A 254361-nucleotide genomic window follows, 5' to 3' on the forward strand; every position below is an offset into this window, starting at 1 on the left:
CAATCAAGTCTCTGACAGAGTATCTTACTCAGGCCCTCTCCCCCATCTATACCTGCAACCCTACACATTCCATCTAACCTTTTCATCTTCGGACAGTAAGGGGCAATTTAGCATGGCCAATCCGCCTAACCTGCACATCTTCAGACAGTGGGAGAAAATCAGAACAGCCAGTAGAACTCACACAGACATGGGGAGAACATGCAAACTCCACACAGACAGTCGCCCAAGGCCAGAAATTGAATCCAAGTTCTTGGAGCTGTGAGGCAGCAGTGCTAACCACTGTGCCGCCCTTAAAGAAATTAAAATTGCCCAAGACGTCTGCAAACCTTGCATTGCAATTGTGCTATGAGACTGACAGAACCCTCCAGAGAAACAATTACATGTGTTGGGCATTTAGTTTTGCCTTGAGCAAACAATTAAGAACTTCTGTCTGTTACTCACAGGGAAAAGGCTGGCAAAGGAACAGAGCCAGAACTGAAGATTCCCTAGGCTGGAACTCACATTTTCATAGCACAGCAGAGACCTGGAGGGAATCATTTTAACCCTCCAAGAATGGGTGGGTTAGATGTGGGTAAGAAGTCATATTTTTTTAAAATCCAACCACAACCAACCCATTCCAAGGGTAGGTGTAGTTGGATGATCTGTTGTCAAGGGCAGACGGTTGATAGAAACTTTTAAGGAGGTTCATGCCTATTTTTACAGGCATTTTCTGAAGCTGCTTCTGCAGGGTTTCCCAGTGCTCAGGTAACTCAGCAGGTGAAAGAAGGTGAAGGACCAAATCCATAAGTTCAGTATATTTATAGCACTACTTGTTGGCCAGGAAGAACTTGAGCGTTCTCTCCTAATCAACAAGCTTACCAGTTTTCATTTCTGCGATTTGCCAACTACCCACCTCTGTAACATCTATACCCACTCCCCTTTTGATCATTCCTTCTAGCCCCTCCAGATCTATCTCCACCTCAATACTCTCCCACACCCGCTCATAATCTTTCTCCTCTTCCTGATCTCTCTTCCTCCCTCTCTGCAGCCTTGTGCCACAGACATTCTCATTAACAGGTGGGCAATCAAGCTGTCTGAGAAAACTGGTGGAAATATTCAAAGCAAATCTAGCTGTTACTTCTGGTAGAACCACAGAATAGAATTCCTACAGTGCAGAAGAGGCCATTCAGCCCATCAAGTCTGCACCAACTCGCTGATAGAGCATTTTACCCAGGCCCTCTCCTCTGCCTTATCCCATAATCCCACACATTTCGCATGACTATTCCATCAAACTAACACATTTTGTGGCACTAAGGGGAAATTTAGTACGACCAACACCTAACCAGCACATCTTTGAATATTTAGAACATTCTGGAAACCCATACTTCCCCTACGAATATCAGGAACTGGGTATCTGTAGAGGACAATGAACTCAGTGTAGTGAGATGTGTAGCTTCTAAATTGATATGTATTGTTCCACTGATGGTATCAGGGAAACTAAACGGCCTCAACACCTCAAGGAACTTACAAATACTCATGTAAAAATGTCAAGGTTAGTAGAAATATTCAGGGGACTGAGGAAAACATGGTTGATGATATATGACCCCCCCCCACCCCACTTCACCCCACCCCACCCCACTTTCTCAGCTCTCATAAAATGAAAGGCAAGTTTCAGAATTCCTCATTGCCTAGTGCAAAAAGGAAAAGCCACTACATCAAACAGAGACATAAAAATAAATATATTTTTTGTCACAAGTGCTGTGGCATTTATAATGTCCAGCTAATCGACATGATCTCAGGTTTTTTTTCTTGTTAATGTTTATTCACCAAATGAAGGCTTTGTGGCAAGACCAGAATTTATTGGCCAGCTGTAAATGCCCTGCATGAGCAGCACCTGAATACTACAATGCAGTGTTAGCCTAAACAGCATGCTAACACAAAGCAAATTACACCATCTGGAGCCTATTAAATCCATCTGATGAAAGTCACATAGCGAAGTCATGCAACATATTTTCCAATCATCAGGTTTGAGTAGAATCAGAGCATTCAGCCATCACTTGTTCTGTACTTGAACATACTGGAATGAAGGAACAGAGTAAGGCAGGGTAAAGAAGATCTTGCTTTAAATAGGTGACAGCTTCATTAAAACAATAAAATGAGGCAAGAAATTTCTTCACCCGAGGGTGGCGAATCTGTGGGACTCACTGCAACAGAATGTAGTTGAAGCCAAATGGAGGGAAGCTGGAGGGGAGGGGAGAGGAGGGGAGGAAGGAAGGAAGAGAGGGAGGGGGGGAGATCAGGATGTTGATTTTGATGATCAGCTTATGATCATAATGAATGGTGGAGCAAACTCAAAGGATCAAATGGCCTCCTCCTGCTTCTATTTTCTGTGTTTCTATAAAATCCTACCTGAATCAGCACAATTGCAATTTCTCACCATTTTTGCAAGAAATTAATTTTGTTGTACCCTTGGTCATGAAAGCTATTCTTTGTAGATTTTACAGTTGTATCGAAATCAGTATCTGAAGGGAGACTAGTGATTGCCATCATAAATTAAAGCTGCAATTTAAAGAAGATTTCTACTGTTTATACATTGCTTTCTTTGCCAGGTTATTACTCAGTGAGAATGTCATTATTTTTGTGTTAATTTAGAAGAAGATAGGTGAAATGATATCTGATGTGGATTTTCTGAGTGCAGTACATTGTTAGTCAGGGATTCATACTTACAGGTGGGGACACCTATTCTGGCATGCCTGAGCAACAAAGTAATAGCGCCATCTCGAAGAAACCAACCATCAGACAAACTTTACTGCAGGGACAAATTTACTGCAGTCCTAGCTTTTCTGTTCGGTCTCATTCTAAACAGCCACAGGCCACATCAACAAAATACTCTCTTCCACCTTCTTCCATTGGGAAAAAGATACAAAAATCTGAGGACATATACCAACTGACTCAAGAACAGTTTCTTCCCTGCTGCCATCAGACTTTTGAATGGACCAATTTCAGATTAAGTTGATCTTTCTCTACAGTCTGGCTATGATTGTAACACTACATCTGCACTCCCTCCTTTCCTTCTGTACGAACGGTATGCTTTGTCTGTATAGCGCATAAGAAACAATACTTTTCACTGCGACACGTGACAATACATGCGACAATAAAACAAATTAAAATCATCCGTTCAAAGATATAACAAGATGGTGATAAATACATTTTTCTTTAGATAAAAAAGTTTCACCTCTTTCGCCATGGACAGTCACGAGCAGAACTCGAATTACTCAACATCCACAGAACCATTTGTTATAGCCATGAGGCCCGCTGGATTCCTGGACACAATTCCTTTGTCTGGATGATCTTCAAGTAATTTATGCAATCAATATTAGCTCATTGATAAACATCAAAATTAGATCATGACAGATTTACTGTCAACTTCACAGCGACAGTGTTGGATTATTCGAGTCATAAAAAAGAGCGCAAGATTGACTTTTAGTAGTTGCAGTCAATATACTGGAATCCTGGATCACATTATCTCTGAGATAACCACAAAGAGTCCAGAGCAAAAATTTAACAATGCACTTGCTACAATGGTCAATGAATATACCCTAAACATCCTGAACAGTCTTGCAGATGCCTGGATAAAACTACAGGGTATTCTACAAAGCCATACAAAATCTCCAAAATCATACTTCTTTCCTGCATGTTGCATAAGTTTGCCAAAGAGGCATAGTGATGGAGTGGATAGAGAAGGAAGCAAGCTACCTTGAGATAAGAGTCAAACAAGGTGGAAGTGCATAGCCAGAATCAAAGTCCATTAAACTATTGCAGCAAATTCTGGTAGACATTTAGACCTGAATATTAACAAGGGTGAGTTACAAAGGCAGAAGAACCTGAATTTCAGATGAGAATCTCAGAAGTCTGGATTTGCCCACATGCATCTTTTGGCCATGATAGATTCCCCAACTAATTAACAGGGTTGGTTTCCACTAGTCTGGGTGATTCTGAAACAGGCTGGTGGGTATCCAGATTGGTCTGATCCCTGAACTCAAGGGTGAGGGGTCCACTCACCAACTTTGAGGACATTTGTAAGGGGGGGAGGGGTGCGGAGGGGGAGATCTGATGGCAGGAGCTTTGTGGCTGGAGAGCAGGGGGAAAGAATTGCTGTAAAGACACCTTCTCCCCAAAACTATTCTTACCATATTTTAGCTTCTGGGTTTCCTAAACTTGATTTACTTTAAACTTTATGGTTCATAAAGGAGGTTGAATGTTTTGTTAAGAGGAAAAAGGAAGCGTATGTAAGGATGAAAAAACAAGGTTCAGTTGGGTTGCTTGAGGGTTACAAGGTAGCTAGGAATGAGTTAAAGAAAGGGCTTAGGAGAGCTAGGAGGGGGCATGAGAAGTCCTTGGCAGATTGGATAAAAGAAAACTCCAAGGCTTTTTACTCTAATGTGAGAAGTAAAAGAATGACCAGGGTGAGGTTAGGGCCAGTCAAGGATAGTAGTGAGAACTTGTGCATGGAGTCAGAAGAGAGAGGTGAGGTGTTGAATGAATACTTTTCTTCAGTGTTCGCTAAGGAGAGGGGCCATGTTTTTGAGGATGAGTGTGTGATACAGGCTGATAGGATGGAGGAGGTAGATGTTCTGAGGGAAGGTGTATTAGCAACTTTGAAAAACCTGAGGGTCAATAAATCCCCTGGGCCAGATGGGATACATCCTAGGATACTTTGGGAGGCAAGGAGTGAGATTATGGAGCTTTGATCTTTGGGCCCTCACTGTCCACAAGGATTGTGCCAGAGGACTGGAGAGTGGTGAATGTTGTTCCTGTCTTCAAGAAAGGAAATAGGAATGACCCTGGTAATTATAGGCCAGTTAGTCTTACTTCAGTGGTCGGTAAGTTAATGGAAAGGGTCCTGAGGGATAGGATTTATGACCATTTGGAAAGATACAGTTTAATCCGGGATAGTCAGCATGGTTTCGTGAGGGGTTAGTCCTGCCTCACAAATTTGATTGAATTCTTTGAGGAGGTAACTAAGTGTGTAGACGAAGGTACAGCAGTTGATGTCGTATACATGGATTTTAGTAAGATGTTTGATAAGGTTCCCCATGGTAGGCTCACAAAGAAGATAAGGAGGTGTGGGATAGGAGGAAATTTGGCCGATTGGATAAGTAACTGGCTGTCTCATAGAAGACAGAGGGTGGTGGTGAAAGGAAAATTTTCAGACTAGAGGCCAGTTACCAGCGGTGTACCACAGGGGTCAGTGCTGGGTCCTCTGCTATTTGTGATTTTTATCAATGACTTGGAAGAAGGGACTGAAGGGTGGGTTAGTAAATTTGCTGATGACACCAAGATTGGTGGAGTAGTGGATGAGATGGAGGGCTCTTGCAGGCTGCAAAGAGACATTGATAGGATGCAGAGCTGGACTGAAAGTGGCAAGTGGAGTTTACCCTGATAAGTGCAAGGTGATTCATTTTGGTAGGACAAACTTGAATGTGGATTACAGGGTCAATAGCAGGGTTCTGAGGAATGTGGAGGAACAGAGAGATCTTGGGGTTCACAGATCTCTGAAGGTTGCCACTCAAGTGGATAGAGCCATGAAGAAGCTTATAGTGTGTTCACATTTATTAACAGGGGGTTTGAGATTCAGAGCTGTGGGGTTATGTTGCAATTATACCGGGCATTGGTGAGACCACACTTGGAATATAGTGTTCAGTTCTGGTCACCTCACTATAAAAAGGATTTGGAAGCATTGGAGAGAATGCAGAGGAGATTTACCAGGATGTTGCCTGGTTTTGAGGGTAGGTCTTATGAGGAAAGGTTGAGGGAGCTGGGGCTTTTCTCTTTAGAGTGGAGGAGGATGAGAGGCGACTTAATAGAGGTTTATAAGATGATGAGGGGGATAGATCGAGTGGACATGCAGAGACTATTTCCTCGGGTGGATATAGCTGTTACTAGGGGGCATAACTATAAGGTTCATGGTGGGATATAGGAGGGATGTCCGAGGTAGATTCTTCACTCAAGAGTGGTTGTGGTGTGGAATATACTGCCTGCTGTGATAATGGAGTCGGACACTTTAGGAGCTTTCAAGCGGTTATTGGATAGGCACACGGAGCACACCAGAATGATAGGGAGTGGGATAGCTTGACCTTAGGTTTGGACATAGCTCAGCACAACATTGGGGGCTGAAGGGCCCGTACTGTGCTGTACTGTTCTATGTTCTATGCTCTATGATAAATCTGATCACCATTGTAAAAATTCAAGGCAAGTTGAAAGGCTGCCAGCCTTTGTTTAAGTGTTTAAATTAAAACCCCTGTCCCAACTCCATAAACCTGAAATGTGTGGACTCGAGCGAGATTGGGATTGGAGTTCAGGTTCTTAAAATGATAAGATCTGACCTGAATCCAACCCATTGATTTTGTGTGCAGAAAATTCGGTCCATTCAGACCCTCCACTAGTGTTTCATCTTGGTACAAAAGTCTGAGGTCACGTACCAACTGTCTCAGGAACAACTTCTTCCCTGCTGCTATCAGATTTTTGAATGGACCTACCTTGCATTAAGTTGATCTTTTTCTACACCCTAGCTACAACCATAACATTACATTCTGCACTCTCTCATTTCCTTCTCTATGAACAGTATATTTTGTCTGCATAACACGCAAGAAACAATACTTTTCACTGTAAACTAATACATGTAATAATATTAAATCAAATGGTATTCAGCATTTTGGCAACAGTTTGTTAGCGTCTGCTGACAAAAATCAGCACAGTCCTCAATCATGTATCTCTCTGACTCCCGCCCCAAATGAACCAGATTCTTCTGCTTCTGATGCAAGAAATCAGACATTGTCTAGATATAAGCCTTGTAAAAAGTTGTCAGCTGCATTATGCAACATCCAGGATACCTTGCATTAGGAGCTGGAGCATAATTGAATGAAAAAGGGGTGAGAGTTGGCCAGTAATAGTTGCACTCAGGTTGGAACAAGACTGAGAGGAAAAGGGAATGGATAACTGGCAATGGAAGAGAGATAGGGGAAATGATGGCAGTAGAGATAAAGAGGAGTAGGGCTAAGTGGATGGTAATGAAGAGTGGAGGGAAGGAAGGAAATCAGTGACAACAAAGGTATAAAAGTTTAGTGTGGTGAGTGAGCTGAAATTAATATTGAAGAAACTCTCTGATTAGTCTGTCCCAAGGCCTGCTCAGTTCCAAAACTAATTCCAGCACTGACATTTTGCCATTGTATGTTTGCCAAAATTAAGTCAATGAAATGATGAAAAGAAGCTGTGCACAGATGTATGCTGTGATTGCTGAAACACATCTGCTCTGTTTTTGTGAGATTAGTTGAATGTATAAAGGATAATTTCTGCGGCTTTGGACCACATTAACCCATATTGGTCTGTCAAGTAGCAAGTCTACAGCAACCTTAAAAGAAACTGTATTAACCAAATCATACAGTCTCCAGTAGATAAATACATTATCTGGAGTGATCTGGTAATTATTAACTTTAAAGCTGGTTCTCATAACTTACCAGAAAAGTAAAAGGGCATAGTAGTTTTTTTTGATTTCAGTCCTTCTGCATAATCCCCATTTTCAATATGTTCCAGCATTATCCTAAAGACTGCCAGAAGAGTCCATGTTAGTAATCAAACAATGTTATGCTAATAAACTAAACAGTGCTAGCTCGTCTTTAGTGACATAAAACTGACTCAAACAATCCAGAAGTTTCAAGGTTCATAGAATTGTAAAATGTTCAGCATTACTGTAAAATGTAATGACGCCAATACTACTTAGTAGAGGCGTTTCGAGCAAGGAAAGAGGGTTTAGAATTGTGTACACAAAGTCCAGAAATTAAGGTGAGTTGGGACTGTGAATGCAATTAGATTGAGGCAACATATTTTGATTTATTTGCCCTATGTCTCCAAGCTGTACAGATGGTGTAATGCACCCTATGCACATCATAAACATACAGATTAGGAGCAGGAAGAGGCCATTTGACTTCAAGAACATGTTCTACCATTTAATAAGATCATGGCTGATTTGACTATGATCTCAACTCTGTATTCTGCTTACCACAGATAATCTTTAGTTCACCAAGAATCTATCTATCCGTGGTTAAAAAGATTCAATGAACATGCCTCCATCGTCCTATGGGGAAAAGAGTTACAAAGGTTATTGACCTTCTGAGAAAATAATGGGCTCGATTTTACCATCAAATTGCGCCTGTTTTCGGGCATGAAAACTTGGTAAAATCAGGCGTGAGGCGAGTAGTGCGATCTGCATCCGTCTCCGTGCCAGTTCCCCCTTTACCAAGGCCCGAAGATGGCCGTGATTGGGACCACACCCATTACGGGTGCAACAGCCATTTAATCACACTTGAATGCATTTAAATTGAATTAATGAGCTGCACACCCAACCTTACCGCTTCCCCCTTTACCACCGCATTCACCCATCCAGAAGGGTGCTCCAGTTAGTGAGGAGGTAAGTGCGAGCATTTGACGGCTCTCTGCTTGAGATTGGTGGGGCGGGGAAGGGGGGTCTGCTGCCAATCTGTCTGAGATCAGTGAGGGGAAAGGGGGGGTCCAGTGCCACTCTGCGTGAGATCAGTTGGGGGGGAAAAGGGTGGGAGGGACCCACAATCAGTCTGGGAGGCAGAGGGGGTGGGGGATAAGGGAGTAAGTAATGTTATGGGGGTAGGGCAATGTCTGTGGGGGCCAAGGGAAGACATTATCCGGTCTGGGAGCAATGTGGCAGGGGAGCTGCATGCTACCATTTTTCTCTGTGCATGTGCATTTGGAGGTGCTGATTGGAACTGCTGGGTGTTGGGTGCATTAAACCCTGCCCACAGGCTTCTGCAGTGTCTATTTTTGCAGGCAGAGTACGTATGGGGGTGACTGAGAACAGGTCTAAAAGTCGATCTGAAACAATCTCAGTTTTAAGTCTGCCTAGTACTTAGAATCAAAATAGTAAAATAGTTTCTCCTCATCACAGTATTACATGGGTGACCCTTTTTGTTTAAACTGTGTTCCAAGTTCAATTCTTCCCCATAAGGGGAAACTTTCTTTCAGAGTGCATCCTGTCACTCTTCTTAGGATCTTATGGGTGGGTTGAACTGTGGTTGGAAGGGCAATAAATGATACCCACATCGCATGAATGAATATAAAAAAAAGGCAGGAATGTGACAGAATAAATCCAGTTGCCTGGATGTGTGCAGCTGAAATAACACTCAAGAAGCTCAGTATCATCTGATATAAAGCAGCCCACTTTACCAGCACACTATCCACCACCATCAACATTAATACACTCCACTACCAGTGCACAGTGGCAGCAGTAAACACCATTTACAAAATGCATGGCAGCAAATCACCAAGTCTTCTTCAACAGCACTTTACAAACCTACAACCTCAACCACCTAGAATAACAAGCACAGAGACACATGGGAACACCACCAGCTGCAAGTTCCCTTCCAAGCCACACACCATCCTAGCTGTGAACTAAATCACCTCTCTCCCTAACAGCACTGTAGGTGTAGCTACACCAGAGGCACTGGAGCAGTTCAAGAATGTAGCTCACTAATACCTTCTCAAGGACAATGAGGGATAAGCAATAATGCTGCTAGCAATGTTCATATACCTGAACAAATAAAAATACCCTGCTTGTGTACAGGGTCAATGGCAGGGTTCTAAGGAATGTGGAGGAACAGAGAGATCTTGGGGTTCATAACCACAGATCTCTGAAGGTTGCCACTCAAGTGGATAGAGTCGTGAAGAAGGCTTATAGTGTGTTAGCTTTTATTAACAGGGGGTTTGAGTTTAAGAGCCGTGGGGTTATGCTGCAACTATACCGACGTTGATGAAACCACATTTGGAATATTGTGTTCAGTTCTGGTCACCTCACTATAAGAAGGATGTGGAAGCATTGGAGACACTGCAGAGAAGATTTACCAGGATGCTGCCTGGTTTGGAGGGTAGGTCTTATGAGGAAAGGTTGAAGGAGCAGGAGCTTTTGTCTTTGGAGCGGAGGAGGATGAGAGGCATAAGAACATAAGAACGTAAGAAATAGGAGCAGGAGTAGGCCATCTAGCCCTTCGAGCCTGCCCCGCCATTCAATAAGATCATGGCTGATCTGAAGTGGCTCAGTTCCACTTTCCCGCTTTCTCCCCATAACCCTTAATCCCCTTGCCTACCAAAAACCTATCTACCCGTGTCGTAAATATATTTAGCGAGGTAGCCTCCACCACTTCAACGGGCAGAGAATTCCAGAGATTCACCACTCTTTGAGTGAAGAAGTTCCTCCTCAACTCCGTTCTAAACTGCTCCCCCCTTATCTTGAGGCTGTGCCCTCTTGTCCTGCTGTCCTTTCTGAGCGGGAAGAATCTCTCTACCTCTACCCTATCCATCCCCTTCATTATCTTATACGTCTCTATAAGATCCCCCCTCATCCTTCTAAACTCCAATGAGTACAGACCCAGTCTCTTCAGCCTCTCTTCATAGTCCAACCCGCTCATCAGCTGCAGCCTCACCAGTGCCCTGTACAGTCGCAGCAAGACCTCCCTGCTTTTATATTCTATCCCCCTCGCTATAAAGGCCAGCATCCCATTCGCCTTCTTGATCACCTGCTGCACCTGCAGACTGGGTTTTTGCGACTCATGCACAAGGACCCCCAGGTCCCTCTGCACCGTAGCATGCTGCAGCTTTTCGCCCTTTAAATAGTAATCCCTCCTACTATTATTCCTGCCAAAGTGGATAACCTCACACTTGCTAACATTGTACTCCATCTGCCAGGTCCTCGCCCACTCACTCAGCCTATCTAGATCCCTCTGCAGACTTTCAACACCCTCCGCTCAATTTGCTTTTCCGCTCATCTTCGTGTCATCAGCAAATTTCGTCACCCTACACTCAGCCCCCTCCTCCAGATCATCAATATAAATGGTAAATAGTTGAGGCCCCAGCACCGATCCCTGTGGCACTCCACTAGTCACAACCGCCAATCAGAATAGCACCCATTGATACCAACTCTCTGCCTCCTATTAGGCAACCAATCCTCTATCCACGCTAACACCTTACCCCCAACTCCATGCCCCCTAACCTTCTGAAGAAACCTTTTGTGCGGCACCTTATCAAACGCCTTCTGAAAATCGAGAAACACTACATCCACTGGTTCCCTTCTGTCTACCGCACTAGTCACATCCTCATAGAATTCCAATAAATTTGTCAGACACGACTTCCCCTTAACAAATCCATGCTGCGTCTGCTCTATCAAACAATTCTTCTCAAGTTGCCTCACTATTTCTTCTTTGATGACAGATTCAAGCATTTTTCCACAACAGATTAAACTAACCGGCCTATAATTACCTGCCTTTTGCCTGCTACCTTTTTTAAACAGCAGCGTAACATTAGCCGTTTTCCAATCTTCCGGCACTTCCCCGGAATCCAGCGAAGTTTGGTAAATAATCACTAAGGCATCTACTATCACCTCTGCCAGTTCCTTCAAAACCCTAGGATGCATTCCATCCGGTCCTGGGGACTTGTCCGCCATCAGTCCCGCTGGTCAATCGAGCGCTACCTCTCTAGTGACAGTAATCGCATTCAGAGGCGACTTAATAGAGGTTTATAAGATGATGAGAGGGATTAATAAAGTGGACGTGCAGAGACTATTTCCTCGGCTGGATGTAGCTGTTATTAGAGGACATAACTATAAGGTTCATGGTGGGAGATATAGGAGGGATGTCCAAAGAACAAAGAACAAAAACAGCCTGGGAAACAGGCCCTTCGGCACAATAAGCCCGCACAGCCATTTTAATATTACCAGTCCCCCCCTCCACCCATGACCCTTATCTATTGTTTTTATGGCAATCCACATTGAGGGAAACTAATTTAGGGACAATTTATTACTTTCAATCAGCCTAATAGCACATCTTTGGGTGTGGGAGGAAACCGGAGCACCCGGAGAAAACCCACGCAAGCACGGGGAGAATGTGCAAACTCTCCAAAGTAGATTCTTCACTCAGAGAGTGGTTGTGGTGTGGAATACACTGCCTGCTGTGATAGTGGAGTCGGACACTTTAGGAACTTTCAAGTGGTTATTGGATAGGCACATGGAGCACTCCAGAATTATAAGGAGTGGGATAGCTTGACCTTGGGATTAGACATAGCTCGGCACAACATTGAGGGCCGAAGAGCCTGTACTGTGTTGTAATGTTCTATGGTCTATGTTTTATGTAAAAACTGAACCTGCAAATGCACTGTTTGCTGAACCAAAGAAAACTGTGACACCAACTGTAATAAGTCAGCTTTTATTCAGTCAAGGTATCATAACTGCTGCTCAATCTTACCTTGCTTTCCCCGACCAGGATCCCAGAAAACTTATACTGAAGATGTTACATTTAAGGATAAGTGATATTCAATTTGTAAAGATTTCTTATATTTCCTAACAAGGCTAACCTCTCAGTCATGTACCCACCGCGCTGCATTTCTTATGTGCTGAATTTGATGAATAGGTTACTCTCAGGCATTCCTCTGTTATATCCAGAAGTTGGAGCCAGGTTGTAGTTATGATCTAAAATTAACTTATTTTAACTAACCACCAGCCCCAATTCCACACATACTTAGAGGTTAAATTCTCCCATTGTGCCTGCTCAGGCTCTCAGAAGTAACGAGCCATAGGCCCATTGTTGGAATGTGCATTGTTAGCTGATGTCAGTTGGGGTAGTGTAATAGCATTGAAATTTATTTAAAGGCCACTAGGTTAGTGATGGGGTTGGTGGGTGAGGGGGGTAGTTGGTTTGGCAGGGTGCGGGGTGGGGTGGTATGGGGAAGAGGTGGACAGAGGTGGGGGGGAAATCTTTTCACTTCTCTATCAATATGTGAGGACTGTGGAGTCTGGCTACTCAATAAATTAATTTGTTTCTTCATCAAATGCTTTGAATGATATCATCTGGTATCACATTGTGACATTCCTAGCATTCTGAGAATTCAATAAAAGCCTTGCTGAATTATTTTTGGCTTTAAAGCTTCCCCGCCAGTACTATGACTAAGTGCACCCTGTGATGCGGATCTCACTCTGTTAACCAGAAATGCTTCATTCATTATCTATACTGAATAAGCTGGAAGTTGCTGAGGAACGGTAGCAGTGCTGCAGTGGGGCAGTCCTTGGGAGACAGGGTTCTCATTCCTGATTGCCATGCAAGTGTCCCCTATTGAAAAATGGGAATGTGGGAATGAGGACTGGATAGCTTGGACTTCCTGTTTGGCAAAAATCTGATTGAAATAATAATAGCATGTTGATCTGGCATCCTAGAGGTTTAGTGCCTTCATATTTTCTATGATCAGGCTAATCTTCATGTTGGAGATGATTTTACAATGATAGTACCTCCTCTGAATGGGATATCATCATCTGGAAAGCAGAAAAATATATACTGGGAAAAGGCCTGTAGCAACCAGGTGGGACAGTGGCACAGTGATTAGCACTGCTGCCTCACAGCGCCAGGAACCAGGGTTCAATTCCAGCTTTGGGGAACTGTCTGGGCCTGATTTTACCTTTTTGATTCTAAGTGCTGGATGGACTTGAACCTGGGAGTGTTTCATTTCCGACTTTTAGACCCATTCTTATGTGCCTCCATATGCATTCTGCCTGAAAAAATATCAGCGATTCTGAATCGCACTGTAGAAGCTGATGGGTGGGGCTTATCGCGCCCGAAACCCCTCAGCTCCAATTGGCGCCTCAAACTGTGCATGTGCAGAACAAGATGATAGAATGCTGCTCCCCTGTCACATTGCACCCGGGCCGGATAATGCCTCCCCTTGGCCCCCACATTGCTCCACCCCCACAACATTACTGACCCTTATCCCCCACCCTCCCTGCAGCATGAGTGGGTGCTGAACCCCATCTTGCATCTTCCCCCAAATCTCTCCAGATTCTCCCATCCCCAGCACACTGTATGTTTCCAGCTGTTGACCCCTAAGCACCTTTTGAGGTGTGGGGCTGGAGCTGTCAAGGGAAGGGGAGATGCAGGCTGTCAGCAACAGTATGTCGGGCTGCTGTCAAGATATGAGCACCTGTCATTCCTTCAATCACTTTGAAGCAACTTCTCGGGAGCGCAAGTTTGGGGTGTGAGAGGCAAGATTTAAAGGAGATGTATGAGGCATGTTTATTTGCACAGAGTGGGTTGGAGGTGCCTGGAACTTGCTGTCAGGGGAGGTTGTGGATGCAGATACGATAGTGATTTTAAGGGGCATCTCTACAGCTATGTGAATAGGCTGGGAATAGAGGCATATGGTCCCTGAAAGGGTTGGGGGTTACAAATCAGATGGGCAGTCTTGTCACTACAGGCTTGGAGGGCTGAAGGGCCTGTTCCTGTGAAGTAATTTTTTTTGGTGCTTTGTTCTATGTTCAATGGAAAAATGTGAATCATATGTTTGGCATCCCAGATTCCTCTCCCTCCCTTGCACTTAACCTTGTCGCCACTTCTCTGTCAGGGCACTATTCCTTTAATTTTCCAAAGGATGTGAAATCCCCAGCTCTACTTCTATGACAGACTCCAATGAAGGATGATTCCGATTTGGAGTGAGTTGGTGGGTAGCATATATCACATAGGGCCCTTTTTGTTGTAGATGAGTCTGTAACCACCTACACCACTAAATCCTGGTTCATCATTGCCTGACTAATTCATTAGCCAACTATGGCACTGCTGACTTAGTATAAAATGGCTAAAATGTAATTAAATTTGTAAGAAAATTTTTCTACGTGGTCCAGGTCATTGTCTGCTGAGGTGAAATGAACTTAATTTGTTGGGCAAGACGACAGCTCAGTGACTATCACTGTTTGCTGTGCAGACACATGGATCTGGGCCAGTGTCTGTGGGAGTTTGCGCATTCTCCCCGTGCTTGCGTGGGTTTTCTGTGGGTGCTCCAGTTTCCTCCCACACCCTAAAGATGTACTATTAGGCTGATTGGCAGTAATAAATTGTCCCTAAATTAGTTTCCCTCAATGTGGATGGCCATAAAACAATAGATAAGGGTCATGGGTGGAGGGGGGGGGACTGGTGGTGTTAAAATGGCGGCGCGGGCTCATTGGGCCGAAGGTCCTGTTTCCCGGGCTGTTTTGTTCTTTGTTCTTTGTTCTATAAATAGGCTACATTTGCTGTTGGTTTAGCTGTTGGAATGAGCTCATTGTGTAACCCACATTTTAGTTGATGAAAGCCACTCACAAAACTATCCAATTCACATTCTATATTTCCATCGATACAGAAATCTCAACTATGGAATATACAGGAGAACGTATTTTGTCTTCATTTCTGTTGGATTATGGTACAAGTCACATGCTCATTTTCAAATCTTTCCATATTTTTACCGTCTCTAGTTCTGTAATCTGTTCCAGCCTCACAACCCTCCGAGATATCTACGTCTCACTAACTCTAGCCTTTTGAAGGATCTTTATTTTAATCGCTACACTGTGAAGGGCCATGGTTTCAGTTACCTGGTGCCTAACCTCTAGAGTTTCCTCTCTAAACCTCTCTGGTATGCAGGCAGGAAAGTGAAGTAAAGGCCACAATCAGATTAGCCATGGTCTTATCGAATGGCAGGACAGGTTCAATGGCCTACTGCTGCTTATTTCTGAAAATAAGTTCCTTTTACCAAGTTTTTGGCAATCTACCCTAACATTTCTTGATATAACTTGGTGTCACATTTTGTTTAATAACATCCCCTTGAAGTGCCTTGGAATTTTTTTTATGATGATCGAGACTCTGTGTAAATAGAACATGCTGTTTTCCTCCAAGTTTTGACCATAAAAAGTTGAACTTAATGATTCTTGCCTCATGTAGCAATGCCCAATCAAATGGCTAATTAGGTAAATGAACTGAAGAACGTTTCTATGCTTTTGCTTCATCAAGCTGCTTGGAAAGATTCAAGAGTATCATAATTCAAATTGCCTAATTTTCTAATGCCAACTCACCCCACCTTTGATCAGCACCTTCCCCCTTTGTGCTCTTAATTGTTTGTTGAGATCACAGTGTGAGATCACACACACTCTTCCCAACTCAACTAGCATGTTATTTTCAAACTTTGGCAAGAAAAATAAAGCAACTCAATAGTTTCCAAATAACATTCTTGCTTTCCTGTCACCGATGTTTCATTGTCTATTCTTACGAATGTGGTAGTTTACAAGATGGTTATGTTTTTAAATGTCTCTTTTAAGATTAAATGAAATGTTCTGGATAGGGAAGTGTCCCTTTGTAATTTCCATTAGTCACTGGGAAGTGCATCTGTTCTTTTACAATGTTAAAGGTCTCTATGAGGAGACTAACCTTCCACTTCCACACTACCCTTCCACCTCCTGTCATTCAGTGTCCTTTCTGCTTTATTTGACATGATGAAGCTGTTGGAATGAGCTCATTGTGTAATACACATTTTAGTTGATAAAACCCACTCACCAAACTATCCAAATCACATTCTGTATTTCCATCGATACAGGGACCTCAACTATGGAACATACAGGAGAATGTATTTCGTCTTCATCTCTGTTGCATTATGGTACAATTTCTTTGTCTTCTCTGATTCCTCACATCTCAATATGATCTATTTTTCTCCCTGACTCCAATCTATCAGCAACTATGACTCCCAGCAATACTTAGCATTGCATGCAGTTAGACTTGGCATTCTTTAAAAGAAATGGCTTAATGGATCATTATTTTTTAACACATTTTCAAAAGGATTTCTCTAGTTCTACATGAGAAACATTTTCATTATGTAAAGAGGAAAAGATTGACAAGATTGAATTTAGGTTTGTTTATAATCGGGAATGGGGGAATTTGTAACGGGGAACAAAGAAATGACTGAGAAACTACACTTGTACTTTGCTTCTATCTTCACAAATGAAGACATGAATAATATACCGGAAGTTTTGAGAAACACAAATTTTAGTGAGGACCTGAAGGACATCAGCATTAGTAAAGAAATGGTTTTAGGGAAATTATTGGGATTGAAGGCAGATAAATCTCCAGGGCCTGATAATCATTATCCCAGAGTACTTAAGGAAGTGGCCCTAGAAATAATAGATCCACTTGTGGTTATTTTTGAAAATTCTTTGGACTCTGAACTGGTTCCTACATATTGGTGGTTAGCTAATGTAAGCTCATGATTCAAAAAGGGAGGTAGAGAAAAAACAGGTAACTATAGACCAGTGAACCTAACTTCAATACTTGACAAGTTGCTAGAGTCCATTATCAAGGATTTCATAACACAGTTGGGTTTTTGAAGATTGCTACTGTAAGGGAATTAATTTACTGTGAACCATGGTTTCTCATAGGAAATAACGTTAAAGCTGGAGTTAGGTTCCATTGGACAGTCCTCGCCCAGAAAAAAAACAAAGTACAGATTGAAATATTGTACCAACCATGTGCAGCATTGTGCATTCCTAGCTGAAATAACTGGTAAAATAAAATAAATTATTAAATATTAAAGAAACCCTGTAAAAATTCAAATTAGATGGCGTTCAGTGTTCGCTGTCTCTTCTTAGGCAGCACCTTGGGTTCAAGAATGACTTGCTTCCAGTTTGGGGTTGGGGATTTCTTACCTCTTCAGGGATGCTTTGAGGATCTCCCTGAAGCATTTCAGTAGAGATATCTTTCAGTGCTTTAAAGCCTTGAGACTGGGCATGTTGACTTGGGGAAAGTCCTGGCTGTTGCAGTGTAGTGAGTAGCCCAAGCATGTTAGCAATATTGAATGGTCATTCCCTAGGCTCAAGATGTTTTAAAACATCCAAATACATTGCTAGACTGATGGCTTTCCTTGATTGCTTTGAAGCAGCAGGCACACTACAACCACTTAAGTTTATTTATACGTATCTCAAGTAAGCTGATGTTAACACTGAAATAAAGTTACTGTGAAAATCCCCTAGTTGCCACACTCTGGTGCCTGTTCAGGTACATTGAGGGAGAATTTAGCATGGCCAATGCACCTAACCAGCGTGTCTTTGGACTATGGGAGGAAACCGCACCACCTGGAGGAAACCCACACCGTCACGGGGAGAATGTGCAGACTCAGACTGTGATCCAAGCCGGGAATTGAACCCAGGTTCCTGGTGCTGTGAAGTAACAGTGTTAACTACTCTGCCACCGAGTGACCATACCCTTCAGACGAGAAAAACAGAGCAGCACAACAATCACATTCCGATAAGATCACTTGTGACTTTCACACATTTGAAAACTGTCCCAACATAATACCATAAATAGCCACTTAGAAATATACTGGTTGGTCACCGCAGCCTTCAGGTTATAAGAATTTAAATTACTTTTTGTTCACCTATCAAAAATGCGAACCTCCTTAATAACATTTCCCAAGTTGATGTAAGCATCCAGGAAATTGGGATCCATTCCTCACTTACGGTAATAAAAGTGATTTAAAAGTCTCACCCACAGCAAAACTCCAAAATTTAAATCAATTTCAACTTTTATTTTGAAAAAACACAACTTTAAAAGTGATTTAACTCTCACCCACAACAAAATTGCAAAATTCAAAAAACTCTGGTCTTTGGATTCCTCTGTTTTTTAAAAAATAAATGTTGCCTGGAAATCCACACTAAAATCATAAAATCCCTACAGTGCAGAAGGAGGCCACTTGGCCCACTGAGTCTGCACCGACAACAATCCCATCCAGGCCGTATCCTTGTAACCCCATTTATTTACCTTGGTAGTCATTCTGACAGTAAGGGGCAATTTTGCATGTCCAATCAACCGAACCCACACATCTTTGGACTGTGGGAGGAAACTGGAGCACCTGAAGAAAATCCATGCAGACTTGGGGAGTCGTGTAAACTCCAAACAGACACTGATCCGAGAATTGAACCCAGGTTCCTGATGCTGTGAGGCAGCAGTGCTAAACACTGTGTCACCGTGCCATCCCACTACTAAAAATGATGCTGACCCAACAGGCCTGATATTGCATGAAGGGAGCCAACACGTTGTGCGATGATGCAACAAGTGTGATTACACCACAGGTGTAATTACGCATAAAACCTGATGACATAAAGAAACACTCTAGACCAGATATGCAGATTTGTAATGGAGAAATGGGATCTATAGCAGACACCACTTTATGGTGCAACAACTCAGAAGCTCTTGTGGCACAGCCATTATGCCCCTGCCTCTGGACGAGAAGCGTTGGGAATCGGGTCCAACCCCAGAGCTTGTTGGCTATGGACAGAGTGTTCAGAAATGTGGTCCAATTGGCTGATGATCAGCTTGAGAATTCTTCCATTACTCCCCTCACTGTTCCTCAAAAGAAAGACAAGTATGTGAAAAAGATAAGTGAATCAACATAAATCAACACAACTTACTGTATGTACTTCGGTGATGTCAGGTAAAGACAGTGGGAACCAGCTCTTAACTCACAGTGAATAATTTTGGATTGATATGGCTGTTATGGAAGCAAATGCAGCACACATTCTGTACACTGCCAAGATCCTACAAATGGTTGAGCTATGGGTGTTGTTCAGGACACTAAAGTTTCTATTCTTGGAAAGGTACTATCATTGCAGCCATGAAGAACACAGGGTAATAGATCTCCCAGTGGGCTTGGTGGACTATGCGTTTCTCTACTGAACGAATGGGAGCTCGCCCAGTGAGAGATAAGCGAATGAAGTTTAAAACCCACCCTCACAGCCTGGACCACGGGTTACGTAGATCCACCGCACAAGTCATGACTAGTTGTAAGCTGTGGACACTGCTTCTCCTCTGTCTTAATAAGGCAGTATTGTACCAGAGGCGTGGTCTTGGTGAAGTTATTACAGATACCATAGACTCTTTAGCATTCACCTGACGTGGCAGATAAGACCGAGGTTTACCCTGAGTGGAAGCTGGCACGAATAATAATGCAATATTATCTCGGTGGAATATCTTCCTACATTATGAGTTCAAGTGTTGAAATTGTACTTGAACTCACAATCTTCTGATTTAAAGAAAATGTGCTCCCAGCTGAGTCAAGCTGCAATTGTGAAAATGTATGTTTCAGTCCCAACCTCGAAAGAACTTTCTCTCTACCCTATGACTGTCCATGTCCGCTGGTTCCATTTCTTGCATCCATTATCTTTCTGGTCTCATTTGTGACAAATTATAATCCCATATAAAGGAATTAGAGCAAAGAATTTTAAATGAATCAGTCTCAGACCTCCTTACAAGCTGGTGTCTGAAGTGAAAAGATAAAAATAAGTTCCTGGAAGTGAAAAGGCTACGTCAATTAATCAATTTGACAATGCTTATGCTGAGTCTCAGAAATAATACTTAGTGAAGTCTATTTCATGAATTGCCATTTCCAACTACGATTAGCTCCTCTTCTTAAATGCAGACAAAAATACGTCTGAAATGAATACCACACAAAAGATCCTCTGAAATTAATAGTCCAGTCAGAGGCTGAGATTTTTATGCCTGTATATCCAAATTCATCTATTATAAAACATAATGACAATGAAACAAAACTGTAGCACTTTAATACATAGCATTTTCCATTAATCTGCCTGGCTTTATAGACTGATACAACTGCTATCCACTGCCATCCCCCATCCTCTCCCAACACACACAAAAACGCTATAGAATCCAAACCTCAAACCACTAGAATTTCAAAATCCTGTTGTTAATTAAGCTTTTAGGAATGCTTTGCAACTAACAGTCAATGTTACTGCTTTGTTTCCATAAATGTGCTCAGTTGTTCTGTACCTAAATTTTTCTCTCACTTAGAGTTACCAATCATCTTGGATTTCTTTAGAATCTCCAGGAATTAACGATTGATTCTCAAGATTACTGCAAACAATTCAGGTGAAAAATTGGAGGGATATTATTACATAAGAACCTAAGAAATAAGAATGGGAGTAGACTATATGATTATTTGATTCTTCAATTTAATAGCATAATGGCTAATCCATACCATCAGCCTTAAATTCACTTTCCCATCTGCTCTCGCAGCCCTTGATTTCTTGAGAGAACAAAAACCTGTCTAAATCCACCTTAAAATTTTCAACAATGCAGTTCTGTTGTGGTAAAGAACTCCAAAGATTTGCAATCTTTTGAGTGAAGAAATTTCTCCTCACCTCAATCCTAAGTTATCCTCAGATCCTGTGTTGTAGATACCCCAGCCAGGGAAGGCAACCTCTCAGTAACTAACTTGTCAAATTCCTTCAGAGTCTTGTAGGTTTCAATTACATCACCACGCATTTTTCTAAACTCCAGAGGGTATCGGCCCAATTTGTTCAAACTCTTATCATAGGACTGTTGTTTCACACTATGGACTAACCTAGTGAAGATTCATTGTACTGCCTCCATTATACGTAACTCTCTCTTTCTTCATGTTCCATGCCCGAAGACAATAGTAATGACTGTGGATCTCTGGGTTAATCATGCTCTAGATGTGTTGATCATCTTTGTTGGTGGTGCATTCAATCAGTTTGCAAGGCTATTTAAAAAGATTGTTCTTTATTTACCTTGATCTCTTTTAACATCAATCCTTCCCATCAACATAAGACTTTCTAAATAATGATTTTTTTTATTACATGCTTAAGAAATTCCTGATCTTGATCAGCAAAGTTCTTTCGGTCTCAGATTTTAGTAGCAGCTCTTTATTGGTAGTGTGATTGTCCAATTTATAGTCACTGTTTGCCTGAAAAACCATAGCTCTGCAGCCTCGACTCTTTCTGCATTGTTTCACTAATCATCTAACATTTGCTTTCAGATGTCAAAATTAGGGCAATGTTGCATTCCAAGATTCTCAGTTTTGTTTTCATGGCTAAGTTTGAGTTGATCATGATCATTTTCATTTTTGAAATGCACCTTTGTCCTTTCCAATCCTTCATCTTATCTTTTGATTGCACTTTCTATCCAATGTTAATATATTTCTAGCTAACAAAATTTGCCTCCCTATTTGATCTTTTGATTGCGCGTTCTGGTATGTATTCTTTATGGACATCATGAGGCTTGTTGTTTTCTTCTAATCAATGCTCATCCCTTTCCTCTCATTTTGTCTCACTACTCTACCCAAAATCTTTTGCAGTTCCTCTTCAGAGCCGACAATAAGAATGATGTCATCAGTGCATCTTATATTATTAAGTTGCAACTTCTAACTAAGAATTGAGAAAAGCTTTCAGTCACTTGAAAATATTTTCACTATGTGATCTGAATAAATCTTGGGAGAAAAACACCCCTGCCTAATCCTTCTTTTAATCTGAAGTAACCTGTGCCCATATGCAGCAAGACCTGGATAATATTCAGGCTGGGACTGATGAATGGCAAGTAACATTCATGCCATACGAGTGCCGGGCAATGGTCATCTCCAACAACAGAGATTCTAATCATCTCCCATTGACATTCAATAGCATTATCATCACTGAATTACTATCAATATTCTGGTGTTACAATTGACCAGAAACCGAACTGGACAAGCCATATAAATGCTGTGGCCACAAGAGCAGGTCAAAGGCTGGGATTTCTGCAGGGAATAAGTCACCTCTCAATGCCCCTCCCCAACCAAAGAAAAACCTCTCCACCATCTACAAGACACAGGTCAATAGTTTGATGGAATATTTTGCACTTGCCTGTATTAGTGCCACTCCAACAACACTCAAGAAGGTCAACAACATCCAGGACAAAGCAGTCCGCTTGATTGACAATTACATCCGCCACCTCTAACATCAACTCTCTCCACCACTGATATATTGTAGTAGTTGTATGTACCATATACAGGACACACTGCTCCAGATCACTAAGGCTCCTTTGATATCACCATTCAAGCCACAACCTCTACCATATAAAAGGACAAGGGCAGCTGACACATGAAACACCACCACTTGAAATTCCCCTCCAGCCACACACCATCCTGACACAGAAATATATCATTGTTCCTTCACTGTCACTGGATGAAAATCCTTGAAGTCACTTCACAACAGCACTGTGGATGTACCTACGCTGTATGGACTACAGTAGTTTGAGAAGATGCCTCACCACCATCTTCTCAAGAGCAATTAGGGATAGGCAATAAAAACAAGTACTGGCTTAGGCAGTGATGCCCATATGCCATGAAAGAATTTTTTTAAATCCTCAAAACATTGTTTAGATCATTCCTAACTTTTACAGCTGCAGTTTGTTCCCACTAAAGATTTCTTTATCACACTAAGATCTTTACCATGAAGTTCAAGAGACTCTAACTCGCTCATCGGTTCTTCATATTTCATTTTATCAAATGCCTTACCATAATCAATGAAAACTAATGAATATAGGGGGTGATTCTCCCAGCCCATTGCACTGCTTTAGCATTATCTGTATTTCTGTGTGTCAATTTATTGCTGAATGTGTTAAGAAGTGTCATAAATAGTGGTGTACCACCCAAGTTCATTCATTTCTCGGAAACTGAAATGATAGTGTTGCAATGCTCAAAGAAACCAAAAGATTTTCCCCCTGATTAAGAAATCACAGAAAAAATTATGGTGCAGAAAGAGACAATAAGTCCATCGTGTCTGCATTGGCCAAGAAAGAGAAAAAGGTAGCTGGCCTTTCCAGCACCTGGTCTATAGCCTTGCAGATTACAGCACTTCAGCTGTAGATCCAGGTACCCGTTAAATGAGTCGAGCATTCAATCTCAACCACCAATTCAGCTAGTGAATTCCAGATGTCGATCACTCTCTGGGTGCAAAAGATTTTCCTCATGTCTTCTCTGATCCTTCTAGCAATCACCTTAAATCTATGCACCCTGCTAATTAAACACTCAGCTAAGGGAAACATGTCTTTCATGTCCACCCTATCTAAGACCCTCATAATTTTGTATGTCTCAATTAGGTCATCCTTCTATTCTAAGGAAAACCACCCTAGTCTATATCTTCTCATAACTGCAATTTTCAAGCTCTGGCATAATTCTTGTAACATCTCCTCTGCACTCTCTCCAGGGCAATTATGTCCTTCATATAATGTGGCAACCAGAACTGTACACAGAACTCCAGCTGTGGCATAACGAGCATTTTATACAGTTCTATCATTACATCCCTGCTTTTGTATTCAACACCTCAATCTATCATGGTCAATTTTTGACTCATCTGCACATTTTCCAATCATACCTCTCACATTTAAGTCTAAATCAGTAGACTATACAACAAACAACCAGGACCCTAATATTAAGCTCCACAGAACATCATTGGAAACTGTTTTCCATTTGTAAAAACATCCATCAACCAATACCATTTATTTCCTGGAACTGAGTCAATTCTGGGTCCAACGTGCCACCTTCCCCTGTATCCCATGAGATCTCACTTTCCTGACCTGTTTGCCATATGGTACCTTGTCAATTGTCTTACTGAAATCCATGTAGAAAACATCCACTGCATTGCCCACGTCAACCTTCCTTGTTAATTCCTCAAAAAGTTCTATTAAGTTTGTAAGATACAATCTTCCCCTAATAAAACCATGCTGACCTTCCCTGATCAATCCAGTTTACCCTGCCTCTCAGCATTTTTTCCAATATTTTGCCCATCAACAAATTCAGACTGACTAGCCTATAGTTTTTTTGTCCTATTCTTCATACCCTTGTTAAATAATGGTATAATATTCACAGATCTCCCAAAAACACTAAGGAATCAAGAACCTAATGAGAAGAAGGAATCAAAGGAAATTAGTATTACAAGAAAAATAGTGTTGGAGATATTAGTGGGACTGAAAGCTGATTAGTCCCCAGTCTTGTTTTAATCTACATCTCAAGGTACTAAAAGAGGTGACCATGGAAATAGTGGATATGTTTGTTGTCATCATCTTTTGCAACAGAGGCAATGCATTGGAAGGTGACAAATGTAACCCAGTTTTTTTAAAAAAAGCGGGGGAGGGAGTAAACAGGGGATTATAGATTAGTTAGCTGAATATCAATAATAGAGAAAATGCTACAGTCTATTATAAAGGATGTGAAAACTGGACACTTAAAAAATATCAATAGGGTTTGACAAAGTCAACATGGTTTTATGAAAGGGAAATCATATTTGACAAACCAACTGGAGTTCTTTGAGGACGTAACTAGTAGATAAGGGTGAACCAGTAGATGTGGTGTACTTGGATTTTCAGAAAGCTTTTGATGAATCCCACAAAAGAGGTTAGTGTGCAGAATTAAAGAGCATGGATTTGAGGGTAATGTATTGGCATGGATTGAGAACCGGTTAGCAGACAGGAAACAGAGTGTAGGAATAAGTTAGTCTTTTTTGAAGCAGTAGGCAGTGACTAATGGAATCCCACAGGGATCATTGCTTAGGCCCCAACTATTCACAATATACATCACTGATTTGAATGAGGGAACTAAATATTTCCAAGTTTGCTGATGACACAAAACTTGGTAGGAAGATGAGTAGTGAGGAGGATGTTAAGAGACTTCAAGGTGATTTAGACACTTTGAGTAAGTAGGAAAATACATGTAGCAGAAATCACAAGGCCCAATGTGTGTCAGTGAGGTCTATAGCTCTGAAGCATGGAGATGGGAATTAAAATTCGGGTGATATTTAAATGTACTCTCAGGCAAGAGATAATGCTGCAGGTCACCATGAATGCATAAGAGTCCGTATTGGTGCATCTATTAAGAACACTCAAGGCTGATGGACAATACAAGGCAGCCAATGAAAGATGCACCAATTGAGGTAGACAACAATGTGTGTCGATGTTCTATGGGAAGGTGATGGCTTAGTGGTATTATTGCTAGATTATTAATCCAGAAACTCATCTAATGTTCTGGAGACCCAGATTTGAATCCCACCAAGGCAGATGGTGAAATTTAAATTCAATAAAATTTATTTGGAATTAAGAACCTATTGACTACTGTCAATTATCAGAAAAATCCATCTGATTCACTAATGTCCTTTAAGAAAGGAAGTCTGCCATCTTTACCTGATCGGGCCTACATGTGACTCCAGAGCCACAGCAATGTGGTTGACTCTCAGTTGCCCTTGGGCAGCTAGGGATGGGCAATATTACTGGCCAGCCAGCGACACACATATCCCATGAATGAATAAAAATCCTCTTAGTTCCACATTGAACATTCTTCAATGCATAGGCACCAGAAGACTAGAGACTTGCAAATGGAAAGTTGTTTTAAGTGATGTTCCACAGGGTTTAGTGTTGGGACCCTTGCTGTTTGTGTTATATATTAACGATCTGGATGTGAGCACAGGGTACATAAGAACATAAGAAATAGGAGTAGGCGTAGGCCATCTAGCCCTTCAAGCCTGCCCCGCCATCCAATAAGATCATGGCTGATCTGAAGTGGATCAGTTCCACTTCCCGCTTTCTCCCCATAACCCTTAATTCCCTTGTCTGTCAAAAACCTATCTACCCGTGACTTAAATATATTTAGCGAGGTAGCCTCCACCACTTCAACAGGCAGAGAATTCCAGAGACTCACCACCCTTTGAGTGAAGAAGTTCCTCCTCAACTCCGTTCTAAACTGCCCCCCACTTACCTTGAGGCTGTGCCCTCTAGACCTGCTGTCCTTTCTGAGTGGGAAGAATCTCTCTACCTCTACCCTATCCATGCCTTTCATTATCTTATATGTCTCTATAAGATCCCCCCTCATCCTTCTAAACTCCAACGAGTACAGACCCAGTCTATTCAGTCTCTCTTCATAGTCCAACCCCCTCATCTCCGGTATCAGCCTAGTGAACCTCCTCTGCACTCCCTCCAAGGCCAAAATATCCTTGCGCAAGTGCGACGACCAAAACTGCACACAGTACTCCAGCTGTGGCCTCACCAGTGCCCTGTACAGTTGCAGCAAGACCTCCCTGCTTTTATATTCTATCCCCCTCGCTATAAAGGCCAGCATCCCATTCGCCTTCTTGATCACCTGCTGCACCTGCAGACTGGGTTTTTGTGACTCATGCACAAGGACCCCCAGGTCCCTCTGCACTGTAGCATGCTGCAGCTTTTCGCCCTTTAAATAGTAATCCCTCCTACTATTATTCCTGCCAAAGTGGATAACCTCACGCTTGCTAACATTGTACTCCATCTGCCAGGTCCTCGCCCACTCACTCAGCCTATCCAGATCCCTCTGCAGACTTTTCACATCCTCCGCACAATTTGCTTTTCCACTCATCTTTGTGTCATCAGCAAATTTCGTCACCCTACACTCAGCCCCCTCCTCCAGATCATCTATATAAATGGTAAATAGCTGAGGCCCCAGCACCGATCCCTGCGGCACTCCACTAGTCACCAACCACCAATCAGAATAGCAGCCATTGATACCAATGATAGATTAGATAGGGTAACGATAGAGAATTTTACAAATGACACAAAGATTGGCCGCGTAGTGAATAGTGTTGAGGATAGCTATAATCTGCAAAGCATTATCAATGGTTGGTGGAGAGAAGTGTGAGCTAATGCATTTAAGGAGATCAAATAGTTATAGGGAGTATACAATAAATGGGAATATACTAAGAAGGGTAGATGAAGTGAGAGATCTTGCTGCACCAGCACACAGGTCCCTACAGGCAGCAGTTCAAGTAGACAAGGTTGTTGAAAAAAGGCATATGAAATGCCCTCCTTCAATGGCAGGGGCATATAATATGAAAATAGGGATGTAGTTTTGGAATTGTATAAAACATTGGTGAGGCCACAACCAGAGTACCATATGCAATTCTGGTTACCATATTACTAGAAGGATGTAACTGTTCTGAAGAGCATGCAGAGGGGATTTACAAGAGTGTTGCCAGGGCACCCTCCTCCTCTACCTAACAACTCCTCTACAATCATTCTTAACACCGGTGCCGCACAAGGATGTGTCCTTAGCCCTTTACTATACTCCTTATACACCTATGACTGTGTGGCCAAATTCCCCATCAACTCAATTTTCTAATTTGCTGGCAACACCATTGTAATGGTTTGGATCTCAAACAATAATGAGACAGAGTACAGGAATGGGATAGAGAATCTGATGAACTGGCGTAGTGACAATAATCTCTCCCTCGACGTCAAGAAAATGAAGGAGATTGCCATCGCCTTCAGGAAATGTAGAGGAGAAAATGCACCTGTCTACATCAAAGGGGACGACGTGGAAAAGGTCGAGAACTTCAAGTTTTTAGGTGTCCGGATCGCCAACAACCTATCCGGGTCTCTCTATGCCAACACTCTAGTTAAGAAAGCTCACCAATGCCTCCACTTTCTCAGAAGACTAAGGAAATTTGGCAGGTCAGCTACGAATCTCACCAACTTTTACAGATGCACCATAGAAAGCATTCTTTCTGGTTGTACCACAGCTTGGTATGGCTCCTGCTCTGCCCAAGACCGCAAGAAGCCGTCATGCAAACCAGCCTTCCGTCCATTGACTCTGTCCACATTTCCCACTGCCTCGGCAATGCAACCAGCATGATTGAAGACCCCACACACCCTGGACATTCTCTCTTCCATCTTCTTTCATTGGAAAAAAGATAAAGGTCTGAGGTCACGTACCAACCGACTCAAGAACGGCTTCTTCCCTGCTGCCATCAGTCTTTTAAGAACATAAGAACATAAGAAATAGGAGCAGGAGTAGGCCATCTAGCCCTTCGAGCCTGCCCCGCCATTCAATAAGATCATGGCTGATCTGTCGTGGCTCAGTTCCACATTCCCGCCCTCTCCCCATAACCCTTAATCCCCTCACTTATCAAAAACCCATCAACCCGCGTCTTAAAAATATTTAGCGAGGCAGCCTCCACCACTTCAACGGGCAGAGAATTCCAGAGATTCACCACCCTTTGAGTGAAGAAGTTCCTCCTCAACTCCGACCTAAACCGCCCCCCCCTTTATCTTGAGGCTGTGCCCCCTAGTCCTACTGTCCTTTCTGAGCAGGAAGAGTCTCTCCACCTCTATCCTATCCATCCCATTCATCATCTTATACGTCTCAATGAGATCTCCCCTCATTCTTCTAAACTCTAACGAGTACAAGCCTAGTTTATTCAGCCTCTCCTCATAGCTCAACCCCCTCAACTCCGGAATCAGCCTAGTAAACCTCCTCTGCACTCCCTCCAAGGCCAAAATATCCTTGTGTAAGTGTGGCGACCAAAACTGCACACAGTACTCCAGCTGTGGCCTCACCAATGCCGTATACAGCTGCAGCAAGACCTCCCTACTTTTATATTCAATCCCCCTCGCTATGAAGGCCAGCATCCCATTCGCCTTCCTGACCACCTGCTGCACCTGCAGGCTGGGTTTTTTTTTGAATGGATCTACTTTGTATTAAGTTGATCTTTCTCTACACCTCAGTTATGACTGAAATGCTACATTCTACACTCGTTTTCTTCTCAATGGATGGTATGCTCTGTCTGTATAATGTACAAGAAACAATACTTTTCAGTAATACATGTGACAATAATAAATCAAATCAAAACCAGCTAGAAAAGTGTAGCTATAAGGAGAGATTGAATAGGTTGGAATTACTTTTCTTGGAAGAAAGAAGGCTGAGAGGTGACTTGATAGAGGCGCACAAAATTATGAGGGGAAGAGATAGGACACTCAGGATAAAATTCTTTATCCTGGGGGAGAGTTTTAGAATCAGTGGACATAGATTCAAGATAAATGGCAGAAGGTGCAGAAGGAACATGAGGAGGAACTTTTTAACACAAGGGATAGTGGCTGTCTGGAATTCACTGCCTGAGTTGATGGTGGAGGCAGAGACCCTAAAATTATCTGGGTCTGCATCTTAAGTACTATTAAGCTATAGAGATATGGTCCGTGTATAGTAAGGTGGAATTAGAAAGAGCACCTTGTGCCCTTGGGCTAGTTGGCCTCCTTCTGTGCTGAAACTTTTCCATAGTTCTATGGAAGGCAGGCTCCAATGGCCCTGTGGGACTGACTGGCAGGTACATCAAATAAAGCAGCTGAATAACCCAGATTTACCCCCTATGTCCAAATGGTTAACTGATTGATCCAAGTGCGTGGAAGCAACACAAATCAAAGAGTCAGATACAGATAAAAGTTTGTCTTCATTGGTGACTGCTGGCCGGCATCTCCCAAATGATACTGCCAAAAGGTCCACATGTGACTCCAAAGAAAAAGTGTAAAACAAGTAATTATTCAAGTATTCCACAACCAGAGAAACTTCAGCTTTCCTGTGTGTGGGATCTGAGGCTCAGCTCTCAGGCTAGGCATGGTGGCTGCTCTCCCAGCCAGTTCTGCGGGGTACCTGAGGCAGGATTCCCAGGCTGGTAGCTGCTCTCCCAGCCTGTTCCACACAGTATCCGAGGCTGGATTCCCAAGTTGGTAGCTGCTCTCCCAGCCAGTCCTGCAGGGTAATCGAGGCTGGACTCCCAGGGTTGGTGGCTGCCCTCCCAGCCAGTTCCACAGAGTATCCGAGGCTGGACTCTGAGGCCATGCCTGAAGGCTGTTCTCCTTCCAGTCCCTGCTTGCCTGCTCTCCGTCTCCCTTAAAAGAGTTGAAAGGAAGAAAGAAACAGCTCGGAACACTCCGTCCCTGCATTGATATATCTTGTGCAAAAGGAAGCCAAAGAAATCAGAGCAACTCAAGACAGGATTTATTCCCACTTGGAAATGAGTGGATGTATTAGTGAGCGGCAACATGGTTTCGTGAAGGTGAGGTCGTGTCTCACTAACTTGATTGAGTTTTTCGAGAAAGTGACGAAGATGACTGAAGAGGGTAGGGCAGTGGATACTGTCTACATAGACTTCAGTAAGGCCTTTGACAAGGTCCCTCATGGCAGACTAGTGCAGAAGGTGAATTCGCATGGGATCAGAGGTGAGCTGGCAAGGTGAATACAAAACTGGCTTGGTCAAAGAAGACAGAGGGTAGCAGTGGAAAGGTGTGTTTCTGAATGGAGGGCTGTGACAAGTGGCATTCCTCAGGGATCAGTGCTGAGACCTTTGCGGTTTGTACTATATATAAATGATTTGGAGGAAAATGTAACTGGATTGATTAGTAAGTTTGCAGACGACACAAAGGTTGGTGGATTTGCAGCTAGCGATGGGGCCCATCAGAGGATACAGAAGGATACAGATCAGTTGGAGACTTGGGTGGAGAGGTGGCAGATGGAGTTTAATCCAGGCAGATGTGAGGTATGCATTTTGGAAGGTCTAATACAAATAGGAAATATACAGTAAATGGCAAAACCCTTAAGAATATTGATAGGCTGAGGGATCTGGGTGTATAGGTACACAGAAAGTGGCAATGCAGGGGGAGAAGGTACTCAAAAAGGCATACAGCATGCTTGCCTTCATTGGCCAAGGCATTGAGTTTAAAAATTGGCATGTTGCAGCTTTATAGAACCTTTGTTAGGCCACACTTGAAATATAGTGTTCAATTCTGGTTGCCACACCACCAGAAGGATGTGGAGGCTTTGGAGAGAGAACAGAAAAGATTTACCAGGATGTTGCCCGCATGGAGGGTATTAACTATGAGGAAAGGTCGGAGAAACTTGGTTTGTTCTCACTGAAACGATGGAGGTTGAGGGGAGACCTGATAGAAGTCTACAAGATTATGAGAGGCAGAATGGATAGTCAGAAGCTTTTTCCCAGGGTGGAAGAGTCAATTACTAGGGGCACAGGTTTAAGGTGTGAGGGGCAAGGTTTAAAGGAGATATACGAGGCAGATTTTTTACACAGAGGATGGTGGGTGCCTGGAATTTGTTGCCGGGGGAGATGGTGGCAGAAAATACAATAGTGAGTTTTAAGGGACGTCTTGACAAATACAAGAATAAGATGGGAATGGAGGGATATGGTCCCTGGAGGGTAGGGGGTTTTAGTTAAGTCGGGTAGCATGGTCAGTGAAGGGCTGAAGAGCTTGTTCCTGTGCTGTAATTTTCTTTGATCTTTGTACAACCTGTGTAGGGAAAATAGATTACAGTTTCAAAGCTGCAATACCCTTAAAAAGATAATACATTTAAAGTGGCATTGAAATGGAAGATCATATTGAATGGCAGAGTAGGCTCAATATCTTCCTGCTCAATGTTTTCTCTATCATGTGATCTCGTCTTAGCTTCTCTCCTGTTATTCAGCAGAATGCTTTGTAGCTGATGTCCTCAAGCTTTCTATGTATAAGTGTTCCCATGTGCCCAGTCAAAATAAATATACTTGCAATGTGTTTACACAATTCCTTCTGAGCGATCGATGATCATAGCATACAACAACAAGACCGTGGTGAGTCTCAAGGACAAAATAAGCTTGGAGAGGCAGGAGAGGAGATAGGATAGAAACTGGAGAAAGATGCAGAGTCAGGGTTAAATCCAGGGGAATCTCGGAAAAAACTTGATGGGAAAGAGGGATGAGAGTCTTGGGGAGTTGGTGGGGGGTGGGGGGTGGTGAATGGAAGTGCAGTATCCAGTGAACCTTGGCAGAGACTGTGGAGAAATTTTATGGAAGGCATGGCCCAGGGCCCAAACTAAATATCAGTCTATTCTTCAACTGTTTCAAACAGAAGACTATCAACTTTTTCCAGTTCATTTCCATAATTCACATAGACCTGACAGCTTTATGTGATTTAATATAATGTGAAACTCCACAATGGTTCCAAATTCTCTGAAAGCTTATCTGAAAGACTGAACAGAATCAGTGTGTGATGAACTCTGGAACATTTAGTGAAAACTACGCAGCTGTAGAAAACTAGTTTTTCTGGTTTCAAATTCTTTTACCCCCTTGTGAACCTCTTTTAAGGCACTCTGGTAGATTCATATGTATTATTTTCAGTTTTGACACGATGTACAGTTTGTAAGTTCAGCTGATCATCAGCAAGGAAAGATGTTCAAATATGTATTCCTTACTGCTCAATTATCTTAGCTGATTACATCAGCTGTCCATCATGCAACATTTGAAAAAGTGAACCCATTTAATGTAGATTAGTTTGATGAGTTAGAAATTATCAAGGGATTTTTAAACAATTAACTATGGGATGTGGATAAAGGTAAATTCGTGAAGGAGCAGTGCTCCAAAAGCTAGTGGCTTTTCCTGCCAAATAAACCTGTTGGACTTTAACCTGGTGTTGTGAGACTTCTTACCAAATGTAAGGTTGCTATAATCCCAGCTGATCAAAGGCTGCTCACTTCTCTGAGTGGGAGAGAACTGACTGGTGGTGATTTAACCTGATTCACACACCTCTAGCAAGAGACAAGGTTGAGAAGGTGGGGCCTTCATGAATAACTTCAGCTGGTAAAGGAATTGAACCCATGCTGTTGGTGACATTCAGGCGTGAACTAGCTTTCCAGCCAACTGAGTTATCCCGCAAAAAGTATGCAGCTGTTTGTTGGATTTGAAGTAATCATGACAACAAAAATGGCCAATTTTAAACCACTCCACTCCACCCATCACCCCTGCCACCTGGCAGAGTATTTTGCCCCTCCCCCACCTCCCATCTTTCAAATTAAACACTAAACCAAGACTCCGCCTGATGTCTCGGGTAGACTATAAAGATCCCACGGGGGTACTTTGAAAAAGAGAAGAGGAATTATCCCATTTGTCCTGGCTAATATTTGTTCCCCCAATCCACATCAGTAAAGCGATCATGTGGCTGTCATCACATCACATTGCTCTGTCAGTGGGATCTTACTGTGTGTATGTTAGCTGCCACATGTCCGACAGTTACATCATAAGCTCTTCAGTGGCTTTAAAGCGCATTGGAATGCCTTTAGATCCTGCAAGACATTGGGCGGGATTTTCCAGCCTCATTTGCCCCAAAACTGGAAAATCCCACCCAAGGTTAACAGACCTTTACGTGGTTCACCCGTGCCCCCCCCTCCCCCCACCACCCCAATGACTCCCATGGTGGGCGGGATGGGTAAATTCTGTTCATTGTTTCTTTACCTCTTTTCCCACCCCAATTGATCTTCTCCAGTCAATTGCTAGCCATTGTCCTAACAATAAAACAATTAATCTAAACTCTTTAAAAAATGTTATTGATAAATTGCTATAATGTGGAAATGTTGGCGTTGGTTTGGGCACAGTAAGAAATCTCACAACACCAGGTTAAAGTCCAACAGGTTTATTTGAAATCATGAGCTTTCGGAATGCTGCTCCTTCATCAGATGAGTGGACAATTCACCTGACGAAGGAGCAGCACTCCGAAAGCTTCTGATTCCAAATAAACCTGTTGGACTTTAGCCTGGTGTTGTGAGACTTTTTACTGTGACAAATTGCGAGGACAATTAGGACAATACATAGATCCACAATCAATTAGCAAACAGGAAAGAATGTTCCTCAAAATTAAATGTTTGTTTTGGGTGCTGAAGTTATATTTCAATTCTCTTAAAAATACAATTTTATAACGCATCCAATAGCTTGCAAAAGAAAATGGTCTGAATTCTAGCAAGAGTGATGTCCTGCCGCCAGAGAGCAGGTACCAATCCTACATGGGAGGAAGGTGGGACAAAGAGGACAGTTTTACCAGATATGGCAAATTAAGAGGCTACTGCCTGGACTGCCATTCAATTAAGAACTGCAGCCTGCTTCCCGGGGCTTCCGACCCAGTCAGAATCCCAATTCAGTCAGATCAGTGGGGTTAGCCCATTAGCATCACAGGGCTCCTCTGAGGACCATGAAACACTCAGAGAAGAAGTCCTTCAGGGAGACTGCAAGAAGGCCACAAAGATTTGCGTGAGGGTCTTTCCGCATGGCAGACTGCCACTTAATTGAATCAATTAGCTGCCCCACCTCTAATCTGCAGTTAGCTGTGCGAAAGCCATTTTCAGAACATTTGAGAACATCCCTTGGCCACAGGAAGAGGTCAGACTTCCCTCATAGAATCACAGAATCCTTACAGTACAGAAGAAGGCCATTTACCCCATTGAGTCTGCACCGACTACCTGATAGAACACCTTACCCAGATCCTATCCGTGTAACCCATTTAGTCCACAAATTCCCCCTAACTTACACATCTTTAGACACTAAGGGGCAATTTAGCATGGCCAATCCACCTAACCTACTCATCTTTGGAGTGTAGGAGGAAACCAGAGCACCTGGAGGAAACGCACACAGAAACTGGGAGGACGTGCAGACTCCACACAATCACCAAGGACAGAATTAAACTCAGGTCACTGGTGCTGTGAGGCAACAGTGCCACTACTGTGCCACCATGCTACCTGATGCCTTCTGCCACCAGCTACCCAGGCTTTCTTTGCAACCTTTAGCTCAAAATCATTCTACCCTGTAAGTTGCTGAAAGCGTGAGCTGATAACGGTGAGGTCAACGAGATATCCAGAACCTGTGAACAATAGGACCGATATTCTATTTCTTTAATCAATGAAATTAAAACATTTAGAAATAAGTAGAGGAAGGATTAAGAAAGATGGTGAATTCTAGTGGTCAAATTCAAGAATGGACTGAGAGACAGAAAGTAAACACAAGAAACAACAGCGAAGAATCTCTGAAAAATTCATTTTTTTACACTGGCAATAAATCTCTGCCTGAAAGAATGAGATTTTATAGTTTGATTGTTCACTTTCTGGTCCAGTGAGGTTGATCAAGTGTCATTTGCAATTATCATGTTGTTAAAAGGGTATTTATATTATTCACTTTGTACAAGTTTAATGTACAGTTCATGCGCAAATTCAGCAATGCTAATTGGTGTAATTCATTCAGAAACTTGTGGAAATTTGCTGTTTACTGGATACCTCTTCCTCCCTCAACTTGCACATTAATAATGGAGAGCATCATTTACATACCCTTATTTCCTTATTTTTCACAAAATTCTGGCCCATTAATAACTGGTCTGGCAAGTTGAGGCGTCTGAGTCAGTATTACTCTGGAAGGGAGCAAAGTTTGCTAGAAAATATCCATCTGGCTATTCCTCTGTTGGGGTTAATAATGCTGATTGTTGCAGCAGCCAGCCTCCCTGCCAAGGCTACACCCAGATTAAAACAACTGAAACTTTAAACCTCCTTGAATGCAGAGAAATGAGGAAGGGAATAATCAAGCAATAAAGCGTCTTCATTGTTGTGGTGAACATTGATATCACCTTCCAATTCAACAACTGTTTCACATCATCCCTTGTGTGCTATTGACTATAAGACAAATTATGTTGGACTTTGCTAAATAGAGTCTCATTTCTCCTCCAACCATATGCTTTTCACATAAAAATTCTGAAATTAATCAGCTAAAAGCAAGTGACTTCCTGACTGTGCAGAGAAATATCAATACGACAAAGGCAGAAGTAAAAACATTTGATGAAAGGAAGGAACAACTGAGACAAATAATTGAGGTGTTGGGGGACGGGGAGTGAGTGGAGGGAGGGGGTGTGATTGAACAACACTTCAACATAAGGGAGAGAATGAGGGACTCTACCGGTAGGCCACAAGCCCCAAACGGTACGTTAACTTTTGTTTCAGGAGGTGTCAGACTCCAGGCCTCAGTAACATGCATTACTGCTTATTTGATAACATCAGTCAGACCCTGATGCCATTTTAACTTTGTGTCACAAGGCTGTGCTTGGTATTAGCCTTGGTGGAGAAAGCAGAACCAGAATTGAACTGAGCTAAGTTAGCAAATGTTACTGTTGGTGAGGTGTTAAGGCTGAAGTTAACTCTTAATGGTGCAAATCAATATCTACAGGTGAAGCCTTAAGTGTGTGTTTAGAATTAGGTTTGGGCAGAAATCTGGGATTTTGCTTTGTCTAGTTCAAGGGGTGACTTTATTATATTGAAGTTAAGTGTTTATTTGGGATGTAGGGAGTTTATTTAACTGTATCGATTCATTAGGGCGAAAGAAAATATTTTGCAGAGCCAAAATGTTTCATGATACCAACTTTGCTGCTTCTTCCGCCAGTTTTTCTGTTTCTGCTGCTGTTAATATTTCCTCATTCCCTCTATCCTTGGGAAAATTAACTGGTAGATTGGTGAGTGAAATATACAAAAATATTGTTGCTGGTTCTCCTTAATTGAAATAAATGGTCATTTGCTAAGGATGTTGAGAATGACTCAATGGAAATAATTTTGTGAGGCTTCACTCCTAAGACTGCATATAACACCTTCCCCGAGGTAGGTTTGGAGGTGGCTGGGGGCTGTTTGGGGGGTGCGGATTTGATGCACTTAAGTGGGTGCGGGATTGTTGGCTGGGAACCTTTACCTTCTGCCTCTGTTTAAAGCTGGGGTGAAGACAATTAATGCCCATCTAAAACCTCATCCCACCAACATGCTTGTATTCATCCAGCAGTGGGCAAGGCTTTAACACCCCTACATATCCTTTTCTTGTTAGTGTGATGAAAAAAAAGCCATTTTATTTTACAAGGGTAAATTTTGTGTTTCCCCATCAGTGTATTTGAAGTGGCGGGGGGGATGTAAAATAAAATGGGTGGACTGCCCGCTGCCGTCTCACCCACCTTCCTGTCTCCCATGTTATGGTGGGTGGGCAAAACCTCGGGCCATCCATCTGCCCATAGTTTAATTGAAGCCCTTAAGTGGTCGATTAATGGCCACGTCTGGGCCTCAATCCCACCTCCGCCCTATAATACATGCAGCAGGAGAAAGCAGATGCAAGACAGCCAGCGTGACATGGGTTACCATCAGGAGAAAAGGAAGGTACATCCTCTGGGCCTTCTAGGGGCAGTCCCCACAAGGCCATATAACCTCATTGTTCCTCCCCGAAGCCACAAAAAGCCTACCCCATTCCCTTCACTTGTTGGGGTCTTATAGACAGGCCAGAGCAAAATCCACAACTTACCCAAAGTTATCTTAGTGGTTTGTCTGTAGTCCCAGCAGTTGACACTGCTCAATTCTGGTTCAGCTGGGATATCAGAATTGCTGGCTAGCAGTGCTCAAGATGGAGTGGAAGTCCCACTCTGATCCAATAAATGTTGCCCCCAGCATACCATCACTATAGGGCAGGTGGGTTTCTGGTCAGTATGGTGTCAACACGTTTTTCGGTAGGTGAGGTGGGTCATTCCATTTCCCGTAAAATCCACATCATAAATATATTAATTTCACTATCACTGTGTCCCACTCTGGTATCAAACATCTGATGACATACACTGAACCAATCTTTAAAGCTGGAGGCAGTAGAGGTGAAGTCCCTCTTTGGCATTGTCCCTGTTTCTTTCAGACAGGCGCAAAACACATACTGTACAACATGCTCCGGTATAATTTGGGCCTATTGAAGAGTATTATAACCATTGAGATTTACCAATTAACTTGTATTTACTTGTGTTTCTTTTAATAATGCAAGTTATTAAACATCTAAGTGACTACATCTACAAACTAATCAGAAACATTGAATAAAAGATAGCCAAATACATCTCAAGAAACAACAAAGGATCTTCCAAATAAACAGAGTAAGCAAAATTGAAAGGAATATTGCTCCCATGAAAAGTGATCATGGAAATCTGGAATCCCAGAACAAACGAACAGTGAAGTTATTAAATAGTTACTTAATTTACATCTGTATTTATTCGGGAAGAGAGGGGAAAGCTGAAATTCAAGGGTTTTTTTCCCTGCTAAAATGGAGGAGAGACTCTTGGAAAACTCCTACATGGCTGTGTAGGAGGGACAGCCATTGCATTATGTGAAGTGTATGCTTCATCATGTTTAGATGAAATTAGTTTGCCCAATATCTTAATGGCTTAAATGAAACTTTTGTTAGCTAATTGAGGTCTTTAACTTCTTTTTCATCGGTCTTCATTTGGTTGGTATGTACAGTGAGTCATTTTTCCCCAGATTTCCCAACTTAAATCAATAAGGATATAATACTATTTTAATCAGGTTATTACACATCTAATGCACCCATGCATTCCACAATTCCACCCTCTCACTCCAAAATGCCCTGAACAAACTTTTTAAATAGCTTAATTGACCTGAATGGGGAGCAGAATGGGTTCAATGTTCTGCCCTAGTTAGTGTCAGGACTGACATTCTAAAACTACCACATGGGAGTATTTTTGCCCTTCCCCATACCCCCACCCCCTCCCCTTCTCCATTTCCAACTTCAGGGGCCCGAAGATTCAGCTAGCAATGTGGCTATCGCTGGCAGGCCAGCATTTATGTCTCTTCACATTTTTTTCTATTCTTCTATTCATTTTAAAGTTTATGTCCTCCTTATTCTTCTTCCTTCGAAAATGTATTTCGACACAGATCTCAGGATTAAATATCATCTAACATCTATCTTCTCAGTCTAGTTACCTGTCTGTGGCCTCGTGACATCGCTTATAGTTCTTCCCATGATTAATCATGCTCCTATTTATATTTAACTGGATCAGTCACCAAAATCAGTAATAACATTTTGTTATTTATACTGAATTCACAGTGGGAATAGTTGACAGTGCTGACAAATAAATCTTTTTTTTGCTTTTAACACCCGGGATCAGTTTTTGAGGCAGCAATGGGGAAGTAGGAGCTCATACCCAGCAATTCCACTGTTGCTGAGTTATTAAAATCATATCCTGGAAGTACCATTGGATAACTGGAGCATCTGTCTAATTCAAGTTATAATAAAATATAAATCTGAGTCTTATAATGCCTACAAGACTCCATTCCTCATTTCAGCATGGTACTGAATGAAGTGTGTATTGCACATACTTGTCCTGTTAGCTGTTCAGTGATAAAGAGGTGTCAGGTAATGTTGTTATTTTGGTTGGACTGGGAGAAGCAGGTTGCTGCTCTGGGGGGGCTGCAAACGTATCCTGGGCCATCGTGGATCTTTCCCACAGTGATTGGATCTTGTAACTCAAACTGCCTGATAATGGGACGACCCAGTTATCACAGCACTCTCATTTCAGATAACCAATACTGGTTGACCATCCTGGAGGTTTTATCACATGCTCTTCTGCATCCAATCACCTCAGCCTTGTTGAATGTCAGCACATCCTTTCTCCAATGGTTCAGTCTTCTTACAATAATTTTTAAAAATTTATTCATGGGATATTGATGTCACTGATGAAGCTAGCATTTCCTGTCCATCCCTAATTGCCCTTGAGAAGATGATGGTGGGCTGCTTTCTTGTACCGCTGCACTTCATGTGGTGTAGGTACACCCACAGTGCTGTTAGGCTCATTGTTAGCCATGGAAAATTAATGAATATTTCATTACTCGACTGATGGTTAAAAATCACCCAAACAGCATACTTTCCCCAAGATGTCCAAATACATTTATTACTAGTTAAAAAAAAGTATCCAAATAAAACATTTTAAGAACTTTTTTTGTTGCGCTGTAATTTTTCTCCTGGATTGTTTGTCTTGGAGATTAGTCTTTAATCCTCGGAGCATTAGAACCCTCGACTAGTTTTCTGCTTGCAGAACATGACTGAATATAAATGTACTCTGTCCTGAATTTGGATCTGGCCCCCCACAGGAAAGGACCAAACATCATGCTGGCTCAGAATCCACTCAGGGCTAAATCTACTCCCTGGTGTCAACAACAAACATGCCAAAGTCAGCAATAGCAAACGTTCTCACACTGGCAATCAATGGACTGAATTTTGGATAGGTTTTGTGTGAACAGACTTGGTTATACAATAATTCTGGCTGGAAGAGATAGTGACAAGAAACAACAATTTTTAGAAACAGGTGTTTAAACGTTCCTCTAAATGCTAACATTTTTGTACTGGAATGTCAGATGTATGTGCAGAGCTCTACTACAAATCTTTCATTTGTCTTCAAGAGATACTTGCGTAGACTGCCCGTATTTTGCTAAACATCTGTTAAAGCTTGCTGAGATTTGGAGCATGACCTTCATTTGTCACAGTGACAATGTAGCACTGATGAATCTCCGCTGCTACTAAAATGGGAGTATGTATATTACCATCTGCTGCAAGATGATTTAGTACAGCCTGCTGATCTGACAGGTTTCACCTGGTTTCAGTAATCCTATCCATGGTCCCCACCTGCAGCATTGTTACTCCAAAAGTACTGAGGGAGAAAAGGTACTTTTTGGATTTGAAAGAAACAAAGAAACAATGCCTCAATAAGTGTTATTGTATGCAGTGACTGTTCTACATATCTATCTAATAACCATTAATATGCATAACTAAAATTTTTTATTAGTGTCATAAGTAGGCTTACAATAATATAGCAATGAAGTTACTGTGAAAATCTCCCAGTCACCACACTCTGGCACCTGTTTGGGTGCACTGAGAGAGAATTTAGCACAGCCAATGCACCTAACCAGCATGTCTTTCAGACTGTGGAGGAAACCAGAGCACCCAGAGGAAACCCGTGCAGACAACATGCAAACTCAACACAGACAGTAACTGGAGCCAGGAATCGAACCCAGGTACCTGGTGTTGTAAGGAAGCAATGCGAAGCACTGTGCCACCATGCCACCCATGAGATGAGCAATCAGTTCATCTATTTTGGAGTAGCACTATTTGAAGAGGGAAATTGAGGACAATAGTAGAATTCCCTACAGTTTTCCATTTAAGAATTAGTACTGCAAATCTATGCCCTCACTCAGAAGAAAGGTAGATTGAGTCAGGATTACAGTAGTGCACTTCCAATTCTGTTCCTTTACAAAATACAGGAGAGAGATAGGCAAACTGCATTGAGTTCCTCTCACCACCTTTCTGTAAGCAGAAAGCATTTTGACTTATTAACATGTGCAGTGGTGTGTTTTCCCAAACCCTCAGTTTGTGCAGTCCAATTTACTAATAATCTGAAGCAAACTTATGTTATGATTGACTCAGATTTCTTATTCCAGTACACACACACACACACACACAAGGTGGGGGTGAATAAAAAAAGGAGTTTTACAACTGTAGACATTACAGTGCAAAAACCACAGAAATTAATTTTACTTCATGCCTTCCAGAGTCAAAGTTGAATGAAGAATTATTTCACTTAGGACGTTGAGTTCAGCTGGCTGAAGATAAGAGTCGTAGAGTTCACTTAATGGTTAGTATGGATTCCACAAATGAATTAGGTATACAGAAACTGGGTCGATTTTACAAGTAATGGTACAAAATCTACCAGCAGAAGCAGACTTCCCTTGCGGTCAGTGTTGGGACCCTTGCTCTTCCTGATATATTACTCACCTAGACTGTAATGTTCAGGACATGATTTCAAAATTTGCAGATGATGTGAAGATTGGAAAGTTTGTCAACTATGATAGGGATAGTCTTAAACTTCAAAGGCATATTAGTGGATTGGAACACAAATGGCAGATGAATGAAGTTCAATACAGAGAGTGTAAGGTGATTCATTTTGGTTGGAAGATTACAGAGGGACAACATAAAGTAAAGAGAGAAACTTTAAAGGAGGTATAGAAACTGAGGGACCTCGGTGTATATGTATAGAACTAATTGAAAATGACAGCGCATGTTAAGAGAGCGATAATAAAGTATATAGTATCTTTAGTCTGTCTTAATAGAGCATTAAATGTAACAGAACTTGTATAAGATATTAGTTAGGCTTCAGCCGGATTACTGCAACCAGCCTGGGTACCATACTTGAGGAAGGATGTTGAAGGTAATGGAGAGAGTACAGAACAGGTTCAGAAGAATGATTCCCAGGATAAAGAATTGTAACTATGAGGATAGATTGGAGAGGTTGGGACTGTTTTCCTTGGAGAATAGAAGGCTGACAGGAGATTTGAGAGAAGAATTGAAGATTCTGGGGGTATGGGTGGGCAGGGTAAATAGTAAAAACTGTTCTGACTCAAGAGAGCATCAAAGCAAGAGGGCACAGTTTCAAAATTATTGGCAAAAGGAGTAAAAGTGCTGTGAGGAAAGATGTTTTTCCCAGGGAGTGATTGGAGTCTGGAATGAACAAGCTGAGATGGTGCCTGAGGTAGGTTCGATCAAGGTATTTGAAAGAGAAATGGATTGCTATCTGAAAAGAAAAAATATGTAAGGTTGTAGGATAAGACAGGGGAGCGGGACAGGATAGAATGCTCTTTTAGAGAGCTAGTGCAGACTTGATGGGCGGAATGGCCTCCAGCTACACTGTAATGATTCTGTGATTTTGGGAATCTGTGGAGGATCTGAGAGGTGGTGACCAACTGCTTATTCAGCATGGCAGTTAAGCTCTTTTCCAGCTGATGCTAAAACAGCAAACAGAGGATTTCATATTTCTCAAAGTTATATGGTGACTTCCACAAGGGATATTCATCCAACGTCTGGAGTTCAATTTGATTTCAAGACTGATAATACACCAGTGATTAGTTGTTGAAAAAGTAACCATCCATATTGAGTGTTTGGTGTTGGAAAGCCATTGTCTAGGCAGAGCCACTGACTAGTAAGATGAGCTTATCAGACACAAATGATGTTCCTTTTTGAAATGGGCCTGGACAGTCCTATGTATTAAATGAGTCTCTGAGCAGCTTTGCTAGCATAACAAGTTTTGATGTGCAAGTCTCCTGGTTTTTGTGATTACAAGGAGTCTGTACAATGAGGTGTAAGGTATCACAGACTGAAAAAAGAAAAACTTTTTTTTTAACTCCTGAGGTAGGCAAAGAATCAACCTTGTAGTCATGTGACTTATAGCAGCCAGCATTTTTGGTTCAGTAGAAAGTCAATTTTTAAAAATGGAAAAGGAATAATTTCTGGATTTCTTTTCACATCATATGGAACCCAACGTTTTACATGCAGTACCCTTCTAGAAGCATGGAATCAAGGGACTGAAGTTTTGTTCCAGAGTTGGGACATTGATATTGCCTATATTTTCAGGTCCTGTCCCTACATCAAATTGCTACCTGGTGTTTGATGCAATTTTGATGAGCTGGCCAATCAGTAGCCAGGATGCACACCCAGCATCAAAGAAATGATAGCTGACGTGTTTCAAGGCTGGATGGACAATAGGACACCCTTTAATAATGGCACATTTGCAGCCCCATGATAAGTAGTGGGAGCTGCTGATTCAGCTTAGAAGAGACAGGGTACTTCAAGCTATGGGCAGCTTCTAAAGGTTTTTTAAAAATTAAACAATAAAAGAGGCCACAACTGCTAGGCCATCATCATGGAAGGAGTGCCCCTCCACAGAACAGGCTGTGACCATCTTGCAAGTGCAGCACTAGTTTGGGGGAGAGGAGGGTTTAAATGCATGAGATGGAATGCTGCCCCCAGTCAGTCAGCAGGGGGCCATCTCCATTCATCAGTCAAAATTTGAAAGACTGTAAGGCCATAAGACATTAGACATAGGAGCAGAATTAGGCTACTTGGCCCATTGAGTCTGCTCTGCTATTCAATCATGGCTGATATTTTTTCATCCTCATTCTCCTTTTCCCCACAACCCCTGATCCCCTTATTAATCAAGAACCTATATATGTTTGTCTTAAAAACACTCAATGAATTGGCCTCCACAGCCTTCTGCAGCAAAGAGTTTCACAGATACACCACTCTCCGGTTGAAGAAATTCCTCCTCATCTCTGTTTTAAAGGATCGTTCTTTTAGCCTGAGGTTGTGCCGTCTGGGTCCAGTTTTTCCTCCTAATAGAAACATCCTCTCCACATCCACTGTATCCAGGTAACGCAGTATCCTGTAAGTTTCAATAAAATTCCCCCTCATCCTTCCAAACTCTAACAAGTATAGACCCAAAGTCCTCAACCGTTCCTCGTACGACAAGCTCCTCATTCCAGGGATCATTCTTGTGAACCTCCTCTGGACCTTTTCCAAGATCAGCGCATCCTTCCTTAGAGACGGGGCTCAAAACTGCTCACAATACTCCAGATGGGGTCTGACCAGAGCCATACACAGTCTCAGAAGTACATCCCTGCTCTTGTATTCTAAGGTTCCAGTTTGTATCTGTACAGTGGCCTTAATAAGATCCACTATAGGGATATATTTGGCTACCTACTCCTTAATGGTGGGTCTCCGCTATCCTTCGCCACCCTTCAATCCTAAACCAACATTACATAAAAATGGGTCAGAGGCAGGAAATTGTGGTCCTGTCCACCTCCATGGCCTTTTGAAAATTCAGACAGGGAATTTATTTTATAATGCAATGGTGTCTTTTATATCTAACTCAACCACCAGATCAGGCAGTTGGGCTTGGGTTTAATTACTTATTTGAAGGACAATATTGCAACTTTCCAGTGTCAGCTGGGGTTATTGGGCGTATTATTCACCGCTTAAAGAAGTGGCATTGCATCCACAAGCACATCCAGTGCTGGATTTGATGCAGTCAATCACAGGGTGTGCCAGAACCCACCACAGTCAGAAGTTTAGAAATATACAGAAAAAATGAAGAGAAAATATCCCTCAGAAAGAAGAGCTGTGAGTTTGCTTTTAAAAAAATGGAACTTAAGTAAAAAAAGACAGAAGTTGCTGCAGAGGTTTTTTTTGAAGAAAAAGAGAGGAAAGCATACAGAAGAAGGTCTTTAAAGTAAAAAGGAAAAAAAATGCCCAGGGAACTGCAGGACCTGTCCTGGAAATATAGGAAAAAGAAGAGGCTGGAACAGGCAGGCTTTTGCGATGCCAATTGATCTTGCTGTTCTTTTGGTTACTGCTGGAGCTGAGGAGGAGGAGCTGGAGGAAGAATTGCCGGCAAAGGATGCCCAGGCCTTTCTACTTGCAGGAGTAGAGGGAGATGACCACCAGAGGCAGGAGGTGGCCGCCATTCACCCAGAGGGTGTGGTGCAGGAGGAGAGAGCGGAGATCCCAACAGTTCCATGCACGAGTGTCATTTGAATAGATGTCAAACATTGTGTGCTGCTGATGGCTCCGCCTCCGAAAGGAGACAGAGTAACACCTGTGCAACCAGTTTATAGAACCTGACACCTCAATGGGGGAGGGGGGGTGGCACTCATTCTCAGTGTCTGTCAAATTGACGGCCGCTCTGAACTTTTATGTTTCTGGCTCCTTCCAGACCCCTAGTGAAGATGTCTGTGGCATTCCCCAGTCAGCTGTGCACATTTGTGTCAGGCAGGTCACAGAAACCCTGTATGACCAGGCTGGGCAGGACCTCACATTTAATCTGAACCAGGCCCATCAGGAAGCCCAGGCTGCAGGGTTCACAGGCATTGCAGGGTGCCTAACGAACAGAGAGCCATCGACTGCACACATGTCGCCCTCAAGGCCCCCCGACAGAATCTGCGGAGATTCATCAACGGAAAGGGGTTCCACTCCCTGAGTGTTTGACTTGTGTGCAACCATAATATGAACATTATGCATGTCTGCGCAAGACACCCATGCAGCGTGTATGACAGCTTCACTGTCAGAAGCTCGGACATCCCAGAGGTATTTGAGGAGGAGCCCAGACTGCGAGGGTGGCTCATGGGTAATATGGGTTACCCGCTTTGGACATGCCTGTACTGAGGCCTGTGACTGAGGCAGAGAGCCGATATAATGAGGCCAACGTAGCCATCCGTACAATAACGGAGAGGGGCATTGGGCTCCTCAAAATGCGATTCCGATGCCTGAACCAATCTGGCAAAGCCCTCCAATACAACCCAGTGATCTCTTCCTGTGTAGTGGTCATGTGCTATGCCTTGCACAATGTGGCTCTATAGAGAGGTGATCTATTGGAGGAGGAGGAGGAAGACGTGGAGGCTGACCAGTCAGCCATCACTGGGGAGGATGACCAGCTGGAGGAGGAGGAAGAGGAGGAGGAAGAAGAGGAAGAGCATGCCGAGGAACACCAACCGGATGCTGGGGGACTGGCAGCTCGAATGAGGCATGCGGGGGTGGCAAGGGAGGCCCTGATCAGCAGGCAGTTCAGTGGCTAGGGGTTTGTGTCTGCGGGTTCCATCCTCCCCTCCTCGCCCCCCAAAATTCCTTCCTTCCAATATTCTACAACTTTGTAACACGAGAGTGGTGGGTCTGGGTACTCTGTGTTAGCGAGTTCTTTGGCAGGTAGGAGAGTGGTGACGACTCACTAAGCACCATTATGATGATGATGCCCTGGTGCAAACTAGTCTGACTCCTACCTGAGCTCCTCATGTACACTGGCACCTGGGCTCACGTCTGTGTAGTGGGTAGGGGATCTGAAACCGCCATATAGGGCCCTGGAGTGGGTGGGGTGAGGATGGGAGGGAATTGCTTATGGGGCCTGGGGAACCAATAGCTTCCTTTTCTCAGTGACACAGCATTGAGGGGCCTCCCAATTGACATCAACATGAAGCATCCCTCCGACGATCATCAATGGAAGAGGATTCCTATTTGACTTAAATCTGAGACAAATTAGTCACAGGTGGGTGGTGAAAAACATCTAATTATAATTAAAGTGTTTAAATAATACATTCTAACATAAAAACTTGTGAATGGAAAATGTTAAGATGCTTAAATATCTTTCTAACCAGTGCAGCCCTTCACCCACGCCATCTCCGTGCAACGACAACTTCCTAACCTTACATGGCCTTCATTATGCCTCAGTGACTCCTCAGAATGTACATCAGAGGTGAAGGAGGCCAGCTGCCTACCATACTGCTTGGTCTGTGATGCATAGGGTGGCCCTTGGCCATGAAGGCCATGACCTTCTTCCAAGCATCTGGGATGTTTCCATGATACCTTCTTTATCCCGCTTCCCCTGAGAAGCTCAGGAAGTGCGGGCGGTGGGGTGGCGGGGGGGGGGCTGTTGTCAGTCAGAAGATGAAGTACAGCCACAGTCTTCTAGTTGGAAGGCCCTAGCATGGGCTCGAGACCTTTCTCCTCCTTTGAAGTTCCTGTGGGCCCCTGGAACACTCCATGGGATGGCAGTGCTTCTGCAATGAGCTCCAGAAGTTCCAGCGTCACCTGACACTGCCAGTCCTGGAGACCAACTGCATTCTACCCATGGCAGTCGAGCCCTCTGTGATGGCCTCTTGAGTCAGGGCCACCTATCAATGGCCGCAGCGTGCCCTCTAAGACTGGGCCATGCTCTGCAACCCCTCTACCATGATCCTCTGAGATGGGCCACGGTCTCAAGGGCTGTTCCGTAGCCCACTGTGTCTCAGCACTATCTCCTGGATCTCCTGCCAGCTCTTGAGCCTCTCAGCCATGGGGCACAGAACTTCAAGAATCCTGTTCAGTCCCTCAGCTGTGGCCCACTGTGACTCGGCCATCGCTTGGAGCCTGCCACGGTGAAGATCCTCTGCCTCAGGTTTTCCACTGCACATACCACCCTGCAGTGTTGGCCTGCGAAGCATGCAAGACAAGCAATAGCTGGTCCGCCTGAAAGCTTTTGGACTCCTCCCAACAGCCTGGCAGTTGGCCCAGTGTGGCCATCAGCCCCTCCTGCATTCCCTGGCTCTGTTGCTGCAGCTCCAGCAGCTGAGGGAGAAGTGATCTCAGAGGCCCAGCATACAGCCTGAGTCACAAGCATGCCAGAGGCCTCGGACGTTCCCTCCTCCACCCTATGTACATTCTCTGGTGTGCACAAAACATCTAATAACACCTGTGAGTGGAGGAATGACAGGTGCTCACACCTTGACGGCAGCCCGACCATGCTGTCATTGACAGCCTGCATCTCCCCTTCTCTGGAGAGCTCCAACGCCCGCTCCTCAAAAGGGTGAGGACCTGGAGGTTTGGCTCACCACCCCCTGTCTTGTGTTATATGGGTCTTATCCTATGGAGACAGAAGGAGCCATGAAAGAAATGATGCCATGACTCCTGCAAAGTATCAGGTGGTGGCCCTTTGGGTGCAAGTGCAGTGGGCCTCTTGGGGGGGGAAATAGGAAGGAGGTGCTTGGGGGTCAGGAGCTGGAAGCATGCAGGATGCTGGCGATGGGAGGACCTGGGAGAGATTTGGGGTAAGATGCAAGATGGAGTTCAGCATTCACCCTTGCTGCATGGATGAGGTCATTGACTTTTTTCCGGCACTGCTTCGCGGTTCAAGGGGGCCACTGCCCTGGCACTGACTGAGGCGGTGACTTCCTCCAGATCGCATTTCCATCAGCCCCTTGGGTCTACGTCCTCCTGGAGAGAAGAGGTGTCCTACTTCACCTCTGTTGCATCCAGCAGCCTGCCCAGGTCACCTCAGAAAATCGGGAGGCCGGTCGCATGCACATTTTGTGCAGGAATGCCTGCCTGCCTGTCCATTTTTGAGTTTCAAATGGAGCTGCCCCTCGTTAGGGCAGATCAGCTGCAGGCAGTTTGGCAGAACATTCTAGCAAGTTCCATACAGTTTGCTTGTTAGCATTGAGGGGAAGGCAAGTGAGCACTTGCAGTTGTGCTGGGGGGGAACGGGTGGTGGATCAGTGCCTCAATGATTGGGGACAGGGGAGAGAGAGGGAGGTGTCACACAGTCATCAGAGTTCAGAGGAGATGGGAGCCTTGTGTGGGAGAGACCGGGGTGGGGTGAGGGGGTATCACCCTGCCTGAGATCAATGAGGGGAATGGGAAGGGGGAGGGGCTCATGATTGGTATGGGTGGGGGGGGGGGGGGAGGTGGGGTGGGGAGACAAGGTGGTCACTAATGTTGTGGGGGGGTGGGGCAATGTCTGTGGGGCCGGGGAGGCATTATCCGGCCTGGGGGGGGGAGGTGTGGGACGATGTGGCAGGGGTGCGTTATTCTATCTTATTTTTCCTGTGCATGTGCAGTTGGTGGCACCGATCAGAACTGCAGGAGTTTGGCGCATTAAGGTCTGCCCACAGGCTTGTGCAGCATGATTCGGAATCACTGATATTTTTTCAGGCAGAGTGCATACGGGAGCGCCGGAGAACAGGTCTAAAAGTCGGATTTGAAACACTTCCAGTTTAAAGTCCGCCCAGCACTTAGAATCAAAATGGTAAAATAGGGCCTTCAGTGAGGTGTGTCCCTCATGGGTCCGGTGCTCTCCATTGCCTGAAAATAAGTGTCAACCTTAAACCCTATGCTCTCTTATATCACTGTCCCAGTGAAGCATGTCCCTCACAGGGCCGCTCCTTTCTGCTGCCTGAAAGTGGACACCTAATGGAACACGTAATAAATATATCCCTTTGTGATCTGAACTGGAAACTCATGTCTTTCATATATTTATTTCTTCACCCACACCAAAGATGGACTGAGTGAACGCATGCTTATCACAGAGCACTAAGCAGTTTGTTTTGCATCAGGTGAAAAAATAGAACAGTTTTAATTAGTATCATTGATTCTTATCAATAATTTGTGCATAATATAAAAGTAATGAACTTGCTAATGCTAGCTAAATTTAGTGGATCGCCTTACTTGATTTATAACTATTTTTCAAACTAATTTGTTCTATATTCCATCCTTCTTCATTTTTTATAATTTGACAGTATTTTCCACTCTCATTTAAAAGAAACTGGTTTCAGTGTCAGCTTTTAGTCAAATATCTTCCCTTAAAAATATAATTCCCAGGCTAACTTGGCAAATGCCACAATTGCACTCAAATGAATAGAGTTGATGAAGCAACAGTGACTGTGACTAATCACAGGACTGCTGAATTATCCTTCGTCATCTCCAGCACACTCGTTCAAAGGCCCTGACTGAAATTTAATTTATATCTGCAAGTCATGCCACTCTGCATTTCACTTCTGAGCTAAATTTAGCCCAGTGGTCGCTTTTGAACAATAACCATTCAAATATAGTCCAAGATGCTGAAGTATCCCACACACACATAGACACGCGCACACACAAATGCTCACACACACACACACACACACACACACACAATAACACTTGGACTGAATTTGGTTTATTCTTTCTTATTCAGTGGAAGATGCATAAACACAGTTGGCACACATGCCAGACAATTCTCTCCTTTCTGGCTCATGCTCACTCAGGCTGTACATGTAAATAAATCTCATTTAGGTTGAGAACTTTGTCAGCAATTCCAGAGTTCATCCACCATAGTTGCATTATAACTTGATTGGAAAAGCACTGAACACCATGGGCGACTTTTGAATGGACCGACCTTACATTAAATTGATTCTTCTCTACACCCTAGCAATAACTGTAACACTACATTCTGCACTCTCATTTCCTTCTCTATGAATGGTATGCTTTGTATAGCGCGCAAGAAACAATACTTTTCACTGTATGCTAATACATGTGGCAAATAAATCAAATCAAACAAATCAAGTCAAATCAAATTCTCTCAAAAAGTTTCTAAGTGTCGTAATGACAAGTAAACATAGAGCAATTCGTGCCAGTCTCTCAGGCGCGCTTTGCTCTGCAATCCTACCACACTCAATCACTTTTTTGGAGAGTTGGGAGGAATACTTCATGATGAAGACAGAGGTCTGAAGGACTTTGTGACTGTGAGTGATGACCTATAAGCTGAGTGGACTACCAAACCAATTTGTAATTTCTGTGTTAGTTGTACCTGGCATTTGATGTGTAATTTATAGTTTATAAACAACTGCAATTTGCCTGTTAATTCAGGTTAAATGTATGCTGATTCTGGGTTTAGGGTATAGGCGACTACCCAAGATAACATTTAGTATATGCTTTGTTTGACTCTTGTGTAGTAAAAAATTATTATTTTTTAAATCATGGAATCTTGTGGCTTCATTCTTTCAGTAAATAACTGCGATTTTGGATTTCTTCGATTTTAAAATAAAAGTTATTGATCTTGACCAAGATCGTAAAAGGACCTGTGACAGAAACTTGCGACCTTGAGAACAGACGTCATCGTAGAATCAAAGGACAGCCGACTAAGTGGCAATGGTGATTTTGCATGTAAAGGAAATGAGATGCAGTAAAGTTGCACAGTAACAATATAGGGGCTGATAGTTGAATAATACCAGATTGGAGTGAATTGACTGCTTATGCCCTTTAACACAGGAGGGGACTGACTTGAGCCTAGGTGTGTTAGCTAATAACAAAACCATTTCTAATATTTCAGTTTGCTCCTGGCAGCAAATCCGATCAAACAAAAAGGTGCACAGACGGGGTGTGGCACAGTCTCACTGAACTAATAAATCATTCTCTACAACTGGAAGATGTTTTAGAGAAAACCTTATCATGCTGAACTACAGGTGATAAAATCACTGCCAATCTAAAGTTAAAACATTGTTCAACATCTAGTCTTAGTTGCTTAGCTGCACCTGAAGGTAACCAGATCTGCATACATAGAAATAGAGAACACATCAGAAAATGGTTTTATCCAAAGGATAAAAAACTTTAATCCTCAGACTAAGAGTGAAGGATGGGGTTTTGTAAAGCCTCACAATAGCATCAGAAGGGCTGGTTCTTAAGATACAATAAGAACAATAAGACAAGGGAAATGAAGAAAGACCAGCCAGCCTTTCTAGACCATTCTCTCCATTGAGCCCTGTGACATAATGTTCCAAACATTTTCATTCCTGCTTTACTGAAAGATTTCTCTCTAATCCTCGGTGAATTAGGTAATTTTAAGCTGAAATGCTGCTTTATTCTGTCAGACCTCAACGCACAAACACATTTTTTAGACTGCAAAATGGAGTCAATACTTGTATCCAAGTGCTATCCTAAGAAAGAAATCGGCTGCACCACCCCCTCACTCATTGCTGCCATCCACATCCTTCTGATTAAAGGGTTAAGTGGGACAGACATTAGAATTGGTTCAGTATCCTCAAGGGGCTTGATCTTTTTATATCAATCCTCCCTCTGGAGGCTGCACATCGCGGTTGAAAAACTAAACTCTTCAAAGAGAATGAACAATTTGCCCTCACCCCAGTTCAGTGCCTAAGTTTAGACAGTGATATTTGTGCTTACATTATGGATGAGTCCATTGCCAAACCAGGACATTATATGACAGATGCATCAGCAGTGCTTGTTTTAAAATCTCTTAATCTGAAAGTTATTCAGGCATTTCCAAGTTACAAGGCAATTTGCCAGAATTGAGATGTCCACCTTTGCAAAAGCTCTGCAAAAAATCTCTCTGCCTTATTATCTTGCTTCCTGTTTTCAAAATCAACTGTGTTGCCTCCCCTCATGCTTTGAAAATTATCCTAAAATCTGTCTTCCCCAACCTATTTGGTCTTCCTCCTTCTATATCCTTTTCACAGTCAGATTATACCTCTCCCCGGTCGTGTGCTGTTTTACTTCAGGACCACCATATAAATATATGTTGTCACTGTTGTGCTTTTAATAATATCTTTATGTTCAAGATGTATATATATTTGTAGGAATGTCTCCATTTATTTTACTTCAGGACCACCATATAAATATCCGTTGTCACTGTTGTGCTTTTAATAATATGTTTGTGTACAAGATGTATATATATTTGTAGGAATGTCTCCATTTATTTTCCTGCAACAATGAGTGACAATATTTCAACTGCCAATAGTAGCTTTCAAATTAACCAGTGTCTGTGTCATGCTTGTATCAGTTTATATAGACACTGTTCAGTTGAAATGGTTATACTGATATTAGAAATCCATGGCCTGCAAGTCAAGAAATCATATATCTGTATTGTAACAGGGCCAAAAGTGGACAGACTGTGGCAGAAATAGAAATCTATTGAAAAGCTAGGAAATTTCTCTCAACAACTGCCCTGGCTTAAGTTACTGTCCTATTCTAGCTGAACCAAAAAATAGAACTGCTCTTCAGCTTCTCAGTGCCATCTCCAATGAGTGTGCCTTAAAGTTTCATTCACCAATTTCTCAGCATTTCCATCTCTCTACCACTTCATTTAGACACCAGAGCCGGAGTTTTACCAGCAGGCGGGCCAGGCTCGCAGAACAGAATTCTCCATTGGCCTCGGACAGGATTTTATGAGCCTCGCCTGAGTGAGATCGTAAAATATCGGTCCGGAAAGTATTTTGCAATTCTCCCAAAGCACTAAGGTGACTCCAGAATAGAAAGAGCGTGGCAGAACTTTTAGGATGGCACAGTTGGCACTGCTGTCTCACAGCGCCAGGTTTAATTCCAGCCATGGGTCACTGTCTGTGTGGAGTTTGCACGTTCTCCTCATGCCTGTGTGGTTTCCACCGAGTGATATGGTCTTCCCCCACAGTCTGAAAGGTGTGCAGGTTAGATGAAACAGCCATGCTAAATTGCCCCTTCGTGTCAGCGAGATTCGCAGGCTAAACACATGGGGTTATGGGGATAGGGATTGGATAGGATTGTTGTTGGTGTAGCCTTCTTCTACACAATTGGGATTCTATGATCCTGTGAACTTCAGATAACTCTCAGGACTGACAGAGTACTTGTAACAGGGGAATAGGCCAGTACGTAGAATACAGAAGCAATGAAGAGTCATTTTTAAAGTGTTCTTTGAAACTTGCTTTGACTAACAGAAGTGTATTTATTAATGTCACAAGTAGACTTACATTAACACTACAATAAAGTTAATGTGAAAATCCCCTAGTCACCAAGTCTTAAAGGTGCAGACATTGTGAGTGGAGATAGCATTAAGCATAGGTTAAAGAGATGTGTATTGTCTCCAGATGGGACAGTAAGTGAGATGTTGCAAGTTCAGGCAAGTCATGGGGTTACAGATAGTGCGACATGAACCCAAGAGCCCCTATGAGGCCATTCTCATGTGTGCAGAACTTGGCTATCAATCTCTGCTCAGCGACTCTGCACTGTCGTGTGTCATGAAGGCCACCTTGGAGAACACTTACCCGAAGATCAGAGGCCAAATGCCTGTGATCGCTGAAGCGTTCACCAACAGGAAGGGAACAATCTTGCCTGGTGATTGTCGAGCGGTGTTCACTCATCCGTTGTTGTAGTGTCTGTGTGGTTTCCCCAGTGTACTATGCTTTGGGACATCCTTTCCTGCAGCGTATTGGGTAGACAATGTCAGCCGAGTTGTAAGAGTATGTGCCGTGTACCTAGTGGATGGTGTTCTCGTGTGAGATGATGTCATCCATGTCGTTGATCTGGCATGTCTTGCAGAGCTTGCTGTGGCAGGGTTGTGTGGTGTTGTGGTCACTGTTTTCCTTAAGGCTGGGTAGTTTGCTGCAAACAATGATCTGTTTGAGGTTGTGTGGTTGTTTGAAGGCAAGAAGTGGAGGTGTGGGGATGGCCCTGGTGAGATGTTCATCTTCATCAATGACATGTTGAAGACTTTGGAGAAGATGTTGTAGCTTCTCTGGTCCAGGGAAGTACTGGATGATGAAGGGTACTCTGTCCACCGTGTCCTGTGTTTGTCTTCTGAGGAGGACAATACGGTTTTTTGCTGTGGCACGTCAGAACTGTTGTTCGATGAGTCGAGCGCCATATCCTGTTCTTATGAGAGCATCTTTCAGCGTCTGGAGGTGTCTGTTGCAACCTCCACGACAATGGCATTGCTGCAACTGCCTCAGTAGTCAATGCCGACAACTGCCAATTTCCAGATGCAATTTTACAACTCATCCGCTTCATCTTGGACCACAATGTCTTCACCTTCAACAACCAGTTCTTCATCCAGACACACGGAACAGCCATGGGGACCAAATTCGCACCTCAATATGCCAACATCTTCATGCACAGGCTCGAACAAGACTTCTTCACTGCACAGAATCTTCAACCGATGCTATACACTAGATACATCAATGACATTTTCTTCTTTTGGATTCATGGTGAACAATCACTGAACCAACTATATGATGACATCAACAAGTTCCATCCCACCATCAGACTCACCATGGAATATTCTCCAGAATCAGTTGCATTCTTGGACACATGCATCTCCATCAAGGACGGTCACCTCAGCACCTCACTGTACTGCAAGCCCACAGATAACCTCACGGTGCTCCACTTCTCCAGTTTCCATCCTAAACACATTAAAGAAGCCATCCCCTACGGACAAGCCCTCCGTATACACAGGATCTGCTCAGATGAGGAGAATTGCAATAGACACCTCCAAACGCTGAAAGATGCCCTCATAGGAACAGAATATGACGCTCAACTTATCGATCGACAGTTCCAACGCGCCACAACGAAAAACTGCACTGACCTCCTCAGAAGACAAACACGGGACATGGTGGACAAAGTACCCTTTGTCGTCCAGTACTTCCCCGGAGTGGAGAAGCTACAACATCTTCTTCAGAGTCTTCAACATGTCCTTGATGAAGACGAACATCTCGCCAGGGCCATCCCCACACCTTCACTTCTTGCCTTCAAACAACCACACAACCTCAAACAGACCATTGTTTGCAGCAAACTACCCAGACTTCAGGAGAACAGTGACCACAACACCACACAACCCTGCCACATCAACCTCTGCAAGATGTGCCAGATCATCGACATGGATGACATCATCTCACGTGAGAATACCATCCACCAGGTACACGGTACATACTCTTGCAACTCGGCCGGCATTGTCTACCTAATAGGCTGCAAGAAAGGATGTCCTGAAGCATAGTACATTGGGGAGACCATGCAGACACTACGACAATGGATGAATGACCACCGTTCGACAATCACCAGGCAAGACTGTTCCCTTCCTGTTGGCGAACACTTCAGTGGTCACGGGCATTCGGCCTCCGATCTTCAGGTAAGCGTTCTCCATGGCAGCCTTAACAACACACGACAGCGCAGAGTCGCTGAGCAGAGACTGATAGCCAAGTTCCGCACACATGAAGACGGCCTCAAACGGGATCTTTGGTTCATGTCACACTGTTTGTAACCCCCATGACTTGTCTGGGCTTGCAACATCTCACTTACTGACCTGTCTGGAGACAATACACAACTCTTTAACCTATGCTTACTGCTATCTCCACTCACATTTTCTGCACCTTTAAGACTTGAATAGCAGGTTAGCTGAAAAGACTCGCATTCTAATCAGTATTTTGTAAACTGTGTGTGCCTTTATATACCCTGTTTGTGAACAGAACTCTCCACTCACCTCATGAAGGAACAGCATTCCGAAAGCTTGTGGGTTTACTATCAAATAAACTTGTTGGACTTTAACCTGGTGTCGTGAGGCTTCTTACTGCGTTTACCCCAGTCCAACGCCAGCATGTCCACATCATGACCTGTTCGGGTACACAGAGGGAGAATTTAGCATGGCCAATGGACCTAACCAGCACATCTTTCAGACTGTGGGAGGAAACCGGAGCACCTAAGGGAAACCCACACAGACAAGGGGAGAACAGGCAAACTCCACACGGCTAGTGACCCAAGCCAGGACTTGAACCTAGGTCCCTGGCACTGTGAGTCAGCAGTGCTAACCACTGTGCCACCAAACAAAAAAAAACAACAAAAATAGACATCAATATATGTACCAAAATAAAATGCTACATATCACGCAACTTGCATTCATGTGGTGCCTTTAATGAAATAGAATGTCCTAAAGGTACCTATTCAAACAGCGCACATCAAAACATGTCACATGAAACATCATGAAGTAACATGTCTAATAGTCTTGAAGTTGTACTGCATGATCAATCAAACTAGTGCTCTCTGGCACTAGGACCGCAGGGAAAACTTTTCAAGGCCATGCTAGGAAACAGTGATTTAAAATGCAAGCTCTCACAGCCAGTAAGGAAGAAATATTCAAACACAACTAGTGTCTGTGAGCAGCAGAAAGGGAGATTTCAGCAGTCTGGATCTGGCACCGTACGCCAGATGTAACCCCAGAGGCAGAGTTCTGAGCTGGACGCCTGCATTAAAACGGTATTAGCTTAAAGCAGCAGAGACTGAGAGGAGACAACCGATTTGTGAAATGGAAATTGATTTGAATGTGCACTGTTTCACACGCAGGCTGGAGTTAAACAAAGGACTGTGATTCTGTTTCCTTAAAGATACAGGTAAGGATTTTCAATCCGATGCACTGTTGAATTCAGTGCATTCATATTCTTTAAACAAAATATTGAAAATCAAATTGTGGAACTCAGTCACTTGATTACAAATTGCTGCTAACTGAGTTTTGAATGATTATTTTACGAAGAATATTTTAATTCAGATTAATATAAACTGTGTTACAATGAAACTCAATTGTTTGTTTTCAGCCCATGTTAATCATTCTTAGAGACTCGTGTTTAAAAAAAACACAATGAGGGAAAAGAAATGGTTTTAATATCTCAAAGTTCAGGTGAATGATCAAGGCCCTTAATGCAGGACAATGCTAAAAAAGTACAAGATTAGATCAATTGAGAAGTAGAGCTTTCATGATGGCAAGTTTGGATTTTAAAAGTTTCTACAATGTAAATGGAAGGCAAAATTTAAAGATAGTAAGGATTCCGAAAAAATAGTTGCAAAAATTCTACTGCCCTGCTCGCCATGGAATCGGAGTGGGTGTTGGATAGGCAACGGGAATGTCTGTTTATCTCGGGTGGGAATTTCTGGTGTCATCAATTGTGACTTCACATCTGAATAATTAAGTGATAGTTGTGTGTCAGGATAATATTTGTGGAAAACATTTGATTAGCATTTCCACAGCGTCAGTGAGCAGTGAAAGAATTTGGTCTATTTGAATTCAGAACAATATGAATGACTGGGAAGAGGTTTAAATCGCTAAAATTTCACAGAATGGAAGTGAATGGCTCCTTTGGATGTCAATGACTGGGTCAGAGCTTGAATCAGATGCATCTCTATGTGCAATTCAAAATAAACGTCACTTTTCACTAGGAGTACCTGTTTTTCAATCCTTATCCCCTTCCCCCACCTGTCGTTTGCACCTTATGAATTGTTCCCCTGTATACACAGAGTCTTATCAGAGCTCAGGAATAGGTGCTTGAGTTAACATGTAAAAGATATGCACTAAAAACTCTGCAAAGAAAAAATATAGGATCAAAAGAAACTCTGAAAAAAGCGCAGGGTAATTCAGGAATGAAGGAGAAGCACCCAGGAAAACTAACTTGTTTCAGCATGAAAATCTGAAGTCACAAATAGCCCCATCCCTGCAAATAATACAAGCAGCTTTCTTCAGCTATTATTCTGCAGTATGTGGTTACTCTTCCGTTAGTGAAAATTAGACAGAAAAATCTGAAATGCAGGTCTGCCAGCACCTGAAAGGGCAGAAAGATAAATGTTTTTGCTCAAGTCTTTTTGTCAAAATTTCACTGCAAATCCGGAGGGAGTCCCAGCCAACTTCAGATACTGATCCAGTCTGATTTATAGTTTTCTCTTTTGATTTAAAATATCTGTTTGATTAAAACCAAGAGAACTGATTCATATATTTTGTTCACAAGGCATTGTGGTCTGAATAGTTGCCATGCAATAGTGCTTCTAATATTTCTTTATGGATGTTTGGAAGAAATATTGATATTTTCATTAAAATACTGCATTTGGCATGTATCTTTATTGTTGGTTATTTGGAAACTATGCGCTGGATTTTTGATCTAGACTTGGAATCATTTCTGGATGCTGAGCCCACGCCACATCAAATGTAGATCCTGCGCCCCCCGCCCTGCGGCATGTGATTTTTCATACAAAAGGCCAATTAGTGGCCAGATCTTGGGCACATTATCCAATTAAGGCCAATGGGGAAAATTCCAAAACTGGAGAGCCAACAGGAGGTCCTCAGCAGCAAGAGCAGGTGCCTTTGAAGGTAAGGGAGAGAGAGGGAAAGGGCACCTCACATTGTAAAAAATGTTGTCCACAGCAACCAGACAGAACCCCTCCACAGGACAGATCTGGGCTACAGCTGTAGCCATTTAAAACTCATGTCTGTAGAGGTGGGTGTAGTTAAAAAGCCCACTGGAGTACTGTCATCTACTGCAAGGAGCCCACCTCCTCTCACTGGCTGAGTTTTGCACCAAAATTCTACTGCCCTGCTCGCCATGGAATCAGAGCGAGTGATGGGGCGGGCAAAGGGAACATCTGTTCATCTCGGGCGGGAATTTCTGGTTTTGCACAAGCAAGGCCATAAAATCCCAGCTTTGGTCACTGCCAGTAGCCCACTTGCAGACTAAAAAATTCCAGTCAGCGGGGACGATCATACCAAAAGAGAATTCGAACTGATGAACGAGCATGAAAATAGGAGAGAATTACACCTATTTTTTCAGTGAGCCTCCAGACACGATCTTGTGACATTTAATAAAAAAAACAGTGTGATTCACGCTAGTAGAGTGAGTGGACAGAGTCTATCCTCGCCAGCTCACACTAGAGGGCGCGGTTGCAGGTGTGTACATGTTTTCGCTCTGTGCAACAAATAGAGATATACCAGCCCCCCCCCCTCACCTCCCTGGATATTGTCCCACCCTCCCCAGTTACTGGCCTCCCTGGCGGATTGTTGTATCCCATTTCCCCCTCAGATATCATCCCGATATCTGCCCCAGTCTATCGGGCACCCAAACACCCTCACTCCCCTGACCCGTTCGCGAGGCTGATCACGCCAGGAATCTGGGGTCAGTAAAATCACGAGAGGCAAGAAACCGGGCATGAACCCAGTTTTTCGCCCCTCTTGCAATCTTACCGGCCGATCGACCAGCGTGACGAGCTGGTAAGATTGCTCCCAGCATGTGTGTGGAGCCTTAATCGGTTGCTTAATTACTACTTTTGGCAATACCAACCACTTGTTGAATATAATTTGTTGCTTCGCCCTCAACATAGTGTTTTGGAAAATTGCTCAGGTGCATCCATGCTGGAAAATGGGCACGCCAGCCAGTGGCAGAATATTTTTGCATCCCACTTTCCCCATTCCTGTCCGGAATCAGACTTCGAGTTTCCAATCCTATGTCTTTCCTGATTGATATTGTGCCAAAGATGACTCTGGTCACTCTGTTCACCTTTCCAAAAAGAAAGTTTGCCATATTCTTTTGTTCAAACAATACCTCTTTAAGTTAAAGGAGTGTTGTCACTTCATTGTGCAGTTTAACAAAAAAGAATTGCTGTATTGGGATTTTGCCCATTTCTGGAACAGTTAATAACGGAATGTTCTCAAAAATTCAGGTTTGAGTGCATCCAGGTTGGCAACAGTTTGCAAGCTCACACCACATGTGTGTGTGTTGCAATTGCATGATCAAGTTTTCATTTCCTGCCTATTTTTTTGAAAGGGGTAAGATTCCCAGTGTTATCCCCTTTTCCTTAGCCTCCTCCTTGCAGGAAATTAAAACTTCTCTTAGTATGATTGCACAAGTGCAGTAGTTATTTGTTACTCTGTCCAAATTTCCATTCTTCTTGATAGTAAATGGCAGGTTATTTGGCCATTAAAGACAGCATAGTCAAACCTCATCCAATGTCCACACAAGCACACTTTTCAGCAGGAATCACTGGATAGTGATTTGGAATGATTACACATGCTGGCCATCTTTTCCCTAATGCAGGATATTGAACTCAGCTTGGAGCTTCCCATTCTCAAGATTATTCATCACAGACCTATTGTCTGCTCAGCAGGTCTGACAGCATCTTCAAAATGATTGTGGTTTTCAGAAGAAGAAATGAAACCATAAGCTGTCAGTCATTGTTGTTATAGTCAATGGGGTGCTTGAGGTGCATTCAACCATGAAGAGAAATCAACATAAACACAGCTGGCTGGAGGATGAGATAAATCCATTGAGCTGTTAGTTGAATCCTTTAGGAGGCACTGCATATTGAATTTGTTACAGATCAAAGGTTTCCATTGGAATGGAGATGGATTCAAAGATTTCAGCTTGCCAGAAAGGCTCAGCAACTTCACATCAAAGTTGTGTGCATATATTGGGGCTAAGTGCACAGCTGTGCAGAAAGGAAATCCTTCTCCCATAAAATTGACATGTCAGAAAGGATTTTCCAGCTGCTGTTCATCCCAAAGCCAGAAAATCCCGCACAAGGCCAAATGACCTTTGCATGGTCTGTGTCCTGCTACAACTCCTATGGAGGGGTGGATAGTAAAATTCTGGCCCTTGTTTCTGTCAGAGGACTTCAAAGAGGTCTACCCACACCTGCAGCTTCTGACAGGGAGAAAAGAAAATCTTTGCTGCAATGATTTAAAATCCTGCTAGATAACCAGGAGCATGGAGATTAAAGTGACCTGGTTACTTCCGAATTTTCACAGCTGACAGGCAGGAATGCAGATATTGATCCCAGACCTGCCTGAAATCATCATGCCTGTGGTGATCTACGGGTCTGTCAGGGCTGGGAGGCTCAGTCCAACCATGACACCCACATACCAGCTAGTAATGGAGAGGTCAACTGCTTGCCACAGCCCAAGTCCACCCAACACCCAGGATCCATGAGGGACCCTTCCTCTGCAGCCTGGCATCAGCGGAGGGATGAAACGACCATTGGACCTATCTCCTTGAGCGCTCTCGGGGCCCAAGGTGACAGGCAAGGATGTCAGCACCAGGGTGCTAGGAGTCAATGCACTGTTGGCACTGCTAAAGCTTGTGGCCTGAAAGGAGGTGTGCAAGTACCTGTAAGGGGAAGGGGTGAGTGAGGGGTCTGAGGGGGAAGGGTGGGCTGTGCAGGGGGTTTGAGGGGGAAGGGGCTGAGGGTGAGGTCAGGTCAGGTCACCCTACCCTCATGCCTGCAAGGTTAGGAGGGGAGAGGTAGCTTAAGGTTTAACTGGTGGGGGGGGGAGGATGTCCCTCTTTGGAGGGGCTGGTTGTGCAGACCCTCAGTATCCAGCATACCATGTCCCTGCTTGTAGTAACACATACAAAACTTGCCCAGAGCCATTCCTGCTGGCAGGCCGGGTGAATGGCAGGAGGCTGGTGAATAGCCTGTCAAATCCACTAATGATGTGCAAGTTAGCGGGTTTGCATAAGCGGGTGGGACCAGTAGGGTGAGTTGGGTGAATCTTGATAGCCGTCATGCCCATCAGGAATCCAACTGAGGAGCTCGGAGAATGGCCCCCGTACAGTCCAGCCCAATGCTTCAAATCATGATGGCCCTTCATCAGAATGCATCCTAACAGGGCAACTCATTCCTGTTAAAATTCACAAAAGGAGTGATAATATCAGATGATGAGTTCTGATGAAGGGTCATTGTGATCTGAAAGGTTAACTCTGCTTCTATCCACAGATGCTGTCTGAGCTGCCGAGAATTTCCAGCATTTTCTACTTTCATTTCAGCATTCCAAGTGCAATGCATTTGCCGCATTTTGCTTTTCAGCTGGGATAAGACATTCTTGTTCAGTATGACTCAGTATCATGCCAGGTGGTGCATTGACCCAACCAGACATTAGCTGCTAATTTTGAATGTATGGCTTTCTCAGGAAGTAGCATTTCCTTTGTTTTATGCCTAGTCCCCGATCTCCTCACACCACATGTGAACTACAGCTGAGAATACAGGTGAATGACCAGTTCCCGGGCTCTTGCTGGTGTACTGATCAGCTGCTTAGAGATGAACAACTTTAGCCAAGACAACTGTCTTTCCAAATTTTTCCATGTGAAATTGGGAACCAAACCTGTATTCCTCTTCTTGGCATCACACTGATCTGATCATTTCATTTGATACAAATATGAACTCGTTAAAACATGAAAAATATGAATACTGATACAATGATATCATTAAATGTGGGAAACCAACCTGGGAATTCAGACTAAGAGCTGCACCAGATGCACCATCACTGTTACTTAAACGGAGAAATACCAAGGAACTTATAAGAATCTCAATACCAAAGTAAACCCATGTATTTATTTTATTTCAGTCAAAAGGAGATTTTATTTTCAGAAGCATCTTTGAAAACTCTGCTAGCTGTAGATCCTTCACAGTGCAGGCTGCTGGGCTAACCTGAAAATTTGCCCCAATGTAACAATGCTTGTCGCCTTATTTACATCAGCATTCCAGTCACTGCTGTCTTCAACAAGAGACCACAGGACAGTCATAGAATCCTACAGTGCAGAAGGAGGCCATTCGGCCCATCATGTCTGCACTGACCACAATGCCACCCAGGCTCTATCCTGATAACTCCTTGCATTTACCTAGCTATTCCCCTGACACTGGGGGGCAATTTAGCATGGACAATCAACCTAACCTGCGCATCTTTGGAGTGTGGGAAGAAACCGGTGCACCCAAAGAAAGACCACGTGGACACAGGGAGATTGCACAAACCCCACACAGACAGTGGCCCAAGCTGGAAATCAAATCGGGGTCCCTGGCATTGTGAGGCAGCAGTACTAACCACTGTGCCGCCCAACATACATTGCATATTTCAGGACACAATGAGCATTAGTAGGTACAATACAGACTAGTTATTTAACTGCATTAATCATTTACAATATTGCACTAACACCTCGTCACCTTTATGAAGACTGAAGCAATTGCCACTAAGCTAATAACATTTCAACATCAGAATGTAGAGGACTGGAAAACAGGTTCTTTTAGTTCCACTGGACAAATAGTTCAAATATAGAACAGATCATGCACTGTCCATGTCCCTTGATTGGTCTTTTCATCAAATATCTGTCCAAATCTTAAAATTCATAATCTGTTTGAAATAGTCAGCACCTCTATGTGATGGACAGTGTAGCTTTCACTGCTCTACTTAATATATTCAGCTGTTTCGGGATTTTATTCTGTTTATGGGAGTTCAACCAGAACTTTAAAGTCAGAGAACAAACAAGATAATTCAAAACATTTGTCAGTTGAACATACGGGTAAATTCTGGTTTGCATTAGTGCTTCACTTAGATGGAAATGGAAAAAAAAATTGACGTTGCGGGATAGTCTGAAGTTTGATTCCTGAATAATGATTTGGTTAATCTCAACCAGAATAATAGTGAAAAAATTGTGATTGGCCTCAATGCCACTGAAATATGAAGGGGAGGGGCAAAGTAATCAGATATACCACTCTCTCGTAATCTTAGCTGCAAAGTGTGCAATTGTGTGCTATTAAGCTGAAGAACTAATCACGCATGATTTTGATGCCTCTCACGGCTAAATAGAGGAGGTCTTGTGATGCAGCGAATAGTGCCCCTGCCTCTGAGCCAGATGTTCCAGGTTTGGGTCCCGCCCCAGGACTTGATGGCCAAGGAAGGTGCATTCATAACCCCCGGAACAAACAATTGAGTGTCAACCTGTAAATCCTTCCAAACACAAATGGAAGGTGGTAAGAGCAGAGGGGGGACTCCTGGTCAGACGTATTTGATGTGGAGTGGAGACCCTCAAGCTATAAACCCTTGGCAACAGATTAGCAACCTGTTTGGAAATTATTAGCAGTGGGAACAAACAAAAGTCTGCCTTCGTGCACTGCTAGGTGCGGGAAGAGAACCGGAATTGGACAGCTAAATAGTCAGTCTAGGTTTGTGCATGAGCAATGATCATATGGCAAGGTGCCTCTGGAACTCTACCCCAGTGTTAACTGAAGAATAGCGGGAGAGAGGGAAAAAATAGGCTGTTCTATTCTGAGAAAGGGAGGAGTGAAAATGACACTGATTTAAGACCAGTGTATCTGTTAACTAGACAGTGGTTCGATAAGATTGTAAGCATGAGGACAAGTAATTCAGATATGTTACACATACGCTCACACACTACCCCACCCACACCACATCCATGTGTGCGCATAAATGTCCATTAGTCACTAAGTCCAATGCAAATGGAATTTTCTCTGGAAAATACTAATCATTTTGGAAACTTGTGACCTTCAAACCTTTTCATCATTCAGACCACAGATATGCCACAGAATGTGCCAACGTGTTAATGAACTCCAGGCAGGTCAGAATAGGAGGAGAGTGCTATTTTGGAGGATTTCTAATGTACAAAGTATACATCAACATAAACATCTGTGGATCAGAAATCATAATTATATTATGCTAAATGCACAAAATGTAAGTTGCATGCTGTTACAGCAGTACATTAAAAAGGGTTAAAGGGATTGAATGCAAATACTCAAAATCTTTGACAGCATTTGTGGGATTAAATAGTAAAAAGCTATTTCCACTAATTAGTAAATTGATAATGAGGCACTACAAACAGAGGTTTCATTTGGAAATGTAATGTGGAGATTGGAAGGAATTTTTCACACAAATGGTTGTTAGTGAATCAGATGCAGTACTACAATTAATTCACATCAATTTGGAAGGAGTTAAGGAGTTATATCTAAAGTTATGGGATAAGAATGTGAATTTAGAATTAGAGTAGAAATCACTGGAGGAGGAGGTCACACTGATACATCAACAATGGATCAAATGGCTTCACTTATTAAAAGCTGGCCGTTAAGATTAGTCCCAGTAGTTACCAGTAGAGTATCACAGCAGAATAGACAGTTCCCTGATGGTGATAGAATCAATATATTTGTGTTACACATCTTAGGGAAACTACAGCTTGTGTTTGTCTCTCCAGCCTTGAAATGAGGTGGGAAACGTTTATTAGATCAGTGATAAGAGTCCTGTTGGAGAAAGTTAACTATGTTACCATTGAACCACAGGTAGATTTAAGACATAGAGAGGAATTGAGGAATCCAAAGCTAATCAACAGTGAGTGGACTTTTGGCTGGGCCACTGAATTTCTGGCAGCCGGTCACACCACAGGGCCAGAAAATCCCAGCCAATGTTTCCAGCTGACTGAAATGGTCATTTTAGGACCACTTAATTGATGGCATGGTGGCACAGTGGTTAGCACCAGGGACCCGGGTTCAATTCCCACTTGGGTCACTGCGGAATCTGCTCATTCTCCCTGTGTCTGCGTGGGTTTCTTCCCAGTGCTCCAGTTTCTTCCCACAGTCTGAAAGACATGCTGGTTAGGTGGATTGGCCATGCTAAATTCTCCCTCAGTGTACTCAAACAGGTGCCAGAGTCTGGCAACGAGAGGATTTTCACAGCAGCTTCATTGCAATGTTAATGCAAGCCTAAATTATCATTATTCGGTGGAATTTTTCTAGATCATAAAGGTTCACGAAAAGAAGGAAAGTTAATTGCATTTGTACAATGTAATTATCACAATGTGACAAGTCAGCAATTAATGTCACCTGCCCAGCAGGACAACCATTGAGCAGGCCACCAAGCTTCTGGGTTTGCACTTCCAGAGCCTCTGATTACCTCTTGTCAGGGTCTTCCTCATTATGATGACTGGTTGTGCTCTGCATAACATGGCCCACCGGAGGGGAGTGGACTTTGCGATTGCTGGAGCCCTGAGAAAGAGTCAGCTCATCAGGGGGAAGAAAGGGCAGAAGATGAGAGAGGAGGATAAAGAGGTGGAAGGAGATGATGCTTTACAGTGAAGTGGGCCTGCTGCATGGCAAGGCAGCCAGGCTTGGCTTGGGGCATTAAGATCTGGTGAGAAAGTCCTGATTCAGGAACATTATAACTGAGTCCTTTTGACCCAGATTGAAGATTATGGTGTGGAAGGGGGTCTTAGTAACATATGCACAGAAGACACAGCCTAGCTAGCTCATACTTCCTTTAGTGTCACAACAGCAATGAAAGGAGTCCCAGATATGTGCTTTAAAGTATCATTTATACAGTGCAAAGAGAGGAAAGCAGTAGACAGAAATGGGAAGAAGACATTCCAATGAACTATTTGATACTCAGAGTGACAAAGTGGACTCTGCATTCAGCCACTCTACAAAGTTCTCGTTGTGGCCTCAAAAGAGCTGGAGGCAGCTTACTCCCTCATCTTGGATGTATCTGAGGTATGTGTGGCAGTTATCTTCATTGTGGAGAACCTGTGGGACTATCCCTAGAGGCTGTTACACATGCACCATGGCTGGGTTAGGCTCCATCACTTGGCCCTGCTGCACATGTGGTTCTTCAGCCAGAGGGGCCAAGACGACATCCCATAAAGAGTGGCATCCCCGGCATCCCCATCATCCCCTGGGACATGCTCAGCCCTCACCAACTGCTCTGGACCCCTAGAAGGGGACTCCAGCTGGATACAAAGATCTCCACCACCAATGCCACTAACCATTCCAGACTCCCTAAAAATTTCACATATCCTGTGGTCGTCAGTTCCTGCGTGCACTCCACCAGTATTTTGGTGTCACCTCCACACCAAAAATTCAGCCCCAAATACCTTACCTGAACAGAATCCCAGTGTCAAATTTTCTTGCCACGCCGCTTCTATGGTGATGCCCCAGAGCTTGCAGTGGCTGTGGATGCAATATCAAAGCGAACCACTTCACCAACCCATTCAGAACATTTCAACTTCAGTAAGATTGTTATCCTCAAGTTTTACAGCATATGACCCGTCAAGCCTCCCTGCTAGACAATAAGATCATGATAAATCCATTTTACTGCTCTATCTCCATATACCTCATTTCCATTAGTATCCACTTTTGAATATACTCAAAACAGTATACATGACACTCTGTGGTAGCAAATTCAAAGACACTGCTAAGTCAAGTACAGCATGAATTACATGATGATTTAATGCAGAGGTTTAGTCTGCATTATTTTATGCCAGACTCTACCTGGACTCGCTTGACGTATTGTGTACAAAGCTCCTGCTACATAACCACATCAAGCAAGTTCAGGTTATAAATAAAATGATGCAGAATAAACCTCCCTCCAATACTGCTTCCATTGATGCAGATCAATGCCACCTTTATAAGTTCAGTATGACTTTTTACATTTCCTACACCAATCATCTTAGTTTCAAATGATGCATTTATTGTTTAATTGTGTTCAGTTTTATTTGGAAAGCCTCTGAATTAAGACTGACCAACATTATTTCATTTAGGAGCTGTTTCGATATCATAAAGAATTGATGTGCTTCCCAGTAATCGGGGATTATTTCAAACTTAAATTCCAAGAGTGGGGACAGTAAGTGTGGTAGCAAAGTTGATAGCTCATTAACTTATAGGCAAAACTAAATAACTTTGCCACAGCCATATATTAGTATTATTCTGAGAACAATCCACAATCTTAAAGGATTATGGAAAGAAATTTGGGGCAGCAGTGGCACAATGGTTAGCACTGCTGCCTCTCAGTGCCAGGGACCCAGGTTCAATTCCCAACTTGGGTTACTATCTGTGTAGAGGTTGCACATTCTCCCCATGTGTGTATGGGTTTCCTCTGGGTACTCTGGTTTCCTCCCACTGTCCAAAGATGTGTGGATTAGGTGGATTGGCTATGCTAAATTGACCCTTAGTATCAGGGGGACCAGCTAGGATAAATGCATTGGGTTGTGGGGATAGGGCCTGGTTGGGATAGTGGTTGGTGCAGACTTGATGGGTCGAATGGCCTCCTCCTGTACTGTAGGATTCTATGCTTCTATGAAATCACACTTAAACTTTGTCCGCTCTCATGAATATAATCACAATGAAAAATTTTAGAGTTTCTATCAAGGGCTACCATATTTTTGAAATCTTTAGAAGAAGAAAATATAATCAGCTCTGTTTGAACTAAAACACAGTTGTATAATAATTTGCCCAAGGTTTCAGTCCTTTGGTCATTCACAAAATTTAGGATTCAAACCCCTTTATATGAAATTGCTTTTAATCATTTATGTGTTTAATTGAAAGATACGCAATGGCTCGTATGTTGGCATTTATTCCAGAAGATACACAATAAAACACTGAGATCAGTGAATCTCCCACCACCAGTGTTTGTAGATAGGTAGGTATATCCTACACAATACCCTATCCTATATCCTATATTTCAGTGGAGTTGGTAGGATATAATTGGTGGTTAATGTGGCAGTGATTTGGATACCAAGGGTACTATTCACTCTCAGGGTGATGAAGGGGCAGTGCTCTGAAAGCCAGTGGCTTGTGCTACCAAATAAACCTGTTGGACTTTAACCTGGTGTTGAGAGACTTCTTATTGCACTTATCCCAGTCCAACCGTGGCATCTCCACATCATGACTATTCAAAGATTCAGATAGCTGGAGGAAGATAGAAAGAAAAACGATGGGAGGATGGACAAAGAACAGAGAAAATAAACGCGGAATATTGAATTGCAAAAACAAGGGGGGAAGAATATGGAGGGAAAGGGGAAAACAAACGAAGAAGGAAAAGTACATGGAGAAAATGATGGATAAGTGGATGGGTGAAGAGAAATTATATTCAAAGGGTCATAACATGATAAGCAGAGAAGATCATGAAGGCAAATGAAAATTGTCTAGACTGGGAATGATGGTCCTGAGATTCAAAGTAGTTAAAATGATCCAATACCAAGGTTAAATAAATTCAGAAATTATATTTACCTTGTCCAATGTAAATCAACAAAATATTTCTCGATGGAAGATTTATCCATAAATTTTTAAAAAGGTGGAATTTTAACCTTGTGTTAACGATCAGTGACAAAAGTGATGTGGGTACAAAATACTTCAAGGAAACACAATTCTCGCTGGCAAGACCATATTTCCTGATTTTTCCACATCCCTCGCCAGTGATGTAATGAGGCTCCCACTCAGGAAGATTAGCAACTTAATTTAAATACATGATCTCATTCGTGAACCCTCCAATTGGGACTCCTCCCTTACTAAATATTCAATGCAACAGCTGTATAAAACTGAGAATCTGGTGACCTGGGGTCATTTTTTCCCCACTGAGACTGTCCTTCTAGAGTGGCAGCTGGAAGATGATTGGAAGTGGGTGCAATCACTAGGTCATTATAGGAGGAGAGGTGACTGTGAGGTTCCCTGGTTGGGTCCTGTGAAATGCCAGGCTGCATGGGCAGGGTGGGGACTCTGACAAGGGATGTTTGGTAACCATACGAAGGCAGAACATCCTCACACAGGGAGGAGGACAAGTTCAATCAGAATGAATGCCTGACCCTTAAGCTATAAAATGTATCCTCTGTGTTGTCTAGAGGGGAAAAGCCACTGGTTATGGAGGCCAGGCCAGCAGGGAATAAATTCAGGGTGACCGGATGTTCAAGGTGGGTGGTTCATTATTGCACAGTACATGAGAGCTGGGGGAATGAAAGTGTCACCTAAGGATGAAGGTGACTGCAAATTGCTGTCTGAACATGAATCAGGTATGCCTTGCCTACCATATGGGGAAGCCAGTTGCCTAATCAGCTTCTTGACAATTCCTTGATGATTCAATTGTGCCAATTTAGTCAGCATTGCAATGCATGAGTGTGTTGCTGATTGGCTGCCAATGGTTAAACCTTTTGGACATCAAAGATTATACCCACCTCTCCATGACAGAGAGGGTCACACATGATGGCCCCAATGTAAGGCAGGAGGGTAGACATGCCCATTCATTACCCCACTCAGGACATGATGGGTGGTAGCATCTCATTCACCTGTAAGGTTAGAAGGCAGGTTGATTGAATGCAGTTAACTGCCCTTAATCCTCACCTTTGGGGTGGTGGGAGTACATGTGGCCCGCTGGGGCTCTGAAGCGCTAGGCATTTCTGTAGAGGCAGAATTGATGGGCCACTGTGTGATGGGGGAGAGAAAGGCACTGGCAAAGAGAGATGTGCATGATTGGATGTTCAAGATCCTGAGAGGGCTGTGCACCTGGGAATAGAACATAGAACATTACAGCGCAGAACAGGCCCTTCGGCCCACAATGTTGCGCCGACCAGTTAAAAAACAATGACCCACTAACCTAAACCAATCCCTTTTCGTCCATAAACCTATCCACGGATCTCTTAAACGCCCCCAAACTAGGCGCATTTACAACCGCAGCAGGCAGGGCATTCCAATCCCTCACCACCCTCTGGGTAAAGAACCTACCCCTGACATCCGTCCTATTATCTTCAGAACTCCTTCTTACGCACTTTTATGTTCTCTTCCTTTCAGTTTTTGATTTGAGAGATTCATGGAGCTAGTCGAACTGACAGTTCCATTGATGGTTGTGCAGCAGCAGTAGTTATATTGACATAGGCAAGACCAGTGCCCTGTAGAGAAGGGGGATATGGGCCCATTGATCTTATGGGAGCAGGACTAAAAATGGAGGAGTCTCAAAGGAGGCACTCCTGACCATGGGTCTACTTCTGGAGAACATCCTCCAGTTATCAGAGGTCCAGAACTGGACAAGTCAGTATCTGTCCCGGGGGAAGGTAGACCACTTGTGCCAGGTGATGCAAGAGCTGGTACTACATGGACTGGGAGATCACTTATTCATTGCCTGTGGCCCTAAAAGTTACTGCTGCTCTGAATGTTTGCCAGTAACTCATTTCAGGACTGCATAGGTAACCTGTGTGGCACTTCCCCAGTCTGCCACACATATGCATAAGACAGGTCACAGATGTGCTATTTACGAGGGTTCACAATTATATCAATTTTGACAGGGACGAGGCAAACCAGGATGCCAGGGCCATGGGCTTTACACATATAGCTGGTCTGGCCCAGGTTCAGGGCATCATTAACTACTTGATGGGGCGGGGGGGTTGTGGTTTGCCATGGCAGCATGGGATACTGTTTGTGAACTGCAAGGGTTTGAGGAGATGAGGAGGAGGAGGTCAAGGAGAGCAGCGAGGGGCAATCCATGGAGCTGGCAGAGGAAGGACCTTGGGTGATGGTCAGAGCCCATATGGGGCGCAGGGCTAAGGATGCCCTCCTTGCCTCTCAGTTTGGGGATGACCAGGACTAGGACATCAAGACCTCTCCCTCCATGGGGTCTTGCATCATGTGGGACCTGTGGGATGTCATCAGGATGGTGGCAACATTCATGGGCAGGGCACTGAAGTGATCGGACACCACTGCAGGAAAATGCCGATGGCTTGCATATGGTCTTCTAAACCTCCACAAAATACCTGACTCCTGCCTGAAAGAGAGCTGAACATGATCTTTCCCAGAACGGGGTGATCTAAGGGCCCAGACTGGCTGAATATCACATCTCAGCTGTGACTGCCTCCACCAAGGTCAGGGGTCTCGATGTGTTTCTCCATCTTCTGCCAGGGTGGACAGGCCACATTTTCAGCCCTTGGCATCCTCATAAACAGAGGATTCTGGCAGATATGAGATGCCTGGGCATTAATGTGGGGGATGGAACATTCCATGGATGGAATTGAGGGGGATGGGGCTGGGGTGCCGGTGGCAGGAGCTCGTTAAAATCCCCCCCAAGGCCAGTGGAGAATTCCGTTCTACAAACTGCGCCGATTTCATGGCAGATGTGGCAGCAAAATTCCAGCCAATGTTTCAAATAAAAGACTTTTTAGCAGAATCCCTGTTCAGTGTGAGAAGACCTAGGGTGCATGTCCTAATGTTATTTCAGTCAAGGAGTGCACGCAAATTGTTAGTGCATCCACCGACAATCAAGAAGCCAATTTAAATTAATTAAACAGCAGTTGGCTGGGGTTGTTGCCTGTCTGCCTTTATATTTAAAGCAGCAATCCTAATCCAGAAGATCATAAAACGTAGGAGCAGAAGCAGGCCATTTGGCCCTTTGAGTCTGCCCTGCCATTCAATGAGATCATGACTAATTTGATGTGATAATCCTTAACTCCACTGTCCCATTTTATCCCCATAACCCTTCATTCACTTACTGATTAACAATCTGTCTCTCTCTCAGCCTTGTACATTCTTAATGACCCAGCCTTTACAGCACTTTGTGGTAAAGCATTCCACAGATCCACCACCCTCTGAGAGAAGAAATTCCTCCTCATCTCCGTCTTAAATTCCATTCCAATTTTCTTCCCACTCCTGGTGTTTCACTAAGGCAGACTTTCATCTGTTTCCATAGCTAGTGATTCCCTGTACAGGTTGCTAGGCTGTTGCCAGGTTCTTATAGTTTGAAGGGGACTATTCCACCCAAGCATGCTGACCGGTAGTCTCTGGACGAATCATGGACGAACTTATATCTTGACGCATTCAACCTGTTTGACTGTATTTGAAAGCACCTTCCTTGGCCATTGATCCCTGGATTCAAACCTAGAGCTTCTGGCTCAGAAGCAGAGACACTCCCCACTGTGCCACATTACCTCATTTGACTTAACAGGGTAACCACTTACTGAGATTGATGTTGGATCTCCTGGAGCACTGAGGCTGGGAGATCAATCTCCTGAAAAAAAAGATGGATCACCAGGAACATTCTGAGGCTGGAAGATGGATCTCCTTCAGAACACTGAATCTGGAAGATCTCCCTGTAGATGCTTCCTCCACACACTGCTGTTGTGTCTCAGGGCCCAGGATTGCCAGTGGCCTCCATTCTCAACTCTGGAGGCAGCCTCGGGCATTGTTCAGGTACATCCTGGCATCTGCACCCCATATTGTTCCAGATGTATTTTCCCATTGGGGTGGCAGAAGTTCGGGCATGTTTGTTCTCACAACGCAAGGGCATAATGTCATGTAATCTATTTTTTTGTGATGTTGATTGAGAGATAAATATTGACCAGGGTAACTGCACTGCTGTTCCCCGAAATAATGCCATGACCTCAGTTTAACTCCTCATCCAAAAGATTTCACCTCTAGCAATGTTTCCTCAGTAGATCATTGGAGCATCAGCCTTGGCTTTAGTACTATAAAGGGAAAACACATTTCATAAATCCAGTGTTATTTTATCAAGGCGGAAGATTAGGCTCCAGAATTTGGCCAATCTTCATAAATGTAAACTTAATTCCAAATATTTCTCCTATACAGCATTTGGGGGCCAGTAAGAAACATATGGTTCTTACTAAAGTACCACCCTTGAACATTTATTTGCGTGCTGCTTTGCTTATTGGAACCAATACTGGGCTTCAGTCCATCTGTATAAATTAGATTTTTCTTTAACAGATCTTTGTAAGGTGAGAGAGAGAAAAACTTAACCACAATAACCCTCTACCTTGCATAGCTGCACTCATGATTTGTCAGGTTTCTTCATTTGGCAGCAGCAATGCCAGCCATGGAGGATAGATGAATTACTTCCAATCCATTCTTGACATCAAAAGGAACAGCATCCTTTCACCACAATAAATGGCATAACTTGTGCAGACAGTTAGTCCATTGAAAAAATTAAAGAATGGAAACTAAAAGGAGAATGCTTCTCATATGTTTACTGACTGGATGTCACAATAAATGTCATCTTTCTCCCTGGGACAAGGGTCCAATTTCAGCCCAGATTGATAAAATGAAAGCTTTCCCTTTACTTGTTTCCAGTGACTCAGTTTCCCAGTGAGTCAAAATGAGTGTAAATAATGTGAACCCAATTCCTCGTGAGCAGAGACCCAAAGTGGTTATAATTTGGATCCAACTGGCATTATTTTGTCTGTTTCACTCCAAGAAGTTACACAAGATCATGCAAGTGGGAAACAGATACGGCACCCTAATGAAGTGTGGGTAACAATTCTAAAGTCAGGATTAAAATGTATCTGATATTTTCCATCGGTTATGAGACGGTAACTAATTAGAAAATAGAAGGGGATTAACCCCACCAAATTTCCATCCAATTTCCTAATGCTTTGTGACGCCACTAGAAACATTTGCTGACTTTTGGTTATTTATAATGAAATGACATTATACAATGGTTATGCAGTTTTCCTGGTGTTAAACGATCTCATCTGCCCTCCTTGGGAAACAGCTGTCCAGGGTTGCTAGGGTGTGCATTTGTAGAAATGCATTTAAACAGCTCTGGAGTAGGATTGATCATCCTACTGAAACCATCCCCAAACTTCTTGTTCTTATGGAAAAGCAGAATAAAATGGATGCTGAAAATCTGAAATAAAAATAGAAAACTCTGGAAATGTTTAGCAGCTTCTTTGGCGAGTGAAACGGAATTAATATTTCACATCTGTGAATTAATATTTCACATCTGAAACTGGGAAGTTAGAAATGTTTTTGAGTAAGGGATGGGTGGGGCTCGGGCAAAAGTCTGTAACAGGGTGAAAGAGATTGAGAGACAGAAGAAAGGAATTGTGATCAGGCACTGGGTGGCACAGCAGCACAGTGGTTAGCTGCCTCAGTGCCAGGGGCCCAAGTTCAATTCCCAGCTTGGGTGACTGGAGTCTGCACGTTTTCCCCATGTCTAAGTGGGTTTCCTCATATGTTCCAGTCTCCTCCCACAGTCCAAAGATGTGTGGGTTAGGTTGATTAGTCATCCTAAATTTCCCCTTAGTGTCAGGGGATTAGCAGAGTAAATAAGTGGGGTTATGGGGATAGGCCTGGATGGGATTGAGATCAGTGCAGACCCGATAGGCCAAATGGACTCTTTTTGCACTGTAGGATTCTATGAAGAATTAAAAAAGAAACAACAGGTGTGCTGCTGACACTGATTACATCCAGCTTCAGAACAAAAATGCTAATACTGCAGCACCTGACTTGTGCCAGATCGGAGGTCCAAATGGAAAGTCCATCTCTCTTGGGAAAAATCCATGCCAAGTTTGGAAGAATTTTCCATTGAGGACAAACATCCCTCCTTCCAAATACAGACAGCCCCCGGGCTGGAAATTTGGTTAGGTTTGGGAGATATCTGTGTAATGTGGATCCGAGGCATCTGGAGATGTTTCCAAGTCAAGGGATATAGCAAGGTTTGCCTCATCAGTGGTTTTTTTTGATGAGGAGTTGAAATTATTCGATTGCAATGTTTTTAAAAAATGGACACGTAATCCATACTTTTAAGCAGCAAAAATGATGAGTCGCACTAACCACAGCAAAATACTTCAACAGAAAGGCAAGCATAACCGAAATGGTAGTATTTTGACATATGAAATATTACAGCTGTCAGAGTTGGCAAGGATCTCACTGTCCTGTCATAAATTACTTTTAAAAAAAACTATTCAGTAAAATCTTGTCCCCATTATAGACTTTGCATTTACTATTATATTCAATAAGAGTTTTCACTTAAAACATTTATTTATTATTACTTGTCACAAGTAGCGTTATGTTAAACTGCAATGAAGTTAGTTACCATGAAAATCCCCTAGGCGCCACACTCTGGTGCCTGTTCAGTTACACTGAGGGAGAATTTAGCATGGCCAATGCACCTAACCAGCATGTCTTTTGGACTGTGGAAGGAAACCGGAGCACTTGGAGGAAGCCCACACAGACACGGGGAGGACATGCAAACTCCACACAGACACTGACCCAAGCTGGGAATCAAACCCGGGCCCCTAGTGTTATAAGCCAGCAGTGCTAACCACTGTGCTACCATCACTAGGGGCAAAATAAATTTATGCATATCCACCATAGTATCCCATCACAATATCCACTTGAGATAACTATCAAAAAAAAGTTTAACTTGGCACTTAAGCAGCCGGTAAGTGCCTGGAAGCAAAGAGGATCAGTCTGAGTGACCAAGGAATGTTCCATTATTACTTCATGGGAAAGGGTTGCATTTGTTCTGTACAGCGTTAGGACCTCTCCCAGAGCTTTACTTCCATCTACAGGAAAACAAACATATTACAGCAACAGGATATTAGCGACAAGTATGAATATTCTTTTCAGATTGCAGGAATAACATTGAAGGTTGACAGTATTCCTGTGTTTGTTTTTTAAGGGCAGAGTAGAAGAGTTTGTAGAATAAACTAAAAATATAATGGAGACAAGATTTTACTGAAGTTTTTTTTAAAGTAATTTATGAAGGGCAGTGAGATTCTTGCCAACACTGACAGCTGTAATATTTCATCTATCAAAATACTAACATTTTGGTTATGACAACATTAAATGCCCAGGATTAAATGAATACATTGTTGCTAATATGACATTCAATAATTTCAAACCTTATGACAAATAAATCTGTTTCTCACTTTTCCCTGTAAGTCAGTTTTCTCAGTTTACCTGCTTGCATCACTGTTATATTGCAACAGTCATTGCTAACAAAATTGAAAACCTCAACCTAATTTTTAAAATTGACAATGAAAGAAAATTAGTGAAAACATTAAAGTTTAAAGGTAACCCGTGAGAAATCAGTTACAATTTTTTTTACTTTCAACATCACTCAACCTAAATAAAAACAGTATCACGTAGTTAAATTCAATGCCATCAATAATTTATATAGTTCACCCACTATGTGCATTGATCATCATGCAGTTTCTAATGTAATACAGGTTCCAGAGATCATAAAACAGAGTCAAACTATTTTAGCAGTAAAATAAATTTATAGTTTTAATTTATAATTTAAACTTTAGCTATAGATTTATGAAGTTATTTAACAGTGTGGTATGTGCTATAGATTGTTATGGCTAATGGAATACTCACTGTTTTACATAAAGGAATAGAATACGAAGGAGTAGGAGTCATGCTTCAACTTTGTAAAGAACTGGTGAGACCATACTTGGAGTACTGTGACCAGTTCTGGTCGCCAACTTTAGGAAGAATATATTTGCCTTGGAGGGAGTGCAGTGTAGATTACCAGAATGAAACCTGGATTCCAAGAGTCAAGTTACAAGGAGAGTTAAACAAACTGAGTTTTATTCCCTGGACTTCAGAAGGTTAAAGAGTGATTTGATCAAAGTTTTTAGGAGATTCAGGGGACTAGATAGGGGAGATTGGGAGAAACAATTTGTTAATGAGTCGCAAAAACCCAGCTTGCAGGTGCAGCAGGTGGTCAGGAAGGCGAATGGGATGCTGGCCTTCATCGCGAGGGGGATTGAATATAAAAGTAGGGAGGTCTTGCCGCAGCTGGAGTACTGTGTGCAGTTTTGGGCGCCGTACTTACGCAGGGATGTTTTGGCCTTGGAGGGAGTGCAGAGGAGGTTTACTAGGCTGATGCCGGAGTTGAGGGGGTTGAGCTATGAGGAGAGGCTGAATAAATTAGACTTGTACTCGTTAGAGTTTAGAAGAATGAGGGGAGATCTCATTGAGACATATAAGATGACGAATGGGATGGATAGGATAGAGGTGGAGAGACTCTTCCCGCTCAGAAAAGATAGCAGGACTAGGGGGCACAGCTTCAAGATAAAGGGGGGGCGGTTTAGAACAGAGTTGAGGAGGAACTTCTTCACTCAAAGGGTGGTGAATCTCTGGAATTCTCTGCCCGTTGAAGTGGTGGAGGCTGCCTCGCTAAATATTTTTAAGACGCGGGTTGATGGGTTCTTGATAAGAGAGGGGATTAAGGGTTATGGGGAGAGGGCGGGAAAGTGGAACTGAGCCACGACAGATCAGCCATGATCTTATTGAATGGCGGGGCAGGCTCGAAGGGCTAATTGGCCTACTCCTGCTCCTATTTCTTATGTTCTTATGTTCTTATTAAAGCACAAGGTTCCTTTGGAAGGGACCTCCAACATGGTCTTTGTTGCCAGATAAATCTGAGATAATGTTGAGAACAACGACCTCTTCATTAATTTCATCAACCTGACCAAACCATCATGAGTAAATCACAAAGTTCTGTGGATTATGTTCCAAATGTTTGGATCCTCAAGAAATGTTATAACAATGCTGCAGTTACTTCATGATGACATGACTGCAGCTGTGTCACATGGGAGATCTGAAGCAGATGCCTGCAAAATCCATGCCAGGGTCAATGTGTGACTGTCCCGACATTATTTGCAAATTGAGGTCGGTTTAGCTCAGCTGGCTGGTTAGTGATGCAGACAACATCAACAGTGCAGGTTTAATTCCTGTACTAGCTAAGGATATTCATGGAGGCCTATTATCTCACCTTGCCTCTTCCCTGAGGTATGGTGATCCTCAGGTTAAATCACCATCAGTCAGTTCTCCCCTTAAAGGGGAAAGAAGTCAATGGTCATCCAGTACTCTGGTTTATGTTGAGCACTTCAAATACCTTAGCAGATATTTCTCTCTAAAGGCCACTATTTATGAGAAGATCCAACACCATATTAGCCTTCTACAAACTAAGGCAGTAGATGACAACAAAAACATCCACGAGTCAATAAATATCCTAATGTATGGAGCAATTGTGGTCGCCACACTCTTGCACTGCAGTGAGACTTGTAGGGAAATTCCATCAGCAATGAAAGCTGAATCCTCCGGATACAATAGGAGGACTGTCAAACAAACCTCACTGTCCTTCTTGAGGCCAGCTCCACAAGTATCAGGCAAAATCATCTATAGTGGACTGGGTGCTGTGTCTGGACGGCTGAAAAGCATTTTGCCATCAGGTCCTGGTTTCTCAACTTCCAAATGGCTAATATTCTGAGACAGGACAAAGAAAATGCTTCAAAGACACTCTGATGCCCTCCATTAGGGTGGTAGCATTGACATTAATGATTCGTAGCAAGATCCTCCCAATCATTCAAAAAGGTAACAACTAGTCCATCAAGCTGCAACATATTTGAGTCATAATGTCTTAATGCTGAGGCAGAGTATCATCAGAAAAAGAGGCAAATCCTGTATTCTGGATCTCACTATCTCAGAGTATTCCCAACTCCTAGTCCCCCCACCCCCCCCATGCCCAAAGAGCTGAGGGTTGAGAATTGGTCAGCTCAGTCACATGGAGACGTGACCCTGAGTAGATGGCACCCTCAAATTGAGGGAGAACCAATTGAGTTACAGCAGCCTTTTCCCAAATCCCTTAGTATCTTTGGATAACAAAAACCTATCAATTTTAGTTCTACATTAACAACTGTTATGGGAGCATAGTTTAAAAAAATCAGATCCACTCTGATTCTTTTTCATTTCCGAGACCTCGCTGAAATGAAATTAGGAAACACTTCATGTAAAGGTTGATAGAAGTTTGGAACTGCCTTCTGTGATATGGCAGTTGATCAGTTGTTAACGTAGAACTAAAATTGATAGATTTTTTGTTATCCAAAGATACTAAGGGATTTGGGAAAAGGCAGCTTAAGGTGTTGGGTTAGAGATTAGCCATGATCTCAATGAATGGTGAAACAGCAGCTAAATGGTTTGTTCCTATGTAGCTGTATTGTTAACATAACTGTAGTCATTAAACCTCTCACATCTGCATGCAACTTTCATCATATGTGCAATCTTTGAACCGATTTCTGAAGATCATTTTTTCTGATTCAATCAAACAAGAAAACCAGTAGAATCTCATTTTAAATGTTACTTTTTATAATGGTGGTATTTTATTTCTTCTCAAATGTAGGAATTCAATGCTTTAAGACTCTTAAAGCCAATTTTTATGTTCAGTATCAACAAGAAATCACTGACTATTTTTCTTATGTAATTTCAGCTGGTCTTCATCTTCACAATGAACCAATTACAGATCCTGGCCATTATTCTGTGTTTTGCCAATTTATCTGCGACAGACCCCAACACAACCTGGCACAGACACAAGATCCCAGCTTTCCTTCCCCAAGAAACAGTGAAGTTGGACAAACCCCGTTTCTCTGCAAAAGCCACACTAGAACTGACAACACATTGCAATGCAGAGTGCCTGTGGAGAGAAACTCACCCCACCTTAGAAGACTTGAGGGAAAATCTCTCCTATGAAACAGTTTATAATAATGGCACTCGAACCCTCACTATGGTAGACATCCCTGACTTTGACCCAAGTACCCATACCTTGAAACAGTACATTCCGGGAAGGTCACGGCGTAAGCGGCAGATTTTTGGTGTGGATGGCAGATTTGATATTCGTGGAAAAAAATTCTTGCTCAACTTCCCTTTCTCAACAACAGTGAAAATCTCCACAGGTTGCACAGGCGTTCTGGTGTCAGACAGGCATGTATTAACCGCAGCTCATTGCATTCATGATGGGAAAGACTATGTCAAGGGGGCAAAAAAGTTAAAGGTTGGGTTTTTGAAGGAGAATCCCAAAGCCCAGTTGACAAAAAGTTCCAAAATTCCACCGAAATTATTGACTAGGTGGTCACGTGTCAAACGCACGCAAGTACCAAAAGGTTGGATACGATCTCAGAATGACCTTAGTATGGACTATGATTATGCCCTGCTGGAATTGAAAAGGCCTCATGACAGACCACACATGGAGATCACAATAATGCCAACTACAGATCAAGTAGTTGGCAACAGAATCCATTTTTCAGGATTTGACAGTGACAGGCCCGGACAGCTGGTATATCGATTTTGCCCAATAATCAATGAGACACCTCATCTCATCTATCAGCACTGTGATGCCCAGCCAGGCTCCAGTGGTTCTGGCGTGTATGCCAAATTGTGGTTGCCAGAGAAACAGGATTGGGAAAGGAAGATTGTTGGTATATTTTCAGGACATCAGTGGGTGGATCTCAGCGGGATGCAGCGAGATTACAATGTGGCTGTTCGCATTACACCACTGAAATATGCACAGATCTGTTACTGGATCAAAGGCACTTACAGCGATTGTTGTTCTGATTAAAGCAATCAGACTGCATTACAAAGGAGACCAGAATAGTCCTGTCTGTTTTAAACACTGAACACCAAATATTTTAATTCCCTGCACGTTGGTTCAAAACCATTGAGGCGTTGCACACTAGTACAGATAATTGGAGTCTTTCTAAAACACCATTCTTCACAATAGTCGAAGTTACAGATGAGAAGTTGGGGAACTTTAATATATCGAGACTTGGTATGTCAGGGTGCCACCTTTGTTGAGTTTAAAATTGAACCAGGTACAGGAACAGAGCAGGGGAGAAGTTCATGACTGAACAACTTTCACACTTTCCTAGCTGTTGCTGAAAATCCATTAAAAATTGATATTAGAAATGAGTGTGAATTAAATGAATTTCATTTTTTAAAAATTGGACATTTGTTATTGTTCAATTTTTATTTAAAAATGATGATTCTGGAGTCATTAACCCACCCAGGATTGTCTGGTCAAAAAATCAGATTGGTGGCAGGCCTGCTCTTGAAAAACCTTCATGAAGTTGCCATTTCTTGCACCTGAGTGAGTCTGAAGCAGAGGGAGCCTGGTGTCCTCTCTCTCACACTCTCTAATTTGCACAGATTTTATAAAGTGAGTGTCAATAAGGCAGGAAAAGAACATTGGAAAAATGTAGAGAAATACATTTTAAACACCTAAATGGTCACAGTTCATTACGTGATAATGTCACCAAGTCCTTTTCAAGACCACTTGCTGACCTTGTTATTAAGCCAGGCTTTTTCTACCCCCTCCATTCTGTTTGTCACCCAGCTACTGCCTTCTGAATGTAACTAAAACCCACCTATGTGAAGGCAAATTAATTTTACTGCCTTTCACAGTAGAAACTGCACTAGTTTGGATAGTGCCACCACTCAACAATCATGTAAGTTTCTGGAATTTTCACAATCATTTTAAAGATGGATTTTTTGATACAGTAAAATCTTTTTATTCGGCTAGCACAGGGAATGGATGGTGCTAGTTAACAGAGAGTTCCATTTACCACTAAAATTCAGGGTAATACTTGTAGCATGGCATAATATGCAAGTACTTAGGAAGTAAAGAACAATATTATTTTTTACTTCTGTGTTTTAATGTACTGTTGCACATTTAAAGTATAAAATACAGTATACAGGTATGTGGATTCTAGATAACTTCATAATTGCTTCAGGTTGACAATTTGTATTCGGGAAGCATCAAGCTCCAGTTAGTGGCGAATTCTAGATGGTTGAGTGCCAGATAACACAAGGTTTACTGTAGTGTCGAAAGGTTAGAGACCTCCAAGAGCCACAATATTTTTGGAATGAATTGTCAGAACTTTGGCTCATCCATCATTCTGTGCCACAGCATAATTAATGCTGTATTACCAGTTGTTTTTTTTTGGGCAGCCTCAAATAACAGAAAAATGGCTGAAAAAGGGGGAAGGGTTCATTTCTTGGTTGCTATGATGAAAAGAAAATCTAGAGTTTAAAAATACAAGTTAGTGCCAACCAATGCTCCATTTTTGATTAGTCAATCCACCACTCATTCATACTTGTTCTACTTCATTTCACATTTCCATGACAGAATGTTTATCGTTGTTAACTTGCTTTCAGTAGAGGAGGATAGGAGTGGCTCACAATGTCCACATGCAGTTTGCAGTGCAACCTAACACACCAACACTGGCAAAGGGTATTTTAATGGTCATTTAAGACCTGGCATTCATAAGGTAAGTATATATTTTCTAAAGCAAGTCATCTTTTCTTAAGAAAAGTTGTCAACAAATTATTGTTTTTGGTGTGGTACAGAAGAATTTTGAACAAACTTCTGTAGATAGGACACTGCCCATGGTGATTCTAATAAACGGGGAGAGATTATATCCCAAATGTCAGGGAAGATCACCTCCATCAACATTCCCACTCAATTTCCCAACTGCCAAAAAAACCTGGGCTTTCCATCACTTCGACTAGGCCAACCACAATTCCACTTTTGATCCTCCACAACACATACAAACACACCCCTAAAGGAAGGCATTTTTCTAATAATTTTACCTGTCCTGTTACTTGATTTTCCTTGAACGTGTAAAATGATTTTGGTTTTGAGGAGGAATGAAGCAGTTTCTGCATCAAATAACAACCAAGCAAAAAAAATTGCAAGATTTCTTTCAAGTAAAGAGGGGCCCAAAATTGTGCTCAAAATGTACTGTGGTGCAAAGCAATGCCCACTGAGCTAACTTGGTGTTTTTATGAAAAAATTGTTTGTATGGCTCCAGATTTGTGACTAAGTGTCTCCTAGTTCGTTACTGCTATCTTGAAACTAAAAGACAAAGACAATAATGCCTCAAAAGTATTGCAAGTTGCATGGTAAAAGTTGTTAAAATGAGACCGGCTCGATCCATAACTTGGCTTTTCTTCAACTTCTTGCTGTAAATGTTATTTTATTAAAATGATATGAAAATTATTTTCTGAAGCCTACTTTCAACGTTCCTTTGCTAAAGAAAAATGTGATATTGGAGTGCAAATATAGTAAATTTGCCACTTACACTAAAAATGTGCATTTCAAAAAAAAAAGTAAATGATAGCAGATTCAGCCAGTAAGAGAGAACAAAGAATCATACCTACATGCCTAAAATGTAACACAACAAAAGACTCAACAAGAAATTCTAGTGATGATTATACTCCTTTACCCCAAATCATTCATCTCATAGTACTTCCAATGCATTTTCACTCTTAAATAACCTGCCAAAAAGAATTGTTCGTTGAGTAAAGAAACTCTTTCTACTATTTGTTTGCTCTGATTTTCCTTGTTCTTCAAACGTCTGCATCCCTTTGCACTAAATTCATTCCAAGAAAATATTTTCTTGGTATGAAATTGCAAAATAATGTACATTATCACATTAGAGTCTCTGAATAAACAGCTTTGTAAATTGCAATACATTGCTAAATGAAAAGTGTTGATTTAATGTGACACATTTCAAAGCCAAGGGATATTACATGCTTCTGTAGTTAATGGAGGCTGGTTAAGTGCAACTGCTTTCAAGCAAAAGCAATTTTGGTCACCTGAGTTTCTAAAACACCTGTAGGCTTTAGACATTTGAGGGAAACGTCTAAACCTGCCGAAGATATTTGGAGAAGCAATAATAAACATGAATGCGCGGAAAACATGGTCATATCCTTTGGAACTGTCAAGCCATACAAATATGCTGTCCTTTAAATTTTCAAACAAAAAAAAAATCAGCCAATCTGCAGTTGCAATTTTAATAGATGTTTGTCAACATAAGCCTGGGTGCTATTATTGGATTAGTGCTACTTGACTGCTTCCACAACCTATCAGTGAAGAGGGGCTATATATTCAGAGTTATGATTACAACCTCTGAGCTGTCAAAGAGATTAGCTGTCTTTGATGTGGGGCTACAGAAACAATTTTTTTTTTAAAAAGAGGATTAATTACTTATAGGGATTTAAAGTTATTGAATGGTTTATCAAAAAGATGCTTTTAAAAAAATTACAATTAGATACTGATAGTTTAAGTCAGCATGTTGCTTGTCTTCTACCCACGATGGACACTGGATGAGTTGGCACAGGGGTTACAATGGGTTATGGGGATAAGGGTGATCATGGGTTGGCATGAATTGGAACAAAGTCAACATGGACTGTATGACATGCATAGTTTGGCATGGAGAATATGAGGGCCCAAGGATGGGTGGCTGCATGAAGTGGTATGAGTTTGCATGAATGGGGTAGGGAGTGCATTGCTGGAAGGGAGAAGCGGGCTGGCATTTATTGGGATGAAATCCCATAGCATCAAGATGTGCCTTTTAAATAACATGGCTTTGCACCACCTCTGTATTCTTTCCTGGGGGATGGTCAGCAAGCCCAACTCCAATCATTTCCCTCCTCCACAATGAAATTCTAACCATTTGGGATGCTTTCTCCAGAGTTGGGTGTTGTGGAGCTGGTATTTTCCCAACATTATGTTCCTGACTCGGGAGCAAAAATCCCGTCACCACTGATATAATTTGGCCAGAGTCACTGGGCATTTCTGCTGGTATTAACATATTTAACATTGTCTGACATCCCAAGGCACTTCACAATTCGATAAAAGAAACTCAAATCCCCATCTTGTCTCATGCAATACACCACATTAAATAAATCAGCTCTTCAACTTTTTATACTTTATTGAAAATTTTCTTATTTTCTAAAGTAAACAAACACAGATACACATCCACATAGTGCCTGGGTGTACATTCCAATGCGACTGGGCACAGGGCTCCCCATTGCCAGGGGATAAGCCCTGGCACTGCCAGCACCCACCCCACCCAGGTCCCATCTAATTGCACTGGTAATGACAATGATAATACAACAAAAAGGCATAGGAATGCCACTGGAGAACCAAGTGAGCATCCAAATAGCCCAGCTATAAACTAAACAAGAGAGCAAAGAGAGACAGCAAAGAGGAGAGAGGAAAAGAGTGCGAGGGAAAAGAGAAAAGTTCTCGTGTTGGTCCCCACTTCGACAGGGTGGGCAGGTGTACTCAGGGAAAGGGCCAGGGCACATCCACCAATCAGGGCTGGGTGGGTGTGGGGGGGGGGCCCTATCAGAGCACCCAGGGTCCTGGGGCCATCAGACATCTACTCACCCGGTTCCAACAGCAGTGTCCCAACATACGCTATAAACGGTTGCCAGGTGTTATAGAACCTAGCAGTGGAACCATGTAGCATGCATCTCCAGCTGAATGGTATCTACCACCTCCTTTCACCCTGTGTGTGTCAGAGTGCACCTGATTGCCACCTAAAACAGGATTAGTCGTCTTGCCAGAAGTGTAGCGAAAGCTACAAAATCCATTTTGGAATTTCGGCAGCAGCGGATTTAAAAGGCACAACCCCAAACAGGGCAGCCTGGGGGGATGCACTTGTGTCCCGCTCTAGCATTGTCACAATCAATCATCGCAAATATCGATGTCCCGTAGTTTTACAATGATGGACAAGCCCAGAACATATGTAAGATGGTGGCAGGAGCTTGCTGACACTGTTCACAAATGGGGCTTGTGCTTGGGTTCATACTAGAGTCTAATCCTCATTAGGTACGTACTGTGAAGGAGTTCATATTGTATCACACCCAGCACCATGTTCTATTCGTTCTCCGAGAACTCTTCCCCAAGATCTTGTTTCCACAAAGATCCAACTACTGATGGAGAGTTTTTTTGGGACAGAATTTGAGAATGAGGAACAGAAATGATACCGCGCATAGTAATAGAAGGCACTAAGGAAATGTCAGAGGCAGGAGGTGGGACCCCAGAAATTGAGGATCAGCCCTATACACAAAGTCTTGAATTTACAAATATCTGAAAAATTCCACCATCTGCTGGAATGATGCAAACACACCATCTACATACAAGTCCCAGAATGTTCTGCTCTAATCCCATGCCTGACCATATGTTGAAGGCACTATTCAAAACAGACGGAGGAAAAAAATGGTTAGCCAATAACAGCGAGGCCAGCTTTAGCTTTTAAAGTCACTCCTGAAGCTGACTGCAGCCAGAGACACATCATACTCCTCACACCCAGCATGAGAGTCAATAGATGCATTCCCATTACTTGTGCCCAATTACAATACACTTGCCTGCATTTGAGCACGTACGTTAGACATGCAATGTAATTGCCAGCAGAAAATTCTGGAAATGGTGCCAAAGAACAGGGAGTGGCAATAATAAGTGACCATATTATGACTGCTCCATCCTGATCATCTCGCCAAAAAGAGAAATTTGGCAGCAGGGTCATGCAAGACATTGTAACTTCTTTTGAATCAAAATCTGATTAATAGGAGATTGGATTTTCAGGAAATGTACAATAATTCATCATACTTTCCAAGATCATTTTAAATATAAATTGTGTACATTAACACTGATATGAGGAGCTATTTGGCAGGTAGCCACCAGTTTAAGCCACCATAATGTTGCATGTTTGATTAAATGATACTGATGCTCTCTTTCTAACTAATTCAATTTTTGTTTTGTTCAATTTTACAAAAATTTAGTCTAAAATTTTATGCTGACAAATCTGATTTTCATTGGCAAAAGATACCATTTGCCCTGCAGAGAAAATCTGATTTTTCCCTTCAGGATTCTGTGAATGGAAGGTTTCACCAGTATCTGACGACTTTTAAACAGACATTGTTCCACTTAATCAAGTTCAGCCAAAGAATACATTTACTCCCATCGACAGGGGGAGTTACAACACCATACTGAAAACCAACCAGCTGAGATGAGGCTTAGGTTGATTTCTTCATTACACAGTAACAATTTTGTTTTAAACATGGAGGTCCAGGGAGTTTGATGTGTTGTTGGCCAGACCATCCAAAAATCCCCCTTGAAGATTGGTGCATTTAAAAAAAAAATCAGCATTAGCATCACAGCATGCTAGCTGGTTCACCTACGGTAAGTAGGCCAATGCTGGACTTTCCAGTAACAGTGCTGCAGATCCACAAGTGGCAGTGTGTGCATCTGCTGACCCTGTTCAGATAAAATGTACTCATGCTAACCCTACAAAACTACACCATTGAAGACACTGACTGAAGAGAGTTGCTGGCATCATGGCTCTGATATTCATGATCAAAAAAACTTTTGGATAAAAAGTAAAGTTTATTTATTAGTTACAAGTAAGGCTGACATTAAGTGCAATGAAGTTACTGTGAAATTCCCCTAAGTCACCACACTCTGGCACTTGTTCAGGTCAACGCACCTAATCAGAACATCTTTCAGACTGCAGAAGGAAATTGGAACACTCAGAAAACCCACACAGACATGGACATGGGCAGAAAGTGCAAACTCCGTACAGACAGTGACCCAAGCTGGGAATTGAACCCAGATCCCTGGTGCTGTGCCATCCACATAGTTTGATAGCCCTGATAGTATAGATGCAACTGAGATTTGCTGTATGCACAGCCATGCAGTGACACATATCCTTTTGTTGTGCCACCAAATAATGGAATACCATTGTGCCACAATGAAAGTAGCATCTTAAATTCAATACCAGAATCTTTAAATATTTTGCAAGAATGTTAACAGATTAAACAACACTGGAGCAATGAATCTGCCACACTTTAAGCACTCACACTGAATCCAAAGTGCTACATCATTCTTCAAAAAAAAACCAAACTGTAGCCTTTGGATCAACACCACAGACTGATATTGAAGAAATTCCTGTTCTATCTTTATCAAGCCAGCTCATTTTTGTCTCCTGGATACTACTATGCCCTTTCTGTGCCTGCTTATTTTGGGAAGGGGTGATCTTTGACTGATCTCATGCATAACCATCTGCACAATATTAAGTATGCATTGCAACATAGCTCCAATTTCTGATATACTCTATGCTTACCTTCTATGTTTTACACAATTTGAAAGCCTTTTGCCTAAAAGATCTTCTGTTCATCTTGGTTAATGAGAAAGCCACAATTAAAATACATCAGCAATTTGATATTCATATCTTTGCCAATCCCTGTAATGCTTGTTAAGCCAACTTCTGAGCAAGCTGAGGTGATGCCTTTAAACGACCTCTGATTAGGCTGCTCCATATTGGTTACCAATGAGCAGAATGGACTATCCATCATAATCTAAAATTGCATAAGAACATAAATAGGAGCAGGAGTAGGCCATCTAGCCCTTCAAGCCTGCCCCACCATTCAATAAGATCATGGCTGATCTGTCGTGGCTCAGTTCCACTTTCCCGCCCTCTCCCCATAACCCTTAATCCCCTCTCTTATCAAAAACCCATCAACCCGCGTCTTAAAAATATTTAGCGAGGCAGCCTCCACCACTTCAACAGGCCTGTGTCATTGGATCATAATTAATATAAGGGAATGAGATATTACTTAAGTTGTCAATCCAAAGATCCACAGGAAAATAGCTGCAGGAGGGAATAGGCAGCAAGTGCAGTGCTACAATTTTACAGTGCTACCATTGTAAGGAGCAGCAACTTGGTTCCCAATCCCTTTCACATAAGTGGTCTATAAATCTTGTTACAATGCCACAAATGACTGCTGTAATTTCCTACTACTAGCTTGTAAAAGGAATGATTTTATTCAAATGTCATTTTTAAAAATATGGTCATGGATTATAAATGTATAGGTACAATGCATTTTTTGCATTGTTGTTTCCTATCCACATGCAAAAACTGATGTCTGTAAATTGAGCTTAGCACTGCTGCCTCAGTGCCAGGGACCTGGGTTCAATTCCAGCCTCAGGTCACTGGCTGTGCAGAGTTTGCATGTTTGCCCCTTGTCTGTGTGGGTTTCCTCCCACATTCTGGAAGACATTTTGGTTAGGTGTGGCACCATACTAAATTCTCCCTCAGTGTATCCAAACAGGCACATGATGTAACCAGCTGTTCCAGTTTCCTTCCACAGTCCAAAGATTGAGTTAGGCTGATTTCAATTTAGCATAGCCACTTAGTGTCAGTGGGATTAGCAGGGTTGTAAGAATAGGGCCTGGGTAGGATTGTGGTCAGTAAAGACTCAGTGGGTCAGATGGCCTCTTCTATATTGTGGGATTCTATGATTCATGGGAACTCAGCACAAGACATTTCAGAGACAGATTATGTTACAACATTTGTTCCAAGTCAGTTGGTGCATTTCTACCACATTTTCAAATCACATTTTTGTACAATGTACAGTACAACCATGATCTGCAGTCACAATGAGGACAGTTTAAAACTGAGTAATTGTTAAGACTTCATCTCAAGCATCTGTTTGATTTGTCTTTAGATTGTGAGCATCAGGAGCAAGGCCAACATTTATTGTCCATCCCAAATGGCCCTTAAGGTAGTGATACATCTACATTCTAGTAGGGAAGTCATCCTGGGATTTTGTATTAGGAATGCTGAAGGAACATTATAATTCCATATCAGGACAGTGTAGTTATTGCATTTGCATGAATCTGCTACCATCGTTTTTTCTAGATGGTAGTGATCATGGGTTTGGAAGGTATATTTGATGTAATCTTGGTTGTTTGAGCTACAGACCCAATGAAACACCAAAGAGTGAGGGACTACCCTTTAAATGTTGAAAATTAACTACTTAATTGTTTCAACAGAAGGGAGCCAAGATCTAATGGAACAGTCAACCACATTTGACAAAATTCTGCCCAGAATGTTTGCACATGTGGAAGCCCTGCTGCTAAGGGATCCACGTGGGTGGTTGGTAGGATTCTGGGAGAACATTTTGCTATTGACACTGCCCTTCTCAAAGAAGTGCATCTCAATGGCATCTCCAATCACATGCTCCTTGAATCCAAATAGAGATGATAATCAGCTATCCTTTAGAACCTCAACTCTAAAAGTATCAGATTAAAATAGATGGTTTAAAATATCATTTGCAAAACATCTCCCTGTGGGACAAAATCTACCCAGGGAGTCACCACAGACACTCATCATTGTCCATAGATACAATCATTTGGCCTTTATTCCAGTAAAATCAATCTGCACGTCACTCCCCATAGCAACCAAGCCATTCAGGCCTGTTGTCAAGAACTCAAGTCACATGAGCTTCCTCAACTCCATTCAACCTTAAACAAACATTCAGCCCCAAAACACAAACTCAATGTTTTTAAAAAGGCTGCAGAATGCAAAAACTGTTTCAATGCCAAAGGCACCTTTGCAGACAGGTTGCTATGTTTTTAAAGAGCCTGGATATTTGACCAGAGTTTGCAAATATCATTCCATTTACAGGAATAATCCAGCTTCCAAGAGCAGCACAGTGGTTAGCATTGCTGCTTCACAGCTCCAGGGACCTGGGTTTGATTCCAGCACTAGGTGTATGGAGTTTGCCTATTCTCCATGTTTTGTCCAGGTACTCCCATAGTTCAAAGATATGCAGATTAGGAGGATTCACCATGATAAATTGCTCCTCTATGTTCCAAGATGTGCAGGCAAGGGAGATCAGCCATTAGAAATGTGTAGGATTAGGCAGGGGCCTGGGTAACCATTGGAGTTGGTGCAGACTTGAATCTCCTGTCCCTCATGATTGAGCCCTGAACCAAGGGAACAGCTGCTTCCCATTCACCTTGTCCAGAATCCTCAATCACACCTCCCCCCTGCCTTCACTGTTCAAATAACCCAAGCCTATTCAGTCACTCCTCAGCTCAAATGCTCCATCCCAGCCAAGATTGCTCTTAGTGCAGTGAACAGAACTGCATGCAGTACTTCAGGTGTGGCCAAAGTGTTCTGTACAGCTCCAACATCTCCTTGCTCTTGTACTCTATGCCCCTGACAAAAGCAAGTATCCCATATGCCTTAGCTACCCTATTCACCTGCTCTATCACCTTCAGATATTGGCAGGACACTAGGAAGCTCAGGAGCTGATAAATCTTGAGGTACTTTTCATTCATTAAATACTCCCTCAACCACGAGTCATCTGCAAAGCATTGATTTGTTAGTTGTAGGATCATTTATCTTTGCAAGTAGGCCTTTCAGTTAACACTCAAGGTATTGGTCTGCGTGTGCTTTACTAAGTTTTTCCATTTACTAGTTCCCTGGTTTGACATAACCAAACCTCAAAGTTAAGAATACTTTTATTTATAGTTAGTCAAAATATCTTGTGGGTTCTTTAGAAGAGGAGTGAAGCATGGCCAAGGGAAAGCAGGAAGGGAAGGCAAAGGAGAAAGTGAGCAGGGGCAACAAGTTATGCTACTTTCCTTTTCAAAAGGAAGAATGTTCAGGTGAGTCTGGGAAAGATGAAAGCAAACCAAATAAAAAAGTCAGATGCACTGGGCAGTCTTGTGTTTAATAAATAAATAGCAACAGTACAGTTCAACTTCCAGGACTACCATAGAATTTGTACATTTCAGCATCTTCACCACTGGGAAACATTTTCTTGGTTATGTCACCTTAAAAGGCATTCCTGACCAGATGTTAAGGAAGGTCAGTCATTTTAACATGTGTACCATCACTTGACTATTGCAAGTTTGTCATCTACCTTGGAGAAAAACAAACATTTGTTTCTGTTCAACCATCCATATTAACTCCAATGGAAAGGAATATTCAATACAAGTATTAAAAGGAAATTACAACCAAAACATTACAGATTTAAGTTCAAATGCGGTAAAGATTAATAAGTCAGAAAAATTATAGAATAAATTTAGATCTTAGACTGGTTTACTCTACAACCACTCTCCAATTGCCCATTCCACTAATTTTTTTGGCATCTTCAGCACTTCACTAATTCAAAAAGGCACAAATTTTAACTGCAATGCCAGTGGTGCACAAAAATTGGAAGGGGAGCAAACAAGCAAGAACAGCCAAATGGAAGGATTTCAACAGGCAATGAAACTATATCATAGTGCACCTATTAAATCACAAGCAAGCAAAACAATGTAAAAACTGCCATGTCAGCTCTAAAGCTGTGCAGTTGGAACTGAATAGCAACCCAGAATCATTTCTCCATTGGAGTTAAACCAGGCTGCTTATTTTCCCTTCCAAAAAACCATGACTGAATATTTTTAACTTCAGCATGCACAACAGTTATATATAAATCCTTGTTTATGCACAGGACGATCAACAGTTTTAGATACTAAATAGTGCTCAAGAATGTAATTGCAATAGGACTATAATTACTCCTAATTGTAGGGAAAATGGATCAAGTATTGGAGAAGCTTCCACTAATAGTAGCTCCTAAATGTGACTTCATGGTGAACCATGTGGTACACACTTCTGCAATCTACCTATTATCACTAGAAAAGTGGGTGGCCATCTAAAGATTGATCACTAGGTACAGCACAGAGAACAAGAGATGTCCTGAGTAGGGGAGTGGGTCATTGGGTCCAACAGTACACTGGACATTCACTTGTCTTTTCCTAGATTTCTCCCTTCACCACATGAGTCAAACCTGAAGCTCTGTTCAAACAGACAACTGCACTGGACTTAATCAGAAAAATCTAAACTGGTCCATTGATAAAACCATTGCTGACTCATCACCTGAAATACCAAGGCCCTACTGCACATGTTTAATTAAACAGATCCCTGGAAATGGATGTCAATTTTTTTTTTTTAAAATAGACAAATAGGAAGACTCAGTACTCCAAGGGAGTGAAGACAATAATTGAACAAGAACAAAGTGGTTCATATCAGATGTCTGAGGAGGCAGAATGGCAATCACTATTGCAGCATTTCTCACACTAGGTATAGCCCATTGAGCAGTGGTCATCCCTGAAGTTCCTTGAAATTTCCAGCCACTGCACCCACCCCCTCCTCCAAAAAGGGGTCAATGATCCAATTACTGTCTTTTACTTTGCACAAGCAGAACAGCTGGTGTTATTAATTTGTTGAGAGAGCTGTTGGGATGAGATAATGTCAGGGTCTGGAGGAGCAATGTCACCATCTTCAGCATTGATGATATTTTCCACCAGGAGACGAGCTGATTCTTCAATATGGATATTGTCCTAAGGAGACAAGAAATATTTTGTCAAGGAAGCTTAAAATGGCACAAATACAAATCACAATTTCAACAGGAACATTCATCTTGGATTCTGTTGTCAAACTCAATCTCTAACTCAAAAGCACAAAGCAGCCAGAGACTAGAAGGTGCATAGCATTGTTGAAAGATAAATGGGCAGATGATCAGAAGAGATACTGATCATGTTTAATTCCAAGGATAAAATGATAGCTTTGAAGTGATGGTGGCAGATCTGAATTTAATAATAATTTGGATGGCAGAGTGTATTATAGCCAAAAGATAGGAAAACAAGCCAGTTTGAAGAGGGAACCAAGTCTGCAAAAGGATTAAAAAGATCATGTGGGGAATAAAAGCTGGCAGATGGCAGTATGAGAAAATGCAAGGTTGACTCTGGCAGGAAAAATAGAAAAGCGGAATACAATGCTGTGGTATGGAGCAATCTGAGTGTAATCAAACAAAGTCAGATCTAAAATAATTAGGGAGATAAGTAGAATGCAAGGGGAAATGGAGAACAGAAAAATTGCTACAAAATGTACAGAGCTTTGTTAAGACATAGAATGAGAAGAAGATGAGTTTGAGCAGATTAGGGCTATACCCAGAGGAGGCAGGCCATGATTTGATTGCACAGTAGAGCAAGCTTGAGTTGCTGAACAACCAAGTCCTGCTCACATTTGTCCTGGTTTGCAACAGCTGTTTCTATTCACTACTCCAAATGATTGCTGCAAATGCAGATTGAGCCCAGTCATATTGGGTTTGAGAGTCAGTTGGTCAGTGTATTTGACTATGACATTAGAGAACTTTGGACACTAGAGTCATGATCCAAGTTAAGTAATCAACATCATACAGGTCAAGGAAATTCTTGGAATACAAAACTCAAGCACTTGGAAAAGGAGCAGAGAAATAATGCACATGATTTAAAATGTGAAATGAGTAACAGAATCCTTAGGTTCTAAGTAGAGGCATGGGAATGCTGTTCAATTTAGAAATGCTTTAGTCAGTCATGGGAAAACAATGGAATAAATGCACAGTTAGGAATTAGAATAGAGATGGTTGCTTTGCTGCCTCCTCAAAAAATAGAAAATGACAGTGTCAATTTGTGCATAGGTTGCAAGTCTGTCTGCTATCACAGTGTCACAAGATGGTGCTGCACAATAGCAAGTGATGTTGCTGTGTGGGTCTGACCACTGATTATTAGAATGCAGCACTTCACAGCTGCATTAAAAACTGGATATCAAAATATCAAAGCATCTCCAGGATCACAATTTCTCAATTTGATTAAAGAGGAATGTCAGAATCGAATTAAATATTCAAGTTACAAGCAGGGGCATCATAATTGTTCTTTGGCTTGCCACGTCCATTTTTTAGTCAGTTTCAGGTGAGATCCATGGGGAGATGGAAACAGGAAGAAAGAAAGTTTAAGCTGCAAGACAGAATCCATGATGGATCAACAGAACAGGAAAGCAAGTGTCAAAGACTCTGGTGATGGTGTTTGCTGCCCTTTGTAATTCTAGATGGTACTGGTCATGGGTTTGGAAGGTTTTGCCCGAGGAGCCTTGCTGCATTTCTGCAGTGTATCTCAGTCTGTGGGAACATCTGGATTTGAGTTGCTTTGCACAAATGCAAGTTTCCAAACCAAAGGTTTAATCTTTACAAGAGAAAATCCTATTTTGAGGCTTCAAAATTTTATAGTAGAATTTACACTTCTTGCCCATTCAATTGACTGAAACCACCACCTTCATGATCACTGCAGTGTGGTATGGAGAGAGTCCCAAAGTTTTGACTCAGCTGTGGATTTCCAAGTTAGGAAGAACACATTTGCACAGGAACAGGCTGTTCAACTCAACTAGGCCACACTGGCCTTGTGGTGCAGCTTTTGGCAATTGGTGCCTTTGTACCAGAGATCCTCTTGTTCATTTATCCCAACCAAAATGACACCATGTGACTCCCCACACTTTCTATGTGCCATACACATTTACAATGCTGTCAATTACTTGCCCATATCTATAATTAATTTTTGCAGTTGTCCTCAATATCAAACAAACATTCTCATCTTCCCTCAATTTGGGAATTTTCTGGAAATTCAGAATTTACTCAGCACCTCTCCTATTGTGAATTCAGCTAGCAAACTAACAGCACTGGGGTTAATATCCTTACTCATCTGGCTGGGGGAGGAGGGGGGTGCGCAGTGTGCAAGTGAATCACAACCCAAGGGAAAGCTCAGATTGGAGGGAAGCCAAATTAGCTTAAGTAGGAAAGTGAAATTGGTATGTCGACAAAAATGAAAAACAAGTGTCAAATAGGATCAGGATGCAGAATACAAGGACATCACACTGGGTCACATAGTATTCATTTAGAAACCTACCTATGTTAGTGTTCACTAGCGAGATGGATGACATGTGTACAGAAGTTAGGGCAAAGGACTGTGATACTATTAAATAAATTGACAGAGACAGAGGAGGTTCTGAGTGGTCAGGCAGACTTAGATAAATCCCCAGGCCTGGATGAAAAGCATCCCAGATGGTTGAATGAGGCAAGTGAGGAAGTAGTAATTGAAAATTATTGCAATGCCCCTGCCATTAGGCCACAGGAGGTGTCAAACGACTGGAGAACATCCAATGTAATACTATTATTCAAATTCCACAAGGATATAGATGGGCTGATCAGTGACAAATGGAATTGAATCTGGATAAGTAATGCATTTGCAGGACAAACAAAGCAGTGGAATACATGAATGGCAGCACCCTGGGAAAGGCAGAGGGATTTTAATGTGCATGTACACTACTTCCTCCAGGTTGCAGGACAGTTGGATAAAGTGGTTAAGGCAGCATTTGATATACTTGCCTTTATTAACAGATAGTTTGAGGACCAGCAGGTTATGCTGGAATTATACCAAATTATACAAAATGTTAAGGTGACACAGTATTATGTACAGTTCTGGAATCCACATTAGAGGGACATGATAGCACTTGAAAAAGATGCAAAGGAGATTCACCCAGGAAGTCACCTGGTCTGGGGAGAGTTTGTAGTTGCCTTTCTTGGAACAGAGGATTCAGATGTATAAAATTGAAGGGCAGAGACAGGAAGAAACTTTTCCCCTTGGAGGGATCATGGGGCATGGTTTCAGGCAAGGGACAGAAGGTTTAGAGCGAGGAAAAAAAACTTTCCACCCAGAAGGTGGCAGTCAGGAACTCATTGCCTGAAAGGGGGATGCAGTCACCCTCAACAGTATGTGTGCACCTGCAACACCAAGACAAATGTTATGGGCTAAAATGTAGAAAATGGGATTAAAAATAGTTGGGTTATTTGTTTTTTTAAAATCAGTGCTGATATGATGGGCTGAAGGGCCTGTGTTGTAGACCTCTATGTCAAAGGCTGCTATTCTTACCTCATACTAAGAGGGATGGTCAAGCTCAATGAAACAAACTAATTGAGAAATGCTCAAGCTTTGATTTACAGGATGTGGGTATCATTGTCTAGGCCAGGATTTATTGCCCATCCCAAACTGCTGTAGCCCATGTGGTATACAGGTACATAGTGCTGTAAGGAAAATTTAGTATTTCAAACCAGTGAAGAAACAGCAGTACATTTCCAAGTCAGGATGGTGAGTGATGAGGAACCTCCAGGTGATGGTGTTCCCAAGTATTTGCTGCCTTTTGTAATTCTAGATGGTATTGGTCATGGGTTTAGAAGGTTCTGCCCAAGGAGCTTTCATATATTTCTGCAGTGCACCTCAGTCTGAGAACATTGATCAAAGAGCAAAATACAGCAACATCTGGATTTCAGAGTTGCTATGCATGTATGCAAGTTTCTAAACTGAAGGCATATTAGGCACAACATTTCCACAGCAAATTCCATTCAAACATTTAGGAATAGGGCATTGCCATTCTAATTTAAGACCATAACTCAATTTTTACTGAATTCATATCAAAATGTAGACAGTAGGAAGTCTCAACACCAGGTTTATTTGCTATCACAAGCTTTTGGCGTGGTGCTCTGAAAGCTTGTGATACCAAATAAACCTGTTCGACTTTAACCTGGTGAAACTTCTTACTGTGTCCACCCCATTCCAACATCAGTGTTGCCACATATCAGATGTGGAATATCTCCTCTATGGAGGGGAAAAGTGGCGTTTTGTTTGAGAGCTTCTGACCACAGTTCACAGACAGATTAATTTCTGCCTCCATAACATCTCCTGCCCCAGCTCAATTGCAGCTGAAATCCACACCCATGCCACTAAGAAAGGACATTATTAAACTAGAAAAAAAAGTGCAGAAAAGATTTACTAGGATGCTACCCTAACTTGATGGGTTGCATTAAAGGAGAGGCTGGATAGACTGGGACTTTTCCCCCATCTGGAGTGTAGAAGGCTGAGGGGTGATCTTATAGATGTTTATAAAATTTGATCAGCTAGATAGTCAATATCTTTTCCCAAAAAGGTAGGGGAGTCTAAAACTAAAATAGGTTTAAAAAGGTGAGAGACGAGAGATACAGAAGTGTCCAGAAGGGCAATTTTTTTCCAGAGGGAGGTGAGTGATAGGAAGAAGCTGCCAGAGATGACAGTAGAGGTGGGTACAATTGTCTTTTAAAAAGTATCTAGACAGTTACATGGGTAATTGGGATTAGCTTAGGGGTTTAAGAGAGGCAGCATGAACAAGTTGGGCCAAAAGGGCCTGTTTACATGCTGTAAATTTGACTTTAAGAGCTCAGAGTACTGGAATTGACTATGAAAAATGGAGAACAAAAAGCAACAGAAGTCGACAGACAAGATAGATGATTTTAAAAGGCCCTAGAGTATATGGGGCTTAGAGAGCCAACTGCAAGTTACTTTTCAATACTTGCCATGAAAGTAACTAGTTACAGTAGATGGGTTAATATAATACCCACCATGCCACCTCCCAAAAACAGTAATCCCAGATAATGTCATATTACACTTCAATTTCTTCAGCCACATAGTACCCAAATAAAATACAAAACTAGGCAATGCCATCAATGCTATCATATTTGGTACATAACTGAAGAGTTTGCTGGGAATTTAGAATAATTTAAAAACTAGACTCAAGCAAATCTAGTAAAGCCTGATCCTCAGAATTAAGGACTAAATTTTAAACTGGTCTTCCCCAAAAGGAAAAAAATCCTTCTTACCTTTGCTGATGTCTCAAACCAGGCAATAAATCCATTCTCTTTGCAATATTGATCTAGTTTAGGCAAAGTATTACCAAGTCCCTCCTTTGTCTGGTCACATTTATTTGCCAATAAGATAGCAGGCACTGGGTTGCCATTCTGCAGCCTCACTTTACTGTCGAGATCATTCTTCCATTTTGAAACTGCTTCAAATGTTGACGCCCTGGATACATCAAAGACTATAAATGCTCCCACAGCCTCACGGTAGTACACTCTAGTCATGTTCCCAAACCGTTCCTGCCCTGGAAATAGAGTTAAGTTTTAAAGGAATTGTATTTTGTTCCTGAACAGCCACACCCCTATCCCATAAAAAAAACCATACACTAGACTGCGTGGGATAGAAAATTTATCTTTTAGCCTTACTGGATTTGAATTAACTTCCATTTGGGGTGGATTCAAAACAAAAGAGAAAGTCATGCATGCATGGGGCAAACTAGGAAGTTAACACATGGATATTTGATCAGGAACATACCCAAGGATCCACTACAGTTCACCTTTTGCCACAACAGACACCATCTCCCTAACCCTACACTCAACCCTAGAACATCTAGGTCCAAGTTCTATTTAGAGGCTACACTCAGGCTTTAACACCATTATTTTTATGAGACATGTCCAAACTTTGTAGCCTGGGGCTCAGCTCCTCCCTCTGCAACTGGAGAGCCTTGTCTTCCTAATCCACAGACTACAATTAGTAAAGATAGGCAACACCTCCACAGTTATCCCCAAAAGGTGCTCCACAAAGCCTGACCTCAGCTCCTTACTATACTCCTTATTCACCTTTGACCGTATGGCCAAATTCCCATCTAACTCAAATTTTCAATTTTGCCAATGACACCACCATAGTGGGTCAGACCTCAAACAATGGAGGAGACAGTATAGGAAAGAGATGGGGAATCTGGTGAACTGATGCAATGAAAATAATAACTCCCTTAATGTCAACAAAATGAAGACAGTCACTGATTTCAGCACGTGTAGTGCAGGGCATGCCTGCCTACATCAATGGGCACAAAGTAGAAATGATTGTGAGCTTCAAGTTTAGGTAGTCAAATCACCAACCTGTCCTGCTCTGTCCATGCATAAGCTATGGTTTAGAAAGCCAACCACTATCTCTACCTTCTCAGGAGAGCAAGGAAATTCAGCATGACCACTGATTCTCACCAACTTTTACAGATACACCATAGAAAGCACTTTTTCTGGTTGTATTACAGCTCCCTATGGCTCCTGCTCAGTCCAAGACCACAAGAAACTACAAAGGGTCATGAATGAAATCCAGTTCAGTCAAACCAGCCTCTTGTTTATTGACTCTTTACACTTCCTACTGCCTCAAAAGTAACCAACATAATTAAGGATCCCACGCACCCCAGATATACCCTCTTCAGTCAAAAACAATGTACAAAAGCCTGATATCATGTACCAACTGTCAAAATGTCTTCCCTGCTGCCAGACTTTTGAAATGGACCAACCTCAAACTAAAGTTGATCCTTCTCTACACCCTAGCTATGACTACCATTCTGCACTCTCTCCATGTACAGTATGCTTTGTCTGTAGTGCACAAGAAAATACTTTTCACTGTATACTAATACATGTGACAATATGCTGATGAGAAATGCAGTTATTTGACAGCCAAGCAAAAGATGGTACTTACTAGGCAAAGCATGTACAAAGACTGGTATTACACCAGCTGCTGGAGAAGTTTGTATGCATGCAGTATATTATAGCAATCACCATTATTTGGACATTGGGGTAGGCAGGGCAGAAATAGTAGCATGAGAGAAAATAGAGATCCTGAAATTCAAACTTAAACCCCAATAAAAGGGACAAACAAGATACAGTTTATAACATCCCAAAAAAAAATGAACTGAGAGACCTTCAGAATGGCAGGCTAGATACAGCTCCATTTATTGCAAGCTGTTTGCTGCCCTTTAATTCACTAATCTGACATGACCCAGTTGTCCCCCAGTGACCACTGGTCAGCAGCATTCACATAGGATCTCAGGTCATGGGACAGATCTAAACATGATTAACCAAATTCTACTTGATAGAGCACAAGGCATGCTGTGGAAGGCAATATAAAATACTGCAGTTAGAGTCAAATGGCTCATGTAGACAAGCCAAGAAAAAAACCATCCCCCAGATTAACAGTGCAAGTTGCTCTCTTCCAGAGCAAGCCACATGCACATAGTCTAGACAGACCAGCCTATAAAATCCAGTAGTACTGCCAACCCCAACACTAACAACTTAAGTTGTCTGACAACAACTTAAACTCAAATGTATCAAACATTCATGAAGTATAGCATTTAAAATTTGAGTTTGAACACAAACCCAAGGGGCTTTTTTCCTATTGTGGCATAAATTTCTCTTCCTAAAGAATTACACTAGATATATTCAAAACTCTTGCATTTTAAGCATGTCAATAAAGCAAATAAAATTGGGAATGTCCTGAAATATGGATGGAAACAAAATCATCCTTTCCTAGGGAATCAACTTTTTTCAGCATGGTGGCTAGCACTACTGCCTCAGCACCAAGAATCCGAGTTTGATTCTGGCTAAATTTGCCTATTCTCCCCACGTTTGTGTGGGTTTTCTCCAGGTGCTCTGGTTTGCTCCCAAAGATGTGGTTAGGTGGATTGGCCACAAAGGGGTTAGAGGTATGGCATGGGGGTGGCCCTGGTGAGATGCTACTTCAGAGTCAGTGCAGACTATAGGTTGAATTGCCTGCTTCTGCAGTGTACGGATTGTATGAGTTAGTTAATTTTCAATTTATGCTGGAATTTAAATCTATAATTTAAGTACAGCAGATATACTTGTACAAGTATAGCACAACTGGCTGATGCACTAAACAATTGGCCCTGGATCTCAACCTGAAATCCTGATCATTGATTTGGAATACACTTAAAGACAACATTCACCCACCATCACTTATTTCCCACCTTTGGCAATAAAACAGCCTTCATTCCAGTTGTAGCATTGAATTAACTGGGACGAAATGACTAAAAATATATCTTCCCTTCAAAGCAGTGCAAACCCTACATCCCAGAGATACAGCAGTTTTTGTGCCTGGATGTTGAGCTAACTCATCCTGGAGAAAATTCAGGCTTTTTATTGCCAGTTACATTAAAAACTTAAGTGAACTCATGCATGATTTTAACAGCTCCCTTATCCAGGCAAAAAAACTCTCATCTGTATTGCCAGCTAAATTATAGGATTGAACTATCTTCAATTTAAAAAGTGAATCACCCTATTGCCTGATGCATCTAGATTGCACCTTAAAACAGCTTCAACACCTCATTGCCACATTGTCATTATTCTTCTACAAGAACTAGTCTGGGTCAATACTCACAAGCTTCCATAGATTGTTTTACCAGCACCAAGCAATGCTTTAAGTCACCGCAGATTTAGCAGGGAACTAGCGTTAGTCAAAGACTAGTTTCATATTTTAAAATCATGCAATACATTTTCAGGGGGAGATTTTTCCATAGTCTTTGCCAAGGTTTTCATACTCCTGTTTATTCAGCAGCTTCTAGCTGAAGCAATGACCTAGTGGAGTATTAAAGTTTGATCACAACTTAGAGGCAACACATCAGGCACAAGAATGCAACAAAACATTGCTGTTGACCTGAGCTAGTGTGCAAAAACACAGCCTGGTACATAGGGTGCTAAACTGTTGCTGAACACCAGTGAGGCCTTTGATCAGATCAATTTCCAAAGAAAAACAGAACATAGACTGCCAGAGTACTTAAGTTGGAGTTTGGCAAAGGCAGGCTTTTTCTAGCCTTCTTCAGCTTCCACTGGCTGACACTACCTTTGCTACAGGGGAAGCCAATAAAGCCAGAGTTGAGAGAGCCAAGAATTTACAGATGCTTGAAGTCTGACATTAGGACTGGAAGTTCCAGTGAGTAAAGAGGGAAGCAGGCCTGAGACCAGAGTAGAATGAATTCAACATGAGTGGTAGCCTTGGAGAGTATTTCTACTGGTCTGGATATTCTCTAAACCAAAAGATGAAAGGGAAATCATTTGACAAACTCACTCAAGTTTTATTTAAGGACACAACTATCAATGATAAAAGAACCAATTAATATGGCATATTTGGATTTTGATAAAAGTCCCACAATAGGAGGTTAAGTGTGCAAAACTAAAACATAGGATTAGAGGCAAGATACTGGCATGGATTGAGAACTGGTTTCCAGACAGGAGAGTGAGTGAATAAGTAGATAGAGTGACAGATAATGACTGAGGTACCACAGTGATCACCTTGGTCCCAGCTATTCACAATATCTATTTTAATGCGTTAATAATACTTTCAAGTCAATTATATAAAACTAGGAGAGAATGAGTGTTGGGATGTGCAGTTCTTTGCTACTGCTCAACCTCTGGATAACATGACCATTTGTTATTTCTGTATCTTTTGGATTGTTTTAATTGTCAAATCTGCTTTTCCCCCCACCATTGCTTGGTTTTGAGCACTTTAGCTATTTTCTTTCAAATTTCCAGGAAAGTTCATCTGTTTTATGTTCCTCATTCTTGGTATCAAGTTTGATTTCTGGCTGTGGGTCTGATCTGAGTAGTTGAGAAATCTGTTAACTAATGTTAACAGATGAGTGGACTTAGCCAGGCTAACTGTGGCACAGTAGCTGGCACTGCTGCTTCATAGCACCAGTGACCTGGGTTCAATTCTAAGCTTGGTAACTTGTGTTGAGTCTGCACTGGTTTCCTCCAGGTCCTTTCAACACTCCAAAGACAGACAGGTTTGGTGTATTGGCCATGCTAAATTCTCCCTCAGTGTACCCAAATTAGGTGCTGGAGTGTATGGTGATTAGGGGATTTTTTTATACAGCAAATCCCTTGCAGTGTTAGTGTAAGCCTACTTGTGACTAACAAACAAAAACTTTAATTTTAAAACAGTGATAAGATTGTGGAGTTACAACATGCAGTTAGGAAGGCGATTAGTATGTTGGCCTTTGTTGCCTACAGAAGGCAAGATAACTGGTTCACTAGACCAACTCCTGAAAATGGCAAGATGTCACAGGACAAGACTGATTGCATCAAATGCAGGCCCAGCTGACCCAATTAGAAGAATGAGAGCAGATCTCACTAATGTTTAAGATTATGAAAAGGGCTGGACAGACTGGATGCAGGGTTGGGGTTTAGAACAAGAGGCCATAGTCTCCAAGATAGGGACTAGGCCATTTAGGACAGATGAGGAACAGGTAGGCCACGAGGATAATCATTGAAGGAGGTGAACCTGTGGAATTCTCCACCACAGAAGGTGATAGAGGGCAAGTCACTGAAAATATTCAGGAAACAGGATGATTAAAGACCAAGACCACTTATCTTGGAAGAGGACAATGAGTAGAAAGCACAAAGAGACCACATAGTTGCATGAAGAGAGTGTGACAGTTCCCAGACAAACAGATTTCTCAACTATTCAGATCAGACCCACAACCATAAATCTGAAACTTGATACCAGTGAGGAACATATTTCCAGGAAAGTTCATCTGGTTTTTGAAAATGGCTAAGGTGCTCAAAAACCAAGCAAAGTAGATTTGACAACTAAAACAATCCAAAAGGAGAACACAGGAATAACAAATGGCCATGCTATCAGCAGTTGAGCAAAGAACTGCAGCTTATTTCAGTGGATCAAAAGATGAAAGCAATCCTGTCAAGGGTTGAGGGTTGGTACACCTATTGAAAAACTGTTCAGATGTTCCTGTGTTTTTCAAATCATTGGATTTTTTTTTAAGATCAGTACTTACCCAGTGACAAAACCAGTGATTTATTCCCCCATATAAAAGCAACTAGAAAAAGGTGATCCTCAGAATTAGAGACACAGTTTGGGAAGTTCCATTGTGAAGAGATGTCTCCAAGTTATCCCCAATTGCAATGGAATCTTGATCAATTGGGCCAGTGGGCTGACAAATGGCAGATGGAGTTTAATTTAGACAAATGTGAGGTGATGTATTTTGGTAGATTGAATCAGGGCAAGACTTAATTAATGGGAGGGCATTAGGAAGAGTTACAGAACAAAGATCTGGGGACAATGTTCATAGCTCCTTGAAAGTGAAGTCACAGGTGGACAGTGTGGTGAAAAAGACATTTGGCATGCTTGGTTTTGTTGGTCAGAACACTGAATACAGGAGTTGGAATGTCTTAAAATTGTGTAAGACATTGTTACAGCCATATTATTTGGAATATGGTGTGCAATCCTGGTTACCATTATATAGAAAGGATATTTTTAAACTACAAAAGAGTGCAGAAAAGATTTACAAGGATGCTGCCCAGACTTGATGGTTTGAGTTATGAGGAGAGGCTGGATAGACTGGGACTTTTTTCTCTGCAGCACAGAAGACAGAGGTGATCTTAGAGGTCTGTAAGATAATGAGGGACACAGATCAGCTAGATAGTCAATATCTTTTCCCAAGGTAGGGGAGTCTAAAACTAGAGGGCATAGGTTTAAGGAGAGGGAGATACAAAAGTATCCAGAGGGGCAATTTGTACAGAGGGCAGTGAGTGTCTGGAACAAGCTGCCAGAGGTGGTAGTAGAGGCAGGTATAATTTCATCTTTTAAAAAGCATTTAGATAGTTACATGGATACAACGTGTATAGAGGGATATGGGCCAATTGGATTTTTTTTAAAAAGGATGGCATGGACAAGTTGGGCCAAAGGGCCTGTTTCCATGTTGTAAATCTCTACAACTTAAAACAGAAGCTCAGAATTTGCCTAAATTCTAAAAGATCTTTACATACTCAATTCCAACAATGCAAGATATCACACCACCAGGTTTTTAATTTCAGGCATCAAGCTCTCTGTAGGAACATGGAAACTTGAGAAATCTTTGCTGATGACAACCTGTGTCTAGGTTAAATAAGGGTGCTGTCCCTGTTTTGGGAATAAAGTAATGTATGACCATGGGTCATTTCAACTGCTGGGTTCCAGGTTTCCATGATTTGGACCCTGTGCACGGTTTGCCTTTTCAAATGGTGTGGATAGGGATTTGGCATTCTTATTCAAGTGTTGCCTTCCTATCTGTGCAGTGAGTTGCCTTACTTGGGAGAAAGTACATTGCCAGAGTTACCTTATTTTTGTGTTCTGCAGTGAAGCCAATTTGAGATGGAGACATAACATCCTACATCCAAGCGAGTGAATATTTAGAAAATCATCCAAATGAAAGTTGACTGGACCAATTATTTGGCAGAACATTTTACTGGGAAAGAAACTGAATTCACCATTTGCAAATGCACATTTGGGGTACCACATTATACTGATGCACTGGCGTCAAAGATGTCTGTTGTTCAGCCTACTAACCACACAGTGAGCAGTGAGAAAGTGCCATGAACTCCCAACATGTTGAATCTCATGCTCAGGTTTGGCAGCAACATTTCTATGAACTTGTTTCAATGCTGCCAAACATGCTCAATATTTTAATTTACATTATATTGTCTGAAAAGTTACTTTATGCACTATACATTATGCCCAAGTCAAAATCTCTGTAGCAACTTAATGTGGCTAGTAACAAACTAAGGGTTCATTGACAGAGATGTACAACCAATAGTAAACAGGTCTACTCCTGAATGCCTGAACTCCAGCTAAAGCTTTCTAGCCATGTACAGCCTTGCTCCAGATTAGACATGTCTATCAATCATTTTCTCTCCATTGGTTCTGCCCAGTCACATGACTTGCAGGATCACCCATTAAAGGGGTTGTGCTTTGTTTAATCCTCACTTTTCTCAAAAACAATTTCACTAATATTGTATTGTGTATAATTTAAGAATGTTTGCATTAAACAGGTAAGAGAGCTTCAATTTCATTTAGGTAGTTGTGACCTTTGAATAAAAGTCTTTTTTTGGTGTTCTTGTTTATATAGGTTTTACAACCCTTGTAGTTAAAAGTTGTGATTTTGTGCAGAGAGAAAAAGGAGACAGAATGTGTTACCTAGAATCTGTCATCTATGAGGATTGTGGATGTTCTATTCAAGGTGGAAGTGCATTTGAAATTTATGGAGAGCAGGTTTAAAAAATGTTCTAAGGTAGATTAGCCATGATTGAATGGATTAGTGAAGTAGACCCAAGGTTCACCCCTACTCCATTTCTTACATTCTTAATTCACATTAAAAACAGACAGGAAGGCAAAGTCCAGCTAAATGAGCAATGCTGATTGACCAATATTAAAAAGTGTTTAGCTAATACAAGAACCAACGTTGCAAGGACATAATACATTAGCTTGAAAATGCAATCATGTGTTAAACAAAAATCATTGACCAAGATCCTCTTCCTTGACTAAAGGAACTGGTCAGTCAGATTAGTGCAACAGTTGGACCACAAGTCTGTACATCTGTTAAACAGGTTCACAGGGCTTCTCAATAATTACTCTGCACTGTGGAGAAATCAAGCAGGAAATGGATGTTCAGAAAATGTTGGTTACGACTTGCCATCCCAGAGTGTCATACAAATTCTAATAGTTGACACCCATGTTAACGAAAGCAAAAAGTAGAATTCAAGCACAGAACACCAGGCCTAGCAATAAATGCAGTGCCAAGAATTGACAATTTACACAAGGTTGGCTCATTCATTCACCCAAACTTCCAGCAGCAATGTTAGAGTTATTTGGAGAAATTACCAAGTTTCAGACCTTGACCACCACCCACAAATATTGTTCAGGGAGATGACGATAGATCTTGGCTACACTGCTCAATTTCAATAATATTATCCAGGCTTGCACTTGAACAATGGTCATTAGACCTTTTGAATGGGGGTTGTGCTGGCATCCAGAGGGACTACTGCACTGTTTGACATATCTTTTGGATGGGACAGTAAAGCAAAGGCCACATCCAGAACATAAGAAATCCCATGACCCCATTTAAAAAAAATGCTGGCAATAGTCAAACATGGGTAAATAGTGGAATGACGGGTTGGTCACATTTCAATCTTTTGACCTACAAGAGCATTTCCTTTCCTCAACTTTGCATTGAAGTGATAAATATGCCATGTTTTCTTTCCTCCTACCACCTAAAATCAAATGGGTTGTTAGCTTGTCTGGATAATCTAAGGTTCTCAAGAGTGCTCAACCCATGGAGTTGGATTGAGTGCAGCCTGTCACAGCAAGGAACATATGTTAGAGGACTGAAGGGTCTGGGGCTTCTGGGTGTGGGATGTCAGTTAAGCTCATTCATGAGCCAGACACCATTATCTGAGAGTTCACTGCAATTTAAACATTAGCTCAGGGATCAAACAGTGGCCACATAGGAGGGCAGCTGAGGCTAAATGCTCTAAACTTGTCACATTTGCCAGTGATCTCGCTAGACACTGCCAGAATGCAGAGGTTCCACCCTTGCCTCTGGTTTCACTGCTACCTGTTACAAGCTACACTGATGTTATCTGCATTGGTGTCCCAATTTAACATTTGTGGTGTTGAAAGGAGACATGTGAGGAACCAGTCCAGTCTTCATATTAAAGATTAACCAAGGACTACCACACTAAGATGCTTTTATTAATGTTGAACTTACCATTTTGTTCCAAAATATATGCATGATCCCTGAACTCACCAAGATTTCCTTTTCCTAAAGGACATCCAAATTCAGCTTATAGCTACAATGTGATACAGGGTGTAGTCTGGGAAACTTTTTCTGGTCCAGCAAAAATTTAAACTGCCTTTATGAAGGTTTCCCACAATGTCTTGGCTCAGGACTCACCATAGCATCTGAATATTACAAGACCCTTTTTGGCTGTGGAATGGGTCTTAGTCCCTCAGCTGAGAATGCCAGAATGGCTTCTGGCTGAGGTGTGGACTGGCCTCAGCTTCTGAAGGGAGCAGGTGAGGGACAGGAGCAAGTTAGTTTTCCAGTTTCTTATTTCCAACTTGAAAGTCGCTGTCTACATAGCTTAAATTCTTTCCTTTTATGGACCTTAGCATTCCTATAGCCCTGAGTCAACCTGATTCTGCTTGGGAACTTAGCAGACATCCAGGTGTTATGTTTCTACACTTCGAGCACTTCACACCTGATCTTAGATGTTCTCATTTGTTAGGAAGGTCCTGATCACTGATGTTTGCTGTTGCTGGGAAAACTTTCACCCTTCAAATTCTTATTACTGTTGTGGTTAGGCAAATCCTTGACAAACCCCTCCTCTCCAAAGACCTCCACATTCACTCATTTTTGATGTGGGGGTCCCATAATTCTGGACATTAGTGGGTGCTTTGATAGCAGCTACCACTGCTTCTGTTCTGCTGTTTGGAACTGCTGGCCTTAACCACTCGCATCAACAGGCAGGACCTCTACTGCCATTCGAACACCCAATACAGTGGGGGAAGCCCACTAGAACTGGTGACCATCAATTGGTGAAAACCTCAGGACTCATCAGGTGATAGAATCACAGCCACTGAGATGGGACACAGGCTCAAAGTTAGAATGAAGTTTACCAGTTAAGACATGTACAAGTCACTTAGGTGCAGTAATATGGAACATTCTAGATTTATTATGCAAAAGGATGTCCCACTGATTTACAACTACTGCTGTTAATTACTTAGTCTCAAGTAGGCTACATTCACACTGCAGTGAAGTTACTGTGAAAATCTGAGGTGCCACACTCTGGCAGCTCTTCAAATAAGTGAGGGAGAATTTAGCATGGCCAATCCACACAACCAGCATGTCTTTTGACCTGTGAGAAGAAACCAGAGCACCCACTGGAAACCAGACATGGAGAACCTGCAGACTCAGCACAGACAGTGACCCAAGACAGGAATCAAACCCTGGTCCCTGGAATAGGGAGACAGCAGTGCTAATCACTTTGCTATCCCTAGAGCACTTTACGTTATGTCACAGATTAACATTTAATTCCAGAAAATAGTAAAACTGATGGAGTTGATACCAAAGATCAAGGGACTCTCCAGTCCTGAAGACATTTTCTTCAATCAAAGTGGGAAGTAGTAATCATGTTTCCCCAAGATATACACTGGCCTGGTATTGGCTGAGGAGATTGCATATTTCCCTAGTTTAGTGCTTAAGATTTCTCATTGTTTACCATAGTCACCTAGCTCTCACATGGGGACAATAGAAAAAGCAATAACCAATAATGGCTGCATTTACAGCATCATCTATTAGGATTAATTTATCAAATATGGAGATGATAGCACCAGACTTTTCTAAACATCCAGACCTACAAAAAAAATGCAAACCAGCCACAAGGACTACAAGTGCAGTGAGACAAGATTGGAGTGTGACAGCTGCACATGGTCCACAATGTAAATATCTCTAGTACATCTCAACTGCAAGCTTCATGGGATCTCATTGATCTGGATAGGTAACAGGAAAAGTGCATTTCAAATCTTAGGAATTACAAGGTATATTACAGAAACAGGTGGTGATGCAACCACAGGGACATCTGAAATAATGGGAAACTAGAGTCAAGAACAAAAAAATTATGAAGCATAACCAGAACAGGAGTTTTAAAACATGTTCTATTCTTTCATAGGATGTGAAAGTCACTGCCCTTTGCTCTAGCAAAGATCACAAATGGTGGGGTGGGAGCTTATATAGGGCAGGCTGCTTGTTTTAAAACAACTTGGAATTGTGGAAGATGAGAAGCATTAGAGTAGGGGAGTCTGAGCAATGAGACATGATAACCAGATCAAAACAATTAGATCCAAGGGGTTAGCGAGCAACAGTTATTAGAATCCTATGGCACAAATTACAAAACAACATCCTTGGAATTCTTTAGTTTAACACGAGGTCACTACTGCAGCAGTGTGGAATTTGCAAGCACTGCTGTGCACAAATGACAGTAACTTTTCCTATTTAGGAAGTTAACCAAAACATTAGCCTTCATATGGAAACAACTAGCTCAAAACAGAATTGACTAAGGATAGTTAAAAACCATAAAGCATCTTGATTTTAGGGGTATTGTGCAGTGATGAAGTGGGGTAAATTTGGAGTCAGGATGAGACAAGACCTTTAAAAATGGTGGACAGGACCCAGATGGGGAATTCCCCCATTTTCAGCAGTCTCCTTTTTAGGGGAAGGGCATGGGGTGAGAATTACAGGCAGGAAACCAGAACTCAGTAAGACCATTTGAAAGCAGACTCCATTTTCACTATGGGAAAAGGCCCCTGGAACAGAGAGTCACAGACTGATGGAGGCTATGCACACACTCAGTGGGGATGAGGACATTGCTGAAGTGTCATGATCTGAAAACAGGTTGTAGCTATTTGATAAAAATACATTTAGCTTAGAAAAAAACTACATTCTTGCTGTTTTGATAAACTTACTGCTATTTCCTCAAGGACTACTATTACAACCTATTAGCTTGAGCATCAGAAGTTCAATACACTCATCTCAGGAATGGCTAAGTTTTTTTTAAAACCAATGTTAACAGGTTATTATTGGTCAACCATCTTTGGCACAGTTACTAAAAAGTTTGCATGTGTTTTTTATTATCGATTATACACTTGACTACTGGAGCTTTAAAATCTTTTAATGGGTTGAATCAGAATTTTTTTTAAAACAGCATCAAATGGAATGAGACCTGTAGTAGATCAGCCCCAAATCCACACAGCTCTCAAGGTCTGTTCAATGGCATAAGTCATGATAGCCTCAACCAGGATCTTGAGTTCATGTCACACTATCTGCAACCCCAACAACTTGCCTGGGCTTGCATAATCTCTAACTGTGCTGGCTGGAGACAATACTCATCTCTAACTTGTGCTTAACGCTCTCTCCACTCACATTAGCTGTAAAGACAATCAAGTCTTAAAAAGGTACTGAGACACTCCAATTATTGTTTTGTAAATTGAACGTGTGTCTTCATATGTCCCATTTGTGAACAGACCTCCCACTTAATTGATGAAGGAGCAATGTTCCAAAAGCTAGTAGCTTTTGCTACCAAACAAAAACGTTGGACTTTAACCTGGTGGTGCAAGACCTCTTAGTGGGGTAAGTAGCAAAGGAGGCTGTATGGGCCAGAGAACCCAGCAGCCTTTATAAAACTGGGCTGAAGATGGAGAACTGAGGCAGATCTAAGAAGCCCACCACTGTAGGTAGTAGGCCCATTTGTTCAGGCCCATTTCCTTCCCACCTGAAAGGAAATGCATGGGAACCAGAGACAAGTTTGCCAAGTCAGAAATCCCTGGACTCAAACCGATGGTGAAAATCCAGCCCTCTGTTGAATACTGCAAAGCTGGAGGTGAAAACATTCACGACTAAGTGTACAAGGTAAATTTCCAGTCATTCCTGGATTTAAAAGTTTATTTACTAGTGTTACAAGTAGGCTTACATTAACACTGCAATGAAGTTAGTGAAAAATCCTCTCGTTGCCACATTCTGGTGCCTCTGTGGGGTACACAGAGGGAGAATTTAGCATGGCCAATGCACCCAAACAGCACATCTTTCAAACTGTGGGAAGAAACCCACACGAACACGGAGAATATGCAGACTCTGGACAGTGACCCAAGCCAGAAATCGAACCTGGGTCCCTGGAGCTGTGAGGCAGCAGTGCAAACCATTGCCACAGTGCTGCCCTGATTTCCCCACTAACTACAGAACCCCCTAGAACAAAGCCCTCACTGGTCACTGAGGAATTGATACAATTTATACACGTGCCAACTAAATCTTTAGAATTGACTATTAGCATTTTTACAAGAGGGCTTTAAAAATCACTTCCTCACTCACCCTGCAGAATTCACAGTAGTTCCACCATCCAATAAACTGTTAGCACTATCATATTACTTTCACATTGGCACTCATTATAGCTTGGCTCATCTGAAATCTTACCTCCTGAAGATATTTACATATTTCACAAGTTCTAAACAAAAATAAAATGTCCAAGATTCAGGACAGTGGTTCCAGCTTCTCTGCCTACAAATCTGAAGAAAAGTTGCAGGGAGAACAGCAGAACAGGAATTAAAGAACTGGCACAGATGTAATGGATTGTACAGCTTCCAAAGTTGTGCTGGTTAGGTGGATTGGTCTTGCTAAATTGCCCCTTAGCATCAGGGGAACAAGCTAATGTAAATGCACAGGGTTTGGGGATAGAGCCAGGGTGGGATTGTGGTCAGTGTAGACACTGGGAGCTGAATAGCCTCCTTCTGCTCTGTAGGATTATATTATTCCTTCTCTGTTGGTTTATTCAGTGGTTCATTCACTACAAGGATAGTCATTTAAGTGCATTTATGACAAACAGCAGTGCTACTTGACTAAATATAACTTAATGGTTAAAAGGGAAGGCATTTACCATGGAATTAGTGTCATACTTCAGGAGGAAACTATTAGATATTTTAAAACATGCCAAGTGATACTTAAGTATACATAGTTCCAAATCTCAAACCAAAAATCATCATTGTTCTAAAGGGGGCATCTTGCCTTTTTACCAAGTGTTATCTTGTGCATTATAATACTTATACTCTAGCTTTCCCCAGTTACATGTAAAACAAGCTGAACAGACAGGCCAATTTGAGTTGTAAAATGTGATATTCCATCAAGTAATTTTGCAAGCCATTTTAAACCAGCTGTGGTTGCACAGCCCTGTCTCCTCCTGTACAGTTTACAGTTTAGCTCAATGTCTTGGAGCAGACAGTCAATCATTTGATGGAGGGGATGTTTCCAGCATGGTTTTGAAACCTGGATACCACTGACTTACTTGAGCCAATAATTTTAAATAACTTCTACATTTTTCTAAAAAAACACCAGTAGAACACAGGCAGTGACGGGAGGAGATTGCTTCTTGTGACTGGCTGCAACGTCAAATTGACGTTATATCTGAACTTCAATTCTATTCTGGTAAAATACACAATCCTTTGGGCTATTGAAAGGAAGAGCCAGACTAATTTGAGAATTAAGAATTAAGCATTGCTTCTGACCGCTATTCATTGAAGAGCGGGGATGGTTGCCATCATAGAATCCCTACAGTGCAGGAGGCCATTCAGTACATCAAATCTGCACCAATTGCCAACACAGCATCTTACCCAGGCCCACTCCATCCATAACCCCACACATTTAATCCCCCTAACCTACACTATTCGTTTGTGGGCCACAGGTGTTGCTGGCTGGGCAGCATTTACTCCCCATACCAAGTTGCCCTTGAGACAATGAGCTGCTTCTTGGATTATGCAGTTCACGTGCTGTGGGTTGGCCCACAATGCCGTTAAAAGGAAATTCCAGCATTTTGACCCACCCACTGAAGAAACATTTTATTTCAGGATGGTGAGTGGTTAGCAGGGGAATGGGCAGGTGGTATTCTTATGTATCTGTTGCTCTTGTTATTCTGGATGGAGGTGGTGGGTTTGGAAGGTGCTATTTAAGCATCTTTGGGGAATTTCTGCAAGTTGTGGATAGTACACACTGCTGCTACTGAGCATCAGTGGAGGAGGGAAATGGATGAAGTGCCAATCAAGTATGATACTCCTGGATGGAGTCAAGCTTGGACTGTTGCACAAGGTGGGGAGCACTCCATCACACTTCTGACTTTTCCCTTGTAGGAAGATAGTGGATAGGCTTTGGGGAGTCAGGCAAGTTATTGGCAGCAGTACACCTCCTGGGAAGAGATTTAGCATGGCCAATCCACTAACTTGCACATCTTCTGTCAAAGATCCTCAACCATTCTGGTCATGAATCTCACTTGCCGTATCCCATCTCTAAGGGCAAGGTCCCGAAATTCTCAGGAATCTCATCTTCCTGCATCAGTCTGACGTATCAAGAGTTCAAACACGAGGACAGCACAAGTCAAACTGAATAGATTTCCTTGTTAGAGGAGGAATGCTCCGAACTCACGAGTTTCATTAGCCACATTTGAGTCTAATCACGGGTCCTCTGTTCAAACAGCCTCAGAACGATACAAGTGCCCTATCCTCGGGGCAAGTTACCATTCAAAGACCTCAGGCAGGTCAATTCGTCTCACCTTGATTTACCCACTCGGATTTGTGCCTCATATACAGAATAAAAACAAGCTACTGGATAAACTCAGCAGGTCTGAAACTTGCTTCCATATTGCATCTCTGATAAGAGCAGCAACGTCCGACATCAATATAGTCTAGTCTAGTCTGCCCACCAGAAAACAGAGTCCACAAGACAGCCCAGTCCAGTCTTGCTTATTCTAATAGAATTCCAATTAATGCCACTGAATTACACGCCTCAAATAAAACAGGCAGATATCCGAAGAGTTAGAGACTTGTGAAATGTTGCTGGTAGTTGTAAGTTGCAGTAATTACTTACTCAGGGGATTACAATAAATATTTGAGAAATCTCAACCTCCCCCTTCAGAAAGGGGAGAGGAGAGGCGTTGGTTCCAGTCTGAGAGCGGAATGGGGATGATTCACTCACCACTAGCTTTCTAAGCGTGTTTAAACCAGCGTTCACAAATTGACACGATTATATTATGGATTAGCCTGCAGTAACACTGAAGGAAAACAGATACACCACCTTGTTTTACCACACAAAAAAAAACTTTAGAATATGTATTAAATTGGATAACATTTAAGAAAGCAATTGCATGTATTAGATCATATGAATACCCATTACCTGCTATGTCCCAGAGTTGTAGCCGAACGATAGTATCATCTTCCCAATGTAACACTTTGAGGGCGAAATCCACCCCGATGGTGGCTCTATAATGTTGGGAGAAAATCTGGTGAACGTATCGCTTAATGATGCTGGTTTTGCCAACGCCCAGGTCTCCAATCACCAAGACCTTAAACAGATATTCTTTCTGTGTTTTCTCCATTGATTCAGCAGTCTGTATCCGCCAGCTCTTCCTCCCACTCACTACTCACTCTCTTTTCAAATACTCTGCGCTTGAATTAACGCCAAAAAACTTTACTCGCTGTTAGTTTCCACGCATGCTCTCTATTGAGTAGCTGCTGTTTAAGCCCCCCAACCCCTGTCAGGGACATTTAAAAGGGCAATGCTTTCGGCCAGATCTCACCAGACTATACAACTCACCCACTGTGGGCAAATCTCTCACAGCTTTAATCGTTTGCACCGGTTACACGTGTGGTTGCGTATTAGCTTGTAAAGTCTTTTTTGGCTCGGTTGTTGTTAAATAAGCATTTATATAGCGTATACAGGGTGCCTGTTGTTGAAAATGTCGTAATACCTGACGAAGGGGGTAACCTCGAAAGCTAGTGAGTTTACTATCAAGTAAATCGGTTGGACTTAAACTTGGTGTTGTCAGACTTTTTACTGTGTTTACCCCAGTCCAACGCCGGCATATCCACATCGTTGAAAATATCTTCAGATTTATCATGATGTTGCATAGGCGCGGGGTAGTTCGGAAGCTGTTATGTCTAACGTCCTGTTGCAGCATCAATGCAGTTGAGATCAATAGCAGAGAAAGGGTCGTTAGTTAAATACATGAGCATTAACAGAATAGAAGGTTAGAGACTTAGAAGTGGGGAAGCCTCCAGTGGACTATGGTGCAGGGACTATGGTGGCCCAATGTGTAGGGGGCAAGGGTGGCTTGTCCTGGGCGCAGGGGACTGGGGTGAGTTGGGTGCAGGGGAATGGAGTGACTCCTCAGGGTGTAGAAGACTGGAGTGATGCTCTCAGGATACAAGTCACTGCTGGACTAAATTCTCTGCAATTTGTTTGTTTACATTTCCCCATCTCTCCACTTAAATATTTTCTCTAAATTATTATAAAAACGTTTCTCCATTGATTGAACCCTTCTGTTCATTCTAACTCTTTTAATGTCCAGCATCTTATCAGATTCAAATTGTCACTCCAGCCTTAAGGCAACCATTAAATCAGTTGACAAAGGTGATGTTTTTTGTAGCTGAGGCTGAATGTAAACAATCTGGTGACCGCCATCTCGCTCAGATTACAGCCCCGCTCCTGAAGAACAAAAGCAGAATTTCTGCCCCATTTGGGGTGAGAACTCAGGCTGGTGGCTGTGTAGTGGTACAGTGGTTAGCACTGCTGTTTCACAGTGCTAGGATCTGGGTTCAATTCCTGGCTTGGGTCATAGTCTCTGTATTCTCCCTGTGTCTGTGTGTGTTTCCTCTGGGTGCTCTGGTTTCCTCCCACAATCCAAAGTTCTTTTCAACTTTCTCTTAACGGTACTTGTTGACTATCGGTCTCGTGCCAGTATTTAGTCTTACATGGAATTTACCACCCACTTTGGGCTGCATGCACAAGCAACCTGACTCTAAGAGCCAATCAAACGAGCCAGGGGCCGCAACCAGCCTCACACCTTCCTCAGGCACCACTTAATGGTTTCACGTCCTTCCCACGATCCAAAAGACACGTTAAGTACATTGACCATGTTAAATTCTCCCTCAATGTACCTCAACAGGAGACTAGGGAATTTTCACAATAACCTCATTGAAGTGTTAATGTCTGCCGACTTGTGACTAATAAATAAACTTTAACTTTAAACCTGTGTCCCTAGTTGATATGCCAGGTTTTCAGCACCGTCCCACTCCCAGGCCTTATCATTTGACCACAAGGTAATTCACAAAAGCACCAAAGGCAACATGAACAAAAACTATTTTACACAGTAAGTTGTATTTTGGAATGCACCGACTCAAATGGCGGTAGAAGCAGATTCAGTAGCAACCTTCAAAAGAAAATTGGAGAAATACTTGAAGGAAAACATTTACAGGGCCATGACAGAAAAACAGGGTTGTGAGATTAATTCTACGAGCTGACATAGGCATGGTGGGTCTGTCACCATTATCTGACTTGTGCATGAGTGGTATTAATCTTTAATTTCATCAGCTGATCAAACATATTGAACTGCTTAAAAAGGATTTTTTAAAAGATAAATCACTCAGAAGTTAATGGCTAGGACATTATAGGAAGAAGTCTCACAACACCAGGTTAAAGTCCAACAGGTTTATTTGGAAATGATCTATTATCTCATCTTGATAAGATAGAAATAATACATTTCCATATAGCTAGTGTCCTGGTAGACTTGCAATCTCTGCACCCATCTTATGCAATTTCAGTAAATCTTTTGAAGTCATTCTCGACATCAGCAGGTGTGAAATTCCATGAGGATGCCTAGGAATTTCTTAAACCTATTTTGCATTGGAACTTTAGAAAACTGGACGGCTGGTAATACTGATCATCAGGTGACTTGAGGCAGCCATCTTAAGCCATTATCTTTGCTTTCTTTTTAAAAGTCCTTTTTAAGCATTTCAATATATGTTTGATCAGCTGATGAAATTAAAAATTAATACCACTCATGCACAAGTCACATCATGATGACAGACCCATCATGCCTATATCAGCTTGTAGAATTATTTGATTAATCTCACAACCCTATTTTTCAGTCACAACCCTGTAAATGTTTTCCTGCAAATAGTTCTCCAATTTCCTTTTGAAGGTTGCTATTGAATCTGTTTCTACCACCATTTGAGTCATTTTGCATTCCAAAACACAACTTATTGTGCAAAATATTTTTCCTGTTGGACTTTAACCTGGTGTTGTGAGACTTCTTACTGTATTTACCCCAGTCCAACGCTGGCATCTCCACATTAGGAGATTATAGGCCATGGGTCAATAGCAATAGTTGGTTTAGACATCAACTAAGCAATACTTTCTGATATCATTATGGACAGCAAGGTCATGTGATTAGAGTAACATTTTTGAAATCTCTTTTAAGACAGCTGCAAGCTGCTAAAGCAGCAGTCAAGATGAATCTGCCTTTTGCCTTCAAGGATATATCTTTATTTCAGTTTAAATCCCAGCAGAGTGATGGAGAAATCTCATCAAAAGGAACCTCGGGTGAAAAATGATTAACATTTTGGGAAAGGCAGATTACATTTTAAAAACATGTAGACTCCTGAAATTGTAGTCTACATAGGCTTCATGACCACTGGGAAAAATTCTGCTCAGCGTGAGATACCAGCAAAGGACTCATAAACTGAAGTCCAGTTTTTTAAAAATCTTTTTGCATGGAAATTTAATTTAGCTAAGGAAGTATTTTCTTATTGTATACCTTGTGATTCTGTATGTGTGTGTGAATGGGTTATGGAGATTGGACATGGGGTTACCTTTATAAATATTGTTTGTAGGGTAGGTTTTTGACTCAATAAAAACTAGCCCCTTTTTGTCTTAAAACTCAAGAAAGCCTGTAGAATTTGTAATCAGCACATGAATGGTTAAACATAGACACAAATCCACAATTCCACTTTCCTACATAACCCTGATTCTCTGATTGATTAAAAATCCACCTGTCTCAACTTTGAATATAGTTATTGATACAGCCTCTAAAACCTTTGTGGTAAAGAATTCCACAGGTTCGTTAGCCTTTGAGAGAAGAAATTCCTCCTCATCTCTGTCTTAAATGAATGATCTCCTAAACTGAGATTATGCCCTGTGGTCCTAAATTCTCCCACAAGAGAAGACAACCTCTCAGCATCTGCCCTGTCAAGCCCCCTCAGAATCCTATGTATCAAAAGGTCATCACTCATTTTTCTAAACTCCAATGAGAAAATCCTGCCATTCCTTACATCTACTGGTTCCCCTTTATCTTTCCTGCTCTTTACTACCTTAAAGAATTCTTATCAATTTGTCAGACATGATTTCCCCTTCATGAAGCCATGCTGACTCTGTTTGATTATATTATGTACTAATAAATGCTCTGCTATTACATCCATTAAAATGGCGTTTAACATTTTCCCGATGACAGAAGTTAAACTAAATGGCTGTCTTTTTGTCTCCTTTCCTTTTTGAATAAGGTTGTTACATTGGTAGTTTTCCAATCCTCTGGGACTTTTCCATAATTTAAGGATTTTTGGAAGATTGCTACAAGTGCATTCATCTCTGTTGTTGCTTTCTTTAAAGAAGCTCTGACTATTCATTTTATATTACTTGCTGGCTTACCCTTATGGTTTTATCTTCTCCCTCTTTATAATTTTTGATCATCTTTAATTGGTTTTTAAAACTTTTCCAAATCCTCTGTCCTACCACTAATCTTTGCCACATTATGTTTTTTTCTTTCAGTTTAATACTATCCTTAACTTCCTTGGTTAACTATGGTTGATTTACCCCTTTCCTAGAATCCTTCCTCCTCACTGGGCTATATCTTTGTTGTGAGTCATGAACTATTTCCATAAACATTTGTTATTGCTGATGAACCATCTTTTCAGCTAAACCCCTTTCCCAGTCCACTCTAGCCAACTCATTTCTTTGTAATTACCCTTATTTAAGTTTAGCACAGTTGTTTCTGATGCAAGTTTCTCACTCTCAATGTGAATGCTAAATTCTACCATGTTATTTTCACTGTTTCCTAGGGGATATTTTACTCTGTCATTGTTTACTAAAACTGGCCCATTACGCATGACCAGATTCAAAATAGCCTGGTCCCTGGTTGGAGCCACAACATATTGTTCTAAAAAAACTGTCCTAAATCCATGCTATGAATTCTTCCCTGTGGCTACCTCTGCTAATTTGATGTTCTCAATCCACATGAAGATTAAAGTCACCTATGATTAATGTAATGTCTTTTTCACGTGCTCTTGTTATATCCTGATTTATTCTCTGTCCTACAGTATAGTTACTGCCAGGGGGCCTATAGAATGCTCCCACCACTGTCTTTTTCCCCTAGTTATTTCTTATCTCCACTCATGAAGATTGTACACCTTTTGATCAAAGATAGTTTCTTGCTATGGCACTCATACTAACAAAAGATCCCACTACCCCTTCCTCCCTGCCTATCGTTATGAAAAGTCATACACCCCTCAATATTTACTCCTCAGCTTTGGTCTCTTTGTAACCACATCTCTGTAATGGCTATAAAATCATACCCATTAACAGCAATTTGTGTCATTAATATTTCCTAATATGTCAGTTTTGCATTCCTTTTCATTAACTTTGATGTATGTCCTTTTCCACCAGCCTGACATAACATGAGTTTATAATCTAAGCTCACTGTATCTATAATCCTTTAATGCATTATAACCGCACCCCCCCACCCCCCACCCCCCGCAACCTTCTCTCTAGCGTGCATGTTTGAAGCTTCTCCAGTTTTTCCATGTAATTCATTTCCTTAACAATTAACACAGTGGTTAGCATAGCAGCAGGGACCTGGGTTCAATTCTGGCCTTGGGTCACTGTCTGTGTGGAGTTTGCACATTCTCCCCACGTCTGCTCTGGTTTCCTCCTACAGTCCAAAGATGTGCTGGTTAGGTGAACTGGCCAAGCTAAATTGCCCCTCAGTGTCAGCGAGGCTAGCAGGGTAAATACATGGGGTTATGGGGAGAGGTTGTGGCTGCGATTGTGGTCAATGCAGAGTCAATGCAGACTCGATGGGTCCTTCTGGACTGTAGGGATTCTATGATTCTAATTGAGTATAAACATAAAAAGTCATTACAGCTCACAATTGTTTTCTATTTCACTGCCATCAAGGCAATGAGAAATGTGCTTCTTGTGCCCTCCATTGCCATGCAAGCCCACTTGATGAGACATCTGTACTGGTAACAGTTGTTTTGAAATACCCCTTGAAATACCTTTAATGTCACCGATATAAAACATGTAAAAAGAGAATATCTTAATGTCAAGTCTGAACTCTGGTAATACTGTTATCAAATTATCATTTATTTTCAATCTTTAGCGTTTTGCATTTTAACTGCAGATATTTACTATATCACACCATGGTCCACACTGCAAACTAGGTTCCAAATCATTTTAAATATATAAGTCCATAAAATAATCTAATAGACCTCATCACAAATTGCATGAAAACAGTCTTTCATATTGTGAAGTCTTGAACACTGCTACCCAACATCAAATGTGTTATCAATCAAATTCCTCATCAGTATCAGAAAGTCCTAAACTATCATCAGATTCGTCATCCTCTAAAGGCGGAGGTTCATCTCCCGTATAGATTTCCTTTTTCTCCTGGGTTAAAGGTTTACTTTCCTTCTCTTTTTCTTTTTCATTCTTTTCTTTCTCTTCCTTCTCCTCAGTTTTGCGAGGTGGAAGTTCAAGCTTGGCCCAGGTCACAGGATCCAGTTTTTTAAGGCTAATTTCTACTTTCGTCGGGCCCATATTGACAAAGCTTTTCTCTACATCAACAACCTGAGGAAGGAATTCATTTAATTCAGAATTACTCATTTTGCCAAGTGCCACAATCCCAGTGAATGTCTTTTTTGATGGATACGCTCAGGCCTGTCACACCACTGAGTAATGCCAGGTGACATAGTGAAGCTTTTTCCCAATATGCACCAATTACCAAGTGTTTTCTCAAAGAAGTATGACAATTTTAGGAAACTTTACTTGCATTGCAGAGCATATGATAAGGGCACCCTCTGTTGGCTGGTTACAATTCAACACTGACCTAACTCAGTTATTTGTATTAATCCATTGAGAAGAGCTTTCGTGCATTGATTATGGAGTTAGGCAGCTATCATTTTTGCTATTTTTCTCATTTAACCCTTAATTTGCTGACATTTTTGTGTATCACTGGTTCAGACATTATTATGAGAATTTCACCTGTACAGGCTGAAACAAATCCTAATTTAGTTGCAAAGACATTAAAACTAGCTTTTTTTCTGTATATCATTTTCTGTATATCACTATGCAGGGTGACACAGTGGTTAGCACTTCTGCCTCACAACGCCAGGGACCGAAGTTTGATTCCCGGCTTGGGTTACTGTCTGTGCGGAATCTGCAAATTCTCCCCATGTCTGTATGTGTTTCCTCCAGGTGCTCCGGTTTTCTCCCACAGTCTAAAAGATATGCTGGTTAGGCGCGTTGGCCATGCTTAATCCTCTCTCAGTGTACCCAAACAGGTGCTGGAGTGTGGCAACTAGGGGATTTTCACAGTAGCTGCATTGCAGTGTAGGCCTACTTATGACACTAATAAATAAACTTTAAAAATAACTTAAAATAAAATGTACTGCCTGAGGGTGTGTTGGAAGCGAGGTCAATCAAGGCATTCAAAAGGAAGTTGGGCCAGGAAATGGCAAATGGAATTTAATGTTGGCAAGTGTGAGGTGGTCCACTTTGGTAGGAAGAATGGTAGGAAGGACTATTACTTACGGGGCGAAAAACTGCAGCAGGCGACGGTGCAGAGGGACCTCGGGGTCCTTGTGCATGAGTCGCAAAAACCCAGCTTGCAGGTGCAGCATGTGGTCAGGAAGGCGAATGGGATGCTGGCCTTCATAGCGAGGGGGATTGAATATAAAAGTAGGGAGGTCTTGCTGCAGCTGTATAGGGCATTGGTGAGGCCGCAGCTGGAGTACTGTGTGCAGTTTTGGGCGCCGCACCTGCGCAAAGATATTTTGGCCTTGGAGGGAGTGCAGAGGAGGTTTACTAGGCTGATACCGGAGTTGAGGGGGTTGAGCTATGAGGAGAGGCTGAAATAAACTAGGCTTGTACTCGTTAGAGTTTAGAAGAATGAGGGGAGATCTCATTGAGACGTATAAGATGATGAATGGGATGGATAGGATAGAGGTGGAGAGACTCTTCCCGCTCAAAAAAGACAGTAGGACTAGGGGGCACAGCCTCAAGATAAAGGGGGTGTGGTTTAGAACGGAGTTGAGGAGGAACTTCTTCACTCAAAGGGTGGTGAATCTCTGGAATTCTCTGCCCGTTGAAGTGGTGGAGGCTGCCTCGCTAAATATTTTTAAGACGCGGGTTGATGGGTTTTTGATAAGAGAGGAGATTAAGGGTTATGGGGAGAAGGCGGGAATGTGGAACTGAGCCACGACAGATCAGCCATGATCTTATTGAATGGCGGGGCAGGCTCGAAGGGCTAGATGGCCTACTCCTGCTCCTATTTCTTATGTTCTTATGTTCTTAAAGTAAAATTTATTCATCACATGTAGGCTTACACTGTAATGTGAAAATCCCCTACTCACCACACTCCGGCACCTATTTGGATACAGTGAGGGAAATTCACCTAACCTGCACATCTTTGGACTGTGCAAAGAAACTGGAGCACCCAGAGGAAACCCACACAGACACAGGGAGAATGTGCAAACTCGACACAGACAGTGACCCAAGTCAGGTATCGAACCTCGGTCCCTGGTGCTGTGAAGTAGCTAACCACTGTGCCACCATGTCGCCCAGTTAGACTGTTATCTGAAAACGCAGGATGCACAGGATTATGAGGAGAAGGCAGGAGAATGGCACTAAAAATGTTGGTGCAGATACAATGGACTGAATGGCTTCCTTCTGCACTGTGACAATTTTGTGAAAATGTGTTGAAATCCTGCTTCATTCTATTAGTCAGACATGTTAATACATGTACAGGATATTCCTGTCTGCTACTTTAAATAAAGGTGGTGGCTTATTTTGAGTTAATTTCTTTATCAAACTAGCAGAGGTAAGAAGAATTTTCAGTCAAGTATCATGTTTAACATTAAGTAAAAAAGAAGGCCCTTATAGAAATGTAATTGGAAGAACAAAATTTGACTTTTAACCAAAAAAGCTTTTAAGAGTTAACCAAGGTTTGATCAAAGATCAAGGTCTTAAATGATGAGACTGTGTGCGTTTAGTTCTGTTGTTTTATAAACTAATCCATTTCCCATTGTGTTACTGCTAGCAAATTGGCAGAATCGCATGAGGACAATGAATAGGCAGATGCTCAAGGTAAAACCAGCAGCCAGCAAAGGTAACACATGTGGACACAATACCACAAATAGGATGCAGGTAACCTAAGAACTGGCAAATGCAACTGGGTCACAACACTAGATTGGCATAGGTAATGCAGTTCTAACAATACTCAAGAAGTCTGACATCATCCAGGACAAAAGATTCCGCTTGATTTGTACCCCATCCATCACTGTAAACATTCATTCCCTCCATCACCAATGCACAGTGATAAGTTGTGTGTACCTTTTACAAGATGCATTGCCTCAACGCATCAAGCCTTTTTCGACAGCACTATCCAAATCTGTGACCTCTACCACCCAGAAGTACAAAGACAGCATATATATGGGAATACCACCAATTGCCAGTTCCCCTCCAAGCTATACATCATCCTGATTTGGAACTATATTGCTGTTCCTTCATTGTTGCTGGAACAAAGTCCTGAAATTCCTTTCCTAACTGCAGAATGGATGCACCAACACTACATAGACAGCAACAGTTCAAGAAGATGGTGCTTCACCAGCTTCTCAAGGGCAATGAAAAGCTGGCCTAGTCACTGATGCCCATATCTCGTGAAGGAATAAAAGAAGGAGCTGAGTTACTGGTCACCATGGAAGTGAGTCTTAAATACTAGCTCTGTTACAGATTCAATTCCCTGGCTTGTATTTATAGCTACTCCCAATAACATAGCAGTGGAGGTGTTATAATTGACTGACACTGCAGTCCCAACTGAGATATAAATATAGCCATTGAGGGGTAATGTGGAAGTATTGGAAAGACATACCCCAGTGAAAGTCAGCATTTTTAAGAGATAAGTGAGAAAACTGGACAAAAAAAACAGAAACAATACTTACACCCCACAGGTTTATTACTTTGTGAAAAACTTTATCCTGTTCAAATATGATGTGAATAGTCAACTGTAAAAGACAAAGGAAAAAGCTCATATTGTGGTCATCAAATTTCTCTTTCTGACTGCAACTATGTTAAATTTTTTTAACTCCATTACAAAAAGATTTTCAACCTGTATTGATGCATAACGTGTAGTCATCTCAGCAAGTGCTTCCTGAGTAGACTAGAGTGAGAGATGTAGGAGATACTCACAGGAGTGGAGAAAGGAGCTCCCAAGAGTCTAGGAGCGCCTTGAGTTTGAAAACAAAGTGAGCAATCACATCACAGGAGTAGAGACTATAAGGAGAGAGCTGATTGGTATGTTGTGGGTAATTCGTTTCTCTCCATTTCAAAGCTACGTTAAGGAAAGGTAAGAGTTCTAGTTTTTCAAAAAATAACAAATTCCAACTTGGCAATTATCATTATAATAAGTAATATAAGGATAAGTAGGCCGAAGTAGAATCAGTCAAAGAGATTAAGTTAAAGTAAGAGGAGTATCTGAATAATTTGAAAAGTTAACAAGGTAAGGTAAAGTACGTTTAAGACATGGCAGGTGAGGTCAGCTGAGTGCAATGTGTGACCTGTCATTTGTGGGAAGTCATAGACTATACTAACATCCTAGATGACCACAGTGCAAGAATGCTCCCAACTGCAGAAGCTTGAGTTCAGGGTTTCGGAGCTGGATTGGCAGCGGCTGCAGATACTGTGGCACATCCCTTAAGCTAAGAATTATGTGGATAGCATGTTTGTAGAGGTAACCACCCTATAGCTCAAAGAGCTGGAGGAGAGAAAGGTGACCAACAGGCAGTTCAAGAGGAACAGGCTGGTAGTGCAGGAGTCCCTTGGAGTCTGTAGGGCCAGGATCAAAGATGTCACTGAACAGCTGCAGGCAACCTAAGGGGGAAGGATGATAAGTCAGAGGTTTGGGTACACATTGGTACTAACAATATAGATAGAATGAAGGATCAAGGCTTGCATCAAGAATTCAGGGAGCTAGGCATTAAAAAGCAGGACTGCAAAAAGCTGTAATCTCTGGATTGCTCCTGCAGCCACATGCTAGTGAGTACAGAAATAGAAAAATAGGGCAGAAGAATTTTAAGGTGAGGGGAAGGAGATTTAGAGGGGTTCTGAGAAAAATCTTTTTCACCAAGAGAGTGGTGGGAATCTGGAATGCACGGCCTGGGGGGATATTAGAGGCAGGAAACCTCACAGCCATTAAAAAGTATGTGGATGAAATGTCAAAAGTTCAAGGCTGTGGACCAAGTGCTGGAAAGTGGGATTAGTATAGACTTAGTGTAGTTTTGTCGGTGCAGCCTTGATGGACCGAAGGGCCTTTTCTGTGACTCAATGTGAAACATCTTCCTAACATCAGCTGGGGCTTTGCATCACAATCAGTGGAACTCCAAGAGCAGAGTACGATTGATGCTGGAAATCTAAGATAAAATTGGAAATTACTGGAAACACTCAGCAGATCTGTGGGGAGAGAAAACGAGTTAATGTTTAATGCCTGTGACTTCAGCCTGGTACAAAACCATATTTTCAACGTACCAAGGTGGTCCAGATACAATAACCTTTAATATGCTTCTCTTTCCTGGTGTGACCTGGATTGAACCAGGTCTTAAAGATCTACCTTCTATGACCTTAAATGTACCATGCATTTGCTCAATGTTGCCACAACATAATCTCCAAAACAACTGAAGCTAGTCTCCTTAAAGTAACACCCAATGTTCACCGAAACCTCCTTTATGATGTATCTCTTGTGGTTTTAAGTTTCTCAAAAATAAGTAAAAGTTCTGATTTGTTCAAAATCTTTGATTTTTCTGTCTATATTTTTACATTCTGTGGTTGAAATGATGTTGCACTTACCATTGTACGGTTAGCATCTATGTAACTGAGTTCTGGGTTAGATGTTTTGGCATAGATTGTGATGACCACAACGTTGCCAGTCTGGTGCCAATCATGACGGCAGCCAACCAGTTTTTTATCCTAAAACAGTAAGATAGAAGCATGGTAAGTACCAGTGTGTGAAAAAGGCACAGTAAAGCCCACTGTTAAGTTTGGTTTCTGATTCAAGGCAATGCAGGTATATTTATATTTTCTTTATGAGGTAGGATTGAATAGTGAGACAACCCTTTGAACATTAATTCTGTTTGTGACATTTTGGAGATGAATTTTCCCAGGCAAGGGAAGGCAGGTTTGAATACATTCTGGAAGTTAAAACTTCTGGAAGTGACACTTGATCAGGATCATAGCATTATCCCATGCTCTTTCAACTTTCATCAGTATGGGATTGAAGGCGAGTGGGGAATCCCCTAGGATCTGTCAGCAGACCAATTTTAAGAGACTTTAAAAGCAATTAAAAACCATTTTTATCCTCATTTCTGGATGTGATAGCTTGGGCACCTGTTTCCCAACTGGCAGCATTTTCTCATGGTCACTGAGACGAGTGTACAGTGAATGAGCTTCTTCGATGAAACTGACAGGCTGTGAAGGATTTGATCAGTGAAATGGAAGAGTTGCTGCCTTGATCAGGGAGAGGCTGCTGTGCAAAGGACATCTTCACTCTGAGTGCTATCACTGCTTGACAGGTGATTGCCAACCTTTTGGAAGACACTTCACCTCTCTAGCACTTCACTAACCTTCAGTACACCTCCCTGCTGCATGCCTTCAACACTGCATTGAGACAACTTATATAGCTCCACCCTGCACCTCTGAAGAGATTCAAGAGAGATAAAGAAGCATAGAAGATAGGAGCAGGAGCTTGCTCTGACATTCATTAGAGTCATGGCTGATAGTCCGACTCAACAGCCTAATCCTGCTTTCTCCCCATAACCTTTGAACCCGTCCCAAGAAGCAACATCTCACAGCAGCAGCTCTGATCCCTCAGCAGGAGCTCTGGGTAAGAGTGAGAAATCCACAGCCTTTCTATGTCTCCTCACCAAGCCTACTGTTGCTGATGTCCCAGAAATGAAAGTACCAGTGAAACTTTTTAACCCATGCTGGGGTCCTCTTCTTGACATCCTTCCTTTGACAGAATGGATGTGTCAACCCAGCCATTCTCCCTGATTGCCTAAGGAACATGAATACAGGATGCTTTAGAAAAGTCCGCTACTTAGGCACTCTCCATCTCATCCCTCTTCTGGGAGCAAGCAGGTTGGACACTTTCAGAATCTTACGCACAATGGAGTCTCCATCATAGGGAGCTGGAAGTAATTCCTGAAATAATAAACTGATGATTATCTTTACAAGTTATCTCTCATGTTATAATCTCTGAAGCACCTTATCAGACAGCATGAGAGTATTAGATCAAGAATTTATTTTTATTCATTCATGGGATATGAGTCACTGGCTGGACCAGCATTCCTTGCCCATTTCTAATTGCTCTCGAGTTGCATGGTTTGCGAGGCTGTTTCAGAGGGTATCTAAAAGTTAACCACATTGATATGGCTTTGGAGTCACATGTAGGCCAGACCAGGTAAAGAACAGCAAATTTCTTTCCCTAAAGGACATTAGTGAAACATTTTCTTTTTATTCAGCAGTTTCATGGTCATTGTTCAGACTTTTAATTGCAATTTTTTACTGAATTTGAATTTTGATATCTGCCATGGTGACATTTGAACTCAGAGCATTGCTCTTAATACTAGTCCAATGGCGATTACACTATGCCATTTCCTCCTCCTGTAGGTTCCTGCAAACATATCCAACAGACCAGATTCAACCGCAGCTCTAATTGTGCCAAAGGAGGATTGTTTTCTCATCCAGACTGGCTCACTTTATCACAGCAAACCAGGTAGGATTCCACATGGCACTTACTACTTCTTTCTTGACCCAAAGATGCTTGCCCTTGGCACAGCCAGGCTGTTCAATGAACTCTTCAAACTCAGTGGTCTTTATCTTACAGCAGCTCCAATATTTCATTCTATTAGAAAATAAAAACAGAAAAAGAGAAATGATATTTGCCTGCTCATCAAGACCACTCTCTCTCAGTTCCTTAGTGTCTACCTCACCAGTTTGAATTTTTTCAGTACATTTCTATCCTTCACTTTTGTCTCTCAATCACATTCCTGAGCCATTATTTATCTAACAATTGAAAGATTTTGAGTAGCAATGTAGTGGTGCAAAAGTCCTCATGATATTTATCCAAAGCGTTGAAACCTTTTCTAAGTTTCTTTTCCATAAGACAACTGAAGAATTCAAAAATCTAGGCTGGGATTTTCCAGCCCTGCTGCAGGAGCTTCCCCTGCCATTAAAACATCTAGAAGATCCTGCCAGTGAGCAGGCCAGAAAATCCCATCCTCAAATTATCTTTCAATGTCCCTTCTGTAACTGACACACTCAATTTCCCCAATACAATTTGTATCTATTACTAATTGCTCTTGAGAAGGTAGTGGTGACTTGCCTTCTTGAACCACTGCAGTCCAAATGGTACAGATGCACTCACAGTGTTGTTAGAAAGGGAGTTCCAGGATTTTGACGAAGTGACAGTGAAGGAACAGTGATACATTTCCAAGTCAGGGTGGTGAGTGACTTGGAGGGGAACATGAAAGTGCTGATGTTTCTATGTATCTGCTGCCTTTGCCTGTCTAGGCAGTAGAGGTCACAAATTTAGAAGGTGCTGTTAAAGGAAGCTTGCTGAGTTGCTGCAGTGCATCTTGTAGGTGATACATCCTATCACTGCGCACTCGTGGTGGAGGGAGTGAATATTTAAGGTGGTGGGTAGGGTGTTAATCAAATGGGCTGCTTTGGCCTGGAAAGTGTTGAGCTTCTTAAGTGTTGTTGGATGTGCACTCATTCAAGCAAGTGAAGAGTATTCTATCATATGCCTGATTTGTGCATTGTAGATGATTGACATGTTTTGGAGAGTCAAGCAGTGAATTACTTACCACAGATTTCCCAGCCTCTGACCAGTTCCTATAACCACTATATGGCTGGCCAAGTTCAGTTCCGGTAATGGTAACCCCAATGTTGATAGTGGGGGATTCAGTGATGGTAATACCACTGAGTGTCAGAGGGAGATGGTTAAATTCGCTCTTGTTGGAGAAGGTCATTGTCTGGCATTTATGTGGCATGAATGTTACTTGCCAATTATCAGCCCAAACCTACATAGTTCTGTTCTGAAGAATTGCAAAATATACTGAACACAGAATGCTGATCCTTCCTTCTCTTTTTGCAGTGAATCACCTCAATATTCATCCTTCTTTTCATACAGTGACTCTCTTCAATAGTCTGTCTATTCCCATTCACTTGCACTCACTCAGGCATTACCTTCTACAATGCCATGACAAAGTTGTCATCATGGTACACTGTCCTACTATGTCACATGTTGTAGCCTTTTTAAGTAGTAAAATTTACATATAAATACAGTGATATAATTGCCCTGGTATTGAGCAACACCCTGGAGGACTGTTGTAGCCTTAATTCCCAACTCTATATTCAGGTGCAACTTAATTCTAGGAATGCTAAATTTACCCTTTAGCCTATATTTATTTGTGCTTTTTACTTCTAGTTTTCAATATTAGGTTTTAGAATTTTGTCACTGCCAGACATTGATATATCTTCAAAACCTCTACAAATAGGAGCATAGAGAAAAAATAGTGGAAGGGATGGGAGCTCCCAACAGTCCAGTAGATAATCACATAGCAGCAACTCACATGACCATAAGAAATAGGAACAAAAGTAGGCCATTGGTCCCCTCAAGCCTGTTCTGCCATTTAGTAGGATCATGGCTAATCCTAGGATCAGGAAAATCCCAAATTCTAACCTTCACTGAGTTAGTCAATCTCAGATGACATGGGTAGATAGGCATGAAATTGGCCATCATGTCCCTCGGCTACAGAGTTGAATATAGGCAAAGGATCTCCCCACTGATTGAGATCCATTGACTTCTGGTGTAAATGAATGTGTGGCTTTTTTGGAAACAGTGAGATCAGTCCTGGCTTTTGATCCCTCTACAGGCAATTAATTTGATGGCATTTACTGTTTTACACATCAAGAGTGGCCATTCAGGCAAGATATTGGAGGACTGATAATGCCCAGAGTAATGTAATCTGATAAAATTCAACAGCTTGAGTTGTATATTATTGTTTTAAAAACTTACCCTTCATGGAAGATGGGTATTCCAGGATGAAAGCTGCATGTCTCCAAATTGCTCTCAGGCCCTTGAAATGACTGTCAGGGAAAAATGAAACATGAGTACCACAGGGAAGCATATGATAAAGTTAAATGAATGTGCCTTGTCCTGGTCCTTCTCTTGTATTAGTATTTCAGTGACGCTGGGGTATGTCCCTAGCCTTGCAATTTCATGTTAAAATCTCTCAAGATCTTTCTGTCTTTCCTTAAAATGCTTCTTAAAGCCAACCTCTTTGGTAAACTTGTCTTAATATCTCTTTATGTGTCTCAGTGTTGAACTTGGTTTGCTAGTACCTCAGAAATGCTTCAATACATTAAATGCGCAATATAAATATAAGTGCAAATTTTCATCTACTTATTCATGAGGTTTGGGTGTTGTTGACAAGATCAGCAATTATTGTCCTTTCCTAATTTCTCCTGAGAAGGTAATGATGAGTTGCCTCTTGAATACAATCGAATGGCTTGTTGGGCCATTTCAGACAGTTGACAGTCAACCACTGTGCTGTGGACATGGAATTACATAGGGCCAGACTGCATCAGGTCAGTGGGTTTTCTTCTCTAAAGGATATTAGTGAACCAGATATGTTTCAATGACAATGTAGTTACATATTCACATTTACTGATACTAAATTTTCGTTTTAATTCCAGATTTATTTCATTAATTGAATTTAAATTCCCCAGCTGTTGTGGTAAGATTTGAGCACATTTCTCTACAGCATCCATCCAGGCCTCTGGATTACTGGCCTAGTCACACAAGCACTACAGACAAACTTTTACGCTCCACAAAGGATGGGTTTTGAAAGGGGGTGTGGGAGGATGGGGAGGGGGCAGGGGGGAAGTGTAAAATTGGATTGATGGGAATCCTCCCTGAAACCCACACACAAAAGCAAGATGTAATTTCACACTTGGATGGGTAGGGCCCTGGGCAGGAAATCTGTTCTTTCATCCATCAAGGTGCCTAAATGACACTTAATGGCTACTTAAGTGCCTTTTCCCACAGCCTCAATTTTTAAGTTGGCAGGAGCAGGTGCAGGTAGGTTGGGAAACAAGGAAAAATCTGTTCTCCACCTCGGCCTCAATCTGAGAGCACCTCAGAGTTGGGATATCCTCCTCTCCGGGACTGTAGAGCTCCAGGCCTCCCACCAACAACTCCTGTCGTCCATGAATGCCGCGATCACCCCCCATCTCAATCACCCAGGGCATTCCCTGCCCTCCAGTCCAGGGACTCCCCAGGACATACCATTGCAAAGGTCCCAGGACGGTTCCAGACAGAGTGCTGCAGTACCACTTCTGCCCACTGTTGTGCTGTGCCTGGCCAGGTTGGAGAGCTATCAGCCAATCTGATTGGCCGACAGTTCTCATGGATGGGACTTCCTCCCAAGGACAGGTGGAAGTCCCACCTGCTGTCAATCATGTGCCAGTAAGCATTAAATGGCAGTGGGTCTGCAAGAGTCGGCAGAAGCTTGTTATGGAATCTGGATGGCGAGCTCTATCCAAGGGGCTGGTAAGAGGTCATGCCCACGGACTGACAGGTTGGAGGTTCATAACCAACCAAATGCTAGGCATTTTGCCACAAAAAAAGGACAACATTGGAGAAATAGTTGCCACCCAGTCTGTCACCTGGAGCACCAGCACTAAAAATGCATGGCAGAGACCTGACAAGCAGGCCATTTACTTGTAGTCTGAGTCAGGGTGAATGATGTGGAGACAATGCCCTGATTAAAGGGGAGACAAAGCATGGAACAAACTCTTGAATAGAAAGAATATAACGCACAACACACCTTCTTACAGCCAGCATGTTTACATGAAGTGTTCACTTTAACTCCACTACTGGGATCTTGCTCTGAAAAATGAGATAATAGAGGTTTGCTTCAATCATTTACTGCTTTAACCTGGACATGTTACTACTAAAACACTTCTTCCAGATTTCTCTGACATCAACCAACTAGTAACCAAGAAGTGGTGGATCACTATCATTGATTGAGATTTTTTGAAGTGATGTGATGCTTCATTTTGGCCAGGTTTAGTAATATGTTTACAGAATGGAGATCAGAAAACAAGGAAGCTTGCCCAACAAGTGCATTCTTTTTAATACCATATACACACAACTCATGGAACAGCATAGAAACATTTCATCATCCAAGGGTTATTTCTGCATAAGCGCTGATTCCCAAAGCCAGTGCAGCAAGATTTCCGAATAGTCATCCATCTTCATTGGCTGACCTTTTATAACTCTGGTCTGAGTTGTTACCCAACATCAAATCTGAAGGAGAAATGTCCTTCTGATCATCAAACCTACTCAAGCAAAAGTCAACGTTTGTTTAGTCCATATTAGACTTGCCTCTCACACCACATGCTGATCTGCTTTAAGGAACACTGAGTTTCCTTTGCTACCTCCCTGAAAGAAAATTCAAATAATGCTTCTAATGCTTCTCTAACTTCTAACAACTCTTTCCTAAATCTCTGCCACCTGCTCCAGAAGTACAAGAACTAGATTTCACTGGACTCACTGAGAATTTATCCACAGAATTTCTGACAGCCTTTTAAACCAATGGCTTAGTTGCACGGTGTCAGAGGTGGCATGGCAGCACAGTGGTTAGCACTGTCTGTGTGGAGTTTGCATATTCTATCTGTGTCTGTTGTGTCTGCCCCAGTTTCCTCCCACAGTCCAAAGATGTGCAGGTTAGGTGGACTGGCCATGCTAAATTGCCCCATGGTAAATTGCCCCTTCGTTTTCCAAGATATGTAGGTTTAGTGGGATAAATATGTGGGGTTACAGGGATACGGCCTGTGTAAGATACTCCTTTGGAGAGTCGGTGCAGATCCAATGGGTGGGAATGGCTTCCTTCTGCACTGTCGGGATTCTATCACACCTAAAAGCTCAAAGGCTTCGGTTACATGGGAACATCATTAACCCAAGTTCCTCTCTTTTCACACTGCATTCTACTTGGACATATATCGCCATTCATTGTCACTGGATCAAAATCCTGGAACTGTAAAACTAAAAGCACCATGGGAACACCTTCATCTCACAGACTGCAGCAGTTCTAGAAGGCATCATTACCTTCTTAAGCGACCTTTACATCCTCAGAATGCATTTTTAAAAAGAACTGAATCATAAGTCTGGATTTTAGCTGGGATGTATGTTCTATGTGGGATTGATATTTTGAAGTCTTGAAAATCAGAACATCTTTTTTATCAGAACTGCTCAGACAAAAGGTCATCTAGATGTGAAAGATTGCCTCTATTGTCTCCCCACAGATGTTGTCAGAACAGCTGAGATTTTCCAGTGTTTTCTGCTTTTTGTTTCAGATTCCAGCATCTGCAATATTCTGCTTTCACCCTTTTTTGTGCTGGTTTCCTGCCTACAGGCAGCCTGATTGACAGGTTGGAGCTTTATTGGGTGGGAAAACCTGAGCACAAGGCCACAGCCAAGAAGACCAGCTAGGTTGAAACGGGAATGAGAGAGATCGAGGTCAGATTGGCGGGAGGTGGGGGGGAGCCCAATTGTGGCCAAGGGGGTTCCATTCAGAGGATGGTCCCAATCACTGCAGTTCTCCTGATCGTGGTGCAAGTGTTTCTGATGGTCCTTGTGGGGCATTCAATCAATGCTGGGAGGTTGCAATCAGTGGTTGAGAGTTAGATGGTACTTGGAGGGGCTCCAGTAGTGAGAGGGGAGATGTGTTGTTGGTCGTGGGAGAAATACTCCTGCTTCTCTTGGTCCTCAAGCTGTTCTGTAAGGTCACTTACCTCATGGATTCATAGTTCTTCTGTCAGATTTCTGGTAAATCCAACCAACATTCATGAAAAAGTAGAATGTCTGTTAAAATAAAGTTGTGTGGCCTCATTGTAATATTTAAATAACTCCCACTTCCCCCAAGTGGATTACTCACACCCACCTCAGCCTCATCCTCCTCTGGTAAAACTAGAAAGAGACAGATTTGAGGTGGGCTGGGTTCCTGTGTCAGATTTTTGGAATTCAAAACTCTGACCTAACTCCCACTCACGTTTTTTGGGAGTTATATTTCAGCCGTAAGAGAATATTTACCATGAGTTAAACAAAGCCTCAGTTTTAACATTCACATACTTGTTATCAAATCCCTCCATGGCTTCACCCCTTCCCAGCTTTGTAATCTGCTTGAACCCTTCAAGATATCTGTGCTACTTCAACTCTGGTCTCTTGAACAATCCCAATCCCAATATTGGTAGCTGCAGTTTCAGTTAAGCTCTAAAATCCTTTGCCTAAACCTCTCTGTCTCTCTTTTAAATTAAATATTAAATATAATTTTAAATTAAATATTAAACACCAGTCACCCATCTCCCTAGTGGGAATTGCAATGGGTGAGTTTTGGTATTGGTCATGATTAATGTGGACCTGGCATGATGGACCCCAAAGGGAGAGGGAGGTCAAGGAGGTAAAAGCAGTGCCCATGTGCCCCTCCGTCATTGCCACGCAGCAAAGGGAGGGGTCCCCAAGGATCCTGGTGGTCGGGTAGGCTCAGATTGGAAGCAAGGGGTTGAAGCTCTTTGATCCAGCTTCTGACCATCTGCCTTAATATCACATATATGGCTGGTTTCAAATTTTGTTTTATAACATCCCTGTAAAGTGCTTTGGAAAATTTTGATCTCTTAGTGATGTTATATAAATGCAAACTGTTCTATGTTTTTGTCATATTTACCTTTCTCTGTGGCTGTTTTCTGAGTTGACTTGTTGAGTTTCTCCAAGGACTCCTGCAGTGATTTAGATACTCTCAGAGGCAGTTTTACCACCGGTTCATCAGAACTATCAAAATAAAGAAAACAATAAACAATGGCAACCCATTGGACAGGCTATTCAAATCTACAAATGTAATAGGTGAATCATTGCTATTCAAAGTAATGATTTACAGCATTAGGGGATTGGGACACATTTCCAAAGTCACAGGACATTCTCAGGGCAGGAATAAAAAAAGATTAGATGCAGAGTAAACTTTCCTCTAACCTGGCCTGTCAAGCACTCTCAGGTCAAGTGCAGCATGGATTAGAAGTAGAGTAATGCTATTGTTCTACAATATGCTCCAAGACTGAGAATGCAGTCTTTAATGCTGTCCTCATCATTGTCAGATATCAAATGCACCCAGTTTGGGTACAGCATTGGTTAGATATAGAGAAAAACTGTTCTCTACAGCGCCATCAAGCACTTCCAGATTAGACCGAGGAACATAAGAACCAGAGTACGAATTTAGTCCCTAAGGCATGTTCTATTATTCAATGAGATCCTGGTTAATCTGCACCTAACTGTACATACTTACCTTTGCCCCATCTCTCCTAATAACATTGGATAACAAAACTCTATTGATCTCAGGTATTATATTAACTATCGATATAGCATCAATTGTCATTAGCAGCAGAATACTTCCAAACTTCTAGCAGCCACTGTGTGACAAAGAATGTCCTAATCTCTGGTTCTAATTTTTAAATAATGCCCCCAGTCTAGACTCCCCAACCAGTAAGAATAGTGGGCTGAATTCTCCGGAACCAGCTGCTCCCGATGGTCCCTTGAATAAGGCATTGGGGCTAAATCGGGATTGCCACTGGGCAGCAAACCCATTGCAATGCTCCAGCCTGTCCTGTTGATCCTGATAAGGTTCTTGCCCGAAAATTATTCAAAGCACCTATTTTAAGTGTGATTAGTGGGCTTGAAGCCCCATTCAAAACCCTCCCACCAGTCACCCATCTCCCTAATGGGAACTACAACAGGTGGGTTTTGGTATTGGTCATCATCAATATGGACCTGGCATGACGGACCCCAAAGAGGGTCAAGGAAGTAAAAGCAGTGCCCATGTGCCCCTCTGTCACTGCCAAGCAGCAAAGGGAGGGGACCCCTAGGATCCTGGTGGTCGGCTGGGCTCGGGTTGGAAGCTAGGGGTTGAATTTGGCACTCTACCCTGTGATGAGAGTCTTGTGGCTGGTCTGCCCCTTCTAGCCCTGGGAAACCTGAGGATCACTCTTGGCATGGTGATTTCAGACATCCCACCAAAGTCTTCATCCTGGCCTGTGGACTGTAAAAACTTTGAAGTGGGTTGGTCACTTTAATCTCTGTGCTCCCTGACCAAACTTACAAACCCCAGCAGCACTCCATTCAGCAGAAAGGATTCCTCTTTTTGTCTTTCACAATCTGCAGTGTGAGAAGACCCCTTTCACGTCATCTGACCAACAGAAATTAGTCACTTACACCAGGGAGGATTCACTTCTCCATAACTGCTCACTCAGCCTTATTATTTTAACACAACATTTATTTCAAGTTCCTGAGCCTTCATAGAAAGTTCAAAGCCCTTAAAACCCTTTGGAAAGCCTTGTTTCCATTCAATTTCAATCCAGTTCTTTTCACTCTCCTTTGATTGACAGCTTAATGATTTTTAAACAGAAGACAGTCAGCTTTGTTTGTTGCTCTTTTGCTTCACGGTTGCAGCTCTAGTTTCTCATCCCCTGTTGTTCCTAATCACAATGTGTACACAAAAGAGGGACTGAAAGCACTTAGCTGCTTTCGAAGTTGCCTGCAGCTGCGGTTACAAGCCAACTACTGTGTAAACAGATACCCACGGTACCTTGGTCTTTCTCTCTTCATTGACTCTGCTGACTTGTGTCCTTTGATGATGCATTCTGTATCAAACTGTGACTTCAAGTTATCTGTTAGATCCTTGTTACATGTAATTTCAGGTTTCAGAGCTTCTGGAGGCTTTACGTTGGAGTGCTGACCTTTCGTACATCCCTGTGGCACAGCAAAAGTACCCAATTAAAACCATCAATCCAGCATTTCATCATTTCATTTAACTTGCAATCTCTAGACTGTTGGTTTGAGCATGGACTGCCTTCTCTTTAAAGTCAAATTGGTACAAAAAGAATGTTGTGGATTTTCACCATGTGGAGAGGCTCTCCGTTGTGTTGGAAATTCCTGTGGGCAGGGCCAAGGGGCAATTGGTGGGGGTGGGGAGTCTTGCTACCCGTAAATGCATTGCGATTGGTCTGGGCTGGAGGGAGGGCAGCAATGAGGGTGTCTGATGGGAGCGGGGAAGGTCTGCCTCCTAGGGGGTGGTCTGACCCCAGGAGGTGTCATCGGAGGGGAGGTGTGGCGGGTGTGGCGGAGGTGGGGGGGGGCGGTTGTGGGTGGTCTGCCAGGATAAGAACATAAGTAGGAGCAGGAGTAGGCCATCTAGCCCTTTGAGCCTGCCCCGCCATTCAATAAGATCATGGCTGATCTGAAGTGGCTCAGTTCCACTTTCCCGCTTTCTCCCCATAATCCTTAATTCCCTTGCCTACCAAAAACCTATCTACCCGTGAGAGGAGTGGGGCGGATCCCCACTGCTGGAGGGGTGGGCTGGACACTTGGGCGCTCTAGGGTGGGGGTGGGGGTCAGGGATAGTCCAGGAATTGTTTTGGAGGGGCCAATATTGGGCCAATGGTGGGGGGGGGGGTGGGGGGCCGCAGGGCGGGGGGCAGCGGGCAGCGGAATGGAGGGACAGCACTGGCCAGCAATCGAGGTAGCCAGCAAATGGGGTGACTGACAGGTCAGAGCCATTGTGCATGGGCAGAGTTCCACAGCAGCAATGTGAATTGCTGCTACATATAAACTATGGCTGAAATTTGTGGGCACAAATGGAGATGTGGGAGCAAAATCCTGCAAGAAGCCAACAACAGGATTCTAGCCAGCAAGATCAGCCTTGCCCCCTCTTCCCACCTTTGAGGTAATGAGATTCCCACCCAGGTAGGTCAGGAACCTCATTCAAATACATTTTCATCTCATTAGTGAGCTTCCCCACTGTTTCCTCTCTCCACATTGAAACTCCTCCCTTGTGGATTTACAACAGATCTGGAGCAACATGAACCAAGCGAAGAGAGCACGTTAGGGTGCACATGTAAATAAAGTCCCCAGAGAGGAGAGAAACATGGGGGCAGTGCCAGGTAGAGAGGTCCTCTGAGGAGTTCCTAGGGAGTTTGGAGGTTCCTCAAGTGGGTGGGTGGGGGGCAGGGTGGGGGGGGGTGTGTCCTGAGTGCATGTGGGAAGCCATCTCCATGTCTGTGAGGTGGCGAGAGGAGAGGGGGGAGTCTTATTTGTTTTGTTTTAACTGAAGATTGGGGCATCTTTTAAAAAGGGTGCCCAGATCTATGGAAAGCCAACTTGGATGACTCTTTCAGACCCTGCCCCCCCCCCCACCCCCACCATGTGACGGTGTGGGACTCGCCTCCAGGATTTATTTCTAAGTGCTGGACAGTGTTGGGTGTCCATCATGTTGAAGAAAAAATGGAAAACTTCAGCCCATGTATTTAAAATACAACAACTCCTACCTGAAAAGAAACAGGAACAAAGTGCATGACCAAACCATATGCCACGCAACCGAAGATATACAAAATCCTCACAGCACTTATCTCCAGGACAGCACTCCCCAGCTATCTGAGTGGTCCCTTTCTCTGTTGTGCCCATTTAAAGTAGATGCTTACTGAGGCGAAGACACAATTGGTAAAAAGTTTCAAATAGGACCAGCAGGCACTCAGCATGTAGAAAAAACAACAAAGAAAAGTAAGGCACAGGAATAGGCCCTCCAAGCCTGTGCCGATCATGATGCCCTAAATAAAAAAAACCTTCTACTATTACTCGCTCCGCATTCCTCTATTTCCTCCCTATCCATGGACTCATGCAGATGCTTCTTAAATGTTGCTAATGTGTCTGCTTCCACCACTTGCTTTGGCAGCACACTCCAGATACCCACCACTCTCTGCATGAAAAACTTGCCCCACACATCACCCTTAAACTTTCCCCCTCTCACCTTAAACCTGTACTCCCTTGTAATTGACACTTCCATCCTTGGAAAAAGCCTCTGACTAGCCACCTCGTCAATGCTTCTCATGGTTTCGTAGACTCACCTCAGTCTCACCTCAGCCTCTGTCTTTCCAATGAAAACAATACTACTTTATTCAACATCCTCAAGACCAGGCAACATCCTGGTGAACCCTCTTTGCACTCTCAACAAAGCTTCCACGTCCTTCTGGTAGTGTGGTGACTAGAACTACATGCAATACTCCAAATGCAGCCTAACCAAGGTTTTATATAGCTGCAATATGATTACCCAACTCTTGTGCTCAATCCTCCGGCTGATGAAGGCAAGCAAGCCATATGCTTTCTTAATCACTTTGGCCACCTGTGTTACCACTTTTAGGGAACTGTGGACCTGCACATCCAGATCCCTCTGTATGTTAATGCTCCTAAGGGTTCTGCCATTTATAGTACAATTCATACCTAAAATTGATCCTCCTAAATGCATCATCTTGCATTTGTTCGGATTATATTGCCATTTCTGTGCCCAAGTCTCCAATCTATGTATATATATTCCAACAATCCTCGGCATGGTGGCACAGTGGTTAGCACTGCTGCCTCACAATGCTAGGGACCCGGGTTCAATTCCCAGCTTGGGTCACTGTCTGTGTGAAGCTTGCACATTCTCCCCATGTCTGCATGGGTTTCCTCCCACAGTCCAACAATGTGCAAGTTAAGTAAATTGGCCATATTAAATTCTCCCTCAGTGTACCCAAACAGGTGGCGGAGTGTAGCGATTAGGGGATTTTCACAGTAACTTCATTGCAGTGTGAATGTAAACCTACTTGTGACTAATAAATAAACTTTAACTTTCCTTTATCTATCAGCAACTCTGCCAACCTTTGTGTAATCCACAAACTGACTAATCAGACCATCCACATTTTCCTCCAGAGCATTTACATATATTACAAACAGAGGTCCCAGCACTGACCCCTGCAGAACGCCACTAACTACAGATCTCCATTCTGAAAAACACAGTTCCACCAATACCCTATCTTCTATAACCAAGCCAGTTCTGTATTTAGTTAGCCAGCCCACCCCGAAATCCATGTGGTTTTAATTTTTGTACCAGTCTGCCATGTGGGACTTTGTCAAACACCTTACTTAATCTACAGCTCTTCTCTCATCAATTTTCTTCCTTCAATCAAGTTGGTGAGACATAGCCTTCTCTATACAAAACCATGCTGCCTGTCACTAACTAGTCCATTTTCCTCCAGATGTGCATATATCCTCCAGTATCTTCTCTAAAAGCTTCCCCACCACTGAAGTCAGGCTCACCGGCCTACAATTTGCTGGATTATCCCTGCTTACTTTCTTGAACAAGGGGAACAAAATTGGCTATTCTTCTGTCCTCTAGAACCTCACCTCTGGTCAAAGAGGGAGTAAGATATTTGTTAAGGCACCCCTTATTTCTCTCCTTGCCTCCCACAGTAGCCTGGGATAGATCCCATCTGGCCCTAAATGTATTGAAATCATTTGGGGGGACTTAATGAGGATGTTGCATGAAACATGTGCTGACCATTTATACACAGCAAGATATAGAGGTAGAAGAAACTTCTTAATGAATGGGGTGCAGAGCAGGCTTTGACGTGCTCTCTCACTTTCCAAATTAGTGTTCTAGGTACAGCCATTCGGGGAATTAGCTCTGTGAGTCATGCTGCATTTGGACATGGACTGCTTCAGTAACTGAGGAGTCACGAATGTACTGAACATTGTGCAGTCATAAGCAAACATCCCCACTTTTGACCCTGTGATGGGAGATCATTGATGAAGCAACTGAAAATGGTTGGGCCTAGCATACAACACTGAGAAATTCCTGCAGTAATGTCTTAGAGCTGAGATGATTGACAACCACAACCATCTTCCTTTTTGTCAGATATGACTACAACCAGTCAAGAGTTTTCTCTTTGATTCCTATTGACACAGTTTTGTTAGAGCTCCTTGATGCCACATGAATGTGGCCTTGATGTCAAGGACAGTCACTTTCAATTTATCTCTGTTGTTCAACTTTTTTGTCCACGTTGGAAGCAAGGCTGTCATGAGATCAGGAGCTGAGTTACCCTGGCAGAACCCAAACTGAGCATCTGTGAGCAGGTTATTGCTGAGTATGTGCTGTTACTGATGACCAAGAATAAACTGATGGGCTGGTAAATGACTGGGCTGAATTAATCCTGTCTTTTATGTTCAGGACACATCTAGGAAATTTTCTACATTGCTGGGTAGATGCCAGCATTGTAGCTGCATTAGAATCCTGGCTATGGCGTGGCAATGTTCTGGAGCACAAGTGCTCAGTACTACTGCCAGAATATCGTCATAGCCCATAGTCTTTGCAGTATCCAGTGCCTTCAATACCTTGTTCTACAATAGCTATAGCACTTGGGCAATATCAGCAAAAAAAGATAATTCACTCAACTCCGCTGATATTCTTGTGATTCTTGCTGGAAAATGTCTTTTGGATGAAGTTCATATAAGGAAAATTCAGATTTGGTAAGCTGAGAGCAGAGGTGGGTGCTCGTACCTGGAGAAGCATAAGGGTGTGAATATGATGGTTAACAAGGCAGCAAATATGTTGCCAGGTCCACTATCTTGTTTTCCCTGGATTTTGCTTAGCAGAGGCACAAAAGTAACTCCAGCCACAGCAAACAGGTTCACTAAAATTCAGAGCTATGAGTAAGGACATACAACAAATCAGTAATGTCTGGAGACACTTGAAGCTTATCTCACCAGGAAGTGGCAGTGAGACAAGCAGGCTTTTAAATTGATGTCTTACTCAACATCCAGAATGATGCAAAGCTGACAACCATTAAGAAGACCATAAGACTAGGAGCAGAATTAGGCCACTCGGCCCATCAAGTCTGCTCCGCCATTCGGTCATGACTGATATTTTTCTCATCCTCATTCTCCTGCCTTTTCCCCATAACTCCTGACCCTCTTATTAATCAAGAACCTATCTATCTCTGTCTTAAAGATACTCAATGACCTGGCCTCCACAGCCTTCTGCGGCAAAGAGTTCCACAGATTCACCACTCTCTGGCTAAAGAAATTCGTCCTCATCTCTGTTTTAAAGGATCATCCCTTTAGTCTGAGGTTGTGCCTCTGGCTCTAGCTTTTCCTACTAGTGGAATCATCCTTTCCACATCCACTCTATCCAGGCCACGCAGTATCCTGTAAGTTTCAATAAGATTCCCCTTCAACTTTCTAAACTCCAATGAGTATAGACCCAGAGTCCACAACCATTCCTCGTATGACAAGCTCTTCATTCCAGAGATCATTCTTGTGAACCTCCTCTGGACCTTTCCAAGGCCAGCACATTCTTCCTTAGATATGGGACCCAAAACTGCTCACAATACTCCTGATAGGGTCTGACCAGAGCCTTATACAGCCTCAGAAGGACAATCCTGCTCTTGTATTCAAGCCCTCTCAACATGAATGCTAACATTGCATTTGCCTTCCTAACTGCTGACTGAACCTGCATGTTAACCTTAAGAGAGTCTTGAACAAAGACTCTCAGATCCCACTGTACTTCTGATTCCCTGAGCATTCTCCCATTTAGAAAATAGTCTATGCCTTCATTCCTCCTTCCAAAGTGCATAACCTCACAGTTCTCCATATTGTATTCCATTTGCCACTTCTTTGCCCACTCTTCTAATCTGTCCAAGTCCTTCTGCAGCTCCCCACTTCTTCAATACAACCTTCCCTCTACAGATCTTTGCATCATCTGCAAACTTGGCAACAGTGCCTTCAGTTCCTTCTTCCAAATCGTTAATGTGTATTGTGAAAAGTTGTGGTCCTAGCACTGACCCCGAGGCACAGTCACCGGCTGCCATCCTGAAAACAACCCCTTTATCCCCACTCTTTGCCTTCTGCCAGTCAGCCAATCCTCTATCCATGTCAGGATCTTACCCTTAACACCATGGGCATTTAAATTATTTAACAAACTTCTATGCAGCATCTTGTCAAAGGCCTTTTGGAAATCTAAATAAATCACGTGCCTGGTCCTCCTTTATCTAACTTCCTTGTTAACTCCTCAAGAACTCTAACAGATTTGTCAGACATGACTCCCCTTCATGAAGCCATGCTGACTCAGTCCTATTTTATCATGCTGTCTAGGTAATCCGCGATCTCATCTTTAATAACATACTCTCAAATCTCTCCAAAGACCGAAGTCAGGCTCAGCGGCCTATAATTTCCCATTTGCTGTCTCCCTCCCTTCTTAAACAATGCGATTACATTAGCCACTTTCCAGTCTTCTGGTACCCTCCCTGCCTCCAGTGGTTCCTGAAAGATCACCACCAATATCTTTACAAGTTCCTCAGCTGTCTCTTTTAGAACTCTGGCGTGTAGTTCATCCGGTCCAGGTGATTTATCCACTTTCAGATCTTTCAGTTTCCCCAGAACCTTCTCTTTAGTGATGGCCACTACACTCACTTGTGCCCCTTGATTCTCCTGGAGCTCTGGCATTCCAATGGTGTCTTCCAGCATGAAGATGATACAAAATAACTACTTAGTTTCTCTGCCATTTCTTTGTTTCCTATTATTACTTCTCCAGCCTCGTTTTCTACTGATCCAATGTCTATTTTTGCCTCTCTCTTATCTTTTATATATTGAAAAAAATTCTTCCTATCTTCATTTATATTATTAGCTAGCTTACACTCATGGGGTGGCATGGTGGCACAATGGTTAGCACTGCTGCTTCACAGTGCCAGGGATCCAGGTTTGATCATTGTCTGTGTGGAGTTCGCACCAGGTGCTCCAGTTTCCGCCCACAGTGCAAAAATGTGCAGGTTAGGTAAATTGGTCATGCTAAATTCTCCCACAGTGTACACAAACAGGCACCGGAGTGTGGCAACTAGGGGTTTTTCACAGTAACTTCATTGCTGTGTAAATGTAAGCCTGCATGTGACTAATAAATAAACTTTAAACTCTATTTCATTTTCTCCTCCCCTTTATTGCTTTTTTAATTATCCTGTGCTCACTTTTAAATGTTTCCCAAATCTCTGGCTTCCCACTAATCCTCGCCACTTTGTATGCTTTTTCTTTTGCTTTTCTGCTGTCCTTGACTTCCCTCCTCAGCCATGGATGCCTTGTCCTTCCCTTAGCATGTTTCCTCCTCTTTGGGATGAATTTCTGTTGTGCCTCCTGAATAACCCCCAAAAATTCCTTTTATTGCTATTCCACTGTCTTCCCTGCTAGGCTCCCCTTCCACTCAACTCTGGGCAGCTCCTCTTTCATGTCTTTGTAGTTACCTTGATTTAATTGTAATACCGTTACATCTGATTCCAGCTTCTCCCACTCAAACTGCAGGGTAAATTTTGTCATATTGTGGTCACTGCTTACAGAAAGGAAGAAAAAAAATTAAGAAAACTTAAAGAAAACAAGAAGGCAGCAATCCTTTCAGGCCTAGCACACAGGTATAGTTTGCCCTTCCATCACTGGGCACAAACCCCACCCAAGTGACAATCAGTACTCAGGAGAGCATCCAAGCTATTATAATACCATTAGAATGCCTTAACCCACAAAGATTGAGGTTCCATTGCGCAGAGTCCACTTCAACTAAGAGGCACAGGGGAGAAAAATTGACCATATTACTTCCATTATATATGAACTAACATGACAATTTGATTTTACCTGAGATTCCACATTAACCAAGATCACCTGAAGACTACTTACCGGGATTGCCAGAAACTCTGAAAAGTCAGTTGTCTTTTTTTTGCAGCAGGACCATCCCTAAGTGAAACAGAAACTATAGAAATCATTCTGTATTTTTTCCACTTATGCAATTTGACAAGTATCGGGTTTTGCAGGTTTGACTGCTGCCATTTTCAACAATATCTAGGGGGACCTAGAGTTAACGTTAGCGCAATATCAGCATCGTCCCAGCATCACTGAACTAGTGAATTCCTGTTGTGCTGTCATAGAGAGATGCTGAATGGAAGCCACGTAAAGTGATGTGATTACTACTGAACATAAATGAGGTGATAATGGAGGAAAGTAAGTGGGAGATACTCTGCAGATTGTTACATTCAATATTTTCTTCCTAATTTGTTTCCTCCTTGACATAAGAAAGTATAATTCGTATTTATATCATGTGCTTATAACCTATGGATGTTTAAAAAGGCTTTGCAACCAATGCAGAACCTTTTGAAGTGCAGTAATTGTTATAATGTAGGGAAACATGGCACATGGGGGTAGCACAGTGGCTCAGTGGTTAGCACTGCTGCTTCACATTGCCAGGGACCCGGCTTTGATTTTTGCCTCGGGTCACTGTCTGTGCAGAGTCTGAACGTTCTCCCCATGTCTGAATGGGTTTCCTCCAGGTGCTCCTGTTTCCTCCTACAGGCTGAAAAATGTGCTGGTTAGGTGCATTGGCCATACTAAATTCATCCTCAGTGTACCTGAACAGGTGCCAGAGTGTGGCAACTAGGGGATTTTGACAGTAACTTCATTGCAGTGATAATGTAAGCCTACTTGTGACATTAATAAATAAACTTTAAACTTTAAAACTTTAAACAGAGTAGGGTACTACAAATAATATTGAGAATACACTTGGTTACAGGGAGAAGGCAGGAGAGTGGAACTAGGTAAGCTGTTCATTCATGAGCCTATGCAGGGTATGATGGGCCAAATGGCCTTCTTTTCCACCTTAACAATTTTGCTATTTGGTGATTCTGAGAAAAATGATCAATGAAGTGGTTTCAGTGATGTAAGCTACAGGATAATTACCACAAGATATTAAGAGAAGTTCCCTGCTCTTCTTTGCAAACTACCAAAGGATCTTTAACATTTATCTGAAAGGGCAGATGGGATTTTAGTTTAACATTTTATTTGAAAGATGGCATTTCTGTATGAATGTTTAACCTTAACTAGTGCTCTCCCTTGTGTTAGCAGAACAATAGCAGTATGTGAGAATACTGCCTCTTGTGAGAAAATGCAAACCTCTTCGGACAACTCATAACAGTTGGGCATATTTTCTTACCACACAAAGGCAAGAGCCCATACACATTTTTGCCATTTGATTCAGAAGTGGTAGGCTTGTGAATCCTGCAGCTTAACTTCCATCTCCCCAAATGATGAATTGTCAATGACTTGCTATCTCAACACTGGAAGTTCACCACCATTATATAAATTTGGCTAATGTTCCAATCTCTGGTTCTCAGTGGGTGAATGTGATTTTCCCTCTGCCATTGTTCACCTCTAAGCTAATACCTTACATAATGTAAAAAAGTATACATCAGAAACATAACACTTGTGATGATGAATTGGAGGTAGAACTACGTAATATAACAGGTTTGATATCCACCATCAATCTCTAGTTAATGCTGATATCAGTTAAGGCAGCAATACAGCACCTAGAACAAGGCATCAGTTCCTACATATGGATGGAAGATTGAATGTAAAAGATCACAGCAGTCAGTGGGAAAACACAGTGCATTCCACAGCCTTATAACTTTAACTGAGTTAGTGATTAAAGTAAATTATCACATTGTTATTTGTGGGATATTGCTTTCCTATGTTAAATCAGTGAATACTGTTAATTGGATAAATTGAGGAGAAGGATATATAGGGGGAAGACATTCATTGGATGACTATTTCTCATCAACCCCCAAAAAAATCACTTCAATATTACTCTAATTTATTGGCAACAGCTCAAACTTTAACACCATTATTCCTACAAAACTCATCTCCAAATTCTGTGGCCTGGGGCTCGGCTCCTCCTCCGTGACTGGATCCTAGATTTCCTAACTCACAGACCCCAATTAGTAAGGATAGGTAAAAACACAATCCTCCATGGTCATCCTCAATACCAGTGCTCCCCAAGTCTGTGTCTTTAGCCCCTTACTATACCCCTCATATAACTATGACTGTGTGGCCAAATTCCCCTCCAACTCAATTTTCAAGTTTGCAGATGACACCATTATAATGAATCGGATCTCAAACAAAGATGAGACGGAGTACAGGAAAGAGATATAGAATATGGTGAACTCGTGCAGCGACAATAATCTCTCTCTCAACTCAGCAAAACAAAGGAGATAGTCATCAACTTCAGGAAGCATAGTGGATGACATGCTCCTGTCTACATCAACGGAAACGAAGTGGAAATGGCCAACAGCTTAAAGTTTTTAGGTGTCCAGATCACCAACAACCCTGTCCTGGTCGCTCCACACTGACGCTATAGTTAAGAAAGCCCACCCATGCCTCTACTTTCTTAGGAGGCTAACGAAATTTGGCATGTCTGCTACAGCTCTCGCCAACTTCTACAGATGCACCACAGAAAGCATTCTTTTTGGTTGTGCCACAGCTTGGTATGGTTCCTATCTGTCCAAAACTGCAAGAAACTACAAAGGGTCATGAGCGAAACCCAGTCCATCATGCAAAGAATGTATTATTTGATTTTCATCCCCAGAACAACTGAGTGGTTAATTTTATCATCAGCTGTTAAAGTTCATTACTGACACTTTTCAATGGATCCAATAACTCCTTTCTAACTAGGGCTCGTGTTTCAACTCAGGGCAGTGGGCCATTGTTTTGTAACTGCAAACTCTTACCTGTAGACTCTCTGTATCGCCTACTTAGTATCATTGATGGAAAAGCCATGTGTCACACAATTATTGGAAGATCAAAGTGTCTCTTACTTTCATCCTCAGGGATGGCTGTTAAGTGACTGAAACTGGTAATGTGGCAAGGCGTGAAGGTTAAAAGTGGAGGAAAAAAAACTTGTGGGTGAGTGAAAAAACTGCCTACTATATCACATTAAGAGGCTGCATTCAGATCACACTCACTTTGATGCAATGCAATTTAGTCTGTTCAGCAGGATTTCATTTATCTGTACTTTTGAACCTACCTTGAGTGCATCATGGAAGATGGGAACACCAGGATGATAACAGCAAGCATCTGTTGAAGAAAGAGTCAAAAGCTTATACTGGCCATATTAAAAAAGTATGCAAGGGAACAACTGATTAAAATTGTGCAAGGTTCCTTGACAGAGGGCATTAGGAGATGTGCTCGGTTGTATTCTTTATCTCATTGTTCTCCTACCAGTACAATAACAAAATCAAAATGCATTAAACTATCTCCTACCCTATCTCATTCTCATCTGGCTTCTGAAACTTTAGTTTTATCCATTCATGTGATGTGGACATCATTGGCTAGGCCAGCATTTATTCCCCATCCTTAATTGCCCTTTCGAAGGAGGTGATTGCTTTTGTGAACAGTTGCAGTGTTGTGGTGTAGGTAGACCCACAGTGCTTTAGGGAGGGAGTTCCAGGATTTTGATCCAATGATAGTGAAGGAACAGTGGTATATTTCCAAGTTAGGATGGTGAGTGGCTTGGAGGGGGACTTGCAGGTGTGGCATTCCCATAAATCTGTTGCTCTTTCTAGGTGGTGGAGGTTGTGGGTTTAGAGGCTGCTGTTGAATGAGCCTTTGTGAGTTTCTGCAATGCGTTTTCACTCCTTACTTCTCAGTTTCCCTCTTGTTCCTTCAATTTGCAGGCTCCATCCCAAACTTTGCATAACTATCACTTCCAATTTACCTCAACTTATCTGTTCTTCCAAACTCAATGATGCACGACATGATTGGCACTGGCCCATCAAATAGATTTAAAAAACAAATGCTGGCAAAACACTACCGAACACATTGAACACTCTGGTGTCCAGCTAGTCAAACAACCATTTACAATCTCAGTCCACACTCTGAATGTGGGCTGAGGGCTGGGATTTTGGCCAGACTGGAAGTAGGTTTATACAACCTAGGTTCCTGAATTGTTTATGGGAAGCTGAGGAATATTCATATACTAAGTAAATGTGAGTGTATGGAACTATGATATCAATATTTTTGACACTAGCAAATGAGGGATGGGAAGGTGCAGTTAGAGCAGGGATGAGGACAGGGTTTGAAAAACTGAGAGGAAGACTGTTAGAATGGGCAGGCAGGTGGAAGGCTACGCAGAAAGAACAAAGCCTCTGTACACAATCCATGAAAAGGCACTGAAGGTTGTGGATGAAGAGAAAATTCAAAAGCATGTAGATAAAAGCATAAAAAAGTAACATTATAAACAAGGACTTGTAATACAATAACAAAGTAATGATATACATCTACAATTTACCAGTTATATCAAAAATTATAATTATTATACAGTGCAAATTGCCAGAATGATGTCAAGGATGAGATATTATATCCATCAGACAAACCAGCCTCCACCATTGATTCTGTCTACACTTCCCACTGCCTCAGAAAAGCAGCCAGCATAATCAAGGATCCCACGCACCCCGGACATATGCTCTTCCACCTTCTTTCGTTAGGAAAAAGATACAGAAGGCTGAGATCACATATCAACTGATGCAAGAACAGCTTCTTCCCTGCTGCCATCAGACCTTTGAATGAACCTACCTCATGTTAAGTTGATCTTTCGCCATACCCTAGCTATAACTTTAACACTACATACTGCACTCTCTCCTTTCCTTCTCCCCATGTATTCTATGAATGGTATGCCTTGTCTATATAGTGCGCAAGAAACAATACTTTCCACTGTATCTCAATACCTGTGACAATAACAAATCAAACAAAATATTAGATTTAAAAGATGGCACTTGAAGCAATGGAGTTGGGATGAGGATACTTTTAGAATCATGAAGACTTTTGAAAGAGGGAATGGGGCAGAGTATTTCCCCTAGCTAGGGGAATCTGTGATATAATGAGAGGTTATGAATATCAATTGTCATTGAATGAATTGAGAGAGGCAAGCAGAAATGTTTGGCCCAATTCTCCCATCACGACCCCAACTTTTCTGGCGGGTCCAGTTGGGAGAATCTCATCGTCAGCCTTTTCCCAGGACTTGCACATGCGCTGGGAATGCATCTGTGTCTCCCAGAGCTGGGGAGTTCAGGCCATGCTGAAAGCTGGCAGGAAGAGAGGAAAGTCATTTGAGTCTTTTTTTAATGTAGTTTAAATATGATTTGCATATCATTATCGGGAACTTGCCGGTCCCGATAGTATCTCCCACCCCGCCAGGAGTACTTCATTCTGGCAGGATTTAAAGAAGCTCCCCACATTCAGGGAATGAGTGGGAGACCCCGCTGGACCGAAGGAGGACAATCAGAGGTTGGGCAGTGGGGGGAGTGCCACCTAGGCATGGGCACCCTGGTAGTGCCAGCCTGTGCCCTATGACATTGCCCAAGGGGCAAAGTGCCCATGTTTGAAGGCACCTTGGCACTGCCCACTGGGCATCAGGCAGTGCCACAGGAGTGGGGCCCATTGTGGGCGAGGCAATAGGGGTGATCAGTGGGGGTGGGGGGTGTCCCGCTGCCAATCTGCCTTGCAATCGGTCTGGACTGGAGGGAGGGCAGCGATCGGGGTGGGCTGGGGAGGAGGGGGAGGTTAGTGGCCTGCTGGAGGGGTCTGACCCCAAAGGGGGTCAGCAAGGATGGGTTCTGCCAGGATGAGGGGGATTGCCACTGCTGGGGGGGGGGGGGGGGGGAGGGTGGAGGTAGGCTGGACATCGGGACACTCCGGAGCAGGATGGTTAGGACTGGCCTGGAATTGTTGTGGGAACTGTGATCAGACCTTGGGGGGGGGTGGAGGGGTGGCTGGAGGGGGCAGCACTGTGAGGGTCCTGGGCTAGCCAATGATCGAGCTACCCAGCAAATGGGGAGACTGACAGATCAGGACCACTGCGCATACACAGAGTTCCAGAACTGTCAGACTCTGGCGCGAATAGGACCCGGCCTCCGGGTTTTTTTAATGAGATTCCCGATTGTGACCTCTGTATTGCACAGAGTGTGGCAATTTAGTTCTGAAGCTGCACTGACAAAACAGTCATGATCTAGACTAGCTTTCCCACCAATTCAGCACTTAGGGGAGAATCATCCCCCTAATTGCACAGAAAGTTGAGAAGCTATGGAATATGTTGCCTGGTGGAATAGTTTGAATAGATTTTAAAAATAAATGCTGACAAAACACTGCTGAATACATTGAGCACTCTGATTTCCAGCTAGTCAACCATTTACAATCTCAGTCCACTCTCTGAACATGGGCTGAGAGCTGAGATTTTGGCCAGACTGGAAGTAGAGATTAGGAAATCTTTCAAGGGGAAATGGTTTTGATTTATTATTGTCACATGCATTGTGACATGTATAAAGTGGAAAGTATTGTTTCTTGTGCACTATACAGGCAAAGCATACCATTCATAGAGAAGAAAAGAAGGGCAGAATGTAGTGTTACAGTCAGAAGCACAGAATGAGAGTGTAGAATTAGAGTGTGTTGGGCACAGCTCGCAAGAAGTCGCCACGTTCCGGTGTCATGATGAATGAATGAGTAAGCATTTGAAGCAGCTGTGGGAAAGGGCAGGGCAGTGGGAGTAGGCTTATCCAAGAGCAAAGGGCACTTTAGGCCTGGGTCAAATACCCTATTGTGTGGCAAACTAATGCGGTTTAATACAACACAGGGCAATGTCTTTACTACCGGAGCAGTGGGACAGACTAGTGATATCCCAACCAGGCAGAGTTAGTGGAGATGAAGATGTCCGCTTCTGTATGTAATGCCACTAAAGAACAGAGGGAGGTTGACAAACCTGGAATATGCTGATCCTTGGAGGTGCTATATATAGAGCGAAAGAAGGCGGCCTTTTCACCAGCGTGGCGAACAGCAGAGAAAGCTGGAACAGAAATACTCCCAGCACTGTTTTCGGAGTATTCCCAGCACTCTCTTACCCAAACAAGCTTTCCTAACCGGCCTAAAAATAATGAAGGTTATTGACAGAAGTTGGAGGACAGAAGAGTAAATTATCTGGGGCCCGCGGACACCACTAACATTGAGCAGACAGTTCTGATCTCACACACACAATAAGTTAGTTCCAATGGAGACGCTGGGTCTCACTCACCCAGAGTGTTGCTGCTGGGCTGGTAACGCTGCCCGCAGCCGCGGTTATAACACAGCTCAGACATCCTGTCCCTTCCACCTGGACCCTGCTTCCCGGGAATAGCGAGACACACCGCCTGTTCTCGGAAGTTTTAAGTAGGATGTGAATCTCGATCTTCCAGAAATATCTCCCGCTGTCTGGAAGAAATTCCCCAGCGCACAGGGAGAGGGAGTCGGATTGTGCATTGCCCAAAGATAGTCACAACAGGCGCTCCTGCCGGTCACAGCCGAGCTGCCAACTTCCAGCATGGGGGAGGAACATCAGACAGGGCAACAAGAGATTAAATGAAACTTCATTCTGAGTTAACCTTAGAGCAGATACTTCTTGTAATCGATTCACGGGCAGAAATACTGTAATTCCCCGGGAAGTGTCATAGAATGGCCACAGCACAGAAGGAGGCCACTCGGCCTGCCGTGCCTGTACTGATCCTCAATGATCCTTAGTGTCATTCCCCTGCCCCCTGCCTTTTCCCTGTGGCCATGTACTCCGCGCCCCCCCCCCCCCATCCGGCATCATTTTTCAGATAATGATCCAATTTCCTTTTGAAAGCCTCCATTGCCCCAGTCTCCATCACACATCCTCACAGGGCATTTCACATCCTAATCATTCCATGGGCAGAAAAGTTTTTCCTCATGTTGCCATTGTTTCTTTTGCCAGTTACCTTAAATCTGTGCCCTCTGGTTCTAGATCCTTCCACCAATGGGAACAGTTTCTCCTGATCTACTTTGTCCAGACCCTTCTTGATTTTGAATACCTCAAACTTTCACTTAACCTTCTCTCCTCCAAGGAGAAGAGGCCCATTTCTCCAATCTTTTGACATAACTGAACCATTCTTGTAAATCCTTTCTGCACCTTCTCTAATGCCTTTACATCTTTTCTAAAGTATGCCGCCCATAACTGGATACAGTACTTGAGTTGAAGCCAAGCCAGTGTTTTATACAACTTTAATATAACCTTCTTGCTTTTGTACTCTGTGCCTTATTGATAAAACCCGCAATGTTGTATGCATCATTGCCCACCCTTTCAACCTGTTCTGTCACATTCAATGATTTATACACTCAGATCCCTCTTTTCATTCACCCATGTTAGATTTGTACCCTATATATTTTCTCTCCACATTCTTCCTACCAAAGTTTTTCCTACACACTACTCTGCAAGAAATTTCATCTACCACTTGTCCATCCATTCTACCAATCCCTGTCTATAATCTTTGGAAATTCACAATATTACCAAGTTTCATATCATCTGCAAATCAGATCACCAACAACCCATCCTGATACCCCCCATGCCAACACTATAGTTAAGAATGCCCACCAACACCTCTACTTTCTCAGAAGACAAAGGAAATTTGGCATGTCAGCTACAACCCTCACCAACTTTTACAGATGCACCATAGAAAGCATTCTTTCTGGTTGCATCACAGCTTACTTTGGCTCCTGCTTTGCCCAGGACCATAAAGAACTACAAAAGGTCGTGAATGCAGCCCAATCCATCACACAAACCAAATCATAATATCATTATAATAACATTGCATGGCAAGGAAACACTATCAATTTAACTACTGTTCATTGCCATCATGTGTCTGTCCATCCCGCGGTCAGGAAGGTAATGACAATGTATTCATACATTTTAAGGTGTTTTTTCCCAACCCTGTTGTCCACCCAGCAAGAACTCAGACATGCTGTCTACTGACTGACTAATAACAATCTTCCATGACATCGATTTCGAGGGTGGCATGGCACAGTGATTAGCGCTGCTGCCTCATTCTGAAGTGCTTCAAAATGTTTGTCATCGCACAAATCAATTCCAGCCTCCCGGACTGCCTGGATCCACTACAGTTTGCCAACCACAGCAACAAGTCCACAGCAGATGCTATTTCCCTGGTCCTGATGAGACAGAATACAGGAATGAGATAGAGAACCTGGTGAACTGGTGTGGCGGCATTAATCTCTCCCTCAATGCCAACAAAATGAAGATTGTCATCGACTTCAGGAAGCTTAGAGGCCTCTGTCTACATCAATGGGAATGAAGTGGAAAGGGTCAAGAGCTTCAAGTTTTTAGGGGTCCAGATCACCAACAACTTGTCCTGGTCTCACCAACTTTTACAGATGCACCATAGAAAGCATTCTTTCTGGTTGTATCACAGCTTGGTATGCTTATCCAGATAATTTTTAAAGGATGTGAGGCATCCCACCTCCATCACCCTCCCAGGCAGTGCATTCTAGACTGTCACCCCCACTCCCCCCCAGTAAAATAATTTTTCCTCTAATCTCCCCTAAACCTCCCACCCTTCACTTTTAACTTGTGTCCCCTCATAACTGACCCTTCAACTAAGAGCAACAGTGGTTCCCTATCCATCCTATCCATGCCCCTCATAATCTTGAACACTTCAATCAGGTCGCCCCTCAGTCTTCTCTGCTCCAATGAAAACAAGATGTGGGTATGCCGGCGTTGCATTCACCTGACGAAGGGACTAACCCCGAAAGCTTGTGAATCTATTATCAAATAAATCGGTTGGACTAAAACCTGGTGTTGTCAGACTTTTTGCCAATGAAAACAACCCAAGCCTATCAAACCTCTCTTAAGAACATAAGAACATAAGAAATAGGAGCAGGAGTAGGCCATCCAGCCCTTCGAGCCTGCCCCGCCATTCAATAAGATCATGGCTGATCTGTCGCTGCTCACTTCCACTTTCCCGCCATCTCCCCATAACCCTTAATCCCCTCTCCTATCAAAAACCCATCAACCCGCGTCTTAAAAATATTTAGCGAGGTAGCCTCCACCACTTCAACAGGCAGAGAATTCCAGAGATTCACCACCCTTTGAGTGAAGAAGTTCCTCCTCAACTCCATTCTAAACCGCCCCCCTTTTATCTTGAGGCTGTGCCCCCTAGTCCTACTGTCTTTTTTGAGCGGGAAGAGTCTTTCCACCTCTATCCTATCCATCCCATTCATCATCTTATATGTCTCAATGAGATCTCCTCTCATTCTTCTAAACTCTAACGAGTACAAGCCCAGTTTATTCAGCCTCTCCTCATAGCTCAACCCCCTCAACTCCGGTATCAGCCTAGTAAACCTCCTCTGCACTCCCTCCAAGGCCAAAATATCTTTGCGCAGGTGCGGCGCCCAAAAATGCACACAGTACTCCAGTTGCGGCCTCACCAATGCCCTATACAGCTGCAGCAAGACCTCCCTACTTTTATATTCAATCCCCTTCGCTATGAAGGCCAGCATCCCATTCGCCTTCCTGACCACCTGCTGCACCTGCAAGCTGGGTTTTTGCGACTCATGCACAAGGACCCCGAGGTCCCTCTGCACAGTCGCCTGCTGCAGTTTTTCGCCTCGTAAGTAATAGTCCTTCCTACCATTTTTCCTACCAAAGTGGACCACCTCACACTTGCCAACATTAAATTCCATTTGCCATTTCCTGGCCCATTCGCCCAGCCTATCTAGATCCTTCTGCAGACTCTCCACACCCTCCGCACAATTTGCCGTTCCCCCAATCTTGGTGTCATCAGCAAATTTCGACACTCTACACTCGGTTCCCTCCTCCAGATCATCTATATAAATGGTAAAAAGCTGAGGCCCCAGCACCGACCCCTGGGGCACTCCACTAGTCACCATCCGCCAATCCGAATAGCACCCGTTGACCCCCACTCTCTGCCTCCTATTTGACAACCAATCCTCTATCCACGCTAACACCCTACCCCCAACTCCATGTCCCTCGACCTTCTGCAATAACCTCTTGTGAGGCACTTTGTCAAACGCCTTCTGAAAATCTAGAAAGACCACATCCACCGGCTCTCCTCTATCCACCGCCCTAGACACATCCTCATAGAACTCCAGTAAATTTGTCAGACACGACTTCCCTTTAATGAAACCGTGCTGCGTCTGCTCTATCAAGCAATTCCCTTCAAGATGCCTCGCAATTTCCTCCTTAATGACAGATTCTAACATTTTACCTACCACAGACGTTAAACTAACCGGCCTATAATTCCCCGCCTTTTGCCTGGCACCCTTCTTAAACAACGGCGTAACATTAGCCGTTTTCCAATCATCCGGCACTTCCCCGGAATCCAGCGACGTTTGGAAAATAACCACCAAGGCATCCACTATCACCTCCGCCATTTCTTTCAGAACCCTCAGATGCATTCCATCCGGTCCTGGGGACTTGTCCACAATCAGCCCCTCCAGTCTGTCGAGCACCGCCTTTCTAGTAACAGTAATGTCATTAAGACCCTCCAGTCCTACCACCTTTCTATCGCTAACACCCGGCAAATTATTCACGTCCTCCTCCGTGAAGACAGAAACAAAAAAGTTATTCAATACCTTAGCCATATCCCCATCCCCTACCACTAGGTCCCCTTTCTCATCCTCTAAAGGACCAACATTCACCCTAGCCAGCCTCTTCCTTTTTATATATTTATAAAAACTCTTGCTATCCTTTTTTATACTTCATAACTTAAATCTCTTCATAACTTAAAAGTTCTATCCCAGGCAGCATCCTGGTAAATCTCCTCTGCATCCCTTCCAATATGTTCACGTCCTTCCTGTAAGGCAGTGACCAGAACTGTACACAGTACTCCAACTGTGGCCTCACCAAAGTTCGATACACCTGTATCATGACCTCTCTGTTTTTGTAATCTATACCCCAATTGATAAAGGCAAGTGTGCCAATAAGTCTTTTTCACCACCCTATTTACCTGCCTTTCTACCTTCAGAGATCTATGGACAAACATGCTAATGTCCCTTTGTTCTTTGGAACATCCAAATGTCAGACCTTTCATAGTATACTCCCTTCAAAAGTACATCACCTCACATTTTTCAGGGTTAAATTCCATCTGCCACTTATCTGCCTATTTGACTATCTCATCTATATCTTCCTGTAACCCAAGACACTCAACCTCATTGTTAACCACCAGGCCAATCTTTGTGTCATCAGCTAACTTACTGATCTTACCCCCACATAGTCATATATGTCATTTATATAAATGGTGAACAATAAGGGGCCTGGCACAGATCCCTGTGGTACGCCACTGGTCACTGGTCTCCAGTCACTAAAGCAGCCATCTGTCACTACCTTTGTCTCCTACCGCTAAGCCAATTGTGATTTCAACTGTTAATTTGGCTGGGTTAATTGCATTAAACCACCTATCTATCACAAGCACATTTTATGTGCTTTATTCTCATCTCTATCTTTTCTGATATCCAGGGAGCTCTGGATTTTTTTTGTATTAATGTCACAAGTTACTGAATTAACGTTACTGAAGTTACTGTGAAAATCCTCTAGAATCCACACTCTGGTGCCTGTTCGGGTATACTAAGGGAGAATGTAAAATGGCCAATACACCTAACCAGCACGTTTTTCAGAGCGTGGGAAGAAACCAGAGCACCTGGAACCCCATGGAGACATGGGTAGAATGTGAAGACTCCGTACGGATAGTGACCCAAGCCAGGAATCGAATCCAAATCCCTAGTGCTGTTAGGCAGCAGTGCTAACCACTGTGCCACTATGTTTGCCTTCTCTTTCCCCTTTATGGGAAAATATCTTGACTGTACTTGAACTTTCTCTGTTTTAAAGGCAGCCCATTGTTCATTTAACAGTTTTGCTGCTAACCTTGATCTCAATTCACATGGGCCAGATTCATTCTTACCTCATTAAAGTTGGCTTTTCCTCAGCTCCTTGTCCTTTTCAATAGCCAATTAACTTTAACCTTAGAATTTGATAATCACTGTCCCCTAAAAGTTCCCCACTGACTTGTTACACTTGGTCAACATCATTCCCAAGAGCAAGGTCCGGTAATGCTTCAGTTCTCATTTATTTCACAGATTAATCTTCCTGCCAATTTTATTCCTTTCCCAAAGGTGCTGGCTGAAGGGCTCCCACAATTCTCCAGTACTTGAGCCCACACTCTGGGATTGACATGTTATTTGACTGCGAGGGGCATTAAGGCCCACCCTCACTCTGTTCTCACCCAACATCCAAATACGTCTTTTCCACATGTGAATGGACAGTGCTTAGGAGGAGGAGGAACTCTATGGAATATTCCATCACTAGCTCAGCTAGTGCTGAGACCAGTTGTACCTCTCCTTGGCTGAGTCAGCTAACTGGAGAACGTTTCTGACTGCCATTCCCTTGTACTGTCCCTAAATTCAGTCGGAAGGGTGTAAACCTGGTACAGCTAGTCTGTTCACACATCATCAAATTTGGTACAATCATGCTCTCTCGGGTTGCATAATAGGCCTGGGTACATTCTTGGGAAGTTGCAAAAATTTAGGATGGACATTGCAATTTGTGGGACACTGTCAGTAATAACAGATGTAGGAAAGCAAAAAAAAGCAGATGCTGAAATCTGAAATATGAACAGAATGTGGTGGAAACACTCTTCAGGTCTGGCAGCTTCCACAGAGATAACTTTTCATCGACCTGAAACATTCTCCACAGATGCTGCCAGCATTTTCTGTTTTACTTCAGATATCGGGATTTGAAAGTCTCTATGAATTTACTGATGATGCTTTTCTGTCTACAAATTTTGCCCCAATCAGTGCACTCCTCATATCTCTTAAACAGAACATAGGATGATTTTCTAAATAGTCTTCATCCTTCTGCTAATCAGAATCCCCTTCCAGATCCTCCTGAAAAATCAAATGCTTTCTTTATATGTCTTTCATGACCTCAGCACATCCCAAAGCACTTTACAGCCAAGTAAGTACTTTTGGAAGTGTAGCCACTGACCAAATGACTCTTCTTTATGTGCAAGCTTAAAAAAGAATACTTGCTAACTATTTGACTGGGATGAACCATCTAATGTACACACATAGGCATTTACCAACAGTGATGAGGAGTTCACTGCTTAATTTGTTTCTTCCATAGCCAACATTGTAGGGGTCACTATCTCTCTAGATTCTTGTCAGATCTCTTTTGCTCCTTTTACTAATGACTAAGTCTGTGCCCTCTCAATCTTTAATAAATGGGGACCGTTTCTTCCTAGCTATTCTATCCAGACCCTGCTAGGCTTTAAATATCTCTTTCAAATCTCCTCTCAACTTTCTTTTCTCTACGGAAAACAGTTCTAATTATGGGAATGCATCCTAATAACTAAGGATATTCTTTACGGACAGAGATGTCATCCTTCAGATAAAACCAAAGTTCTGACAGCTTATTACAGTGGATTTATTTGCTGATTTGGCTGATTACTGCCAGGACTATAGCTGCACATATCCTCAATATCCTTGGGTTGTATATGGAAAGATCAATTAGGATTCCAGTGCCCATTCACTACCCAATGAGCCCAGAATATGGTGAACAAATGAACAACAGAGATAAGATATAATGATTGGTGTGCTTGAGTGCCTGCCGATATTTGAACAGAAAGGCTGGATATTTGAAAAGCTACTCGAGGAATGCTGATGTATGTGAAATCCTATACTGGCAGGAATTGGAGAAGTAAGAACTGTTTCCCATAGAGAAAAGAAGGTTGAAAGGAGCTTTGAAAGAGATGTCCAAAGTCTATCAAGGCTTGGACAGAGTAGCTAGGAGGAAATCGTCACCATTTATTAAAGGATCAAGATCGAGAGGACACAGGCTTAGTCATTAGTAAAAGGAGCAAAAGAGATCTAAGGAGAATCTTTTGTATGCAGCGAGTGGTTGGGTTCGGAATGCGTTGTGTGAGAATGTGGAGGAGGCAGGCTCAACAAAGCATTCAAAGGGAAATTAGATTGTTTTCTCAAAAGGAACAATGTGCAGGTTACGGGGAGAAGGCATGGTATTAGATAGCTTGCTCATTCAGAGAGCCAGTGCGGACATGATGGGCCAAATGGCCTCCTTCTACAGAATGTAATAATTCTGATTCTGTGAATTACAGCTTTTCCAAATGGAGGTAGAAATTGAAATGTGGAGGAAACAGGGCTTTGAATTATGTCATAAATCAGACAAGTGAGCCTTGAGCAGTAATCAGTTAGAATCATAGAATCATAAAATCCCTCCTGTGGAGAAGGAGGCCATTCAGATCAATGAGCCTGCACTGACAACAATTCTACCCAGGCCCTATCCCCGTAACCCCATTTATTTATCTTGCTAGTCCATCTGACACCAAGGGGCAATTTAACATGGCCAATCAACCTAACCCACACATCTTTGGACTGTGGGAAAAAACCAGAACACCTGGAGGAAACCCATGTAGACACAGAGAGAATGTGCAAACTCCACACAGACAGTGACCCATGATTGGAATTGAACCTGGGTCCCCGACACTGTGAGACAGCAGTGCTAACCACTGTGTTACCATGCCACCCTTCCAATAACAGCTAGTTGGCTCACTAGACATTCCTGATAGAAAATTGCAGCTTTTTGTCCAGTGCTAAAATTTGTATAACTTCGCCCACCTCTCTCCCTTCACTCACAATCCCACCATCTCTAACTGCTGCTGATCTGGAGTAGAAAACAAAGAAGGATGTCAGACTACTTGAAAATAGTAGGTGTCTGTCATTCAATGCTAGGTACACAATTGAAATTATACTCCCTGTTGTTCCACCTGAGACAAAACAAGAGAATATTGCCACCCAGCATCCCTATCACTCAAGGATAGCTTCCATTAAACGTGTCCAGTTTTATTTATTTATTTATTTATGTCACAAGTAGGCTTACATTAACACTGCAATGAAGCTACTGTGAAAATCCCCTATTTGCCACACTCCGGTGCCTCTTCGTGTACACCGAGGAAGAATTTAGCATGGCCAATGCACTTAACCAGCTCATCTTTTGGACTGTGGGAGGAAACCGGAGCATCCGGAGGAAACCCATCTGGAGACACGGGGAGAACATGCAGACTCCGCACAGACAGTGACCCAAATCAGGAATCAAACCCTGGTCCTTGGCACTGTGAGGCAGCAGTGCTAACTATTGTGCCACCGTTATAACAGAAAATATTTACTATTACAGCGATTGGAATGTCAAGAGGTGGGTCTGCAACTCAGATCAGTCTGTATCCCAAATTATTTATTATCAGAAGCACATAATAGCAACAGACATGTTCTCTCTAATAAAAGCCCTTTAAAAACTTTGAATTACTATTTTTTGAAGAGTGGTCAGCTGTTTTGTAGGTAACTATGCCAGTCATTACATACACAACAAACTTTTAGAACTTTGCCACGGATTGATTTCTGGTGATATTTGTTGAGATATCACTCTTGCCCAGGGTATAAGAAGAATTTCGTACATTCCCTATCCCAGTTTTTAATTGACTTATAAAGAAGAAGTTAGCATACTGCCAAATACTTTTTAATGGATAGCTGAACGACAATAGTAAAAGTTCTAAAAATACCGTGATCAAATAGGAGACTGACAGAGATATACAGGATGAGTGAGATGAGCAGAAAGAGCAAGAAAAGAGACAGGAATGAGATGGGGTGGATTCATTATGAACTTTGCCCTCCAGCCACATCAAACGCCAGTAGCTTCCTCCATGATGGGGATAGAGGAGAAATCAATTGTGAATTGATAGTTCAATGACTTCTAAAAGGATATAGACACCATTATCAAACTGACCAATTACATTACCGAAACTGTAAGTTATGTGTGAAAACTAACATATTGTCTTAAAATGAAAATTTCCTCAGCTTATTAAAAAACCCTCCCCTAGAGAGAAGTGGTCCACAGTAGAGCTGCAATCATTTTTCAAATTCCTTTATATGTGTATGCAGTTAGTGATGCATAAGCAACATCTTTTCTTTCATCTTATTGGTCTGCCACTACATTGTAATCTCTGTCTCATTGTTTGTGCTACTCAGAAGGAAAAGAAATTAGCATAGACCACACAGTACAGCACAGGGAATGGGAAATACACAGATACAGCTGTAGAAAGAGACAAACTGAGTGATAAAGATAAGGACAAACACATGCACGCAGGTCAGAATGAGAAACTGTCTGCCACATGAAGCAGATAACACTGATATGTTGAAGGTAAGCCCCAATGCATACGTAACAAAGAAGGGAATAGAGTTGAGGAAATTAGAGTAGGAGAAAGTTATCTGGACTTTGGCTAAGATTAAGTGTAGTATCGACATGCTGTACTTGGTTGAAGTCATTAGGTTACATTTTAGCTTCATTTGAAACAATTTTTAAAAGCGACATCTCAGACGTTTTGCTAAGATGCAAATCAGATCAAGCCTTGGAGGAGGTGCAATATCTACTCCAATCAGCTTGAATCATGTTGATAAAGCCCAAGACAGGAGGTGAGAGAGCCCTGTCTTGTCAGCTTGGATCAGGAATGTCTCACTTGTGGAGACTCTGAATGGGGTTTGATTTGATTGAATTGGATTTAAAAAGAAGTGCTAACACAGATAGTCAAGTAACCTGTTTCCAAGCTGTAGATTCTGCATAACGCACAGACAAAGAGTACACAATGAAATATAACTGCAAAATTGTGTTCTGCAATATCCATTGTTGTAATGCTATAGGTCCAGTTTTCGTTCCAAAATCACATCTGTGCCACGTGCACATCCTTCTAGTGCTGAACACCACCTTGGTGAGCATGTTAACATGTGCATCAGGGGCAGCAATAAGTTAGCCTAATATTTGTCATTGGAAAAATCCTGCAATTCATTGTTAAGGAAGTAATAGGAGGACATTTAGAAAATCAAAATACAATCAGGTAGAGTCAATATGGTGTTATTAAAGGGAAATCATGTTTGACAAATTTATTAGAGATTTTTAAGGATGGAAAAAGCAGATAAGATGAAAGGGAATTGGTAGATTAGAGTATTTGGATATCCAAAAGGAATTCTATAAAGTACCAGACAAGTGGTTACCACATAAGGGCTCATGGTGTTGAGACAATATATTAACACGTAAGGAGGATTAGTTAACTAAAAGGAAGCGGAGAATTGGGATAAAATGGTTATTTTCAGTGGTGAAGGCAGTTACAATAGCAAGTGGAATGATCGCCTTTATTGCAAGGTGTATGGAATGTAAAAGTAGCAAAGCCTTACACCAGCTGTACAGGACATTGGTAAGATCACACCCAGAGTACTGTATGCAGTCTTGGTTTCCATTCTTAAGGAAGGATATACTTTTATTGGAAGCAGTTCCTGGGACGAAGGGGTTGTCTTATGAGGAAAGGTAATGCAAGTTAAGTCTATACAAATTGTACTTTAGAAGAATGAGAGATAACCTTATTTAAACATATTAGACTCTGAGGATAGGGTAGATGGTGAGAGGATGTCTTCTCTCATGGGGGAATCTAGAACTAGGGAACACAGAGTAAAAATAAAGCATTTAAGATGTAAATGGAGAGAAATTTCTTCTCTCAGAGGGTTATTAATGTTAGTAATTTGCTTCTCCAGAAAGCAGTGGAGGCTAGGTCATTGAATTATTCCAAGGCTGAGCTAGACCATTTTTTTGATCTACAAGAGAGTTAAGGATTACAGGGAACTGGTAGGAAAGTGGACTGAAGGTCCCAGTCAGATCAACCATGATATTATTGAACAGCAGAGCAGGTGACTCTAGCTAATGCCCTCTCTCAAACATGCACAGCTGAACAAGCAAAAGGAAGAAACACCCAATGCATGTTGTTACAGAGGGGAGATATTCTGATGGTTCGCCCTTTCCCGCCCCCCTTCTCCTGAAGGGAAAAAATGTTTTAAAGGGAAAAGTTTAAACCTCAAGGGTGCTGTAACTCTCAAGAACAGATTTTTTGTTAAACTTAAAGAAAAATAAATGCTTATTACTCAATACCTGAAATATATTCATAACTGCACCCACGCACACACTCATACAGGCACACACACATTTAAGATTATGATTACAAATGAAATAGCATGCATTTAGGTTTTAAAAGTCCAAAAATTCACTGTCACACTTGCTTCTCCCGAGACTAAGGGCTGTGATTTTTTTTGGTTCATTGAATAGAATCTGGAGATTGATGAAGGCAGATTCATTGTGATTTAGTTCTTGCATTATCAAGTTTCTCTTGCTTTGCTCCAGTCAAGGTACAGTCAAAGCTCTGTAATGAGAATCTAGTTTGTGCCTTCAAATAGATAGTTAAAGGCTAACCCAAATTCGCTGTCTGCTGATAGATGTTAGGCACGGTACTGTTCCTTTGCTGGCCTGGATATTTGTTTCTGTTCCTGCTTTAAAAATGTGTCTTTTTAAACATCCTTAATCTGAAATCTAGGCTGGATTTCTTCAACCTCGCCCGTGGCTGGGATTCTCCGGTCCTGCTGCAGCGATTGGAGTTTTGGCTGAAGGCCAAATTCTCCATTCTTGCGAGCAGCGGATGTGGGGCCAAAAAGATTGGAAAATCATGCCCTCAGTTTCTGTCATGTGCCCAGAATATTTGCATTTTCATTTTCCTCACAAATGGTGTCTGACAACTTAGCCACACAGTAGGATCTCTGCTTCAACAATTTACATATCATTGCAATAGAAAATACTTCCTCACAGCCATTCTTTAGAATTTCACTCCAAAGCCAAAAAGTCTACAAATCTACTGTGAACTAGTTTCTTTAATTATTTGGATAGGGTCTGCCATTAATCCACAAGAAATAACTCTTGCATTTTAATTTCTTCTCAAAGAGATGTCCCAAAAGTTCATTTGCATTCTAATATCTTGTCCAGGCATAAAGGTTAGCTCTGGAACCTGTTGTTGATCTGACTGAGAACTTAAGTCCACTCTGTCCACTGCTGTAGTTCCATATATAGACAGGAAAGGTCACCTGACTTCTCAACTCTATTTTGTTTTAAAATTAAATGCTGATTTTAAATTTATACTCCATAAATCCATCAGTTCATATTATATGAGCATGACAATCTGCACAATTTAAAGAGATAATTGAAAACTTGCAGGTAAGTTGTTTATAAATTTCTGTCTTGAGTTTGTGGAGGTGCTTGGTAGTTTCAGAGTTGGTGAAGTCAACCATCAAAGATTGGTGCCACATGTGGAGAAGCTCTTGGTTGTGACTGCAGGGGTTCAGGCCAGGACACCTGTACCCATTCATGGGTACTGTAATTAGCATCGACCTTTGGGCTAGAGTGAGGGAGATGGAGCAGAGGCAAAAGAGAAGCTGCTTATAGAGAGGAAGGAGAGAGTGAGGGAATCTCAGCAAGAGGCACCTAGGATCTTCTCTTATGTGAGTAAAGGGGGGCATGGGCAAGGACGGGGGAGGTGAACAGTGTACTGCCGATGGCTCCTTCTTAAGGATATGGCATTAGAAGATGTATTCACTTACCTTGACCACTTCTGTATGTTATTGGACTTTCTGCAGCACCCTTGCAATGATGCGTCCAGGTTCTTTGTGTAAGACTGCTGGCATAGAATATAGACTACAATGGTTACCTGCGCTCACTGCCTTCTAAATATCAAGGGCTTCCTGACCCCATGAGGGAGGATGTAGCCTGGCCTGTTGCACCACCTTGACTCTTCTTGCTCATAAATTCTTCCCCAGTCACTTTCAAGCCAGCTGAACTCACCTTTAAGAGGTGAGGTTAGCTTTTAGTGCTAGCCTCACACAAACATGAGTCTGTTACTAAAGCATGCAGCCACTCAGCAAAGCTACACAGCACTCATTTAAATTAGCATATAGCACAAAAATTCCCTGGCATTGCTATGAAGTAAGAAGTCTCACAACACCAGGTTAAAGTCCAACAGGTTTATTTGGTAGCAAAAACTGCTCCTTCATCAGATAAGTGGGAGTTCTGTTCACAAACAGGGCATATAAAGTCAAACTCAATTTACAAAGTAATGGTTGGAATGCACGTCTTTACAGGTAATCAAGTCTTAAAGGTACAGACAATGTGATTTATATTTATATAATTTATATGTCCTATTTGTGAACGGAACACTTACCTGATGAAGAAGCAGCACTCCAAAAGCTAGTGGCTTGTGCTACCAAATAAACCTGTTGGATTTTAACCTGGTGTTGTGAGACTTCTTACTGTGTTTACCCCAGTCCAATGCCAGCATCTCTACATCATTGCTATGGAGGGACAGGGGTCAATCACTCATCATGATCTGATACACCCGATAACTGGTCTTATCCAATTTTTCTCTAAGCAGTATGATAATGAGTTAGAAGAGAAATTTTATAACTGGTATAAAATCAAACTTCAGAAAAGAGATCACTTTTCCCCTCTAGTGGCAGTGACAAATATGACATCCATATTCAAAATTGAAGATGATAAACTAGAATATCATGGGCCAGTTCCCTTTCATTATTGGTAAACTATAGAATCTATAATGCAGGCTGAATGTCCTACTTGCTTGGGGAAATGTAAGTTACTTTGGCTAGATTATTTTTTAAATAAATGTTATTAGTTCTGGGAAATAGAATTCTTCATATTTCTGGGATTCAGTGCCAGAACATTGAGATGGAAAGTAAAGCACCCTTTATTATACCCTAGCCAGACCAGGATGATTTGTTTTCCATTTCTCTGATTAAAATATCAAAACAGAAGCAAATTAGGAAGCTTTCACAAAGACCAGGTTTCTTTAATTTGCGTTTTATGAATTTAAACCAAGGGGACCAGACATCAGAAAATGGCAGGGAGCCTGCTTTTTCCTCAAGATTGCTGCTTTCTTCTCCCTAAGCCTACTTGGCTGGAGGAAGTGGTGTTCCCCAGAGTCGATATTGGGACTCATGCTTTTCCTGATACATATTAATGATCTAGGTCATAGTGTTCAGGGAACAATTTCAAAGGATAAACACAAAACTGTAAACTATGAAGAGGACAGTGTTGAACTTCAAAAGCACATAGAAAGGTTGGTAGAATGGCCAAATAGGTGGCAGATTAAGTTTAATACAGAGAAGTGCAAGTTGGTGCGTTCATTTTGGTGCAAAAAACATAGAGACAATTGGCCACATTTTCCAGCTGCACGTGCCTGAAGACTGGAAATCCCTGTCAAGGTCAAAAGACCATTACATGGCAGATTTTCTGCCTCATTTGCTACAAAGCCTGCAGCAGGCAGGACAGGAAATTTCCAGCCAATATAAAACTCTCAAAGATGTGCAGAAACAGAGGGATCTAGCTGTATATGTGCATAGATCATTGAAGCTGACAGGTTGAGAGAGCTGTTAATAAAGCACATTGAAATTTAACAGTGGAAAAGCCAGAGGTGAGTAAGCAACTTTTGGAACTTACAACGGTTTCATTGTCACGCAAGGGAAGATTATTAAATTTTATTTGACCTGGAAGTACAGGTAATAATACATGAAATATTTTTGTATTTTGGATAAGTTGATTCAGAGGTGCTGCAGCCAATAGATTGGAGATAAGGGATATTTAAGGAAAGACAGAGTTGGTTGTATGAGGAAGACATCCTAGAAACATCTGTGTGCTGAGAGGAGTAAAATCTGAAGCAGCCATCTAGAATCCAGAAAAGTATTTACTTTAGAAAGCACTCTTGTTCCTGAATTTTCTCAGATTTCCACAGCAGAGCGGAGGTAATCTTGAGAATTTATGTGGTAAACCTTACTGGATGTTGAGAGTTAAAAAGCTATGAGGGAGTGTTGTCTAGGGGTTTTTATTTGTGTTTTGACTAAGTGGATTTATTTTTTGGGGGGGGCGGTGTGAGGGTGGGGCACAGGTGTTTTGTAAGACTGTTTTAATGGGTAACTTTGATCTTGTATGCTTGAAGATTCTTTCTTTCCTGAATGAAAATTTTTAAAATCCACCAAGTGTTGCTAGAATTCGATGCTCCTGGGGTCAGGTTTCCCTCCTCCTTCTTGGTTTCAGAATACAACAAAAAACGGTTACAATCAGTAAAACAAGTTTCCCTCTGGTACTTGTGCAGCAAATAACATTGGCTGTGGTTATAACACTTAGAAAAGGGGGGTGGGGAGATGGGGAGGGGGGCACTGTTACTCATACAGTACTTAATTTAGATCTAAACAGGAATATTATGTACTTTATTATAGCAAGGAGATAAAAGTACTGAAAAGTTGCAACCTAGATTCACCTCTGACTGTGCTAGTTCAAACTAGAACAATTGATCACAATCACAGATTTGTGCTTTATCTGTGCCATTTAATATTCATCTAATCCACTTGGATATTAGGATTCATTAACTTCAATAGTTGAGATTTCTTCCCTAATAACCCTTCACAGAAAACATTTCCTCCAGTCTTCCTCATTATTTAAAAATAACATGGGATTACTAAAATCACATGGGATTCGGGGCAGACTGGCTAGATCGATACAGAACTGGCTTGGTTATAAGACAGTGAGAAGTCTCAGAACATCAGGTTAAAGTCCAACAGGTTTATTTGGTAGCACAAGCTTTGAATCTCGCTTCTTCAGGTGAGTGAGGAGTTGTGTTCACAAACAGGGCATATACAGACACAAATTCAATTTACAAGATAATGGTTGGATTGCGAGTCTTTACAGGTAATCAAGTCTTAAAAGGTACAGACAATGTGAGTGGCGAGAGGGCCTAGTACAGGCTAAAGAGATGTGTATGGTCTCCAGCCAGGACAGTCAGTCAGATTTTGCAAGCCCAGGCAAGTTGTGGGAGTTACAGATAGTGTGACATTCTCGCTGAGTAGAAACTGATAGCCAAGTTCCACACACAAGGACAGCCTTAACCAGGAACTCAGGTTCATGTCACATTAACACACCAAATAAACCTATTGGACTCTAACCTGGTGTTGTGAGACTTCTTACTGTGCTTACCCCAGTCCAAAGCTGGCATCTCCACATCTTGGTTATAGGAGGCAGAGTAGTGGTGGGTGTTTTTCAGAATGGAGATCTATAACTAGTGGTTAGATAGATTGGAGAGTTGAGCACAGAAACGGCAGATGGAATTTAAATCGGGACAAATGCAAGATGATGCATTTTGGAGGTTCAAATTTAGGTGTGAATTATACTGTAATGGCAGAACCCTTAGAAAAATTGACATGCAGAAAGATCTGGGGGTGCAGGTCCATAGTTCCCTAAAAGTGACAACACAGGTGGTAAAGGTGAAGAAGAGAGCATATGGCATGCATTGCTTTATCAGCCAGAGCACTGAGTACAAAAGTTGAGAAATCATGCTGCAGCTATATAAAACCTTGGTTGTGCCACATTTGAAGTATTGCATGCAGTTCTGATCACCACATGACCAGAAGATAACTATGTGAAAGCTTTGAAGAAAGTGCAAAGAAGATTCACCAGAATAGTGCCTGGTTTGAAGGGTGTTGGTTATGAGGAAATGTTGAATATACTAGGATTATTTTCACTGGAAAGACAGAGACTGAGGGGAGATCTAATAGAGAACTACAACATTATGAGGGGCATAGACAGGATGGATAGTCTGAGGCTTTTTCCTTGGGTGGAACTGGCAATTGCAACGGAGCACAGGTTCAAGGTGAGGGGGGAAAGTTTAAGGGAGATGTGCGGGTGAAGTTTTTCCCACACAGAGTGTGTGGGTACCTGGAATGTGCTGCCAGAAGAGGTGGTGGAAGCAGGCACGTTAGTAACATTTGAGGCATCTGGATGAGTGCATGAATAGGGAGGCAATAGAGGGATACAGACTGAGGAAGGGCAGAAGTTTTTTTTTTAAAGTTTAGTTAGGGCATCATGTTTAGCACAGGTTTGGGGGGCTGAAGGACGTGTTCCTCTGCTCTACCTTTCCTTGTTTTATTTCTCCCATATCGACCCTGAGTGCATGCATCCTGCAATCGGTACACTAATAGAAAAAAATCTCATGGAATATTTTACACCAAATGTCATATTAATTGGAACAGGCAATAGTTGTCATCTCAGTTAATTTATTCATGACTGCTGTACCAAAATCAATTCCTCAGGAAAGCAGCAGCTTTTGGGGAAGGGGAGTGGGGGCAGGGTAGATACTGAAACCAGGAATGAGTGATCAGGCCTGTTTTCTTAGTTGCAATTTTTAAAGACTAGCTAAAATGCATTTGGTTCAGCAAATGTTTTAAAAAATGCTATCCTTCAACATCTAAACTATTCTTAAATGTTCACATGGCCTTTCAATCACAAACTCCACCACTGCAGCCCACAGCCTCTTTCTTTATAAACTCCCCTGGCTTCACGTCCAAATGTTTCTGAAAGGCCATTTCACAAATCCACTGCAGTTTCCCTATATCCATCACCTTCTCAAAGAACAGTCTGGTTTAGAACACAATCTTTCTTCTGAAATTGGTATGAGCTGCTTATTTATTTTTATAGCATCAAGGTATTAAATAATCATTTATTATGGATTATAAAGTTTGCCATAACAGATGCTAAACTGCCTCACATGTAACTATCCAAATAACCTACCCTCATTGGGTTGCATTGGACAGTTCTAGCACATATCCACGCACAACAGAAGCTTGGATAATGAATTATCAGGCTTCCATGTTTTTAATTATATTTCCTACAAAATCCTTGGATAAATCCAGTCAGGTCCCTGCTCTGCTAATCTCTTTTCTTTCCATTCCCTTTGGTGCTATTTGCTGCAACAACCTTCTCCGGCAACATTACAAATCCCTCTCATTTGTGAAAACAACTGCTCAATTTGTTTTTAAAGGCTGGTGGGCCTTCCCCATTTCCTGAATCACCCTCAGTCAAACTTTTCATCAGTGAATATTGTTTCCCCTTTATAATGCCCAAAATTCAAAATTGGGTATTTCTAAAGAATGGAATCCAGTTTTTTTTAGTATTTCTAACTTGAATTCAATTTGATGTTTCATCTCAATCCCCAAGGGCATTATTCTTACGCATGGTACTACTCCTATATGGATTATGTAGAACAAACTTGCAGATAATGCAGGGTGATAAATTAACCTGGAAAACTAGAACACTGAAATGTTATTTTTCGATGATTCAGCTAATTAAGGCAATAATAAGTTGAGTCACACAACCCACGCAGATCCTACATTTGGAGTTTTGACATTCGTTGACCATATCTGACATGTTAGTTATAAATTGCACATGAATGAGGTCAGTTTATCCCCAGTTTTGATGATTGTCATGATCCTAGAATTTGTGAAGCTCTGTTTTACAAATAAAAAATTGTTGGAAGCTGAATTACCAAAATGGGCAAGTTCATCACAGTAGCATGGCTGAAGCCAGAAGCTTTTAGAGTTTCAGCATACAATATAGTACAGACAATTCAGAGACTCTTTCACTGCAAGTTTTACACTGGTTATATTTCTTATTTTAAAGCTTTTATACATTAAGCAAATTCAAGTTTGTTTTGAGCCAAGTTTTTTTTTTAAAAGCAGGCATATCCAACATATCTACAGAAATCAGTGTTAACACATACCTGTTAAATTAGATCATATTATTAAAAGTCATACATTATTCATGATTTAGTTTATTATACAATAGTTCCACTATTCCCTAAAAGTCATTTTCAATCAGGAATTTTGAACTGTAGAAAACTGAAAAAGCTTCAGCATTTCAATTCCTTCAAGGTTTTGACACTTCATTCACAGTTGTTGCGAAAAACATGTTCAGAATTGCAGCCAGTTTCTTACGAGCTGTTTTCCATTTATTCATTGCATGTTACATTAAGACAGCAGCTTCTCTTTAAAAGAAAGCCAAGGCCCAAGATATAACTGACTCAAAGTCCATTTTGAAGTCAGACAGAGGAATGCTGAACAATCCTGAAATTTAAAAATACACAAATCCAGCTGGATCAAAGATACACAATCAAAGCAACAATATCTTCTCAGATTCTGATGACGCTGTTGAGTATATTGGCATATTTTTAAATGTAGGTTTCCAATACTTGCAGTTTTCACTTTTTTAATGAATGCTCCAGCTGAATTGGACTTCACAATCCTGCCCTCTTGTGGGACAGAAAAATCTGACATCAGAACCTGACTAATTTCCCTTTCCCAACATCAAAGGTGCTATAATCATTTCTATCATTGAAAGAACTGCTAACTCAATACAGACAAGGGGTAATAGAGATAATCTGTATAATTTAAGTGATTAGACTTTACTTCAATCATCAAAATGACACTTTACAAAAATGATCACTTTAGAAAAAAAGCAAATTCCAGCATAAAAGGTGATCAAACAGGATGCATTTCCCCTATAAATTTAGTGCCAGTGTGACAGTTTGTACTTCATACTGATAGTATTATGTGGAATTAAAGTCTTAATCAACTCTGTACCAGAGTACTCCAGGAAATTAACTCCTCAGTGTCAAGTCTGGCTCCAGTTCTGAATTTAAGCTACATTTACACCATAATGAAGTGAAAAAATGGCTTCTCACATATTACAGTTATAGTGTAAACATATCCTTAAGATTGACAACCAATGTTAATGATTTCATTACATTATTCCTGAAACAAAAAGTGGGAGAAAAGCATATGGATTTACGCTAAGGAAAGATTAAGTCAAGGCAAATATTTCATTGAACAGATGATTTTGGTGGTAGAATGCCGAAGAGAAATGAAATGGGAAATAAGAATTCTTCTTGACTACTCCTAATGTCACAATTAGTGAGATTAAAAACAAATCTCACACATCATGAATAGAGAGACTGCATTGTGGGATTGCACAGGATCAAATTTATCAAAACTACTGGTGGAATTTTAAATGTAGAGTCAGGATACCAAGGATTGCAAGGTCAGCTTCACAGCATGTGCTTTAGGTAGCTTTTTCCCCCCCATGACCTACAAATATAAGCAATTTAAATCACTTCCTCAAAATTTAGGGTACTCTCCTTTTCTTTGAGCATATCTATAAGCAGACAACCATTTGAGAGATAGATGTGTCAAGACTTGTGACAATATAGCTTTTCTTGAGCTGCTAGGGCAAGAGCATGAGGTTTGCAGAGTTGTTTTACTGCTTCATACCACAAACATTTTTAATAAGGGAAAACAAAGGAACCTCTAAGTATTATTACAACACTGCAGTTAGTTGTTTTATTCTTGCTGGGGTGTAGGTATCGCTAACAGGGCCAGCATTTATTGCCTATTTCCACTGTTCTTGAAAGTAGCAACAAACTGCTTTCTTGAATTGTTGCAGACCATGTGGTGAAGATACTCCCAGTGTTGTTACAGGGAGGAAGTTCCAGGGTTTTGACTTGGTGATGACGAAAGAATGCCAACATATTTCCAAGTCAGGATGGTATGTGAAGTGGAAAGGACCATAGAGGTCATAGCCATGAAGTCCAGATGCACCACTGGCTATTACGGCTTTCTCCCTGTGCAGACTGAGCAAGCTTTTGGAGGCACCAAGTTAAAAGACTCAATAAGATGTGTGAACAAAAGTGGTTAAAGGGCCATAGGCATATCAAGTAAAAAGATAAGGCTCTGAAAGGTGGGACTCAGTGGGGGAAACAATTAATTTTGTATTAAGTACACAAAAGTACGAACTAATACAGAATACTATTGAAGTAGGGAAAGAGTTAATGAATTTTGTACCTAGAATGTCACAAACATAACCCTTCTTCATGGCTGATCTCCTTTAGCTTATACAGTTCCTGGCATTAATACAAGTTATTTGTTCATGTATTACATCCCTAACTCTCATTTTTATGAAGACAGATAGTTTAATGTGGCTGTTACTTTGTAGACTTTGCAAATCTTACCTATTTGTGTTAGTTGGATGTTGTTACACCGATGGTAATTTACAATTAACAGCTGCTGATAGCAGATCACGATACCGGCTTTTAACAGTAAGAGTCCTGCTGGGATAGCCACGATCGCACAAGTAACCTCAAAGACAGGGATGCAGGTACTGCTGCAAAAGAGTTTTGAATCGTGACCAGATTGAAGCCTGGGTCATGACTGCAGGACTGTAATTCCTGATTAAATCTGGAGCTGTATCACAACTAAGGAAGGAAGACCGGGACATCTGGCAGGAATTGGAACTTTGAATCGTGGTCGCTGCTGAAGCTCAATGTATAAATGCCCCCTTGTGTTTATGCTCTATGAGAAGTTTGGTAGTCCCTGCTTCTCCCAAAGCTCTTGAATAAACGCCACAGCTTTGAAATAAAAACCACTGGATTTTGACTCATCAGTTTGAGGTACTATTTTACCTACAACACTATGGATAAAAAACTAACAGACTATTGGCCTTTATCTCAATGGGTTTGGAATTAGAAAGCAAGAATGAACATAGCTCCATGCCGGAGCTCAACACCAACCAATTCAAAGCCACTGCTCGATTGGTGCCTGCCAGAATCAGCACACACTGGGAGCAGTGTTCACAATCCACAAAATAGCCCAAAGCAACTTACCAAGGTTTCTTTGACAGCACCTTCTAAACACGTAGTATGTACCACCCAAAAAGACAAGGGTAACAAATACATGAAAAAAACCACTGCAATTTTCCTTCCAAAACACTATCCCAAATTGGAACTATATTGCTGTTCCTACACTGCTGCTGAGTGAAAATTCTGAACTCTCTCCCTAACAGATCAATGGGTGAGCCTACACCACATGGGCTACAGCAGTTCATGAAGGCCACTCACCACCATCATCATCTCAGGAGCAGTTAGGGATGGGCAATGAATGCTGGCCCTGCCAGCAATATTTATAGAATCTTTATCAGACCCCTCGCCTGGAATACTGTTTGCATTAAAGTGCAGGGAAAAATAGTTTGGCCTTGCAAAAGGGTACCACATAGATTCATCAGAATAATACCAGGACTTAAGGGTAAAATTGAAACCATATTGGTTTTTAATCCTACAAATTTAAATGGTTGAGAGGTGATCTAATGCAGTTTAAAAATTAGTTAGCTTGTCTATATTTACCCTATTTCCTTTGGGTGTGGAAGGAGGCAGAACAAGTTGGCATAATTAATTAGACTCTTTAAAATCAGGAAGTAATAATCCACTTTTGTGTGGAAGTAAAATGTGGAATTAGGAAAAATAATTCCAACTCTGAAATTTTTGCTAGATAAGGATACTAAGGAATGGATAAAGGCATGTAATTAGACTTGAGGTAGACTCAGCCACACAATCTAATCAAATGGTAAAACAGACAGGGATCTGAATGAAATACTCCTGTTTGTATGGTGTACGTGGTACAAAGTTCGGTTTATGTTGCCCAGGAGCATGGACCAGGCCAAGCCGAAATTTAGGAGCACCACAATACATTGAAATGTGACCAGATAGTTCAACTTAATACATTTATTTCCTATCTGCTAAAAATTGAAGTAAGAGCCTGCAGTAAGATGGTTCATCAAATATAAGCAGGATACTCTGATGCAGATCCAAACACACGTAACTGTTGTGCAAGAGAGGCAAGGGAAGGGCAGGCAAAATAGCAGCAGTTTTGTTTGATCGGAATGATTAAAAGTAGCTTTTTTTTTGGAACTTCAGATATGAAAATTAAGAAAGGAAAGTTCACATTCCTCACTGACAAAACTTCACACCAAATATTCTGAAGCAAAACTCTTCTTCTTTGTATGGTAAAAATGTCTTCTTGACACCCATTAATAAAAAAAGGCTAGATATTAATTACCACAGTGCTCACATCCAAACTCTCTCTTTCTTAAAAAAAAGAAAAGGACCCTTTACAAGAGCACATGCTTAGATGGGTACAATAATCAGAAGGACATTTTTACCACAGTTAAACTGGACAGTGAAAGTGGTCCATAATCTCCAACCAAGGTGACTATTACAGAAAATTAAATCTCCCCCCTCTTTAAAAAGGCTACGGAAATATCCTTAAACACATCATAAAAGTTTCAATCTAGAGCAGCAGCAGAAATTTAAAAAAAGCATCAATGCCTCAAACAAGGGGAAAAATTGGCAGCCACGATTACCCCTACTGATCATTACTTAGTGATTTTTAACTGTAAAGTGCATGATCAGACATCAGGTGAGAACAGGGTCAGCTCAGCTGTGATGCCTCGGTGGTCAAATAGTCTACTGATATTTAATGTCAAGACCTACATACAATTAAGTCTCTTGGACAAGGCACCAGAAAATAGCTGACACACACAGAGCTGTGTCCAACAATAAAGTAATACTTCCAGAATGGAAGGGAAGAAAATTAGAGAAATCCAAACTATAGTTCAGAAAGAGTCAATTGTTAGAAAAAAAAAATAAATAAGACCGCAATGGAAAGATTTGGCTCCAATGTAACTGCTGCTTCACCATAGCAGGAACATTTCCTTATTTTGTACAGACGTAGATAACTTCTTCCCAAACAGTCCTGCTTGGCAAGATGGTAATGCAATGTTGCGGTGGAATTTCACAGATCGATAAAGGATACGCCTAAATGACAACTTGTCATCAGTCAGCTGCATACCAATCTTGAGTGGGAAGACTCTGGGACATTTCTTGCAAGTTCAAAAAAGGTCTTCTTTTGATTTGCAGCTGCATTGTGCAAGGCAAGCAGTTCTCACAAAATCATACAACAATTGCTCTCTCCTGTCTTCTCCCGATTTCTTTGACCTGGGGCAAAAACAGTGACAAACAATTGTAATAATAGTGAAAAACAGTTTCACTAATGGCTACCAAGTGAAGATTTTTTGCCCAATTTTCAGTATGCTATATTTTCTCTGTTTTCCTAAAAAGCTTCAAGGCCAGATCATGCTTTACCAAGGTTAACACAATGGTACTAAACATTCATAAGAACATAAGAAATAGGAGCAGGAGTAGGCCATCTAGCCCTTCGAGCCTGCCCTGCCATTCAATAAGATCATGGCTGATCTCACACTCCCGCCCTCTCCCCATAACCCTTAATCCCCTCGCTTATCAAAAACCCATCAACCCGCGTCTTAAAAATATTTAGCGAGGCAGCCTGCACCACCTCAACGGGCAGAGAATTCCAGAGATTCACCACCCTTTGAGTGAAGAAGTTCCTCAACTCCGTTCTAAACCACCCCCCCTTTATCTTGAGGCTGTGCCCCCTAGTCCTACTGTCCTTTGAGCGGGAAGAGCCTCTCCACCTCTATCCTATCCATCCCATTCATCATCTTATACGTCTCAATGAGATCTCCCCTCATTCTTCTAAACTCTAACGAGTACAAGCCTAGTTTATTCAGCCTCTCCTCATAGCTCAACCCCCTCAACTCCGGTATCAGCCTAGTAAACCTCCTCTGCACTCCCTCCAAGGCCAAAATATCCTTGCGTAAGTACGGCGACCAAAACTGCACACAGTACTCCAGCTGCGGCCTCACCAATGCCCTATACAGCTGCAGCAAGACCTCCCTACTTTTATATTCAATCCCCCTCGCTATGAAGGCCAGCATCCCATTCGCCTTCCTGACCACCTGCTGCACCTGCAAGCTGGGTTTTTGCGACTCATGCACAAGGACCCCGAGGTCCCTCTGCACTGTCGCCTGCTGCAGTTTTTCGCCACGTAAGAAATAGTCCTTCCTACCATTATTCCCTTACTGCAAAAAAAAACAAGGCCAGAGAGAGCCAGAGCACATAATCCAGCAGAACATCAAGATTAGCAGCTAAGTAGAATCTGCCTTTGCGAAATACCACCTTTGTCGATCTCGTTTCTCGATGTATGTGGAAAAGGTCCTATATTGCTGCAGTTTCAAAATTACCACTTATTGAAATGTAGTGACGGTGATGGAAACGTGAAAATTTTATCATGCCTTCACTGGAGCTGCAAGAAAAGTAAAAGCAAAACATGCAATAGACCCTGAAGTGATACTTAAGAAAGACAAGCTCACCACACAAAAATGTCCCTTTTCTAAAGAATACCGACACTCCCAACCTGCTGAACCACAACATGGATGCCAAATGCAATTTGATGATTTTTTTTTCCTGGAGGATAAGAGGAATTTCCTGGCATTTTAGTTGTCAAGGGTCTGGTGTGGCACTGAGCCAGTCAGAACAGGAACCCCAAGTTAAAACTCCGTGCCAAAGATAGATAACTGTTACAACTGACATAAGCAGACAGAATTTCTAATCTAGCAATGGCATTTGGTAAGACCACAAGTACAGCATTAGGCAAGGGTAGATTATAACTTCCATGGTTGAAAAATCTGTGAACTGAACCTCATACACAAGGCAAAAAAAAAAAAATGACATATATGAGACAACGAATAGCATCCTGGAATTCTCAGCAGGAAAAGGGGTAGAGAATTAAAAAAAACATCCTTTTTAAATTGAATCAATAAATTAATTAAGAGCAGACAGGAGAGATATGGAATGCGTCAGTAACTTCAGCTGCAATCTTACCTTGGGAATTAGGTTCCGGCAATGTCTCTCTGGCAACCAAGTGCATTACTGTCATCCTTCCAGGAGGAAGCTTCAGAGCTGTCAAAGGGACACACGTTTTCAGAATACATTAGCATTACACAAAGATGTTATTTCAGATGTGCAGAAAACTTGAGGCAATCCGTCAAAATAGGTTAGGGAGGTAGGATTCAGCAGGATAAAGGACATGTACACTGATTGGTAGGTGGGACAACTGGTGCTCCCCAGGATCATATTTATCAGTGAGTTGGCAAGACAGACAGACAAAATAGTGACGTTGTACAGATAGCAGCAGGAAGTTACAAGTTACACAAGTTTATTTATTAGTCACAAATAGGCTTACATTCACACTGTAATGAAGTTACTGTGAAAAACACAGAAGTAGATTATTGAATGGGTGAAAAGTATCAAATGGAGCTCAATGTGGGCACAGGTGAGGTCATCCACTTTGATTCATTTTTAAAAAAATATACTGAATCCAAGGAAAAGTTAAGTGGTGTGAAACTAGAAACTGTGGAGAAGCAATTAGGTTTAATGTCTGTGTATACTGAAAACAAGTAGACAAAAAAAAACAAAGATTAGTAGAATATTAGTCATTATCTCAAGACGCTGAAATACAAAGCCATGCTTCAGTTAAAACAGCCTTACGTTGGTCTTGGTGTGGATACAGCACAGATTCATCGAGTTTAAAGGGTTAAAATGTTTAAGATGATAAAAGGACTCGGTATCATGAATAAAGCAAAATTATTTCTTGTGGTGGTGGAAAGCAAAGAAAAGGAACACAACCTTAAAATTAGAACCAGGCAATTTGGGAGAGAAATTCAAAGATTTTTTTCCACAAACAGTGGTGGAAAACTGTTCCCAGCAGGAGGTATCTGAAACTTTGAAGACTGAGATTAACAGATTTGTTGGCAAGGTATCTAGGGATAAGCAATAAAAGCAGGTAAAGAAATTGAGGTGCAGATAAGCTATATTTTATAGAAAGTTCCAGTTGAATAACCTATTCACAAGGAAATATGCAATAAATATCCATCAAGCCTTTCAGCAGATAGAATCACCTACCTTTCCCTTTCAGGTACTGCTTCCAGCAGTTTTTTTTATTTCAGATTTCCATTTAAATCACACAGAATGAAGGAACAACGCATTGAAAAAAAATGCCACAACACTTGCAACTTACCCCCCAAGGTGACATTGCCGTGTAAAAATCTTCCTTGGTAAATAAGCCGAAGGATGTTGGGACTACTGACCTGTTCTTCGTCCCAGTCTGCAAGAATAGCAAATAAAAATTTTACATTTAATTATAAAGCAAATTTTTTTTAAATCTCCGATTTAAAGTATGCTTTTTTTATAGCATTTCACACTTTTGCTGTAGTGCAATGCCTTCTGAAAATTGAGGGGTGGGGATGAAATCAAGAATTTCATGACTGGAGGAGGAAAATAAAAAAAGAATCAGAAAGGAAAACATCTTAATTTTAAGCAAAAGGAGGGGGGGGGGTTAAAAGAAGTTCTGGTTGTCAACATGGGCATAAAGAGGAATGTTGAGAAGAACATTAAAAATTTTATGATAGGATTCCTTTGAGGAAACTGCATTATCTAGTACAATGCTTAACCATGGATATTGGAAGATCCAGGCTTGATTACTTCCTAGTCACTTTGAAATGACCTTTGGCATTAAATTGATTCATACAGATAGAACTGAAAATTAGATTTAGCTGTTTACCCTCTCATCCCATCCTTGAACAAAGTGGTTCAGTGGTCATTCTTCATGTGTGAAATGTATAAAGGTTTCTCCACCCTCCCATTATTGGGCATGATAGATAGTGAAATATTATAACTCCACTCAACATAAATAGGTGTGCAACCTATTTTTCACTCCCTGAAAACTCAACTTCTGTTCAGAGGTAAAACAGCTGAGTGATCTTGGCAGGTTGTGGTTGACTGCCACCTTTTAGGATTAGATTTGTAACAAGTGTTCTGAAATGTGACGTGCAGCAAACTTTGTTGCATAGAGCTGATAATTTTCTCTTTGATCTTTATTCTCATCTCTTGTAAGCTAACTTGGGCTTGTGCTCTGAACTGAGTTTGATGCATATTCAAAACATGGTAACAGGGAAGGCAGTGGCATTGTCACTATACCAGTAATCCAAAAAGCCAGGGTAATGCTCTGTGGACCCAGGCTCGAATCCCACCACAGCAGATAGTGAAATTTGAATTTTAAAAAATCTGGAATTGAGAATCTAATGACCATGAAATCATCGTCAATGTTGTAAAAATCCATATGGTTCACTAATGTCCTTTAGGGAAGGAAATCTGTTGTCCTCATCTGGTCTGCCCTACATGTGACTCCAGACCCACAGCAATGTGGTTGATCTTAATTGCACTTTGAAATTGCCTAGCAAGCCACTCAGTTGAAGGGCTATTGGGGACAGGCAACTAATTCTGGCCCAGCCAGTGATGTCCACATCCCATGAAAGAAAAAAAATCACTCCACTCGAAACTTCAGGTTACAAGAAATTCAGAGATATAGAATTGTTATTGTGAAATGGAATATACTCAATATGAAGGAACAAACCCTTTTAACCAAATCTAGAATGCTGAAACACAAAATTTACAAGAGTCACTGTTCAGCAAGTCCCCTCTCCAGTTACGTTTAACCAACTAAATCTGCATTTTGCCAGGAGTGTGTACTGGGGTAAGACCTCCATTGTTTGCCTTTGTTATAATCCCAGTGGGCAAACTGTAAATCAAATTAATTGAATAGCCCCCAAAAAAGAAATTACGAAGATTTCCCTTTTTGTAGCTTTTACTTTAACACATAAGAACCAATGTAAATTAAGCAAGAGTTAACAGGAAAAGTGATACTTGAAAAGAAAGAAAAAAACTTCACATGAACAGTCAGAATGATGTCATACACAAACACGCATTATCCACAGAATCGTGGCACTACATAACTGCACAGTCCCACAATATATTGTGCTTTGTTCATGTGGGGCAGGTTAAGAGTCCTATCCGACAACAGGTTTCAGCTCCAAGTTTTGTCAGCAAGGCACACTTCTACAAAACTTCTCTCTCTCAGATCACAGCAGTCTGGATGGCGTAGTTTTCAGAATTCCTTTTCAACCAACCAATCAACTAATAACACCCCAGATATGGTTTGGCTACTTTTGGGAAAACACTTAAGCTCTTTCGCATCTCCAAGCTATTCACGCAGCTTTCCAGGTTTTAGATTTCTTTTGCCAGCATGCAGTGCCTCCAATAGCTCTGGTCTCCTCTTCTGCCAAAAGAGAAAAACTGACACCCTCCTGAGAGATTTACTTCTGAGATGTGTGTTCCTCCTTCTGCATCTCTCTGCCAATTACCTTCACTCTCCAAACTCTCCTGCGATTGCCAGCCAAAACCTCCTATAACTTAGTTTCTTCCTGTCAGTACCATTGCTGGGTGAAGGAAGGGTTGATAGGTCCCTTGGGCCAGTATCACATTAGAATCATAGAAAAATCATAGAAACCCAACAATGCAGAAAGAGGCTATTCGGCCCATCGCGTCACAACCGACCACAATCCCACCCAAACCCTACCCCCACATCCCTACATATTTTACCCTCTAATCTACGCATCTCAGGAGATGAAGGGGCAATTTTAGCACGGCCAATCAACCTAACCCGCACATCTTTGGACTGTGGGGAGGAAACCGGAGCACCCGGAGGAAACCCATGCAGACATGAGGAGAATGTGCAAACTCCGCACAGATAGCGACTCGAGCTGGGAAACAAACCCAGGTCCCTGGCACCGTGAAGCAGCAGTACTAACCACTGTGCTACCATGCCTTATTCAAGATTATAATTGATGCAAATGCTCAAATCTCTTCTAACATTTTGAAAAACAACTATAGTTTCCACAAAAATTTTAAAGAAACTATAAAGGTTCCTTACTTTACAGTTGCTAGGTTGAAGGTCATCACATCATTGCAGAAATAACAATGTGGTGGTGAAAAATTTCAGCCCCAGTGACAGGTCTATTTCTTTATGTTCTCAATAAGCCAGGCTGGCTGTCTAATCAGCAGTAGTGTATATATATTTCACTTGGTTTTCTTAGCATGAGGACAGCTGAGCAGTACTATTAGTGGAATCTATCAGTTTACACCATCATCCACTCAACTGGATAAAGGGAGTCTTAAATTACTAAAAATATAGAATTTTATAATTAATCTGCAGCAAGTATATAAAAACTGTTAATTCTGCCGTGTGATTCAGACATTCATTACTATTCAATGCTTCCCCCAAATGCCTCATCTTCTGAATCCTAGGCTTGAAATGCACTAATTTTCACCTCCTCACTATACTTTACAGGATAACTGACTCATGCAACACCTTCCTCTCTCTCACCCTGCCTAGAATCTCAACTTAAAGGCTTATCAAACCCAAACGTGCTATAACCAACATTTTAAAAAATTTATTCTGCTAACCCTCCTAGTGACTTCAAAATTGGTGGCATTCAAGGCTTTTTATTAATTCACTTATGGGGTGTAGGTGTCAGTGGCTTGACTAGTCTTTATTGCTCATTCCTAGTGATGGTGGTGAGCTGTCTTTCAGAACTACTGCCAACCCAGAAGTGTAGGTGCACACGCTGTTTGGGAGGGACTTCCAAGAACTTGGACCAGTGACAGTGAAGGAATAACAATATATTTCCAAATCAGGATGGTGATGGTCATGGTCCAGGTGTCTGTTGCTCTAAACTGTAGGGTTGTGGGTGTACAAGTTGCTGGGAAATCAGGTGGTGAGTTATTTGCAGAATTCCTAGGCTTTAGTTACACAACTTATATGGCTAGTTCAGTCCAGTTTCTGGTCAACAGTAATCTTCAGAACATTGAGCTATTGAATGTCAAAGGAAAATGGTTAGATCCTCTCTTGATCAAGATGGTCTTTGCATGGCACTTGTGGTGCCCACGTTACTTGCTAGCCGAAGTCTAGATCATGTCCAGGGCTTGCTGCATTTGGATGTGAACTGCTTCAGTATCTGAGGTTGCAAATGGTGAACATTGTGCAGTCATCTGCGACCATCCCCACTTGTGACCTTGTGATGGAAGGAAATTCACTGACAAAGCAGCTGAAGATGAGGACACTACCCTGAGGAATATCCTAGAGCTGAGATGATTGATGTCCAACCACACGACCATCTTCCTTTATACCAGGTGTGACTCAACAAGCAGTGAGTTTATCCTGATTCCCACTGACTCTAGTTTTGTTTGGGCTTCTTAATGCCATACTTGGTCAAATGCTGCCTTTACATCAAAGGCAGCCACTCTCACCCCAGGCATTATTTCATTTGTCCTTGTTAGGATGAAGGCTGTAATGGGATCGAAAGCTGAACGACCCTGGAACCCAAACAGAGTTCATGAGGAGGTAATTGCTGAGAAAGTGCCACTTCATTATGCTGTTGATGACCCCTTCCATCAGTTCAATGACCAAGAGTAGACTGATGGAATGGTAATTAGGCATCTTAGATTTGTCTCATTTCTTGTGTACAGGACATCCATGGCAATGGATAGATGCTAAATGTTGTAGCTGTACTGAAACAACTTGGTTAGGAGCGTGACAAGCTCTGGAGCACAAGTCTTCAGGACAATTGCCAAAATATTGTCATGGCCCATAGCCTTTGCAGCATGCAGTGCCTTTAGCCATTTCTTGATATCATGTGTGAATCAAATTGGCTGAAGACTGACTTCTGTGATGCTGTGCATCTTTGGAGGAGGCCAAACTGGATCATCCAATCAACATGTGGACTGAAGATTGTTGAGAATCCTTCAGCCTTATATTTTGGGCAGATGTGTTGGGTTTCTCCATCATTGTTGTGGGATACTTATGGAACCTCTTCCTCCAGCGAGTTGTTTAAATTATCCACCACCAGTCACTCCTGGATATGGCAGGACTGCAGAGCTAAGATCTGAACTGTTGGTTATGGAATTGCTTAGCTCTGCTGCTTATGCTGTTTGGCATGCAAGTAGTCCTGAAGTGTAACTTCACCTCATTTTTATGCATGTCTGGTGCTGCTCCTGGCAGCCAGTTCTGAACGAGTGTTGAATCCCTGACTTGTTGGCAATAACAATGGTGGTGGATATGACAGGCCACGAGGTTACAAATTGTGGTCAAGTACAATTCTGCTGCTGCTGTTGGCCCACATCGTGGCTGCCCCAAATGCATAGCACTGCACTGCTCTCTCTCTAGGTCAGTGGGACAAGATAGGACATTGTCTCTAAGGTACAGGCTGTTGCTTGACTAGTTGGTGACAACTGTCCCAATTTTCACATAAGCCCCAAAACGTTAGGGAGGATGATTTGGCAGAGTTGACAGGATTGGGCTTATCGTTTCAGTTTCATTCCTTTGTGTTTTCTTTATATATAATGGAGTAGCTTGCTAGAGTGCATTTAAGAGTCAACAACATTGTTTTGGGTCTGGGGTCACACATGGGTCAGGGAAGGACGGCCCTGAAGGACATTTGTGACCCAATTGATGGTGCTTTCATGGTCTTCATTTTAATTCCTGATGTTTTATGGAGTTTAAAACTCTACCATCTACTGCAATGGGATTCAAACTTCAGTCTCCAGAAGATTACCTTGGATTACTCAGCCAACAAGAATACCACTGCACCACCACCTTCCCCACAGATACTTCAGTTTGCCTTCCTTAATTTTAAATTCAAAACATTAGCATAAAATTTACCTGAACCACAAAAAAAATGCATACAAGAAGATATTGAGGAATTATTTCAGAGCAAAGTATTTCAAAGCTTTAGCTTTGCTTGCAGGATTCAAGATTTCAGCCCAAGTTTGAATCAGGTACTCTGTGGAAGATCATTGAGATTTAGTACATCTACTACACAAAACAAAAATCTAGTACACTTACCCATAGGCCAGTTTTCATAGACATGTTTGGCAATATCTGCAGCAGAATCATTTGGTGAAAACATAAACTCCTGTGTCTTCCCACTAACTAGAATAAGACGCAGGTTTACCTATAAGCAATAGAAATAAGAAACAAAATAAATGAATTGGTAACTGAAGGCAGAGTAATGCAAAGTATCAGTGCAGCATGAAAGATTTTCACACCACAGGAGCTTGTAAGCCTAAATAAAAATATTTCTGCAAGATTTGTCATAGAAGAAACTGGCATAAGAAAACAAAAACAAATTTCTCACCAGACATCCTGGTAGCTCAGGGTGCCTAACTACACTGCCCACAGTACAATTATGCTGTGCAGATGAAGATCTTTAGACTGCACTGAGTTAGCTAATTGCAGTGGTCGACAACTGGTCTCACTGCAGTGGGCAATGTATGATGGCATTGGTGGTTGGGGTGGGGGACGGTAGAGAGAAAAAGGAATAAAGAAGAAAAATCATCCAGAAATCCTGTTTCCTTTACCACCCATTGATAGTCACTGAAAAATGTGCAATTATGTTTGATGGGGAAGAACAGAGCAGAACAGAACAGTCAGCCAGAATCATCATCATCATCAACCACCACAATGGTTAAGTAACCTGACATTTGTCTCAATGGCAACTAATCAACCAACCACCTAAGACACTGACATGCATTTCTACAAGAAATGTGAAGGAAATCCTGGGGGAGTAAAGTATTTGTGATCAAAGAAATGTGTCCTAAGCACTGTATACTGAATGTTTTCCCAAAAAAATTAAATGAACTGTGGCATCGTTAGCCACACAAAGATATCTTGAGAAATGTACAAGTGACAATGTATATGCTAATTCAACTTTTACAGGAAGGGCTAACAGCAGCCATTAAATATTAATAGTTCCTATAGAGTTCTGCTAGAAGCATAAAGGATGCTTTACAGTTGTTTTTTTTTACTGTCAACCATGAAGCTTCTTGATCCTTTCAATGATAACAGGGAGCAAGTCTAAAAGTATGTAAAAGCTATTTAAGATAGGAACAGATTGAAGAAAGATTGTTTGGATCAGTGAATTTGGTTGCCTTAAGGTGTTGAAAGGGCAGATACTAAAAGGTACTCAAATATCAAGATGGTTCAAATAACTGATTGGAACGGAATTCAAACAGTTACCAAGCAAATAAAGAAATTCCAACATTAATTAGCATTTATATAGCACCATTCAACAAAAAAATCTTTACCATAATTCTTCAGAGACAAAGTGATACTTAATCAAATTAGTAGTTTTAAGGAGGGTCTTAAATACGGAGAGGGAAGTGAAATGTTCGAGTAATTAATGACAGGAATTCCAGAATATGGAGCCTAAGTGGATAAAGGCATGTTTGTGGGGGAGAAAGTGGAGTTAACTAGATGTTAACTAACATGAGATTAAAGAAACAGGGGATACATTTCGTGAACAAAGTGAGCTTGAAGAGACCATGCAAAGAGATGGGTGAGAAACTACAGGATTGTAGGTTAACAAAAAGCGAGAAAGCAGCAGTGGTAGCTGAATGAACAGTCAAGCTTACAGCGAAAGATTCAGAAATTTCTTGCCTTGTTAAAAGACAGATTTGCATTAACAGGGCACCTTTCATGATCATCATACTCTCAAAAGTGCTTTATGGCCAATGAGTGTAGTTACTGTAATAATGCAGCAAACATTGCTACTATTCACATACAGTCCACCCACAATTAGCCATAATCTGAGAGGCTGTAGGCATCTCTTTCTATTCATTACTGCACTGCATGCCATTGCCATTCCTTTCTCTATTCATTTTCTGATACTGTCCACCCAACAGGTCCTTCTCTAACCTGGCATTCCCTAATACTGCACCTTTATTGTCACCAACACTCAAGTCTCACCCTCACATTTTCCAGTGATTGTACTTTCTCCATTTCCATTTCTCTATTTCAGCAGACATCTATCATCAGTCTCCATCTGGGAAGGGGATATGGATGTGAGGAGAGGCTACTTGCAATGTTGCTGTTCCCATTTGTAGTCACTTCTGATCCAAATCTGTAATAGTTACAGACTGAATCATCACACTGCTGTTACAAGGAATTGTATTTCAAATATGAAGTTTAAAAGGTTGTGGTTTGATACTGTCTCTTGAACTTAGGATAAAATGGAGGAATGAAGGAAGTGTCAATCAGTTCTGAATTCTGCTCAACAAGCTTGGGTGGCTTGGTTACTAAAGCTACGAGTAGGGGGAAAAAAAGATGTTGATTTTAACGAGAAGAAAGTGAACGATGTTAATACCTGTAGATAATAGCAAGAGTATGTGTCAGGACTGCAGTCTCACTGTTAAGTCTCCAAGTTTCATAGGGAGGGGCTAGGAACAGTTATACCTTAAACTGTTTTATTGCTTTGCGGGTGTGAGTGTGCCTACAAGATAGCGAATTAGCATTTGTGCCTGGAAAACAAGACTCATGTGATTCATGTAGACAGATTGATGGACCTTAAGGAAAAGCTATTGCTGCAGGTTCAAGATATCTCAAAACCTCAAGTGTTAGACTAGCCAGCTCCGCACTTGATGCGGGTGATCAAGGAGAGACTGGTAGTGAAGAGAAGTGGCTAGGGTTATTTGGCTCACCTGAATGGTAAAGGATAGTGAGGGTGATAATGTTAGGAAATGCATGATTTGATTTATTATTGTCACATGTACTAACATACAGTGAAAAGTATTGTTTCTTGTATGCTATACAAAGCATACCATTCATAGAGAAGGAAATGAGAGAATGCAGAATGTAGTGTTAGTCATAGCTAGGTGTAGAGAAAAGGTGACTTAATGCAAGATTAAGTCCATTCAAAAATTGACAGCAGCAGGGAAGAAGCTGTTCTTGGAGTTGGTTGGTATGTGAACTCAGATTTTTGTATCTTTTTCCCCAAAGGAAGGTGGTGAAAGAGAGAATGCTCGGGGTGTGTGGGGTCCTTAATTACATTGGCTGCTTTGCCTAGGTAGCGGGAAGTGTAGACAGAGTCAATGGATGGAAGGCTGGTTTGCATGATGGACTGAACTGCATTCACAACCTTTTGTAGTTACTTGTGGTATCAGGCAGAGCAGAAGTCATACCAAGCTGTAATACAACCAGGGGGGTGGGGACTGTAACTGACATGCCAAATTTCCTCCATCTTCTAAGTAAAAGCTTGGTGGGCTTTCTGAACTAACGCGTCAGTTGGTTGGGGGGGGGGGGGGGGGGGGGGGTGGGGTGTATGGTGATTTGGACACCTAAAAACTTGAAGCTCTTCACCCTTCTACTTCTACACTGTTGATGTAGACAGAGGCATGTTCTCCTTTATGCTTCATTTTGCTGACATTCAGCAAATCCAGAAAAATATGCTTAAAAACAACTTAAGCACTTCCTACAATTGTCCCACCTGGTCTGGCCTACACGCAATTCCAGATCCAGAGCAATGTGGCCAACTCTCAGAGCCCTCTGAAGTGGCCTTAGCAAGCCACTCAGTTCAAGGGCAGTTAGGGATGAGCAACAAATGCTGGCCAAGCCAGCAGTGCCCACCTTCCAGCAACAATTTTTTTTAAAAAAAGTGTCACAGTTTGGGTTTATGGTAGCACTTTCACCTGCAAGCCAGCAAGTTCAATCCTCACTCCACAATTTAAATACATGGGCCCAGAAAATGTCCAGGCCTCCGGTGGGAATAATTACAATCAATAACCCTGGAGAGATATTATGTCATATCTAGCCTGACATTTGAGGAATTTCATGACTAGTGACCACTGCAGGGTATTAATAATCACTGTTGAAGAAAACATGATGATTTAGATTTTCCAGCAGTCGTATTTTCATATAATAAAGGAGGTGCAAAGGCAAGTGGCTGAAATGGTAATGAACAGGGCAAGATGTTTCACAACACCAGGTTAAAGTCCAACAAGTTTATTTAGTAGCAAATGCCACTAGCTTTCAGAGCACTGCTCCTTTGTCAGATGAGTGGGAGTTCTGTTCACAAACAGGGCATATAAAGACACAAACTCAGTTTACAGAATAATGATTGGAATGAAAGTTTTTACAGCTAATCAAGTCTTAAAGGTACAGACAATGTGAGTGGAGAGAGTGTTAAGCACAGGTGTGCTTGTACCTGTGTACCTGCACACAGGTACACTGTGTTCAAGCCAGATCTATGAACACCAATTTTGCTGCCACCCTCAGCGGAGTCCATGCGAGTTTTCCCCCATGAACAGCTGGGCATTACGGTGTTGCTGGAAATGAAAATCTATAAGGATTGTTGTCATCAAGAGGGAATTTTATCTCAAGTTCATTTAATCCAATATCTTTTTAGGAGATATATGTAAAGTACTGTTAACTACATAAAGGTGTCCTGGTGTCTTTAAATGTTTTTTTTTAATAAAATCTCTAAAGTTAATATCTAAAATCACCACACATGGTCTAGGATTTATTTATGCTGCCTTAAGATAACTTCAGTGTACAAATTGAAAACCATTCTGATAATTTGTTCCAAAGTTTCCCTTTGGGATTTGGGCATCCTGTCACGCCGTAATACATTCCTTAGTTTGATTAGACCCTTTGCAGTAGGGTTGTATTAGTCGTACTTTCTCCTGAAGAAGCTACAGAGTCCCGATTCATCGTAGTGGCACCTTATGGTTCCAATTCAAAGTAGCCCATTCTGTTAACCCTCGCTGATATTTCAATTTTTTTTTTAAACCAGTTATTCCGAGAATTCAAATCTGAGAGATTAGGGATTAATATCAATGTAGTTCTGAGGAAGTACAGTTTGATCTCATGATATGTATTCTATTGTTGACTCAACATCTTATTTTATTTGATTGCTATTCTGCATTGATAGGACATATTTAGCATCAAGTCCCAGACAGGAAATACTTGGTCAAATTTGTTGTTAGAACATGCCAAAACTTGCTTAGGCACAAGACAGACATGAATGGCAAAACTAGAATGCAGAAAAGCCAAGGATTGCAGCGGAACAAAGCTAGCATTTAAACTGCACCTCGAGTACTGTGCCCAGTTTTGATCACCAAAAATTAAGGGAGATGTGAATGGCATCCTTCTGCTCTTACTATCTTTCTATAGAAATGCCTGAGACAGGGTAGAGAAGGGCAGGTTATTTTTATTATAGAAGGTCTGCCTTATAAGAGAAGGCCAAAGAAAGAGCTTTTCTTTGGTCTTCTCTTGTATTGGTAAGGTGGCACCCGATAAGGGATCATGGAGGTATACAAAGTAGTTAGGGTACATAAAGTCAAAATATTAAACTCAATCACTTGGGATATATTTAAACAAAGAGTACATTTAAGACATCAGTAGGAAGTTCTTCAGGATAGTTAACTGGAAAGAACTATTCAATGAGGGTGTGGGAGGCAAAACAACCTTGAAATTCCTTAACAGAGCATGGAGGGGGACCAAAGGAGGTGGTGTGGAAACCTGGTTTCATTAAATTGCCTTCTGTAATTGGCTAGAACCCTTCTGAAGTTTAAATTGCTATTTAAATGAGCTTGGCCTTGCTAATTTTTGGAAGTTATTTCTCAGACTGATTTAAAATTTGAAAGTCTACTCAAGAGGTGTCGGAAGAGAAAGAGGCCAGAAATATGTTATTTTCTACTTACGAGTTTAAAATCTAATGCATCATAGCTGTTGTCACCATGTTCACCTTCCAAAGCCAAGGTAAGTCATGAGGATGTGATAAGCCATTAAGTCAAAAAAAATTCCATACATTCCCTAGATTCATCAAATAAAAGGGCTCACCCACAGGATTTGCTAAGTGTTGAACACAAACAAAGCTTCCCAAGTTCTATGCTCATTAAACAAGTTAAACAGCTTGCTTTCTTCAAAATTTTCTTTACTTTTAAAAGGACTTAAATTTCATTTCCTCTAGTGAAACTAAGTTACCCAAAATGTTTCCCTTGCCCTCCAAAAGAATCGCCACAACCATTGAACCCTTAGTAATAAATTAATCTAGCAAGCACAACACTACGAAAGTAACTCATTGACCGTGAAGTGCTTTGGAACATCAAAACAAGGCACTATACAAATACAAAACAAAGATACAAAATCTCTACATCCTTTCTAAGATGGGGTAACCAAAACTGTACATAAGAACATAAGAAATAGGAGCAGGAGTAGGCCATCCAGTCCTTCGAGCTGCCCCGCCATTCAATAAGATCATGGCTGATCTGTCGTGTCTCAGTTCCACATTCCCGCCCTCTCCCCATAACCCTTAATCCCCTCGCTTTTCAAAAACCCATCAACCCGCGTCTTAAAAATATTTAGCGAGGCAGCCTCCACCACCTCAACGGGCAGAGAATTCCAGAGATTCACCACCCTTTGAGTGAAGAAGTTCCTCCTCAACTCTGTTCTAAGCCCCCCCCCCTTTATCTTGAGGCTGTGCCCCCTAGTCCTACTGTCCTTTCTGAGTGGGAAGAGCCTCTCCACCTCTATCCTATCCATCCCATTCGTCATCTTATACGTCTCAATGAGATCTCCCCTCATTCTTCTAAACTCTAACGAGTACAAGCCTAGTTTATTCAGCCTCTCATAGCTCAACCCCCTCAACTCCGGTATCAGCCTAGTAAACCTCCTCTGCACTCCCTCCAAGGCCAAAATATCCTTGCATAAGTGTGGCGACCAAAACTGCACACAGTACTCCAGCTGTACAATGTGGAGTTAGATACCATTACATTAAGATAGAAATTCAGGAATTATCATCAGCACCAGTCAACCTCGTTTTTCAGAACATTTTTTGGCTAGTGGTGTCAGTTTGAAAATACCCAGGAAAGTGCTACTTCACAAAAGGGGACTTTCCAAATATATAACCTCTTGAAGAGTACCAGTCAAACTTTAAAGATAGTGCCATTCAGTTCCTCCCACTTTTATTGTAACTCGAACCTTAGAAGAGAGTACAAAGAGGATGATATACTAACAAAAAGAGAAATACAAGAAAAAGATTTTAAAAAGTTACAGAGCCAAGCAACTGACTGGTGCCAGTGACTACAGACAGCCACAAAAGCAAAATATCTGGGAACAATAGGTTCAAGCAAAGTCAGAGCCTATTCCACTGGACCCTGCAGTACCATCTGTTATAGCCAGACAAGGGATACTCTCACAGACTGGAACACAATTACACATTGAGTGAAAAATGTCAGCAGCAATAAATGGAGAAACACAGCTAGCATTTTAATTAATAACAACATCAACCCCCTTTTTCCATTACTTGTGCAAGCATACACCTAGCACAGACAAACCAAGATGGAATGCTGCAATGGGTTAGAACATATTCTTTACGGCTTATACCCAAGGTGAAACAGTGTCTTGGCTAACAGTATGGGAGTTTCATTGCGTACTCCTTCGTGTGGGTAGTAAAGTCTGAACTGTAGATAGCTTTTGCATTTTCAATTATTGATGGACAAAAATCAAAGGCACCATACTTAGTTTGGCAATCTCAATGCTACATGTATGGATAACTTTGAATTGTTTTATAAAATATTTCAGTCCAACAGAAGAATTTCATTGGTGGGTTGGGAGTAAATAAACTTGGAGCAAAGAGAGAAGAAAAGAAGTCTTGATGCTGTCCTGAATACAAGAAACAACTTGACCCCTTTAATCAATCTGCTTAAAGCTCATTTTGATGAGGGGTTCAACACTTTCAATGTAAAAGCAGTCTCTCCCCACGACTTTAAAATTTAAAACATGAAAATCATCTCTTCTAGCCAGAAGCTTCAGGTTATAAAAACAATCCGTATGCATTCTAATGGGACTTAGTTTGCATGATGTGGTTAATTTACCTGTTGACGCACTGACATTATTTGAATAATGGTCTACCTGTGAAAAATGCGAAGTGTCAGTGAGCACTTGCCAAAATCAGTCTTCAGAACAAGGTCAGAGGAGAGAGAAAATAAGTATATTTGATTTGGATTAGATTTATTATTGGCACACATATTAGTATAAAAATGAAAAATATTGTTTCTTGTGTGTTATACAGACAAAGTATACCATACAAAGAGAAGGAAACAAGAGTGTGAAGAAATGTTAGTGTCATAGCTAGAGTATAGAAAAAGGCCCACTTAATGCAAGGTAGGTCCATTCAAAAATCTGGTAGCAGCAGGGAAGAAGCTGTTCTTGAGTCTGTTGGTATGTGCCCTTAGAATTTTGTATCTTTTTCCTGATGGAAGAAGATGGTGTGTCCGGGCTGTGTGTGGTCCTTAATTATGCTGGCTTTTTCTGAGGCAGTGGGAAGTGTAGACAACGTCAACAGGTAGGAGGCTGGGTTGAGTGATGGACCAGGCTTTGTTCACAACCCTTTGTAGTTTCTTACGAACTTGGACAGAGTAGGAGCCATACCACACTGTGGCACAACCAAAAAGAAAGAATGTTTTCCATGGTGCACCTGTAAAAGTTAGAGAGAGTTATAGCAGACACGCCAAATTTCCTTAGTCTTCTGAGAAAGTAGAGGCATTGGTGGGCTTTCTTTACTATAGTGTCAGCATGGAAGGACAAGGACAGGTTGTTGGTGATCTAGACACCTAAAACTTGAAGCTTTTGACTATTTCTACTTCGTCCCATTGATGTAAACAGGAACATGTTGTCCACTATGCTTCCTGAACTCGATAACCATCTCCTTTGTTTTGCTGACATTGAGGGAGAGATGTGACAATGCACCAGTTTCTATATCTTATTATATAAATGTAAAGAGAAAGGCTATAGAGAGCCTCCCTCCTTGTTTAGTCAATAAATTACAGGAGGCGGGAAGGCTAAGTAAGGTATCTTGAAAGGCTCAGAAAAAGAAACAGCACTGCATTTGTTATAGTCAACTGGACCAAAACAAAATCCCAATAACAGCAAGAAAGTATACAAAGTTCTGAAAATGCAGAGGAAACTTGGTCATTCATAGTGAAGCCATGTATAAACTGAAAACACAAAATGCAATTCCCAGAATACCTGTAAATATTTCAAGCCAAGTCAAATTTAGTTTTTTTTTGCCCCTCATAAAACACAGATGCCCTGCTTACAAGTCAGACAACATAGTCCCTGTGCATTACCATAGCAACTTTTCCAGAAAAAGGATGGGATAACTCACGTCCTTTTCACTAAAATCATGCTTGTGTTGCAAAGCAAAATCCCTATTGCAGTTGCAACAGAACACCAACACTGAATACAGATGAATTTATTTAAATTGTAATGTATCAGAATAAACGATTATGGCATTGTAGCTTCCGACTGGCATATTTGGATTACCTATTAAAGTACCAGCATGTACAAATAAGACTTCCAGTCTTCCAAATGGCTAACTTTTTAAATTGAGAGACTATGCTGCTCGTGAAACTCTAATTTCTCTTTAGAGTTGCACAGTCAACCCACTGGATACAACCAAAAAGGAGAAATCTCATCACCTCAGCTCCATGTTTACGGTGCTAAAACTATGCACTTCCTTTTTACCATTAGTTCAAGTCTACTTGTTGGTTAATTCTGTAGTCAGAAGCTGCTGATTCTATGTACAAGCATGACATGTTTTTAATGTATCACTCACTGATTAAGGAAAAGCTTTGGGGAACCCAGTTTCATAAAACCTCTCAAGGACATGTGATACTGGTATACCTTTAAGAGTTTTTAAAAATTCATGCCCAAGTCCTAAGGTGGTGTCGTTGTTGGGAGGAGAAAAAAAATGGTGTGCAGCTCAGGTGACAGATTTCATTTTCAGTTTGGAGCTGCAGGTTTGAGTTGAGTTTTAGAAGGGACAGCAGACTATAAAAGAAGTGTTTTCTCTCCCCCTGTTGTTTTGAAAATTCTGTTGGTTAGCTGAAAACAAGACCTGATTTTCCTGAGGGATGAAAACCTGCTGTTGTTGGGGGCTGGACCAGAGTGTCTCTGGTATTTCTGGGAAGCTGTCTTGTCTTCAAACTGTTCTCAGTCTTAAGCATTTGACTGCAGAATTCAACTAATGACCTCAATCCCAGTATCGTGCGAGCATTAGTCGGTGAAGAGAGTCTTTTGTATAAGGGAAGTTTTAGTTTTGATTGGGACAGCCTATATATTCATTAAGGATTATACATTACCATTGTTGTAATTAATAGAAAATTAACGAGAACTTTTCTATACATCTTCACTATATTTTTAGATAAACTTTGTTTGATAAAAAGCTCCATAATGGATCACTTGATCATACTTGAAATGAAACATCTCATCCTTATCCGAGCCAAATTCAAAATACAAAACTTATGATTCACACAGCCTTCGTAAAACACGAGTTTCTAATCTGAACCATGACAGACACCTTCTATCAACGACAAGTGTGACAGAGTTTCAACATTAATTTAAATTTTACCTTGAAAAATAATTTTTAGCTGCTAGATAACATTCTGACAGCCCTTGTTATACTGAGTACTTCTTCTAGGTGGTGTTCAACATGGAAGAGAACTAATTTATCACAAGTTTCTATGGGACTGCTCTCCCAAATTTGCCTCAAGTCTTGAATATTAAATGCAGATCTCTTTGTGGGACAAATGGACTGAAGATGCCTTTATTGTGTTGGAATCCAATGCCTAAGTGGCTTTATTTTTATCATTTCAGTGTAACGGTTTTGTATCAATGGAGTGGTTTGCTGGGCAATTTCAAAAAGTAAAAGTTAGGAGGAGAAGGAGGCCATAGTACTGTGCTGATGGAAAGAGAGCTATTCAGTCTTGCCTTGTAGGTTATGGAACTTGCAGTGCATACAGTCCAGCTGCTTTTTAAAATGCAATTAGGGTTTCTACCCCAATCACCCTTTCCATTGGTGAGTTCCAGACTCTGACCACCATCTAGAAAGAAATTCACAATTCCACATTGCTGTGGATCTGTAGTCATGTACAGATAAGATTGGATAAGGACAGCAATTTTCCCTCACTTTAAAAAGAAAGGCTATTTTTGAATCAAATTAGGTTTTCATGATAATCCAGTAGTTACACGATTAAACGATACTAGCTTTTATTCCAGATTTATTTAGCATTGGATTGGTTGGGCATGTTTAGTGCTGAGTGTGCCAAAACTTCCAAGTCTCTTTCAGCAAAATCCTTCACACTTCCAACAGCAGTCTACAGTATGTGTGCCATCTATTTTGTTTTCCTCTTGGGTTTTACACTAATTTGCATTAAAGCAGTTTGTAACTGCCGTTTGTGGAAATGCAAATCAAGCAGAAAGCCTTTGCTGCCAATCTAGCAATGGGTTTGAATTGAGTTCAACTGCACTGCACACTTGGACAACCAGAGAGTTGTTTCTTCTTCACTACATGGTTGACAGGAGACCAGAGTAACAGTTGCAATTTTAATTAGCCTCTTGGGATTTGAGAATTAATTAATTGGCATTGGATTAATCCTACCATTACTGTGGAATGATGTTTGACAATAACAATATGCAGTTGAAAAGAACGACCTGCAATCATTTCCAATGATATCATGGGTCAAAACAATACTCTCCTCCCAGATTATTGGTTAAAAAGATGCAATTTATCCATCTACCTCATTATGTAGAACACAAGATAATTTCCTGCGCCTTCAAGTCTTGCTATCAATCCATTTTTTTAAATTCACTGCTGAACCAAGAATCTATGCATTTCACTTATAACTGGGTCTGCATTCATTATACTAGGCAGCAATATGTTATAAGGTAAATGATTCCCATGGAGCAACAGCTTCATACTTCAATTACTTTTATATTACAAGTTTTTAGCTAATGATCTGTTGGCTCCAACCAAACACAATCATAACATGAGGATCATGTTTAATTCTTCTCTTCACCCCTACCCAGATCAAGATCTGGCTCACCTGGCTGCGTTGATCCAAAAGAACCAAAACCACTGGTGAGCTGAGATATCAAGGGGTCGTGTAATTTGGCTGTCTGCCCCTCTACCGTAGCTATTTTCGTGGCCAGGTGTCCCTGGAGAGGGAGCATGCATTGTTCTGTGGGCACTATCGAGGGCTTCAGTGCCCACTGTGCACCAGAAGGACTGAGATGCATTATTGACCCTTTTAATTGCATTTTGATTTGATGTTTTTAAGTTTGTGATTTGTTTTGGACAATTCCCCTATGAGAGGCTGCCCTTTTTTTAAAAAAATTCAAAAGAGTTAGACTAGGAAGTGGGAGAGGGGCAAGAGTTCCAGGAATTTTGACCCAGTGATAATGACAGGGTAATGAGGATGTTCCAAGCGAGGATAAGAACATAACCAGGAGCAGGGCTATGCCATCTGGCCCCTTCACCGCCATTTAATAAGATCACAGCTGATCTTTTTGTGGACTTAGCTCCACTTATCACCTGCTCACCATAGCCCTTAATTATTCTACTGCTCAAAAACCCATCTTTGCCTTGAAAACATCAACTGCTGAACTCACTGGGCAGGGAATTCCACAGATTCACAATCCTTTGGGTAAAGTAGTTCCTCAACTCAGTCCTAAATATGCTTCCCCTTATTTTGAGACTATGCCCTCTACTTCTGATTTCACACAACAGTGAAAACAACCTCCCTGCTTCTGTCTTACCTATCCCCACACATTATAAATTCGAATGATCATAATCCCAGCCTACTCAGTTTCTCCTCATAAGCCAATCAACTCAATTCTGGAATTAACCTAGTGAATCTCTTTTGCACCCCCTCCAGTACCAGTATATCATATCCTCCCTCTCTCTCTAGTAAGGAAACCAAAACTATACACAGTACTCCAGGTGTGGCCTCACCAGCACTCTGAGCTGCAACAGAACCTCCGATTTCAAACTCCATCCCTCTAGCAACGAAGGACAAAATTCCATTTTCCTTCTTAATTACCTGCTGCACCTGCAAACCAACTTTTTGTGATTCTTACACAAGGACACCTGGGTCCCTCTGCACAGCAGCATGCTGCAATTTTTTAACCATTTAAATAATAGTCCATTTTGCTGTAATTCCTACTAAAACAGATGACCCCACATTTATCAACATTGTACTCCATCTGACATTCCCTTGGCCACTCAGTATATTTTTCTGCAAACTTTCAGTGTCCTCTGCACACTTTGCTCTATCACTCAGTGCCACCTGCAAACTGACACTGGTCACCAACTCCAAATCATCGATATAAACTGTAAATAGTAAGTATGCTGAGCTTGCTTCTGACCATTGTGGATAGGGATGTTTGTAAAGCCTTTTCCTCCAGTTATTTGTTTCAATTGTCCAACACTATTCATGACTGGATGTGACAGGATTGAAGAGCTTCCAATTTGATTGGTTGAGATTACTTAGCTTTATCTAAAGCATTTTGCTTTAGCATGCATATAGCCTTTCACTGTGGTTTCATCAGGTTGGTATCTATTTAGATATACCTGCTGTACCTCTTGGCACACTTCTATAGTTCCTTGGTTGGTCCCCAGACTTGATGATAATGGCAGAGTGAGAGATATTCTAGGCCATGAGGTAATTCTATTGATGCTGACAACAATCCACAGTGTCTCTTGAATGCACAGTTGAAGTGCCAGATCTGATCTGAATCCATTCTATTTAGCACAGTGATAGTGTCACACAGTACAATGCAGCATGTCTGCAATCTGAAAACAGAATTTAAATTCCACATGGGCTGTGATGGTCACTCATTCCAATAGCGTCATGGACTGATGCATCTGAAACAGGTAGATTAGTGAGCACAAGGTCAAGTAGGTTTTTCCCTCTTCTTGACCTTCTCACTCCCTATCACAGGGTCAGACTGACAGATATGCTCTTCAGAACATGGCTAGCTCAGTCTGTTAGTGGCAATGCAACCAAGCCCACTTTTGCTGATGAATATTGAAGCTACCCCATCCAGAGTATATTCTCTATCCTTGCTACCCTCAGTGCTTCTTCCAAGTCATGTTCAACATGGAGGAGTACCATTTCATTAATTGAGATGGCAGTAGGTGGTAATCAGTGGGATGTTTTCTAGACCATGTTTGATCTAATCCCATTACTCTTCATGGGGATCAGAATCAATCTTAAGGAGTCCCAGAGCCACTCCTTCCTGACTGTATACCATTGGTTGGCTGTCCTGCTAGTGATACAGGGCATATCCAGGGATAGTGATATCTGGGAGATTGGCTGTTAGCTATGATTCAATGAGATGCAGTGAGTATGACTCCAGCAGATGTTTGACTAGTATGTGCGACTGCTCTCCCAATTTTGGCAGAAGTTCCCAGATGTTAGTGAGGGTTAGCAGGGTTGTCTTTGTCATTTCCGGTGCCCAAGTTCGTATCAGGTGGACCATCCAATTTAATCTTATTTCACTATCTGTCATGATTTGACACAACTAAGTGACTTGCTTGGCTATTTCAGAAGGTAGTTAAAAGTAAACCACACGCTGAATTGAGATAAATGGACTCCAATTTATTGTTGAAGACAAGAGGAGCAGCAGACACCATCATGAAATCTATTAAAACAGAGATCTTACCATTTCAAGTAGGCACTTGCTAATTAATTTTTGTAAAGAATCACGTATAGTCTCAGCAACTCCTTCCTGATTTGAAATTTGTCAGCAATGTACAGCAAAAGTATTTAACCACTTACAGCTATGTCAATATTTCTTTTTAAGCACTCCACACATAATATACTTTGAATTATGATGAGTACAGAACAAAACGGAGCTCTAACCCTCCTCTTTACACTCTCCCAATGCTGGTGTATTTCTGGAAAAACATTTTCAAAACACAACCTTCTAACATTTAACTATACAGAAGCCAAACATTCAAGAAAGCATTTTTTAAAAAAAAGTTGCTAGATTTAACTTGGCTCAAAGTTAAGCAAACTGAAAATCTATTCTATGGAATGTTTTTTATTCTTCATAGGGGGTAGCATTCAATGCTTTAGGCTATAAATTGTTTTCCCCCTTTGTTTTCACAACACCAATGTGTGATCCCTCTGTTGCCATAGCAGTGCTATTGGTAACTGATTATCTTGGGGTTTCTCTTAATCTTTTCAGAAACTGAATATCTTGCTCATAAAAGTCCCATACTGCCACCCACAAATCAAAAGATAAATTGATGCCAACAGATCAAGTGGAATTAAAAAACAGTTGACAGCACTGGATATAAAATCCCAGCAACAATATTGAATACTTGTGATCCAGAACTAGCCACACTTCAAGCCAACCTGCTCCTGTACAGCTACAACAGGCATCTACCAGACAAATGCAGAAAATTGTCCACAAAAAGCAACATAGATCCAATCTGGCCAACTGCCATCTCATCAGATTGTTCACAATCAATGTGGTAGTAGCTTTTTCTGACAATGCTATAAAGCAGCATTTGCTTTCCACACTACATGTTCAGCTATTGCTTGAAGTAGACAACACCACAATGACAGTCCTTTTCAACATCTCTTCCCTGACCTACATAATCAAGTTAGAGAAACAGCACAACATGCGCATCTGAGCCAATACACAATTCCTCCAAAAGAATCAATTTTGAGCAAACTGGTAGATCCATTCAAGTTACATATATGATACTGATCCACAATCAAATCCAGCTACAAGGAAACCAATGATTATAAATAAGAGTGTGTTTCAGCAATAACAATTTTGGACTATTTCAGGCCACAAGAAACAGAAACAGGAGGCTCTTCAGCCCCTCCAGCCTACTCTGCCATTCAACTAGATCATGGCCAATCTACTACCTCAACAATATTTTCCTGCACCACCCCCATTATTCCTCAATTATAGAACCATAGAATTCATAAAATCCCTACAGTGCAGGAGGTGGCCATTTGGCCCATCAAGTCTGCACCAAGAACAGTCCCACCCAGGCCCTAGACCTACAACCCCACATTTACCCTGCTCATCCCCCTGATACTAAGGGGTAATTTAGCATAGCCTATCAACCTAACCTGCATGTCTTTGGAATGAGGGGAAACTACAGCACTCGGCTCAAACCCACACATTCACAGGGAGAACATACAAACTTAATGCCTTTAATATCTAGAAATCTCTGATGCCTTGAACATACTGAATGACTGAGCCTCCACAGCCACTGGGGCAGGGAATTCCAAAGATTCACTATTCTCCAAATGAAGAAATTCCTTCTTATCTCAGTCCTAAATGGTTTGCCACTTATTCTGAAACTGTGTCCCCTCTCCTCATCCCTAGCAACCAGGGGAAACATCCTTCCTGCATCCATTCTGTTAAGCCCCTGTAAGAATTTTGTACACTTCAATGAATCACTTCTCATTCTTTTAAGTCATAGAGAAACAGGCCCAGTCTCCTCTATCTCCTCACAGAACAATCCTGTTGTCCCAGGAATCAATCTGGTGGGCCTTTGTTGTACTCCTTCTGTTGCAAATAAATATCCTTCCTTAGGTACAGTAAGAAGCCTCACAACATCTGGTTAAAGTCCAACAGGCTTATTCGGAATCACAAACTTTTAAAGCAGTGCTCCTTCATCAGGCGATCGGCACGCCAAAAGCTCATGATTCCAAATAAACCCATTGGACTTTAACCTGGTGTTATGAGACTGCTTACTGTGCCCACCCCAGTCCAATGCCAGCATCTCCTTCTCATGGCTTCCTTAGGTAAGGAGACTAAACTTGTACACAATGCATGGCCACCAATGATGTAGCAATTAAAACGAGGAATGCTCAAGGAATGCAGATATTTTGGATGGCAGTGAGGACAGGGTGATGGGGAAACAATGTGATGTGATTAGCTGCAAAGTTCTCAATGACCTCAAGTTCATGGGGATAGAACGAGAGAAAGCAACCAGGAATCCGTTAAAAATCAATCAGGTCTGGAAATAACAAAGGCACGGATGAGGGTTTCAGCGCAGATGAGCTGAGGCACAGACTGGTCAGCGACATTGTGAAAATAGAACTAGGTCATTCTAGTGACTGCAAGGATGACAGGTTGGAAGTTCATTGCAAGATCAAGAATAACAAAGGTTGCAAAGGCTCCAGTTCCATCTCAGGCAGTTGCCAGGGAAATGGATAGAATCAACAGTAAAGGAACAGAGTTTGTGGCAGGGACTGAGGATTATGGCTACGGTCTCACCAATAACTAATGCTCATCTAGTTTTGGACAAGCAATCAGATCACTTAGTGGCTGTAAAGTATCCAAGAGAGTTGTGGTGAGGTACAGCTAGGTTTCACCACCTTGTCTTCTGACTACAAATGCAACTTGTTGCACTAAACCATTGCCATCCCCAACTTGAAAATGTGCTGTGCCCATTCACATGCATATACTTCCAAGGCAGACCTGAATTCATTAATGTTTTATTCCTTTCCTCCCCTATCACACCGGTTTTTTTGCCTGCTGGTCTTAACTGATCCACGTGTTAGCAATCCAGCCAAATGGGCTAACCACTCCTTCCTACCCATCGCAATCCCCTGCCCCCATCTCAATCTGTGTTCTCAAATTCAAGGAATAAAGTCTGGAATGCAGTGTAGAACTGGTTTAATTATCTATGTCCAGATGCTCTAGATCAAATTAAACTAATTCCTTTGCCAAAAATGCCATCTGCACTAGGATTAACTGAAATTACAAGTTACTTCTTTTCACTACTATCAGCAACTGCTTGCACCACTTTCCCCTCTATCAAAGAGTCCCTACAGCACAGGAGGTGGTCTTTGGCCTAAACAGCCTGTACTGACAACAATATAACCCAGGTCCTACCTCTGTAAACTCATGTATTTACCCTGCTAGTCTCCCTGACACTAAGGGGCAATTTAGCGTGGCCAATTCACCTAATCCACACATCTTTGGAGTATGGGAGAAAATCAAACACCCTGCAGAAACTCCACAGACACTCAAGGCCGAAATCAATCCCAGGTCCCTGGCGCTGTGAGGCAACAGTGCTAACCACTCTGCCACCAGAGGCCACTCTGCCCTCTAACTAGTGGCAGGAGCTCGTGGATGCTGTTTCACTGAGAAATATATCAATCAGTAGCAGGCTGCTTCCCTCCCCACTAAGCCGTATCTCCATCCAAATTCTAGCGCTCTAAATTCTCTCCTATCACCCGAGTTTTTCATCTTTCATGGGATCAGTCCTTACTCCATTGACTTCTTTCCCCCTAAATTAAAGACAATCCAACTTCCCATGTTCATTCCTTTTTATAATGACTTCCTCTGCTCAGGTAATTTCTTCCTCCCTTTCAAACCTACCAACATAATATCTCCCCCGAACAACCTTTTCAGAAACATCATCCTCTATCTTCCATCTAAACAATCCAAGATCGCCCATGCCCCTCATCATTCAGTTCCACATTACCACCATCTCTCATTAACCCAACTACTGCCCCTTTTGGTACCACTCAGATCAGATCAATTTCAAATTTGCATGGCTGAACACGGAGCGATGAAAGCTATTGTTTTCAGCTTCTGCCACAAGCTTCACGTCCTTGTAATTAAACCCACGGTCCTGTCCAGCCACTGTCGCAGACTAATTGACAGTGTTCACAACATCAAACATGCAATATGATTTCTCCCAACAGCTGCTGAACAATTCCAAAAGTATTAGAGCAAATTGAGATATGTGAAGAAAAAAACTGTCACAATTAGTCCACCAAGTGAGAACTGTGAACAGAAATGCCTACCTTATCACTAGGTGCAGAAGTCATCTTGGAGACGTTTACAATGTAAACGTAGCAGCCAGTGTAGGCAGGAAGAGATGACAAGGGATCTGAGTGCGGTATTAAAGACCTGAGAGGGGTTTGGCAGGGGGAAGACAAGCCTGTGCCTTTACTGGCACCTGTGAGGATGCCCGGGACTTTCCCCAGGCGCGCTGAGAGTGTGTGGAGGCCGCTGCCCTCCCTCCTGCAATGCCTCCTTCAGAGGCAGCAGTTCTGTACTGACATTGGAAACCACCTGCCGGCCGCCCGCCCGCCGCAAACGTCCCGGGGTGGATTCCGATCTCCTTCTTTTGATTCAGTCGCTTTGTCGGTGAATTTCGGAATATACTTTGTCATGAGGTTTTACTGGAAGGGCTGGGCCGGGTTTCTCTTCCAGCCGATCCTCCCTCCCTGCCCAGGATGGCACAAGCCCCTTCCTCCCACCCCCCCGGCCGGCTAACTGCCCCTCATCAGCTCATTCCCAGCCACCGGCTGATAGCAACTCCCACACACAACTAATGCCAGTTCAGTTTCCTTTTTTAAAAAATCCACCACTTTAAAGCAAAAAACAGCACAGTAGCCAGAGACACAAGTTGCCCTCTTCTCCTGTTTATAACCGGCACCCCGGCAACATGGCGGCCGGCAGGCCCGGGGACCAGCGCGTCATTTCCTGCCTGCCCACGACCACTCTGGGAGTTGTAGTCTTTCTCCTTCACTCCCGAGCAGCTACAGAATAAGGAACCATTCAACAAAGCTATTACCTTCATTATAATAGTGTGGTTGCATGGCAAGGAAATACCATCAATTTAACCACTGTTCATTGACATTATGTGTGTGTCCATTCCATGGTCAGGAAGATGATGTATTCATACATTTTAAGGTGTGGTTTCCCAATCCTGTTGTCCACTCAACAAGGACTCAGAACTGCTGTTTAGTGACTGACTAATAATAATCTTCCTTGACATCAATTTCGAGGGTGGCATGGTGGTGACACAGTGGTTACTGCTGCTCCTCACAGCACTAGAGGCCCAGGTTTAATTCCGGCCTTGGGTGTCTGATTGTGTGAAGTTTACATGTTGTCCCAGTGTCTGCGTGGGTTTCCTCTGGGTTCCTCCCACAGTCCAAAGATATGCAGGCTAGGTGGATTGGCCATTCTAAGTCTCCTCTTAGCGTCTAAAGATGTATACGTTAGATAGATTTGCCATGATGGGGTTATTAGAACAGGATAGTTTTTTTTAATTGACCAACCTGCCCGACTCACTAAGGGACCCTAACTCAACTCATAACTCCACATTACCATGCAAGCCAAACAAACAATTTTGCTGTGGTTTTACAACAAAGGAATTAGAGTCAGCCATTCAACGCATTGAATTTCCTCCACTATCCAATTAGATCATGGTTAATCTGAACCTACCTCCATTTATGGCTTCATACTTTTGATGCCATTACCTAACAAAGATTTAATCAATTATCCTATTGAGATGTGTGTTTTAATTCGTCAAACTTCAGTCTGGATATTTAGAAATAATTAACATTTGGACCTTACCACGTTATGCCTCGGTTCTTTGGAATGAGTCCCTTTGAGCAGAGAGCAAGCACTCCACATCTGCAATCTACTCTGCATGTGTAGATTTCTTAATTTGATTTGTAAAATATGATGATAGTTTTTCCAGTTTACCATAAACATGTACAATGAGTAGTGGTGTTAATTTTCCATGTGACATACAGAGACTGACAGAAAATAATCAATCTTGGAGTGAGAAAAGCCAACTATGAGTTTCCTATTGCTGACAAGACAATATTCATTTGGCTCATTTATTCAGCACTAATACCATTGTAAATGAAGTATTATTAATGCAGAATAATTCTGTTCACATAATATTGCACAATTAGCGAACATTAATTTATTATGCATTATCTGGCAGTTTTCTCAGAATTTCAATGAACTTAGATTATATTTTTACCCTGTGAGGAGACAATCACTTAAGATCATGACTCATCGAACTCATTAAATGATTGCATATGGTATTATTTATTACATGTTATAATCTTATCAAGTTTCTCACCTGAATATAAACCATTTTTTCCATTGGAGATATAACAGTAAGGGACTGAATTACATATATTAAAACAAATGCATGACAGCTTACAAAGAAAGCACAAAAGGGTGTAACATATTTAAATTATATATGTAATATGATTTGTACTGTAACAGTGACTGAACAAAAATGATCCTGTGTCATTAAGTATTGTTCATTCATAATATTTGGGACAGAGGCATCATTCATTCAACACAGATAATTAAACCTTTCATTATTACAAGCAATGCTCATTCATTTTGTATAATAATATATTGTACTGAACTTTCAGTGACATATATGCTAATATGTTACAATTTATGTACTCGTTTTATAAATTGGGGAAGTTTTTAAAAACTTTTTTCTCTCACTTTATCCTCATCTCTCCCAAAGGTTTTGAATGTTTTGGGTGTTTAGTTTCAGGGGCAAGTGCAACTCTTAAGTAGACACAAGACACTATTCTTCACTTGTGAGCTGAGACAGTGATTGCAATTGTGGACAGTAGGGGACACAGTATCATAGAATTTTTCAATAAGAAGGAGGCCATTCAGTCTTTGATGCCCATGCTGGTTATTTCTGCTTATTTCAAATATACCCTTTCACAGCACTCTATACATTTTTGCTTCTTCAAATATTTATGTTTTTAATTTACAAAGCTAAACTGGATTCTGGTTGCATCACTATTTCAATAGAACATCCCATACCCCACCACACACACACACACACACAATCACACACACACACATACACACAGTGCATCAGCAGGCTTGGGATAAGTATAGTGGAAAGTCAGCAGAGGGTGCATGCATTGCCATCTTCTTGCCAGTTGCAAAGTTATAATAAATTGCAATGAGAGGCTAGGTGTCCATTCACTTTACAAAGTGGGGAACAGCCTCTAAAGCCTCCCACACCCCAAAAACGTGCTTTTAGGCTGATTGGTGTTAACAAATTGTCCCTAAATTAGACTTCCCTTAATCTGGCGCACATATAATTCTCTAAATTTGCACACCTTTATTGTGGAGTCCAAGAGGCGTAGGCAAAAGTCATAGGTAGAAGAAGGATTGGAATGAGGCACTCACTGAATGTTAAAATGGCGGCGCGGGCTTGTAGGGCCGAAGGGCCTGTTTCCTGTGCTATGTTGTTCTTTGTTCTTTGTAAATACCGTTTCCACTGTTTGAACATTGGAGATAAGAACTGGCTTTTGTACCCAGAAGTCTACTCCCAGTATTTATGTGCACTCAGGGCAGGCTATCTTGCACAGATCGAAGTAAACTCAAGAAAAAAATCAGTTTTTCATTCAACATGAAGACTGTTGACAGCATGGTACAGCTGTGGGCTCCTGAGGCTGAAAGCATAACTATCTGTGGCAAATAATATAAATCATTCTGCATACCCATTTAAATTTATCTTTTATCCACTGCCCAGTTAAACATTGCAATGGATTCTGCTTCCTCCACTGTTTTTGGTAGTAATCTATATGTGAAATAAAATATCTCCTCTGGTCTCCCTACATTCTTAGACTGTTGATCTGGAAACCAATTCTGGATATAATTGTAGAAATTTTTCTCTATTAATTTTATTTTTAGCCCCATCTAACCCTGAATGATAAGTTATCTATTATTACTACCTTGCTATCTCAACATGTTTTTTCTAATCTATCAGCGTGTCAGATTTCCTCCCACATTCCAAAGATGTGTGAATTAGGTTGATTGGTCATGTCAAATTAATCCTTAGTGCCAGGGAGACCAGGAGGATAAATATATGGGGCCACAGAGCTAAGGCCCACATGGGATTGTTGTCAGTGTAGACTCAATGGGCTGAATGACATCTTTTTGCACTGTAGGGATTCTATGATTCTACCTTCTCCCCTATTTCCATTCCATTGTTTAGTAATTCATAATAGACTCATCAGTGGAATGTGTCTAGGTGAGCAACGCCTGCTTGAGACTCCTACAATTAAATGGGTAGCACAGTGGCACAGTGGTTAGCACTGCTGCCTCACAGTGCCAAGGACCTGGGGTTAATTCCCGGCTTGGGTCATTTTCAGTATGGAGTTTGCACATTGTCCCTGTCTCTGCGTGGGTTTCTTCCAGGTGCTCTGGTTTCCATCCACAGTCCAAAGAGTGTGGGTTAGGTTGACTGGCCGTACTAAATTACCACTTATCATCAGGGGGACTAGCAAAGTAAATATGTGCAGTTATGGGGATAGGGGCTGGGTGGGATTGTGGTTGGTGCAGACTTGATGGGCTGAATGGCCTTCTGCACTGTAGGGATTCTATGATTCTAAATATCTATTGATACTCATTGGTTAGGCTGGTGAACACAGGGAGCTTGGATGAGATTGAGCTCCTGGAATGACTAGTAATTATTTAAATATTGTGTTTGTCTTGCGATATTACTGTGCAAGTATATATGTGCAGATTGTATTACATGGTGTCTAGCATAGTTCAAATTTCTTTTAAATGGAAACTCACAGAATTTCAAATTAAATGTGTTTTAACTTCCTTTCCAACTAATTCTTTGAATCTATGATGATTGTGAACAATACCCATCACACAGCATCAATTGTTAGGATACCTGAATAGATTTAGTAAAAGGAGGGTTAGAGTTTTAAAGTTTATTTAGTAGTGTCACAAGTAGGCTTACAGTATCACTGCAATTAAGTTACTGTGAAATTCCTCTAGCCACCACATTCCACGGCCTATTTGGGTATACTGAGGGAGAATTTAGCTTAGCCAATGTACCTAACCAGTATGTCTTTCAGACTGTGGGAGGAAACCAAAGCACCCAGAGGAAACCCATGCAGACATGGGGAGAACGAGCAGACTCCACACAGGCAGTGACCCAGACAGGAATCAAACCCAGGCACCTGGTGCTGTTAGCATTGCTAACCACTGTGCCACCATGCCAAGTAAAGAGCAGATGCTAATCAAATGCTAATATCCCAAGTGAACGTTACACACCCCAAGGATCTGAGATCAGTCAGAACACTCCAGCAAGGCCTTGGTTATTTACTCCAGAACAGATATTCACTAGCTAGGTGGAGAAACAGTCCTGCTTTTGCTTTGGAAGGTCTAACAATAAAGATTAGAAATTAAAACAATGTGCTGAGTACTGATTAAACTGTGTGTATCTGTGACTCAGTGGAGACTGTTGTATAAGAGTTCTCTCCCTGTGAGAGCTGTATTAGAGCTGAGAGTTGTATTAGAGGAGAGTGCTGCTTTGGAGGTTTCTCTGGGGTAGTATCTTTCATGCTTGAATCATGAACAAAAAAATGTAACATGTCCCTGAGTCTCCTGTGGATAGTTTGAGGAAGTCCACCACAAGTATTTATAAAATCTGATCTGATTTAAATTCACTCTTTTGTTAAAGTGAAAATCCAGCAAAATTGATTTTAAAAAATGCTAAAAACTGTTGATATATTTACATTAAATATTTAAAGTTAAGATTAAGCTATTTATTATAGATATTGTTAATGTTCATACTTTGTAGAAGGTAATCTTTATGATATCATGTCCCTAAAAGGACATTGTTCTCACTTCCTGAAAGCTGCTTGACCTTTGTTGTTTCTCCTTTGGAATGAGGATTGAAAGCAATATTCAGAACTCAGGAAATGAGCCAAGAAAATCCATTAAACAAATAATGTAATGTCCATTATTATTGAATAGTGGATTTCCTCAGCAAACGAGTTTGTTTTGTTAAATGTAATTAATCACACCATCAATATAATACAACTGCATTTATTTATTATCTACTTTTTTTAATGTCTCCCATTCCCCATCCAATTTTTCTCCTCTGCTTTGCTGAAGGATTTTACTTCTTGAGGAATTGCAATTCCAGAAGTGGCAGTGCACTTCATTACCTCATTCAAGTGACCACTTTTCTATGGAATAGTCTAGACCAAAGACCGGGTTTTCCTTCTGGGGACAGGAAATGGAAGACAGGGGAAACAGTCATCAACCCCAATGTTGACATAGGATGCACCTTATCTGTCTGTGGGTTTGGAAGCCAATTAAGATTGCAGGGACGGGAACAACGTCAGGGGTGTTCAAGCATCAGATTCAAACAGACCACAGGGGTCTCCATTTCATTGCTTCACCTTCAGTTGCAAGTTCATAGAATATCTCATGGGAGGCAGAGGCCTTGAATCCAGTGCAGGGCAGCTCTTTTTATGGATGCAGATCTGAGGGTCCTCCTCAAGTTGTTTAGGGAGAGGAGGGAGGTCCTTTTCCTGGAGAGTAGCAGGCAGAAGATAGCCATTTATACTAAGCAACTGTAGGTGGAGGCGGAAGACTGTCAGCAAGAGTGTGATGCGTGAAAACTAGATTCATGTAGGAAATGATTTATTGACCTCAAACACTTTGTTAAGGTGAATGCAATCTCCCACCCTCAAGACAGGCCTCTGGTTACTCACCTTCTGATGTGGAGATGCCTTTACAGAACTCCCACTCACCTGATGAAGGAACAGCACTCTGAAAACTTGTGGTCTATGTTACCAAATAAACCTGGTGGACTTTAACCTGGTGTTGTGAGACTTCTTACTGTACTCACCTTCTAGCAGACACACCGCTGAGGAACCTCACAATACAAGCTACTCCTTAACTTAGGAGAAATTCAGTGACTGATGCCTCAGAATGTCTCGGAGCTGTCCTGCTGCTGAGGACCTGTAACCATTGATTCATTCAGCTTTTATTGAATAGGGAACACTGTCATTGTCCATACAGGACATCAGTACCTTATCTTTCTTTTTCCCTGAATGAAATGTGGCGACATAATAACTGGGATAGCTGGGCCCAGAATGGAGGAGAAGAGGAGAGGTGGTGGTGCAGTGGTACTGTAACTGGACTAGTAATTCAGAGACCCAGGGCAATGCTCTCGGGACTCATGTTCGAATCGCAACATGGAAGAAGCCATGGATATCACCTAGGTGGCAGAACAAGAGGAATTGGAGCAAGGCAAGGTATATCTATGATGAAGATGATAATTAGAGGGCAAGATGTCAGAATGTATGAGAGTCCACACCACATTCCTTCTGATTGTCAGCCATCTCCATTCTGCAATGAAGCTGAGATCCACTGCATTTATGCCTCTGGAGGCCTATCCATCTGGAATTCAGTTTATTGTCCACCTCTCTCAAAAACAGCATCAGTAACCTGTGAGATGAAGTGGCGTGCTTCTGTTTGCAAAATGCTATCAGGATCCACAGCTCATCCCTGAAAGGAGCCGGAAGTAAAAAGTTTTGACCTTGACAGCTACTGGCAAAGCATGGCAACCAATGCTGCAATGAGTGAGACCTTCAGCAACAAAAAGGACCTCCCTCCTCTCTCTAAACAACTTGAGGAGGACCTTCAGGTCCACATTCAGGAACAAGGGCTGCTATGCAATGGATTCAAGGCCTCTGCCTCACAGATCTGTGACTGTCTGGCTTGAATGTCATGGGTCCTGTGGCACTGCCTGCTAGTCCTGTCAAGATCTGCCATTAATTATAGATCATATGCAAAGAGCCTCCATGAACCCCTTTTTCCTCTTCTTTACTCCTATTGTTGCCTAATACTCTGTCATTGAACCCAAAATCTGAGAGTCATGCTCCCATTGCCAGTTGTTGCCTTCCTTGTGCTCAGGTGGTTTCCCAAATTGTGTTTGGGAGCCTTTACTCTCACCTCATATGCTCCCACGATGCCATGAGGGTGCTGACAATCTCCGTGCAATTGCTGATCATGCTATGCAAATTGTGCTGAGCTGATAGCAGTTGTGTCTAATGGCTGTCCCTCTGTGTGCCATTCACTCTTTCATTGTCTTTGGCGGAGTCATGACTAGCTCTTTCCATATCAACTTCCATTCAGCTGCTCTGCCTTGGACAGTGTGTGCAACCCATGTGCCCCAAGTCAATGTCTGAACTTGCCCTTCAATGAGCTCTCAATGAGCTCCTTAACAATCTTAATAGGCATCATTAGTGGATCAGCAATAACTTGGACCCTCCCTCCCCCCCATGGTGAAATTTGTTGGCACAAGAAATAGATATGTCAAACGGTGCCAGTATTTTTGTCCCTGGCCCACCTCCATTCCCATTGATTTCCAGCACATCTCCTCCAATGGATAGTTACAATGTCACCAGCAGCATTGTGTGGTGATTGTCCTTTTAAGGATCAATCTGTGTATTAAGGGTCATATAACCTGGGAAACCCATCGGGGAATCACCCTGGTGAGCTTGGGTTTCTTCTCCCAGTCTGGCCTCCAGCAAATATGCTTTCAAATGCCTTACTTTTAACTCTGGAAATACTTCATCCCTCTTAATTTCTTTAGACTTAGACAATTCCTGCATCTAGACATACTTGACCACCCAGATACTTATGTCTATTTTCTCTAGCTTGTTTTTCTCTCTAGCGCAGCAGCCCTATTGCTTGAGGGTCATTGCTCTGAATCAAGCATAGAGTCGAGCCCAATTTAACTGCTTGCCATAGGTGTGTTGGAAGAACTTACAAGTTGATATCAATTGTGTTCCATCTTCCATGGTCATCATGTCATTTAAACAGGGGTTTCAACCCAGAGATTTTGGCTTAAAGGCAGGGACACTACCCACTGCAACATAAGATTTCCCCTTTCATTTTTAAAGCCACTCTATAACACCTATGTCTTTGAGCAACTATTTAGTCATTTGCCTGAATAGTATCTTAATGGCTTACTGTCAAGTTTTATTTGAAAACTCACTTGCAAAATTTTAAATGTTAAAAATGTAAATTTTTGACAGATTGACATTTGCTCAGAAAATACAAACACAATAGTGGCACTGTGGCACTGCTGCATCACAGCGCCAGGGACCAGGTTCAATTCTGACTTCGGGTCACTGTCTGTGTGGAATTTGCACATTCTCCCAGTGTCTGCATGGGTTTCTTTTGGGTGCTCCAGTTTCCTCCCATAGTCCAAAAATGTGAGGGTTAGTTGATTGGCCAGGCTAAATTGCTCCTTTATGTCAGGGGGATTACTGGTGAGATTGTGGATGGTGCAGATCCGATGGGCTGAATGGCCTCCTCCTTCTGCGCTGTAGGGATTCTATGATCTGAGTTTACAAGAAATTAGCTAGGGTCAGTTTAAGTTTTATTAGGAATCTGGCAATTAAAAAAAAATTGAGATCAGTAAAGGGATCAGAATTTCTTCCTGGGACAAGCCACTGAACTCACAAGCCATCCTCCCTTCACCGCCAGTTCCCAGGACAAGAGAGATGGAACAGAAACCCGGAACTCTCATCCGCGGCCGCCCGGAAGTTCAGCGCACCGGAACATTAAACTGAAGGACCGGAAACAGCCGAAATTCAGGGGCATCGGCAATCTAGACTGGATTTAACCTTAAAGAAACAGCGATAATTAATTCATGAATGAAGTGTTGAATGGCAAGTCGGTCTCTCTCTTTCTCGCTCTCTCTGTCTGATCCATCTTATTTGTTCTGAGCGGCAGTGAGTCGGGTTTTACTGTGGGATTTCTTCCACTTCTGGCGCTGGGAGCTCACACCCCTGGCCACCCATAGTGTCTGACTTTGGACAGAGGGAAACCTTTTCAGCCACAGCTTCTCCTTCCCCTCTTCGCAGCAACCGGCTTTGACCCCGCGATCAGAGCAGGAATAGTGCCTGACCTTGTGGCTTAGTCTGCTGAGATCATTGTCGAGGAGGTGGGGGCGTAGTGGTATTTTCGCTGGACTAGTAATCTTAAAACCCGGGGATCCGGGTTCAAATCCCACCACAGCAGATGGTGAAATTTAAATCAATGTGAAACTTGAAATAAATGTCTAGGGTGACACAGTGGTTAGCATTGCCGCCTCACATTACCAGTGACCTGAGTTTGATTTCCAGTTGGGTCACTGTCTGTGTGGAGTTTGCACGTTCTCCCTGTGTCTGCATGGGTTTCCTCCACGTGCTCCAGTTTCCTCCCACGGTTTGAAAGATTTGCTGATGAGGTTCATGGACCCAAACAGGCGAATAGGGGAATTTCACAGTAACTTCATTGCAATGTTAATGTTAATCTTACTTGTGACTAATAAACTTTTAAACCCCCATACCGACACTGTAGTTAAGAAAGCCCACCAATGCCTCTACTTTCTCAGAAGACGAAGGAAATTTGTAGAATGTAGTGTCACAATAATAGCTAGGATGTAGAGAAAGATCAACTTATTGTAGGGTGGTCCATTCAAAAGTCTGATGGCAGCAGGGAAGAAGCTGTTCTTGAGTCGATTGGTACTTGACCTCAGATTTTGGTATCTTTTTCCTGACGGAAGAAAGTGGAAGAGAGGTCTAGGGTGCATGGGGTCCTTAAATATGCTGGCTGCTTTGCTGAGGCAGTGGAAAGTGTATGCAGAGTCAGTGGATGGGAGGCTGGTTTGTGTGATGGATTGGGCTACATCATGACTTTTTGTAGTTCCTGGTGGTATTGGGCAGAGTAGGAGCCATACCAAGCTGTGATACAACCAGAAAGAATGCTTTATATGGTGCATTTGTAAAAGTTGGTGAGAATCATAGCTGACATGCCAAATTTCCTTAGTCTTCTCAGAAAGTAAAGGTATTGGTGGGCTTTCTTAACTACAGTGTCGGCGTGGTGGGGGGGGGGGGGGGGGGCGGCGGGGGGGGGGGGGGGGGGGGCGGCGGCGGCGGGGGGGGGGGGGGGGGCGGCGGCGGCGGGGGGGGGGGCGGGGGGGGGGGCGGCGGCGGCGGGGGGGGGGGGCGGGGGGGGGGAACACCAGGACAGGTTGTTGGTGATCTGGACCACTAAAAACTTGAAACTCTCGACCCTTTCTACTTCATTCCTGTTGATGTAGACAGGTTCATGTTCTTCTCTACGCTTCCTGAAGTTAATGTCAGTCTCCTTTGGTTTGTTGACATTGAGGGACAGATTATTGTTGCTGCACCAATTCACCAGATTCTCTATCGCTTTCCTATATTCTGTCCCATCATTGTTTGAGATCCGACCCATAACGGTGGTGTCATCAGCAAACTTGAAAATCGAGTTGGAGGCAAATTTAGCCATACTGTCATAGGTGTACAGGGAGTATAGTAGGGGACTGAGAACACAGCCTTGTGGGGCACCGGTTTTGAGGATGATCATGGAGAAAATGTTGTTGCCTATCCTTACTGATTGTGATCTGTGGGTTAGGAAGTTCAGGATCCAGTCGCAGAGGGAGGAGTTGACTCCCAGGTCACGGAGTTTGGAGATGAGTTTCATAGGAATAATGGTGTTGAAGGCTATAGTCCATAAATAAGAATATGACATGGGTATCTTTGTTATCTAGGTGTTCCAGGATTGAGTGCAGGGCCAGGGAAATGGCATCTGCTGCGGACCTGTTGTGATGGTGAGCAAACTCTAGTGGACACAGGCAGTCTGGGAGGCTGGAATGGATTCATGCCATGACTAGCCTTTTAAAGCACTTCACAATAATAGATATCAGAGTCACTGGATGATAGTCATTAAGGCACGCTTGAAGCCGATAGGGATCTCAGATTGTTGTAAAGAGAGATTGAAGATGTATGTGAATACCCCCATGTGCTGGATCTGAGTGATCATCCAGGTACCCCAACTGGGCCATCGCTTTCCGTGGATTGACTTTCGAGAAAGCTGCTCTGACATCTGCAACGATGATCTCTGATACAGGTTCAACCAAGGCTTCCAGGGTGGAGGGCATGCTCTCGCTGACCTCTTGCTCAAAATGGACGTAGAATGCATTGAGCTCATCAGGGAGGGGTGTGTTGGAGCTGGCGATTTTACCTGTCTTCATCTTCCAGCCTGTTATGGCTTGCAGACCTTGCCATAGTCAGCGGGGGTCTGTGTGGCTAGACTGGGAGTCTAGCTTTGCCTGGTACTATCTCTTGGCATCTTTGATAAAGCTCGTTAGATTGTATCTGGCTTTCTTGTCTAGGTCAGTGTCGCCTGACTTGAATGACTCAGACCTAGACTTCAGCAAGCAGTGGATATCTCTGTTCATCCATGGTTTCTGGTTGGGAACACATGGATTTGCTTCTTTGGCACACAGTCTTCTACACACTTACTAATGAAGTCAGTTACTGTATTGGCGTACTTGTTCAGGCTGGTAGCAGAGTTTTTAAATACTGACCAGTCAACTGACTCCAAGCAGCCCCGTGGGAAATCATCCGATTCCTCAGACCAATATTGCATGATTTTCTTTGGATTCTCCCGCTTCAGTTTTTCCTTGTAAGTTTCCCCCATAATAGAAAATATCCTACTAGTATCCACCCTGTCAAGTTCCCCTGTGATCTTGCATGTTTCCATAAAGTCACCAGTGGCCTTTCTTCATAAGACAAATCCAGAAATGAGTCAAGTGAAATTTCTCAGCAATTATAATTAATGCAGTTATATCCTGGTAAGCAGACCAAAACTGTCCGCAGTACTCCAGATGTGGTCTTCATAGAATCATAGAATCCTTACAGTGCAGAAGGAGTTCATTCAGCCCAACAAACCTGTACCGACCACAATCTCACTCAGGTCCTATTCCCGTAACCCTATACATTTATTTTGCTAATCCCTCTGACACTAAGGGTCAATTCAGCATAGCTAGTCAACCTAATTTGCACACCTTTGGACTGTGGAAGGAAACTGGAGCACCCAGAGGAAACCCACGCAAACACAGGGAGAACATGCAAATTCCACACAAAGTGACCTGAGGCCGGAATTGAACCTGGGTCCCTGGCACTATGAGACAGCAGTGCTAATCACTGTGCTGCTTGTCGAGACCCTATTTGACTGCAGTATACCTTCCTTTGATATTCTATTCTCCTTGCAGTAAACATCAGCATTCCACTTGCCTTCCTAATCACTTGCTGTATCTGCATACTAACCTTGTGATTCACGTATCCGAATACCCTTTGTATTACTCTGTGGCTGGTTCGACAACCATCATTGTAAACATTCAGTCCCTCCACCATCAATGCACGACGTCTACAAGATGCACTGCAACAACTGATCAAAGCTCCTTCAACAGCACCTTCAAAATCTGCGACCTCTTCCACTTCCTCGGACGAGGTCAGCAAATATGTGCAAACACTACCATTTGCAAATTTTTCTTTAAGCCATATATCATCCTGACTTTGAACTATATTGCCATTCCTTCAGTGTTAATGGGTCAGACCACTGGAACTTCCTTTGTATAAGTAATGTGGATGCCCTGACGTGACATGGATGCAGTGATTCAAGAATGGAGCTCACCTCCACTTTCTCAAGAGCAATTAGTGCTGGTCTAGCTAGTAACCATCATCCACTGTCAAGAACTTTGTAAAAAGAGTTCCGCAATCTCTTGTCATTGATAAATATTCTGCTTTTCTACTCTGCCTGCCAAAATGGACAAGTTCACATTTTCCCACCAGATTTTTGTGTACAGACTTAATCTATCCATATCCATTTGAAGATTATTTATTTCCTCTTGACAACTTACTTTTCTAGCTATCTTAGTGTCATCAGGAAACATTGCATCATTGAACATTCGAAATGAGGTACCACTACATCTTTGAGAATTATTTTTCTGTAGTTTTAGTTGAATATATACGAACATTTTACTGTCAGATTTTGAAGCCTGCAATATTTTGGAACTGGATAAGGCCATGATGATTGCTATCAGTTGAGTGGTAGTGCCATCTAATGCCAGGCATTAATATTGACAAATTCAGCTGTGGTGGCTTGAGTGACTGAAGGTCAATTTGAAATCACAAATAAAAGAGAAAATAATAAAGTTAAAAATAAATATACTAAAAATGAGAAAATTAAGATAAAAGTATGGAAGTTGTGATTAGAGGACCACAATAAATTGTTAAGTATCTGACTCCATTGTTAGTCTGTCTTGTATGTTTCCTCACGCAATGTTGTATGCATGTTAAGCTGTGTAAGTTATAACAGTTTGTGCATTCTCATAGCCAATAATGGATGCAACAGCACAGTGAACTCAAAACAATCAGTATCCTTCCAAGCATAGCAACCAGTGAAAAACCTGGTCCTAATAGTTTGTGGGATACTGAATTGCTGAGGGCAAGGATGTCTCAGGTTTGATCTTTGGTCCAGTTTTAAATGTTAATTATTGTCCTCGGGTGACAGAGGATAAAAAAATGGCCATTATTCCTGCTTAATGGCTATTGCAGTGACCACCTGGCTAGAATGTGTGTTGGTGTCATGAGACAAAGATTAGTCTGAGCTGTAATTCTTAAGCCATGCTTGGTTCCAGGTTCATTATTCAGATGTGTGATTGCTGTATTAATACAGTATCCTGTGAATATTCCTGCACTGATGCTGATTGCTGTATTTGTTTGGGCAATTTCTGGGACCTAGCCTGTGATTAGAGGAGTGATTGAGTGTGGTACTAGTGATAGTGTTAAATTTGTTGCAAAGGAATTAAGGTTCAATTCAAGATTTGTTTGTGTTTCAGGACAATGAATGAGCTTTGGACTCCGATTGCGAAGCAGTACAACCCACTAAAAGCCGGAAGCATTGATGGCACGGATGAGGAGCCCCATGACCGAGCTGTCTCCAGGGCAATTGCGGCCAAGTATAGACCAAACAAGGGAGTGTTAGGAGACCCCCACCTGACACTCTTTGTTGCCAGGTTAAATCCTCAGACATCTGAGGAGAAGCTAAAAGACACTTTTTCCAGATTCGGGGACATTCGTAGACTGAGACTCGTGCGCGACATTGTCACTGGCTTTTCCAAATGTTATGGCTTCATTGAATACAAGGATGAGCGCTCATTATTGAAGGCACATCGGGACAGCAATAAATTAGTAGTGGACCAGAATGAAATATTTGTGGATTTTGAATTGGAGCGCACTTTGAAAGGTTGGGTCCCACGGAGACTTGGAGGGGGATTAGGTGGTAAAAAGGAATCAGGTCAACTACGGTTTGGTGGCCGAGATCGTCCATTTAGGAAACCTATCAGTCTCCCAGCACTGAAAGCAGAACTGTACACAGAGGGGCAAGCAGACAAACTGGATAGGTCAAGTTCCAGAGAGCTACCAAGGGATAGCCGGCAGTGGGAGAGAGGTCGTGACTGGGAAAGACGAAGAGAAAGAGAGGAGAGAGGTGAGGAAAGAGAAAAACGTGAGCGAAATAGAGAACGTCACAGAAGCAGGGAAAGAGATCATAAACGACAAAGAAATGAAGATCGACATAAAGAGGAAGATAGACACCAAAGGAGGAACAGACATAAAACCCGACAATAAATGCTGTACGAGAAGTTTACCTTCCTTGGGAATTGAAAGTAATAATATCTTGTCAGGCTCTATTTAAGTGGGGTCATCTATTACTTCTATGGCATAACAAGAATGTAAATTATCTTGTGTAACTTATGTCGATGGAAATAATGTTCAAAACTTTCACGTAAGCTGCTACAAGTTATTGGGGAGAGAAGGTTGTGTCAGGACTATTAAAGTTCTGTATTTAAAAACAAAAATATGATAATTTTCCTCAACTGTTTTCAGCCTCATTGCCTCACTGCTAGGTTATCAGCCACAGTCTAGTATCTCAACTGGCCACTCTTGAAGGACCTGAGTGGAAGGATGATCTATCCACAGTAGGAGCTAAGCTCAACAGTTCAGGTTCCCTATCCAATAACCCAAGAGACAAGTTAATTGTAATTAGCCACTTATAGGTAGCTATCAAGCTGGAACCTTCATTGTTTATATTGCTCAGTACGCAATTGTATATCATCATTGAATCATTGTGTGGAAGCTGCTTTTTTCCAGCATATTCATGCAGTTTTCACTGAAGCTGCAAATTACTGATTTTTGTATTCACTTAAAACACCAATTTTGTTTTCGACACCTCCAGATTTTATGGTATTGTAACAGCCAAATTTGAATAAAACACCTTTCTGTTCAGCCTAACCTGTGGAAGTATATTGTCTGAATTGCAACAAATAGGTTTTCTAATTTTCTTTTTGTTTACCTAGTTAAATTTGGATGGTATTTCCATGACGTGGTTGACCACTTCCTTGCTAGAGAGCTGGTGCATTACCATCTTGTTGTATTCCAACAATTTTATTTTCCTTTAGTTAACTTCTAAAGGTTATTAACTAATGCTGAAGTCTGATTCTGTGGGTGCAGCTCCCCTGTGCACCATATTTGCTGTGTTTTAAATTCAGACCAAGTGTTCTGATGGATTGTTCAACTTTGCAAGTAGCAAAGCTGTGACTGATGTTATCTTTGCAATGTCCATATGTACGCCTTCCAGCAGATATATGGGTGATGATCAGGAGAACAAGAATGTTCACTGATTTTTTTTCTCTACAACACACCAAAGGTGAATCTATTCCAAATCAGCTAATTTGGAACAGACTAGAGTCAAACACAGATAAAAGCAATATATGCAGATGCTGGAATCTGAAACAGAAAATGCCGACAATCTCAGCAGGTCTAACAGGATCTGATGAAGCGCCATCCAGACTTGAAATGTTGACTCTATTCTCTCTCTCCACAGATGCTATCAGACCTGCTGAGATTATCCAGCATTTTCTAGAATCAAACATATTTGTTTAATACAGTTTCTCCTAATCAGTGATGTGGGCATCATTGGCAATATCAGCATTTGTTTCTGATTCCTAACTGCCCTTGAAATGAGTGTCTAGCCAGGCCATTTCAAGGGCAGTAGGTAGTTAAAAATCAACCACATTTTGTGGGTTTGGAGTCACATGTAGGCCAGACCAGACCAGATAAAGATGGCAGATTTCATTTATTGAAGGGCATTAGTGAATCAGATGGGTTTTTTATGATGAGCGTTAGAGGCTAACTTTCAAACTCAAGGCAACACCTTTACCAATCAGCATTCTCTTTTAATGCAGTATGAATTATGTTCCTTTTACTATTAGTACTCTTGCAAATGTTTCCAATGAGTGCAAGATGTAAAGCTTCAAAGCATGTATTTTTTTTCAACAACATTCCCATACATCCATAACCCTGTCAATGGTGAAGTTTGTGAGGCAATGGTAAAGATCACCTCACACACAACGTTCAAGGCAACAGCAGCATGTTGGCACAATGGTTGGCACTGCTGCTCACAGCAGCAGGGACCCAGGTTTAATTCCAGCCTTGGATCAGTCTGTGTGAGTTTCCACCAGGAGCTTCTGTTTCCTCCCACAGTCTTAAGATGTGTGGGTTAGGTTGATTGGCTAAGCTAAATTGACCCTAGTGTCAGGGGGATTAGTAGGGTAAATGTGTGGGATTATGGGAATAGGGCCTGGGTGGGATTGTAGTTGATGCAGACTCGATGGCCTGAATGGCCTCCTGCTGCACTGTAGGGATTCTATGATTGAAACCTGATTCATATCTTGTAGATGTGCACAAGCCAGCTGTGGTATGCTGGTGGTGATAGGGTCATCGTTTGGGCTGAATTACTGATCAAGTGGATTGCTTTGTCCTGAATGATCGTCAGTATTGTTCTATTTTCATCCATATAACTGTCCTGACAGGTCTTCACTCCTCCAATTTTGGCACCCTGCATCAACCATCACTGATAGTTATGCCTTCAACTGCCAAAGCTTTCAACTCTGGAATTACCTCCTAAAAATCTTTGCCTCTTTCCAATTTCAAAATGCATTTCTTTGAGCAAGGTTTTGATCATCTCGCATAATATCTGTGGTTCAGTGCCAAATTATGTTTCATGCTGCTCTATAAGTGAAGCACTTTGAGATATTTTACTACATGAAAGACATTACATAAGTCCAAGTTGCTATATTGCAGCTGTACTCATCTAGGCAAGTGGAGAGTATTTCTTCATAATCATGATATTTCATTTTGTTATAGTGTGCATGTAGTTCATTAATGAGGACAAAGCAAGTGTCAGTGTGATGCACTCCAATCATTCAGCCTATTCAAATTGGTACATTTATACTTTAAAAATGGGTGACTGTATGAACTATAGCCAAGATGATAGTTTTCTCTTCCAAAAAAAAAACCTAGAAGGGAAAGATCAGAGCAAATAAATTTTAAACATAGTTGTGCCTTGACAAACTTCCATGTTTTAGAGCTCTTTGAGCTAGTATTACTGGCCTGTTGGTAAAGAAAACTGATCTATTAGTTCTAGGACCAGAATAATCCAAAACATTATTACTGGATGAGAATGGTTTATATTATAGATGAAGTCTGGATGCTAGTCTCCTTTACAACTGTGACTGGAGTAATGCCAAATTGTTGTTGCTTCACTGGATAATGACAATCACCACATGCACGACAACAGCAATCACTTTTCAAAACAATGCACAAATGGGTTGGTTTAATAAACAAATTCAGATTAAAAATTAATTTATATTTTTATTGATACAAGACACTACAAAAACAGTATGTACAAGTAATGCACAGTGACAAATAGTTATATACAAACACACAAACCATGAAATATTTACAGTCAATTTCTCCCATTTTAAATACGACCATTAAAAAAATCATTCCCTCAAGTTAAGAATAAAACATGATCTATTATGATTATGAAAATCATTGAAGAAGTCGTTAAATGAATAGCCTATTATGGAAGACACAATTTGATACACACAATATTCCAAAGAAGTAAAATTGTCATTTGATAATATTTTCTTTGGTCACAATGTAGATATAGAAATACCATCAGAAGCACCTTCCTTTTTAATCAGCGCATCCACTTTAGTGAAGGCTAAATTAAGAGAAATGTAATACCTGCTGTCATTCAAGGTTAGCAAAATTAACCTTTCAAATCACCTGTGTTCTCATTTTAAAAATTGCATTGAAAAATGTAGATGATACACATTGAAAGGAACTACAATCAAGTACCATTACTTAAGAGTAAACTTGCTCTGGATGAAATCTGTTGGATTGAGATAAATAAAGAAATATTTCAAAATGAAGGACACAGGATAACATGTCATGGTGAATCCTTTGTAAAATGTCCTGCATGGACAGTGAAATACAGCCCCTTTCCCACCACAAGTTTATTATTGTGTTAATTCAGCCAACACGAAAACTATATTACCCATTTGCTCATCTCATTTACAAAATTCTATTTAAAATATATATATTTAACAACACTCATCACTTCTTTACTTTTGGAATTTCAGGGATAGATTTTCAGTTTGCTGTCCAGGCATAAAATTGGCAATGCTGATTATTTGTTCATTATGAAAATCCCTAATTTTAATTTCTAATTATTTAGCTTGCATGGATTCTATAATAGATTTGCAACACCAGATTCACATTCTGGTAGCAAGTTCAAAATCTCCCCATTCTTTCTTAACCCCCAGCCTTAGACTTGACACTTGGAGAAAACCAACTACTCTCCCCATCCCCATTCCCTCCAGACAAGTCTTTTGGCTGCAATGTGACAGATAACATCTATAAAATAACAGGATATTTACATAAAAATATAAACAACATAGCTGGTGTCTACATTAAAAAAAAATTGGGAAAGACAAAACAGCCATATGGAGCAGGTCAAAGGTCTGAGTTACAGTAAAAGTTAATGATATTTTCATCATCCTTCTCCCACACTACTATTACTACTGCAAGCATAGTCATGGCAGACAAAATATCGACAGGGTATAAATATATAAGCTTGGCAGTGAATATTTATCAAGCAGCAAGTTTGTTTCACAAAGACACCCACATTTTACATTACTGTAAAATAACTGTGATATTCCTCTGTATTAATGATTTAACAATAGTAAATCCATGCTGGTTGAATCACAAGAACAAAATACAGGAGTCAACTTATAGTAAGAAATCTTTCTCTAGGCTCTAGCATGTGATTCAAGGCAGTAACACAAAATAGTTGAGATGACACTGTTCACTTAATAATCCATCCACATCACAAACTCCAATCTTCCCATGTGTACTGCAAAGTCAATGCAGCATATACCAGGTCCACGGCAAATAGGATGCACAGCCACAGTTAATTTATTCAGTCAGGCCTTGAACTTTTCCCAAAGAACGGGGGAGCTTCTCAATGGTTTGCAATGTTAAAATCCAATTTGTGTAGGTGGAATGAGAGCTTAGTCACAATAAAATGGTGGCACTGATGTCAAGCTACATCAATGGAAGTCAATCACCATTTTCATCATTAGAGTCTTGTCTCCTGGGAATAAAATAATTTAGTTATTCCTCACCTGTGGGGGCTTGCACACCCCCGCAGTTGTGTCATCTGTTTAAGTGGGCAATACAGGAATATAAAAGGGCAAAATGTGTCATCTCAACTTTTTACATTCTGCCAATGCCTTTAACACAATGCGAATTGTGTTATCTTGTATATACAGTACACTGATTAAAGAACAGACAAGCCAATGTTCTTTTTTTAAACAGATCATCTTTAAAAAATTAAAGAGAAAGTGTATTGGCAAACCACTGGCCAATAAGTCTTTGAAAAACATTCCCAGCAGTCAACTCCCCAAGTTCAGCTATGTGAATCAGTGCTGGCCTGAGTGTAATTATGTTTGTACAGTGCGATTGGTAACAGCCTTACTGGTTACAGCCTTACTCACTCCCACAGAAATAAAAAAAGTATTAATGAATACAGCCGGTAAGGAAATGTACATTTTAGCAATGGGAATTGGAATCCCTCCTTTCAATCCTTTCCTTTTCATGCTGTTGATACTTCCTTCATTTTTTCCCACAGAAAGTAACTTGCTGCAGTCAAACCTTATCCATTTTCTCTTGGCTTCCCGAGCACACAGGAGTGAAAGAGGATTTCTGGTTCTCAGAGCTATTCCAGATTCCATAACCAAAGTAGATGACAAAACCTAGAGAAATTAAAAGATAAATGTAACTTTTTGGTAACATCTTTATAGAATCACCCCAGAGGACTGGGTCTCAAAATACTTCACATTAATAGGGGAATGTTGGGGTTCAGATGGCAGGAGCCATGCCATATTTCCACCCTTCATCATCATAACTAAGAACAGGCAGAGGGATGCCACCCAACACTACAAAGCGGTTGACTACATTTATGAGGCCCATGTCAGGCCAATCCTGGTGGAAGTTCATGGAATCCAGAGAAGATAGAAAGTATTGCTTCCGTGTGGAATTCCAATCTGCACCAACACCTTAATTTGCTGTTTCTGTGGGAGAATATATATATATAGAAAGCTTTTGTTTTTATTAGTTAAGATCAAAAAAGCAAGAGTTTGGATGAGAGTGCTGACCATCATTGAAATGCAAAGTTATTCTCAACAGAGCTAGTCAAAAAATTGTGTGCAACTAAAAGCCATTTGACTGCAAGTTATTCAATCCTGTATAGATAACTATTTTGAAATGTGCACCATTTTAAGTAAAAGAGTATTGGGCAGAATTTTATGCTCCCCCCAAGGTGGATTCTGAGGTAGAGGTGGGAGCTAAAATTGAATAGAAGGGATTCCCACCTGGCAACTCACCAGCCCAAACCCAGATGCAATTGGGCAGGCAGTGTCTTGGATGGGAAACCCTCCCATTCAGCTATGAAGACCCTTAAATGGCCATTGAAGGGCATTATCCCACTCAACCTCAATCTTTAGGAAGGAAGGAGTAGGTACAGGTAGAGTGGGAACCCTGGGACTGAGTTCTACTTAGTTCTGGGCAGGGCACTGCAGTCCTCCTTTTGGCCACTTGACTGACAGCTCTCAAGGGCAAGCACTCGTGTCAATCCCTTGGCATCCTTAAATTCCACCCACTGATTCATTAAAAAAGGTTCCTGTTTTTGGAATTCTGGATTTATACAAACTGTTTCTTCAAGAGGTACTTTGGGGCATGTTATCCAAGACTGATTGTGCGTGGCTTGTAGCTAAAGATGGGCTTTTTGTTCTGAGATTTTACTTATATTCATCCACTACTTTAACTAGGGCATTAACTGTACTAATAAACAAACTTCGAAAAAAAACATTTATCACAGCGTTATTTTTAGGCCCAGAATTGTATAGGTATACTTACCCATAAACATCCAAATTCCAAATCGGACCCAGGTGCCCACATCCATCATCACCATCAAGTAAACATTTACAAAGATACTGACAATAGGTAGGAAGGGAAGGAGTGGTACCTGTGGAAAAAAAAAATTATGTTATAAAACACATTCTATGTTTTGTTCTGTCAATCAAAAAAACGTATTTTTTTCCCCTTCGATTTTCCTAAAGATACTAAATTTTGCTATGAGGTAGTTATATAGGATGGGATTTTCCAGTGGAGGGCATTGTCACAGATGGGATGGGAAAATGCTCTTTAGATTTTTCTGTTCTGCACAGTTCTCCATGTGACCATTTTTCATGAGATAGAATATTGAATGTTGGCAGATTGTTCACCACCAGAGGCCACAGTGATTCAAATGTCACCTGAAATCTGCAGTCGCCAATCGAAGCTGGTGAAGGGTGATCATGATTGGAACTTTTCTCTCCCTACTGAGATCAATCGTACCAACTGCTGCTCTTGAGATCAAACAAGGGACTGAACGAAAAGGAAAATGCTGGAAAAACCCAGCAGGTCTGGCAGCATCTGAGGAGAGTGAAACAGACTTAATGGGTGGAATTTTGCTAGCTGCACAAGAAAATCTGCACAGCTCACAGGCTGAAGAGCCAGATTTTCTCGTCAGATAATCCAGCATTCTGTAAAGAAAAATATGTGGAGGCAAGGCCCTCTTTTTACATCTCTGATAGAAAAAAAGAACCACTCACACAGAGACACCTGTAGTGCTTCCGCAGACTTAGGGAAACCATGCCTTGCCCCCCAAACACACGCACATGGGGAACACCCCCAAATGGAGACACCCTAGAGGGCCCCATTGGCACTGGCTGGGCATATCCCGCTTCCTCTCCCACAATATGTGCACAGGGAAACATTGTCAGCAAGGGCGGAATTTAAAATGTGAGGGGCCAATATGACAGGGAAGCCCACTGATTTTAAATTTATTAAAATGAGGTTCCTGATCTTCCTGGGCAGGAACCTCATCATGTCACCAGTGAGGGGGGAGGAGAATCGGAAAATAAGATCACGCCAATGAGATTCTTGTTTGTGAATCTCTCAATATTTTGTGACCATGTGTACTGGAGGGGGTGGGGCGGGGGGGAGCAAAATCACAGGACATGTTTCGAGTCTGTATGATTTTGCTTCAGAACCTGCTAGCTTACTGGAACATATAGTCAAGTAGGCACACTTAGTGATGCAAAATCCTTAATCATTTCAAATGTTTGTGCATTCCCACGCGCTGGGAATTAGAAGTATTTGTACAGCCTGTGGGACAATACATGGGATGTCTATACTTGGATAGGTAGGAGTGCACAACTCAAGTTGTTTTGAGCTTACTGGTTATTCTTCAAATGCCTTTCTCCTCCACCCCAAAGTAAATAAGTAGTAACTTCAAAAAAGGTTCAAAGTATTAAGCAAAGTGAAGGAGCATAATAAAATTTGTAGAGCACAGCATTTAAATACCCCTGACCAGAAAGAAAGCATGTTGGAGCACTGTATGACTTGAGATAGTGAAGAATACCTAGCAGTTACGCACTTGTACCCTTGTAGAAATTAGTTCTTTTAGGAGAAAGGGAAATGGAAATATCCTCCGCTGTTCTTACTGATACAGAAATAAAAGATTTACCTTAAAAGTTAGTGACATATTGTTCTGTGGTTGTTGCCACATAACGAAAATGATAACAGTAGCAATCAGGCACAGCATCACAAATAGCGCCACCATGATAGCATGTCCGTTAGATAATTGCTCATAAAATTTTGTCAGTACAACGCAAATGACGGTCAAAACAATCGCTGGAATGGAATAAAAAACAGAAAAAACTTCAGTGAAGTGAAAGGGAACTGTTTTTTGTTAATAGAAAGTAGGAACAGACCTCATGTTGAATTAGATTAGACTAACTGGATAAAAGTTTCTCCTGTCTAGTAAGACATATGTTAGACACAGAGCTACATTCCCTCTATTCAAACCCTAACTTCTATCCTAATCACAGTAGTAGGTATAGTTTTAAGTCTGCTCCAAAAGATCTTACAGCTGCAGATGGAAACTTCAAATTGTGAGCAGGAACATGCACAGGCAGCTGTAAAGGCTTACCAAGGAATGCTCATTAATCAGGCTCCATATTCACTGCACAACTGCCCACTTATAGCTCATATCAATTCCAACATGTGCATAATCACAATGGGGGTACATTTAACATAAGCATTTTTAATAGAACCACTACGAACCAATATTTTAAAAGCAAATTATTGTGGATGCTGGGATCTGAAACAAAAACAGAAAAGGCTGGAATATCTCAGCAGATCTGACAGCATCTGTGGAGGCAGAATAGAGCCAATGTTGATTCTGGATGAATTAACCAGATTCGAAACGTTAACTCTGTTCTCTCTCCACAGACCTGTCAGATCTGCTGAGATTTCCAGCATTTTCTGGTTTTGTTTGTGACTGCAAAATTTTTGTAAGACTGAACTATGAGAGGGAGTGGGTTGACAGGTTTTATTTTAACTTACAGAGGATTCCAACACCAATATAAATAATTAATCCAGAACATTTAGTGGGAGGTTGTTGTTCTGGGTAGAACAGTAGTTTCAAGCTCATGGAGGTATTCTCTTCAGCCTGACAATCCTCACTATTCATTTGGTTCGTCACGCTGCTTCTGTTTTCTCCAAATGGAGTCATTTCGTACAAATCATAATTGAGGTGATCAGAAGGTTGATATCTGCAAACAGAATACAGCCAAGATTATTTTTTGTGCAATATAGTGGAACGTACTGATAAAATCAATTCAGTTCTTTACACATGTAGAGAATAACATTTCTTATGCCAGGGAGGGGAGAAATCAAATCGAGGATACCCCTCAGCAGTATTAGTATATTCCATATTTACAAAGAAAAGGAACACAAAAAACTCCACTATCCCATCCAACCAAATATGCAACTTCAGTGCTGTTTCTACTATACCCTAGTTCATGGTGCAACAATCCGAATGTGACTTTAGCAGCATCATGGCAATATCTTGCTAGCCTGCATTCCTGGTTGGTAAAGGATGACAATAATAATCAAGATATTTTGCTCACCTGAGGATAAGAACACAAGCTGCCACCAGAGAATAGGCAAGCAGTGTACCAATAGACATGAGGTCAACCAAAACATCCAGGTCAAACAGCAGAGCCATGACAGCTGGGTTAAAAAAAAACAAAAACTGTGAACATACTCACAGGGACATCACACTTCAATTCAACTTCCAATTAAATTTCTGAAAACACTCGTCAGTCCGCTGGAAAAGCTAGGTTTGCTGTTCAATTTATTAAGTGTATTCATTCTGGCCTTCATATAAAACCATTTTCTAAAACTCTTTGGGTACAAAGAACAAAACAGCACAGGAAACAGGCCTTTCGGCCCTCCAAGCCTGCGCCGCTCATTGGTCCAACTAGACCATTCTTCTGTATCCCTCCATTCCCAGTCTGCTCATATGACTATCCAGGTAAGTCTTAAACAATCCCAGCGTGTCCACCTCCACCACCCTGCTTGGCAGTGCATTCCAGGCCCCCACCACCCTCTGTGTAAAATACATCCCTGAGTTAAACCTCGGCCCCCCCCTCACCTTGAACCTGTGACCCCTTGTGTTTGTCACCTCCGACCTGGGAAAAAGCTTCCCACTGTTCACCCTATCCATACCCCTCATAATTTTACACACCTCTATTAGATCTCCCCTCATTCTCTGTCTTTCCAGGGAGAACAACCCCAGTTTACCCAATCTCTCCTCATAGCTAAGACCCACCATGCCAGGCAACGTCCTGGTAAACCTTCTCTGCACTCTCTCCAAAGCCTCCACGTCCTTCTGGTAGTGCGGCGACCAGAACTGGATGCAGTACTCCAAATGTGGCCTAACCAACGTTCTACACAGCTGTAACATCAGATGCCAATTTTTATACTCTATACCCTGTCCTATAACAGCAAGCATGCCATATGCCTTCTTCACCACCTTCTCCACCTGTGCTGCCACCTTCAAGGATCTGTGGACTTGTACACCCAGGTCCCTCTGTGCATCTATACTTTTGATGGTTCTGCCATTTATTGTATAGCTCCCCGCTATGTTAGTCCTACCAAAATGCATCACTTCGCATTTATCTGGATTAATTCCATCTGCCATTTCTCCGCCCAATTTTCCAGCCTATCTATATCCTGCTGTATTCTCCGACAATGTTAATCACTATCTGCAAGTCCAGCCATCTTCGTGTTATCCGCAAACTTACTGATCACACCAGTTACACCTTCTTCCAAATCATTTATATACATCACAAATAGATGTACACAAAAAAATGCTCAAACTCAATTCATTTCTTTCTTTGCTCCAGAACAGTTACTGACAATAAGCACAAGGTATTAATTGGTAGACGCATTAGGAGAGAGTTCAGGAGAAATCTTTTCATCTAGAAGATTTTTGGGGTCTAAAACTTGCTTGAAAGTGTGGCAGAGGCAGAAACACTCATTGCAAATACAAAATAGCTGGATGTACACGTGAAGTGTCATAATGTTCAAGACCCATGGACTAAGAGCTGAAAAGAGGGAATAGTTGGATAATAGTCTTTTGGGCTAACACAACAACAATAGGCTGAGTGGTTTCCTTTTGTGTTAAAAGCTTTTATCATCTTGCAAATACAACGAGACAAATTGCCAGACCAAGAGTACATTTCAACAAAATAATTACCTACATCAGTCATAAATGATACTTACCAGCAACAATGCCAGAAACAATGGTGGCATGCACTGGTGTCTTGGTTTTTTTGTGCATGTTCCCCAGGAAACGGAAAAGCAATCCATCCTCAGCCATTGCGTATATGACACGAGGCATAGGGAACATGGAGCCTAGCAGGCTAGGTACAAGGGAAGAAAACAATTGATTAGGATCCCAACCCACTTGGTGAAACTTTTCTTCATGTGCTAATCATGCAGAGGGATTTATGAAATCTGTTGGCTTTAGATCCCATGTGTACAATTACTCATACCAGATGTTCTGAAATCACAGCTACGCGCATTATTTGGAGATGACTGATAAATTGTCCATGTTTACTTAGCTGCTCTGGTTTATAAATGCAAGTTTTAATATTGTAAAAACAATTTTTTTTTAGCTTTTCCTCATCTGTTCTGAAGGTACTAAGCCCTGCTGAAGTACAAAGATCCTCAAATAATTGCCTAATATTCACATGTAAACCAAGCCTAATGATGATGGCAAGCTACATAACTGAAAAGAGGATATCAGTCTAGCTCAATCCTATCTTTATAATACCAACATTGGTGCATTTTCAGCAATAGATAGGAGAGCTGAGAATAATAAATTAGGAACAAAACGTCTTGTCAGATTTCTGCACAATCTTAGCCCAAGAAGTTGTGTGCCTTTTAACATTCAGCTAAACACCATCACTCAACCCATGGGGCAGCATGGTGACACAGTGGTTAGCACTGCTATCTTTAACACCAGTGACCTGGGTTCGATTTCCAGCTTGGGTCACTATCTGTGCAGAGTCTGCATGGGTTTACTCTGAACACTCTAGTTTCCCTCCACAGTCCAAAAGACATGCTGGTTAGGTGCACTGGCCATGCTAAATTCTTCCTCAGTGTACCCAAACTGGCACCGGAGTGTGGCAACTGGGGAATTGTCACAGTAAACTTCATTGCAGTGTTAATGTGAACCTACTTGTGACACTGATAAATAAACTTTAAATTCTTAAAGCCTTGCTGGTCTGTTTGATTCAACTCCTAATTGAGCAGTCCTCATCAGAAGCTTATTTACAGTTTTTTAAAAGAAAAATTACCACAAAATTCCCTTGAAATAAAAGCTCTAAATACCTGGTAGAGAGAGCACAGAGCGAGCCAACAGCCACAATGTAGCGCGCAGGTTCCCAGCCAACATATTGGAAGGCCTCGGGCAGTGGGCTTTTCTTGTTTAGTAAATAGTAAGGCATCATGAGTGTGAGAGCAGCAGAAACACCAAAGTAGGCCACAAAACAGACCAGCAAGGAAACCACAATACCGATAGGAATTGACTTCTGAGGATTTTTTGCTTCCTCTCCTGAAACCAAAAGTAAATACAAATTTATATTAAAAAAATAGCAGTATTGAAAATGGCAATGCATGGACAAATTGGATCAAAGGGTGTGTTTCTATACTGTAAATCTCTATAAGTTAATTGATCTCAGGTGGGGTAGTGAGGGAGAGAACATTATTGTATCTGAAGTAGAAGGCACGGAAAATCAACCAGGGGTTCCTGCTTGGATCGTTCTTCAGTGTTCCAGCTAGCAGGTGACTAGTGTGGCTCCAAGTAATTGGCAAAGCTGAACTCAGCTGCAGTTCCCTCTATGATCAATCAGGTTGCTACAAGTACCAACTAGATTCATAGCTGTCTAGGATAACATAGGTGGAAGTGATAATCACACAGTTCTTCTGGAAAAAACCTCTTGGCTTCATTGTGAGGAACCCCTCCGTTGTGTGTTGTGATACTACCACTGCACCAAATGGAGAAAACTAATGACAGATCTAACAACCCAAAGCTGGGTCTTGGTCTAGTGCTGTGGGCCATCAGCAGCAGGTTTGTATACAACCACAATTTATAATCTCATAGTCTAGCATATACCCCACTCATTGATCACAATGAAACCAGAGACAAATCTTGGTTCAATGCAAAGTTAAAAGGACACGCTGAAGCAGCACTAGGCACACCTAAAACGATGCATCAACATAATGAAACCAATTCACCTGAATGCTAATCACTGAAAGGAGTTAAGTGATCTTACAATGAACAGGTCAGAGCAGAACAGGTGTAGCCTTAACACAACCAATCAAGAATGGTGAACAACCAGGCAACCAACAGCAGTGGAATGCAAATCATCTGGCTTACTCTTTCCCCTGCATTCTCTACTAACAAGTCTGTCAAGAACTGCTTCTTCAAACTCCTCTTGATTATCCTGCTTTGGCTTACAAGTCATTGTTCCTTCATCACCATTGGATCAATATCCTGGGATTCTCTTTCTATCATAATTGTGGGGAACATCAACACCTAGGTTATCTCACTTCAAGGTGGTCCACCAGAATATTCTAATAGCAACTAGGAATGGGTTACAAATGTAGCCTTTTCATTATTACTCACTTCCTGAGGACAAAGAGAAAGTAAACCATGTTTAGGTGATATACTAGAGACTGACGTGCTTCTGTAGAACAATGTGAAAAGAATAAGTAATTTCAAGAAAAAACAGAAATTTAAAATTATGTGATAAAATGTCTTTCTCATTACCTGTCGTTGCAATACAATCAAATCCTACGAAGGCATAGAAGCAAGTTGCAGCTCCTGTGAAAACTCCAAAAAATCCAAAAGGTGTGAATCCTCCAGAACCAAATTTTCCTGCTCCAGGTTCACTACTGAGGCAGACACAAATATAATACATGTAAATGAACAATTAACAAATAACCAAAAAAACAGAAAATTCAGAAACAAAGTTGTCCTTTACCCTATCCATTTCTGGTTTTTTAACAGAAATATACAACCAATCCATTCTCAGGAGACAGGTTGATCACTGAAACCTTTTTAGGAGGCTGCATTACTTATGTTGATTTAAGTTTTATTTTTAAACTAATATCAAGCTGAGTTATCCATTGCTTGGTCGGTATTTTACCAGGTAGGTAAAAAAAGCTTAAAAGAGGTCAAATCCATAAGGCAAATTTTAAAACACTGCCTGAAAGCCAGGTGCAGCAAAAGTGTTTCCTCCAGTACCACTCTTTACAGATACTGATTGCTTGATCTATCCCCACCCCTCTGACTCAGCCTAAATCTGGTCCAATACAGAATGTTTTCCAGAAACACGTTTTTGATACAACTGACAGAGTTTCATTCTTCATCTGAAGTGTCAAACCTTATCTTTAACATCCTAAAACTTAATGTACATAATTCTGTTTTAAATTTAGCCCTTTCAAACCAAATGTATATCTGGTGTTGGTAAGTTTGATCAAAGTCAGTTCCTGTGTTAGTGAGAGAGGGAACAAGAATTCTGACTGTATCTAATGCTTCCTGCTGGAAGCATCGTATATGAAATTTATACGTCTATATAGAGACATCAGCTATGCTTTCTTCATCTAATGTCACTGCATAGTTAAATATTCTGAATGGTATTAGTTAAACAAAATGAAATTTGAAATACACATATTAAAGCCAGGATTTAAATAACATTGACTGGAAATTTTAAGCCACATTGATGAGGGCTTCCCAGTCTACCATTCTCAAAAAACAGCTCAGCACTTTCAAATGCAAAAGGAGGCGGAAAGGGTTGAGACAGAACTCACATACACACACCTGTTGATGTAAGTTTCATTGTAGTCAGACTGTGTTAGCTGCCAGTTCTTGATGTCTCCTTTCACAAAGCCAGTTATAATGACGAAGCACAGGACTATTAAGTTTATGGCAGTAAAGACTTTATTCACTAATGCTGACTCACTTACTCCAAATGCCAAAAGACCTTAGAAATACAAACACAAGACAGTTACACAGTGGCATTTCTCCATCCATTTCAAATTGTTTAACATAATTACAATACTGATTTCCTTATTATTTTCTGTAGGCTTGACAAATTTGTGAACAAGGAAGGCATTACAATACAGAGTATGTTGATTAGCCAATTTCTCCCAGTGATGCACCATTAGTGACCTCGCTTTGGGATTTTGCTTGCTGATCTTATGGAATTGGGAAGAAATTTCATTTGTTTTTCCTTTTTTTAACCCCCTCTTTTCCTAGGAGTTAGCACTTCTAGCTGTTGAAGAAGCCAGCATAGCATCACACTGTGCTGGGATGTCCAAACTGAGAAGAGGGTCTATACCTGCAATTGTTGCAGTGCAACAATTTCTATTTGGTTTTGAAAAGGTCTGTGCTCAGTGTTGTTACCTTAGATGGAAAATTCTAAATCATCATACAAGTTTGTACGCAGCAATTTTAATGATGTTGTTTTGTAGTTGGTTACGTGATGGTCAGGGGAGATGTTTCCAATTCACTTCCACTGCTTTTCTGAGTTTTACTTCTGCTCTTCGTATTTGAAGCCTTCACAACACTTAAGAAGTATGCCTGCACCAATTTTGGCAATTCAATTTCTTACAGACTTCAACCAGAGTTGAATGCTTTCTTGCAGAAAGCAAGCTGAGCATTGTTTTATTATAATTTCAGGTTCTGACTAGTTAGAAAGCTGATTAAGAAATTGTTTAGTTTACATTTCTTGGCATCCAAAAACAGTGCGAGATTCTGGCAGTGCCAAGTGACATACTGAGACAAAGGTTTCAAAACACATGCTCCTTGGCCACAACAGAATAAATGAGGCAAGCTGCAAGTGGCAATCCGGTGTTCTGAACAATGTATGTGTGCGCGAGTGCATTCATGCGCAAAAGAGAGGAGTGAGGTGGTTAGGGGAGAGTTGACTGATATCAATGTTACTTGTTTACTGGATTTAGGAGGAGCACTCTTGTTCTTTTTGACTTTATAAGATTATCAAATTATTGGGTCTTTTTTCAGCAGCTGCGAACAGAACCCAGAATTGCCAGCTAGCTCGATGTACACAATATTCAAACTGCAGTAAACATATTTAAATGCCTGCATTTGAAATGAGGTCTGTGCAGCAGACTAAGAAGATATAGACCAATTTAACAATGGTCTGTTTAACAGTAGTTCAAACATTTAGTGCAGGTGGATCAGGTCTTTATACTGCTAAATTATTAATTTAACTTCCATTTTATGCTCTTAAAATGATCAAAATGATCTTATATTCAGACTCTACTGATTGATTAATTTTTGCAACCAGGATTTATTTAATTTGGCAGCTTACCTGTGAGAAGCAAGATTAAGACGACTGCAAATATATCTGGATATTTTGCAAGCACACCAGGGAAATTCATATTCAGGTAGTTTCCAAAGAAATTAGAAATTTTTTTGTCAATGAGATTGTCAAAAGTAGAACTCCAAGCTCGAGCGACGCTTGCTGTGCCTGAGAATTAAAGACCAATTTAAGTTGAGAGAGATTTTAGCTGGGACAGAGCAGAGACAATTCCATTTGCTTCTCTCCTTATTAGTGTTGAACTAAACCTGGGACCTCTTTCTCTGGGCTTGGGTAGATAACAGAAAGGGTGAATGTTCCATTTGCTAGCACCAATACTCTTCTTTCTGAGTGAATAGCACAAAAATCGTGTTCTAAACCATACTTACTAAAATATTTTATAAAGTTGAACCCAGGAGGTAGAAAAAAATGTTCCATTTACATTTTGAAATGGCATATCATTTCTTTGCCAAATAATGAAATATAATGACAGGATTAGGTAACTCGGTCAAAAACTCTTGAGCCTTGGATTTCTCAAGCACTTGTCATTAATTATACGGCCAAATCAAGCATATTGCAACATTACCCGTTTCTGCTGTTTTCTTAGGCAATTATTTGAACATCCACTGTCCTCTATAGTTAAATCCATCTAAATTGTCTGCACACCTACCCCTTTCTGGCCTACAATCCAAATCTTGGGGGCTAGATATTACTGAGCTCTGTAACTGCTGTTTGCCCTACTGGAATACGCTGATGCATGGGACAGCTGCCCCACATTAAACAAACAGCCAGTTAGTCACTGAATTGAGGTGGGAAGCCATGGTGGGGGTGGGGGGAGAGAAGAGGAGAAAAGAGAGAGAGAGAGAGAGAGAGAGAGAGAGAGAGAGAGAGAAGACTAGGAGAGAGCCCATTAAGGAGTACCATCTCTTCCTGTCCAGCATCAGCCTGCACAGAGAAACTTGCCAGGCTGGGCATTTGGCATAAGCAGCTTCCACTGCCACTTAAATTCCAACAGGGGCAGGAAGAGATGCCTAACTAGTCATTATACCAAATGGAGCAAGTCAGTACTTGGTACAAACTTACTAAGGCCCTTTGGAATATATGGTCAAACTCTCCGTTCATCTGATTCTAAATCTTAAAAGTAGTGTTGGACATCCATTGATTTGATTATAAATGCAAGTTGATTTGTTTTCATTTCATATTGTTGGGATGCTTTCTAACTAATTAAATATGTTATTAGCTATTGCTGTTTTAAAAGCAAAGGTTCAGCCAGCTTTCATACAGCAAAGTCTCAAACTACCATTTAATCTGATTTTGATGTTGTTAATTAAATGACAAATATTGGTAAGCATATTGGGAGAGCTTCTTCCAATTTTGCTTTGGGATCTTTTAATATCCATCCAAAAAGGGCGACAGAGCCCAGTTTAAAGGTTTACACAAAATATGACATCAAGTGAGTAGAATTTCCACTGGGGTTCTCTTACTCATCTACCGTTAACTTTGGCAGAAACTTTGACGAAATTGAATAAACGGCAATTTATGTATTTCTGCTGAAGTTATAGAAGATGATTGGAAAAACTGCCCTGGAAATTCTATCCCTACATGATCTAATATTGGTGCTTGAAGCTATATCTCTGGCTCAAGGGACAAGTCTGCAAAACAAAATCATTAAAACAGAAATACTAAAAAGCTAAGCTTTAGCCCTTTGTTCAACTTAAAACAAAATTAAACTCAAACTTACCCAGTACATACGATAAGATTAAATTCCAGCCGGTTATAAAAGCCCATATTTCGCCCACAGTCACGTAGCTGTAGAGGTAAGCAGATCCAGTCTTGGGAACTCTGGCACCAAATTCAGCATAGCACAAGCCAGCAAGCACAGAGGCAAGCGCAGAGATCAAGAAACAGAGGACAATAGCAGGACCTGCCTTGTCCCTGGCTACTTCACCTGCTAAAACGTACACACCGGCCCCGAGTGTACTGCCAACCCCAAGAGCAATTAGGTCCAATGTTGTCAAGCATCTGACAAACCGAGTTTCATCCAAGTTGCAGTCAACAATTCGTCTACGAATCAACTTTTTCCCAAAGGTTTCCATCATCTTACTTGCCATATTGATATAAGTGCTGCATTTAAAAGAAAATTGTCCATTATAAAATGTTTAAAACTTATACAACATGTATAAAACATCTCAAAGTGCTTCACAAAAGGAGCTAGTTGTAAAGCAAGCAGAACTAGAGATGTTAGGTAAGGTTACTCAAGAGATGATCGAGAAGGTGGATTTAAGAAATTATTTTGTAGGTGACAGGAGGAGCAGGAGGCTAAAGAGTCCAAAACATGAGGTGATAAGATTACTTACTGCGCAATCATGGACACATTTGTAAATGAAAGACTCTTTGCCAAGGGAGCTGAAGCAGGATGGACAGGTATTGCAGGCTGATAAGATTGGGAAATGAGACATGAAAAAATGCAGGCTGTGGGTGGTAAAGCTCTTTAAGTTAAATTTGCATAACAGCCCAGCTATGAGGAAATTGTAAAAATCTAGACTAGACCATAGTGGAAATGACAAAGACAGAAATGAGAGGGTATTTTCAGTGGCATTAAAAATGAAACGTACTTTGAAACCTATACCAACTGTCAAAGAGAAGAGAAGGGATGAAATAATGCATTAACAAATCTTTAGTTACAGGAAAACTTCAAGCAGGTAATAAATCTTGTCTACTTGGGAAGGCCTGGCATCACAACTTTTTGAGAAACCAAGTCATGATTACTGATTAAGTCATATTGGATCAAAGATTTTTTTTAAATTGAGAAATCTAATTTAAGAATGCACACTTAACACCAAATCTGAAAATAGAAGAGTACAAATCAGAACTAGCGATTAAGTGACACCAAGGTCGGTTTCTAATTGACTAATGGTAAGAGGAGAAAGATGAGCAACACATTCTGATATATTGTTTCAGCGTGAGAGACCTTGCTTGTGTGACATCAATATTTTAACTAAGTGAATATTTTAATTCCTTGTGTCTGCAGAGTTCACAGGAATTCCAGTTTGTACCGTTTGAATGCAGTTGGTAATCTGTTTATTTTCAACACAGCACAGAGGAAATGCAAGTGTTTAATTACAAACAGCAAGAGTCAAAACCTTCAGTTGCAGAGCAACTGGAAGCATTGCAGAGCTTCTAATTAATTATTAATATGCGAAGGGCAGAAGATACTGGAGCACAGTAACTAGATACTTAAAAACAAAGACAAATGCTAATGCCCAAAGCTAATTTATTTTCAAATACAGATATGAACTAGCATGCAGGTTTGATATTTACCAGTCCTTATAAACTGGGCATCTGACCAGCCTTCCAAATGCACAGTAACCAAGACTAAGAAACTTCTCTATACAGACAGTACCCAAGGGCACCTTTCCAACCAAATTACTCACCGTTCCACACTTACATCTTAATAACTGCTTCACATTTACATTCTTCTAGCCAAATCTGAAGGGCACAAGTACCAGATCATAACTTATACCAGGTTAACAAAGCCTTTCCGCAATTCAAACCCCTTTCTTTGCAGTAGCGATCAGCTTAAGGTAACAATGCAATATTGCTATCCTCTAATCCCTCTCTGCTCTTCATTTACATTCAATTAATTACAAGGTGGGAAACCAGAGAAGCCCAACAGTTTATACACATAGATCCTGTGCTGACTGAAGCCAGCCCAGCAGCAAATGCCCGAAATACCTTTCAAGAAAAGGAGTAAAAGTTCAGCTTCTCAAGCAATTATCACCATATGAACATTAATTTTGCACAGTTCAGCATTAATTGCTCAAGATGTTTGGTAAGAAATATATTTTAAAAATCCATTTTATAAAAATAACCTCTACACATGTTTGTACTGTGAGTCCAGTAACAGCAATTACATTATAGCACACCTCACTAATATACATCAGTCAGCCATGTCAGACCTACAGAATGCTCTGTGAATTTTCAATGCTCTCACACCATTTCTTTCATTCAGCCACAGGAAAAAAGCTGTCTTTTGGTATACCCTAATGGTATGGAGAATACAATCTGCCCAGTCGTCAAACACTGAGTGTGGAACTTCTTTGCTGATGTGATCAGTTGGTCACAAGTTGCACCTAAACATATGGACTTGATCATTGACTGTCTTGGTCTCCTTATACTGTTCATGTCAAAAAAAATCTACAATTGTCAATTTGGCCCTGCCAGGATACATAGCACTCCTCATTTCAAAATGACGAGCCTTTTCTTACAGCCTGCACTGACCAGTTGTTGTTTGCCACACTAATATAGTGCTTAACCCTCTCTCCATTCACATTGTCTGTACCTTTAAGACTCGATTACCTGTAAAGACTTGTATTCCAACCATCATCTTGTAAATTGAGTTTGTGTCTTTATATGCCCTGTTCGTGAACACAAGTCCTCACTCACCTGAAGAAAGAGCTTGAGGCTCCGAAAGCTAGTGCTGCCAAATAAACCTGTTGGACTTTAATCTGGTGTTGGGAGACTTCTTACTGTGGTTACCATACTAATAAAGCACACATCACCCGCAGTATTCAAATCTTCTCATCTCATAATCAGCTCACATTTCATATTGCTTTCCATGGGTTCCTTGCTCTTAACTTCAGCCTCGAGAGTAACAGGAATGTGAGGGCTTCTAGTGTTTATATTTACAAAAGGAGAAGGAAGTGTTGACTCATTAGAATTCCCCATTTTCCACAATCAGTGACCCAATACACACTGAACACTGAACTCATTCAAAAACATCTTAGAGCTTTCCTAATCCTTCAACAACGTACTACAGTTAGTTAGATCCGATTACACAGAAACAGCTTTGCCACCAGACCTTTTAACAAGGAATACACTGTATTACTTAAAAGATCATACCACAAACACATGACAACAGGGCATGATCGACATTTCCATATTGATTTAACCCCATTATTGTAACAAAACCTGCCAGACTATTTGTCAAGGTTTTATTCAATTATTAATACTGACTTAATCCAACAGGTCAAATAATACTGAGAGGTTATTATTTTGAGAAGGGGCAAGACAATTGATTATTTGTTTTATTTCCATAGGCCTCACAGCAAAATTAATAGCCTGTTTATGCTGTTTTAACATTTCTAACCAAGGTTTTTCCACAGCACAGGGTGCCTTGCTTGCCTGCAGCACGAATTAGGAAAAAACGTCAACTGCACAGCATGCCCACTGGGATCTTCTGATATTTGTCTCTGATGAGATAGACACTACCATCAGCACACAAGTGAACAAATATACTTTGGAAATGCCCATGAAGATATTGCTGGTAAAATGCCTCATGCCCTCTGGCAGGGCAGTCAAAGGCCAGGAGAAGCCTGCCTGTCGAAAAGTCACAAGATTTGGAACTCGCCCGAGATGCAATCAATACATGTCTGTGACAGAATTTTGACACAGTGAGACTGGAGCGGAAGATCCTCCAGTTTTTTTTTTAAAGATGTCTGTTAAGACATAATGATTTTGCTAAGGACAGTGATCACAAGTCTCTGAGTTACAGTAACCAGAGAAAACATTCAGAAAAATAGACAAAAAGCAGGATATTTTTGCTGACACAGGTTTATGCAACAGCCAAGAGTACAGATCAATGAAGGCTGGTCTTGATACTTCAACTTTCAGTCTAAGTAAGTAGTTGTTGAGCAATGCTTTCTCCGAGAATTTTCCAGTTTATTATTACAGAAACCATTTTAAAAGAAAGAACAAGTGTTGTAATCCCAAATTGCTTCACTACTTAGGTAGGAAAGTTTGAGCTCACCATTAGGTGCATCACATGGGGAAGTCATTATTACAGAATTAGTATTCCCACATATATAGAAATGCACCATCATCCTGTGGCTAACGGTGCCAGGTTATCCAACCACCTGAGAGTGCTAACAGGATAACTGACCAAGGTGGGGACAAATCACAGCCAAACCTGATCCTATCCTAAACAGAGAAACAACACACATGCATCTTCCAGCAGGTTGATAGGACCCTCTCTCACCCAAAAAAAATGTTAACTTCCCTTTTGTAGTCAACAGCATAGACTTAGCAACACATCTAAATGAGCCTTGGGAGAGCCAACATAAAAAAAGATTTGAAAGACCTGCAAATATATAGCACCTTCACAACCTTAGGATGTCTCGAAGTGCTTTTTGTTGGAATGTCGGGAAAGTTGTTGCCAATTTGTGCATAGAAATCTCCCACAAAATGATAAAATGACCAAATAATTTGTTTTTGTGGTATCAATAAAGGGACAAATATTGGCTAATTCAATGGAATGACTTCCTCACTCTTCTTCAAAAGTGGCATATGATCTTTTATGTTCGCCACAGAGGGGAGATAGGACAGAGCAGGGTGCGCAGGGAGGAAATAGTTTGTAAAAAAAACGACACAAATTAAATAGCAGAAGCTCTTCTGATTGAATAATTGGTACACTGTTAAAGCTGTTTCAAAACAGAGCCCCAGATAGGTGCTTTTCCTGTTGGTTCCTGACCAGGATATTAGGATTGAATCAGTTCCTGGCAACATCTGGCAAACAATGGCCAAGCTAAACTCATACACAAGGAACCAGGCAGTAAAAGCACTTCAACGATGATGTCAAAGCAACACAAGACTCTTTATGATCATTCACTATTCCGCATCACTGCAAATAGGAACAGAAGCTTCAAGTACAAAGGTTAGTTTGTGTTTATTAGTGGCTGACCTAATTTGGTGAACATCTATCAAGCATGCTCTCGGCATCCACTTAAGGGAAGTGAATGCGTCAGTTTTACATGCATGACCTCCTAATTCTAAGTCAAAGCAGTGTCTGGGACATGCTGTGATTTCCTCTAGTTTTGCACTGCTAAATTGAACCATGAGTCAGAAAAACATCAGAGAGGGTAAGTCAAATGTTTTGTAACTTTGGAAATTGTAACTCATGAGAACATGCCCCCTTCCTCGTGCAATTAATTCAGTAGGCTTATGATTTCAGAGAAATGAGCCAGTAAATCCCAAAGGAACAGAATGTTCAAGCAACATCTTGTAACTTTCAATCACCCACATTACATACACTTTCTCTGATAACTGTTTTCCCTAGTCTCTGTGCCCCAAGGTCATAAAAGAAAAGACATGCTGCCCATTGATTACATCTCTTAGCATGGTGCCAACTATTATTTCTGAGCTGTCCTGTTCTGTGACAAACTCATTAAAAACTGTGCGAACACTCTAGTGTTATTGGTACAAAGTTATGTAATTCTTTCTCCCCACTAAAACACCTCTCCTCCTCCCCTCAAAGTGCTAACTCTTGCAGTTGCGTGTACCCAGCAGTCCTGCACTGAAGCCAGACATAACTAATGAACTATTACAATCCTGCTGAATTCTATTTATTGACAAACACCTTACAGCACAATAGGCCAGCTTACAAATATTGGATAAGGGAACGAAAAAGGACTATCTAAAAGAAGTAATTCACTAATTCACACCCACAGGAAGATTAATTAAAAATTTCTATCAGAAACCTTTCTCATTAGATTTTAATGTAAGAGTTCTAAGGGTGCAGGACAAATCTTTGTACGCAGTTATGGATAAGAAGCAGGCAATGCATAGACTCTCACCCACATCCTTCAGATTCAACATTAATGGTTTATTTTGAAGATACATTTGTATACCAAGACATATATTCCGGTAGCACTTTTTTTTTTAACCCCCAATTCATTCATTGCAGTTATGAATCACATACGTATCCCATTTTGTACCCAATTCAGCCTTCCAAAATTAACATTTTCTTTGCCTACATGATGAACCATTAGACTCAGAGCTCTGTACAAAACTTGACAGTACTACAAAAACAGAAGATTGTTACAGGAAAGAAAAAAAATTATGATTAAATCCAAATTTAAAGCAAATGCTGAGTGTATTTTTACACTCAAAACAAACCTAGTTCCAAACCCATAACATGAAAATACATTTATCCATTTCAAAAGAAGTATTTTCCACACAATTCGCTGACTACATGCCATTTGTTTCCCTGACAATGAACAGCAGCATTAAAGGAACATTTTGAAGTGTTTTTAAAAAATGTTTAAAATAGAATTTTTTTTATTTTACACAAATAACACAACAAACGCTCAAAGATTGGTACAGTACAGCTAGATCATTTTTAAACAAGTACATCTAGGAAGAGAAAGAAGAAAATTGCCCAGTTGGTTTGAGTTATTCTTTGTATCCAGCACCTCCCACCACACAAGTAATAAAAGGATACAACAAACAGATCTTATTAGCACATTCTGTCAATATTTACTGCAAGGTTTCTCTCCCAAGACTGCTGAATGTACAATGTATTATCACAAGATCTAGATAGAGCAGTGTCTTGAAATTTACTTAAAGGCCTGCGTTTTACAGATAGCAGGGTTTTTTCCATTGGGGAAATCTTAACATCAGAAAAAGAGTTATTAAGGATAAAGTCCCTAAATTCCAAGTATGTAAAAAAAGGAGCATTTTGGAATATCAAACTGTTGACGCGGCTGTTCAAAAGATAACAGAATATCGCCAAACGTGTCTCCTAGTCTAGAGATCTCTACTCCCCCCGATCGAAACCATGGTCCTTAAGACCTGACAGGAAATCAGGAATACCCTGAGTTGGAGAAAGAACGGAAGTCAAATTAGATCTCATTTCCAACTCATGGACCATCCCCCAATCCTTTGGAGTGTTATTAATTGTTTAATGACACATTAAACAATTAGTTATCTAACACCATCTCAGGATCCCCAAGGAATAAATGTTACTGCAAGGATTACAAGGACTGATCAGTTCAAAAACAAGCCATATGGAAGAAGGTCCCCTAACCAATTCACCCGTATAAATCTAAGGTGGGAAGTTAACAAATACAGCTTAATATTTTGCACCCTTAGCCCTCCCTTAGAATGAGGCAACTGCAGCCTAGCCAACGTTAAATGAGGCTGCTTCTTGTTGCAAAGAACTATGTGACTCAAATTTCCTTAAGGACCTTAGCAGTCAACAGGATAAATAGCATTTGCAGAGGATGAAGTAACCTAGGCAACCCGTTCATCTTAATCATAGCAATTCTACTCAAACAGGAAATCGATAAAGATGACCAATAATGTAGGTCCCATTTAATAGAGGCCAATAATGGAGGAAATCTGCTTTACAAAGCTGCCAAAAATCAGGGGTAATATGAATGCCCAGATAAGCAAATGCCAACTTGTTTTGAAGTCTGTTAGTCTTTGATTAAATTATCTCTCTTCCTTCCTCCTTTGACTAATTTATTGATAGACAATTTAAGCAATGACAAGTTGATAAAGATTTCCATACAGGAAAAATGTTTCAGGCATCCAGTAACAAGAAATTCAATTATAGTTGGACTTGTGCAAGAAGGTTCACTGAATTACAGCTAAGACTGCAATCTGATCTTTTTCCCTTCCTCTCTCTTTATTCTTTCTCCTTTAGTGATGATGATTCAGACTGATACACTGATTTACTTGACTAGATTAGCCATTGTCAAGAAATTTAGATGAAATGGGCATCCATAACAATTGTAACTTTTGTCAGCGTGAGATTTGATTTTATTAGTTATTAAAATTAATGCAAAATGGCAGTCTGAGAACTCTCCAAAGGAAAAACTGGAAAAGTCAGTTCTTCATATTACACGGAATTTACACATGTTGAGGAAATCGTGAAAATATCTGGGGCCGTGACTCTGCAATTACTTGAAGGAAGCCAAGAGAAGTAGGAATATATATTAAAAATAACTCACTGCAAAACTGAAATGTGAGTCACAGGCCCCCAGCATGGGAAGGTGTGGGGTTTGTTGCTTAATTTACAACACTGGACAGGCTCTCAACGTTGGAAGTCTTGCAGCTTCAAATATGCAGCTCTCTGCAATGGAGAGCAAGAGGATAGCCCAAAAGAGGTGCCATTTCTACAACTTTTTTAGAATTAAAATATTGATTTTGCAGCCAGACCACCACTGTTGTGGGCTTATGGAATCCCCCTGCACACAGCAGAAAGACCTGGTGTTGTCAGATTTCTTACTGTGGTCACAGCAGAAAGGACAGGCTTCAAATCTTCCTGGAGTGATGCTTCACCCCTCCCATTCCCCCCGTCTGTCACCAGGAGGCTACCTCCAGGCACCAGTACTGGCCCCACTGCCTGTGGGAAACTGGAGGCTGACTGGAACATTTCAGTTTGGCTGCTTTGATTGGCCCTTAATAAGCAAACTGATACCCACCTGTGCTGGTGAGTAGTCTTGTTGGCAACTGTACCTTTCATCCTGCCTCTACAGGGGCCTGATCGGTCTCTTCTGGTTCTTGACTCTTCCACGTGGTAAGTTTCTCTCAGTCTACTCTGTCTCCCTCATGATTTTGATCACACCTATCAAATCCCTTCTCAATCCTCTCTTTATGATGAACTGTCCCCGTTTTGCCAATCTATCCATGTCACTGAAGGTTCTCATCTCTAGAACTAGCCTCATAAATCTTTTCTGCATCTTCTGCAAAGCCTTCACAGCCATCCTAAAGTTGTGTTGTCCAGAGTAGGGCACAATGCTCCAGTTGAGGTTGAACCAGTGTTCTACAAAGGTTCACTATAATTTTTTTATGCCTCTGGTTATAAAGCCCAGGATCCCAAATGCCTTATTAATAGCATTTAAAAGAGAGAATTAACTCTCTCTCCACAATCTTGGTGGTCATTTTTCACCTGTGCACCTGCAGATAAAATGTCAACAGGCAACTTGACTGGGACAGAAGCATACATTAACACAGCCAACCCTGATTCTTTTCTCCCTCAACACCAATACAAGGCACTGGGTACTAATCAGGAGCAGAAACACTGGCTGATATTCCTGGCTCCGCTATCCTAAACATAGAAACTGAAGCAAGATCAGCTAACTGGGATTTAAATGAATGACTTCAGAGTCTATACAATTCACCAATGCACTTGGTGGTGAATTAACCTTCTAAGTCATTCAGTAAAATGTCAACTTTTTACAATGTTTCTTTGCTAAGGAAGAGAAATTGAGATAATAATTTGTGCGATAAAATGCACGCCTTTAACAGTTCAGGGTATTTTGTAATCTTGGAAATGCCTGTGTGAAGTCACTAATATGGAATGATGGGAAGGGTGAATCTCAAATAGCCTTTTGTTCATAGAATGACATAGCAAAAACACATACTGTAAGAGATGAAATTATTCTCTGAAATAACCTACTTGTGTAAATCAAGTATTTCCTTGTATTAACAACTTTCTGAATAAAACTCTGCCAAAAGTTTAGCAACAAAGCCAGTGTTGATGATATTGCAACTGGTATCTTTCATCAGTATCTAATCCATGATAAAACTTTTATTTTTTATTCCAAAAATACAACCATCTATTGATTAAAATAGATTTTCATGAAGTGCCTGACTACAACAAATCAATTCTTTTTCCTCTTAACACAAACCTGTCCAACTCACAGGCTACTATTTGGCCTGCTGAGCCAGTGTTTAAAATGCAGGTAAGTGAAGTTCAAGATTCTTCAATAAACTGCTCTTTCAATCACAGGCCATTTCACTCCCAAATTTGTTGCTGGTAGGCTTGGTTCCTTACATGATTCAGGATGACAAAGTAGTGGTTGCAACAAAAGCAGGACCCAGGACAGCTGAACTGTTAGGCAGGATGGGAAGAAAGAAATCTGTCCTGATCTTTCCTCTCTGTTTGAACCTCCAAACCACCCAGGCCCAGCAGAGGTGAACAAATGAGTGACAGTGGCCGAGATTTTTTGCACCAAGCACGCACACACCTCCAGTATATTTTCTGGTGACAGGGGCGGCTTGCTACTGGCCAACAGCAGGATCTTCTGTTCCTGCCGAAATCCACGGTGTTTTGTATGGCTCACCCACCTTGCTGCTTGACAGGATTAGAAGACTCCACCAGCAGGAAAGGCCAGAAAATCCTTCTGTGTGCATGTCAGCCTGCATGTGAGTGAGCACTCTCAGACTGGGGGTGAGTCAGACACATATCTCACCCTTTTATACTCTAATGGTCATATTTATGAATTATTCATTTTTAAATGATCAATTTATTGCTTGATATTTTGCTCCACGATTTGTTCCTTTTTTTATACATCAATTTTATTTCGAAATTAACTTTTCTGCAATTTGCTCATTAGTCCCTTGAGTGAGAAAAAAATTGAAGTGTGTGACTCCTCAGCTGAAAGGGTTGGACAAGTCTCTGTAACCTAATAACCTCCGTGCTCATTCATCCCCCACACCAAATCTGTCTTCTAACCTTACTCAGGAACCGTCATCTGACCCTTCTCAGGCAATCAAGACTTCCAACCACCATACAACTCTCCCCCATGATCGGGACACCTGGGCCATCATGGAATCTGCCGCTCTCTCACTTCTCCAATACACCGACCTGCTCTTCTAGGCTTCAGCCCTATGAAGTAGGGTTCCCACCAAAAGTCATTCAGACTTCTTGTATGTGGGAACCCCACTTAAAGGAGCCTTGCAGTCAAATTCTATAAGGCATTTTGGAAATCTTTTCTTCTGGGATTCCACAATTGCATACTCTCTCAAAAAACAGATCCAGGCTAAAATCCAGACCAGTGTTACTATCTGCGAGTATGGGTGGAAGAGGGACCCTGGTTCAATTCCCAGCTTGGGTCATTGTCTGTGTGTGCGCCCCCACCCCATGCACCCGTGGCTTTCCTCTGGGTGCTCCGGTTTCCTCCCGCAATCCGAAAGATGCACTGGTTAGATGCATTAGCCGAGCTAAATTCTCCTTCAGTGTACCTGAACAGGCACCGGAGTGTGAAGACTGGGGGATTTTCACAGTAACTTCACTGCAGTGTTAATGTAAGCCTACCCATGAAACTAATAAATAAATGTTAAAGTATGTGTTGTTGAGCTAATTGTGATCTAAAATACAATCAATGCTCACCAAGCTGATTCAACCATAACTCAATACAGGTGCTACAGAAAACAGCATGACTATCATTGCAATCTTGTGGGAGATGTTAATGAAGTAAATTTAAAACCAAGAAATTTAATGCAGAGTCAATTACTTCATCCATTCTCTGTCCGTGACTCTGAATAATATCTTTTTAATTGAAGTGCTGCATTTAATTTAAAAATGCTCATGAGCCATTATGTTACAATAGCTCTCTGCCACAACGTGAAATGCACATTATTTCTTATTGCAACTAATATCTCATTAGAAAGCAGTAACACGCACACTGCGCTTGGTAGTAATTGAGTACTCCTGTGGGGAATGATGAATTGAAGTATCAGAGGCTGACAGAACTCCCATTATGAGTCAGAACCATCAGAAGAAAAGGCTTAAAAGTGAGAGAAAACTGAAAGAAAATGGAATTCATAGTTGGCCCTTAGTAGGAGTTTTAGATGGACCAAACTAACTTCCTTTATTTATCTAGACATAAACTATCTGACTTCTAAGTGATGTTCCTCACACAAAATACTGAACTCTCTTTTCCTTTTCAGATGCTGATAAGACTTCTACTCACATCATATTGTATTCATCCCTCTTTGAGCTGAGCAATATTCCCAACTGAGAGGCTGATCTCTGGCAGTTCACAGATCAGCTGGTCACAGAGGGGTGGCACAGTTGTGTGGATAGCCAGTAAATCTCTATTTCCTTCTCTGTGGCTTCCCTGGGGGTCATGCCAGATTTTGCTTGTCATGCTGCCCACATTGTGGGCACCTTCATATCAGCAGCTCTTAAGTGGGCATTAATTGCCCACTTAAGGGCCTCAATTGGTGGCAGAGGAATTCCTGCTGTGGGCCTAGTGAGGGCGGAGGCAAGAAGGTGGTGAAATCCCCACTTGCTACTCTGAATAACTCACCACAGGTGAGGGCACAAGAATCCTCCTGGAGCATGGACAGACTATTCAACTGGAAACTACCACACCTGAAACTCATTGTTTACTCAATAGTAATCAATGGTAGCAGGAATCACGGCTAATTATCTTTTTTTTAAGTTCCTGTTCGAGTACATTGAGGGAGAATTTAACATGGCCAATGCATCTAACCAGCACATCTTTCAGACTGTGGGAGGAAATTGAGGACACAGAGAAAACCCACTCAGACACAGGGAGAATGTGTAGATTCCACACAGTGATCCAAGCTGGGAACTGAACCCGAGTCCCTGGCGCTGTGGGGCAGCAATGCTAACCACTGCGCCACTATGCTGCCCTCTTCCGTGACCAAAAGGCACTGTGGCCAACTGTTGCCCCAACAGGAATCATAGACTCAATGAAATATCCTGACCCACATTTCAGCAACAGGTCAAAAAAATCTGCAGCAGCAGCAGCAACAACCTGCATTTATAATAGTGTCCAACATCCCAAGGAGCTTCAGTGGAGCGTGATAAGTCATATAAGACAATGTTGGGAGAATTTGGTCAAAGACGTAGATTTTAAGGACTGGCAAAAGAGATAGAGGCGAAGTGGTTAAAGGAGCAAGCTCTAGAGCTTAGGACCAAGGTAACTAAAGGCATGAATGCCAATGATGCAGCAATTCAAATCAGGGAAGCTTAAGGGACCAGTCAGAATTAGAGGAATAAGGCAGGGGACATATTGAGACGTTGCTTAACTGGGACATCTAATATAGATCAGCAAGCAAAGGATGATGGGTGAATGGGACTAATTGTAAGTTGGGGCACAATTAGGTAGCAGAATTTTGGACAAACTCAAGTTGAAGAGGATAGAACATGGGAGTCAGCTGGGAGAGAACTGGAATAGTTTAATCTAGAGCTAACAAAGGTTTGTGGCTGAAGTCTTGGAGCTTGACTTCCCTACATCATCCTACAAATGGTTTTGGAGGTTTAGTCTGGCAGGGGAGTATAGCTGCATCATATATTCTAGACCGACAGAACATTCTCCTTCCAGGGGATCATCCTCTGCGACCGAGCACTAAGCTTCAGAAGGGACGGACATAGAGCTGTGAGGGAAGGGGGTCACCCACCCAGCCAGCCAGATCAGCCCTAGCGATCAATGAGGCGATTGATGTCGCAGCCAGATTGCCCTCACACCCAGACAGAGGCACAAAGGGATGTTTAAAATTGGGAATTATAATGGTGACAATGTTGGAAATATCCCATGGATTTTCTAATATGATACAACTAAATGGAATTGTAACCCACAGTACTCACGTAACAAACTTATCAAATATTTATTATTCCAAACCAATTACATAGCTATAAAATGGCACTTGTAGCTGAATTATCTCAATTAAAAATATAAACATATTTGTTCAAAAGCAAACCAAGTTTATTCTTGGGAGACAGGAAATATTTTATGGATTATAATCAACTGTGTATTTTTGTAGCTCTCAAAGTTTATGCCACATTTTTTATTCACAGATTAGTCCTCTTTGATGTTGAGTGCCTGGAGGTGATGAATGAGCTGTTTTTATATTGTTGTTCCTTGGTGGGATAAATCCTACAGACCACCAAGATCTTATAGGGGAGGCGACGGCCAAGTGGTATTGTCGCTGGACTATTAATCCAGAAACTCTAGATTAATGTTCTGGGAACCCATGTTCAAATCCCGCCATGGCAGATGGTGAAATTTGAATTCAATTAAAAAATCTCAAATTAAGAATCTACTGATGACCATGAAACCATTGTTGATTGTTGGAAAAACCCACCTGGTTCACTAATATCCTTTAGGGAAGGAAATCTGCCATCCTTACCTGGTCTGGCCTATATGTGACTTCAGAGCCACAGCAATGTGGTTGATGGGCAATAAATGTAGGGCAGTTAATGGGCAATAAATGCTGGCCAACCAGTGCCACCCATGTCCCACAAACGAATAGAAAAACTGATAGTGTTGGAAACTTGAAATGTATGGAATATTAATGGGGATATGGATTTAAATTGTTCTGTAAGTATTAGGCTCCAAAAGCTCAATACTTACAGAAGTCATACAATAAAAAACTTTTAACACCCATCATTCAGAATAACCACTACTCACTGCTCCCTGGTGATCACTGACCATATTAAGTAAGAACATCACAATGACAGTGACATCATTGAGCAGTTTCAGTTTTTTTTGGGGGAGACAATTTTTAAAAAGGTTTTGTCAATATCACTAACAGGCAAAGGCCAATCAACATTTCTTCACATTTATTAGAAAACAAACAATATAGTAGTTAGTACAGGTAGGCAAGCAATTCAATAAGCAGAGCTTAAATAAACATACAATATACCCACACCATTTAAAATTATTTTTGTTTATGATGTCGCAAATCAAATAGCATTAGGAAAACTGTTTATACCCTGTTCAAGCGCAAATCCTTAACATTCTCCACTTTATTGCTTGCTGCCCTGCACCCCCCCACCCCCACTGCATATCAGAAGCCAAACCTTCATTAACGATGCACTGCACTGTGAAACTCGCCTCAAAACACTTTGCCTTGCTATTCTCACCCTTCTTTCCTAAATCTTTTAAAAACATAGGCCTGGAAATTGCTGAAAATGTTCACTGAAACAACATGTATGGCATAATACGCTACAGATGATTGAGGAAAGTCAGACATTAATTAACACCCTTTTGCTTTCTCTTACTCTACACTCAAATTTACTTGATCTTTTGCATTGATTCTGCAGAATCCCTCTGCCAATTCTTAAAACAGTGCCATCACCAAGCAAAAAAAATGCAGCAAAACCTAGAGTCATATTTTGTTTCTTCATGGCAATTTCTAAAACCATTTTTAAAACATCTGAGTGCAACTCAAGATGTATTTTATGGCATTTTAATGATTTGCTTTAAAGATGGAAAAATTTCCACGGTTGCTTTTTCTTAAACATGCCTTCCCTGATGTGTGTCAATGCTGATTTGATGGTATTAAATTCCATGCATAAAGAAGGAATGTAATATACATCCATCACTTTCACTGGCCCTTGCTTACTTTGAATCTGCTCCTTTTATGCCAGTTTTTATATTCCAGCATCTGCTAAATTCTCCGCGAATTTCAGCATCAAACTTGTCAGAAAGATTGGCACACACACCAGCAAAGATCAGTTGGGCCCCAATGACCTCTTTTTAAAAAAAAAATTTCTGCACACAAAGTCTGTGTAAATTTGAGCATCAATTTCCACCTCTTGGACCAGCAGGAAATTCCAGACCCTCAATTCAATAAAGCTGAGATCAACCTGCTTCCTTTTCCTCTTCCCCTCCTCACATATGGATTGATTTAAAAGCAAGTTTTCCCTCCAGCGGTGCTTTCCAGTCGGGCAGGAAAGCCACCATTCAGATTTTGGCCATCGGACGTGTTGTCATTGCTTTGCAATGAAAGCCATGTGCTGCAAAACTATGAGAGATTGCGTCAGCTTCCCTCCCTCCCGCCCATCCACAACCTGGAAACTTTATGTGTGTGTGTTTTTTTGCGGGGGCGGGGGGGGAGAAAGAGGTTTAAATTTGAAGTCAGAAGGGTGAATTTGAAAGAGTTTTTTTTTGGGGGGGGGAGCTGAGTTTTGCCCGAATATCACGGCCACAGGAGGCTGGTTATTCCTGACAACGTTTGAAAGTGGGCC

The 254361-nt window shown here is 41.7% G+C and overlaps 6 protein-coding genes across 13 annotated transcripts; 2 read left to right on the forward strand and 4 right to left on the reverse strand.

Moving 5' to 3' along the window:
* Positions 1–57126: 57126 nt before the first annotated feature.
* Positions 57127–83894, forward strand: prss23 (serine protease 23). The gene is made up of 2 exons (XM_080187487.1): positions 57127–57369; positions 80331–83894. The coding sequence occupies exon 2, from the start codon at positions 80349–80351 to the stop codon at positions 81453–81455; it is 1107 nt and encodes a 368-aa protein (XP_080043613.1). The 5' UTR covers positions 57127–57369; positions 80331–80348; the 3' UTR covers positions 81456–83894.
* An 8313-nt stretch (positions 83895–92207) lies between these two features.
* Positions 92208–115855, reverse strand: LOC145342660 (ras-related protein Rab-38-like). Its single transcript, XM_080188210.1, has 3 exons — positions 115558–115855; positions 99020–99300; positions 92208–93863 (listed from the first exon to the last, which is right to left on the reverse strand). Exons 1-3 carry the CDS (start codon positions 115757–115759, stop codon positions 93708–93710), a joined length of 639 nt encoding a protein of 212 aa, XP_080044336.1. The 5' UTR covers positions 115760–115855; the 3' UTR covers positions 92208–93707.
* Positions 115856–121565: 5710 nt separating this feature from the next.
* LOC145342175 (cysteine and histidine-rich domain-containing protein 1-like) lies at positions 121566–153583 on the reverse strand. The gene is made up of 11 exons (XM_080187489.1): positions 153324–153583; positions 149289–149338; positions 146117–146173; positions 138183–138346; positions 136275–136378; positions 133377–133438; positions 131564–131634; positions 129280–129385; positions 127333–127452; positions 125433–125495; positions 121566–122061 (listed from the first exon to the last, which is right to left on the reverse strand). The coding sequence occupies exons 1-11, from the start codon at positions 153385–153387 to the stop codon at positions 121780–121782; spliced, it is 1143 nt and encodes a 380-aa protein (XP_080043615.1). The 5' UTR covers positions 153388–153583; the 3' UTR covers positions 121566–121779.
* snrnp35 (small nuclear ribonucleoprotein 35 (U11/U12)) lies at positions 128877–220887 on the forward strand. 5 transcript variants are annotated; one of them, XM_080187491.1, is made up of 2 exons: positions 128877–129256; positions 219435–220887. In XM_080187491.1, exons 1-2 carry the CDS (start codon positions 129129–129131, stop codon positions 220222–220224), a joined length of 918 nt encoding a protein of 305 aa, XP_080043617.1. In that variant the 5' UTR covers positions 128877–129128; the 3' UTR covers positions 220225–220887. The 5 variants fall into 5 exon arrangements, with proteins under 5 accessions (XP_080043617.1, XP_080043620.1, XP_080043619.1 ...); XM_080187494.1 differs by lacking the exon at positions 128877–129256 and adding an exon at positions 214317–214688; XM_080187493.1 differs by lacking the exon at positions 128877–129256 and adding an exon at positions 215796–216359.
* On the reverse strand, positions 172469–205561 carry LOC145342174 (ubiquitin-like protein 3). The gene is made up of 5 exons (XM_080187488.1): positions 204934–205561; positions 186368–186476; positions 180647–180733; positions 179452–179529; positions 172469–177705 (listed from the first exon to the last, which is right to left on the reverse strand). Exons 1-5 carry the CDS (start codon positions 204955–204957, stop codon positions 177653–177655), a joined length of 351 nt encoding a protein of 116 aa, XP_080043614.1. The 5' UTR covers positions 204958–205561; the 3' UTR covers positions 172469–177652.
* Positions 220888–223295: 2408 nt separating the features above from the next.
* On the reverse strand, positions 223296–241436 carry LOC145342178 (cationic amino acid transporter 3-like). 4 transcript variants are annotated; one of them, XM_080187498.1, is made up of 12 exons: positions 241391–241436; positions 238531–238913; positions 236802–236960; positions 235289–235451; positions 234236–234360; positions 232795–233017; positions 231682–231821; positions 230022–230124; positions 229456–229664; positions 228575–228741; positions 226921–227029; positions 223296–225758 (listed from the first exon to the last, which is right to left on the reverse strand). In XM_080187498.1, exons 2-12 carry the CDS (start codon positions 238898–238900, stop codon positions 225652–225654), a joined length of 1875 nt encoding a protein of 624 aa, XP_080043624.1. In that variant the 5' UTR covers positions 238901–238913; positions 241391–241436; the 3' UTR covers positions 223296–225651. The 4 variants fall into 4 exon arrangements, with proteins under 4 accessions (XP_080043624.1, XP_080043623.1, XP_080043625.1 ...); XM_080187497.1 differs by lacking the exon at positions 241391–241436 and adding an exon at positions 241236–241372; XM_080187499.1 differs by lacking the exon at positions 241391–241436 and adding an exon at positions 241149–241167.
* Positions 241437–254361: the final 12925 nt, after the last annotated feature.

The sequence above is a fragment of the Carcharhinus amblyrhynchos genome, chromosome 4 (genome assembly GCF_965287045.1).
Source record: "Carcharhinus amblyrhynchos chromosome 4, sCarAmb.v2.hapA, whole genome shotgun sequence".
NCBI classification, from domain to species: domain Eukaryota; kingdom Metazoa; phylum Chordata; class Chondrichthyes; order Carcharhiniformes; family Carcharhinidae; genus Carcharhinus; species Carcharhinus amblyrhynchos.

What these genes read in the sequence shown, in the direction of transcription:
- prss23 (XM_080187487.1), top strand. Translation starts at nt 80,349, where the DNA reads ATGAACCAATTACAGATCCTGGCCATTATTCTGTGTTTTGCCAATTTA.
- LOC145342660 (XM_080188210.1), bottom strand. Translation starts at nt 115,759, where the DNA reads ATGGAGAAAACACAGAAAGAATATCTGTTTAAGGTCTTGGTGATTGGA. An exon ending in ACAACTCTGGGACATAGCAG is followed by an intron (nt 99,301 to 115,557) that starts GTAATGGGTATT and finishes CTCTATTTCCAG; the next exon opens with GGCAGGAACGGTTTGGGAAC. An exon ending in GGTTTGAGACATCAGCAAAG is followed by an intron (nt 93,864 to 99,019) that starts GTAAGAAGGATT and finishes TTGTCTCCTTAG; the next exon opens with GACAATATCCATATTGAAGA.
- LOC145342175 (XM_080187489.1), bottom strand. Translation starts at nt 153,387, where the DNA reads ATGTCTGAGCTGTGTTATAACCGCGGCTGCGGGCAGCGTTACCAGCCC. An exon ending in ATGAAGAGAGAAAGACCAAG is followed by an intron (nt 136,379 to 138,182) that starts GTACCGTGGGTA and finishes TTATTTTGATAG; the next exon opens with TTCTGATGAACCGGTGGTAA. An exon ending in TTTGGGTCAAGAAAGAAGTA is followed by an intron (nt 127,453 to 129,279) that starts GTAAGTGCCATG and finishes TTACTGTTTTAG; the next exon opens with GATAAAAAACTGGTTGGCTG.
- LOC145342174 (XM_080187488.1), bottom strand. Translation starts at nt 204,957, where the DNA reads ATGACTTCTGCACCTAGTGATAAG. An exon ending in CTATGAAAACTGGCCTATGG is followed by an intron (nt 180,734 to 186,367) that starts GTAAGTGTACTA and finishes CTATTCTTGCAG; the next exon opens with ACTGGGACGAAGAACAGGTC. An exon ending in GCCGGAACCTAATTCCCAAG is followed by an intron (nt 177,706 to 179,451) that starts GTAAGATTGCAG and finishes TTTTTGCCCCAG; the next exon opens with GTCAAAGAAATCGGGAGAAG.
- snrnp35 (XM_080187490.1), top strand. Translation starts at nt 217,056, where the DNA reads ATGAAGTCAGTTACTGTATTGGCGTACTTGTTCAGGCTGGTAGCAGAG. An exon ending in TCCCGCTTCAGTTTTTCCTT is followed by an intron (nt 217,217 to 219,434) that starts GTAAGTTTCCCC and finishes TTTGTGTTTCAG; the next exon opens with GACAATGAATGAGCTTTGGA.
- LOC145342178 (XM_080187498.1), bottom strand. Translation starts at nt 238,900, where the DNA reads ATGGCAAGTAAGATGATGGAAACCTTTGGGAAAAAGTTGATTCGTAGA. An exon ending in CTTAATCTTGCTTCTCACAG is followed by an intron (nt 235,452 to 236,801) that starts GTAAGCTGCCAA and finishes TGTATTTCTAAG; the next exon opens with GTCTTTTGGCATTTGGAGTA. An exon ending in CTCTGTGCTCTCTCTACCAG is followed by an intron (nt 231,822 to 232,794) that starts GTATTTAGAGCT and finishes CCTTGTACCTAG; the next exon opens with CCTGCTAGGCTCCATGTTCC.